General features: G+C 51.9%; 1 protein-coding gene and 2 pseudogenes across 2 annotated transcripts; 2 read left to right on the forward strand and 1 right to left on the reverse strand.

The window, feature by feature from the left end:
- Nucleotides 1–15,220: 15,220 nt before the first annotated feature.
- CHST11 (carbohydrate sulfotransferase 11) lies at nt 15,221–218,887 on the reverse strand. Of its 2 annotated transcripts, none has more exons than XM_036456946.2 (3): nt 218,173–218,887; nt 119,983–120,068; nt 15,221–16,096 (listed from the first exon to the last, which is right to left on the reverse strand). In XM_036456946.2, the coding sequence occupies exons 1-3, from the start codon at nt 218,273–218,275 to the stop codon at nt 15,242–15,244; spliced, it is 1,044 nt and encodes a 347-aa protein (XP_036312839.1). In that variant the 5' UTR covers nt 218,276–218,887; the 3' UTR covers nt 15,221–15,241. The 2 variants fall into 2 exon arrangements, with proteins under 2 accessions (XP_036312839.1, XP_036312838.1); XM_036456945.2 differs by having other exon boundaries at nt 218,158–218,887.
- Nucleotides 129,041–130,761, forward strand: LOC118728403 (annotated as a pseudogene).
- Nucleotides 218,888–231,792: 12,905 nt separating the features above from the next.
- On the forward strand, nt 231,793–250,643 carry LOC123653062 (annotated as a pseudogene).
- The last annotated feature ends 30,470 nt before the right edge of the window (nt 250,644–281,113 follow it).

Below are 281,113 nucleotides of genomic sequence, written 5' to 3' on the forward strand. Positions count from 1 at the left end.
ACTGACAAAGCAAAAATAATAGCAATCTATCACATAGTTTATAACAGGCAGGACAAAGTGTATGACAGCAATAGCAGGAAAGAAAAGACGTAATCTGCTGTGGAGTTTTTATGCTAACTGTGCATATTGCATAATATTATTTTGAAGGTAGACTGTAATAAGTTTAAAAATGCACACTATTCATTCTAAAGCAATCACTAAAAACAAAAGTAAGCCAAAAGTGAAAAAGTGGAATCATTAAAAAAAAATTAAGAGAATGAAGGGAAAGAGAAGAAAAAGTAAAAATAAAAGATACAGTAATAGAAAACAAATGACAAGATGGTAGATTCTTTTAGAAATAGAAGGAACACTTCCTACATCATATTATTAGGCCTGCATTACCCAGGCACCAGATGAAGACATTATAAAAAAGAAAACAATAGGATAGTATTTTCCATGAACATAGTTTCAAAGTCCATACTAAAATAGTGAGTTGGCCACTTCAATTTATTGATAGAGGGCATCTACAAAAGACCTACAGCTGCGTTCATGCTGTATCATGAAAAACTAAATGCTTTCCTCCTACCGCTTTTATTCAACCTGGTATTGCAATGTAAGAAAAAAAATAAAGCATACCGGAGGAAATTACTCTACATGATTTCAAGGCTTCCTACAAAACCACAGTAATTAAGACAGTTGATATCAACATGAGAACAGGCATGTAGATCAACGGAACAGAGTCCAGAACAATACCCACACACACGGGGTTTCTTGATTTTGTGTGTGTGTGGTCACTGATTTTTTTTTTTACAAAGGCACCAACATGAGAAAGGTACAATTCTTTCAACAAATGACACTAAAAAACAAAACAAAACAAAACAAAACAAAAAAAAAACCACACTAAAAAAAACACTGGATATCAGTATGGTCTTTATGACCCTTACTTTATACCATATATAATACATAATCATCTCTACATAGATGTAGACTTAAATGTAATTATAAAAGCTAAACTATGACACCTCTATGAGAAAACATTGGAGAAATGCTTGGAGACCTTAGTGGGGAAAGATTTCTGAATAAATGGGACACAAACCTGCCATAAAGTAAACATTGGTAAATTGGACTTAATAAACATTTCAAAATGATTGCTCTTTGAAAGATACTGTTAAGAAAATGAAAAGGCAAGCCACCAACTGGGAGAAAATATTTGCCTAACATTTCTGACAAAGGACTCCTATACAGAAATGTATAAAGAATTCTTATGATTCAACTAGAGGCCTGGTGCATGAAATTTGTGCATGGGGGTGGGGAAGTGGGGTGGGGAAGTTGTCCCCTCAGTCAAGCCTGCACCCTCTCCAATCTGGGATCCCTCTCTTAATCCTGGACTGCTGGCTCCTAATTGCTCACCTGCCTGCCTGCCAGGTTGCCTCAAACTGCTCTCCTGCTCCTGTCCTGATCTCCCCTAACTGCCCACCCCGCGCTGGCCTGGTCATTACTTACTGCCCATCCCCCTGCCAGCCTGGTTGCCTCCAACTGCCCTCCTCTGCTGACCTGGTTGCTCCCAACTGCCCCCCTCTCCCCCTCACTGGCCTGGTTGCCCCATGCAGCTGGCTTGTTCAGTCATTTGGTCATCCCTCACTAACCCCCCTGCCGGCCTGGTCGTAGGCAGCCATCTTGTAAGGGTGTGAGGGTTAATTTGCATAATACTCTTTATTATATAGGATAATAAGACAAACCAATTTTTTAAATGGGCAAAAGATTTGAATAAATGCTTCTCCAGAGAAGATATCCAGATGGGTACATCAAATAATACAAAGTGGTAAATACATTTAAATGTGTAATTCATGTGTACACAATGGTGGGAAGAATCAGAAATGAGTCAGTAGACATCGTTGAGTTCAGTATTTACTGAAGTATTTTTTCTTTAAATCTTTATTGTTGAAAGTATCTCAGATGTCTCCATTTTACCCCCATTATCCCCTTGTAGCCCGCCCCCATCCCCCACCCCAGGCCTTCACCACAATATTGTCTGTGTCCATGGTTTATACATGCCATTTTAGAGTGTGCAGTTTCAGAGGTGGCTTGCTGACTCTTGTCTGGCCGATAATTTCTAGCTCTGGGTTTATTTTTGCCAGGAGAATAAAATCTGTCCTTTGTTGAAGGAGCAGAGGAATCGGGAGCAAGCCCTGGTTCTGAAGAGATGACAAAGCACAGGGACACCGTTGGTTCTCCAAAGCACTCAAACGTCTTTTCAAGAAGGAATCGGCATCAGACCCGCTGCAGGCCCCCACCTGTGGGAGGAGAATAGGGCCCCAGGAGTCGTCCCTGCTGGTTGGTCCGCGTTTGCTTCATCTCCATCACAGGTACAATGAGCGTTCGCCGCTTTCATTCCTTTGGAAGGCTGCTGGGGTCTGTGTCCGCCCAGGAGGCTGGAGCCGATGGATGCTGCCATCACAGGGGCCTGGTTTGGGCGCAGTGCGGTCAGAGCACTCAGAGGTGCCTGTCGAAATGGGAAGCTCAAGGGTAGGGACTGGCATGTGTTACAGGGGAGCCATTGTGTTACCAGAGGCAGGTCTTTGCGCCTCTGACACTGGTTTCTGTCTGAAAACATACATAGCCTGCGGGGAAAAGGCCTGGACAGTGGACTCATCAGTGTGGTTCTCAATAAGCTTTTCGGAACAGGTGTGATGCAGAAAGAGGGCAGGGTTTGAACCGTGGCTCCCTCGTGTGCTTAACCTCTCTGAGCCTCAGTTTCCCCTTTTGTGAAACTCGGGTAAGACACGTTTATAGCTCTTCTCTGAAAGCGCTGGATCAGATGTGTTTGGGAACTCAGAATTTTTCAAATGTTAGAAGAACAGTGCTGTGGGAATGGCTTGTATTACCCAGTCCTCAAGGGGTGGGGGCGAGGGGGGGGACTGTTCCCCTCAAGAAAACACATGAGTACTCCCTGCAGTAAAATGTATGAATTTTCACAGTACGTGAGATCAGTAAAAACTATAATTAGTTGCATGTTGGCGAAGGCCAGCTTTTGCTGCCAAGTGGGCTTGCTGCGAGTCTAGGAAAAAGCCTTTGGTTTTCAGGGTTTTGTAGATTTTAAAACTGCAGGCAACATGGAACTGGGCTTTTGTGCAACTTAGAACAGTACACCTTTGAGTGGTCACAGCCCCTGTGCCCATTACCGACAAGCAGGGTAAGAAAAAAATGCATCCCTTCCTTCGGGGTCAATGTCAAATGGCTCCCTCACCCAAGTACCTTTGTGCCCCACCAACCAGACCCAGCGGGTGTCATCATACTCGTGTCAGGGAGGGTGGCAGAACAGGCAATGATGGACAGTGGTCCCTCTCCCCTTTGGTCTGTCTCTTGTGCATTAGACCAACGCTCCTCAGAAGGGACTGTACATATGAATCACTGGCTGCTTAAACTACATTGAGTGACCAGATTATTACGATCTCTGAACACATACTAATCTGGCCACTCAGTATATATGTATTAGAGGCTTGGTGCATGAATTCGTGCATGGTCAGCCTGGCCAGGGCGAGAGGACATGGGCAGTTGGCCGGCCTGCCTGCTGGTCGAACTCCTGGTTGAAGGGACAATTTGCATATTAGCCTTTTATTATATAGGCTATGCACTGAGTGGCCAGATTATTATGCGTTCAGAGATCATCATGATCTGGCCACTCAGTGTATAAGAGGTTTGGTGCAGGGCCTGAAACACCGCCTTTCTGGCAAGCTCCCAAGTCATATTTATGTCCCGGTCCGGGAACCACACTTTGAGCAGTGAGTTCCAGACCCACTGCTCCATCTCTCCTCGGATGGCCCACGTGAAATGAGTTCAGCATGGCCTCCCCGGAACCTGCTCCTGATGACCGGACCTTCATGACGGCCCCAAGCTCCAGCCATGGTTTCCAAATTGGGAACATGCCACTCCTCCTCGCTGCCTCCTTCTCTTCGTCACCCACACACCCATTGGTTACTAAGAGTGTACCCTCTTAATATTTCTCGGTCAGGGTTTCCCAGCCTCCGCATTTTTGAGCCAGACAAGTTTTTGTGGTAGAGATCTGTCCACCAGGGGGCAAAATCACTCCCTGATGAGAGCCACTAGTCTAACCCAGGGACTTGCAACTGCAGGATTTTCTAAAAGCCATGCAATACCTGACTCTTTAGTCAGGGGCACTGGCCTCTCTTCCCTTAAAATCTAAGGCTTAGGTTGTCAAATTAAAGAATGCCACCAGCCAACACAATGAGAGCCGTCCAGTGTGAATGAATCAATATTACACCGACTTTTTTTTTTTTTTTTCAGATGGGCAAAAATACTTTTTGGTGTGGGGCAGGATTTTATCAATTAGTTTATGTGTGCTGTGAGATGAAAGAGGTTGAAAATTGCTGCTCCAATCCCTCACCTTCTGTTTCCCCAGTTTACTGACTTGGATTGCTTCTTTCTCAGGCAGAGTTTGTATATATACTGAGTGGCCAGATTATTATGAACTCTGAACGCATAATAATCTGGCCACTCAGTGTATCTGTGTGTGTGTGTGGGGGGGGTCCAGCCAGCCTGGCCACGGGGAGGGGACATGGGCAGTTGGGCAGCCTACCTGCTGGTTGAAATCCTGGTCAAGGGGACAATTTGCATATTAACCTTTTATTATATAGGATATACACTGGCTACTCAGTGTATATTTTGATTGTCTGTTAACATTTCTGTGTTTTCCTCTTGATTATGAGTCCTCAGAAACCCCATATTCTTGGCATCCTGCATGGGGTCTGAAACAGGCAGGTGACTAACACATGCTTGAATTGATGAATTAATGAATAAAAGAATGAATGAACACTGCTGGAATATAGTGTCTTCACCCTGAACAGCCAGCCACCCTTGAAATTCAGGTTGGGGCTGATGGGTGGCACCAGGTTGACCTGCTCTGTCCAGACTGTCAGAATGCTCAGGGCTTATTCCATTTAGCGGGCCTGAGTCCCCTAATTTAAACTTCACTTCTGCTGCCTGGTTTTTATTTGAAGTTCAGCCTTTTTCTGAGTAGTTTTTCTAAATGTATTGATTATTAGCCCAGATGTTTTGGCAAGATACTGGAATAGACAACTGTGACACATACCTGTCCTGGTGCCTGGCACAGAGCTCGCCAAACCCTTGTAATTCCCAAGCGATCAGAGCACCCGAGGCCTCTGCTGTTGGGATATTGGCGCTCTGCTGCTGACACGGAGCTCCCACATTCCCTGGGATTTCCTGGGGGATGGCAGCGTCTTCTGATCCAATAAGGTGACTCTTGGTGAGCTCCTGGCGCGGGGCTGATTCCCAGAAAGACCAAAGCGTGACTGGAAGCTTGGTTTCAGCCCTCCCCCCATTACTCGGAGGGTGAGAGGGGCCGGAAATGAAGATACTGCTCGATCATGCCTAAGGGAGGGAAGCTCCATAGCAATCCCCCCAGTGTGGGTTCCGGAGAGCTTCCGGGCAGGGGACCCCAGGAAGCTGGGGCTGTGGGGGGCTGGGAAGGAGCATGGGCAGCCGGCGCCCTGTGCCTCTCCTCCGCCGGAGGCTCATCTGTTGCCTTCATCAGATCCTTTTATGATAAATACCAAGACAACTGTTTTCCTGAGTTCTGTGAGCTGCTCTAGCAAATTCGTCGAACCCGAGAAGGGGTCGTGGGAACCTCTGATTTACAGCCCATCGGTAGGAGGCACGGGGGATGTGTGATTGGCATCTGAACGGGCGGGAGGTCATCATGTGGGGCATCCAATGCTGCCCCACTGTCAATGTCAGCGGAAGCGAGTCTGGACGAGAACACCCCCCGTTTTAGTGTACTCCCATTGGAGTCAGACAAATCTTTCCGTGATTGTTGTGGGGTCTTACCCCCCTCCCACCTCCTCGCACATCTGGAGTCAGAGTGCTGAGTGTGACACTGGTGTGTGAGAGTAAAGGGAAACAAGGAGGGGGTTTTCCTATGTCAACAGCACAGGCAGAAACTTTATTTTATTTTATTTTTTAAATATATTTTTATTGCTTTCAGAGAGGAGGGGAGAGGGAGAGAGAGAAACACCAATGATGGGAAAGAATCATGGATCTCTTGCCTTCTGTATGCCCTCCACTGGGGATGGAGCCTGCAACCTGGGCACGTGCCCTGACCAGGAATCGAACTTCAACCTCCTGATTCACAGGTCGACACTCAACCGCTGAACCACGCCGGCTGGGCAGAAACTTAGTTTATTTAGATAGTCCTTTAGTTTTCTCTGACTGTTGTAGTCTGACTCTGCCCTTTCATTGATCCAGCTTTTCTTTTTAATTCTCTTCATATCTTTCAATTGTATTTCATCAGTTTTGGCCACTTTTGGCTAAAGTGTTCATCTCTCTCCACGTCTGTCCGTAGCACCATCATTCACAGATTTAGACTCCTGGCCTCTGGGCTTGGCCTAAGGGATGCTGGTTCCCTTGGGCTGGGGAGTCAACCAGACTTTGTGTGAGCCCTGGCTCTGCCATGCATGCCAAAATCAGGGCAAATTACTTAGTGACTCATCTTTTCTACTCTCCTTTCCCTGTAAGAGGATACAAGTACGCCCGGCTGGTGTGGCTCAGTGGTTGAGCAACCAGGAGGTCACCATTCAATTCAATTCCTGATCAGGGCACATGCTTAGGTTACAGGCTCGATCCCCAGTGTGGGGCATGCAGGAGGCAGGGCTAATCAATGATTTTCTCCCATTATTGATGTTCCTATCTCTCTCTCCTTTCCCCTTCCTCTCTAAAATCAATAAAAATATATTTAAAAAACACACACACACACACACACACAAAGGGTACAAGTGTTTGGATGTTAGGAGAAGTAAATGGAAAACATCTTACACATTACAAGGCACATTATAAACTACATGAGTTCATAGAAGTTAGCCACTTTTATGGCCAACTTTCCTATGGAACTCTATATTTTTGGAAAAGATCACATTAAAAGCAAACATCTCCCAGCCACCTCCCGTCGAGGTTGTGCTCCTTGTGCAGCGATGCTCGGGGCCCCGGTGTCGCTCCTGCAGTGAGAGGTCCTTTCATTTCCTCCGTAGGCATTTTCCTTCGCCCTTCTGCCAGTTTGGTCCCAGCACCACGTTGCTTCTGGCGTGATGTGCCGGGTGGAAGTCCCAGGCTGGAGGCAGCTGCAGAAAGACCTCCCTTCCCGGCTGGCTTGTCCAAACCAGCATGAAATCCAAGGCCCTTGCTATTCTCTCAGAATGAGATGCTCTCATTTTTAAAAAACAGAGGCAGATGAAATATAGTCTGTTTTTCTGGTTGAGTCTCTTCTATTCCAAATGAGAGAGGTTTTGTAGGGATCTGGAGCCGTGTTTCCCTGGTAGACCACTTGGAAAGAGGTGTGTGAACTCTGCTTCCCATCTTGTTTGCTGCGTCTGCCTTTAGCTTCTAATTTCTCCCCCCGCTCTCCCCCCCCAATTTCTTCTCTCATATTGTAATCTCATTCAAATGCCGTTGCCTTAACTCCCTTCTTAAAGTAGTTTTTATGTCCAGGGGACTAGTTGCTAAGGGGCCTTTTTGGCGTAAAGCCACAGAGGAAGATTTGGGTAGATCATTAGAGCATGTCAACTCTTGGAAGGGCTTAGCGGGCATCTAACTTAGTGGTTCTCAAACTGTGTTCCTTGGAACCCCAGCGGTCCAGGGAATTCCATTGGACCTTCACAGGGAAAAGAGGCTCTGCGGGTCTCACGCTATTCAATTCTGACCTCTCTGCCTCATTTGTTTTAGATCTGAGTGTTCAGCACAAAACAATTTAAGGGGCTCATTTAAGAAAAATTAAAAAATCTTTTCATTTTGCAAATGAGGACATTGAGGCCCAAATGATTGCCTCTAGGTTATGAACAATTCCTTGGCGATTGAACTGAGGCTGGCAGTCTCAAAGGTGCGTGCTCTGTCTCTCTCTCTTCCCTTTTCCTTTGTTTTTGTTGTTAATCCTCACCCAAAGATACTTTTTCCATTGATTTTTAGGGAGAGTGGAAGGGAGGAGAAGAGATAGAAACATCCTTGTGAGAGAGACACATCCATTGCTTGCTTCCCACAAGTGCCCCATCCTGGGCCAGGGATTGAGCCTGCAACCGAGGTGTGTGCCCTTGACCAAGATGGAACCAGTGACCCTTCCGTCTGAGGGCCAATGCTCTAACCACTGAGCAAATGGGCTAAGGCTCAAGGGTTCTTATTTATGTCAACTCTGGCATCATTCAGATGTTCCTGTTTCTCCTATGTCAGAGGAAAAGGCTGAGGTAGTGTGTCTGAACAGCTCTCAGCCAGCTACGTATTCGGGATCAACGGGCAACTTCCATCGACAGCTTGCTGTGATGTGGGACGAGGCTGGCGCTAGGAGAGGATTATGGGATGGGGGAAAGGTTGTTTTAGTCCCATGTCAGTTTTGCTAGAAAGTCCTTTTTTTTGTTCTATATTGAAATGTCCTTCACTCTGGACCCAAGACATCTGATAAGCTCTCTATGGTGAATGAACACAGACCAGTCTTCAGCTTCTTGTAAGCCACTCAGGACTTCAGGGATCCAAATGCGAGAGCAGGCACATGGGTACCAGCTGTGCAAAGCACAGCACTGCACCCCAGGAGGGATTTCCCTGGAATTCTGTTCTCCACCAAGCCCTCAAGTTTCTGCCCCTCACGTCATGTCTCTAATGCATTCGTGGACAATGGTTCTTGGTCTTTCTGGATGTCATGACTTTTTAAGAAAATGTTTGAACGACTTTGGAGGCTGAGAATGGAATTGCCAGCATTTTACTTTCTAATATCAATGCACATCTACCGTTATAAAAACTATTTGGACACCAAAAACGTAGGAAAGACGTCACTTGAGAAAGGAAAGCACTTACCAAGGAAGGACACCTGGGTACCGTTTGCTAATCATTCTGCCAGGTGCAATTTTTGTTCATTTGGTGGTGGATCAGTAGTGACCCCGCCCCGGCCTGGCCATGGTCTAGGCCAGTGGTTGCCAACCTTTTGGACTTCATGGTCCACCCGTGGTCCGCAGACCACCTGTTAGTGACCGCTGGTCTAGGTTCTGTGGCTTCTGTAGCTTCTACAGTGCCAGACAGTGGGCACCTGTGCCTCCACTGAAATACCAACTGGCCAGCTGGCCACTGACAAGAGGCCATTTGTCTTACCCCTAGGAGAGTAAACTAAAATTGGGGATGTTCTTAAGACGGACGGGGGCAGGGAATGACACAGTTCTATCCACTTACCACATTAAAAAGGAAGTGCATTTTCCATTAATTTCAGACAACTAAGCTCCATGTCTAGACATTTCCCAACCTTATGGGGCCAGAGCAAGGGCAGCGATGACACCAGGCATGGGTGGGAGCCAGGCCACTGGTGATGAGAACCATGCCTATTAGGGCTGAAATATGAAATATACTTTTTAAACCAATAGTTTTGTGTTAAAATGTTTAGATAACACATTTTAAAAAACAGTAGACTACAATACGACAAAGAAACAACTTTGAGGGATTTCTTCTTTAGCAAAATGTAAATAAATAAATCGTTTTTTAAATCAATGAAGTTAAGAAATGTCCATCCATGGAGCAGAAAAAAGCTATATGAGAGAGGGGCATCAGAAAAGGAATGGATTTAGAATTGGGCAATTGGAGATTGAATGACAGGACTTCTGGACGGTGGGACATTTAAAGAGACATGTCATTTAGTGCCCAAAGCATGGGATTCTGAAGGTGCATCGACCCAGGTTCCTATACTGGCTGCCACCAATACCACTTAACCTTTTGGAGTCTGTTTCCTTATTATTAATCAGAGACCTGGTGCATGAATTTGTGCATATTAAAAGGAAATTAGAAGGTGGCTGGTGGGGCGGGATTCAGTGAGACAGGCCAGACACACCCTGGAGCCAACCTCCCTGGTCTCTCCCTGGCAGGCTGTACCTGGGGTGGTGCCGGGGCTTGAAGCAGGGTCCCTCCAGCAGGTGGGGTCCCTCAGCCTGGCCTATGGGGATTGGGCTGAAACTGGCAGTCCAACATCTCCTGAGGGACTCCGGAGTGTGAGAGTGCTCAGCAGCTCCTGCATTGAGTGCCTGCCCCCTGGTGGTCAGTGCGAGTCATACCTACCGGCTGGTTGGTTGGTTGCTTAGCCTTTTATATATATAGATTGTTACGGAATTTTAGACAGAAAAGGAGAAAGAGAATCATCAATATGAGAGAGCAACATTGATCGGCTACCTCCTGCATGCCCCTTACTGGGGATCAAGCCTGCAACCCAGGCATGTGCCCTGACCAGGAATTGAACTGGTGACCTCCTAGTGTGTGGGGCGACATCCAACCAACTGAGCCACACCGGCCAGGGCTGTTTCCTTATTTTTCACGTGGCTGGTAGGACTGTGTGGTCATGGCGGTTCTTTTATCCCATCGTCTACAAAGAGTTTCTAGACAAGACAGAATAAAGCAAGCTCGTCTTCGTCCACTAAACAGGAAGGTTCTGGATTGATGGTGGTCTTTGCCTTGGCCAAGACGGGGGTCTGCATCCTGGACTTCCTCCATTCTCTGCGGCACCCTGGCAAAGTAACACAGCCCAGCCCACCCCACCCGCCGTCTGCCAGTGAGCCATGAACAAACCATACACACACAGAGAAGCTTCTTTTTCTCTTCAATTTAATTGAAGTTACTTAGAAAAATAATCAGGCTTGAATGGCTTTTCCCGAAGGAAGGTTCAGGAACATTTCACGCTTCTGTTGGCAATGTGGAATTCAGCTTTCTCGAACAGTACAGGAAGATACAGGGAGAGTTTTCTACAACAAGCCCTCTACTGCATACAAATATGTAAAAAAAAAAAAAAAAATCACACCCCACAGAGATGTTAAATTATATGTCCGTATGCCGTACGGAGCATGCTCCTAAGAAAACAGTACGGATAGCCCCTTCCGTACCTGACAGAGTAGCAGACGGCAATGCGCCTGTGGACGGCCAGCAGGCAAGCTGGCTGTAGAAGGTCCTGTTGCCTGTTCATAGGGTCCAGCTGGCTGTGAGGGGAAAAGGCTGGAGGAAATGTAGGGACATGGGGAGTGGGGAGGTCAGTCATGCTGACATAGGAGTGGGCAAGGGAGGGATTCTGCTCCCCAGGACTGTGGGTGCATGCACACGTATCTGTGTGTGTGTGTGTGTGTGTGTGTGTGTGTGTGTGCATATGTGTGCACATGCGTGCGTGTGTGTGCATGGGGAAGGACTGGGCTGAGAGATGTGCTCTGAGCACCACCCACCGGGACAGAGTCCCCCGGCTTCTTGCCAGGTTAGAACAGGGACTTTTGCAATCACCAGGCCCCACCAACTAAGTGGGCTAGGGACTGGCTTTGAGTCCAGACACCACCAGCTAAGTTAGGGGATTTGCTGGCTTGGTTAAGGGAACCTTCTGTGGGCAGGATTCAGACCCTGGGCTTCCAGGCCTTTGCCATTAGGAGGACTGGTCTGACTGGACTTTCCACTGCCCATTGCTCTCCTGTCGCATCCGGGTCCTGAGCAAGCAGGATGGTGACGCTCAGCTGCTGGACAGGTAGGAAGGCAGGAAGGAAGGTCCCCCTCTGAGACACCGGGGTGGGTCAGCAGAATACCCTTCTTCCCAGACCAGCTGGGGAGGCTGGGGGGGGGGGGCGGGGTTCAGAGAAGATGCAGGGATTCCAACACTGTGGCTAATAGGTCAGCAGGAATGTCCTTGTAAGCACGGCCCTGGCGGCACCTGGTTTTGCACACACGGGTGGGACCCTCGAAAAGTGGCTCGGAGGTGGGACCCCTGCCTGTACTTTTCTCCAGCGAAGCATGCCCCAGAAAGCATTTCTCACAGTTCTCTTGAAACAAAACCCCACCAAGTTTTGTTTTCCAGGCACATTGTTAACCATGAGTTCTTTTTTAACCAAGGACAACACTATTTTCTACATTTGGCAAAAAAACAAACCAACAGTTGAATCAACTAAAAAAAATGTTTATCCCATTAGAAAATGGAACCTGAAGACAGAACGCAAGGCGAAAGAGTCGCTGCAGAACCATAGGAGGGGTCATCCCCCGAGGGACAATCTTTCTCACTGTAGAGAGAGCGGATGACAGAAGGTGGTCTGCACACAGCCCTGAGCTCATGCACACGGCGGATCAAAGGCAGGCACGGAAATGCGAAACTCAGGAAACCCAAGTGACTTCCCACTTAGAAACCAAAGAACACACAGCGAATAATTCCATCCGATGGAACCGAAGAAGCGCACATCCAGGGTGGAGCTCACTCCGCTTGCATTGAGCAGCCTAAGGCTTGAGGCATAGGGGGACCCCTGTGGCCGTACACCCCCCCCCTTCTGTCCTTACCGCCCAAAACTTCCCTCCACTGGCTTGGGAGGGATGAAGAACCATTGCATGGAAGGAAAAGTCGAATTCGTTTTGATAAGGTACCTCTGTTGCTTGGACACCGTGGTGCCGTTTTTTGATTTTGTGTTTGGTTTTTGGAGAGGGGTTAAGAAGAGGCAGTTCTTATCCTGGAAGAACGAAATCATTTGGGGCTAAATCAACCTAACCAAAGTATGCCCTGCGGGATGCTAGCTCTGGGAGATGATCTGCAAAATAAGAGCTCGCCGGTCCTGTCCGTTCAGGAAATGCTGCTGACGCAACGATCCTCTTGGGAGTCTCAATGCGCAGCACACATTCGAGGCTCTGAGAAGTCCCGCAGAAAGAAAACCGACTTGACTTGGTTTGCCAAGGACGTGTGATCACAAAGCTCTTAGTTGGCGTCCCGTGAACTTGACACTCCCTGGGACCTGTGTTCTGTAGGGCACACATTTTAAAACGCTGGACAACCTGTTTGACCCGCAGAAGCCCTGTCTCTGAGGAGAACAGTTTCCTCAGCTGGAAATGGAGACCAGAGTCCCGGTTCCAGGGCCAGCCGGAGACGGCCGCTCTGCGGGGAAAATGGGTTGCATCCATCTCTGTCCATCCAGGGTAGAGTCCCTGTGCCCTTCAGTGAGGGAAGAAGGTGCACAGCGTTTATAAATAGCTCCAGCCACTTCCTCCCGGGCACACCTCACTCACATTCAATAAAATAATTTCCTCGCTGAGCTGTGGCAGCTGCTGCTCATTGAGCTGGCTCCGAGCTTTAGCATACGATTTTAATAGTTTCTGTGAATAAATTATTCAGTTTTTCTTTTGGTTTGTTTTAGAATAGTCTTCTTACCCCTTGGCTATAGACTGCATCCAAAAAAAAAAAAAAAAAAAAAAAGCAAAACTTACCCACACCCCAGTCCATCCATCCCCTATTATTAGAACTATTATTATTATTATTATTATTATTATTATTATGTACAGTATCGGCTACCAACTCATTCACTAGCTGTAAGAGAGGTGTGGCTCCAATTTCAACCAAGACGTGGGAAGCGGCTGCAGGTGAGGGGTGTGAGCAGGTGGTCGTTAGCCAAGAACAGGAAGTGGGCGTTTCCAGCCTTTCGGAGGAAAGGGGCATGAATGACCATCGTGGGAGGCTGTCCTTGCTGCTCGTGCCTGGCGATCACAGGTGCTGATGGCCTCTTAGCCTTGGGAGGACTTGAGAGAGGGCACACGTGTGCACAGATATGTACCAAGAGTCCACCCCTAACCTTCATGAGTTCTTCATGAAGGGTAGAAACGCCAGAATCCTGCCATGGTATTGTGCGGCAGGAACAGAAAACAACATGGAGACATGGGTGCTGGGCTGGAGGTGACAGGAGGCAGCACTGGGAGCAGCTGAAGCTCCCCTTCCCTCACCCAGAGCAGACATCACTAATCGATCCCCACACGCTTCTGAGCAGTGCCTGGCAAATCTGTTCTGGGATTAAGAGTGGACACTACCCATACATTAGAGCAGGCACAGGATAGGAAGTGCTTTTGCCATCTATGGTGTGGGGCCTGGAGCGTGGATGACACACCATGTTTGGGGGCCTGCTGCAAGCATGTGGCTTTCAAATTTGGATCATAGAAAAATGCAAGTGTATAGGAGTCATGGACCTGCCTATAAACAGCCCAAGATATTGGAGGTTTGCTAATTGTCGAGCTGGATACCCAGTATCCATGTAAAGCTTCTTGAGGGCCTAGACTACCAGTTTTGTTCAATGCTCTCTCTGCAGGGCCTGGAACGAGGCCCAGCATATAGTAGTTGCTCAATAAATACTTGCTGACTATAAAGCAACAGCCATCTCCTCTTCATCACCACTGGCACTGCCAGTTAGAAATTTCTTTAGAAAAGCTTATTCTATCAGAGTATTAATTCTGGTGGCGGGGTGGGGGGTGGGGGGTGTGTGGAGTGGGGGTGGGGAGCTACAATCAGCTCTCTCCTTGGGTTTAAAAAAAAAAAAAAAATCACAGCCGAAACCGGTTTGGCTCAGTGGATAGAGCGTCAGTCTGCAGACTCAAGGGTCCCAGGTTTGATTCTGGCCAAGGGCATGTATTGATACATTGGTTGTGGGCACATCCCCAGTGAGAGGTGTGCAGGAGGCAGCTGGTCGATGTATCTCTCTCTAGCTCTCTATCCCTCTCCCTTCCTCTCTGTGAAAAATCAATAAAATATATTTTTAAAAACATCACATTTCTTTAGGGCCAGGGACTTTGGGGGTGACGGAAAATCGGTGTGGAATTCGTCCCTTGCAAAGGTGCCTCTCTTTCAGTTTATTTCTGGCAGAATGTCCAGCAGGGTGGCATCGACACCCGTCCCAATGGCTCTGATCACACGGGGAGTCTGTGAGCGGCGAGTGAGAGCATCCACACCCCCGCATGCGCGAGGAGAGCAAGCGCAGGACGAAACAACAGATCTCTTAATGCTGCCACACCAAGAAACCTGTACAGACACGTACGTTTAAATAACTATAAATAACATTCATTAGAACGTATGGAATGCACAGTTCGTGGAATTCCCCGGAACACAAGGAAACCTTGGAGACAGTACTCAGGTCTTAAAAACAAAAAACACCAAAACAGGACCCCCCCCCCCCAACCCAATTCTCCCTGCCAAGACGGCCGTCCTCCCCCTTCCCAAAGGATTTTAAATAACTCTCACTTTATGCTGCTCGCAGCAATCATCCCCCGAAAGAAATAATTACTTTACAAAATAACCCCATATGCATATAATTCTTTTTGACAAATAAAAAAATCTTAAATTAAAAAAGCAACGCTTCTCTCCCGCGTCCCCCCCCAACCCCCCCGCTTCTCCCTCCCCCCTCCCCCCCTCCCCGCCCCTCTTCCCTCCTCCCCTTCCCCACCCTCCCCTCTATTCCAGTTTCAGGTAGCTTGGCACTGAGTAGTTGAACATCAGAAAGTCGAGCTTGTAGACGTCGTACAGCTGCGCCTGGTGCTCGGCGCTGATGTTCTGGAAGAACTCGGTGGTCATCTCGTCCGTAGTCCGCGTGGACTTGGCGTAGGTGGGGAAGCGGAGGGCGCCCCCGACGCCGGCCAGCCGCAGCACGAGGTTGGAGTCCTCCTCCAGCGTCTCGTACTTGCCCACGAGGTCGTAGCGGATGTGGCACGGGTGGCAGAGCGAGTGCACGGTCTGCCAGTGCTCGTTGAAGGGCTCCTCGCGCCGCGTGTGCGGGTCCACGAGGTAGGCCACGAACTCCTCGAAGCGCACGTCGTCGCCGCGGCGCAGGGCCTCCTGCGTGGCGTTCCGGCGCTGCCGCCGGATGATCTTGGTGCCGTAGCGCTTGTGGAAGGACGTGTTGTACTTCTGCGTGAACTTGTTGCGGTAGGCCGACACCAGCCGCTCGAAGGGCTCCCGCACGAACAGGAACTTCAGGTAGCGCTTGAGGCGGTGGTTGATCTCGGGGATGCTGTACTGGTTGAGCGTCTTGAGGTTGGCCGCCACGTGCGCCTCGCTGGCCGGGATCTCCATGGGGTCGCTGTACTTGCCCCGGCCCGTCAGCACCATCATGAGGCGCTTCCAGTTGGTGCAGGCCACCTTGGGCACGTAGCAGTAGATGAGCCCGTGGTCCTCGTCCACCACCAGGTGCTTCAGGTCGCTGGGCGTGAGCACGCGCCGCTTGCGGCTGGCCGCGCTGCTGGCCCGGCAGGCGTCCGCCACCTGGTCCCGCCGCATCTGGTGCAGGACGGCCGTGCTGGACAGCTCGAGCTGCAGAGGGGACACAAGAGGGGGAGGAGGGGTCAGTGCTTGGGCGGGATTGGTAGGTGCACGGGGCCACCGTGGCGGCCGGAGCAGGCCACGGAGACAGCCGGCGGACCACTGAGTGGCCTATGTCTCCGGCCTCTAATTTTTAAAAAAATATATTGATTTTTTTTTACAGAGAGGAAGGGAGAGGGATAGAGAGTTAGAAACATCAATGAGAGAGAAAGAAACATCAACTAGCTACCTCCTTCATACCCCCTACCAGGGATGTGTCCGCAACCAATGTACATGCCCTTGACCGGAATCGAACCTGGGACCTTTCAGTCCTCAGACCGACGCTCTATCCACTGAGCCAAACTGGTTCCTGCTCCTATGCTTGCACTTTGTTCCATGCCGGGAACTGAAACCTAACATAGTCACTGGTAATAAAATGTAAAAAGAGCTAGCCAGGCTTGATGAACTCTTTTCCAGTCTCTCTCTCTTCATTTTAGGGTGTGGCCTTCTCCAGAAACCGGACCCTGAGTGGGCCCTGAACCACGCGGGTTGTGTTGAGGGATCCCACAGTTCCACTCTCCTTCCTTTGTGAAATAACATAATGACCGGCTCTATAACGCATGCATCACCCTCTCCACGCCTGGCATTTTGCTATGGCTACATACAGTTTTTCTTTTTGAAAACGTATTTGTATTGACTTCAGAGAGAGGAAGGGAGCGGAAGACAGAGAGTGAAACATCCATGATGAGAGAATCATTGATCTGCTGCCTCCTGCACGCCCCCTCCTGGGGATGGAGCCCGCAGCCCAGACATGTGCCCTTGACTGGAATCAAACCTGGGACCCTTCAGTCCGCAGGCCAGCGCTCTATCCACTGAACCAAAGTGACTAGGGCTATACATTTTTAACTTTTCACTGTACAACGAATTTGAACCGTTGTTGATTTATTTAATACTAGAGGCCTAGTGCATGAAATTCGTGCACTCGGGAGGGGGGGGGGCTCAGGCTGGATTGAGAGAGGGCGCAGGCCAGGTCAAGGGGCCCCACTGGTGCAGGATCAAGGCCGGGGAGGGACTCGGGAGGTTGGCCAGCCAGGGAAGGGTCGTCAGAGAGCTCCAGGGTGTGTCTGGCCCATCTTGCTCAGTCCTGATTGGCTGGACCCCAGCAGCAAGCTAACCTACTGGTCGAAGCATCTACCCCCTGGTGGTCAGTGCACATTATAGTGACTGGTCAACCAGTCGACTGCTCCTTGGTGGTCAGTGCACGTCATAGCAAGCAGTTGAGCTGCCTTAGCATATCATTAGCATATTACACTTTGATTGGTTGAATGGCTGACCGGACACTTAGCATATTAGGCTTTTATTCTATAGGATTACCAAGTGTCATTGTACCAAGCATCATGCTGCCAGGCACTGCAGATGCATTAATAAAACAGTACCCCCCCATGTCCAGCACCCCATCTTCCTAAAGCGAGCACGCAGGGCTGACATTTGATTATTCTATTTTGATTTTGGGGGGAGGGCACTGTTCCTACACACCCGTCACTGTGGACATCTGTTGCTTGTTGCTTCCTCTGGCACCTGTTCTCCCTCTGGGAACCTGTTCTCCATTCTCAGTTCCCTTTTCTCCCGAGCTGCAGAGCTGTGTGGATGGCCCCTGGAGCGTGGGGACGGGGAGGGGCCGGACTGGGAATGAAGGGCGCGGAGCAGAAAGACACAGGGACGTATCCCGGTGACATCATCTGAACACCTAGGCCTGTACGAGGCTGACACCAGACCCCTGTCTCCTGGGCTCTTGTTATGTCAGTGAGTACAGTTGCTTTGCTGTGTAAGGCAAGTTGGAGTCTGGATGATATTATCTGCAACAAAAACATCTGGGCATTTGCACACGTCACCTCTGAGCTTTTTGTTTCCGCCATGTTCATCTATCCAGTCAGATGCGCGCAGACCTAACCGTGCACGAGGCCCTCCCTCTGTTCTGCTCCGCTGGGAGGCACGCCCTCTTCCTGCAGGGCTCACAGGCCAGGAGGGTGCCAGGGAGTCAGCAGCCTCCATCGGGCCTCGGGGAAGATGTGTGCGCTCCTCTACCTTCTAGGAGCAGAAGTTCCTCCCCAAGAGGCCGTTCCCTCCCAGGCTGAGCCAGTTCTCATGAACCACCTAGACCAGAGGTTGTCAAACCGCATCTCGTGAGCCACATGTGGCTGTTTGGCCCCTGGAGTGTGGCTCTTCCACAAAATCCCACAGCGCGATCGAAACTTCATGGCCCATGCTCAGAAGTCGGTGTTCGGCCTGGGCGAGGCTAATTTTGAAGAAGTGGCGTTAGAACACCCAAGGGGTCAAAGAGCTGCAGGTGGCTCTCGGGCCGCGGTTTGCCGACCCACTGACCTAGAATCAGAGACAGGAGACCAGACCGCCTTGGCGCTCTTGCATCTTGGCCTCCAACGCCCTATTGTTCAGCCCCAGGTCACGGGACTCACTGTTCATTTTGAACAGGAAAACGATGACCTTTGCACACCCTGACTTCTTAGCAGATCTCCCCGTCACCCGAAGAAGAACGTTCATGCCACTAAAAACAAAACAACCCATCGTCCTAAAGGAACGAAGGCAGGCCGGGAAGGAAAAAGGGCCCACCCATTTTGCCCACTTGAAATGCGACGGACAGTTCTGAAGGCAATGCATTATTAACAGAGCGGAGAAACGGGGGACTCAGCACCCCTCCCGCCCCGCCGCCTTCCCCCCAGCTCCTTTCAGAGGGAGACAATTCTCTCTGCCTCCTGCGTCCCCAGGGAGGCCGCGTGTCAGTGAATGCCGCAGTCAGGACCACAAAGCCATGCACCATGGAAAGGACAGCAGCTATCGCTTTACGCCCCGTTGTAGAGCCGGAAAAGAACTCCTGGGGCTTCGCGATGTGGTATCTGAGGTTTCTCCCTCTTCCATTTCCCCCTCCTCCACGCCGGCTGGGGCGGCGAATGGCACACCTGTAGCAGCCAGGCACGCACCGTTTCCCCAGGACTCAGGGGCCAGAGTGGAGAGAAAGCAGCCCCTTCTCAATCGCATTTTCATAGCCAGGCCCTTCGAGGGGGCTGGAAGTCCACCTGGGCCTCCAGTGTTGAATGTTTTGGACAAACTTCTTTTGTAAAACTTTTTATTTTAAAATAAATACAGACGGGTGTTGATTTAACGTATTAAAAAAAAATTTAAAATGTTACTGCCAAAACGGGTTTGGCTCAGTAGATAGAGCGTCGGCCTGCGGACTGAGGGGTCCCAGGTTCGATTCTGGTCAAAGGCATGTGTTTTGGTTGCAGGCACATCCCCAAAAGGAGGTGAGCAGGAGGCAGCTGATGGATGTTTCTCTCTCATCGACGTTTTTAGCTCTCTATCCCTCTCCCTTTCTCTCTGTGAAAACTCAATAAAATATATGATAAAAAAATACGTTACTTAAAATATGCACAAATGTAAAAATAGGAATACGTGACCCACACAAATGGGAACATGGGAACAGATATATTAATGGACGGACAATGTGGTTTTACTGGAACCAAAACATGTCTGAAAACATGTCTGCCACTCGCTGTTTGCCACTCGCCGTCTGCCGGGGGCAGGTTCCCGGCCACCTGATACTCATTCCTCTGTGCGCACAAGGACTCAGTTTCCCCACCGCTTCTCATTTCCAGTTCCTGTAAAACCCAGCCCCCAGCAACCCCCATTCTCTTTACTCGCTACAGACCCCTCCTCTGTCTGCTTTCTGTCTCTGCCCATTTCTGATGACCCCAATGGCGATTTTCAACCTTTTTTTCATGCATGGCACACACAAACTAATTACTGTAATTCTGCGGCACACCAAGAAATAGATGATTTGCTGACCCGACCAAAAAATAGGTATCATTTTGATTAATCCACAATGGATGGCTATTGTTGTGTTGGCTGTTGTCTTTTTAAAAAATTTTTTTTATTTGACAATCTTAAGACAATGGTTGGCAAACTCATCAGTCAACAGAGCCAAATATCAACAGGACAACGATTGAAATTGCTTTGGAGAGCCCAATTTTTTAAACTTAAACTATGTAGGTAGGTCCATTGTTATTAACTTAATTAGGGTACGTGGTATTTTGTGGAAGAGCCACACTCAAGGGGCCAACGAGCCGCATGTGGCTTGTGAGCCGCGGTTTGCCGACCACGGATCTAAGGGAAAAGAGGTCAGTGCCCTGACTAAATAGTCAGGTGTTGTGAGTTGTAAAAATTCTTTCGGCTCACGGGTTGAAAACCACAGGCAAACAGCAATTTCTAACCTTAAAAACATGCGAATCTGGCCCTGTCACTTCCACACGGGTCCCCAAGCAGGGCTCACAAGAGCTCCAGTAAGAGTAGTAACTCCAGCAATGGACACCTTCCCTCAGTATCACCCATGGGGAGGGGGCAACAAGAAGACAAGGGCATGAAGAGGACTCGCTGATGGACAGTTTGCTCCCTTGTCACTGACGAGAACACCTGTCTTTCCCAGCCAAGTTTTACCCAATTCACTCAGCAGAGGATCATTGATCTGGTAGCTATCTGAGCTGTGAGAGGAATCTCTTTCTTCTTTCACTCCCTTCCCCTCTCCTTTTTTATTTTCCTCCCTAAAGGTATTTGAAGCCACCACGAAGGATATAGATGCAGTATAAAACTGAATTAGGAAAAAAAAAAAAAAAAAAAAAAAAAAAAAAAAAATATATATATATATATATATATATATATATATATATATATATTATACACACATACACACACACACACACACACACACACTAACCACACGGGCTGTGCTTAAAGATCTCACTCAGCTGTGGGCTTCCTAGTAGCAAGAGCAAAAAGGGAAATGTGATTAAATCTTTTTTTTATTTTGTGCTTAGAAAGAAGCAGCATTCCAAATGCTTGGGGCGGAAAATGGACGAGATTTTAAGCGACTCAGAAATTCCAGTCAGCGAGGGAGGCTCTTGGATTCCATTTTCTCACTTTGGAGTGTTTGGAGGGTTACTCTTCACTACCACCTAAAGTCCACAGAATGTTCCAGCACTTACAGAACACTTCCGCATACACCATCTCATTAAAGAGCCCGCTGGAACTTCTCCGGCGCCTACTAAAAGAAGGTTTATATATTTAACACACCAGACCACGTTTCCAACCACATGCTATTTTGGGGGGGCTGGTTACCGCCAAGTATTAATACTTCATGTCCGTGGTTCTCAGCCACCAGCCCACGTGGACATCACCTGGAGGGCGTGTGAGCATGCAGCTGCCGATGTGGGAGGTCAGGGCTGGGCCTGAGAACTGGCATTTCCAGAACTGGCATTCCCTAGGGCGCCAGTTTGCTCGGGCTCCCATATCAGAGTGCCACACACACTGGGTGGGCGGCACAGCAGAAACTTACTTCTCACAGTCATGGAGGAGCGGGCAGGGGTGGCCTCTCTCCTTGCCTTGCATACACTGAGTGGCCAGATTATGATGTTCCCTGAACGCATTATAATCTGGCCACTCAGTGCATATCCTACATACCATAATAAAAGGCTAATATGCATTGTCCCCCCAACCAGGAGTTTGACCAGCAGGCAGGCTGGCCAACTGCCCATGTCCCCTCCCCCTGGCCAGGCTGGCCGGACCCCACCCATGCACAAATTCATGCACCAGTCCTCTAATTATATATATATATATATATAAATACACACACACTGAGTGGTCAGATTATTATGCATAATAATAAAGATCACAATAATCTGGCCACTCAGTATATGTCTGCCTTCTTGTTGCTCATCACCTGGCTGCCCCTTCCTCTTCTTTTTTTCTTTTTTTTTTCTTCTGGGTCTTTTTTTTTTTTTAAATATATTTTATTGATTTTTTACAGAGAGGAAGAGAGAGGGATAGAGTAATAAACATCAATGAGAGAGAAACATCGATCAGCTGCCTCCTGCACACCCCCCACTGGGGATGTGCCTGAAACTAAGGTACATGCCCTTGACTGGAATCGAACCTGGGACCTTTCAGTCCGCAGGCCGATGCTCTATCCTCTGAGCCAAACCAGTTTTGGCTTTCCCTTCCTCCTCTTACAAGGACACCAGTCCTACTGGATTAGGGTCCGCCTTAGATGGACTCAATTTAATCACCCCTGTGTAGGCTCTGTCTCCAAATCCAGTTACAATAGAAGAGGCTGGGGGATGGGAGGTAGGGGGGCGGGGGCGGATGCTGCTGGCCCGGGGCCCGCGCTGAGAATCACGCGTTGCACTATGGGGGAAGGACTGTGACGTGACACCCCTTGCCCATGTGCAGCTTCTCCTAATGACAGAACAGGGGACCCAGGTCCGCCGTCTGCTGCCAAGGGCGTCCCTGAGCGGCCTCCGGTTCCTGCCCCTGTTCCCCCTCCGCACTTTCATCTCCCGAAAGTATCCATTAGGCCCGAGCGAGGGCTGGTTGTAGGAAACCGTGGGCACGGCCGCAGGCTCTGGGCTGGGGCCTGCCTCCTCGCTTGGATGCCTATGTTTAATTTGGACATTTGTTTTTTTTTTAAAAAGGCATTTATAATCAGTTCAGGTACCACATTGAGGGATGGTTTGAAAACATCCTACAAACTTTCTTGCGTTTCATCTTAGAAGGAAGAGAAGCTGGCTGCCCTGAAATTAAGACATCCTCTGTGGTGGTTACATGTCTCTCACGCAGGAGGACCCCACCGAAGGAGCAGCAGCCTCCTGGAGAACAGTGGAACCCCAGAGAAAAAGGTAAATTCGGAGGCATCAGGTGAGGGGGGCTGGGCGAAATCTGCTGTTAACAACCGTTAGCTTGGGCCCAGCCTCGGTTTCTCCACTTGAAAATCCTAATACAAACCTTCCACCCTCCGACCCCTCATTGCTCGACCATCCATCAGCCTGTGGTGTTTAGGATTGGGGAGGGGCAGAGGAGACGCCGACTGCCTGACCTGCTGTGATTCTATGTTGCTTTCAGGTACAGAAATTCCCAAACTCTCACGAAAAGGGCTACTCACAAGGAATCACTGGTGAAACCACACCCACAGCCAAAAGGAGGCACACAGCATAACTAAGCAAACTTGCTACCACTGACTGAGCACTTACTATGCTCCAGCCCCTGTTAATCGTTAGCGTTCTAAATAAGATTAGTGTTCCCAATTTACGGATGGGAAAACTGAGGGGCAGGGAGAATAAGTAACTGGCTGACGGTCAGGCAGCTAGACACGGGGGCTGAGGTTCAAATGCAGGCAGCCTATGCTCTGAAAGCACCCCTGTGCAGCCTCCCACGGTGCGAAGACCCAGCTGGGGGTCAGGAGCTCCAGGGCAGCCCTGAAATCATGAGTCTCCACTTGGCTGCTCCCCGGGGCCACAGGGGAGCTTTGAACTCCAGGGAGGCCTGGGGCCCACCTCAGAGATCTGGGGAACCTGCTCTGGGTGTGCCCAGCTCTGGGGATGCTAGAGTAGCCCAGCTTCAATGCCAGAAGCTGCAACCTAAAGCCCAGACTGGACTCGAGCAGGGACCTGCATGTGACCTCGGGCAAGTCGCACCTTCCTGGCCCTCAGATCGAATGGAAATGGGCTTTCCACTCAACAGGGCCAGAGGTCAAAGGTCTAGAGCACATGTGTCAAACACAAGGCCCGCGGGCCAAATCCGTCCCGCCAGGCCTTGCAATGTGGCCCGCACCGCGCTGTCATCACTGCACTCCGCTGCGTTTCCATCACAATGACAGTTTATGACTGTTCAGTAAACCATTCGGCCCGCGATTTAGGCTGGATTTTAGATTTTGACCCCTTCTCTGATTGAGACCCCCTAGAAAGGGTCAGGAGGTCTCAGATGTCTTTGGGTGTGTCCACAGAGGACCACTGGGAGTTCTAGAATGCTTACACGTCCATGCTTAGAAAAGAAAGGAGAAAGATATTGGGCCTTTAAAGAACCAATCTGGTTCAGGAAAGAGGTGATTCCGGGTTAACGGACAGGAACATGGCCCGGGGAATTGGATTCGTAGGATTTGAAGCCACCACAAAGGGAAACACCTGTTTGATTGCAAGGATGGAATCTCTTTCCAAAGCAAACGGAAGGAAAAGGTGCAACGGGTGGGAAGCCCTGGGCGATGAGGCGGGGTGCAGGAGGCGTCTTGTGGGGCGACTCAGGGCTGACACGGCGAGCCAGGCTCTGAGCTCCGGGGGCAGAAACAAGCGAGCCCAGGAAAACCTCGCTCTGAGGGGCTAATTCCGGCGAGGGGGTGTCTGGGAAAGTCAAAAGTACGCTATATAATAAGTAGGGTTTCCGAATGTGTCTGTTAAAGAATTGACAAATTGGTTACTTGTTTTTACTAATGCAGATACATTTGTGTAATTAAAGTATGCATGAAAGGTTTAATTTCACAGAAAAGCTTTCTACACGTATGACAGTAATTTTAAATTTATACTGAATAGGCCTAGTTAATGTGTGCATCCACCAGTCGCCACGAGTAAACAAATGCACGTGGCGGGGGCGTGGCTTAGGGGCGTGGCCTCAGCGCGTGGGAACATCTGCCAGCAGAAAGGTCTGGAGACATAGGACTGATCACCGCTTACAATGCAGTGCAGTCACGGGTTAATCCTTCCCAAACTCTGTTTACGGGAGACGCCTCTTGGGTTTCAACACCTAGACTTGAGTTGCAGATATGTAACATTTATGTATGCCGGCGAAATTACTACCGTGTGTTTTCCAACACATGGCCTATTCGCTAAAATTTACTAAAAAATAACACTGAATTAATAATGACAAAAAAAAAATCTGTTAGTTTAAGCAAATCTTGGTTAAAAGCATTTGAAAATTTAACAGGGTGTTGATTTTCCCCGTATGACATACGGACCAGAAATGTTGTCGGTTAAATCTGAAGTCTGTGAAATGGAGGCCCACACCATGGAGGGTCCCTTTAGGCTTGTGGGTAAGGTACCTCTTTTGTGCGCAGGGTTTGAATCTGGTGACCTCGGTTAGGGTCACAAACTCAGCTGCCCTCCAGCGTGTCCCTGGGCCACTGGGAGGTGGGAAAATGGGGACCCCAATCAGCCTTACCCACGTGGTCATGAGGGAATGGGGACCCCGTCTTTGAAGGCCTTTCAGTTTCTGGAGAGAAGCCAGAAAGCCAACTGTGTGTGTCATCCCTGCATTCTTTAATGTTAGCTACCATTGAGATAATTTTTTTTCTTAAACCTTGTGGGCCAAACCTTGCTGATTGGGGCTGGGTTTGCCTGCAGGCCACCAGTTGGCGCTCTCACCCGGGCATGTGAGGTTGGGGCCGGTGAGGAGGGCCCTGGTGGAGCCCCTGGCCACCTGCCTGGCTCAGGAGGGCAGTGCGGGGCGGGGAGCCGGGTGGAATGGGCAGACAGACTGCAGGAGGTCCAGAGTGCGGTGGGAACACTGAGAGAAACCGGTGGAAGCTCAGCTCTCTCGGCCCTCCCCGCCCCGCACCTCACCTGCCTCTGTAATCCTCGTCGCAGTTTACACGCTTATTCTGTGCGTCTCTGCCTTCTAGAATGCAAGCTCAGGGGGGAGGGTGGTTTCTGTTTTTGGTTCACTCTGTATCCCCCGTGTCCGCACATAGCAGGCCCTTAAAGTAGCAGTTGCCACCCTTTCAGACCCCACGAACCACCCGTGTCCATGGACCGCTGGTTGGTGACTGCTGCCTTAAAGCTTTGTGGAGTGAATGAATGAATGAATGAATGACTGGGGGCAGTGGGGATTTTAAGGCCACCAAATGCCTGATGAGGCTGCGCAGGCTTCCTGCCCCTGGCTCCCCCACCCCCCCGCCCGCCCCTTCCCACGGGGCGGGGGGGGGGGGGGGGGTTTCTGGCACAGATCCTGCAGCCGAGCCAGAGCTCAGCATCGGCCCGGCGGCTGGAGGCCAAGCGGGGGGAGGCAGCTGGGCGGTGGGTGTCGGGTGGAAACGGGCTCTGGTGGCCGCAGCAGCCTCTGCTGACGGGGGGACGGGTACTTTCCACCCATCTGGCCGGGCCAGGAAGCGGGAGGAGGGGTACGGGGGGCTGCCCTGGGGTTTTGGCATGGGGTGCAGGCTGCCAGGCTCCCCTCCAGCCCGGCCAGGTGCGGCGAGGAGGCCTCCTTTCCGTCTCGGATCAGCTGCTCGGGCTTCCGGAGGCCTGGGCAGGCTGCGGGAGGGGCACGGGAACAGGGACGGGGCGGCTGCCAAGCTGGACGGCTCCGATGAATGGTGGCCCCGGAACGGGGACAATGGTGGGGAAGGGACGCGGCTCCCACGGTGCCGGGGAGGCTGGGTCTCCTGGGAAATCAGAAGTCAGAGGGCCGGCAGAGCGTGCACCTGCAGACGGGGCTGAATGCTGGCCCGAGGGAGGGGGGAGGGTTCCGCTGCGCAGCCTCTCACTGCTGAGGGCAACCCAACCCATTGCCTGCCCCCGCCCCCAAAGGCAGTGCTATTCAGGGCGCTGTGACACCCCAGCTTCTCCCTCTGCTCTCCCCTGCCTTGGGCCAATGGGCTCTGTTGATTCTTCCTGCTTCTCTTCCCGGACTCACCAGAATGTTCTACCACTCATCCTCTGTCCAGATCACCTGACCTTTTCAGGCTTGCTTTCCCGTCTGTGAAATCGGGACCATTGAGAGTGTCTACTCCTCTGGGTTGCTTTGAGGGTTCAGTGGGAGCCCACCAGGAAAGCACTAGCCTGCCACCCAGAAGGCACACAGGGACCAGTAATTCTCCTCATCGCTGTAAGTGTGTGTGAGGGTTGCTTCCTAAGGCTGGCAGCATAGCAGGCATGTTGCTCTGCCTTCCTCTGCCTCATAGCAATTCTCAAATTTTTTTCTTTTTAAATATATTTTTATTGATTTTTTTACGGAGAGGAAGGGAGAGGGATAGAGAGCTAGAAACGCCAACGAGAGAGAATCATCGATCAGCTGACTCGTGCACACCCCCTACTGGGGATATACCCGCAACCAAGGTACATGCCCTTGGCCGGAATCGAACCTGGGACCCTTCAATCCACAGGCCGACGCTCTATCCACTGTGCCAAACCGGAAAGCAAGCAATTCTCAATCGTCAGTGTCGCTGAGAATCACAGCAGGTGCTTGGCACCATGGGGACTCCTGAGACACTGTGACTCAGTGGGCCCGGGTGTCCTCGGCACCTGCTCCTGACCGCGGCCCCGGGGGAGGGGTCCTGCGAGGCTGCTGGCCCTGCGTCTCCACCGAGAACTGCTGAGGCAGCATCTGCTTTCCCGAGAGCGGGTCTGCGGTTAGCATCCGACACATCTGTCATCTGTGCGAAATGCCTGGCGCGCGGCCACTCCATCTCGCTGACACAGGCGACAGGCGGAGGCGGAGGCGATGGGAGGCAACATGGACTGGCAGCTGCTCGGCACAGGGGCGCTCTGCAGCGCGGTTTTCCCGGTTCGCAGGGGTTAGCTACGCATGTATCTCAGGAGGGTGCGGCGGAGTTACGAAGGGAACTATGAATGGAGAGGTCCAGAGAGGTCAGCGTGCTTCTTAACCAAGCAGCACGTTTCAACAGTATCCCATGTCCCTTTGTTCCAACAGACGCCCTCCTGGGGTTTCATGGGGAATGTTTCGTGTGTCTTTCTTTCCTGGAGAGGAGAGGCCGAGCCAGCTCTGCGGATGGGGCCCAAACCCTCCTCCCACTCCTGCCCTGGAGGCACTGCTCCCTCCTCCCCCACGCCCATCACCAACACACCTGGGCCCCCATGGAGCCACCTTGACCTCTGCCTGAAGCTGCTCCACCCTGGTCACAGTTCCATCCCCGAGAACGAAGGCCGTTTACCTCACGTCCCTCTTCCGGGGCCTCAGGACAGGGCCTGAGCATCTCCCCAGGCGTTCAGTGCCCAGCACTTGCAGAGCTTAGACAAGGGTGAGCAGCTTTGTGCCCACACATTAGCAGGCGTCTTCAAACTACGGCCCTCGGGCCACATGTGGCCCGCAGAGGAGTCTGATCCGGCCCGCCAGGTTTTTTGGGCAGTGAGCGCAGCCGAGGTGTTACAGTAGGAATTAGTAGTTCATATAGTCCGGCCCTCCAGCTCTCTGAGGGACCGTGATCTGGCCCCCACTTTAAAAAGTTTGAGGACGCCTGCATTAGGGCCTTTCCAGCGCGAAGATTTGTCTGCCTCATCACCTCACTGCCTCTCCCTCTCCCTCTCCCTCCTCCAAGGATGGTCCACTTGGGAGCTTAATGGAAGGCCACCGTCGAGCACTTCAGGGGCAAACACATCTAAATGCACCTGCTCTGTCCTGAGAAATGTACAGATTTTTTTTTTTTTTTTTTAAATCCTGGGCTGCCTCTCAGGTCACGTCTGGGGCATACAAATACATATGACACTCCATACGTGATGTCCTGGGTGGGCTTCAACGTGGGGCCCAGACATGAAGAAGACGCCCTCAAGGGAAGGACATCAGAGCGCAAACATCCTTGTCCCAGAGCTTTCGAGTGATTCACTGCCCTGGAGCCGAGGTCGGCAGATGCGGCCTCAGAGGCCAGAGGCGCCAGGGCCCCTGTGGGTGGGGCTCGATGGCGGTCCCTGAACACGCCAGGCCGCCCAGAAAGAAAGCTTCGCAGAGGCGATGACACCGTGGAGCGAGGGATTCTCCTTTTATACACCAGGCGGCATTCTCCGAGACAACGCAGCGAGCAGCGAGGGACAGAAAGCAAGTGGGTCAGGGCCTGGGGAGGGGAGCCGATTTCCATGAATGAATCTGCTCCGTGCTGGCTGAACCCGCACCGGAGGCCCTGCGGCTCCAGGAGACAAAGGCACCTGGGGACGGCGGGGGACGGCGGGGGACAGGCGACCAGCCTTCCCGGGGAGAGCCGTGGCCCACCCGCCCGCCCCACAGCTCACTTTCCCTTCCCCTGCTCCAGGCGGGGCCCTGGGAACAAAACCAGGGAGGAAAAGAAAATGATCTAGAAGAGTCTGGACCCACTGGCCACTCAGTGGCAAGGCCCACGACCCCAGGGTGGCCCGCAAAGTCACCTGCAGGCTCGGCAGGAAGAAGGAAGAAGACCAGGCGACGCAGTTCCTGAGGTCAGTGTCTAGTGAGCACGCGCCAGGTGGCAGGGGAGGGGCTGGGTCCCGTGGGGGATGGCATACGGTGGGGACAGGGATGGACCAGGACCACCCCAGGCTGGGAGACTTGGGGCTCCGCATGGAGGTGGACTCCTGCCTGGAGGAGGACCAAGCGGACTGAGAAATTACTAACTGGTACTTGGGAGCGCCTGCCTCTTTATTCTCTGTCCTTCAACGGAGACATGGATAATCAGAGCCAGAGTGACAGCCAGAGGGCCAGCATGGAGTGACATGATGCTGGCGGCCACTCCCACCGCCCCAGGCCCCCGCTGGCACGCACCTAACTCTCTCTCATTCTGGTAACTCTGTGCCGTGTACGCCAACACCTCCATTTTGCAGATGAGGAAACTGAGGCCCAGAACGTTAAGCAGCTTCCCAAGGCCGTCGGCCTGTCTTTGCTCGCCGACCCGGCTGAGCTGTCATTTGCTTTGTTGGGAGCCAAGGACACGCCAAGGGTGGAAGCTTAGCCTCGTGGTCTGAGGAGTCTGTCCCGTACGGGGCTCCTGACAACACTCTCCACCAGGCCTGCGTGTTCTGTGCCCAAGCGCAGTCCACGTCCCACAGGAGGCGCTGGTGGGGCCTGTCTGGTGACGGGGAAGGGACTGGGTGCCCGCCATGGGCCACTTGCTGAGCATTTGGCAGTCACTGTGCCAGTTAATGCTCACCAGAACCTGAGAAGAGTTACCCCCACTTCACAGATGAATACACTGAGGCTCAGAGAGCTTCACCACAAATCTCCCTCCCTCCCAGGGAACACGGCACACTGCCTTCCACCTGGGACGCTCTTTGCCCAGATGTTCAGAGACAGGAGGGCAATGGTTTTGCAGGGAGGACTCTTCCCGGGGGAGCAGAAAGCCTGGCCTCACCTTCCCGTTGGTCATCACCCAGCCACCCCCCAAAGGAACCCCAAACTCCCAATATCTGAAAGTGCGCTGTCACCTGCCTCTTCCCCCAAGTCCTTGCCTTCGGGCATGGCACTGCTCTCTGCCCAGGTGCCCCGCCAGACCCCTGGGCATCCTCTCCCACAGCCTGGGCACAAGTCACACCTCCTCCGGCCTGACAGCTGCTCCAGACCCTGGGGACCAGCTCAGTCCCTCTAAACCCGGCCCGGAGTCCCTCGTTCCGGCACTCTTAAGAAGCCACCACGCGTCTCTGCAGGGCTGCCCGGCGGGCACGGCCGACTGCCCGGGGTTTCCCCAGAAGCGCTGGGTTTTCTCTCAGGGGAGTGAGTGCTCCTCGGGGAAGGCCACCGTTTCACTGCAAAGCACATTTTGGAATCATCACACACAGGACAGGACTGCACAGAGAAGAGAAGAGGAGAGGGGAGGGGAGGGGAGAGTAGGAGAGGGGAAGAGAGGGAAGGGACCCAACATTCCAGAAACCTTTCCTTGGTGCTGGAAATCTAGAGAGATTTCCAGAATCTCCTCAACCCCGAGAGGCTGACTCACGGAGAGAAACATCGGTAAGAAAGAAACATCAATCAGCTATTTCCTACACGCCCCCTACTGGGGATTGAGGCTGAAACCCAGGCATGTGTCCTGACCTGGAATAGAACCGGTGACCTGATGGTGCGTAGGTTGATGCTCAACCACGGAGCCACACCGGCCAGGCCCTCCCTGTTTTCTTGAGTTGAGCCAGGGGGACCCCAGCACCCTGGAGCCAGCACTTATCACAGGGACATTGCAAAAGGCAGAGCACTATTGACTATTAGTTTAAAACCCAGGTCCGGGGATTCTGAAATCCACCCTAGCCTCAGCCGGGTGGGGGGCTCGTGTCTGAGATCGCTACTCCAGTTCCTTGCTTCTTAAGGAGAACAGACTCTCAGCTGATGCAGACTGACCTCAAGACTCTCCTCCCTCCCTTCCTTCCTCCCTTTTTTCTTAAAAGGAGTTTGGATTGAAGACCCTTTGGTTATTCCAGATGCTTCTGAATCAGGACTAGGAAGCCCCGTGTGCTGCCTGTGGGCACGCTGACTTCCTCTTTTCTTTTCATCAGAAATCCAGCAGGTCCCTCAGGGTTTGATTTACACAAAGTCACCGCTTTGGGGAAGCTTTAAGGCCAAGCCCCAAGATACTTGCAAATTAATTCCTTGGAAGACTTCTGAATAGAGCTAATTACAATCTCTATTTCTGAAGGGACCTCTCACTCAATTAGAGCTGCAGCCCATGAAAAGGAAGTGAAAATCCTCTTGACAGAGAGAGAGCAGTGAGCAATTATTATTATTGTTGTTGTTTCCTAAAATCATGCTATGCCTCAAGGCCATCCACTCTTTCAATACTGAGTTTTACCCCAACACACTCTCTGCTGCCTGGGTCCACTTCTCCCTCCCCTTTGCCTGCAGAATTCTAGCTTCCCTGTCAGGCCTCGGCTGAACAGCTGCTTCCTGGGAGGACTTTTCTGAGCTGATGCTGTGACCATGTGCTTGTCCCCCCGCCAGTCCATAAACTCTGTCCTCAAGGGTTTGTTTGCTGTGTTCACGGCTGTGTCCCCAGAACCTATAATATTGCCTGGCACATGCACTGAGTAGCCAGATTATTATGCGTTCAGAGATGATGATAATCTGGCCACTCAGTGCATATCCTATATAATAAAAGGCTAATATGCAAATTGTCCCCTCAACTAGGAGTTCAACCAGCAGGCAGGCCGGCCAACCGCACATGTCCCCTCCCCCTTGTTAGGCTGGCAGGACCCAACCCATGCCACAAATTCATACACCAGGCCTCTAATACACACACACACACACACACACACACACACACACACACACACACACTGAGTGGCCAGATTATTATGATCTCTGAACGCATAATTGGCCACTCAGTGCATATCCTATATAATAAAAGGCTAATATGCAAATTGTCCCCTCGACCAGGAGTTCAACTAGTAGGCAGTCTGGCCAACTGCCCATGTCCCCTCCCCCTGGCCAAGCTGGTCAGACCCAACTCATGCACACATTCATGCACTGGGCCTCCAATCTCTCTCTCTCTCTCTCTCTCTCTCTCTCTCTCTCTCTCTCTCTCTCTCTCTCTCTCTCTCTCTCTCTGTCTCTCTCTCTCTGTCTCTCTCTCTCTCTGTCTCTCTCTCTCTCTCTCTCACACACACACACACACACACACACGCTGAGTGGCCAGGTTATTATGCGTTCAGAGATCATCATAATCTGGCCACTCAGTGTAGTAGGTGCCCAGTGGGTACCTATCGGGTGAGACTAAATGAAAGACAGTGGAGGAGAAGCTTGTCTTCCTTGTGTCCTGAGTGTAGATGTCTGTGTAAACCCGATTGTAAAAGCACATGAACTCATCCATTCATTCATTCATTCAGCAGTTGGGAATGTTGGCAGAGTGTGTAGGGTGGTGGACTGGCTGGTCCAACCTCATCACCTCCTCCGCCGCCCTCCAGGAAACCACGCCAGGGTGCGGTTCTGGATCCCCGGAAACCCACCCGCTCACAGTCACACTGGTGACCTACGGCGGCTCGGTGGACCACACAGGACTGCCAGCGGCCAAATCTGTCCTTCCTAATTATTAGGCTTATTACGTAACCACCTGACTCGCCCTAGACGTGTCCCTGATACCGTCCCTTTTCCGTCTACCCAACGTGATCCTGCCCCAGCGTTCTCCCTGACAGATGAGATGGTTCAGATGCAGCAAACCTTGCTGATGGGTTCCTTAGGCAATGCATTCCAATCGCATATACAAAGCCCAGTTAGTTACAAAACAGGGTCTAAGAAATCCTTGAGAAACTACACTGATGTCTCAGCCTTCATATCTTAGCACACCCCATCCTCATCCCTACATCAATCACCAGGATCACCCTTTCTAGAAAATTCCACTGACTTCCTTTGCCTGGGAGAGGCGGGGCCGGGGGTGTGGAGGTGAGAGGGCAGATGCCTGCTGACTCTCTTGTTTTCTAACTCCTGGCGGCCCCCCATCGCTGGGATCCTCCAGTCTGCCTCGCGGGAAGAGTCCGTTTTTAGCTTGCCGTCGCAGGTACCACTCCCAGGCCGCTGGCTTCCACCACAGCCTTTTAATTACAAGCCCCCGAGGTCCGCCCCGGGACCCAGCTGTCCCGCTGTCCCTCCCCGCACGCGGAGGGCGGGTCCCGTGTCTCCTTCAGGCTCGGCACCGGGACCTGCAACGTGGTCCTCGCTGGTCAGCAAGGACCACCCAGACCCAGCTTCTAAGCGTTCCGTCAGATAATGAGAAGGGCAGAAACGCCTTTGAACTTCAAAGCTGGACCTCCAGCAAAGGAGTAAGCCGTCTTCGGTTACGCGTTTTGCTAAGGATTCTAGATGGGACACTGAGAACCCCTTACACAAAATAGGCAATCAACCTTCTCGGTGGTGCACAGGGCGGCATATCTGTCCCCTGTCCTGCCCTTTGGCTTGTTAAGGGAGGCAGAGGAGGGGCACACGGGTCTAGAATACTCTACAACAGGTGCCGTCATTTTAAAAAGCCCCAGAGCAGTGTCCAACCAGCTAACACTCCACTGCGAACACCCTCCACTTCCTGTTTGTGTGATTTATTCTGTTTTTTTCTTTTCTTCTTTTTTTTTTCTTTTCAATGTAGCTTTCTCCTGCTCATGGATCCTCTCCAATGTGTTTTTCTTTTCTAATTAAAGAGCAAATCAAAAGGAAAGCGAAGGGAAGCTCGCAGTGTTCTCCCGCAAAGGCCAAGCGTCTGTTGGCTTTGTTCAGCCTTGGCGGCCACCCCAGCAGGTCACACTGTGGTTTCAGATCAGTAGCTGTAATGATTCATCTTAGGGGACGTGGGTGCTAGGTGGCTGTGGTCCTGGGGAGACCCCCAGGGTGACGGGTCTTGCCCAGACCATGGGATGAGTGTGGCTGCAGCTCAGACCCTGGCCCCTCCTCCAGGTCCCACTGTCTGAGGCGCCTGCAGGACAAAGCTGGAAGGGGAGGCTGAGTCGTAGCTCTCAGGGCCAAGAGCAACGCGGAACCAACGGCAAACATACTTCCCCCAGAGAGGCAGGGACGACAGCCCCAGCCCCCAGAAACCGGGGTCCGGTGTTTGTCAGAGGTGGACAGCATGAATCCGGACCCCGCCCCTCAGTATTACTAGGTTGTGGACAAGCTTACAGAACCTTCCTCGATTCCTTCTTCCTCATCCGTGCAAAGGGGAAAGGCATGGTATCCACCACCTGCGACTGTGGGGAGGGTAAAATCAGATGGCGTGGGTAAAATGTTTGGCACACAGTAGGGCCTCGGGGAAACGGGGGCGGGTCCAATATTCTGATGCCATCCTGCCTGCTCTGTGGGCACGTTTCAGGAGGGGGTGTGTTTCCGGGGCCCCACCAGAGAGGTCCATTCATTCCATTTACAAAAAGCAGCAAGTCTGCAAGACCACACAGCCTCAGACCCAAAGGTGTGGCAGAGCTGGAAGGCAGGAAGGTCCGGAGGGAGGGGTGGGTCCCATTCTCACAGTCTATGAGCTGGGTGCAAAGCTGGGAGATGGTGGCTTGGGCCAGTGGTTCTCGGTGCTTCGGGGGGGGGGGGGGAGAGGTGGAGCCTCAGGCCTGGCCACCCTCCCTGACCACCTCCAGGGGCCAGCCCCTTCTCCAGCCTGCTCATCCTCCGCGTCCCACCCCTGGGCCTGTGGGCCACCCGTTAGCTCTTCGTTCTGAGAAATAAATGAGGAGGTGCAGCTAAAGGGGGGTGTTTATAACTCAGAAAGTGCTGATAGAGCTACCAGCCATGCACCCTGAAGTGGGTATTAGCCAGAGCAGCATTTCTTAGAATTAAACGAGAACTATGAATAGACAGTGATGCTGGGTCTGCAGGCAGGGTCTCCAATTAATGGCAGGAAGCCTATATTCCTGTCGGACCGCAGCCAGCATGGTGTGTGTGTGTGTGTGTGTGAGAGAGAGGGGGGGGGGGAGGGAGGAAGAGAGAGGGAGGGAGAGAGGAGGAGAGAGGGAGAGAGAATGAATGATGGTGGCACGGGGCCAGGGGAAGATATTTGATCTCACAGAGTCATCAGAGATGCAATGGACAGGATTTCACACAGTAGGGCCTCGGGAAACTATCCTCATGCCAACACAGCGTCTCATTGCCCACCCCTTTCACCCAGAAGGGGATGGGGACCCCAGAACTCAACCCTGGCCCTCCCAGCCTGGATGCCAGCTGCGGAGGCCAGAGTCACAGGCCCAGGAGACAGTGCCCTGGGGGTGACCTCGCACCTGGCTCCCCATTCTGGAACCACTGCAGCCCAGGATCCGGGGGCAGGGCACAGCCAGCCCTCCTGGGGGAAGCGGGGAGAAGAGGAGGCTGGGGTCACGGCCGTGGAGGATGCTGATCCTCAGAGGAGAGAGGCGTTGGGGTCCCAGGCACCTCGGAAAGTCAGAGAACCGTTCCCGGCAGGAGCCTGCCTCCTGCAGCTCGCCCTTCAAGCCTTTAGTACCTTCTGCTTTTTTGGGGGGAACCTCCTTGCCTTCATTTAGACATGGTAGCAACCGGATCAAAATTGTTCGTTATGCTATTTCTCAAGTGCGGTATCTGCTTGCTCTTTGCAATCTACAGGCCACTGGCTGAAGGCACGTCAGAGACACCATGCAATTCTCCTGCAGAGTAGCGATCACCTATTTACCTAATCACCTATTTACCTAGTCACCTACCGTGTTTCCCCAAAAATAAGACATCCTCTGAAAATAAGACCTAGCGTATGGAAAGATAAGACATCCCCTGAAAATAAGACCTAGCGCAACTTTGGGAGAAAAAATTAATATAAGACACTGTCTTATTTTCGGGGAAACAGGGTAGTTACCTACAAGGAGGAAGGGTAGTGGGGGTAGAATCAAACACAGCCAACACTCCTGGCAGGGGCTGGAGGCAGGGGGTGGGGGAGGGGTGAGAAGACTGTGAAAATATTTTTTGTAAAATGAATTCCACGGTGAGGCAGCTTAAGAAAGAGCCTAAGCAGGGTACTTAGAAGCTGAGAACGTTGGGCCGGCCCCACAGCCATGTTGGCCTCAGTTTCCCGATCTGAGCAATGGAGATTCACAGGGCGTAGACACTCCAGAGCCACCCCCACCCCCCACCTTCGGGCCAGCACCTTGACTTTTCGGACCTCTCCCACGGTGCATCTAAAATGAGAGGGGATGGGGACAGGCCCAAAGCGGGTGCAGGTGTGACTGCCACCCCCAGGGGTCCATCTGGCCCAGAGGACGGCAAGTCCCCATGCAAGCAGGTGCCTGGGGCACCGGTTCTGTGGCTGAGGGTGTGTGTGTGTGTGTGTGTGTGTGTGTGTGTGTGAGAGAGAGAGAGAGAGAGAGAGAGAGAGAGAGAGAGAGAGAGAGAGAAAGTCTGTGCTAAGGAGGGTCCCGGAGCCTTGGCACCCCCTTTGGAAAACGAGCACCGCCAGACCCATCGGAGCCCGGGGCCCGCAGCCCGCTCAGGGCTTGGCAGGGACCCCACGTCTGAGCCCGTACGGGGCCGAGCCTGCCCACCGTCCACAGGCCTCCCTTGACTGCTCGTTCCCCGCGAGCACAAGGCCGTCCATTTAAAGGCCGATCCCACGCCGCTATCCGCTGGGCAAGCTCATCAAGATTCATAGGGTGATGCTCACGCGACGGGAGCCAGGCGCGGCGCGCATGAGCTCATTTCTTCCAGCGGCAGCCGCGTCCCAGGCCCATTCATCCCTGAGCCACGCTCCCCGAGAGGAGGGGCATTGAGATGGCAGAGCTCTCTGCTGGGCGGGGAGGGGGGTGAGCCACAGGGGGCCTAGGTGAGGGCCGGAGGGGCTGGTGGGCCTGCAGGCTGCTGGGAGCTGGCTGCCTTCCCTCCATCCACACCTTCCCCACCTCTGGGGCCCGGGTTTCCACATCCATCACATGAGGAACAAGCACAGCCTGTCTGATGGGGTCGGGAGGACGAGGGGAGACAGAAGGGGTTGCTTTGCTTGGCGGCTGGCACCTGATGAGTGCGATAATGCCGTGTGTCCTATTGAATCCCTCACGGTGGCCCGGACAGAAGGGACCACGAGGGTCTCCTCCTCTGTGAGGTGGAGGCTGCCCGAGGGGCCAGGACTGGCCCACGGCTGCCCGGCCAGGCAAGGGCCCGGGCAGGATTCACGCCCGGGGACTCCATACTGGGCTCTGCCTCTAGGCCGGGATTTGGACATTAGGCCTCGGGGTCCAGGCAGGCGTCGGCAGCTGCCCCATGCCCGTGACCTGCCGTTGGAAACCCTTGTCGAAAATACTGTCCCGAGTATGGGCGCGGCACTGCATACACCTGGAACGGGGGCCCCTGACGGGGTTTGGGGGGGGCGTACCCATCATGCTCAGAGTGGGCAAAGCCAGGCAGGCAGCCCTGCCCACAGGATGCTGTCTGGGGGGGTGGGGGGGGGACAGGGGGGCGCTCCATCTCCGAGGTGCATATGCCCACAGTCTCGTCTCGGCCACAGGGTGTCGCCGGGAGCCGGGCCACGTCCAATCTCCAAGCAGAATAAACGCAGCTCAGCCAGGCCCTGGCATATACCTGCCGGCGCTCCGGGGAGGGCCCGGGCGGGACTGGCCACAGCCAGGCCGTGTTTGCAGAGGCTGAGCTCCCAGCCTGGCGGACAAGGCAGGATCTGTCCTCCGCAGCCGCCGGGAGAACCGAGAGCGCCCTGCGTCCTCCCAGCCCGGCCGCCGCGGGCCGGGGGCTGGGGTCCCCCCATCGAGGGCATTTCCCTCTCCATCTCAGGGTTCCTGCGGAAGGAGGCTGGGAGCGGGCCTGGACGTGCTCGCACAGAACAACAGAGGACTGTCCCCCGAAGTAACATCCCCCCCTGCTCCCAGCCAAGGAGAACCGCCCAGCCGCACAGTGCAGAGCTCAGGCTGGCATCACCTCATAAATCGGGAGAAACGGCCCCTGTCCTCTCAGCCCAGGAGGAAGGGCATTTATGCCGGCAGAGGAGAGGGGGGAGGCTGGAGGCGCGGTGCCATCCGCTTGAAGAATCTGCATGCGGTGTGGAGGGAGACAGGCCCTGGCTACACGGGATTCCTCCTGGCTGGTTGTTCCGGGGTGAGCAGCCCATCCATCCGTGGAGACCAGCCCGGCTGCCTTCACACCGAATGCTGTCTGCAGGGCTCTGGGGCCACCGAGAACAGGGGGAGGGGGAAGGGGCGCTGATAGGGCTCCCAAACCAGGCAGACCGGAGTTGTTATCTCAGCGCCGCTGCCGTCAAGCTGTGTGACCCTGGACAGGTTACCTAACCTCTCTGGTCCTGACTTCCCCCTCTGTGAAGGGAGGGCAGAGCGGAGCGGTGAGGGGGCTGTGAGGAGCATGATTTCAGAAGGAGAATCGTCTGCTCTTTCTGCTTCTGACCTCCTCCACCGGGGAGTGGATTCCAGGTGTTACCTCTCAGCTCACTGCCTCGGTTTCCTCAGGTGCACAATGAGAGCAATAATAACAGTACCCACTGCAGAGACACCAAAGGACACCATTTGTAAGACGCTCACGCAGACCCTCATGCACGGCGGGTGCCGGGGGAGGGGGGCTCTGCGTGTCTTTTCCATCCTCAGAGCTCCCTCCCGGCCCTCCCCAGCCCAGCCCTGTGCTGTCAGCCCAGCAACACGTTTCCAAGGAGACTCAGCTTTTCCAGAGACGACGATTGCTTTCCCACTGACGTCTGGTGCTCCCCACCGCACCCTCCCGGAACGCTAATTTGGGGGATCAGAAAAAGCACTGGCGAGCCGTGGCCGATGCATCCATCTGCGGCGGTTTCTCCTTTCCCCTCGGACGGCCATCGTGGGAGGGACCGAGCCCAAGGTTAAGGTGACCAGACGTCCCGCTTTTGGCGGGACAGTCCGGATTTTTAACAATTTGTCCCGCGGCGTTTTTAAAAAGTCCCCGATTTTTGTCCAAAAATCGGGGACTTTTTAAAAACGCCGTGGGACGCAAGACAAATAGTTAAAAATCCGTCTGGTCACCTTACCCAAGGTGGACTGGGAACCGAGCGAGGCAGGTCCACCGGGGCCCCGCATGCTAGTTGCTTTGTGTTTTACAAGTTTCCAGAAGCTTCCCCCTCCTCAGAGCGCCTGGCCGCCCCGCCCGGTGGCCTGAGCCTCCGGAGGCCCGTCCGGCGCCCCCTCGGGGACCCTGCCCAGGAAGGACACGCCTGTGGCCGCGGAGAGAATTCTCCCCTCACGCCCCACCCCCACGGCCCAGATTTGGATTCAATTAGCAATTGGCTGCTGCTGGCCTTGGGTCCTTCCCAAGATTAACAGAAAATCAGCATTAAGGGCATTAAAAAAAAAAAAAAAAAGAGAGAGAGAGAGAGAGAAAAGAAAAGAAAGAAGTCTGGCTTTGGGTCTCGGAGGAAGGAAAGAAGGGCCGCTTCTCAGGGCTCTTTTCTAGCATCTTCTGGTGATGTCCCCGCGGAGGCTACGGGACAGGTGTGCCAGCAAACACACCAAGACCCCGTGGGACGCCACCACGTCAGCTTTCTTTGTGGTTTATTATTATTACTAGTTAAAAAAAAAAACAAAACCATTTTATTCATTTTTACAGAGAGGAAGGGAGAGGGATAGAGAGCTAGAAACATCGATGAGAGAGAATCATCGACCAGCTGCCTCCTGCACACCCCCCACTGGGGATGTGCCCGCAACCAAGGTACATGCCCTTGACTGGAATCGAACCTGGGACCCTTCAGTCCGCAGGCCGAGGCTCTATCCAATGAGTCAAACCAGTCAAGGCTCTTTGGGATTTTTTTTTTTTAAAGCCCTTGCTATTGATGTGGATACAGGAGCTATTCAAATGGTAAGGGAGTGGGGTGTAGGGGGGTGGGGGTGGGGAGAGGGGATGGGGGCAGCGGCAAGAAAATACCCGGCCCTCCACACTGTATGTAAATTCTTCAAGTCAAAGCCATGGGGACATTTCAGGCACTGTTTTAAAAGGGACCTCCTTATTTTATTATTTTTTTAAATACATTTTTATTTATTTCAGAGGGGAAGGGAGAGGGTGAGGGAGAGGGAGATAGAAACATCAATGATGAGAGAGAATCATCAATTGGCTGCCTCCTGCATGCCTCACACTGAGAATTGAGCCTGCAACCCTGGCATGAGCCCAGACAGGGAATCAAAACCGCTACCGCCTGGCTCATGGGCCGACACGCAATCACCGAGACACACTGGCGCGATGGAAGGGACGTCTTTAAAAAGCGTTCACAGGGCATCTCAGGAGACCATTCAGTGGACAAGCCCCTCCTGGCATGGATAGTTTTATTGAGTATGACCCACTCCTTCAGGGAAGATACGGGAATCTGACCTTCCGTAAAATCTCTCTCTCTCTCTCTCTCTCTCTCTCTCTCTCTCTCTCTCTATATATATATATATATATATATATATATATATATATATATATATATATTTAAAAGCCCAAGCAACCAAATGACCGAATGACCAGGCGAGAAGACCGAATGACTGGTCGCTATGACACGCACTGACCACCAGGGGGCAGACGCTCAACACACTGACCACAGTGGGAGCGCCGCTCAGCTGACGGATGGGTGCCAGATGCTGGGCTCATAGCTGGCAAGCGCAGCGGCACAAGCCTCTCCCCATCTCCACTACGAGCGAGAGCAGACTGGCCCGGGCCCAGGCTCCTCCCCACTGCCTGCTGCTTCCCGCACTGCTAGCAGCCTGACATCCCTGAGGGGTCCTGGATTGCGAGAGGGCGCAGGCCAGGCTGAAGGGCCCCACAGTGCACAAATTCGTGCACCAGGCCTCTAGCATTCTCTAACTGTATCAGGATATTAAAATGGGAGTCTCTGCTGAAGCATGAGGCTCTATCAGGAGGCTCGATCGAAGCAGGCACTGGCTACAGGAGGCTGGGAGGGAAGCACTAAGAACTGAGTTCCCCGACTCTCCACCCTGCCCCACAGTCCCACCCAGCCTTGCCCATGTCCTCACAGAAGGCCAGGTTTACTGCAGGAGAGCGGCTCTAAAGCCACAGGCACCGCCTGCCCACACACCCAAGACGGAGAGGTATGCCTTTCACCTTAAACAGCGAAAGGCGCTTTGAAATCACCAGAGAATAGCGTATGTGTGCCCCCACCACGTGCCCCCGACAGTCACCCTCTGCCTGAGGCTCACACCTGCCACTCCCCAGCAGCTACAGGCAGCCCCTCAGACCGCATCGGGGAGGGGGGAGGGAGGTGGCTTCCCGGGGACCAACGAGGGGCCTCGCTCGGAGGAGGGCTGCCAAGGATCCACGAGGAGCTGTCTGCAGGGGGAGTGACTATGGGATCCCCGGGCCTTGGGGCTGCAGGGGCCGAGGGACCAGGTGGAAGCAACAAGCCGGGAGAGTGTCTCATTAAGGAAACCGAAGGCCAGCGATGCCCAGGCCTGGGAAGTGCCCAAGGACCCCAAAGCTCCACGGAGGGAAGAGCCGTCGGAGGTATTGTACATGCCTGGTGGAGAGAGAGCTGACAGCAACTCCAGACGAGTCAGCGGTCCAGACTTCCCTCCCATCTTTTCCACTCCTCCCACCTTCCTCACCTAGAGGCTGGAGGAAGGGAGGGAGAGAGGGAGAGGAGGGGAGAGGAGAGGAGGGGAGAGGAGGAGGAAGGGGGGGGGGAGAAAGAGAGAGAGAGAGAGAGAGAGAGAGAGAGGGAGGGGGAGGGGCAGAGGCTGACCTAGCTGCTTCCCAGCTGTGGGGACAGGCCAGCTGACAAAAGGGTAAGAGGGCTCACTTTAAGTGAAAAACGTTAGAACCACTTTCTTTTTTCCTCTTGAATACATTTTTATTGATTTCAGGGAGGAAGGGAGAGGGAGAGACAAACAGAAACATCAAGGATGAGAGAGAATCACTGACCCACTGCCCACACTGGGGTTGGAGCCCAGCAGCCGGGCATGTGCCCTTGAGCGGGAATTGAACCCTGACCTCCTGGCTCATTGGTCGACGCCCAACCACTGAGCCACACTGGCTGGGCTAGAACCACTTTCTTGAGATACAATTCACCTATGCAAAGCTACTACTCAATGCTTTCCCGTCTTTTCGCAGAGGGGGACGTCGATCATCACAATTAATTTGAGAACAACTGCGTTACAGAAAGAAACTGTACCTATCACCACCCCCCACCATCCCTCCCCACCCCCATCCTTAGCTATCACGCCCCATCCCCACCTCTTACCCACTTTCTGTCTCTGTGGACAATTCCTAGCAATGGACTCTGCCCCTTCCTGGTCCCGGCCCCACAGGCCCCAGCAGGCCCTTCCTTGCACATGTGTCAAACACAAGGCCCGCGGGCCAAATCCGTCCCGCCAGGCCTTGCAATGTGGCCCGCACCGCGCTGTCATCACTGCACTCCGCTGCGTTTCCATCACAATGACAGTTTATGACTGTTCAGTAAACCATTCGGCCCGCGATTTAGGCTGGATTTTAGATTTTGGCCCCTTCTCTGATTGAGTTCGACACCCCTACTAGGGGAAGTGGTTCTCAGACTTCCTAATGCCGTGACCCTTTAACACAGTTCCTCATGTTGTGGTGACCCCCAACCATAACATTATTATTATTTTTAGAATATATTTTATTGATTTTTTACAGAGAGGAAGAGAGAGGGACAGAGAGTTAGAAACATCAGTGAGGGAGAATCATTGATCAGCTGCCTCTTGCACAACCCCTACCGGGGATGTGTCCGCAACCAAGGTGCATGCCCTTGACCGGAATCGAACCTGGGACCTTTCAGTCCGCAGGCTGATGCTCTGTCCACTGAGCCAAACCGGTTTCGGCCATAACATTATTTTTGTTACTACTTCCTAACTGTAATTTTGCTCCTGTTATGAATCGTAGTGTATAATAAATATCTGTGTTTTCCAATGGTCTTGGGCTCTACAGCAGTGATTCGTGACCCACAGGTTGTGGCTGGGGGTCACCACAACATGAGGAACTGTATTAAAGGGTCGGGCATTAGGAAGGTTGAGAACCACTGCTCTAGGGGAAGTGGTGAGGATGAAAGCAGATGTCCCCATTTCACCGCCTCGTGCGATGGCGTCCTCTCCCCGCCCTGGCTCGCCCTGAGCTGGCGGTGAGACCCATCGCCCAGCACGCCCGGGGCCCAGCCAAGGGCTGTCCCAGCGCCAGATGCAGACATCTGTGAGGCCGGGTCTGTGCCCCGCGCGCTCCTGTCCCCCAAGGCGCCTGGCACAGCGGGCACATACCGGAGCCTCATCAGCACTTACTGGCGGCTGAAGATGGAGGGAAGCGGAGGGGAGAGAGAAGGCCTGCAGTTCATGGGGTGGGTGAGCGAGGGGGCTGGTGGGTGAGGGCAGAGCAGCTCCCGGCCTCCCTCACGGGGACGCCTCTGGGAGGGCCAGAAGGCGGCCACTCTGCTCTCTGGTTGGGTTTTCAGCGTCCTGGGAGTCTCAGGCTCCTTGGCACGGACACCCGCTGCTCTGTATGGCTCTGGTGTGACTCCCCATCTTATAAACGAGGCCCCCAGGACCCGGGAGCCGGCCCACGTCGCACAGCGGGAGAGGCACGTGGTCCCCATGTTCCTGCCGGGCCTCGTGTGCCCACAGAGCGTGCCCACGACCAGCCGACCAGGAGGCAGGCGTGGCCTCCATCACCCCCATGCCCAGCGAGGAACCGGGCTCCGTGAAGCGCGGGCGCCTGACTGATGTCACTCCGCTAGCTTCAGAGATTCGAACCCACGTCTGCTGGACTGCCAGGCCCTCGGGCGAGCCCGGCCCCCGACGCCGGGGAGGGGCCGGCTGTGCCCTGGGGCTCCCGGCCAGCAGGTATGCAGACCCGAAATGGCCCGGGGTCTCCATGGTGGGGGAGGGAGGTGACAGCACGCGAAATGGAAGAAATAAGGATGCTCTTGTGCACACACGTGTGCGTCTATGACTGTGTCTGTGTTGTGTCTGTGTCGATGCATACATGAGTGTGTGTGAGTGTATCTGTGTGATGTGTGCACGTGTGTGGTTTGCATGTAGATGCATATATGGATCACGGTGTGTGCGCTGAGTGTGGATCTGTCTGTGTGCATCCGTGTGTGTCCATGTGCTTGTGTGCCAGTGGGTGAATGAGTATGTATCTGTGTGTGTTTGTGTGTCTTTGTATGTGAGTGTGTCAGTAACTTCACGCGTGTCTGTGGAGACTTGGGAGGTTAGGTCCCCTCCACAGTAGAACGTTTTTCATTCCCTCTCTCCCCGCCAGTTCATGGGGAACAAAGGAACCTTTTCTCGGTTCTGCTTGGGGCCCGGAATGTAAACTTGACGGGACTGGGTTTACAGTCTTGAAGGGGAGAATGCTCCCTTTGAAGACCGAGCCTGAGAAGGCAGGGAATTCACTGCTGCGTTGCGCTGCCGCCGCCGCGGTGAGAAATAAAGTGCCATTCCGTAGGTATAAAGAGAATATATAGGTACATGCATGCCTAGTCCTGAAAAACAGTGCTTCCCGTGTGTAAGGAGCTCTGATAGCTTCAGTTCTTCTCTATTCCATTTTTAAAAAAATGCCATCTTATCTGTGGGTCACAAAACGGAGGTCACAACCCACTAATGGGACATAACCTGCAGGCTGAGAAATACTGGTCTAGGGTGACCCCCCACCCCCCGCCCCCAGCTCTGTGTGAAGGGGTTTCACCCACTCATTTCACCAACAAACACTTGCAATGACCAGGAAGCAGTTACTTGGGTACTACCTGCTTTCCTAGGTTCCTGGGAAACAAGTCTCCTGCCCTCCTGGCAATCTCACCCTAAAATGGAAAATGAACCACAAATGCCAAACTACCTACATAAGGTCACTTCAGGTGGTGATAAGGTCTCTGAGGATAATTCCATGGGCTGGTCAGGGAGGACTTCCCGGAGGAGGTGACATTGGCGCCGAGACCCGAATGATGAGAAGGAGCTGGCTACGCAAGGGGAGGGGGAGAAGGCCTGTCCCGTGTTCTGTCCTGTCTTCACTGTCAGAGGTTAGAGACTGACCTTGATCCGGACACTGGCCGTGATCCCGTCCCTCCTCCCCAGCCCCGTCCTCCCCGCTTCTGGCTACGTGCTGCCCCAAATATTCCACATTAACGTTTGGCAGCCCTGCAGTGGCACACATTCATTCTTTCCCTGGAACATTTAAAAATAACATTGGGTCCGACTAATTCCATTATTCAGACAAAACCCTTGGAGACACTGCAGGTCTTGTGCAGGGTGATTCGTCTGGTGAATCAGGCTTAGAAATGAAGGCGCAGACCAGCCGGCCTGGCTCAGTGTTGAGCGTCATCGACCTATGAACCAGAAGGCCACAGGTTCGATTCCCGGTCAGGGCACATGCCCGGGATGTGGGCTCTGTCCCCAGGTGGGGACTTGCAGGAGGCAGCTGAACCATGATTCTCTCTCATCATCAATGTTTCCATCTCTCCCTCTCCTTTCCTCTCTGAAGTCAATAAAAATATACTTAAAGAAAATATATTTTTATTGATTTTTTACAGAGAGGAAGGGAGAAGGATAGAGAGTTAGAAACACTGACGAGAGAAACATCGATCAGCTGCCTCCTGCACACCTCCTAAGGAGGATGTGCCCACAACCAAGGTACATGCCCTTGACTGGAATCGAACTTGGGACCTTTCAGTCTGCAGGCTGACGCCCTATCCACTGAGCCAAACCGGTTAGGGCCAATAAAAATATACTTTAAAAAAAGAAATGAAGGGGCAGAGGCCAGGTGTTGGGGCTCAAAGAGCCATGTCTTGAAAAGCCTTTGGCAAAAGATGCAAAGATAACGATGACGGAGGGCGAGCCTCCCCCAAGGCTGGTCCATGTGCTGCACGTCACCCAGTATCTGCACAGCCACCTCCCTGGCCACCTGCACGTTCTTGCTCCATCACCATCGACTCAGAGAGCTCCCCCTGCCATGCTCTTTACCCTGCAGCCCGCCCGCCTGACTTACCCGTTTTACTGTTCACCTGGCTCTCCTCTGGCTCTCCATCTAGAATAGGGGTGTCGAACTCAATCAGAGAAGGGGCCAAAATCTAAAATCCAGCCTAAATCGCGGGCCGAATGGTTTACTGAACAGTCATAAACTGTCATTGTGATGGAAACGCAGCGGAGTGCAGTGATGACAGCGCGGTGCGGGCCACATTGCAAGGCCTGGCGGGACGGATTTGGCCTGCGGGCCTTGTGTTTGACACATGTGTTCTAGAACGTTTACTCCACTGGGGCAGGGGGCTTTGTCTGCGCTATTCTCCATCTAGTACACAGCCGGTCCTCAATAAAGTGCTGTTGCATGGAGCAACGAGTAACAGCTCCCGATGGGGGACTGGGCACAAAAAGGGGAAGGGGCTGAGAAGTGCAGATCGGCCATTAACAAAATTATCACGGGGATGTCAAGCTCCGCCCGGGGAATACAGTCTATGGTGCTGGAATAACCACGTAGGGGGCCAATATTCTGGAAATAGTGGGGGGAACAGTTTGCGAAGTACACGACTGTCCGAACACGACGCCTGTACACCTGAAATAAACACAAAATAAGACTGACTGTAAACTACCACCGGAAAAGGACATGGTGAGACGCGGACCGGAGAAACGGAAACACGCACACATACACGGAAAGACATGCCGGCTCCAATTTTCTGAGCACCTACGGGCTGGGCTCTTGCCATACCCGGTCCCTCGTCCTCACCGAGACCCTGCAAGGCGGTGAGTCCCGCTCCCCCGTTATGCATGATACAGAGATGGCTCCCAGACGTAACGTGAAGGCCAAGAGCAAGGGATGCCCTTGGAGCCTAAACCCGACGCCAACCCCCCCAGGCCATGGGGCTCCCCCTCCCAAAACGACGTTGCATAAACCACATGACCGGAGCCAAGATCCTTCCCGAGGTGGCCCCTGCCAGCTCAGCGGGCACAGGGCAGGCTGCCCATCAGCGGGAGGCTTCCGGCCAGGCGGAGGGTGGTTACTCCTCATGGTGGGGGGAAAGCCTCACGGATTGTTATTCCGGAGAGGTTTCCATGCCTTTGTTTTTCTTTTCTTTAATATAGTTTATTGATTTTTTACAGAGAGGAAGAGAGAGGGAGGGAGAGTTAGAAACATCGATGAGAGAGAATCATCGATCAGCTGCCTCCTGCACACCCCCCCACTGGGGATGTGCCCACAACCACAGTACGTGCCCTCGACCGGAATTGAACCCGGGACCTTTCGGTCCGCAGGCCGACGCGCTATCCACTGAGCCAAACCGGTTTCGGCCATGCCTTTGTGTTTCCACACGCCGCGGCCCACGAACACAAACAGGCAGAAGAAACTCTTGCCATGAACCCGAAGGCTGAAACTGGGTGTGGGCCTCCAAGAGCCAGGCTAAGGTGACCGGACGTCCCGCTTTTGGCGGGACAGTCTATCAGGACTGCCTCGCCTAAAGCGGGACATCCGGTCACCTTAGCCATGGGGCGACCTGGGGGGGGCCTCCGTCCCCTCCGTACATCGGGGACTAGCAGCCGAGGTCCAGTTCGCCAGAGGAAGGGGTCCTGGACCCCCCGGGCCTGGCTCTGCAGGGGGACAGCAGCTACTCCAGATAATGAGCTGCTCTGCACGGAGGAGGACTCACAAGGTCTGCCAGCCCTGGGAGGAGACCCGGCCGCTGGGGCCACAGCCTTCGTCTGCGAAAAGGCCGGATGCGGTGACAGCAGGAATTCCTAGGTTTCTGGGCGAGACCCGGGCGCACAGGTGAGATGTGGACCCGGCCACCCAGCTCCTCTTGAAGGGGAAGCTGCTCCATCCTGTGGCATCTCTCTCTCCCGGCCCAGCCACCCCACACACCTGGTCAGGAGCTCAATTCCCACCAGGAGACCCTGCCTCTGACTCTCCCCATGGCCTGGAGCCTGGAGCCGGGAGCCGGGAAGCAATGGCTAAGTCCTCAGAAAGGGACCCAGGCTGGGTACTTCCCAGCGGGCAGTGGGGACCGGCAGGAAACTTGTCCCCGGAGGACGCAGAGAGGATGGGCTCATCTTTTTCCCAAACTGTGACGTTCTCGTGGCCTGTGCCGAGCGGGGCGCGTGTACCTCAGACGGTTCACCTCGGCATCTTCCTTCTGACAAGCATTTGGGTCCCCAGTGGGTGCGGCACAGGCCGGGCCCCGGATGTGCAGCCTCAGTGTCTGCTATCCGTTAGGCCCCAAGGCCCCCCAATACGAACACAGCAATAACCAACAGCCAGTGAGCCGCCCCGATGTTCTAAATGCTTTTCACGTGTTAATTCCCTCATCCTGGGAGCATCCAGAGTGGTTTCTAAGCAGAGGCCCCAGGGAAGGGAGGAAGGTAAACGAACCAGGAGCATACCTGGGGAGGCAAGACAAAGGCAGAGTTTGGTGTGTCCCGGGCGTGTGCCCAGCAGGTGCCCGGTGTGTGTGAGGAACCGCAGTGAGCCGGAATGGGGAGGACCCGGGCCTTCCTTCAGAAGCGGAGGGGTGAGTGCAGGACAGACGTGATCCGACTGAGGATCTAGAGCCGCTCTGGCTGCAGCAGGAGGGAAAGGGGGTGGAAGCTCAGAGAGTTGGGGAGACGGGGGCAGGGGCAGCAGGATGGGGTGGGGTGGGAGGGGAGGGGAGGAGAGGGGAAGAGCCACCATACTCCTGGTCTGTGTTGAAGGTGGAGCTGAGAGGCTCTGCGTGTGGGCTGAAGGCATGGCATGGAAAAGAGGGTGCTGGGAGTGGGGGGGGTGGGGGGTGGGGGGGGCGCTCTGAGGATTTTGTCCAGGCCAGCTGAAAGGGGGCAGGGGTGCCCTTTGCTGAGCCGGGGAAGTGAGAGGAGAGGCGTGTTATGTTAGTAACGTCCAAAGCAGAGCCCCAGCCAGCAGATGGGGCGAGGGGCCTGGAGTGCCAGCGGAACCCTGCTATGAACCGAACCTCAAACGGTTCCCTCACCAAACCCTCTCCTGCGCAGGCCCGGCAGGCCCAGCGGGGAAGAAAGAGGCATTCCCGGCCTCACAAATGCACAGGGACCAGCAGGCCTGGAGGTCCTGAGGGCAGCCAGCGAGGTCGGGGAGCCCGAGGGCCAGCGTTGCTCTTTATTGGTCCCAGACGGAAGTGTGAGGGGGCGGGGAGGGGCCAGGAGGCCAGCCATGACCACCGCCTGCTGAGCCCTCCAGGCCGCCTCGGGGCCAAACTCCTTGTGTGCGTGTGCGTGCGTGCGTGCCTGTGTGTGTGTGTGCAGCGCCCCACAGCTGCTAATGCACCAGGAGGATGCGGGTGCCAGGCTCGCATGAGATCTGAACGGCGTCCAGTCTGCTGGAATCCATTATCGGCTCTGGCTGGCCCGCTGTCTGGCCTTGGAGAAAAGTCCAAACTATATCTGAGCCAACAGCAGCTCAGATGAACAGCAGGGCCAAGCTAATGTTTCCAGCGTGCTTTAAGACACTGCCTAAGGGCGGGGGAGGGGGGGGGAGAGATGGAGAAACTGGGAAGGAGCTGAGGGAACAGGGGAGGGAGAGATGACAGACCCCCTGGGACAAGGGACTGTCTGCCCCCTTCCGGATGCTCCCTTAGGGGCCTGCAGAATAACCTGGACCAGTCCTCCCAGACCCCAACGGTCTGAGTCTTCCTTCATGTGCAGTCAGAGCATGATTGGGGGGCCCCCTTGCCAGATGCATGGCTTTGGCAAAGGACTCGACCTCTGCATGCCTCCCCCGGGGCCAGCACCTATAACCCAGGGCCTCCGTGCAATGTCACCGGTGGTTCGGTGAAACGGCACAGCAGGCCTGAGAACACTGTGTGTTGAGCCACAGAGAAAGGACTTGCTAAGGGTTAGGGCTGTTATTGATTGAGCGCATAGAATGTGGCGGCATTCGGGATTTCTCTGAAGCGGGCAGCGGACAACTGGGCAGATGGCCTGGTGGACGAAACACGATCGAGAGTTCCCCAAGGCACACGACGGCTCTCTGAAAATGGGGGGAGGCAGACTTCTCGGCCTGCTCGTCTGAGGAAGACGGGCTTCCAGAATCCCAGGGGACCTTGGTGACCACATGACCACGACCCGGGCCCAGCCTGGCTGTCAGGGGTGAGAGCCTGCTGAGTCCCAACCCGGGTGAACTGGGCTTAGGGAACTATTAGAACCCAGGACTGGGCCACACTGGGTCACTGCCACGTGCCAGCTCCCAGGTGGGCATCAGGCTCCATCTTCTCTGCTCAGTCCCTCTGGAACTGAACACACTGTCCAGCCTTGGGGGGCCCAGGTCCCGGCTTCCTCATTCCTGACTCCATCCTGAGCTCTCACCTGGAGCCACCTCCTTGGTTTGTTCAGTGCCCAGAGTGCCAGACGCTGCGCCTTCAGCCTTGATTCCTGCAGGGTCAGGGAGCTCCCCATACCCAGGCAGCCCAGCCCACCACCCTGCTTTCATCATCACCTGACACCCCGCGAAACCCCTGGTCCTTCCAGGACAGCCTCCCCCCACCCCCCATGCAGCAAGCCCGGGGGTACTCTCCCCAGCAAGCAGGGCCTCTGGCTTCAACCTTGGGGGTTTGGTTTTGCCTGCTCTTCCATCATGTTGGGGATGAAAGTGTTTTATTAAAGGAAAAGACTTGCAGACACATGGAAGGGATGGATCCCAGCCCTTTGACAGAGAGAACTATGAAGCAGTAGAAAGAGCAGAGATCTTGCCGAAACCGGTTTGGCTCACTGGATAGAGCATCAGCCTGCGGACTGAAAGGTCCCGGGTTCGATTCCGGTCAAGGGCATGTACCTGGGTTTATGGGCACATCCCCAGTAGAGGGTGTGCAAGAGGCAGCTGATGGATGTCTCTCTCATAGATGTTTCTAACTCTCTATCCCTCTCTTTTCCTCTCTGTAAAAAAATCAATTAAAAAATATATAAATATATATTTTTTAAAAAAGAGCAGAGGTCTTGTCGGCTCTGGTTTGGACTGGACCTGGCAGTAGCAGCTTCAGCCTGGACTCCGCCTCTGAGACGCAGCGACTACAACACGGGGGCGAACAGCGTGGTTGTGAAGATGAAACGAGACCACGTGTATGACCAGCAGGACCCAGCACTGGGACTGGACTATGGCAGGCATTCAGTATGACTGTTATGATTATATTTTGTCTAGATCCTAGGACTTTTGCTTTCTGAATCTTATAGCTGCCATTTTTTCCCCCCATAAAAGCTGCTATCCTGGGGGAATTTCCCTTCTCTGGGATATTGGGGGGTATACCTGGCATCACACTGGGTGCAGAATAAAGGCTTTTGAAACGACGATCATAACATCACCAGTAATAATACCCATATGTCACCAGGTGCCAGGTAGCGTGCTAATTGCTTTATATATGTTATTCTCATGGAACTCTCTCCATCTTACACATGAGTTTATTATTAGTGTGATCCCCATTTGACAAGTGAGCAAACTCAGGCCCTGGGCTCATTTTTGCTCACAGTCACATAGCTAGTAATTCGTGGGGATGGGATGTGAGCCCAGATGATCGGAGCTTGCCCTCTGCACACCATACTGCCTTGTGAGTACACAACCCTCAGAGCAGGGTGGAAGGGTTTTGAAAAAAAAACAACAACACAAATACACACAATGATGTTTCATCTGGCACTTCCAGAGTTGAGTCAGGCCTTGGTAATGGGGTAAAAATGAGTAACAGACTCCAGAAGCTGTGTAGGTTCAGCTGCAAGAAAGATGGGCAACGCCCCTCACAAGAGGGGGCAGGGCGATGCCTGGCTCCAAGGGAAACCAAGAGGTGCCCCGGGGAAGGGCTGCAGCAGAAGATGGCATTATGGGGGATTCCCAGGGAGGCCTCTGACCTCAGCTCTCATCAAGTAGGGGCGGCACCGTTTCCTGCCCCCACTTGGCTATGCTCCTCAGTCACTGTTAGTGGAGGTCTAAGACCCTTCCTCCTAATTCACTGGCAAGATCCTACAAGAAGCGGATAACAGGGCTCCGGTGACTGCCCATTTTACAGATGAAAACACAGAGGCCCAGGGAAGTCAAACAGCTTGTCTCCAGGCCCACAGGAGGCAACAGGAAGATCATGTGTTACTGATCAACTGCAGTCATTCATTCATACATCCATCCATCCATCCATCCAATGGACACTTAGTGAACACCAACTATTGGAAATTCACCAGGAGATAAAGCACCATGTTCTTAATGACTCAACCATCCCATGGAGATAAAATGCAAGTCACACTTGTAATTTAAAATGCTCTAGCAGCGCCTGGCTGATGTGGCTCAGTGGTTGAGCACCAATCTATGAATCAGGAGGCCGTGGTCCCATTCCTGGTCAGGGCACAAATCCGGGTTGAGGGCTAGATCTGCCGTGGGGGCCTACAGGAGGCAGCCAATCAATGCTTCTCTCGTCACTGATGTCTCTCTCTCTCTCCTTTCCTTTATGAAATCAATAAAAACATATATATGAAAAATGCTCCAGCAGCTACAATAAAAAAAAGTTAAAAGAAACAGGTGAAATGAATAGTTTAGCTCCACAGATCCAAAATCCATTGTTTTAACAAGTCCTCACTATTTAACAAATATTAACAAGGTATTTTACCTCTGGGAGCACTACGTCTTAGAAATCTAGAAATCGGTGGTCTTCTTCACCGCCAGCACATCTCCATGTGGACTGACTGCATTCCAGGTGGCCAATAGCACATGTGATGAGTGGCTACCAGGCAGGGCAGCACAGACCTAGGCCCATGGTTCTCACTCTCACTGTGAGTTGGAGTCAGAGAGAGAGCTTGTTAACAATGCAGACTTCTGGCCCCACCTAGGGAGATGATGATTCATTAGCTTGAGAGCCAGGCCTGGGAATCTGCATGGGATCCCCCTGCAGCTGGAGTCACTGAGCTAACAGGATGCAGCCCAGGCATCTGGTGCATGTCACACACAGATTGGCCGGCCAGCCAGGCAATAAGGTCTCTTTCCCCAACTCGTATTGATTTGGAAGAGCTTGATCTTAATTAGCAAAATCCGAATTAAAGATGGGTTGATTACATCCAGTCGAACTACTTTTATAAATAGAGAGTCAAATCAAGAGTTTTCAAGTAGAGAGTGTTTGCTTTAGATAAGATTTCCTGATTTAAAAAATGAAGACTATTCATTCATCACTATGTTCAACTCTTTAAAAAACCAATTACTTTTCTCAAGATTAAACAAACCTTCGTCATGTCTACAGCACTAATTTGCTCAACAGAAAAACTTCCTGAACAGATAACGGCCAGTCAGGTGGCTGTGCTGCCTCTGCTGACCTGGTAAGAGCAGCAGGAAAGGAGTTGGGAGATAGTCATAAAAAACTTTAATTAAGCCCTAACTAGTTTGGCTCGTGGATAGAGCATTGGACTGTGGACTAGAAGGTCCCAGGTTCCATTCTGGTCAAGGGCACATGCTTGGGTTGCGGGCTCAATCCCTAGTAGGGGGCGTGCAGGAGGCAGCCAATCAATGATTCTCTTTCATCACAGACTAAGGCCTGGTGAATCTGTGCCTGGGTGAGGTCCCTCAACCTAGCCAGAAATCGGGCCTCAGGAGGTTGGCCTGTGGGAGGAGGGGCTGCGAGAGGTTGGCTTTGGGAGCGTACTGACCACCAGGGGGCAGCTCTTCATTGAGCGCCTGCCCCCTGGTGGTCACTGCGCATCATAGCGACCGGTCAACTGGTTATTCGGTCATTTAGGCTTTTATATAGATATAGAAGTTTCTCTCTCTCTCTCCCTCTCCCTTCCTGTCTGAGAATCAGCAACAAAAAAATACATTAAAAAACCTTTAATTAATCACCTTCTGCATGCCAGGCACAGTCCTGAGCCTCGAGGCTAAAGAGGTGGCTGGTGACACAGAAAACGACGCACCGAGCTCTAATGGAGCATAGAAAGGAAAAGGTGCGCTCCATCTTGGAGCAAGGGGGAAGCTCCTTGATAAGAACCAAGCCGAGCCTCACGTGACCACAAAGCTACGAACAAGCACTGACCGGAGGGAACACTGGCAGAGGGAGTAAGAACAGTGTCACCATGAGTTTGCAAAGCTGAGGGCAAGGATATCGGATGCCGCGGTGGATGAGATGCTGGGGGAACGGTGGAGGTGGGGTGGGGAAAAGCCTTGGAGGGCAGGCCAAGGCATCTGGACTCGATCCAGCAGGTAACGAGGGGCTGTAATACACAGATGCACATGGCAGGCTTCCGTCGATGACGGGTGAATCAATGGGCTGGTCACGGATTGCATGAGATGAATGGAAGCACTAAGTGTGTGTGTGTGTCGGGGGGGACTGAAGCTAAGAGGCCAGTGAGGATGAGGGGTGTCTGTCCAGGTGAGAGATGGGGGGTGAGACGTGGACCACGTGCTGACCGCAGGCGGGAGATGCGGTGCGGATATTTTTAAATGAGTGGGAGGGTCAAGACTGGGTGGAACTGCTGCGGGGAGACGCCTTCACTCGGCCGGGCCAGGGTGTGATGCTGCTGGCAGGATGCAGCTCAGGCTGGGTGAGAGGCTGAAGTCCCAGGAAAGGAAGCGAGGACGCTCTCTCCCCCAGAGGGGTCAGGTCCCCAGGAAGGGAACAACTGAACTTTCTCTGGAGAGACAATTTTTTTAAAACCTTAAACTTCTTCTAATGCCACTTCTCCAAAATAGACTCGCCCAGGCCGTGGTATTTTTAAAAAAATATATATTTTATTGATTTTTTTACAGAGAAGAAGAGAGAGAGATAGAGAGCTAGAAACGTCAATGAGAGAGAAACATCGACCAGCTGCCTCTTGCACACCCCCCCACCGGGGATGTGCCTGCAACCAATGTACATGCCCCTGACCGGAATCGAACCTGGGACCTTTCAGTCCTCAGACCGACGCTCTACTGCTGAGCCAAACCGGTTTCGGCCAGGCCGTGGTATTTTATGGAAGAGCCACACTCAAGGGGCCAAAGAGCCGCATGTGGCTCGTGAGCCGCAGTTTGCTGACCACGGTTCTAGTATAAACAACGCACAATGAGGATCTCTGTGGGGCCTCTTTATGCTCTAGGGCAGTGTTTCCCAAACTTTTGACACATGTGTACCCCTTCTATAATTTTCGTAACGCTGAGTACCCCTCGTACTCATGAGAACACAGAATTAGGCGCAGCTAAGCACGGTGCAGTGCATGTCCCCACCAAACTCCGGTGCAACGCGTACCCCCACCAAACCCTTCCCGTACCCCTGGGGGTACGCGTACCCCACTTTGGGAAACACTGCTCTAGAGGAATTCTCCAAAAGGGACTGCAGACAATGAATTCCTGTCTCTCTCTCTCTCTCATTCATTCATTCATTCATTCATTCATGTCTCCTTTAAGGCGGGCCCTTTCTCGCTGTTTTCTCTCCACTGGCCAGAGGAAGGCCCCGGATGCTGGTTTTCATGCTTCCCCTTCTCATATGAGCTGGAGTCAGAAGTCACTTTTTACTGCTGCCCAGCAAAGAAACAGGCAAAGACAATGAAAACACCAAGTCACACCGATTTCAGCGAATTGAAAGCAGAAATGCAAATGAAATGATGCAACCCTGGCAACAGGGACTCCTGCAGGGAGACCCTGTCCTCACGGCCCCCCGCACACTCTCTTGAAGGCAAGCGCACCCACGCACTCCCCTTGGGGAGCCGGGAGCCAGGTTCCCGCCTTCTCACAGGAACTACGCTGTCTGGATGAAAGTGAAACCCTGCGCCCTCTCTTCCCAGTCCTCCCTCTGCCCCTCTCTTCCCAGTCCTCCCTCTGCCCCTCTCTTCCCAGTCCTCCCTCTGCCCCTCTCTTCCCAGTCCTCCCTCTGCCCCTCTCTTCCCAGTCCTCCCTCTGCCCCTCTCTTCCCAGTCCTCCCTCTGCCCCTCTCTTCCCGATCCTCCCTCTGCCCCTCTCTTCCCAGTCCTCCCTCTGCTCCTCTCTTCCCGATCCTCCCCCTGCCCCTCTCTTCCCAGTCCTCCCTCTGCCCCTCTCTTCCCAGTCCTCCCTCTGCCCCTCTCTTCCCAGTCCTCCCCCTGCCCCTCTCTTCCCAGTCCTCCCCCTGCCCCTCTCTTCCCAGTCCTCCCCCTGCCCCTCTCTTCCCAGTCCTCCCCCTGCCCCTCTCTTCCCAGTCCTCCCTCTGCCCCTCTCTTCCCAGTCCTCCCCCTGCCCCTCTCTTCCCAGTCCTCCCTCTGCCCCTCTCTTCCCAGTCCTCCCCCTGCCCCTCTCTTCCCAGTCCTCCCTCTGCCCCTCTCTTCCCAGTCCTCCCCCTGCCCCTCTCTTCCCAGTCCTCCCTCTGCCCCTCTCTTCCCAGTCTTCCCTCTGCCCCTCTCTTCCAAGTCCTCCCTCTGCTCCTCTCTTCCCGATCCTCCCTCTGCCCCTCTCTTCCCAGTCCTCCCTCTGCCCCTCTCTTCCCAGTCCTCCCTCTGCTCCTCTCTTCCCGATCCTCCCTCTGCTCCTCTCTTCCCAGTCCTCCCTCTGCCCCTCTTCCCAGTTCTCCCTCTGCTCCTCTCTTCCCAGTCCTCCCTCTGCTCCTCTCTTCCCGATCCTCCCTCTGCCCCTCTCTTCCCAGTCCTCCCTCTGCCCCTCTCTTCCCAGTCCTCCCCCTGCCCCTCTCTTCCCAGTCCTCCCCCTGCCCCTCTCTTCCCAGTCCTCCCTCTGCCCCTCTCTTCCCAGTCCTCCCTCTGCCCCTCTCTTCCCAGTCCTCCCTCTGCCCCTCTCTTCCCAGTCCTCCCTCTGCCCCTCTCTTCCCAGTCCTCCCTCTGCCCCTCTCTTCCCAGTCCTCCCTCTGCTCCTCTCTTCCCGATCCTCCCTCTGCTCCTCTCTTCCCGATCCTCCCTCTGCTCCTCTCTTCCCAGTCCTCCCTCTGCCCCTCTCTTCCCAGTTCTCCCTCTGCCCCTCTCTTCCCGATCCTCCCTCTGCCCCTCTCTTCCCAGTCCTCCCTCTGCCCCTCTCTTCCCAGTCCTCCCCCTGCCCCTCTCTTCCCAGTCCTCCCCCTGCCCCTCTCTTCCCAGTCCTCCCTCTGCCCCTCTCTTCCCAGTCCTCCCTCTGCCCCTCTCTTCCCAGTTCTCCCTCTGCCCCTCTCTTCCCGATCCTCCCTCTGCCCCTCTCTTCCCAGTTCTCCCTCTGCCCCTCTCTTCCCAGTTCTCCCTCTGCCCCTCTCTTCCCGGTCCTCCCTCTGCCCCTCTCTTCCCAGTCCTCCCTCTGCCCCTCTCTTCCCAGTCCTCCCCCTGCCCGCTGGCTTCCTGTGGCCACGGGACTGACGCCTGTTTCAGTCTCCGCGGCCACAAGAGCCTTCGCCCACCTGAGCGGGGAGACGCTTGCGATGAGACAAATTAAAAATACTCTCCACATCAAGTCGACCCAGTTTTGATCTAAATTATGATTTCTGCACAGCGGTTTTAAATTAAAAAAACATACACTAGCGTTTTGTGAAAGAGGGGTATGTGAGAGTTTGTGTGTGTGTGTGTGTGTGTGTGTGTGCAGGAGGGGGACAGGAAAGAAAAACGGACAGAGAGGGAGGGCTGGGGAAAGGGCATGCTGGGGCAGAGCTGGGGTGGGGGGCTGGGTTTTTCTCCTGAGATGCCTGTGTGTGTGGGGGGGGCAGGGGTGGCAGGGAGGGGGTACTCTGCCTCTCCCGGGGCAGCCCTCCCCTCTCCCCTGTGCTAAAGGCCAGGTGCCTCCCCCACCCAGTCTCTAGCCTTAAAAAGGGAACAGGATGTCTCGGGCACTGCGCCTAACACAGTGCCGGGCACAGGGCAGCATCAGGTAAACGCAGTTACTGCCACTCGTTCTGTGAGTAACCACAGGGAGCGCTCAGTAAAAGGCTGTCGAATGAATGCATGAAAGCGAACCGTGACCAGCTCTGCTCCTCTCCCCTCAGCGTCAGACTGTGGAGGTGAGGGGTGCCCCAGCCTTCCCCAGGGCACACCTCACACACCAGGCTCAGCTTCACACGGGGCAGGGGGTCATGGGCCCCCACCCTGGGCAGGCGATGGAGAAGGCATCCAGTGTACGTCGAGCGGAGGGAAGCAGGCAGAGGGGAGGCGGCAGGTGATGGGTGGCCCCGAGGCTGCAGGCTGGGCCCGAAGGGACAGGGGCGAAGTCAGAGACCAGAATGAGAGCTCCAGGCATTTTCCTGATCCCAAACCCACCTTTTCTAACAGCAAACTTTCCATCCAGAGTTAAAACCTGGTGGGCCTGGCGTCCTCTGAATGCAAAGGGTCAGGATGGGACCCGCAGGCCTCCAAGCTTCTCCTTTGCTGGGACAGCCTTAAAGCCACAAGGTCCCAACTGCCATCTAAATTGTGATCTAAACTGGTTCTGCCCATCTGCGTGGCCCCTTCTGCCCCCCTCCCAGCCCCGCCCCGCTGTGCGTGAGAGCTTCTGCACAGCCTGCCGACACTTGGCATTCTCAGTCCTTCCGATTTAGCTGTTTTGAAAGGGGAGCCATGGCCTCCCACTGTGGCTGTCATTACAGTTCTCTGATGGTGAACCTTTCCCCACGTCTGTGTGCCACTTGCACGCCGCCTTTCATCAAATGACGGTTGATAGCATTTACTTATTATTACATGGATACTGGCTGCTATTTCCCTTTTATTTTTATTTAAAAATATATATTTTATTGAGTTTTTACAAGAGAGGAAGGGAGAGAGACAGAGAGCTAGAAACATCAATGAGAGAGACACATCCATCAGCCGCCTCCTGCACTGAGGATGTGCCCTCAACCAAGGTACATGCCCCCGACCGGAATCGAACCCGGGACCTCTCAGCCCGCAGGCCGACGCTCTATCCACTGAGCCACACCGGCTTTGGCTGCTATTTCCCCTTGGATGAATACATAAAAGGCATGAGTCTAACAAAGAGCCACGCTGGGACTTCAGACACAAAAGCCCACACATTCACACGCTGGTATTCTTCTCAGAATTCCGAGGCCCAGGCGAAGCCACGCTGGGTAGTGGCGCTCGGGAAACCACCACACCGTTGCCCGATTCAAGTGCGAATGTTCAACGCGCCCTCCCCCCGCCCCACCACACACACACACACACACACACACACACACACACACGCACACGCCGGCGACGAGCAGGAAGCAGAATGACCACGCTGCCTCCTCACCAGGACGACACACAGTCAGGCCTGACAACAGCAGCTCCCGTCCCAGCTGACCGTATCGGGGCTGCTGCGCAGTAAGAACGGTCATGAAAATCGAACTTTGTGGGAGAACTTTTCCTTTGCAGCTACCAGGGATATGATCATTCTGGGCGGAAAAGGCCATTTTTTTTTATTTTTTTTTTAATATATATTTTATTGATTTTTCACAGAGAGGAAGGGAGAGGGTAGAGAGAGCTAGAAACATCGATGAGAGAGAAACATCGACCAGCTGCCTCCTGCACACCCCCTGCTGGGGATGTGCCCGCAACCAAGGTACAAGCCCTTGACCGGAATCGAACCCGGGACCTTCCAGTCCGCAGACCGTCGCTCTATCCACTGAGCCAAGTCGGTTTCGGCAGTACAAACAACTTTTAAACCAACGCCAGCCGAGAGACAGGAAAACTGATTCACAATAGAAAACCTTAAACAAAAACAAAAAACCCCACCAAGACCAACAATAACAAAAATAGCCTAGGCCTCCTTCCTTTTGACAGTGCCCACAGGGACAAGCCGTGTCCAGAAGACGGGAAGTCCCGGGTCAAGCGCCCACGGGGAGTGGCACAGAGGAACTGCCTGTGCGGGGTCAAGCCTCCTGCCCTGTCAGCAGTCCTCACCTGGCCCCTGGTCCTGGTGTGTCCGTCCCTCAGTCTGCCGTCCGGGGACAGCCCGCCGAGCCCTGTGCCACAGCGAGAGAAGGCGATCGGCTGTCCACGTGACTGTCAGGAACAGTCAGGCCAACCCTAGGAACCGCTATGTAGGAGTGCTTTTAAGGATTTCTGGAACCATCAGAAATCCCGGGGCTGTCTGCCAGAGGTGCCCAGGCAGAGCGCAGGGGAGTGGGTGAGACGGTGCCAGTCCGGGGGGCGCACGGGCTGAGAGCGGGCGGTCAGCCCTCCAGCGCCCGGAGCTGTGGCTGTCATCGAACGCGCCCCGGATAGGGGTCCGGGCCCAGCCTCTCACACAGAATCCTCCATCGGCCCACCCACAGCGACAGTGCTGCCGAATAGCATCCCCGAAGTCCTTCTGCACCAGGCACTGCGCATGCATGATTGCATGTCACCGTCACAGGGGTCCTGAGGCGGGGCTCACAAAGCGATGAATCCGGAGCTCAGGGAGCCCAGAGGCTTGCCTGGCGTCATGCTGCTAAAGGGTATTTGAGTCCCTGGTCACCAATTCCTATATTACGCCTTAATGATCAATGCTTAAACATGGAAAAAAGCCTGGCCAGTGTGGCTCAGTGGTTGAATGTCAAACTATGAACCAGGAGGTCACGGTTCGATCCCCAGTCAGGGCACAGTTCGATCCCCAGTGGGGGGCATGCAGGAGGCAGCAGATCAATAATTCTCTCTCATCATTGATGTTTCTATTAGTATTTCTTTTAAAAAATATATATTTTATTTATTTTTTTACAGAGAGGAAGAGAGAGGGATAGAGAGTTATTATAGAAACATCAATGAGAGAGAATCATCGATCAGCTGCCTCCTGCACGCCCCCCCCCCCCCAACTGGGGATGTGCCCACAACCAAGATACATGTCCTTGACTGGAATCGAACCTGGGACAATTGAATCTGCAGGCCGACGCTCTATCCACTGAGCCAAACTGGTTTTGGCTAGTATCTCTCTCTCCCTCCCTCCCTCTCCCTTCCTCTCTGAAGTCAACACACACACACACACACACACACACACACACACACACACAAAGAGTAGACACAACAAAATAAAAATGGGAAAAAAAAGTCTTCATCATTTATCACTGGATGATAAATCATAGCTCAATTTTCCTCAGTACAAAGCAAGTCTAAGTCACAGCATATGCATTAAGAGTCATAAAGTTGAGGTAGTTTATACCACACAAACTAGCTTGCTTACCTGTACATATAAAAGGGTAGGAAGGTAGCGTTTTCAAGCCACCGCTGATACAAAGCGTGCGGCCCCATGCCACCTCGATATCTTAAAGAGTTTTAAAGAGCCTCACCCCTAATGCTTCTGAAGCAATAAGACGGAGGAGGCTTTGCAGATTCATCTTCGCAGAAGATCATGCTCACCACGTGGCTGGATAAGATAACCACGCAGCCATAAAACCTTGGCAACCTCCAATGTAAGAAAGATTGCCTGGGAGCGGAGAGGAGAGGAAAAAATCCATGTGGTCTGCTGGAGGAATTCCAAAGCGATCGCAGCATTTACTGAGACTCTGACTTGCTCCCACCCTTTCCTCATAACCTATTTGCCGCTCGGGGGGGAAGCGGCTGTATGGACAGTAATTCCTTACAGCTGCGGAGCACCTGGATGGAACTGAGGTGCCTGCTTTTCTCTGAGCTTTCCCAGGGCCCTTAGAGCTGGGGAGGGGCAGGGTTTTTTGTTTTGTTTTGTTTGTTTGTTTGTTTTTAATATATTTTATTGATTCTTTACAGAGAGGAAGGGGGAGAGAGAGAGCTAGAAACGTCGATGAGAGAGAAACATCGACCAGCTGCCTCTTGCACACCCCCTATCGGGGATGTGCCCGCAACCAATATACATACCCTTGACCGGAATCGAACCTGGGACCCTTCAGTCCCCAGACCGACCTCTAACACTGAGCCAAACCGGCTTTGGCAGGGGCAGGGTTTATCGTCCTCTCTTTCCAGACGGCAGGACTGGGCTCGGAGCGGCAACAGGCCGAGAGCTCTGACACTCGAGACCTGTGCTCTTTTCACGCCGCACCCACCCGTTCCCCTACCTGTTGGCCCTCCTGTACTTCCATCCAGTAAGCGAATTAGGATTTTCTAAGACTTTCCGCAGGGTGGGGCCCCGTTTCATCTCTTCCCCCCCCGCCCGGTGGTGAAGGACACGAGTCATTTCCAAAGGAGAGACAGAGAGCCGCTGTCTCCGGGCGGGGTCCCTGAGCCTTCGGCCCGGCTGCCACACTCTGGTCAGGCCCGAAGGCCCGCAGGCCCGGCCTCGCTGCCCGGGGAGGGCTGTGTTTGGAGGGTCTCTCTGTTCCCATTCCCTCTCCCCAGAGCCACGTGCAGGGCCGAGGCCAGAGCAGAGCACTCGCTCCCAAGCCTCATTCAAAGGCGCCCGTGGCTGCTGAGGGACGTCCAGGGCCTGCGGCAGCGCTGGTCTAGAGAGAGTAGGGGTTCTGGCCCTCGAGGGGTTTACAAACACACATCCCCTGTTCTCCCCTTGCCTCTCTCCTGTGTGTGTGTAAGCCTTAGGGGTGGGGTGGGGGTGTCTAAATGTGCAGAAGACATTGGGTCCGGACAGCATGGGCTCAAGAGGCCGGAATTGTCTGGGCCGAAATTTAAAAAAAAAAAAAAAAAAGTATTTTATTGATTTTTTACAGAGAGGAAGAGAGAGGGATAGAGAGCTAGAAACATCGACGAGAGAGAATCATCGATCAGCTGCCTCTTGCACACCACCCCCCGCCCGCCCCTACTGGGGATGTGCCCGTAACCAAGGCACATGCCCTTTGACCGAAATCGAACCTGGGACCTTTCAGTCTGCAGGCCGATGCTCTATCCACTGAGCCAAACCGGTTTCAACTGGGCTGGAATCTTGACTTATGTGCTAGCCAAGTGACCTTGAACTAAATCTCTCTCAATGTCAGTGTCCTGATCTCTGAGCAGCGATGGCCACCCTCACAGCGTGGTGGGTGTCCTTCCTCCCTCATTCACTCAGCCGACGTTTCAGGAGAGCCTCCTGTGTCCCAGGCGCTCATCGTCGGGCAGAGTCTTTTATCTGGAGCAGGCGTCTTCAAACTACGGCCCGCGGGCCACATGCGGCCCGCAGAGGAGTCTGATCCGGCCCGCCAGGTTTTTTGGGCAGTGAGCACAGCCGAGGTGTTACAGTAGGAATTAGTAGTTCATATAGTCCGGCCCTCCAGCTCTCTGAGGGACCGTGATCTGGCCCCCACTTTAAAAAGTTTGAGGACCCCTGATCTGGAGGGTCGCGACAGAAATAAAAACAGAACTAAGATTGTGAGCCCAAGTACCTTCCCCTTCCTCTGTCTCCGCCTCCCACGCGGATGGAACGGGGCTGGCTGGGACTGTACTTCTCAGGGCTGCCGTGAATGTTTAAAAATAAATGTATCCGACTCTAGAGACGGAATCCCAGCAAGATATACATCATAAATAAGAATAAAATTAAAGGTGGCAGAATGGCCTGGCGCAGGATGGATGCTCGGTGAATCTTCATTGCGACTCTGAAAATATGAAATGCAGTCTTGTCTGGCCGGCGTGGCTCCGTGGCTGGGCATCAACCTATGAGCCAGGAGGTCACGGTTCTACTCCCTGTCAGGGCTCATGCCCAGGTGGCAGGCTCGATCCCCAGTAGGGGGCGTGCAGGAGGCAGCAGATCAAGGATTATCTCTCATTATTGATATTTCTATCTGTCTTCCACTCTCTGAAATACACACACACACACACACACACACACACACATAATTTTTTAATGCAATCTCCCACCCAGTAGAAAAATTAAGAAAACCCACCTTGCTCTTTCTGCCCCTTGGCACCCTTGACAACTTGCATGAAGAAATAGGGTGTTTGTTATACAGAATGGCTGTAGCAACTGTTATAGTTGCTAAATTAATTCAGCAACACCTCAAATATGTCTGACTAGTTTAGTAACAATTTTTCCCCCATGTATCTAACTATGCCTCGGCTTCCTCACCTGTCAAGTGGATTCCTAAAGAGCAACTGAGTGAAAGAAAGCACGTAAGGCCCTTAGAAAGGGATGCTGCACAAATATGTTCTCGGTGTTAGCGATTCCTGTCATAAATGCCTCTGCAGGCTAGGCCAAGTCCTGGTGCCGGGGCGACGCAGTGGACATAAGCTGAGGTCCCTGTCCCCTCAGAGCGGTTCCAGGAGGGGTGAGAGAGACACCGGATGGACAAACACACGAGCAGCATCATGTCTGACGGTGGCAACTTCTGTGAAGATAATAAAACAGAGCGATGCTATGGGAGTGGCTGAGGGGATGGGGAGTGGCTCCTGGAGACCTCTCGGGGGAGGTGGTTCCATTGACAAGAAGAAGCCAACCACAGGAAGATCTGCCCGGAAGGATTTTCCAGAGGCAAGAACAGCAAAGGCTTGGGTCCAGTGGTGGGAACTAGTTTGGCAGGCTTGATGAACACTGGGCCAGAGGGCAGGGTGGGATGAGATGAGGTTGGCAGGGGGAAGACCAATCACCTTCCCTTTGCCACCCAATCTCCAGCTGCACGGTCCTAAGGAGGGCCTGCCCGCATCTGAACTGTGGTGACCGCTCAGAGGGACCGGACCTCCTCTCTCTCTCTCTCTCTCTCTCTCTCTCTCTCTCTCTCTCTCTCTCTCTCTCTCTCTCTCTCTCTCTCTCTCTCTCTCTCTCTCTCTCTCTCTCTCTCTCTCTCATTCTCCACTGGTTTCTCCCACTTCCAAATGGGCCGCTTGAAAGATTTATACGCAATTCCCCCTGGAAACACCGTCTGACCCGTGGGAGGCTGATCAAACAGCGCTGCTATTTAGGGGCCATAAAATATCTCGTGCCTCTTTTCATATTGATGCGGTTCCAACAGGCCGCCGTGCTCCGCGGCCTTCACAATAAAATACTGTTTGACAAGCTAATCTGCGCCCCACTTCCCCTCGGCTCCACACCTATCCTCCGGCGGGCTGAATGCCGCCTTTGTCCCCCGCGCCCGCCCGCCCGCCCGGCCTGGCGGCTGGCCCCGGGGCCGGTGCTGTCTCCTCGGGGCGGGCCAGGATTAGGAACCCCGAGACCCGCACGCTCAGACCCTGGTTCATTTTTACCAAGACACGGGGCTCTGTTTGTTGTTACGGGAGCATTAAAAATAATTGAAAAGCCATCATCGCGGAGAAGAATGGCTCCCATTTTTTGAGAGCCAATTAGGGCCCGGCGCTCTGCACACACTACTTCCTTTTGATCTCCGGACAGCCCTGCAACACGGGCAGGGGAGCCTCAGTTTTTCCCATGAGGGAGGGAGAAAGTGGTGCTAAGATGTGACATGCCTGGGGCAGGGGGAGCTGAGACTGGGACTGAACCTGCCTGGCCCCAAAGCCAAGGCCATGCCAGGCCACGCAGCACCCCAGGGGTCCGTGCCAAAGGGCGGGTGTGCATCGTGCTGGGCAGAATGACGGCCCCCGGAGCCCAGCCCCATCCCCGGAGCCTGTGCCTGGGGGACCTTCCCCGCAGAAGGAGGCCTGCAGGTGGGCGTAAGTGAAGGATCTGGAGATGGGAGATCCTCCTGGACCCGACGCAATTGATGTCTGTTATAGTTTCTCCATGAGACCGGTTTCAATGGTAAAATTATTCAACGATGACGCTTAGCCGCATCTATTTCTGGTTTACATTTGGCCAGAATACTTCAATATTAGCGTGTTCTCCACGAAACTGTGGTATAGTACTACACTTATCTAACCTAGATTTATCTGAGGAAATAAAATGTAGTAAAAAAATATATATATATCTTGAGAGTTATACAGCACCTTTCTTTAGAAAAACACAAAGTATCTTTATATTTTACTTTTCAAGTTCAATGGTATTGAGATGTACTATTATTGAGCCTGACACTTTACAATGAGTGGGCAGATTATGATGATCTCTGAACACATAATAATCTGGCCACTCAGTATATATATTAGAGGCCCGGTGCATGAATTTGTGCATGGGTGGGGGTCCGGCCAGCCTAGCCAGGGGGAGGGGACATGGACTGTTGGTCAGCCTGCCTGCTGGTCGAACTCCTGGTTGAGGGGACAATTTGCATATTAGCCTTTTATTATATAGGATATATACTGAGTGGCCAGATTATTGTGTTCAGAGTTGGGCACAGGTGTAGTAGAAGTTGGGATGGCACTGGGGAGGCGCCCATCACTTTAGCCTGGGGAACAACGGATTGGCTAGGAAGCAGAAACCACTGCAGGTGCGTGAAATCTTGAAAGGTTAACTGCCCCCAAACCAAGATTTCCCTCTCTCTTGCCTTCTGGTCCCCCTTTCCTCTCGCTTGCTCTGGGACCCTGCACTGGCCTGCTCTGGGGTCTTAAGACCCCACATGCGATAGACCGCGGCTGGGAATGCCAGCTGAGCCCGCCAGGAGCTGGCCTGGATGGACTTGAATACGAAGCCAAAACTCTGTGCACGGCTTTTCATTCCAGCCCTGCCGAAGGCAAGCTTGGACTTCTTCCAGGGTGGACGGACAGTGATGGGACCCTGAGGGGGAACCCCCTTAATTTCACATCATCAATAAAGCTTTCTACGGGACCCTATCCTCCCCCGGGGGCCACGGAATTCCTCCCCAAGAACTCCACTTCCACTGACAAGAGTCTCAGCCAGGGGGGCGACGGAAACACCCGAACCTGCGAGCAAAGACAGACGTAGGTTCCCCAGTTCATGTTAATGAATTGACATTCCACGTTCAATGAACTCCATAAAACACTGGCAGGACTCTGTGCTTCCTAGAAATGGCGGCAGCCATTCCTGAGGGGCTGGAGGGTGGCTCAGAACGCAGCTGCGGAACTCCAATGCCCGGGTTCAAATCTACCGACCAGCACCTGGGTGGGGTAACGGGCAAGAAGCAGCTGGAACCCGGGGCCTCATTTCTTTCCAGGTTTGTGACATGGAGAGTGCAACGGGCCCTCCTTCTCAAGGAGGAAGCGGGGAGTGCCCAGGACAGCACCGGGCAGGGAGTGAGCGCTCCGTAAGGGTGGCTGTTGTTACAGAAATACTAGCTGCCCCGGGACTTCTGATCCGGTCACTGCCCGCCGTGACAGACCACCGAGGGAAAGGACGCAGCGTTATAAGGAAGGAGCAGGTGTTCTAAGCACACAGAGTTAGAGTTTACCTGGGAACCTTTTATTTATTAAATATATATATATTTATTTATTTATTTATTTATTTTATAGAGGAAGGGAGAGGGATAGAGAATTAGAAACATCGATGACAGAGAATCACTGACCAGCTGCATCTCCGCCCCCACTGGAGATGTGCCCTCAACCAAAGTACATGCCCTTGACTGGAATCGAACCCGGGACCTTTCAGTCCGCAGGCCGCCGCTCTATCCACTGAGCCAAACCGGTTTCGGCTACCTGGGAACCTTTTAGCAGCGTCTTCAAACTACGGCCCGCGGGCCCCATGCGGCCCGCAGAGGAGTCTGATCCGGCCCGCCAGGTTTTTTGGGCAGTGAGCGCAGCCGAGGTGTTACAGTAGGAATTAGTAGTTCATATAGTCCGGCCCTCCAGCTCTCTGAGGGACCGTGATCTGGCCCCCACTTTAAAAAGTTTGAGGACCCCTTAGCTAATGGCACAGCTACCGACGGATCAGATCGCTAACACACTTTCTCCCCAAACCTACGCCCTGGGACTGCCATCTGGAAGGCGCAGCCTTATCGGTTCCCGACACGGAAGAAAAATTGGGCTCAGGGGTGGAAAGTGACTAAAACTAACAGCGAGCCGCTCACACAGATCGGGGAGAGCGGGCAGCGGGGGAGGCCTCGCCGCCGAAAAGGCTCAGGCGGGGAAGGGAGAGGCCGCCAGGTGTGCGGAGCAGCAGCAGCCGGTGACCTGCTGTCTCCTCACGGCGCAGCCAGCGGAGACCGACGCCAACCAGATGCCGCATGACCGACCCCTTTTCACTTTTTTAGCAGCCCTTCCAGGCTCAGAGAGGTTAAGGAACTTGCCCAAGGTCACACGGCAACATCATTCTTCCTTTTTAAAAAAATATATATTTTATTGATTTTTTTACAGAGAGGAAGAGAGAGGGATAGAAAGTTAGAAACATCGACGAGAGAGAGACATCGATCAGCTGCCTCTTGCACACCCCCCACTGGGGATGTGCCCGCAACTAAGGTACATGCCCTTGACCAGAATCGAACCCGGAACCTTTCAAGTCCGCAGGCCGACGCTCCATCCACTGAGCCAAACCGGTTTCGGCAGCAACATATTTCAAGCTGTATTTTGACTAAGCCAAGAAGTGGAGACATAGAAGGCCAGCACGCTGGAAGATGACACGGAATGCTAGGTGAGTGGTCCAGGCTCCCAGATGGAGTGGACAGACTGATGGTTGCCGGAGAGGAGGAAGGTTAGGGAGCTGGGTGGCAAAGGTGAAGGCATTAAGACGCACAAATAGGTGGTTATAAAATAGTCACAGGGATGTCAAGTACAGCACAGGGAATATCCTATAGAATAAAAGCTTTACTATGCAAACTGTCCCCTCCACCAGTTCTCCTGGGAGTTTGACCAAGGGGTGGGGCTGGCCAGCCAACTGCCTGAAGCCCCTCCCCACAGCCACCCCTGCCCTGGCCAGCGACCCCTAGGGACCCTAACTAGTGCACGAATTTCGTGCACTGGGCCTCTAGTAATGAATAATATTGTAATAACTATGTATGGTGCCAGGTGAGTACCTGAAATACGGAGGGGCGGGGGAGGGGGGGAGGCATTTTGTAAAGAATATGATTGTCTAACCCACATGTGTCAAACACAAGGCCCGCGGGCCAAATCCGTCCCGCCAGGCCTTGCAATGTGGCCCGCACCGCGCTGTCATTACTGCACTCCGCTGCGTTTCCATCACAATGACAGTTTATGACTGTTCAGTAAACCATTCGGCCCGCGATTTAGGCTGGATTTTAGATTTTGGCCCCTTCTCTGATTGAGTTCGACACCCCTAGTAACCACTCTGTGGTATACCTGAAACTAATACAAAATTAACATTGAATGCAAACTATAATTTAAAGAAAGATAAAATGTTTAAAAATGGCCAAGTACATAACTGAATAAATGAGTGGTCTAGGAAAGCCTTGTTGTCTGGGGGTAGGTTCCAATGCGACGATGACCCCATGATAACCACCATCAGGACAGCTAACACTTAAAGAAGGCTTGCTGTGTGCCAGACAGAACTCCAGGCATTATTCCTTACGTGCGTTTATTCAATCCTGACGGCAAGCCTACGTGTCGGTGCTACTATTCCTACTCCTACTTACAGGCGAAGGGAGCGAGGCCCAACGGGGTGAACTCGCTTGTACGAGTCACACAGCTGGAAACGAGTTACCAGACGTTTCCTCTTGGGGAAATGCCCGGGGCTCCCCACGGAGAACCTGGTCCAGGCAGGGCTAGTCCGTAAGGCTCATCCTGCCAATAAAAGGGGCCTCGGGCTGAATGTGGCCCCAAAGACACACCCACGTCCAAATTCCCAAGAACCTGTGAATGGCTCTTAGAAAAGGGTCTTTGCAGATGTGATTAAGGATCTTGAGATCAGCCTAATGACAAGTGTCTTTCTAAGAGACAGAAGACACAGAAGATGGAGCAGACTGGGAGGGGGGGGAGGGGGAGTCAGAGGCGCCCCTCTCCCTAACCAGGAGCTGGAAGAGAAACCGATGAACCCTTCCCTAGAGCCTCCAGAGGGAGCGGGAGCCCACCCACACCCCGATCTCAGACCCTGGCTTCTCGAACCGTAAGAGAGCTGTTTGTGTTGTTTTAAGGCACCTAGCTTCCGGTCATTTGTCATGGCAGCCTTAGGAAAGTAACGGGAAAGGTATGATCCAGCATCAGGAGTTCAGCTAACCGTCAGCCTGGCTGTCCGGGCGGAGCAGTGGGTGGGACAGGGTGCCATGCGGGTGGCATGGGAAACCCGGGGGAGGTTCACTGGTAGGAGGAAGACTGGCAATCAATACAAGGAGCCAGCCCTAACCGGATTGGCTCAGTAGATAGAGCGTCAGCCTGCAGTCTGACGGGTCCCAGGTTCGATTCCGGTCAAGGGCATGTACCTTGGTTGCAGGCACATCCCCAGTGGGGGCTGTGCAGGAGGCAGCTGATCGATGTTTCTCTCATTGATGTTTCTAACTCTCTCTTCTTCTCCTTTTCCCTTCCTCTCTGTAAGAAATCAATAACATATATATATATATATATATATATATATATATATATGTAGAGAGAGAGAGAGAGAGAGAGAGAGAGAGAGAGTGAGAGAGAGAGAGAGGGAGAGAGAGAGAGCGCGCGCTAGTTTCCAGCCAGGAGAGCCGCCTTGCAGTGTGTGCACTCCTGGTCATGTACTGAGCTGCCCGTCACGGGGATAACCTCGCCCAGCTGGGGCGGGGGGCGTTCCTCCCGTGGTCTCTCTGGAGGTGGGACTGGCATCAGAGGCTGACCACACACACATTCTAGCACTGAAGGACCAAGGCCAGGCAGTGGCCAGCTCAGGTCACAGGGTATCTCATCAAGCCAGGTTCCTTCAGAATGTTTGGTCCAGCCGAAACTGGTTTGGTTCAGTGGTAGAGCGTCGGCCTGCGGACTGAAAGGTCCCGGGTTCGATTCCGGTCAGGGGCATGTACGTTGGTTGCGGGCACATCCTCAGTAGGGGGTGTGCAAGAGGCAGCTGGTCAATGTTTCTCTCTCATCGACGTTTCTAGCTCACTGTCTCTCTCCCTTCCTCTCTGTAAAATCAATAAAATATATTTTTTTAAAAATTAAAAAAAAAAAATGTTTGGTCCCACTGCAGTATTTCGGAGGAACCTGCCAGGAAGCAGAGAGCAGCATCCTCTTTATCCTCCAGGTCTGCAGCTGTCTGCTCCTTCCGCCCCCTCTCTGCGCAGACACCGCCGTGGACAGCTGGGACCCTGCGTGGACGCGTCCGTGCGACTCACACGAGCTACGATACCTCAGGCTGGAGCTGACCCTGGAGCAGGCCCGTGCCCCCTTCCTCCTGCAGCCCCCCCCAGCCCCTGTGCACACCCCTAGCTTCCTGTGCTTCTAGAAACAACCGTCCTTGCACTTCCCTGGCATCCGCAGGCACGCCACAGTCAAGGATGAAACACTCGGGCTCTCTGAATCCTCTCAAATGTAAAGCCGGAGCAGGAGTGCTGGCGTTCTCTCCTCTGGGCGGATAATGAAAATGTTTTCTAATCGGTGTGACGTGGCCACGGAGCAGGGACCCAGGTGGGCTACGCCGGTAGGGGTGTCGAACTCAATCAGAGAAGGGGCCAAAATCTAAAATCCAGCCTAAATCGCGGGCCGAATGGTTTACTGAACAGTCATAAACTGTCATTGTGATGGAAACGCAGCGGAGTGCAGTGATGACAGCGCGGTGCGGGCCACATTGCAAGGCCTGGCGGGACGGATTTGGCCCGCGGGCCTTGTGTTTGACACATGTGGGCTACGGAGAGGAAACCGCCATCACTCCGGGTGTGCCAGCCTCACTGTACCCCTGGCTCACACCTGCAGGGGGCGCCCGCAGGGCTGTGGAAACTCTCCGCACTTTATGCAATGGCGGGGGGTGGTGGTGGGGTGGGGGGGTGGTGGTGGTGCAGGGGAAGAGAAAGCAAAAATTAAGTTTGGGTGAAATGTCTAAAAATATAACTTAAAGGGGGCCTTTGTATTAGTAAAAGATTCTTTTGTAAACAGAGTATCGGCTGGCGTATAACAGTGGCTTTTTCATCGTTGTGGTCCTCCTCCTCCGACGCTGAATGAGAGACTGTTCTGATTTTTTTTAATTTGCTGCCAGGCCCTTGAGGGTCTAATAAGTGCTTTGATGACCAAAAAAAAAAAAAAAAAAAAAAAAAAAAAAAAAAAAAAAACAAAACAAAACAACAAAACAAAAAAAACACACAAAAAATCCCCCAACAATGAAAGTAATACACTCACAAAAATAACACTACGAGCAACAGGAAGGCAACGTGGCCAGCCAGCGGAGCATCTCACTGGCTATTCACAATGACCCCGTGAAACAGGGGCGGAACCTGACCCCATTCTGCAGGGGAGGAAATTAAGACGCAGCAAAGCCAATGAGCTTGCTGAGTCCAGGTTTTTCAATCGAGCAGCCTGGCTCCGACCTGCTCGCCCACATCCCAGGGGAGCACAAAACCACAGTGTCCAATCAGAATGGAGATCATGGGGGCTTCCCGGAGGAGGGGGTGCGGGCCACGCCGTCAGGAGGAAAGATAACGCTGGCCATGCTTTCACGGAAGCCTTCCTTCTAACCTGGCGGTATTTTCTCGTCTCCATACATGGTCGTAGGGTTTCTAGTTTGCCCATCACCTTCAGAGGGGCAGGGTGAGAGGTATCCCAGGAGAAGGGTGCACAGGGAACACGGGGGAGATGAAAGGATTTCACGGAGGAACTGGAATGGGAAGGGGAGGAAGGGCCACTGCCCAGGGGCGGGGCGGGGGCAGCTGGTGCTTACAGATTCTGAGTGTGGGGATGTCTCTGCCGCAGGCCCCCTCGGGAGGGTCCCCCTTAGCCGGGCCAGAACAGAGGGAAGCCAGCAGACCAGGGGGGGGGCCTTCTGGCCAGGGCGCACCAGGGCATCCTTGTCCGTCTCTCCCCGTTAGGTCAGTCAGACCGTGAGCAAGCCGAGTGCAGAGCACCGATTCTTCAACATCTTGGCAAGCTCCCACCACTGTCTGGCTATGGGCTTGTTCAGCCTTTCGGAAAGGCGGAGGGGGTGGTGGTGGTGGTAATTTAGATTGATCAAGTGCCTCTTGCCAGGGGAGGAGGTGTGTGTGTGTGTGTTTGTGTATTATCTAGCTAGCTAGCTATCTCATTAGCATTGGTTGCATTGAGCACATTCTATGTGCCGGCACTAGCACTTTATTTATTTTATTTTTAAAAATATATATTTTATTGATTTTTTTTTACAGAGAGGGAGAGAGATAGAGAGTTAGAAACATCGATGAGAGGGAAACATCGATCAGCCGCCTCCTGCACCCCTCTCCCGCGCCCCCCCCCCCCCCCCCCCCCCGGGATGTGCCTGCAACCAAGGTACATGCCCTTGACCGGAATTGACCCCGGGACTTTTCAGTTTGCAGGCCGACGCTCTATCCACTGAGCCAAACCGGTTTCAGCTGGCACTAGCCCTTTAAATGCATTAACTTGGCCAGCCCTCTCACTCCCTTTTGAGAACTCCCTGTCATTTTCAACGCAAAGATAACTCAGAAAAGAGACAGTTAGGATCACAGAACGAGGAAATGGCAGAGCTGGGGTTTGAACGCAGGTAGTCTGGCCTCCTGAGCAATAGGAAGGAGCTGGGATTGCACCCATTTTACAGATGGGTAAAATGGAGAAACAGAGAACGGCGCCCACATGGCTCATGGGCAGAGCCTGGCCTGACCTCGGTGGGCCTGGATCCGAAGCAGGCTCTCTGACCTCCACGCCCGCTGCCCCGCATGCTGGGAATGCTCACAGCCGGGCACGTGCGGGACAGGGAGCCGTCTGCACACGGGAACCCGGCCGGGGACGGGGAGCTGTGTGCACACGGGAGCCCGGCCGGGGACGGGGAGCCGTGTGCACATGGGAGCCCGGCCGGGGACGGGGAGCCGTGTGCACACGGGAGCCCGGCCGGGGACGGGGAGCCGTGTGCACACGGGAGCCCGGCCGGGGACGGGGAGCCGTCTGCACACGGGAGCCCGGCCGGGGACAGGGAGGCGCCTCCTGAATGTTTATGGACAGCCTGAATGGAGAATGAACAGAACCTCAGCACAGGCACCCAGGCCTGGAGGCTGCCCTCAGAATCCGACCTCGGGGCAGCGGAGGGACCAGAGGCATCCTTTGCAGAGAGAGAAGAATCATGTGCACCGTTTCCGAAACCCGCCGGGGGAAGGGGTGGGGAGAGGAGGAGGAGGAAGGGTGCAAAAACAAGCAAGGCTCCCCACACGGCGATAAATACCTTCAATTACTCAGCGAGTTTAAAAGCCTCCGCGCTGCTCCCTTTCCCAGCAAGGAAACAGGCTCCCGATTGTGCCGCCCCGAATGGAACATTCAGCGGGGTGCGGAGCCAGCGGGGCGGGGGCCCGGGGGCAGAGCCCGGTGCCCAGGAAGGCTCGGCCCAGCTGGCTGGCGGAGACAGAGCGGGCGATTGTGCGGTCGGGCTCCCGGAGTGCCTGTGGCTAAGGCTCGCTAGGGCTGGGGGCTCCCTCCGTGCCTGGGCCCTCCTCCCGGCCCGCAGACATGCGGGGAGAGAAATGTCGGGGTGCGATGGCTGCCTGCGGCTTCTCCGTGTCCTTACGGGAAAACTTCTGGGTCCATTCGAAAGAACGTGTTGTTCCCGGAGGACTGTGAGCCCCCAGAACCCAATTCCCTCCGAAAAGCACGGGTTTGGGGTGAGCTTCTCTCTCTCTTCCTCCGTGACCCCAACATCTCTAGAAGCTGCAGTTTCCTTCCTTCCTTCCTTCCTTCCTTCCTTCCTTCCTTCCTTCCTTCCTTCCTTCCTTCCTCCCTTTTCTTTCTTTCTTTTTTTTTTAAATAACAGCTCTATCTTTTTAAAAAATATATATATATTATTGATATTTTACAGAGAGGAAGAGAGAGGGATAGAGAGCTAGAAACATCGATGAGAGAGAATCATCGATCAGCTGCCTCTCGCACACCCCCCACTGGGGATATGCCCGCAACCAAGGTACATGCCCTTGACGAGAATCGAACCCGGGACCTTTCAGTCCACAGGCCGATGCTCTATCTATCCATAGAGCAAAACCGGTTTTGGCAAGGTTGCAGTGTCTGAGGCGTGAATTAGTTCGGTTCACCCCGGAGGAGCAATAAATGGTTGCAGGTGAGACAGACAGAAGGACCCAGGATGCCTCTTTCCTGGGCCGCACAGCTGCTCTCCAGCCCCAATGAATGAACATCATGTCCAGAGCACGTGTCTGGGCCCACGTGTGCGGTCGGCTGCAGCCCACGGACGGGGCACCCCTGGCAGCCTCACCGGGCAGACCCCTGCACTGGACACTCCGCTCGGCACCGCGTTCTGTGCTCCGTGAAGGGAGGGGCATGGTCTCGGGGAGCGGGTCCGCACGCCTGTGACCTCAGAATGCCCGTGTCTCTGTGTCTCTGCGCTAACCTGTGGATGGTGAGAGCACCTTCCACCTCAGGCTGTTGTGATGACGAAACGAGTCACAAGATGCTTATCACGTATCGGAGGCTTCCTCTGTGCCAGACGTTTGTAAGACCTGGCATGTTTTTTTAAATATATTTTATTGATTTTTTACAGAGAGGAAGGGAGAGGGATAGAGCGTTAGAAACATCAATGAGAGAGAATCATCGATCAGCTGCCTCCTGCACACCTCCCACTGGGGATGTGCGTGCAACCAAGGTACATGCCCTTGACCGGAATCGAACCTGGGACCCTTCAGTCCGCAGGCTGATGCTCTATCCACTGAGCCAAACCGGTTGCGGCGACCTGGCGTGTATTATCTCATTTGATCTCCGTGGGACTCTGTGAGGGGTGCTCATCTTGTCCCCGTCTTCTTGTTGAGTAAACTGACTTCCAGGGGAGTTAAGTCGTGGCTCGAGGCCAATGGCCAATGGCTGTGCGTGTGAGGAGGCGGGAGGTTGGGGTTGGGGGGAGTGCTGGGGTTAGAACCCACGTATTCCACTCCAGCTCCTGTGGGTTGGTGGTGCTGATTACACTGCCTCCCAAACAGAAGGCTCCATGGATCCAGTTCCTTTACAATGAGTGTAAGGCCCAGCTGAGCCTGCCAATCACCTCCCGGGCCCCTGTCTCCAGTGTCTGATTCTGATCTCTGGGCCTGGGCATCTCAGATCTTTGAAAAGGCCCCAGTAACTCAGACTTGAGACCACAATCACCTGGGCCCTCAGGCACACGTATCTTCTCTGCTACGAAGCTGACAGGCCCCCGATCAATCCTCATGAGCTTTCAGGGTAGGGTCATTCTGGCCATGCGTTACAGAGGAGGGAAGGGAAGCCCCCAGGAGTTCCTGGATGCCCAAGGTCAAAGCTGAGTGGGAAGCAGAGCCGGGGTGAATGCCAGAGTCTCTTCGAGTTCAAACACCCTGCTTTGGGTGGAAACACAGATGGAGAGCGAGGTCAGGGCCATTCCCGCGTGCAACACTGCCTCTGTGTCCACTGGGCCCTTCCCAGCACAGGGCAGAACGCTGCTCCTAATTAAGAGGCAAGCTAAGGCTGATACGAAACACAAGGGCTGGAATTTCCAACAGTATGTGTGTCATTACTGCATGACATTTACCTAGAGCCAGACTCACGTTCTAGCAAATCCCGTGAGAGACAAGCATTGGCAGGCCATCCCCGAGCCAGAGGACCGGGGAGAAATACACCACCAAGCCCCTGGGCTGAGGCTGCATCACTAACATCTACAGATATAAAAGCCTAATATGCAAAGTGTCCCCTCAGGTTCCACTGACTGGGAGTCCGATAGCTTGCTATGATGTACGATCACCACCAGGAGGCAGCACAGAATGGAGGAAGGCCCCAGCTGGCGGCCGGCAGCTGCTAGGGACCCTGTGCACCAATTTTGTGCCCTGAGCTTCTCGTTTTATTGTAAAAATAGTGGTTGGGAAATAGGACATCTGTAGGTCTCCATGGTGACCTCTTCTGAGGGGCTAGAAGAACCTTCATGTTTGCAGGCTAGGGTAGTCACCCTAACCCTGGCACGATTTTGGAGAACAAGGTAATTTGTCGTTCTGGCTCTGTCCCGACCACAGCACACACAGTGCTGGAGAACTGTGGACATGGGGTTACCAGATTCCTCCCCACGCCTCTGCAGGGACCTAGCCCCCAACCTGCTGTAACATGAGACCCTTCTTCTCCCCTCCCCTCCTCTCCCCTTCCTTCCCCTCCCTTCCTCTCCTTCTTAGTTTAATCAAGAAACAATTGTTGGCCACCCATTGTATTTCAGAGCAAAATTTGTATTTCATGCATGCTGGGCCTTGAATACCGAATTTGAATACCAATGACGCAGGATGCTCATATTATTCCATCCCCTTTTATTTGTCCATAATCACACCCTCTAGAATTGAACATGCAGACAGATGCAAATAAATCACAAAAGTGCAGCGTCCCAGGAACAAGAGAAGGAAATTGAATAGTTTTATCTTAATAAGATCTGGCTTCGGCAAGGCAGAAAGGTGCAAGAGGCTGCTCACGTCTCACAATAACCCCTGATCTCCTGTACTGTGTTTTTTTTGGAGGGAAATACACCCAAACTTCCCTTACTAAATTTCTCTGTCCTTGCCTCCAACCTAAGTTGAATTGCTTTTGAAACTTGGAGGAAAACAGTTCAGGTGTGGGTTTGTTTTTTTATTTATTTTATTTTATTTTTATATTTTTTTTGGGGGGTGAAGAATGTATAATTGCCATAATTTCAAAGTATTAAATATATCTTTTAATCAGTTCAAACTGATCTTGCAATTGACAGCTATTTAAATTAAGTAACCTGATGCCAATTCTATATATGTTGGTTCAAATATGCTAAGGAAAGAAGGAAAGGAGGAAGGAAGGAAGGAAGGAAGGAAGGAAGGAAGGAAGGAAGGAAGGAAGGAAAGAAGAAAAGACTAAATGGGTTTTTGTATCCAGAGGAAATTACAAATTTTTGTTTCAAATTTACATGTAAAGTCTTCGATAGGCACACAAAATAAAAAAATTAGAAATGCTACTACTCACAGTTATAGAACATATATGCGCCAGACACTGCCTGGCATTTTAGGTTGATTACCTACGTCAGCGATTTTCAAGCCACGTGCCACAAGAGTTTTTAAAACATGCAACATTTGACGATTTAGTCAGGGGCACTGCCCTCTTTTCCCTTAGATTGCCACATAAAAAAAAATGACAACAGACAACACAACAAGAGCGATTCCTTATGAATGAATCAAAATTATACTTTTTTTTCCATACTGGCAAAAAATATAACATGTTTTGGTGTGCTGCAGAATCTTAGTAATTAGTGTCTGTGTGCCACGAGACAAAAGAGGTTGAAAATTGCTGACCTCAGTTAATTGTCACAACATCCCCATGAGTAGTCGCTAGTATCACCCCAAGTTTACAGGAGAAAAGGGAGCCCCCCCCCCCCCCCCCCCGCCTTACCTAACACCCAGGCAGTGTACCTGCAGACTCTGCACTCGTAACCTCTACCCTCGGCTGCCTCTACAGAGATGGCACAGTTTGACGCGAGACTTTCCAGACTACGAAACATACATTTTTACAATTCTTTAAAAAAATATATATATTTTTATTGATTTCAGACAGGAAGGGAGAGGGAGAGGGAGAGAGAGAAATATCAATGATGTGAGAGAATCAATGATTGCCTGCCTCCTGCATGCCCCCTGCTGGGGATCGAGCCAGCAACCAGGGCATGTGCCCTTGACCAGAATCGAACCTGGGACCCTTAGGTCCAGGCCGACGCTTTATCCACTGGGCCAAACCAGCTAGGGCTGATACATTTTTAAATGATGGCAAAGGGGTGTGTTCTCTCTCTCTCTCTCTCCTCCCTATGTCTCTCCTCCCTATGCTCCCCTTCCAAAGCTCTATTTCCCCCCAAATCCTGAGAAGAGTGTGATTAGTATACCTGCCTTTTCCAGATGCAGAAATAAGCCCAGGTGTACAGTAATTTAACCAAAGCCACGCAGCCAGCAAGAAACTGGGCAGAGTCAGACCTCAAGGCCTTTTGTTCCAAAATGTCCAGGCCGTGCCCATACACCCGCCACCCACCTCACAGCGGCCAGATGACCAGGGAGAGGACAGGGGGGAGAGGATGAAGGCCAGAAGACTTGTGATGGTGGCCGCTGGGCCACGCCACGGGGAAGGTGTGATTGCAGCACAGGAAGAGCGAGGAGCCACTGTCTGTCTGTCTGTCTGTCTGTCTGTCTTTCCTGAACAGCCGGAGCGTTGGCCACATCCTCTGAGGTTTGCCTCGGGGTTGGGCTTATTAAAAAATATTTTAGTTTCTTTAAAAAAACACATCCACATATGGTGTCGATCCATTAATGGAACGAATGGGCCCAAGTTGGTGACATGGAGAAATGTTTGCCTGGAATGGCTCTAGCACCATGTTCGTCAGTGGCACATGGAAAGCTGTAGGATGTCACCAAGACCCGCTGGAGAAACGGGCTCCCCGTCAACCTGTGCCAGCCTGGGGGCGTCGACATGGCACCGTCAGAAAGAGAACCACCGCATTTCCCCGGCAAACGTGGGGCCCCTCTGTCTGAGGGGGTGGGGCGCTCACACTTAGGCCATTTTATTTAATTTTTATTTTTAAAAATATATTTTACTGATTTTTTACAGAGAGGAAGGGAGAGGGATAGAGCTAGAAACATTGATGAAAGAGAAACATCGACCAGCTGCCTCCTGCACACCCCATACTGGAGATATGCCCGCAACCAAGGTACATGCCCTTGACCGGAATCGAACCCGGGACCTTTCAGTCTGCAGACCGACGCTCTATCCACTGAGCCAAACCAGTTTTGGCACTTAGGCCATTTTACAGTCACTGCTGCCTGCAGCCAGTGAGGGCTTCCTCCAGCGATGCTCCCCTATATATTTCCCCCGCAAAATTTCCCTAGAACAAGTCACAGGGAGGGAAGATGCTGCTTGATCCTACAGAAACAGCCTTGCTGCCTGCCTCTCAGAAACCTGGAAGACCACACCAAAAAAAAAAAAAGGCAGAAACACTAAAGTTATCAAGAAGTTAGTTGTCAGTGTCTCCATTGTTCTCTGATGTATGAAGTACAGAATCGCCGTGTTGAGAAAGGGCTTTTTAAAAATGTTGCTGCCGCCACTTCACCCTCTCCTCGAATGTTCAGCTCATCTTGCGGCCTCACGCAGCCCGGGGCCATGGTGTGTCGGCTTTTAGGGATTTATAACCAGGACGTGATACAGCTTCTTCCCTTGAGAAGGAGGGAAGGAGGAATTACCTGTCATACCCCTGGTTTTCTGCCAGGGAGCGGGCTGGACTGGTGGATTCCAAGGTGGGGAACACAGATGGAGGTTACGATCTCCTGCCCGGGGCAGATGGAGATGCTGGATGGAGATTGATATCTGAGTGGGCAGGAGCTGCATCATGGACCTCTGTACCCTTCCCACCAAATCCAGGGCCTGGCACAACTCAGTTGCTTAGTACGTGGAATGGGTGGATGGGTAGATGGATGGATGGGTGTTTGGACGGAAAGAACAGCTGGACAGTATGCTGAATGGATAGTTGGATGGGTGGGTAGATGAATGGATAATTGGGCTGAAGAAGGACAGAGAGGATGTTAGATGAATAAATGGAAGGATGCATGCATGCATGAATGAATGGATGGACAGAAGGAAGAAAAGAAGGGAACAGAATCACGAAGTCATCCTCAGGGACTTGTTAAGCATAGAACCTTAAGTGGACTAAAGAAAGGACGAGAGGCATCTATATTATGTCAGTGCCCTTGAAATGGCATTGAAGGAGCCAAACAAAAATGCACAGCGGCAGGCAATGTCACTCTCTGCAGGGGCACGAGGCACGTGGGTAAACCATTCCCAGGGTGTTACCCGCTCTTAGGGTTGGTCTGCCCACGCCCCTTTGGACATCAGCCCTTGACTATTGTGGGGAAAAACGGCTCAAAAAAGATAAATGGGTAAAACAAAACAAAAATATAGGCTATGTCCATTTAAAATAAAATAAAAACCCACAAAGATGTATATCAGAGAAAACAGTCTGGAAGGATATTTATCAAAATTGCTAACCGTTGTTATCTCTAGATGGTGGGTTTGCTGGTGAGTTCTAGTTCACTCGTTTGATGTGTCTATTTTATATATTTCCTGTAATAAATATCTCTTTCCTATCCGAGAAAGAAAGAAAAAAAAAAAAAGTCAGCAATTGCAAGCAATCTCCGATGGCACCCGAAACGAAAAAGCAAGAGCCAAACAAACCCACTGGCATTGACCCTGTTTCCCCGAAAATAAGACAGTGTCTTATGTTAGTTTTTTCTCCCAAAGTTGCGCTAGGTCTTATTTTCAGGGGCTGTCTTATTTTCGGGGAAACACGGTAGATCATCACAAGGCCAGAGGAGCTGTGAGAGGGTCTCGGCCCCCGCTGACGCCGGGGGAAAGCGTGTGCAGAAGCCCCTCGGCTGCTCTGCACGACGTGAGGATGCCGCGTCCCCGGTCCCTCCATCCCGGCAGGTACACCTCCCCGGAAGCCCAGAGGTGAGGGCAGGGGGACCAGGGCTTCCTGGGCCTCGGACCTCGAAGAGGAAGCCCTGCCTGGAGGACCTCACCCAGACCAGCCTGCCAGCCCCGCCTGCTGCTCCCCCAAGGCCTTGCCCAATCCCCTGGGAACCCCCCTGCTTTTCGGGGTGGGGAGGAACGGTCGATATTTGTTTTCCCTTTGCCTGTGGTGAGACACAGCTGCAGCACGCAAATCGCATGAAACGCATGGCCCCAGCGAGGGCTGTGGGCACAGCTTCTCATTCATACAATGCCTCCCGTTTTGCTGTTTCAACTAAATCATGTATCCATCCCTTCACGGATGTCAATGCACCCCAGCATCTGGGGGCCTGTAAACATTAAAATAAGGAGCTGTAAAAAATATTAGTGAGCCAATTAAAAGCTCAAGTAGCAATAAACTCGACTCACGTTACACCTACGAAACAAAAACAGGAACGCCCCCCTCCTGAAATTAAATAAACATTCGATATCAGCTGTTTTTTCCAAAGGGCTTTTTCTTCCTTCTCATCGAGAGCTCCTGCTCTCCCAGCTGCTGCCTCGGGGAGCTGGGGACCCCCGTACAGACCGGGCAAGAAGGCATGGGAAGAAGGAAGCCTCGGTTTCTGTTCCCGGGAAGCAGACGTGGTTGGTATTTGGTTGCAAGAGTTGGGAGATGGCCTAGACACTTAGTGTTTGAGAAAAAAAAATCTGGGTTGAATCATAACTGGGAATTGACTAATGTTTACTCAAATCAAATAAAAAAAGAGGCACAAAATTATTATCATTAACGATAGCAATTAAGGATGCGGCGCGAATACTCCGTATTTTGCCATTGGCAAAGCCCTTTCATTTCGGCATGCGATCTTCATGACCAACTTTTAAGATGAGGGCTCCGTGGGGCTCAGAGATGTAGCGTGGCTTGCTGAAGGGGTCATGGGCTCATGAGAGACCACACTAGTGCTCGAACCCGGGTCTAGGCCTCCAGAGTCCTTTTCCTTTCTTCTACCGCCTGCTTTAGGTATCATGCCAAGGACAAGGGACCAGCTGTGGCCCTACTGTGTGCCAAGTGCTGTGTGCCTGAGGTCCTACTGTGTGCCAGGTGCCGTGTGAGCCATGCGGACCTCTGGGTGTCCTTCATAACCCCTGTGACCATCTGAGTTTATATTCCTATCACAAATGACTTCCGGCTCCCCTTCTCCTCACTGAATCATCCCCAAATGGGAAGTGAGGCTCAGGATGTTTAACTAGAAGGAATGTCTCCTCTTGGCCAAGATTCCTTGTTCTAATCCTGACACAAACAGGAAGCGCAGGTGGCCCTGGAGAGCCAGGCAGAAGGACTGGGAATTCCCGGCTTCCAGACTCCCTGTCTGCCTGGGGGAGAACTCTTCATCGGGAATCGTCACATGGGGGTGGAAATCCTGTGTGTGCCGGAGGCAGGCCACAGAGCCCGGCCTCCCTGTGCTCCCCTGTCCTGCAAGAGAAGGAAACCCCTGCCCTGCTGCCTACCTGCCCACCCCGCTCTGGGCCCCGCCTGGTGGTGCTCACGTATTACCTCAGTTAACCCCCACAACGAGTCAGGCTGGTGCAACCATCCCCACTTCTTTTTTTAATATATTTTATTGATTTTTCACAGAGAGGAAGGGAAAGAAATAGTTAGAAACATCGGTGAGAGAGAATCATCGATCAGTTGCCTCTTGCATACCCCCTACTGGGGATGTGCCCGCAACCAAGGTACATGCCCTTGACCGGAATCGAACCCAGGACCTTTCAGTCTGCAGACTGACGCTCTATCCACTGAGCCAAACTGGTTTCAGCTCAACTATATATCTTTTTAAGTGTCTTCTATAAGTCTAGGTAGGGTCGGAGAGAGGAGTGGGATAAAGCAGTGGACAAAACAGATATAGGCTTCCAGTCTATAGTCTAGATTGGCACTGCCCAGTGTGAGTTACACATGCCACCTTATTTATTTTATTTTTTTTAAATATATTTTTATTGATTTTAGAGAGGAAGGGAGAGGGAGAGAGAGAGATGGAAACATCAGTGATGAGAGAGAATCATTCATCAGCTGCCCTCTGCACGTCCCCTACTGGGGATTGAGCCCGCAACCCAGGCATGTGCCCTAACATGGAATCAAACCGTGACCTCCTGGGTCATAAGTCAATGCTCAACCACTGAGCCACACCAGCTGGGCTACACAGGCCATTTTAGATTTCCTAGTAGCCACATTTAATAAAGTTCAACGAGATAAACTAATTGTGATTATATTTCTTGTGAACCCGATATATCTAAAACGTGATCACTTTAGTATGTAACCAATATAAAAATTATTGAGACAATTTAGATTTTTTTGATGTTATACCTTCAAATTATGGTGTCTATTTAGCCCTCACAGCACATCTCAGTCCCGCTAACCACATTTGAAGGCCTCGGGGCTATCCTCCCGGACAGTGTGCTCTGGCCTGTGCCGACACAGAATGAGGTGGGCAAAGGGATGGGGCATGGCTCTTTGAGGAAAACGGTGAAATAATGTCACCGCCAATAATACTATTTTACTCAACAGTTACTGTGTGCTGGTCTCTCATGTGCCCTTCCCAATGCAAAACTTGAGAGAAGGTCATTCCTGCTTCACAAAGGAGAAAAGTGAGGCACAGAGCGGTTCCGTCACTTGCCCGGCGTCACACAGCTGATAACCACGGACGCACAGATGTGGAACCCGGCGCCTGTGCGCTTACCCCCTGCATCAGGCGGATTCCCGAGCGCGGAAGCTACGAAGGGCTTGGTGCCAAACACCGAGTCTGTTAACTAAGGCAGTAGTTTATCATGTACCCTCCCGCAATCAGACGGCGTGGGTTCAGATCCTGGCTCTCTCCCCGATTAGCTGTGCGACAAGTGACCTAGCCTTCCCGTGCCTCCGTGCCCTTGTCTGTACCACCAGAGCCTCGGTCAAGGGTCGCTGAGAGGGTGACGTGAATGGAGGGCCCAGAACCGTGCTTGGTACCTCAGGAGCGACCAGTGAGGAGCAGCTCTATGGATTGTGGTGGAAACAGGTTCAGCCGAAACCGGTTTGGCTCAGCGGATAGAGCGTCGGCCTGCAGACTGAAGGGTCCCAGGTTCGATTCCGGTCAAGGGCATGTGCCTTGGTTGCGGGCACGTCCCCAGTGGGGGGGGGTGTGTGTGCAAGAGGCAGCTGATCCGATGTTTCTCTCTCATCGATGTTTCTAACTCTCTATCCCTCTCCCTTCCTCTCTGTAAAAATAAATAAATAAATAAATAATATATTTTAAAAAAAAGCTCTGCCCACACCTTGACCCTGGACTTCCTGTTGTGGAAGCCACCCAGTGTGGGGGGCTCTGTTCCGGCACATCCCGGGGGACACATCTTCCTCGCCCCCCCTGGCCCAGGGCGATGCAGGCCGAGGTTCTGCAGCAGCGCCCGCCGGCCAGCCGGGCCCCGGGGCTGCACAGCGCGCTTGGAAAATCTCCGGCGCCCGGGCCGGCCTGTCGCCGTGGAAAACTACCCGGGAAGGTGGGCTGTGTCCCTGAACACTGCGCACTCTGTTTCCCCCGCTACCTCCACACCCCGCTGCCAGCGGAAAGGGAGAGAAAGCCCGTCTTTATGGGGCCGGGCTCCCTGAGACACCACGCTCCGCAGCCCGAGCCAAGGCAGACACAGTGGCTCATTGAGCCAGGCTCTCCCGCTGCGTGTTCCCCACACCGGCCCCGGAGCCCGGGACCCTCAGAAACACCCCCCGGACGCCGTCCCGTCCGGGCAGCAGCAGCCATGGGCGCAGGCAGGACCCGCTCAGGTCGCCGGGGCCGGGGTGACCTGTGGATTCCAGCACGCGAGGCCCTGGGGTTTTACTTTTTTTTTTTTCCTTCCTTCCCAGACCCCCCAGTGATCTGAGGCTGCGATTTGCTAATTTTCCAAGCTGGGCAATGGGACGTGTGTTATTTCTCACATGCTGATGGCAGGCCGGCCTGGGCAGGCAGGGCCTGGGAGAATGCCCAGGGGTTTCCTCTCCTCTCGGCGGGGAGGAGGGAGGTGTGGGAGGCGGGTTCCTGCTATTCTCCCCCGGCTCAGCTCAGTGTCCCATCAGTCCCGCAGTTCCTCCGGGAGAATCAGTTACAAGTTGCATGTCTTCCACCATCAAACGCAGGGCACTGCCCACGTCACCTGTGGGCAGAGGGGCATTTCGGGTGAAGGGCGGGAAACCTTTAAAGTTTATTCTCTGGCGGAAACCGGTTTGGCTCAGTGGATAGAGCGTCCACCTGCAGACTGAAGGGTCCCGGGTTCGATTCCAGTCAAGGGCACGTACCTTGGTTGCGGGCACATCTCCGATGGGAGGTGTGCAGGAGGCAGCTGATCTATGTTTCTCTCTCATCGATGTTTCTAAATCTCTATCCCTTTCAATTCCTCTCTCTGTAAAAAAATCAATAATAATAAAATATATATGTAAGTTTATTCTCTGTTTTTCACTCAAAGACCAGAGAGACCTGCAAGCTATGGATTTTAGATACTTCTAGAACAGGGAGTCCGGTTCCGCTGGGTTGATATGTAACTGGAAAAGCATGCTGGTGTGGCAGCCAGGCCTGGCTGACAGCCGGAGACCCAGCACTGAGGCTGCACTCCGCAGCTGTGCAAGCTTTGTGGGCCTGAGCCAGTCCATTTCCCCGAGCCAGGTACCTCCTTTCTTCATCAATTAAAAAACAAAAAAAGATGAAATTTAAAGATACGTATTTTTTTCATTGATTTCAGAGAGGAAAGGAGAGGGAGAAAGAGAAAAAAAACATCCATGATGAGAGAGATGCACTGACCAGCTGCCTCCTGCACGTCCCCCGCTTCGGATCAGGCCCACAACCCAGGCGTGTGCCCTGACCACTGGATCGAACCGTGACCTCCCGGTTCACAGGCTGATGCTCAACCACTGAGCCACGCCAGCCAGGCGAAAAGATGACCTTGGATTGGGCAACGTCTAACGGCCTTTCCCAGAACGCCATCCTTTTGCAAAGAATTCTCCGAAACAGCCGAAACTGGTTTGGCTCAGTGGATAAAGCCTGCGGACTGAAAAGTCCCAGGTTCGATTCCAGTCAAGGGCATGTACCTTGGTTGCGTGCACATCCCCAGTAAGAGGTGCTGCAGGAGACAGCTGACTGATGATTCTCCCTCATCAATGTTTCTAACTCTCTATCCCTCTCTCTTCCTCTCTGTAAAAAAAAACAATTAAACACACACACACACACACACACACACACACACACACACACACATATATAAAATTCTCCAAAACACTGAAACTTCCGGAGTGTGAACCGGAGGCGGGGGCTGGGGCTGAGCACCTCCATGGCCTCAGGACCTCAGAGGGGTCAGCAAAGGTGAACTCCGATCGGACCAGCTCATGCACATGCGGCCCCAGCCAGCTTAGCTCACGGGCACCCAAATGTTGCCCCACCATTGAGAGAGAGAGAGAGAGAGAGAGAGAGAGAGAGAGAGAGAGAGAGAGAGAGAGAGAGAGCTCGAAGCCATCTTCATAGCCAGAGGGGGTTTGCTGGGATGGAGGAGGAGACAGTGGAGGAAAAAGGAAGGCCAAGACCTGATGGACTGTCTCTCTGTCCAACAAGCGCTTGCTCCCCAAACACACAAACAAGAAGGCGGTTGTCCCTCCTCTCCTGCCGCAGGCTCGGCCCCTCACCTCCCTGTGGGGTTTCTGGGCAAAGGCCTGACAGCCCGTCAGGGGGGTGAGGCGAGGCAGGGACCCGCCCTCGCTGTCCAGCCGGGCGTGCGGAGGGCGGAGAGGCAGAGCTGCCTCCCGTGGGCATCCCCTGAACAGAAAAGCCCGAGGTGCTCCCCGCGCACTGCCCTCGGCCCAGTCCAAGGCGAGGATCCATGCTGCGCGGTGGAGGCCTGCTCTGAGCTCAGCAGTGCTCCCCGTCCACCACGAAAGCAGAGCAGGCAGGAGCCTTCCCGGTCCTCTCCACAGTCCCCCACCCCGCCCGCCCGCAGTTATTGGGCATGAATGAGCCCCCATCCTCCATTTCGGAGCATTTCACAGAATTCCATGAAGGGCCGAGACAGGGAGAGACCCCAAACACACATGCCGGCGGCCAAAGGATGAGACGCATCTGCTCCTGGCTCTGCCCAAAGCCTCACATCTCCCTCAGTCAGGCCGGCGCGGGCAGGGCCATCTCCGCTTTGGAGATGGGAGCCTGGGGGTCCACGGGGAGGTCCAGGCTTCGGGGGGGAAGGGCGGGGAGCGTTGCAGGAGAAAAGTGGGGCTGTGGGGCTCTCCCAGTTCCCTGGCATCTGCCCGGAGGTGACCCTGCACCGGCCAGCTTGGCATCGGGCGGGGCTGTCTGGCCTGAGCCCCTGGCCCACGGGACTGAACTGGCCTAAGCATCAGGGCCTCGGGCTGGTGGCAGGGGTGCCCAGAAGGCATAAGCCCCCCCAGGAATATCGAAGGGACCCCCTCCTCCCTGCTCTCGCTCTGTGCAGAGGGCCACCCCCCAACAGGCATTCAGGGACCCAGGACAAGCCCCACCCTGCCTGGAGGGGCCTGCGATCCTCCCCTCTACAGCCCTCTCTGCAGGTTTCCCCGTCCGTCCGTGGCTATCCCCCACCGAGTCTGTGGGTGTCTTCCCCTGGAGCTCATCCCTGTGCTGTTATGACAACCGCGCAGCTTCTCTCTCACGTCCGCCACAGAGCCTTTCTAGAAAATTCTACGGGAGGAGCCGATGGAAAGAAAGTCTTTGGGCTCCACCAAGTGCTAGGATAAGCTCAGAGGATTCGGATGCCGGGGGTTATTTGTCCCAAACTCCAGCGGCTTGGGCAGCCAGGAACGGCCCTCCTCCCCTGGCCATCCTATTCAAAGAGCTCCCCCTAGCCCTAATCAGTGTCGCTCAGTGGATAGAGCGTGGAACTGTGGTCTCAAGGGTCCCAGGTTCCATTCCAGTCAAGGGCATGTACCTTGGTTGCGGGCACACTCCCAGTAGGGGGTGTGCAGGAGGCAGCTGGTTGATGTTTCTCTCTCATCAATGTTTCTAGCTCTCTATCCCTCTCCCTTCCTCTCTGTAAAAAAAAAAAATCAATAAAATATATATTTAAAAAAAGAAAATAGCTGATTAAAACAAAACACAAAAAACAAAGAGCTCCCCCTAGGACGTCAGGGCCTTGCCTTCCAGATCAGCTTTGCGCCCCCTACTGGTGTTGATCTCCTAGTGCATGTTAGGTGCTCAGTAAGTACTTGTGAAATGAACCCGTGAACCTGGCACCCCTTACCTGACCATGTGCAGACAGCAAGGGGCCCCATGGGGTGCCCAGCACCCTGAGCCCTCCCTGGCCTCACACAGCACCCCGTTACATTCTGCCAACTGGGGGACTCCCTGTGCACCCAAGCTTTGCTCCAGCTTGGGAGAAGGGGTGAGGGTGGGGGAGGGGGAGGGGCGTTCAACTGCCCTGGGAACAGGGTCTGGGGCCCCTGCCGATGTTAGGGACACTGAGGTGTAAAGACAACGCCCTCCTGAGGCTTCTCCGTGGGTCCCTGCAGCTCTTACTGGGGAACAGGGGTGGGGACAAAAGTCTGGTGTCATTCATCAAGGCTATTCACTCCGCAGGGAAAAGCCTGGGAAGCTTTTTCAGGACCCTCCTCAGTGCTTGGACACGACTTCACGGTCTGACTCCCCATCCACTGCTTAGCAATTACAAGCCCCAGAGCCCATCTGCCCGGGGTTTAATCCCGCATCTGCCCCTCCCAGCTTAGTGACCTCGGGCACGCCACCCCATCTCTCTGAGCCTCTGTTTCCTCACTGGAGATCATGGTGCCACCCACTTTATAGGGTGGTTGGCATGACTACACGACATCATGTAAAAGGATGGCATGAACACAGACCTCAGCCCAGGGCCTGGCACACTTTGGCACATGGAGTAGTGGTGCTGGGGTAGCAGCTGACAGGGCGCCCTCCCCCTCTGTAAGAGAGCTCAGAAAATATTTGTTTCAAAAGGGTAAATGCAGGTGGAAGCAGCCCAAATGGTCACCGATGGATGAAGAAAACGTGGCCCTGGCTGGTTAGCTCAGTAGTTAGAGCATCGGGTCCGGGGTTCAATTCCCATAGTTTGGTTGCAGGTTCCATCCCTGGCCCCAGTCGAGGCGCATGCGGGAGAGGCATCCGATCCATGTGTCTCTCTCACATCGATATTTCTCTCTGTGCCACTCTCCCTCCCTTCCATTGTCTTAAAAAAACAATGAAAAAAATACCCTCAGGTGAGGATTAACAAAAGAAATAACGTGGCATGTACATACAAAGGACTATTACTCAGCCTTCTAAAGCAAGGACCGCTGTCGCATGCTACAACATGGGTGGACCTGGAGGACACGAGGCTAAGTGAAAGGAGCCAGTCACCTAAAGGTCAACACTGCCTGGTTCCACCTACAGGAAGCTCTGGGGTAGCCAGGCTCAGAGGAACAGGAAGTAACATGTAGTTGGCGGGGGTGGGGATGGGGGGGAGGGTGTTGTTTGGTGGGGACAGGATTTCGTTGTGCAAGACAAAGACTCTCTGAAGATGTGTTGCACAACCGTGCGAATATACTTAACGACTGCTCACGTAGAAGTGGTTAAGGTGGTAATTTTTGTGATGTGTTAACAAAATTTTTAAAAGCTTAAACACCACCCTAGACAGAAAGGGAGGGTTTTTTTCGGGGGGGGGGGGGGATTCCTCAGGCCCAGGGTAAACTGATGGGCCGTGGCCTGGGCAGGGAGCATGGCTGGAGCAGGCCCTTGGGACCTGCCTCTGGGTGGGGCACACGCTCAGGGTCAAAACCAAGAGTCGCCAATTCTTGGCCTCATTTCAACCTGGGAGGCCAGGGAGGCTCCGGGTCTAGGGTTGTAAGTGCTGTCTTCTGTCCTGGCCTTAGGAATGTAACAGCCACCCTGCCAGAACAGGGCGAGTTCACAATGGACAGAGCAGATGTGAAATATTTTCTAAATTAACCCAAATGCACGGCAAGATGCACACCAGGGATCATCATGAGCTGGCTCGTTGGAACCATTTCCCCCGCAGACACGCTGAGCCCCATCCTCTCATTGCCCCCCCTCACTGTCCCCTCCCCCTCGCTCTCCCCTCCCCCTCAATGTCCCCTTCCCCTCGCTCTCCTCTCCCCCTCACTGTGCCCCCTCAATGTTCCCCCACCACCCCTCCCCCTCGCGCTCCTCTCCCCCTCACTGGTCCCTCCCCCCTGTCCCCGTCTCACTCTCCCCCCCACTGTCCCTCCCCCTCGCTCTCCTCTCCCCTCACTGTCCCTCCCCCTCGCTCTCCTCTCCCCTCACGTCCCTCCCCCTGCTCTCCTCCTCTCCCCTCAATGTCCCCCTCCCCCTCACTGTCCCTCTCCCTCACTGTCCCTCCCCCTCACTGTCCCCTCCCCCCCATCTCTCCTCCCTCCCCCTCCAATGTCCCTCCCCCTCACTGTCCCTCCCCCTCGCTCTCCCCTCCCCCTCGCTCTCCCCTCCCCCTCAATCTCCCCTCCCCCTCACTGTCCCTCCCCCTCACTGTCCCCTCCCCTCACTGTCCCTCCCCCTCACTCTCCCCCCCCCTCGCTCTCCCCTCCCCCTCAATGTCCTCCTCAGAAACACGGGTGGGGGTGGGGTGTCACACGGTGAACAGAGCAGGTGTTCAATAACGTTAATTAAATGATATGCACCCCAATACCCTCCCCGGGGGTCACAGTCTTGGCTCAGTTGAAAGTCCTGGTGCAGATCGTGTCCACGTGAACGGACGCTGAATCATAAGGCAGGACTCTGATGTCGGTATTAATTCTTGTCATGCTGATAAGCAAGGGGCACAAAGCTTTAGATTCATTAATTTGGAGATTAACCCAATGGCGCTGTGCTGGGTGGCTATGACTAGGAGAGGCGCTGACCACTGGGCTCCTGAGAACACCCTGCTGCACCGGCCCCCTTCGCTATCTGGAAATGGGGCCAGAAATTAGAAATAACAACAATGACTAACAGCCACCCTGTGCCCAGCTCTTCCCGAGGGCATTGAAGCCTAGTACAACCCCAGGGGGTAGGGCTATTGTCATGGTGACCGAGGATGGGATGTAAAACCCAAGCCCTGTGGCTCCCAAGGCCTCATTCTTACCCGCCCCTGCCTGGCTAGGCTCCAAGCCATGCTGCCTGGAAAGTGCCTACTGTGTGCAGGACCCCAGGTCCATGTTCACTAAGCACTACTGCACCTCCCACATGTTAGGTTCAAGTAAAATTGTATTTCTTTTACAAAAAAAAACACAAAAAACATACATATATATATATATATATATATATATATATATATAATTGATTTTTTACAGAGAGGAGGAGAGAAGGATAGAGAGCTAGAAACATCGATGAGAGAGAAACATCAACCAGCTGCCTCTTGCACACCCCCTACCGGGGATGTGCCCGCAACCAATGTACATGCCCCTGACTGGAATCGAACCTGGGACCTTTCAGTCCGCAGACCAACGCTCTATCACTGAGCCAAACTGGTTTCGGCTACAATATATATATTTTTATTGATTTCAGAGAGGCAGAGAGAGGGAAAGAGATAGAAACATGGATGATGAGAGAATCATTGATTAGCTGCCTCTTGCACGCCCTCTCCTGGGGATTGATAATTTGCCAAGATCTGGAAGGTGTGCCCTGACTGGGAATCGAACCATGATCTCCTGGTCCATACATAGTAGGTCGATGCTTTAATCACTGTGCCACACCAGCTGGGCTAAACTTGGATTTAAATTCCAGTCCATGTGGAATTGCCCCATCGGGCTGGCAAAGGCTAGGATGGGAACCTGGTCCCTTCTTTTCTGCCCTGGAGACTTTGTGAACACATGGGCTGCCCACCCCCCACCCCCCCACCCCCCCCAGCCATCTCCTCCCCCCTGAGCCCTCCTACCCTTGTGCCTGCATCTCCAAGAGAAGGACCGGGCAATGACCAGAGCGTTCAGGCATTTCAGTCACGGCGCCCAGAGCTTGGCGTATCCACAGAAGACTCTCTGCCCGGAGGAGACACACACCCCTCTCCAACCCACCAGGCTTCCGGCTGCCCAGGAAGCCCTTCCCAAAGCCCCTCCTCCATCTGGGTGACCCCCAACCCCTGCTGTCATCCAGGCCACTGCCCCCTTACAGGAAAAAGCTGAAGGATGTCATAAAACCAAACAGGGAAGTTCCTACATTGTTGGGTTTTTGTTTTGTTGTTTTGTTTTGTTTTGTTTTCATCACATGCCCAGCACTGAAGACAGAGCGGGTCATTTCCATTATTGTGAAATGCTGAGTGCAAAGTGATGCCATTATGTGGCGTCTCTCTCCATCCCACCCCCACCCCGCTTCCCTCTAATCCCCCTCACATCCATCGTATCCTGTGCAGGGTGGAGGGGAGGGGGGACTTTCCTTCTAGAACTGAGTGCCTCCTGGGTGCTCCGGCTGCCAGGACACTGCTTGCAGGGGGGCCAGCAAGCCTCGTCCCTCACCAGCACCCCCGGAGGATGGTTTGCTGAGATCTGGACGGTGACCCCGCGGGAAGCGCCGAGTTCCCCGTCCCACCCTTCGACTCGCCTGCTTTGTACGCGCTGGCACAACACCCATGATTGGACAAACAGACGATACTCTGACTTCTGGGCCACCGTCCAGATGAGTTGATGTGTTCAAGACTATATTCTTCTTTTTTAAAAATTGCTCCATGGTAGGATAAGCGACGGAAGGGAAGGCTTTTGCAGAAAGCACGTCCGTCCGGCCCTGAAAGTACCTGGAGTTGGAAGGAAGCCCATGGGGCTCCGTCGCGCGCTGCGGCTCATGCTGTCGCCCAGGCAGGAGGCCGGGCCTTCCCAAACCATTCCCCTCCGCCTGGAAGAGGCTCACAGGAGCACGTGCCTCACAGACCGGCTATAAAGATGGGAAGGAGCCCGTGTAAAATGCCCTGTAATGTAATACACTGCCCCGGACATGGAAAATACTTAGCACGTTATGGCTAAGCGGCTGCTGGGATTATTATTAATAATAAAGTCGCCCCACATCTACAGTCTGGCAGGGGTTGGCTCCCTCTGTTTCAATGCGTTCTTTTGGGCCCGGATGATAAGCCACCAATACTGACGGGCAATGAGCTGGTGAGCCTCCCGTTCCTCTTCTGCCCGCCTCCCGTTCATTCTCCGCGGTTCGTTCCCGGGAGGGAACCCCACGGACCATGCCAAATGGGGTCCATGCTGGCTGCTGCTTGACTTGTTTCAGTTGGCCAATAGGAGGAACCAGGGAAAGGGAGAGAGAGAGGGAAGGGAGAGATGGAGGGAGGAAGAGGAAGAGACAGAGGCAAGGAAAGCGAGAGAGAGGGGGAGAGAGAGACGAGGGAGAGAGAAAGAGAAACAGAGAGGAAAACAGAGAGAAGAGTGGACAGGGGAGATCGGGGTGCTCCCTCCCTGCTTCCACTGCTTGGGGCAGGTGTGTGTGTGTGTGTGTGTGTGTGTGTGTGTGTGTGTGTGTTTGACTGCCCTGCCCCTTCAGGCCTCAGGGTGGCAAGGGCTTACCTCTTGCCGTCTCAGGTGCCTCACACCTTGCTGGCTTCTTCATCCTCGCTCAAATCTCTAAGTGGTTTCTTCATTCGAGTCTCTGAGTTCAATTCTGCTCCCCGCCCCCCAGACCCTGCTAACACACTGAATTCTACGGGATCCCCTCAGGGGCTCGGAAATGAGTGCAGCTTAACTCGGGAGCCTTGCTGGCCTCGCTCTAGTCCTGGCCTGCTCCATCCCTCCCTCCTCCCCTCCCTCACTTTATGAATGAATGAATGAATAAATGAAAGAGTGGTCAAAGGGACGGTCCCATAAGATAAATGGAGCAAACACATCTCGTTGAGGAGAGCGATGATCTGTTTTGCAGCCGAGGGTGTGGGGTTCTTAGGAGGTTAATGACGCGTCGAGACCAATCAGCAGGAATCTGCCAGGCATGAGCTCAGACCAAGGTGGGGAAATAGACAATAGACATTAGCCGGCAGCCCCAGCACAGAGGGGGACCCATCCCGACGCCTGATGAACTGCCTCAGAGCAAGCAAAGGAGGCTGCCGCACCCCCCCCAGCACATACACAGATGGCAAGAAATAAAACGACCCCAAGACACTGTCAGAGTAGCCGAAACCGGTTTGGCTCTGTGGTAGAGCATAGGTCTGCGGACTGAAAGGTCACAGGTTCGATTCCGGTCAAGGGCATGTACCTTGGTTGCGGGCACATCCCTGGTAGGGGGTGTGCAAGAGGCAGCTGGTTGATGTTTCTCTCTCATGGACGTTTCAAGCTCTCTATCCCTCTCCCTTCCTCTCTGTAAAAAAATCAATAAAATATATTTTTTTTTAAAAAGAAAAAGAAAAAAGAAATTGTCAGAATAAAAATACCCAGAAGCTGAAATGAGAAGAGATCCACAAGGAGAGATGTGGAAACAGCGCAAGATTTGTGGGGTGCATCGCAGGGGATGGACAGAGAGCAGACCCCGGGGGTTCTGAGAGACCTGCGGCTGAGCCGGCTCCTCCTCCCTCCCATCCCCTCTCATAGGTCTGCGGACTGAAAGGTCCCAGGTTCGATTCCGGTCAAGGGCATGTACCTTGGTTGTGGGCACATCCCCAGTGGGGGGTATGCAGGAGGCAGCCTGGTCGATGATTCTCTCTCATGGATGTTTCTACCTCTCTATCCCTCTCCCTTCGTCTCTGTAAAAAAAATCAATAAAATATATTTTAAAAAAAATAAAATATTTTGTTATATTAATCTTCCACCTGTAATACACAAGTATACCCTAGTATCGTCCAAACCATGTCCACCGATTCCAAGAATGGCAATATAAAATGTGACCACAGACCTGAATTTCAAAGCATAGGCATGTATCATCACACTCCCCATAAATGGAGAATACAGGCTCCCTGAGGACAGGGGTTTGTTCACTGAAGTGCCTCACCAGAGCCGGCCACACAGTAGACGCTCAATAAATACGTGTGGGAATGAAGCGCTGGAAAAGCAAAGCATCGGGAGCGGCCAGAGCCCATGAGGAGGGAACCCGGGCGAGTTGGGGGGCCGGAGAAAGCTTTCCTGGGGAAGCCCTCTCCCACAGAGCTGGGACCGTGGGCGGCGAGACAGGCAGAGGGCACAGGCGGGCATGGGGCAGGTCACGAGGACCAGAGGGCGTCTCCTTGGAAACAGGGCTCTGAGGTGTGACCCCAGGCAGGCCGGGGTCCGACTTTGCAGACCACATTTAGGGATGCTTCTGAAGTCTGACCCTCCCCCACCCATCCCCCCACCCCCACCCCCACAAAAACAACTTTTAAAAAAATCCAAATTACGACGGTAAAGAGGAAAATATGAAGCTCTCTCGCTCTCTTCCCGCTTCCAACACGACGAAATGATGAAAAGGCATCTAATTATATTCAGAGACCAATGTGTGCCTGCGTTCATAAAAGACCGTGAGGAAACCACGAGCCGTTGCCACAAATGGGATGTGTGTCGAGGGAGGATCGTGAGCCACGATCGGCGGGCGCCCACGCTGAACTCCACCCCACGGCTGACTGGTTCAGGCGTGAACGAGTGGGCAGGGCATCAAAGGCGAGGCGGCCCCTCCTCCAGCCTCCTGGCACAGCCCCTGCACTCAGGGCCTGTGTGCACTCATTCCCGGAAGGAAGAGCGATTATCTCCCGCCCGGGGCCTGCTGTGACAGCGAGGGGTGGCCTCAGCCTGACGCCAAGGATGATAAAGGAAGACGTGGTCCAGGGCCTGTGCGGAACCACACATTTCAACACCACCCCCTCCCTCCTCCCGCCCTCGTCGGGAGGACCACAGCTGGGAGGACCACAGCCAGCGCCTGCACTTCCCGGCTCCTGTGCTTCGTGGTTCCGGGAAGCCGGTGCTGGTCTGTGGGCTCCCGGGAGAGGAGGGGGAGGAAGTGAGCACCCTCGGCCCAGCTCTGTCACCGGCCAGGTCAGGGGCCGCCGGAGGGCCACGGAGGGACCCGGGTTCCTTCCGAGGAAGAAAGAGCCCATCAGACGTAGCAGAGGGTTTAACCGTGTGCTCTCTGAGCAGACCGATGGGCTAGGCAGGACTCGGGGCCAATCACAGGGCTGGTTTTACGAAGGTTTCCCTCCACCAAATCAACCCCGAGAGCGTGCTCGTTTCTGAAGTCCCACAATTACAGAAACCTTTTCTCTGAGGTGAGTTTCTAAGATCCCTAACACCGAGTGGTGAATTCGTAGAAGACCAGGCTTCCCCCCCACCCTCTCATCTCTTGTACTTCCTCTCCCCCCTTCAGCTCAACTTCCCTAGCAGCGAACTTGACCAGAATTGGTCCGTAAGCACGTTCCCAGGGCAGAAGAGAGAAGCCTGGGCTGGAAGCCAGGCGCCCTCACGTGCTCCCAGACAGCACTTCCTCCCACACAGCTCGCTGCGGGTACCATCAGGCTTTGCCTCCTGGTCAGACGTGTGATGAAGACATGTGATGCAATGATCGGGGCCTTCATCTGACTTCCCTCGGCTCCCGGAAGAAATGCTTGATGCGTATGCATTTTAGATTCCATCCAGAACAGAGCTCAGGACGAGGATTCACACACAGTGACTTAATGAGGGCTGAGCCCAGGAAAGCAGGGGGCGGGGAGGGCAGGCCAGTCCTGGCTTGGTAGGTGTGCGACCTGTGAAGTCACCCGGGGGCCTGCCAATCACGTGGGGCCTGCCAATCAGAAGGCTCGTGCTTGGTGTAACACTCTGCTATCGCTGTCTTGAGATTCCTAGTTCTTAAGAACATTTTAACCAGGGGCTCTGCCAGTGACATAGCCGGGTGGGAAATGAAGAAGCCCAGCGAGGATGTGATTTCAGGCGTTACAGTGAGTTCTAAGCCTGATCCCATGGGAAACATGGGAGCATGACAGGGTTCCTCCGAGGTTGTCCCCCTCGAGGTGGGGGAGCCGGGCTAAGTCAGAGCTGCCCAGGAAGCGGAAAATGCCTGGATTCTTGCCCTTCTCTCCGCATAAGAGAAAGCAACTCCAGGAGCCCAAATGCAGCCTCTGAAGCAAGTGCCAGGTTCGGCCGTTAGGTAAAGGCAGGGAGACCCTGGCAGAGGGCACCCAGAAACCACGGGGCACCCAGGGGGGTCTGGCAGGACATCCCTGGTGCCCACCACCACCGTCAATAACATGACTTGAGTTGAATCATCAGATGCAAAACATGAGATGTAAAGAAGAGGGAACGATCTGGCCCAGGGGACCCCACTGAAAGGGGTTTCCCTGACACAACCTCCTGCCAGAGAGAGAAATGTGCCACCTCTCTCTCTCGCCGTCAGCCGGCGCACACACACGCCACCGTGAACTTGCTTCATGGACCCCCCCTCGTCGTCTCCCCACATTTGGTTAACAGCACCCCAGCCTGGTCACCAAGCCGATGCTTCCCACTCTCCAGCCTCATGCCTGCATCACAGAGCACGCTTCTAGGGAGACCTCCCTCCAGCCACATCGCATCCTTATCTTTTTATTTTTTTTTAATATGTATGTTTTATTGATTTCAGAAAGGAAGGGAGAGGGAGAAAGAGATAAAAAACATCAATGACGAGAGAGAATTACTAATTGGCTGCCTCCTGCAGGGCTCCCCATGGGGGATCGAGCCCGCCATCCAGACATGTGTCCTGACTGGGAATCAAATCCTGACCTCCTGGTTCACAGGTCGACGCTCAACCACGGAGCCACGTCTGTCGGGGACGCTTATCCTTTTAAACTGAACCAACTGGGAGCCGTTCTTTAGGTCAGACCCACATTCTGGGTGCAGCTGCTTACAGACGTTGCCCAAATGCCCGGTATGTGCAGTGCTTCCTAATTACAATGTCAATCTTGATTCAGATCCCTGGCGTAGAGGACCTCTAAGCTCTCCGAAGAGGCGACAGCATGACTCTTGGCCGTGGGGTGTTTGGTGACCGGAACTGTAATGGGGGCACATGTGTCCACTTAGACCCAATTTGCTTCGGTAATTTGACACAGCTTTCTGCCTGCCTCGCCTGCTTTCCAGCTGCGGAGGGGAATCTGTCCTTCCTCTCTCAGCTGGCCGGCTTACCAAGCTCACCGATACCCTCCTGCCTCTCCTTCCCCTCCATCCTGGCTTCTCAGATTTCATTTTCCAGCCGGTTGGTGGGAGTGTGTTTCTAAGCGTGGATCCCACTGGCTGGGCTGGGATTCTCTTAAAAAAAAAAAAATTAAAAAAAAAAATAATATATATATATATATATATATATATATATATATATATATATATATATATTATTGATTTTCCACAGAGAAGAAGGGAGAAGGATAGAGAGCTAGAAACATAAATGAACATCGACCAGCTGCCTCTTGCACACCCCCTACCAGGGATGTGCCCGCAATCAAGGTACATGCCCTTGACTGGAATCGAACCTGGGACCCTTCAGTCCGAAGGCCGACGCTCTATCCACTGAGCCAAACCGGTTTCAGCGAGAGTTCTCACTCTTAACTGCCTTTCTATCTGCTGCTCTAGATCCGGAATCTGGGCGGAAAAGAAGAAATGGGGTAGCCTGGCCAGAAGACTCAGCTGTTCTAAAACGGGAGGTGCCGAGTACTCGCCCCATCGGCCCAGCACTGGGCATGGTTCAGGAGCTACACTGGGCATAAAGCAGGCCCAGGGGCAGCCATGCTGGGCCTTAGCATCCAATGGGGGGAAAAAATAATAAGAAAATAAAATAAAACCATTATAATGGGCCAAGGGCTATCAGGGAGAGGAGAGGCTGCTAAGGAAACATATAACAGATTCTAGGAAACGCCTGGCTTGCGGCTGGGCAATCGTAAAGGTAAGAAGGAAGAGAGCTTTCTAGGAAGTGGGAACAGCATGTGCAAAGGCCCTGGGGCAGGAAAAGCAAGCACAGCAGAGGCACTAACCCAGGCCCTGCGTGGCTGGAAGAGCAAGAGGGGCCCACGATGAGCCTAAAGGATGAGGGAGAGGCCAGCGCATCACTCCAGCGGCTGCTGACCCTCTTCCATCAGGATGATTCAGCACCGCCGTTGCCCGGGACAGTGGGAAACACGTCACTGAGCATCCGTGGCCCAACGTCAAAACTCCTTTCTGAGAAGGAAACTGGAAATGCTTCCAGACTCGACACACCTTTACCATGATAGGCTCATGCGGTGACCCTGGCAGCTGAAGACCGAAATCTTCTGCCCTTGGTCTGCTCTGAACTGTAAAACACTGAACCTTAAAGAAACGGTCTGGGCATGTGTGGTCAGCGGGCTCTGTGAGGTGAGGGGCCACCCGTCAGCAACTGTCAAGCTGGAGATAGGCCCCTCGAACCATGGTCCGCAAACTACGGCTCGAGAGCCACATACGGCTCTTTGGCCCCTTGAGTGTGGCTCTTCCCCAAAATACCACGGCCTGGGCGAGTCTATTTTTGAAGAAGTGGCGTTAGAAGAAGTTTAAATTTAAAAAATTTGGCTCTCAAAAGAAATTTCAGTCGTTGTACTGTTGATATTTGGCTCTGTTGACTACTGAGCTTGCCGGCCACTGACCTAGAGGAAGCACAGGAAGAATGTGACGTTTGGGATTAAGCAAAAGACCTACAGTCTCCTGACCTCAGACTTTACGGAGAATGTAGGGGCTCTGCCTGGCACACTCCGCTCCGAGCCCGCTGAGTCACCGTAATGAGAGCAGCATGCATCCAAGGACTTAAGGGTCTTGGCAGATGGAGACTGAGAGCACTGTGCCAGGCAGCAGTGCAGGGCATAAGGGCAGGAGATGGCCGGGGACTACCTCCCACTGTGATTACTTGCCAGCTGTGAGACCTAAGGCAAGTTATTAACCTCTCTGAGCTTTGGCATCAACATCTGGCAAATAGAGTAGGGTTATGATGACTGAAATAATGTGTTCAAAGCACCAGCATAGTGCCTGGTTCAGAGGAAATGTGTAAGGAATGTTATCAACAACCATGACTATCGCTGCTACCACCACTACTGCTATATCATCATCACATCATCATCATCATCACCATCACCATCACCACCATCACCATCACCATCACCACCATCACCATCACCACCATCACCATCATCACCATCACCACAACCACCATCACCACCATCACCATCACCACCATTGTTCTACCAAGTATAGAAATGACTTTATGCTGAGAGGACACTTTGGCAATAAGCCTTCAACTCCCATAATCCAGAGTTGGAGTTGAAGATACATTAAATACCCAGGAAGGAGAGAATAAGAAGCCCCACTCCAAATACTTGAGTGTTCCATTCCCGTGGGCCATGGCTGCGGCAGAGAATTCCTCAAGTTCAAGGCTAAGGAACGCCTGTCAGGCTGTCCGCCTGGCCGGCGCTCTGCACCTGGGCTCAGCAAATAACCTGCTGATGGGAGTCTGGTGCCCTAACAGGCCTGACTCCCAAGCGGATGTGCTGATCTGCTAATGAGAACGTTCCCATCCTTGTGGCAGTGCCAGTTGGATTTAAATTAATAAGTAGCCATCTCATTTATTATTATTATTTTTTAAAGTCACATTGAAACATAGCCCATTCCCTAGGGAGGGTGCTAGGAAATGCTGCATCTGCACCCACAGATCCATGCTGACCACTCCTGGGGGGCTGCCCACGCCAGAGACGGCGGGGAAGAGAGGCATACAGCATCTGTGCCCCCTCCCCAACTCCTTCACCCGCATTCTTCCTCTCGCGGCCCCAGTCCTGCAAAGTACTACCCTGCTTCCCGGGGTTCGGAGAATGCTCCGCTCTCAGAGTTAACATGAATAGACCAAAGTTCTAGCCCTTCCAAAAGACGCTGTTGGTGACATAACTGTATGAGGGAGTGGAGTGCTGGTTAGAACGCATTGTACGGGAGGCTTTCTGAAGTCTTTATTATTACTAAATAACTATAAAACCTCACCCAAATAACCCAGACTGCCTTGGGAGGAGGCCAGTCTGCCTGAAATGCAGAATACTGTTGTTAAATGCATGTGTAATGTTCGGAGTCCACACAGTAAAACGCAACCACAGCCCACAAAGCGCCCGTGCCTCTCACAAACAGGGTGCCCTGAATGAGGCCGGTGTCCGCAGGGAGGAGGATCAGCACTCCCCCTGTGTGAGCCGGGAGGAGCCGAGCCGTTTTCCTTCGCAAAGAAACGAGCCACCAGGGAAGGGAACGGACAGGATCATCTCCAGGGGCCTCCCCGCTCCACCCAACATGTCTTTCCTCACGATGCTCTCGCTGTTCACGTGCTTCTCGGGTTCCTGCCTCACGGTGGACGTGGAGGAAGCGCTACGTGCTCTAAATGAGCAGGGGCCACGCTAACGAGCTTTGCTGCCTCCCAGGCAGATTCGGAGATGAAAAGGACGGAGAAAGAGACGCACACGCAGGTTCATGTGGCCGGCTTCCACTCCAGGGGCATGTGTGTGAGGGAAGCCGATAAAGGGAGAGTCCAGGGGATCGGCTTTTTTTTAGGGAAGAAAAAAGCACCCGTGAGTTGCCTATCTCTGTAACGGCGGAGAGTCAAAGGATGGCCTCTGGGGTCTTTGGGGGAGCACGGGAGCAGGTACCCCACCCATGAAGGACACGGGTTCTTGGAAGTCTGTCCAATTTCTACAACACTCCCATCTCTCGTCCCAGGAAAGGGTTACTTCAGTGGTTTCAGAGGTTTTCATGCAGCAGCTCAGTGATCAGGCAGGGCCTAATGATTCTTTAACTAGTTTTCTTTGAAAGTCTGATTCTTTACCGGTAAGTATTACAGACAGAATTGTGTCCTCCCCAGATTCGTATGTTGAAGCCCTGACTTCTACGTGGAGACTGGACCTTGAAGGAGGTAATTCAGTTGCAATGAGGTCCTATGGGTGGGGCCCTAACCCAATAGGATTGGTGCCCTCAGACAAAGGGGAAGAGACACCAAATCTCCCTCTCCCTCTCCCTGTTTCTTTTCACAGAGAAGAGGCGCCATGTAAGGGCCCAGCTAGAAGGCGGTGGTCTGCAAGCCAGGAAGTGAGGCCTCACCAGACAGCAACTCTACTAGGACCTTGATCTTGGACTTGCCAACCTCCAGAGCTTAGCAAAGCAATGCCTATGGTTTAAGCCACCTAGTCGGGTATCTTGTTGTGACAGCTGAAGCTCACCAGCGCACCAGAGGAAAAAACCTACAGACAATACTAGCGAAGTATGAGTGTCTGCCAGCGTCAGGCCCTGGACGAAGGGTTTTGGGTGCATTCGTCCATTGAATTCTCACACCAGCCATACAGAGGGTAGGCACTGTTAGTATCGTCCTTTTACAGGGACCGTTGGCTTATTCATTTGTTCGTTCATTCATCCCTTCTTCCTTCATTCACTTCCTTTACACACGTGGCAAGCACCGATCGTTCGCTCCTTAGACAAACGTGTCCCAAGCACCACACTGTAACTTCCTACAGAGCAAACGGCTCTCATTCTAAGAAGGCCTACTGAGGGCACCACAGGCGCCGTCCACGTGGCCTGCATTTGACTCTGAGGCCACACACACTTGAGTCCTGAGTGATGGGGTATCTGCCTCTTTACATCCCTGCCTCCTCGCCACAACCACCATGGAATAAGTACTGTTTCAAGCCATCTCCCTTCTTTCTCTTCGCCTGCCAGTTATGCACTGACCCCTTTTCAAGCCTCAGAACTGAGGTTTGCACGTAATTGCTCGAACAATTCCCCTCGCACCAGAGGCCGGGGCTGCGCGCATCTTAATGAGACGCATAATTGGCTCAGCACAGTCCTTTTATTCGCCTCTGTTCTGTGGTTCTGCTGGGCAACTCATTCACCACCCCGCTTCCCTCCACGGAAGCCGCCAGGTTTCACTGCTCCCGCCTGAGACGTGGGGGAGGGCAGCACTGTGTTTCTCTGGAGCCTCCATTCGTCACACGCATTTCGCTCCCATTGCATTTTTCAGAATGGAGATCAGCCCGGGCTCACCCACAGGCTTTGTTGCTGGGTAGACCTCTCCTGGAAGTCAAGGGGACTTGGAGAGAGGCTGGTGCTTTTTTCCTCTCCCCAAAATAAGATGGGCATCGTGGACGTGAAATAGCCTTTTCCCAGCTTCATAATGCACCTGCAGACAGTGCAGCTGGTCAGCCGGCGCCCAACGTCTTACACCAAGTGCCCGTGCATTGCTTCATTGACGGCAGGCAGCCCAGACCTTGACGGTACCTCGGCCACCAGGGTGGCTGGCTCGCAGCTTAGATCTGTTCTGCGTTTTCACAGTAACTCTGCCCAAGGCGGTATCCCCACCAATATCATCCATCTTCCCACTTTTCACACTCACCACACGACGGCTAGAGTCACAGGCCCAGCCTCTCCCTGGCCTGCCTTGGACCCTGGGCCTGGGTGCTCACTGATTAGTTTCCTATTGCTGCTGCAATAAAACCAGTAGCTTAAGACACAAATCTAGTCTCTTACAGCCCTGGAGGTCACAGGTCCTAGGGTCAAGGTGTTAGCAATCCCTTCAGGGGGCTCTAAGGGAGAAACCATGTCTGTGACTTTCAGCTCCCGGAGGCCACCTGCTCCCCTGGGCTCATGGCCCTATCCTCGCATCACCCTGACCTCTGCTTCCACTCATCTTCCCATCTCCATCCAGTGAGGCCGACCCTCTTATCACCCTCTTATTTACACTGGACCTGCCCGGATAATCCAGGATAATCTTCCCATCTTAAAATCCTTAACTTAATCACATCTGCAAAGTCCCTTTTGCCATTCATAGCCTCCAGGAACTAGGATTCGGACATCATGAGTTTTGCTGTTGTTGTTGTTGTTGTTGTTTGTTTTAGGGGGTCCACTCTGCCTATCCCAGTTTAAGAGGAGGCGAGTAACTGTAGGCCTTGGGGTTTGAATGACCCTGAGACAAGGGCAAAGTCAAGGGCAGCACCAGAGAGGAAAAACAAGATGTCTGCTCTGGTTCCCTCGTCTGGGTTTAGCAGCTCCTGCCACAGGCGATCACCAGGCTGGCTTTAATCCCCCACCCAGATCCTTTTCCCTCAAACTGATGGCCACGGTCTGGGGGACTTCCTGGAATCCCCTGTGTAAAGCTGGAGAGAGGAGGCACCGTCACCTTCTGCGGTTTGGCCAGATTCAGACACTGCTCTTTAGCAAGTGAAATGAGAACAACTGAACTTAAAAAGCCCAGCCGGCTCCTTAAGCTAGAGAAAGACAGCAGTCCGTGCACTAATCAGATAAACAAATGGCAGCAATTTGCCAGGGGCTGTTGCTGGCAAGGCCTTATCTTAACAAGATACTTATCACCTCTTCCCTTCGCATGGAGTTACACCATCAAGGCCTGGGGGAAGGAGACTCAATTATCAATGGCAATTGACTCTCATTCTCCTAGCTCCCGGTTCTTTTTGCAAGATTATCTAGGCTTGAATCCCAGTACTGTAATTTCTTTTTAGAAAAAAAAACAAAAAAAACAAAAAAAACCATCACAATGTCACATGTTATTCAGTGGTTAGACAATGAACAGACCAACCAACAAAATATGCTCATTTTACTACTTGCTAAAAAGACACTTTAAATAATTTAAAAAAAAATTTTTTTAAAGAATTTTGGTTGCTCGCTTCTCATTACAATAGGGTTTGGCAAATGAGTCCTTCTTTACTGATCTCTCAGGACCTGGGTTTGGAAGAGAAGAGTGAGTCAGCCTATTTCTTGGCACTGGCTAAAGGCGTGTTGAAAGAGAAGGCTATTGATTATCACGAGGTCTGGAGATGATCTGTGGATTTCTGTTTCTCATCTCATCCTTTTCCCCCGTGACCGTGAATAATTGGATGTCAGCTGCTTGTGAACTTCCCTGGTATCTGCCAGCGCCTTATAAAAGTCGCATTTCTTTCCCGACATCAGTGCATTTATCCTGTGAACTGAAGGAAAACCTACCGAGCGCGAGACGGAGACTCTACCACATGTGTCAAACACAAGGCCCGAGGGCCAAATCCGTCCCGCCAGGCCTTGCAATGTGGCCCGCACCTCGCTGTCATCACTGCACTCCGCTGCGTTTCCATCACAATGACAGTTTATGACTGTTCAGTAAACCATTCGGCCCGAGATTTAGGCTGGATTTTAGATTTTGGCCCCTTCTCTGATTTGAGTTCGACACCCCTACAACAGAGAGGAACGGAGAGGGACCCGGTGTAGCGAGTGGGAGGTGGAGTTCCATCTGGGAGCCAGTCTATGGGGCGACTAAAACACCTTTGAGGGGACAGGTCTCGAGACAACCTCCTCATTTCCAAATGTCACTCTAGCATGCAGTTTCCCTGCAAAAGGCAATGACCTTTGCAAGTAGCTCCATCAGTCCTGGGATAAAAGTTCCTCCGGGCATAACAAGCACAGAATTCCGCAGCGGCTGGGCTGAGTGGGGCGGGAGCAGGCTCACTTATTAGCGGCAGGAATCGCTTTCTCTGATTCACACGTGTCCCTCTGCAAAGATGACCAGTTACTCCTTGTTAGCAGACTTCTGGGTTGCTCTTGCAAAGTGGAACCCCAGAATGCTCCGTCCGCAAAAACCAAGGGCTTAGTGTGAGTTTATTGAAAACCTCACCCCTAGGGGTACGTGGGTGTGAGGGGTGAGCTGACCCTTTCCTGTGATTAATTCCTTATACCAGCGACGGCGGGTGGTCCATGCAAGGCTGTGGAAGTAATCCAGACCCAACAGAAACCCAATGGGTCTTTCCAGCAGTGCTGCCAGCCCTCCTCAGGGGGGCAGGCCTGCCCCCGGCTTTCCCCAGCTGCCTGTGCGGGGCTGCTTCCCACGGGCTCTGTGCTCCGTTACCGGGAAAGAGACCCAAGTCACTGCGCTCCTGTCTGAACTCTGATTCTTGGTTGGTGCTTTGGTAAGTGGATCAAAGATGACCATTCAATGGTGTCTCCATGGAGCTGCTCCTAGCAGGCCCGGGGTGGTGGTGGAGGTGGGGGTGGGGGAAGGGATTAAGGAGAAAATTGCAGATGGTCACTGTGCCTTCCTAGGCAGGGGTGAGCTCAACAACAGCACGTCTACAAGCAACCTCCGAACTCCTCAACGCACAGGAGAGCCTCCTGCCTCTTCCCCATGCCAGACGCTGTCTCAGGCCTGAGCAACATTGCTCTGGACTCAGGGATGCTCTGGCCTGACTCGTGAGGGGTCTGAGCGAGTTCCTGGGACAGGGGAAGCCGGGCGAAGCCAGCAGACCTCAAACAAAGCAGTTTACAGGGGAGAGGATGGCATTGAGAGCCCTCAGGCTCCAGGGCGCCCACTCAGTCACCGGTTTCTTCTTCTCCCCGAGTTGAGCCAGCTGTGAGTGCTGCAAGCTCCCAGAGGAGCGAGAGGCTGGCCATCCCTCCAGCCCACCTCGGGACTCCGGCCCCCCACCACGGACAAGCACGCCCTGCTGCATCCACACAGCTCCTGTTTTCCAGTTTTTCAGAAAGCAGACGCGTGCCAGGCTCAGGGACAGGCGAGGCCGCTTCTGGTTTCCCTGGCTCCCGAACCCGCCAGCTGTCTCGTTATCTAAGGCACCGGCCAGCTGCCTCTCCGCGGGGGCCCCGAGGGCGGCTGCTCCCCAGGAGCCTCTCCCGCTATCGCTGGTGCAGGCCACTGGCAGCCCCGTGGAAATGCAGGTGTCCCTCCAGCAGGCGGGTGGGGGCCCAGGTCTGCATTTCTAACAAGCTCCCGGATAGGCAGTGAGAGGGCTGCTGGTCCCCAGGCCTCTCCGAGTAATTCATCCTAAAGCAGCGGTTCTCAAACTCAGCTGCACGGGGGAACCAACCGGAAACTTTCAGAAAGCATGGATGCCACAGAAATTCTAAATTAGGAAGCTGAAGGTGTGGCCTGAGCACTCAGATTTTTTTAAAAAAAATATATATTTTATTGATTTTTTTACAAAGAGGAAGAGAAAGGGACAGAGAGTTAGAAACATCCATGAGAGAGAAACATCAATCAGCTGCCTGCTGCACAGCCCCTACTGGGGATGTGCCCACAACCAAGGTACATGCCCTTGACTGGAATCGAACCTGGGACCTTTCAGTCTGCACGCTGAGCCAAACTGGTCTTGGTGCAAGCAATTAGATTTTTAAAGAAATACATATTTTTATTGATTTCAGGGAGAGAGAGAGAGAAACATCAATGATGAGAGAATTATTGATTGGCTGCCTCCTACACACCACCTACTAGGGATCAAGCCCACAATCCAGGCATGTGCCCTGACTGGGAATCGAATCCCAGAATTGAATCACGACCTCCTGGTTCATAGGTCAATGCTCAACCACTGAGCCACACTAGCTGGGCAATTTTTAGAATTTCCCTTTAAAAAAAAAAAAAAATTCTAAAGTTCCCTTTTAACAGGTGGGAGATGATCGGCTGCAGGGAGGCCTGTTTTCAGAGTGACCTGAACTTCACCATGCTCATCTGTCCTCGGGGATCAGCTGCTACTTCCCGGCCTTTGTGCCCGAATAATAAAACGGCAGGAACACCATGTTGGCCTTATTCAGTGCCAGGCATCGCTCTAAGCGCTTCATGTGCCTGGACTCGTTCAGTCCTCAGAAGAGCCCGATGAGGTAGGTGCTGGCCTGGGCCTCAGGTTACGGCTGAGGAAACTGAGCCACGGAGAGAGTAAGACGTTTCCCCGGGACAGCCGGTCCCAGCCCATGCTCTGGCCACAGCTAGGCTGTTTTCTCAGAGCTTTTCCCCAAATGCTGGGGTGGGATGGGAGGCCTCGGTCCCAGCAGGCACCGAGCCTGCCCGGTTCTCAGATGCCAAGCTCTGCTCTGGCAGGAAGTCCTTATGTCTGTGGATATGTCTGCAGACATGGCCTTCAGGGAACACACTGCACTGCAAATGGAACGCCGGTCAGCGCACTCTCGCCAGCATTCAGGATAACTGCCAGAACTGGGTGCTGGCCATGTGTGGCTTCAAACCCCCCATGTACGGCGAGGAGACTCTGCCGTGGGCCATTTTAGGCAGCACCACAGCCCGTCTGGCCGTCACACCCTGTGGCATGTTCCAGAACGGCCAGCTCCCTTCCAGGCCTGCCCGGCACCTGCCAAGGCTGGGGCAGGGCCAGCCTGGCAGAGCTTCGAGGCGTGGTCGCGTAGACGCTGGACCGCGGACTGGCTGGGCCTCGAGCGGCCGCCCTCTCTGGAGCTCAGGAGCGACAGAGGCACCTGGTGTTCACGCCTCCGTCCTAACCCGAGGGGCATGGACGGAGGGCCCCGGGACCATGCTCAGGCCCTGGACAGGCTCTATGCCCAGGTTTGACTGTGCACGAGAGGGTGGAGTCCGCCATCCGGCCGTGTGCCATGTCTCCCGTGCCTTTGCCCAACGGGGCGACGAAGACTGTACACATATGAGCACACAGGTATGCACACACTCTATGTGCACACGCTGAGCCAGGTAATAATAGTTCATCTCTACGTCCCGGCAGCACCATGCACTGACTTCGCACAGCCATCGTTTCGTAAGTCAGTTTACTGCCAAAACCGGTGTGGCTCAGTGGATAGAGCGTCGGCCTGCAGACTGAAAGGTCCCAGGTTCGATTCCAGTCAAGGACATGTACCTTGGTTGTGGGCACATCCCCAGTGGAGGGTGTGCAAGAGGCAGCTGATTGATGATTCTCTCTCATCAATGTTTCTAACTCTCTATCCCTCTCTCTTCCTCTCTGTAAAAAAAATCAATAATATATATATATATATATATATATATATATATATATATATTTTTTTTTTTTTTTTTAAAGAGTAAGTTTACTGGCCCTTCGCTGCCATCTGAGTCTGAAATAACAGAGGGCCAGGCCTTCTCGCCTCCAGAGCCCCAGCACCCAGCACCCAGCACAGTGCTCCGCACCCAGCACCCAGCACCCAGCACAGTGCTCTGCAAGTGTTAGGCGTTGCATGGCGTCCACCCCTCCGCTCCCAGCTCCTATGTTGCAATCCTGGCCCCAGGACCTCAGAATGGGACCTTGTTTGGAAATAGGATCACGGTGGCTGCAATTCGTTAAGATGAGGTCATACCGGAGGAGTAGGGTGGGCCTCTAACCCCATGTGACCGGTGCCCTTATAAAAGGGGGGATTTGGACACAGACAGGCACCGGGAGAACGCCGTGTGCACACGAAGGCAGACGCTGAGGTCACACGTCCACGAGCCAAGGAACGCCAAGGAGCACCAACGATGGCCAGCAAACCTCGGGAAGCTGGGAGAGAGGGGCAGCAAGGCTCCGCACGGCGGCGTCAGGAGGAAGTGGCCCTGCCCGCACCCTGATCTCACTCAGGATTCCAGCCTCCAGACCACCAGGGTCAAGTTCTGTTGTGGAAGCCCCAGCCTGTGGCCCTCTGTCACGGCAGCTCTGGAACCCAATACAGGGGGCTCCCAAGCAGTGGGGGAGGGACGGAGGGTGCAAAGAAATTCCGGTTCTGTTTCATTCGGGGCACGTGGAGCAAGCTCCTGCTTGTTTCTCCCGAGCCCCTTCCAGCATCCGACCCCCTGCACTGTTCTCTCAGCCTCCCACCCTGCCCCGCGCTGGTCTCCAAAAGGAATCCTATGGAGTTTAACGGCACCTCTGCGAGGGGCCCCCCTTCCACGGGATTGGCACTTACACTTCAGGAAGGGATGCTTTTCGAGGACCCGTCAGGTCCCGGCCTGGAGCAGGGACAGACCCTTCACAGCAGGGACCTCACTGGGCCCCAGGAAATCTCCCTCCCGCCTCATGGTTGGCTGCCTCGGTGCCTCCAGGGGCACAAAGCCCTGGTCATCTCCTCAGCACAAATCTCCACACGGCTGAAACCGGTTTGGCTCAGTGGATAGAGCGTCAGTCTGCGGACTAAAAGGTCCCAGGTTTGATTCCGGTCAAGGGCATGCATGTACCTTGGTTGTGGGCACATCCCCAGTAGGGGGTGTGCAGGAGGCAGCTGGTTGATGTTTCTCTCTCATCGATGTTTCTCTCTCATCGATGTTTCTAGCTCTATTTCACTCCCTTCCTCTCTGTAAAAAAAATAAATAAATAAATAAATATATATATATATATATATATATATATATATATATATATATATATATATATATATTTTTTTTTTTTTTTTTTAAAATCTCCACACGCTGGGCTCGAAGAGGCATGGGAACAGGAGGTGCACTCAGAGCCCACAACTCCCATTTCTGTGACTGGCTGGGTAGCCACTAGTTACCCCAAGATGAATAAGACACATACACACACACACACACACACACACACACCATTCAGGGGCGCAAAGCCTAGTAAAGTCATGTTCAGGGCGTGAACCAGTGTCATGAACAAGGGGAACATGAGCATGGGGTGGGGATAAGGGACCTGTCTGGACCAAAGGACAGTCGTCCACCAGCCTCTTGTGGCTACTGCGCACGTGACATGCGGCCAGTCTAAACGGAGATGTGTTCACCAGAATCCAAAGGCTTAGAACGAAAACAAGATAATAAAATAACTTAATAATAATTCTTGTTGATTACCCGTACCTGTGGAAAGGATCATGTTTTAGATACACAGGGTTAAACAAAACATGATTAACATGAATTCTACCTGTTTTATTGTTATTTTTTAAAAGGCAGCTGCTTGAAAATTTCAGATTACATGTGTGAGTCGGCAGCACTGTTCTAGAAGGACCTTTAACCTGAGCTCGGAGGAGGGAGAAAAATCAGGGAGGGCTTCCTGAAGGAGGCTTCATCGGAGCTAATCAAAGAAAATCGGAATTGACTGAGCAGCTCACCGCATGCCTGGAACTTTCTATATATATTTTCTCACTTAATCCTTAATAACGGAACTGCTGGCATTTTGTTTCTATTTTACGACCAAGGTTTCCAGTTCTAGGAAAGGCTCAGCTCTTTGCCCCAGATTTCACTGCAATTAGCAGTAGAGGTAGAGGAAAAACCCTTCCCCCCACCCCCCAGATCTGCAGGCCGACTCTGCCACTGGGAAGAGATGGGGGACGGGAGGCAGGAAGAGAGAGCTTGTGCCCACACCCATCCCAGCCAGGCTCCCCCACAGAAAACCCGAGAACAAGCGAGGGCTTTGTTTCCGCTCCAGCCATGCCAGCAAGGTTAAACCCAATGGGCCGAGAAGCTTCTTGAATTATGTAATTTACAAAAATAAAATTTAAAAAAAAATCAAATTATGTAGAGGCCTCTTATAATTGAGGGCAATTTAGGAAATAACTTCCGAAAATGGCAGGTTTTACAGCTGTGTTACCGTTTGGAAATGGCCCAGGTCGCTGGGTCACCCGATGGCCCTTCTCTCATGGAAACGGGCCAGGGTATAGTCCCACAGACGGGCACGGAGCTCACGCTGCGGGACTGAATATACTGGGCCACGTTAGGCTTCCTGAATCAGAACAGCTGCCCAGAGACAGCTGGAATGAAGGTGGATCCATCAGTGAGATCAATGACACCACATGAGCATGGCCCAGAGATGGGTCTTATTTCACAGCCGTTACCCAGGCACTTGGCGAGGTGCTGGGAGTATGGCAAACACAGCCCCAGGAGGCCTTTAAAATGTAACAGCTGTTGCTGAAACCGGTTTGGCTCAGTGGATAGGGCTTCGGTCTGGTCTGCGGACTAGGGGGGTCCCAGGTTCGATTCCGGTCAGGGGCATGTACATTGGTAGCGGGCACATGCCCGGTGGGGAGTGTGCAGGAGGCAGCTGGCCAATGTTTCTCTCTCATGGATGTTTTTAGCTCTCTATCCCTCTCCCTTCCTCTCTGTGAGAAATCAATACAAAATATATTTAAAATTTAACAGCTGTCTCTGCCCATTTACACACACACACACACACACACACACGACCTTCTAAATCAGCACATCAAGCTTCCTAACAACCATCTACCAGACAGAAAACATAAAGCAACGTGTTTTTAGGAAGTGCTCACAATGACCAGCAAGTAGCTTCCAGGCAAAAGGGGATCATCTATCGTATTATCGTATATTTTTCAACAAAATTCCAAGGGCACATCGGCAAAATGTCTGAGCCTGCCGTACGAGGGCACAACCTGGCCCAGACCTGGTCAGACCCGTCCCAGGTTACCAAGCTCAGCTCGTTAGCGGCGGCGGGTTAACACCAGTTCTGCCCTTGGCCCTGTCCTAGGTGCTCTTTAGACACGATAGGACCTCACAAACCCGCAGGCCTGGCCTCCCAGGCCTATGTTACCTACCGCTCAGGAAGCCAAGGTGTGGGGGGGCTCAGGAATTGCCCCAGGCCACACACCTGGGCTGGGTTCCCCCGCTTCCTCTGAGCATCCAACCCTTTTTCCTCTGACTCCGATCACGCCTGACTCTGGACTCTCCATCTGCCCTGGCTTGATTGGAAATCCAACCGGGTCACCTTTCCGGGTTCAAGAAACCACGGAGCCACTGGCCGCCCACCGTCCTTGGCTTTCGACATGGGCTTAGCTCGCCTATTGTCATTTGCAATTAATAATGAAGCGCTCTCCCAAGTGCCGTGTGTAAGATCAAGTTAATGTCATATTTCATCTTGGCCAGCCAGCTGCCGTTCGGCCAGGCTGACAGTAAGTAATATCTCTGCACAGGGAGCCCGTCCTCAACTAAATCAATTAATCCCGCTTCGGCTGGTCGGCAGCTGTTGGGTCAAAGCGAGATAATGAGACGGGCCCGTCATTTACCAGGTGGCTGGTAATGAAGGGATTAATTGGCCGGAGGTGGGGCTGGACAATGTCTGCTCTCTCTTGCCGTCCCCAGTGGGTAGGACAATTCAGCAGCGTTCTTCCTCAATGACAATTCAAAGGGCAGGGAGCCCTTCTCACCTTCTCAGACGCGCCCACCGGACACCTGGCATGGGACGCGTCTGGGGCTTGTGTGTCCTCACACCGAGTGGCTCAAGTGTCCTCACCCAGGGCTCCGCCCAGTTCTCTGCCTGCCTGGGGCTCTCTGCTTGGGTTTGTCCACAAAATACTGGCCGAGCCTCCAGCGCTCAGGGCGTTGACCCACACACCGTCCCAATGGGCTCCCCACAACAGTGATCGAGGCCAACGCACACAACTGACCTGGGGGTTTCCAGCAGAGAAGGCCGCAAACAACCTCAGGGCACTGGAGGTTAACGGGTTCTGTGAGAAGCAATGATTTCTAGAAGGGGAGGGGCCCTTTCAGCTGTTCCCGTCCAGGGCTCCGGAACTCTGCTGCCCATTGGATAAGGTGACCAGATGGGAGTCCCGCTTTTGGCAGGACAGTCCCGATTTTTAACAATTTGTCCCACGTCCCACAGCCGCGGGACAAATTGTTAAAAATCGGGACTGTCCCGCCAAAAGCGGGACGTCTGGTCACCTTACCATTGGAATCTGCTAGGGTCGTGGTCAACAAACTTCGGCTCGAGAGCCACGGGTGGCTCTTTGGCCTCTTGAGTGTGGCTCTTCCACAAAACACCACGCACAGCCTGGGCGAGTCTATTTGGAAGAAGTGGCGTTATAAGAACTGTAAGTTTAAAACACGTGGCTCTCCAAAGACATTCCAATCGTTGCACTGTTGCTATTTGGCTCTGTGGACTAATGTGTTTGCCGACCACTGTCTCAGGGAACATGGAGAAATACTGACATCCAGTCCTATCTCAGACCAGCCGGTACAATCAGAACCTCTGGGTGAGGCCTGGGCTCTGACATTTGCTCAAGGCTCCCTGAGGGTCCTAATGGAGAACCACAGTCTAGTCCACACCCATCATCTTATAGATGAGGCCATGCAGGGGCCAGGGGACACGGCTGCCTTAGAGCAGCCCCGACGTTAACAAGCAGCTGCACCAGAAGCAGAAGCTGGCCCATAAGTTGCATACTACCATCTGCCGGCTCCTCAGGGCCTCCAATCTGATGGTGGATAAAAACCAAACCTTCCGGAACGGTGGACAAGCCCTGTCCACCTGCACCCATCTCCTTCCGGGCCTCGTCTGCAACCAGCTCCCGACTCCAGCCACAGACTCCTCACTGTCCAGCCAGCTCCTGACTGCAGCCACAAACTCCTCCCTGCTCTCTGAATGTGCCAGGGGCTGTCCTCCCTGCGGTCCGTGTGCCTGCTGTTCCTTCCCTCTGTGACGCTGTGCCCTCTTCTCTGTCAGGTGAGGTCGGATGTGTTCTCAAAGGCCTGGCTCAAATGCCACTTCCTCTGTAGTGCCTCCCGCTGTGCCCGGCATCTCGAAGGGTTAACTGCTCACTGCTGATCGTCCCATAAAGGCCTAAAAGCCTCTCACGCGGCACGCATCAGATCCCATTACCTTCGTGCCTCTCTTCCCCACATCTTTATCCTCTGTTCATTCTACAAAGGCCTGCAGGAGAAGCATCTTTTGGCAAGCGTGGCTGAGAAACTATTTAGGTTGGGACGAGGCAAGTTCCCTAGCTCTTATCGATTTAAAACCTTTCAGCAGATAGTGAGAGCATTGGCCTGTGGACGGAAGGGCCCCAGGTTCAATTCAGGCCAGGGGCACATATGCCCGGGTTGCAGGCTCTGTCCCCAGTATGGGGCGTGCAGGAGGCAGCCGATTGGTGATTTTTCTCTCATCAGTGATGTTTCTATCTCTCTCTCCACCTCCCTGTCTCTCTGAAATCAATTAAAATATATTTTTTTAAAAATTGCTTAAAACCTCCAACCGAATCAAAGACTCCGGCTTCCAAATCTCACGAAGGTGTGCTGTCCCATAGTGGAGTTCTTGGAGGTGACGCCTGCTTAGCGTGGCTCTAGCCAGCAGACAAAGTTCTCTCCAAATATCGGGTTCAATAAGCAAAACACCAATTTGCAACTGTTTGTTCAACAACTGCTGTGCATCCCGTCCCATCCCATCCTGTCCCGCCCCATCCCGTCCCGTCCCGTCCCATCCCATCCCGTCCCATCCAATCCCATCCCATCCCATCCAATCCCGTCCCATCCCATCCAATCCCATCCCATCCCGTCCCATCCCATCCCATCCCATTCCATCCATCCCATCCAATCCCGTCCCGTCCCATCCAATCCCGTCCCGTCCCATCCCGTCCCATCCAATCCTGTCCCATCCCATCCCGTCCCATTCCATCCATCCCATCCAATCCCGTCCCGTCCCATCCCGTCCCATCCAATCCCGTCCCATCCCATCCCGTCCCATCCAATCCTGTCCCATCCCATCCTGTCCCATCCAATCCTGTCCCATCCCATCCCGTCCCATCCCATCCCATCCATCCCATCCCATCCAATCCCATCCCATCCAATCTCATCCCATCCCATCCAATCCCGTCCCATCCAATCCCATCCCATCCCATCCCATCCCATCCAATCCCGTCCCCCATCCAATCCCGTCCTGTCTCATCCCATCCCGTCCCATCCCATCCCATGAGCCTTGGCCCTGGCTTTGGCGATTCTGCAACTATCCTGGGCACATCCCAGGTCTCAGCTTAGTCAGAGGGGGGTAGGGAGTGGGGTGAGTACAGAAAGTCTCCAGGAAGCATTTTTGTCCACCCAGGAAAGATAGTGATCCACTCTGACCTCCCTACAACCCCCCCAGGTTGGGTAGACCTGCCTTACCGTTCAGAAACTGAGTGATCCTAGCAAATACCTCAGCCCTTCTGAGCCTGTTAACTTATCTGCAAATGGGGTTATCCCATACCTCCCCTTTAGGGCTGCTGTGAAAACTCAGTTTGAGATGTATGAAAAACGCCTAGAATAGTTACTGAGATGCATTATCTATTCAATGAATAGTACCTTTCTCCCTCTTTCCTTCTTTTGTCCCTACCTTCCTTCTCTCTCTCTCCTCTCTGTCTCTCTCTCTCTCTCTCTTCCCTCCCTCTTTTCCATCTTTCCTCCTACCTTATGGAGAAGTAAATCTACTTTAACACATTGAAGAACAGACCAGTAAGGGTCCGATTTTATTATTTTGTAATAAAACACTGACTGGTCCTCAGGGGCCCCCTAGGAAAACGCCTATAGACCAGTGAGCCTCGCGCAAGCCTCCCGGCTTCAGCGCTTGTGAATTCCTGGTCAGCCCGGGGCTGTGCATCTGTCTTCTCGAACGAACGAATGCGGTAATCACAGAGTGAGTGTAAATGCTAAAGAAAGAAGCAGGCAGGGCGGGGCCGAACCACATGAGTGATGCTGAGGAGACTCCAGGGAACCCGCCAGAGGGCCGGGAGGTGGGCGAGGCAGAAGGACAAGCTGTCTCGCCCTCGCCAGCGTTTAGGGACAATTATGCCCTGTTAACGGCTTACATCGAAGCTCTGCCCTGCGCCCGGGCGGCCCCCAGATGTGCGCGGCCCACAAATAGGCACTTGGAAAACTCCTGAACTCCCAGTGACTTGACGCCAGCTGATCTGATCGGCAATTACGTTTTATTTTTGGGGCCAGGGAGGCAGCAGAGAACCGGGGAAATTACAAGACAGCGGAGGGCAGTTCTTCTAAGAATATCAACTACAAACATTTTTAACCGATTGTTGTTTCAACGGTTAGAGGTTTGCAAGGCACTAAAATAAGAAAGTTTGGGACACTAAAATCAGATGATAGCTCATTTCCCCAAGAGAGGTTTCCAGCTTTTGTCCAACAAAAATCTGTATTTTTTTTTCCTTTTCTTTTTTCTCTTTTTTTTTTTTTTTTGAGGGGACAAGGGATAATTCCTGTCAAGACAAGTTTGCCTGGACAGTGAGCGCAGCACAGAGACACACAGATGTGTCGTCTGCTCTGTGTTTGAATCTTGGCTCTGCTTCTTCCTCACTCTGTGACCTTGGACCCGCTGTCTGACCTTCCCGGCTCCCGTCCTCCCCTGCGTAAAATGAGGGTATGACCCCTAGCTTGGGGCTTATTATAAGCACAGGACGAAATGCTCATAAGCATCTGGCCTAGGGCTCAGGACACAGGAACAAGACGGCGCCTTCTTGCGTAATGCTGGTTTCTTATCGTCTGAAATAAACGGTTCCTCTTTTCACCACCCTCTGTCCAACGCAAAGAACCAATCAGCATCGAAAGGGGGACCCGGGTCTCCGGGAGCAGTTTGGTTTCTAGCAATTGAGGGGGTTGTCCTCTGCTCCTGTGGTAACATCAGTCCAGGCTGAGCAACGCCAACGAAGAAAAACGCGAGAAACCAGCAGCCAGGCCTGATCAGGTGCAAAGCGGCAAGTGCCTCATGGACACAAAATCTAACGGAACTCAGCAGGAACGCTGGCTCGCTTCTCTTCCTCAACGCCCCCGGGCAGCCCAAAGGGGCACCCACGGTTTCTCCCAGGAGCGCCATGGACTGGCCTAGTGTGGGAATGGCACGTAATTGCAGCTTGTAAAGGAAACCAGCCCGAGGAAAAACATCCCGGGACAACATCCCGAGGAAGTGGGGCCATCTTCCTGCAGGGACACGTCCCCGGTTACCGGCGACGGGGGCCAGACAGCGCGCCCTTGGCATTCTCGGTGGAGGGCAGTGACTCACCCTCCTCTGCCCTCACAGCTGCTCCCTGAGCCGCCTGCCTCTCCAGCCCCATCTTCCCGCCCAGGTCCAGGGCCACGGCTGCTGCGTGAGCATCTTACCCACACGACATTCCCACTCCACCGACGTGAGAGACGGACTCTACCCAGGAGGGTTCTCTCGCCTCTGATTGGTTTACTTGCCCGGCATCTCACGCCGGTCCATCCTGGGATGGAACCGGATGTGGAAGGCTCACCACACGCACGGCTCACCCTTCTGTGCCCGGCGCCTGGCACGGAGCTGCCCGGAGCGGGTGCTTGTAATAACAGCAGGTGAAGGAGTGAAGGAGTGAATAAATCTGGGGATGAACAAACTCCATAAGAGGCTCTGAGGAAGGCACATCTTCTCATGTAAGCCTGTAAGGCCGGCATTTTTTGTTTTTAATACTATTTTTATTGATTTCAAAGAAGAAGGGAGAAGGAGAGAGCGAGAGAGCGAGAGAAACATCAATGGTGAGAGAGAATCAATGGTCAGCTGCCTCCTACACATTCCCACACTCGGGATCCAGCCATGTGCCCTGATCAGGAATCAAACTGTGACCTCCTGGTTCATAGGTTGATGCTCAACCACTGAGTCACACCAGCCGGGCACGGTGGTATTTTGAGGACCATGATATAAATGCAGGAAAGCGGCCTCAGAGGGGTTACGTGTCTTGTCCACATTCACATAGCTTATGAGTGAGGAAACCATTCTTTGAACCCGGTCTGACGCTAAAGTCAAGACTTCCAACACTGAATCCATCCTCATGACCATGGTACTGATGAATCATAGTTACAACAGCCTCTGACACATCAGAGTTACCTCTCCGTCCCGCCGTCCCAGGGAGACGGGGAAAATGAGCCTAAAGGAGCGCTCATTGTGCATCCAAGGTTGCCGCACCTGGTGGCGGTGAGGTAGGAACTTGAACCTGGACCTTCATTTTTCCATCACAGACATGTGGGGGCATCTGCTACAGACCCTGCGTTAGGGCTGGGTGCTGGAGGTGCTGTTTCTCTGATTTCTGTCTGAAAACGACAGGTTCCTGAATGGAGGAGCTGGGGATTAAGAAATATTGAAAACAGAAAGAGACAAGGAGGCAGAAATAGATTCATCAAGCTGGGCGCTAGGTGGGGGCCATCTTCTCTGATGGAGAGGCAGCAAGCAGACCGATCCACGCAGCAGGTTTATTTTATAGGGTCAAATAAAATAAAGGCCCTAGCATTACTGGATTTACATATCTAGACCCGCCCCTGCTCACACCTGTACAAAGATACTCTGCCAGTGCCTCGGGCTCAGCTGACAATTTAAAGAATGTCCATGTGCCTTCTCAGGCGGCCCTCTACACCACAGCTGCAGACTTCCTCTCCAGAGGGACATCTACTTCAGAACAGTTGCAGTGGCCTAGCCCAGTGGCCGGCAAACTCATTAGTCAACAGAGCCAAATAGCAACAGCACGACGATTGAAATTTCTTTGGAGAGCCACATTTTTTAAACTTAAACTTCTTCTAACGTCACTTCTTCAAACTAGACTCGCCCAGGCCGTTGCATTTTGTGGTAGGGTCACACTCAAGGGGCCCAAGAGCCGCATGTGGCTCGCGAGCCGCAGTTTGCCGACCACGGGCCTACCCTCCCTGGCCCAGTCACACCGAGCTCCGAGGGGGAGGGCGGAGCTGACGGAGGCTCGCATCGACTAGGCTGGGCCACTGGAGATGAGCAGCCTCCGGAGCCCCCTGGTCCAGCAGGAAGTGCCGGTGATTGACAGGGAAGAGACAGGGATCTGTACGTCCGCAGGCTCAACCCTCTGCAAAGCTTCTGGGAGCCCAGGACCTTGGAGGACCACGCAGTGTTGGCCTCCACCAAGCCACTTGGTCCGCAGACACACTACGTAAAGAATTTGGTATGAAATAAAGCTCAGAGACGGTGGCCAAAGCAGTAACTCTTTTTCCCCTTTCCTAACAGCGATCGCAGGTCAGCGGACGGGCCGCGGGTGGTTCACTCACCGGTTCTCAGCGTCAAGGTCACGTGCTAGTGAACGTTCCCACAAAAGGACCAGCCTCGGAGCCTCCTCATCGAGGCCCACGATCGCCGCGAAGAGCACTTTCCCGCGGCTGGAGCGGATGTTTGCTCAGAGGAGCTCTTTTCATAATCAAGCCCGATGTACACCGTGACAGTCACTTAGCAAAAGTCCCCTGCACCGGGCGTCCTGCCCAGAGGGCGCGGTGAGGTGGGACTCTTGGGGCTTTCACGATTGCCTTCACCTCCTTTGGGGGTGCCACAGGGGAGGCGGCACAGCCCGCCAGCTCTGCCACTGAACCATGTGGATCTCGGGGGCTCGCTCCAGCAGGACCCCACGGAAGTATCTAACCCGAACCCATCGTGCGGAGAAAGGGTGACCCAGAAAGCAAGCACTGGAGGTATAACGCCAGGCAGTGCAAGAAGTTTCAAATGCCCACGGCATAGAATTTCGGAGTTTTTCATCGCCCCGTCTCCCCCCGCCGCTCCCCCAAAATCGATGCACGGAGACAACAAGGAAGCTCGTGGGCTTACCTGGGTCGGGTTGTAGAGCTCCTGCAGGGGGCTCCGCGACCCCTTCCGGCAGCAGATGTCCACGCCGAAGGGGTTCCTCCGCATGACTGAGGAGAGAAAGCGGGGGCTCATCAGAAACGAGCAGCACACGCGTGTGGTCTCACAGAGGCAGAGGCAGGGGGAGGGGAGAAGCAGCAGTTGGGAGGGCAGACAGAGAAGCGGCCCTAGCACAGCTGTACCTTCCGTGGCCCCGGGGCCGCCCTGCCTGCCCGCCATCCAGGCATCCCCACCCCCGGCGGGGCAGAGAGCATGCCAGCAGCTCTTCCCAGCAGATACCACGACGACAACAACAACACGGGCCTCGCACACCCTGAAATGAAGCTGCTTCTGAGACAGGGAGTGGTGCCAGCACCAGCCTGGGCGACCTCGGCCTCCTCCCTCAACCGTCCGTCAGCACCTCCAGCTCCTGGTCCCCGAGGCATGGGGTCCCCGGAGCAGTGCCGTGCCCCCCAGAAGCTTTGCAGAGGGTTGAGCCCCCACGGAATGAGTCAGGGGCCTGGCCTCCCCAAAGCCTCTAGCAGATGAGGTTCTTCTTTGTGAGGATACCGGCCGCAGGCGGACAGGAGGAGCGCGTCCCAGACAGACACGGGTGGCGCGGGCCATGGACCAGAGAGGGGAATGAAGGGAACTCCTCAGAAGCCCAACGTCGAGAACGATGTTTAAAGGGAAACGATGCTTTCAGGCTTCGTTCTTCTTGTTCTCAAACACCCTCACGCGGTGCAGCCCCCCGTAGTTAGCCGTTGGATAATCATTTGTTGGAGGAAGGGAGGGAGAAAGGGAGGGAAATGAATGAACGAACAAGAGCCTTCCTCGCACACAGGAGGCGATTTTCTTGTGCACGGGCAGGGTGGGGACACGATGGGAAGGAGCCAAGCAGGTCCTGTCACAGTCTAAACATCCCACTCCGACAGAGCGGCGGCAGGACATTCTCCGCAGCAGACGGCCTGGGCTTGGACCCTGGCTGTCCCGCTCACCAGCTGTGTGACCTTAGGCAAGATGCCTAACCTTTCTGTGCTTCTGTTCCTTGGTCTGTGAAATGGGGATGAGACAAGGGAAACCAGAAAAGTCCGCACACGTGCTGCCCGTCACTCCCAGAATCAGGAAGTTGCTTCTCGATGGGAGCTTTCTTCAGGCTGCCGGTGATCTGAGAGGCTGGGGGCGGGGGGGGGATGGACCCTAAAAGACCGTCTTACGTCTCATCTCAAGCCGCCAACCCCTTTTACAAAGAGAAGGGACATGTCGGGGGAGTGTCTGGGATTCAGGGGAACAGGTTCATCCCTTCGTCAGCGGACCGGCGGCTCTGGATCTGCATCCGGAGCTCCATGGCTCAGGCCCTGTCTTGGCCGCTGCTGTCTTCCTGGGGCACAGGGGTCGAATCCCTTGTGGGTCTCCTCAAGTCTGGCCGGGTCCGGTCAGACATTCCAGCCCCTGGAACAATAGCTTCCCCATGCACAGTTCCCAAGCCTGTTAACGTAACTAAAGCTCACCATCTTTCACCGCGTGAGTTCCCGTCAGAAGGACGTGGCTCCCTGGGTTGGGTGTGAGGACTAAATGAGTTACTACTATATGCAGAATGTTTTAACTGGGTGGCAGCAAAAAATAAATAAATAAATAAATAAATAAAAAATAATAATAATAGCCGAAACCGGTTTGGCTCAGTGGATAAGAGCGTCAGCCTGCGGACTGAAGGGTCTCGGGTTCGATTCCAGGCAAGGGCATGTACCTTGGTTTTGGGCACATCCCCAGTGGGGGGTGTGCAAGAGGCAGCTGGTCGATGTTTCTCATCGACGTTTCTAACCCTCTCAATTCCTCTCTGTGTAAAATCAATAAAATATATATATTTAAAAATAATAATAATAATAATAATGAAGTGTGTGTGTTAGAAATTTCTGAAGCTACTGGAGATCATAAACTAGATTTGCCCAGAATACATGACAAACATCACTCCTCCTGAGGGGACGTGGGGACTTCATTCTTGAGCCATGGAGGGAGCTGGTGAGATGTTACCAGCCCTCAGGCTGGCCTTGGGATTCTCTGCCAGGAGAGCCACACAGGCCAAGCCGAGGTCCACGAGGCGAGGGGAGCCATCTCCAGGAGCCGATTCCTTCTGGAAGGTCCCCAGGTGAACCCACGCCTCATGCAGTTCCCCTTGGACCTGCCTCTTGAAGGCACAGGGAAACCCCGAGGGCATGCCACCCACTCGGGGACACTCCAAGCTGCCTCTTCTCTCTCTCCTCCCTTCCCTCGGAAGGCCAGGTCAGCAAATGTCTCTCCAAAGGGCCAGACGATGCTCTGGCTTTGTGCCATCTGGTCCCTGCTGCCCTTTCTCCCCTGGGCCACGCAGACCACGTGGAAATGAATGGACACGGAATTCCATCTCGCTTGCACAGGTCAGGAAAGACGACTTTTCTGTTGCTTTCTTTTCACCATCTCACAGAAACAAAGGATGGGCCAGATGGGGCCCCCAGGCTGCAGTCAGCGGTGCGATCCCCAACACACCACGGTGACCGACTCTCTGGACAGGAGGCGATCGGCAAGCAACTGTCCACACATAAAGGCCGTTAGGGTGCGATCAGGAGGCGGATGGGGAAACACTGGCCCTTTGTTCCTCCCCAGTTGCCTCGAGAAGAAGGGGGGAAAAAGAAATCCATGTTGTGTTTTTCTTTAATTTACTACTTCATTTTTCATTTCCACCCACAACGAGGTACACCGTGAAACGCATGCACATTGCCCTTCGCTGCACAGTGACATAGCAACACTTCGGAGGAGGAAAAAAAAAAAAAAAAAAAAAAACAGCCCTAACGCTTGTAAAATGACGCCCTCGCCGTGCAAGACGAAGCCCTGCCCGCAGCGGCAGACGGGCTGGCCGCCACGGAGAGAACCCCGGCGCGCAATCCATTAAAAGCCAGCTTTTACGGGGGGCAGTATTATTTAATTGGTTTACTTTTCTAATACAAGGCCTTTACAGCGCTCTGACCGTGTGGGGCCTGCAGCACGGGCCCCTTCCCGAGGCCGCCGGGGCCGCCCGGACCCCGCCAGGCGCCGCCGCGGGAAGCGGCCCTGGCTCCCCAGGAGCCAGAGGGGCCGCCTGTGTGCTCTCCTATGGGAACGATCACAATCCCGCCATTTACGGGCGCTGCTCACCGCGGGCCGGGCACGTGGGAGAGCGTGACCCTTCTTCGCCCAGCAGAGGGAGGACCTGCACGGCACAGATCACCTCCCACACGGCGGGAACCTGACCGAGATCAAGGCCACGTGGGGGGGGGAAGTGGCCGAGCGGAGACTCCAACCTGACTCCGGACTCTTCCTAGCCAATGACGGGACCTCTGCGGGCCCGGGGGACACGGGGAGGGGTGCCGGTGACACACTTTCGACGTGAGTCTGTGGATCCTGTGTGTGTGTGTCTTAGGTAAGGTGACCACATCGTCCCACTTTTGGCAGGGCAGTCCAGATTTCTAACAATTTTTCCTGCGTCCCGGGAAAGATTGGAAAGATTCTTTCCAAAAATCGGGGCTTTTTTTTAAAAATGCCGTGGGACACAGGAAACATTGTTAGGAATCTGGACTGTCCCACCAAACGCGAGGACAATCTGGTCACCTTAAGGGAAAAATAGGCATCAGAGGAGACTGAGCAACCAACCCATACACACAGACGGTGGCATTGACCGTTCAGAGAGCGTTCAGGGAACACCGAGAAGTCACACGTGTCACCGGCACAACAGTCCTATGGCGCGGGTCCCACGACTGATGGGAATACTGAGCCACCGAGGTCACGTGCCTAGATCTCAAGACCAGTAAGAGGGGAAGACAGGATGCTGGCACAGGCAGCCTGTGCTCTCAGGTGCCACGCCGGGCCAATGTCAAGTGCCCAACCCACCAGGTCTCCACAGTTTCTTCCTAGCCAAGACCTGGTTGGCCGGCCACTTCTAGGACAGGAGATTTAACATGTAATCCAGCGTGACGGGATTCATCAAAAGGAAGTGAGAGGGTGGCCAAACGATTAGCTCACAGAGACTACGCTCACTTATCCTCCGACTAATTCTTATCAAGCACCTACTATGTGCTGGGCATCTCATTCACGCTGTTTCTCTGGCACGTGGCACACAGTAGGCACTCAGAGAAGTTTATGAATGGTCTAGGACTTAAGGCTTCCTTTATGCACAGCGGGGAGCCTGTTTCCAGCTGTCAGTCTGCGGAGGAAAGTTCCAGCAGCATCAGGAGGCCGTCCTTTTTTTCCCTCTGAAAATGGAAGGTTTAACGATCAAGAGCCCTGACAAAGGAATCCCTGCGGACGTGTGACAGTGGCCTCCCGCTGTCCGCCCACCAGCACGGGTTCTGTTTCGCAGCAGCCCTTGCTTTCTCCTTTCGAAGCACGACTCCATGAAATTCAAGACCGTTTTTGGGGAGAATCTGATTAGCTCCGTTTACAGTACGATTTCTTGGGACCAGGAACAGTTGTGTGTGTGTTCCAAACACAGAAGTGAAGCTAAAATTAAAACGAAGCCCCTCGCGTCTGTTTCTCTCTATGGTGACGAGCACACTGGTTGGAAGGGGATGCTTCGCTCCCAGTGAAAGTCGGCTGGAGACGAGGGAGGGGGCCCACTCCTCCTCGGGGCGGCTCCCCACCACCCTGCCCGTGCTGCGGGGCAGAAAGGAGCAGCGGCTGCGCGGCTCAGGCAGGTCTGCAGACACAGAGCGGAAATGCTGTGGGACTCTGGGTGGGAACTTGCCGTTGATGCATTTCATAAAACCGATTCTGAGGGCTGGAACGCAGGTCTTATAAAATGCAGCAATCGCTAATAATGATCATCGTGAAAAATACACACCGATTGAGAATTTACCAAATACACATTGATTGAGAGTTTACCCTGTGCCTGAGATGTCTGACACAATGTTAATTAAAAATTAAGCCCCCCCCCTTTTTTTTCCTTCACATTGCTTCCTTTAATTCTCATAAAAATCCCGTTGGAAATAATGAATAATAATATCCCTTATCCCCAGTTTATTTACATATATTAAAAAAAACATTTTTTTGATAGTTTTAGAGAGAGAGAAAGGGAGAGGGTGAGAGAGAAATATTGATTTGAGAGAGAAACACTAATTGGTTGCCTCCTGTACACATCCCCGACCTTGGGGATGTGCCCTGACGGGGATCGAACCGGCAACCTTTCCGTGCATGGGATGATGCTCAATTAATTGAGCCACACCAGCCAGGGCTATTTATATAATATTTTTGATGCTTCATTTTTTTTTTTTCCCCTCTGCCCTCCTATCCCCACTCCTGATGATGACTGTACCCATTTGAGCACAAAAGCTCCGAGAGATTAAGTTGCCCAAAATGACAGAGCCAGCAAATGGCAGAGAAAGAAGCAAATTCCAACCTAGGCCTATCTGTTTCTCAAATCAGTAATTCTTTAAAAAAAAAAAAAATGTTTTTATTGATTTCAGAGAGGAAGGGAGAGGGAGAGAGAGAGAGAAACATCAACGATGAGAGAGAATCATTGATCAGCTACCTCCTGCACACCCCCCACTGGGGATTGAGCCCACAACCCGGGCATGTGCCCTGACTGGGAATCGAACACGTGACCTCCTGGTTCATAGGTCAATGCTCAACCACTGAGCCACGCTGGCCAGGCTAGAATCAGTGGCCTTGATGCTTTTACACTAAGCACTCCCACAGCAAAATCCAGTGTTCTCACTTCCCTTGGCATTCAAAGTGAAGTCGCCTGGACTGAGTCACCAGGTCCAAATGGTCTCCACCCGTGTCCCTGGCAAAACAGCCCTGACGCCCAGCTGACTTCAGACGTTTCCAAGCCTGATTTCCTAACAGCCGGCACGGGTCCTCCTCTTCCCCACGCTCTGAGAGTCCGGAGGGGCGCTTGTAATTACAGAGATGTTTTCTCCAAACGCACAGACTCCTGCCGCCCGGCGTGGCCCAGTCCATCTGTCACAGGGCGCGGAGGTAGGCAGTGTCCCGGTCAGGCTCAGCGGGTTAGAAGGAGGGGGAGCCATACCCAGCTTGCCCCGAGGGAGCCGCTTCTGTAAGGACAGGCCGCTCTGCTTTGTAACCGTGGGACCACGGTCTGCGTCACAGCTCTCCCCACCCCCTCTGGAGGTCACCCTGCTGAAGCCAGAGTGACCGACTGTCCTGGTTTGCCTGGCGCCGAGGACATTCCCAGGACGGGGGGGGACTCTCAGTGCTGAAACCAGAAAAGTCCCAGGCAAACTGGGTCACCAGGCTGCGCCCTTTGAAATGAGAAGATGCAGGCCTGAACGCACCAGAGCTGGATCAGGAGCCTGGCTTCCCTATGAACTCATCCTGGGACACCGAGTCCACGTCCGAATCGCTGAATGCAGTCATCAAGCCCGTACCCGAGGGTGGTGATGGGAATTCTATGAAAACGTAGAACAGCCCGACACGTGGCACCCAAAACTGCCCACGTGACATGTCACAGGCCTGGATCCTGCCTCCGGCTCTGCCACCGAGCTAAGGGCCTCGCCTGGGACAAGGTCTCCCCGGGCCTTAGCTTTCTCCTTGGTCGGGCGAAGAGGTAAAACCAGGCGATCTCTAACCTCGACCAACTACAAATCCCTAATTCGTAAGCACAGAGCAGCGGCTCTCCCCGGAGACATGCAGATACTCAGCCTGGAGAAGCGCTGGGGGCGGGCAGCTGAGTGTGAGGGGCCGGGGTGTGGGGTGGGGGGTGAGGGGCAGAGCAGTTAAGCAGTAACAGGGGAAGGAGGGAGAGAGAGTGTAGGGCTCGGAGAGGATGTAAAAGGAAAGACACATCCTGGCTGTGAAACAGATGAGCCCTCCATGTCTTCCCAGCTGACAATCCATGACCCGAAGCCAAAGGCTGGCACCCTGGTTAGAATGACTAGGGTTCTCATATGGAAAAAAAAAAAAAATGCCATCTAATCATAATAGTAATAGATAACTATAGGGACTCCCTTCCCCCAAAAAAACTTATAGAAGGCAGAGCGGGTGGCCAGGCTGGGGAGGAGCCAGGGAAAAACGTGCCCTTGATCGGAATCGAACCCAGGACCCTTCGGTCTGCAGGCTCACGCTCTACCCACCGAGCCAAACCAGCTAGGGCCGGACCACCTTTTAAATGCAACGGGAGAGTCTCCCTTTGAGTCACTACGGCTGGAACCTGAATTCTTTGTTCTGCCTCAACCTCTAGAAGGAACAGTCAGAAGAAGAAGAAAAAGGAGAGTGCAGGGAGGGGTCAGGAGGGGCGGGAGGGAGGGATGAAGCGCCAAGGGTTCTTCATGTCACCATCGATCGGGCCCAGAACCGGCCCGGTCCTCCGTGGCCCTCACAAAGCTGAGCAGGAAAGAGAGGTCAGGCAGTCCTCAGAAACACTACGACACGTTAAGAAATGTTTTCAAATGCTCAAGAACCTGTACCTCTGGGAGATTTAGTCTCCTCCCCCCCATTTAAAAAAAATTAAATTTATTGGGGTGACATTGGTTAACAGGAGATTTGCTTTTATTTAAGAAATCCGAGGCGTTCTGAACCCAGTGTGCATGTGGTATGCTCTCCTGTCTGGATAGGCCCATGTTTTAGCGTTCCTTGTGTGCGCCTGCCCAGCAGAGAATAAAGAATCGGGACTCAGGTTTGGCATCCAGAGGGTCTTTATCTCACATCTGACCACCGCCGCTCATTTTCAGAGGAGAAAACGTCCCTGCATCAAGACTGAACACGCTTAGAAGCGTTTAGTAGCCCAGACTAAAGCATCTCTTGCCAAAGGGATGCGGCATGATCAAACTGCCAACAACGGCGGAATGCTAAACTCGGCTTTCTCACTGTCTTGGAAGAGCTTTGCTCAAAGCTTCCCCTTAAGCCCCTCGCTTTTCTGGGGATAAAACGGAGCTAAGCACTCTCGTACCAGACATTTGGTGGGTTTTAATTTCTATTTTTCTGGAGTAGATGTGAGAAAAGTCAGATTTGAATGAGCAATTAACACAAAGCACAAGCCCTTTTGCAGTGGGGGTGGGAGTGGGGACACCAAAAACTGGGCCCAGTGAGGAGAGGAGGCAGAATGGCCAAAGGTCAAAGGTCCCACAGCGGTAGCTGGGAGGGCAGGACCAGCCTTTCCCAGGCTGGCTCACCCTCCCTCTCTCTGCCTGAGCGGCTGAGCCCCCAGGCCTACCTTGTGGGCCCTCCCTACCTGCCCTCTGCCTAAGCACTTAGTAGGGGTGTCGAACTCAATCAGAGAAGGGGCCAAAATCTAAAATCCAGCCTAAATCGCGGGCCGAATGGTTTACTGAACAGTCATAACCTGTCATTGTGATGGAAACGCAGCAAAGTGCAGTGATGACAGCGCGGTGCGGGCCACATTGCAAGGTCTGGTGGGACGGATTTGGCCCGCGGGCCTTGTGTTTGACACATGTGACTTACAGTGTTTCCCAAACTTCTCTCATGATGAGAATCACCTGGTGGAGCTGTTAAACTACAGATTCCTGAATCCCAACTAACAAGTGCTAAATTCTATTTTTTTGGGAACATATAAGTAAGATTGTATGCTCTGTCTTAGAGCACTAGTTAAGTATACAATTTTACCTATATGTTCCCAAAAATTCTAGTTTAGCACTTCTTAGTTGGGATTCAGGAATCTGTAGTTTAACAGCTCCACCAGGTGATTCTCATCATGACAGAAGTTTGGGAAACACTGGCTTAGTGCATAGCAGGTACTCAGCGCATTGGTGTCAAATGAATGAAAATAGAACAACAGGTCAAGTGACCTGAGGGTTTAACGGAAGGTATTTTTTTTTTCCTGCTAATCAGGTCAAACCACGGGAATCAGGTCAAACCGCGCATTCACAGCCAAAGAACAAAGAAGTTGGCATGCGCTTTCCTCCCAGACTTCCTCAAAATTACCCCAAGGGCCTTCTTAGTCAAAGGCATTAAAGCAAAAACGTAAAATCAAAACACGTCGGATGCACTCTTGTGGAACTGCCAGGTGCCTTACACAACTCTACACGCACTCGATAAATATTCATCCTTGCAGTGAGGTCCGCGGTGACGCTGCGAGAGCAGGGCCCGTAGCGGGGGACCGCGTCGCGTGGCCGAGGGAGTCCGGGCCGCCCAGCTCGGCCGGTCGGCCACTGGGCCACGGCGGAGGCCGAGAGCTGGGAGTCACAAGATTTGAGGTGGCGGGTCCCGTCAGCAGAATGTGTCCTCCCCCTGCATGCAACTTTGAGGCCACCGAGATGAGTTCCACGCCCTGGCCCTCGCCAAGTACCCACATCTCATTAGCCAGGAGTCCGCCAGTTGCCATGGTGTGCTGGCCCCAAAGAGCCGCCCGTGACCTCAGGTCTCCATAGACCCGGGATTTGTACAGCAGCAGAGTCACTGTGGAGAGGCCAGGGTACCACAAACTCATGGATTTTGACAAGAAAGGAGGGAAAGGGGAGTCAGAGGAGGGCCGGGGAATGTCCAAGGCCGGGGGCCGGACCAGCCACAGCGTCCGGAACACGGGGGGGAGGGGACCAGTTTGGGGGGTCCTGATGGTGAGCCCCAACTCCCGGGTCGGGAAGAAGATAGGCTGTGGCAACTTCAGGGAGCTCCGGCTAGGAAAAAAATCTCTATACAAATGAATACGTAGCTATCAAATGGGAGCCCGTCAAGTTGCGGGCACTGCAGCTGCACCTGGAATACCGCTCCTACCAGCAGCTCAGCTCCACAGAGGGTGTCCCTCAGGTCCACTACTTGGGCCCGTGCGGGAAGTGCAGCGCCACGGTGCTGGAGCTGCTCGGGCCCCGCCTGGAGGACCTATTCGATCTGTGGGAGTGACCGCACATTCACGCTCAAGACTGGGCTCATGATCGCCATCCAGCTGATCATGCGCATGGAGCGTGTGCACACCAAGAGCCTCCTCTGCCGCAACGTGAAGCCCGAGAACTTCCTGGTGGGGCGGCCGGGCAGCAAGCAGCAGCATGCCCTCCATCCACATCATCGACGTTGGCCCGGCCAAGGAGTACATCGACCCCGAGACCAAGAAGCACATCCCCTGCCGCGAGCACAGAAGCCTGACGGGCCCGGCGCGCTGCATGAGCATCAGTACACACCTGGGTAAGGAGCAGAGCCGCCGTGACGATCTGGAGGCGCTAGGCCACATGTCCGTGTACTTCCTGCGTGGCAGTCTGCCCTGGCAGGGGCTCAAGGTGGACACGCTCAAGGAGATCAGGGACCCCAGAAGATCGGGGACCCCAAGCGGGCCACGCCTACTGAGGCGCTCTGCGGGAGCCACCCAGAGGAGATGGCCACATGCCTGCGTTACGTGCGGCGCCTGGACTTCTTCGAGAAGCCCGGCTACGACTCCCTGCGCAAGCAAGCTCTTCACAGGCCTCTCCGACCGCAGCGGCTTTGTGTTTGACTACGAGTACGACTGGGCAGGGAAGCCCCTGCCTACGCCCATTGGCACAGTTCACACCCACCTGCCTGGGCAAACTCAGCCTAAGGAGAAAGCCCAGCCGTACAGCAAAAACCAGGCACTGCATTCCACCAATGGGGAGCTGAATGCTGGCGATCCCACCTGCCGGTCACTCCAACGCCCCCATCACAGCGCCCGCAGAGGCAGAGGTGGCGGATGGCTCCGAGTGCTGCTGTTTCTTCAGGAGGAGAAAGAGGAAATCACTGCAGAGGCACAAGTGGCCCTGGTGGCAGCTCCCGGAGGAGCTCGTCTGGCCGGCCCACAGCCAGGACACGGACCGAAATGTCTGCACTTGTGTCTAGTCCTCCCTTCCAAGAGCACTCCTATTTAAAACAAGGAAAGAGCCCACACGGCCGGCCGCCCTGCACCCCTTCGCCATGTCTGCTGAAGTGAGAGGTGTGGCCTGGAGGCCCCGGCTGCCGCACCGTCCAGCTTGCCCGCCCCATCAGTGTCATAAAGTCTAGCTCGTCTCCCTCTATCCAAAGGCCATTTTCTCGAGGGGGCGCTGTGGGGCACTGCTGCCAGGGGTGAGCCCCCCCCCCCCCGCCCTCCCCAAACCAAAGGGGAAGGCGCGGTGGGAGCGGCACCCCAACCAAAGGGCTGCACCACAGCTCGGACGGTGTGGCCACAGGCGTCCTGCTGCACCTCTCCTGGAGCCCAGGCAGCCAACTGTGCAGCCACTTAGGCCAGGGCCGTGCCCGGCGTGAGGGCTTCTTGTGTCTGTGCTCAGTGCCACTGAGCCGCAGGAATCGGCGCCTTAAAGCCCGTCTCAGCCCGCAAGTGCGGCAGAGGCCAGGCAGTCACAGCCAGGCGGGCGGAGCCGCTGGAGCATTGGCGGAGGTGTGTGCATCTAGGTGTTGCTTTACAAAGTGTACAGAAATGGCACTTCTGTTTCTCTGATGCTTCCTGGAAGCCATAGAACTTAGGGGCTTTAAAAAAATAATAATAATAAATAAAGGAAAATGAAACAACAACAAAAAAATATTCATCCTTATTCTTGTCTCTCCTCTATTCCTCACAACCACCTGGAAGTAGGTGGCATTACGCCCATTTTATTGTTTTATTTTTTTAAACATATTTTATTGATTTTTTTTTTTTTTTACAGAGAGGAAGGGAGATAGTTAGAAACATCGATGAGAGAGAATCATCGATTAGCTGCCTCTTGCACACCCCCCACTGAGGATGTGCCCGCAACCAAGGTACATGCCCTTGACAGGAATCGAACCCGGGACCCTTCTGTCCGCAGGCCGACACTCTATCCACTGAGCCAAACCGGTTTCGGCATCACGCCCATTTTAAAGACCAGGAAACTGAGGCTCGGAGAGGTGGAAACATTTCCCCAATGATACAGCTTGTAAGCGGCAGAGCTGGGATCCAAGCCCTGCACGCTTTCCCCCACCGCTCTGAAATGAGCCAAGTTTGCAGCTTAGAACTGTCCAGGCCTGGAAGAGGCCAAGCAAACCGGCCGTGCTGAAGGCTGACCCAGCATTCTCCCGCTAACCCGGGCCTCTGGGTGCTTCAGGGACATTCACACATCAGGAGCCCCAAAGCACTGAGGTGGGGGGCAGGTTCACCCTACGCTTTCATTAACACCACGATCCAACTGCAATTTTCTAGCTTCCTATTCCTTCTCACTCACGATCCCCGAGCAGGGACAGCCCAGAGCCATTCAAAACCGGGTCAGTTCTCCTTATTGGAGCCCCCGGAAGCAACGGCTAAAGAATACGGGGGGATTCGAGGTTTCTTTTCATTTGGGAATAATCTGAGCCTAATTATAGCTGCATTCCATGTCAGTCTCTCCTCCTACTGCGAGCTCCTCAGCGCTCCTGATGCCCAGCCCGGCAGGTGGTTGTAGAAAAAGCAAATTAAACTTTCGGCAGAGGAAGGCCAAGGGAATAAACCTGCGAACTAGATAAATGCACTTGGTATAACTCGGGAAGAGAAAAGACACGGCTTCATCTAAAAGGCAGGCAATTCACTGCCACAGAAGCCTGCCATGGGGGCGGGACCCTGATACTCAGCTTTGAAGATACACTCATTGTCTGCATCACAGCATGTACCTGCCAGGAGACCGGGCCACCAAATATACATACAAATCATACCAAAACCAGGGCCTCTGCCGTCAATGCACTTCCTCTTCTGCATGATTCTAGCCCAGCGGTCGGCAAACTCCTTCGTCAGCAGAGCCAAATATCAACAGGACAACGACTGCGATTTCTTTTGAGAGCCACATTTTTAAACTTAAATTTCTTCGAACGCCACTTCTTCTAAACAGACTCGCCCAGGCCGTGGTATTTTGTGGAAGAGCCACACGCAAGGGGCCAAAGAGCCGCGTGTGGCTCGAGAGCCGCAGTTTGCCGACCACGGATCTAGCCCATCTGCAAAAGAACATGCCTGGAGCAGAGAAGATGGTGCCTACTTCCAAAAAGCACAGGGTCCCTGCTCAAGTGCCAACCAGCTGCCCCTCAAGACAGGTGAGGGCAGAATCAGGTGCACCTCGGCCAGGAAGGGTCTGGAGAGACAATCGGGTCCGATGCCTCTCACCCAAGCAGAGAAGGTGAGCCGCACTGCGCTACACCGTTTGATGTAAGGCACTTGAGCATCTGAGGATTTCGGTACTTCGGGGCAGGGGGTGTCCCAGAACCAATCCCGTGTGGATACCAAGGCACAATTACATATGATTGAAGGAAAGTACACTCAGAAATGGTTCTGATTAAGCAAGAAGAATGGCGGGATGCAAACCTGAAAAAATGGTCTTTCTGGCCAGTAGGTTTGCAGTCCACCCCCTGAGAGAGATGGAGAGGTGAAGGGAGAGCAATGGAGGGGGTCGGGGGCAGGTGCCAGGCATTCGCAGTTAAGGAATCCCAGTCCAGTGGAACTCACTGTATCCCCTGCACCAGGCTATAGGTGGAAGGTGGGCATCCAGGAGCTTAAGGGATTCGTTCAAAGTCACAGCTGGTTAGAAGCAGAGCCGAAGCCCCCGACTCCTATCCCTCTCTCCTCTGCACCCAGTTTGCCCATACTCATACGTGTCCACTGAAACAGCTCTTATCTTGACCAGATGCGGTGGACTGACATGGACATTTTCTGTTTGCTTCTTTTTTTAAATACTAGTCACAATTCCTTAAATGGATTTCGCAGCCCACCCATGGGCGGTGACACCCTGTTTAAAAACCCCTGACGGCCGAAGCTGGTTTGGCTCAGTGGTAGAGCGTCAGTCTGCGGACTGAAGGGTCCCGGGTTCAATTCCGGTCAGGGGCATGTACATTGGTTGCGGGCACATCCACGGTGGGGTGTGCAAGAGGCAGCTGGTCGATGGTTCTCTCTCATCGACGTTTCTGGCTCTCTGGCTCTCTCCCTTCCTCTCTGTAAAAAATCAATAAAATATATATTTTTTTAAACCCTGACGGAGATACCTTGAAAGAGTCAAGGACAAAAGTGTCTGTTCAATCTGGGGGTGGTTTGTGCGCTGAGTACATGGATTACTGATCATCAGAACTCATGGCTTCCAACCCTACAGGGTCTCCCCCCCTGGCTTCCCTGTTGGCATGAATGCCACCCACCACCATGCACCTCGCTGTGCAGACCTCGCTAGGGATCAGCTCATCAACGTCAGGCCACTGAGGCAGGCACCCAAAACTGCTGGGGACCCCAAAATCGTTTGAAATGGCAACATTGTTTTCTTAAAAACACCAACCCAGCACGATTTCAAGGTAAATACGGAAAATGTCCCAAACAGGCCAATATACAGCCAGAAAGCAGGCTGGGGGTTGCCTAAGGCCTAGCTGGGGTTGGGATGGCGAGTGACGGTAAATAGACACAAAGCTTCTTTTTAAAGCGATGGAAATGTTCTAAACTTAGGTCGTGGCGATGGCTGTACAACTCCGCACACATACTGAAATTCATTCAGTTCCACACTTAAAATAGGTGAATTTTGTGTCTCAATGAGGCTATTTAGAAGAATAAGTACAGAAATGTTTAAGAAGAAAATCCTTCAGATGACTATATTTTAAGGCTATTTAGACCTATTTGAGTAGGTCTACCTTGCAATAAACAAAATGAAAGATTTAATTAATTTATTTGCCTCCCGATTTTAAGTTGAAATCTTCTAAGTTTACATGTAATGTTGGAGCATTGAAGAAACTTAAGAGACACTGTATTTCTAAATTTTAGGTATTAGATGGACATTATGTATTTCTTTGTCAATCAGACAACTGAAGTACTAAAGAAAGGATATTAATATTATATACTAAATTAAAAAAAATTTTTGTTAATTCTCACCTGAGGATATTTTTCCCATTGACTTTTAGAGAGGGAGGAAGGGAGAAGGAGAGAGACAGAGAGAAAAACATCAACATGAGAGAGACACATCGATTAAATGCCTCTTGCACGCATCCCAACTGGGGCAGGGGCGGGGGTGGGGGTGGAGGAACAGGGTTGAGCCTGCAACAGAGATGCATGCCTTTGACTGGAATTGAACCCATGACCCTTCAGTCTGCCAGCCAATGCTGGTTACACTGAACAAACCAGCTAGTGCAATATACTAAATTTTTTAATGCAATTAAAAATGTTAAAGAAAGTTAAGTTTATTAAAGGACCAAATATGAACCAAATACTATCCTATGGAGAATACAGTAAAAAAATATTGTAAGAACTCTGAGTGGTATCACATGGATGCAAGATTTACTGGGGTGATCACCTCATCTATATACATAAATGTCTAAACAACCACTGCAACCGAATGGATGACTGAACAGGCTGCATGCAGTGACCAGGTTTGTGTGTGTATAGGGGGGGGGGGGGGGGGCGGGCAGTGAGGGGCGACCAGGCTGGCAGAGGGGGACAATTAGGGACAATCAGGCAGGCAGGCAGGTGAGCTGTTAGGAGCCAGTGGTCCCAGATTGTAAAAGGGATGTCCGACTGCAGGTTTAGGCCCAATCCCCAGGATAAACCTGCAGTGACACATCCTCTGAAGAGTCCTGGATCAGAGAGGGTGAAGGTTGGGCTGAGGGGGGAATTTCATGCACTGGGCCTCTAGTAAGGTATATAAATGTCTAATCACTGTGTTGTACACCTGAAACTAATGTGTACATCAACTATAATTGAAAAATAAAAGTAAAATTGTTTACAACAGTTACCCTAAATGGAATGGTTAGCATTTTACTACATTTATAAATTGAAGAGTAAGGTTCCCATGATTTGCAGCTTTCGTCTTTTCAGAAGTCTTTTCCATACACACCTGTCACCTCGGGGACATAAAAACGCTCTCATTAACGGAGAATTAACAGGAATTGGCGCCTTCAGCCCAGTCTGAGGGCAGAGGGTCTGAGTGTCTGGGGTGAAAAGAGATCCCGCCTCCACCCCCCAACCTCAGCGCAAATTCTGCCCTGAACACCCGGACGGGGCAGACGGATTTTATTGTTGAGAAACCTAAGACCCTGTGGAAAAACAGTTCAAGGAACTGGAATTGGCAGTTAACCTAGGAAAGCCCTTATAAATTACGTTTTATGTTCACTTACATAAAACGAGAGAGACAGCCCCGGCAGTCCAGATCCTGTTAATTACATTCCACACACTTTAAATGAGTGACTATGGGTGCTGGGCACTCACTTTTCATGTACCTGCCCTTCCCCCTGGAGAATTTCACACTTCCCATCCCCCACCCCCGTTTCCCTGGAATTTTTAAAAAAAATATATATATATATTTTACAGAGAGGAAGGGAGAGAGATAGAGAGTTAGAAACATCGATGAGAGAGGAACATCGACCAGCCGCCTCCTGCACACCCCTCACTGGGGATGTGCCCGCAACCAAGTTACGTGCCCACAACCAAGTTACATGCCCTTGACCGGAATCGAACCTGAGACCCTTGAGTCCGCAGGCTGACGCTCTATCCATTGAGCCAAACCGGTTTCAGCGAGAACACGGAGTGTTAAAATATCCCCACACGCACTGCATGGCTGGCGCCGGGAAGATGTTTACCGCCTTCCCCTCCAGCGGCTCCCCTCCTGGGAGATTACGCCCAGGCGGGGTTTGAACAGACGCTGAAAGATGTATGCACAGAGACGGTGACTATAAAATACTTCCCTTTCAATGGCCCAAAACCGTAAACATTCTCGGTGTCCGAGATGAGAGGAAGCATCCCATACATCACAGTTCACGTAGGGGCGTCCTTAGTGAATCACAGCCCAGGAGCCACTCAGAGCGTGACGGTGTGGTTGCAGGGAACAACGGGAAGGCAGGGAAAGGGGTTGAAGTGAAAGCCGAGGAATTCAAACGACCACGAGGCTCAGGCTCTCGGCTGTGTCAATATATATACTCGGTGTAAAAAGGAAAACAATGGTCAGAGTGGCTTTTTGCTGTTGTTCTTGTTAATCCTCACCAGGGGATATGTTTCCATTGATTTTTTTTAAGAGAGTGTGGAAGGAAAGGGGAGAGACAGAAGCATCAACGTGAAAGCAGCACACTGATGGGTTGCCTCTGGCTCACACCCTGCCCTGCGCTGGGGTTCGAGCCTGTAACTGAGGTCTGTGCCCTTGACCCTTCCGTCCTCGGGCTGACGCTCTACCACATGTGTCAAACACAAGGCCCTCGGGCCAAATCCGTCACACCAGGCCTTGCAATGTGGCCCGCACCGCGCTGTCATCACTGCACTCCGCTGCGTTTCCATCACAATGACAGTTTATGACTGTTCAGTAAACCATTCGGCCCGCGATTTAGGCTGGATTTTAGATTTTGGCCCCTTCTCTGATTGAGTTCGACACCCCTAACCAAACCAGCTAGAGTGGCTTTTATGCTTCTTCCATGTTGTCTATTATTTCCCCCACTTCAAACGGATGGCTTAGCCCTGACCGGTTTGGCTCAGTGGATAGAGCATCTGCCTGCGGACTGAAAGGTCCCGGGTTCGATTCCAATCAAGAGCATGCACCTTGGTTGCGGGCACATCCCTAGTGGGGAGTGTGCAGGAGGCAGCTGATCGATGTTCCTCTCGCTCATCGATGTCTCTAACTCTCCATCCCTCTCCCTTCCTCTCTGTAAAAAATCAATAGAATATATAAAAACAAACAACAACAACAAAAAACTGGATGGCTTCAATATAATACTAGATCCGAATCAACTCTACGAGTTAAAGATGCTGCCGAAAGCCTGGGAGGTTCTAAGAGAGAGAGTTTTCCTGAAGAAAGTCCCAGAATTATCTGCAGCATCTAGGGCGGACATTTCTCCTTCTCCACCCCCCACAACAGATCTTTGGAAATAGAGAGCACCATCGTGTGCCAACTTGTTGCCTGTCCCAGAACCTCACGCGCCTAAGTACCTCCTCAGCGGCCGCCATCGGGGCGCGGGAGATAAAGGTGCTGGGAAGTGGGTGGGGACCCCGGGCTGGGGGCAGAGAGGCACTCGGGGCCCTGGGGGGAGCCATACGGCGCCTCAGCTGTTATTCTTCCCAAAGTGCGGTCAGAGGCACCGGCCACAGCAGCCTGTTAACAGCCCACACTCCCTTCCTTCAAACCGGAGCAGCAAGCCACAGGGAACTGGGCACCCTTTCTTGACAAGCATCCTCTGGGCCCAGGTACATGGTAGAAGCAGGAGAGAACAGGTAGAAAGAGAGAAACTGGGCCCCTCACACAGCCAGGGCGTCTTTAACGGGTCACAGTTCTGTCTCTGATGCAGAGGCTGAAGGCCCCGGTGCACATGTGTCCGCCATTCTCTGGCTGGATGTGACGCTGAGTGTTCATTCATTCCCACGTCTCTCAATTACCTACAACTTCCAGGTCTGCGTGCAGAGGGTTTTAGCTCCAACTCAAAACAAGAAATTGAGTCTCATGGTATTTGGACTCAGGCAGCCTAACCTCCCAGTGGTCGGCAAACTCAATTGTCAACAGAGCCAAATAGCAACAGTACAACGATTGAAATTTCTTTGGAGAGCCAAATTTTTTAAACTTAAACTTCTTCTAACACCACTTCTTCAAAAACAGACTCACCCAGGCCGTGGTATTTTGTGGAAGAGCCACACGCAAGGGGACAAAGAGCCGCATGTGGCTCACGAGCTGCAGTTTACCAACCACGGCTCTAACCTAATTTACCTAACTAACCCCCACCCTTTTTCATGTCCTGAACTTTATTATTCCAACCTGCACAGAGTCAAAGCTTTTGGCTTTCCTGTGGTCAAACAGTACTGGAAAGTTCCGTCAAATTCAGAAACCAATCTTCACTTCCCGTTTTCTTTTAGCCTCTGACTTAGCCTGAAATCTTTTGTTAACAGAAACCGGAAAAAAGGCATTTTAACTTATAATGTACAGGGAAAAGTTCAATCCCCAAATGAAGCGACTAATGGGTGGTGAGAGCAAAAGGCAAAAGTGGTTTTTATTTTGAAAAAATGAAATGTATTGATTTCCGAGAAAGAAGGGGAGAGGGAGAGAGAAACATCAATGATGAGAGAGAATCATTGATCGGTTGCCTCCTGCACGCCCTCCCCTGGGGATCAAGCCTGCAACCTGGGCCTGTGCCCTGACCAGGAATCGAACCCTGACCTCCTTGTTCACGGGTCGACACGCAACCAGTGAACAGCACCCGCTGGGCAAAGCCAGTGGTTTTATTCAAAGTTCAGGCCTTTTTCCTCCAATGTCTATCAGAAATAAGAGGGGCCAGTTACTGAGGGCTGATCTTAGGTGACCATGGTCCATGGTGTTCGATGACAGACAGCAGCTCCGTGTGCCTCTTGACGATCCATGCTGGTGAAGAGGGTGGTGGGCCAGGCCACCCAGAGGCAGCAGGTGACGCCAGACACGGCCCCTGGTCAGCAGGGATGGCCCAGCAGGATGCCTAACCAGTCCGCTTTCCTCTCCAACATGCTCGGCCTGAAGAGTGATCCCGTGGGAATGGCTGGCTGGGAGAGTCAGGTTGGGAACCCGAGGGCACTGCCCAGGACACATCTGCCCACTGGCAACCGGAAGCTGCCCACACTGACGTGCTCGACTTACAGGATGACCATTTTGTAAGTTATACACATTTTTTTACATCTTAAAAAAAAAAAAAAAAGAGAGAGAGAGAGAGAGAGAGAAGCTACCCACGTTGGAACATAGTTGTTTTGGGGTTTTTTTAAACCTCATACAAGGTAAAGAGTCAACAGCCCCTTCCTGACAGGAGGATGACAATAATGAACACCTGTTAAGATGCCTGCCTGTCCCCAGGGGCCTTCCACACGCATCTTCGTAGCCTCTTGTTTTAAAGATGAGACATGTGAGGTCAGAGAGGTTAAGTGACATGCCTACGGTCCCGAGATAAATCAGCGCATCTCCATTTCCTGGTGAGGGGCTGGGGGCTGGGGACCTGCGTGGCTTGTCCAGGGGTGGAGGAGAGACTCGACCTCCATCGGACCCGACTTCAGTCTTACTCCCTCTACGGAACGGCTGTCACACAGTATTTGTCTTTCTCCGTCTGACCTATTTCACTTAGCGCGATACCCTCCCAGTCCACCCACGTGGCTGCAAATGGCAAGAGTCCATTCTTTTCTGTGGCTGAGCTTTCCTCCATGGTATAATAGATATGTGCCCCATCTTTATCCATTCATCCGTCGATGGGCAGCTAGGTTGCTTCCATGTACTGGCTATCGTACATAATGCTGCCATGAACACATACGGGGGTGCACATATCTTGCTGATTCGTGTTTTTGTTTTCTTTGGGAAAATACTCGAAAGTGGAACTGCTGGGTCATACAGTAGCTCTATTTTTAATTTTTTAAAATATATTTTATTGATTTTTTTTTTACAGAGAGGAAGAAAGAGAGATAGTTAGAAACATCAATGAGAGAGAATCATCGATCAAGGTATATGCCCTTGACCGGAATCAAACTTGGGTCCTTTTAGTCTGCAGGCCGATGCTCTATCCACTGAGCCAAACCATTTTCGGCTCTGTTTTTAATTTTCTGAGGACTCTCCATACTATTTTCCAGAGCATCTCTCATTCTGTAAGGACAGCCAGGAGACAGAAACATGGCATGAAGCCCTTTCATAGGTACCCGGGTGCCTAACTCCATGCCTCTTCCTCATGTCCGAGGCCGTGCTGAATTTCTTTTTCTATCCCCTATTTTGAGTGAAGCCAGCACAAAACAGGTCCTCAGTAAACGCCTCGGGGTTACTGAATGAATCCGGCCCTGCAGCTGGGAGGCTGGCATGGCCCGAGAGCCCAGGACCTTCCTCGTTTCTGCTGGGAACTCGAGGAGGGCCTGGCACTTCCCTTGGGACTCGGCCCGTTTCCCAGGCCTCACCCAGAGTCCGAATCGCAGAAAGGCCTGTTGAGTCATTTCTGTTGCTTGCATCCAAATCTCTTCCCAGACTAAATAATATCCGATGGGCCTCCAGGCCGCCGAGAGAAGATAAGCCACGCCAGAGAGCCGATGACTCAATTTTCCACTCTCCAACCAGCTGTGCTGCCATCCTGGAGAGAGAGCGCGCGCCAACGCAGCTGGGGGGGGGGGGGGGGGCCTCCTCAGAACCGAGGGGGGGGGAGGGGGGAGGGGGAATGGGGAGGGGGTGTTCAAAACGTAATCAAGAAGATAAAGATCTCGGGAAAGGAACTCAAGAGGGAAGCTCTGCTCTGGAGCAGCGATGGATTCTGCCCAACCACAGGAGAAGAAAACCAGGGAAGTCAGAAAGTCCACGAAGGAATCCTGGCGAGACCTTTGGATTCAGGGGCACTTCTATTGTCCGCGACCGAAGCCAGGGTTCAAGGTCCAGGAAGGTCTGAGGCGCTGGAGAGACAGAGGACTGAGCGCCGGAAGCCAGCACTGGGCTGAGTTCCGATGAGGCCTGTGAACTTGGAACAGGACCCACCCCCCTTTCTGGGTCCCAATATCATCCTGAAATTGGGGAAGGGGGGGGTTCCCTCTGAATAAGATCCCTCCCAGCTGCAAAGTTCAGTATTTCTGGAACTCTGCGTCCACCAGATGATTCATGCCCTCCCCACGCTGCCGTGAGCCTCGCCAACATCCCACTGGCAACCCGTTCCACCCCTGAACGGGCCAGCTGCCGCGGGCTCCTCAGAGCCTGGCAACCACAGAAATAAACCCAGATGCCCCAACACACAAGTGGGTCGTGAGTGCTCCTGCACGTATGAAGTCAGCAGTGTGACCTGTCTAACAGAATCGCCTACGGGTCTTTTGTTGATGCAAGGTTAAAAACACACACACACACACACACATCTCCTCTTAGACATAAAAAGGCCGCTTGTTTGCTTCTCCGCCAGGCCGGTCTGCAGTGGGCAGCACGGGAAGCCTCGGTCCCCGTCGTGACCGTGGGCTGCCTCTCACCCACCCACGAGGCGGGAGGAAGCGTGGGTTTATTTTACTGAGATTGTCTCCGTCACCGGGAGGAGTGGGGGAGGCAGGGGAAGTGGCCCTGGGCATTAACCAGACGGTGAACTCATCGTCCTGCCGGGCCCAGAAGTAGAAAGTGGACGTTAAGACATGGCTGGCCAGCCTCTCCTTCGCCAGCTCAGGCTGAGGTTAAGTTGCTCACAAGGAACTCAAAAGCGGGGATGCTTACTAAATGCATCACAATAATGTACACTATCACCCCAATAATCTCCAGGGCTCCACGGTCATCCGAAAGCATTAGTAAGCACCTTCTGTGTGCACAGCCCTTCCTCCCTTCCTTCTTTCTTTCTTTCCTTCCTCCCTTCCTTCCTTCTTCCCTTCCCTTTCCTTCCTTCCTTCCTTCCTTCCTTCCTTCCTTCCTTCCTTCCTTCCTTCCTTCCTTCCCTCCCTCCCTCCCTCCCTCCCTCCCTCCCTCCCTCCCTCCCTCCTTCCTTCCTTCCTCCCGTCTTGCCAAATGAGCCCTCTAAATCGGGCTGCATGCATAATAAAGAGAATGTACGTAATGCCACTAAACTGAACATTAAAAATGGTTAACATGGTAAATTTTATGTTATAGATATTTTACTACAAAATTTTTAAAAGTTACCCCCCAAAAACGTTAGGCTGAGCCCCCAGACACACCTAATCACACGGATACAAACCGAAAACACTGAGCCAGTGAGCTATTTCCAGCGCGTCCCCACACGCCTGGGGCGGATGATGTAAGGGCCTCTCCCCCGCCAAAGCACCCACGGTCCTGGGTCTAAGCATCAGAGTGAACCTCAGAGTGAGTCCACGGCATTTCCACCCCTCGGGGTCTCAGTGCTGAGGCCGAGGCCGGTGGTTCTCTCACCTGAGCACCTCTTAGGGCTGCCCGGGGTGAGGTCAACGCAGATCCCAGGGCCTGGTGAGCAAGAGCCTGACCCAACAGGGGCCCCTCTGCAGGCCCGGAACAGCCCTTCGAAAGGGGGCTCAGGTGAGCCGGGGGGGATCTGGGGGGCACGAGAGGTCCTGGGACACAGGGCTGCACAGAACAGGGCAGATGAGCCAGAGGCAGGCCAGGCATGGGCTTGAGAAACATCCAAAGGGGTGTGGCCTCAGGGACTGCCGCCCTGCGCGCCAGGAAAAGGCTGCCGGGGGCTGCTTTCCCATGTCCAGGGGGCCCCTCATGTGAGTCCTGGAACAAGGCAGGGAAAGGCACACAGGAGACAGTTCTACCCGCTCTCCCATTGCCAGCAGACCATCAACGGGAACCGGGACACCCCGGTTCCAGGCCCAAATCTCTTCCACGCCCTTTTCAGCACCACACCTCAGTCTTCTCCCTCTGTAAAATGGGTGCAGTGATACCCGGCCTGTTCTCCTAATGGTATGTCCTTGGGCTCTTTATACTTAACCTCTCTTTTACAAAAATAATAATAATAATAATAATTTATATATATATATATATATATATATATATATATATATATAAAATTAATTTTTTACAGAGAGGAAAGGAGAGGGATAGAGAGCCACAAACATGGATGAGAGAGAAATACCGACCAGCTGCCTTCGGCACACCCTCCACCGGGGATGTGCCTGCAACCAAGGTACATGCCCCTGACCAGAATCGAACCCGGGACCCTTCAGTCCACAGGCCGACACTCTATCCACTGAGCCAAACCAGTTTCAGCTACACGTCACCCTTTTTGACCTCAGCTTTCACGTCTTGAAAGTGGGAACCCATCAGTCCTCGGCTCGCAGAGTTGTCTCAGAGGCCTAATGCAACAAAAGCCCTCCACCCAACGAGGCGCACACAACGAGGCCCTAAGAAGGGTGACTGTCACCACTGCGTGTGGATGTGCTTGGGAGGGGACAAACCTAAGAGACGCAGTTTTCATACTTTCGTCATTAAATAAAGGCCCACATGTGTACATTCGTGGTCACAAATCATGGCCCTTTGGCTTAGAGGTGACAAGAGTGCCAACCCTTTCCTTCCAACCGTGAGTTTCTCCACCCTCCAGGCAAGCGGCCCAGGGATACCTCACTCAGTGATGAGGGAGCACGTCTCACCCCTGGGCTCACGGGGGGGGGGGAGGGGGCGCTTCCAGTAAAGGAGGCCCCAGCCCTGCAGCTTACAGAGCAGCCCCCTCGGAGGGAGCCACACGGTGTCCACCTCGCCCCGCTGAATGTCACCCTTCAGCCGCAGAGAGCCGCTCACAGGTCGCAGAGCACATCCAGGCCATTCTGGTCCCACCCTCAAGCTGTTCCCACTTCTAGAACTTTCTTTGCCTTCCGTGGCCTCAGCCACGGCCCTCTCGACCCAGATGATCACGAGGACGGCAGCTCAAGCGTCCCCGCTTGAGGGAGGCCTTCGGGGGCGGCCTGTGGTCCCAGCCTCCTGTGTGTTTTCCCCTAGCGCTTTCCCCTGCCTGGAGGGACCGACCTCATCACGGTCCCCGTGCCCTGAGCATCGAGCCTGGGGGGGTCCCTCTGTCCGGCTCACTGCGACCCCGGGCCCGGAAATGCTGCTGATGGACCCACACATCCCATTGGGGGTGAACACAGAACCCAGGCCCCCGGGTCACCCCACTCCGTGCCCGTGTGCGGCAGTCACAGTCAATCTCTCTCCCTTCCCCTCTAACATGTGGCTGGGTTGGGGACAAGTCTGGGGCCAGGGCCCAGGGGTGAGGAGCCTGGAAGCTCTAGAGTCACGCTTTATCAGTCCCATGCTGTTACTCCCACCGAGTCATGGCCTTCTGGTAAAACCGACCCCGTAGCATTTCACGGAGACCGAAAGACAGTGGGCGTAAGCACTTGGCACGTAGTAGGCATCCAATAACTGTCACTACCACCAAGAATCTACACTAATAAAAGAGTAACATGCTAATTGACGGTACCTTCGCGACGCTCACCGGCCAATTAGGAGTGAGTATGCAGATTAGGCCAACCAAGATGGCAGGTTAATTTGCATACACAGGCGTTCCACACCACCCCAGCCACTCTGGGCCTCTCGGTAGCGTGAGAAGGGCAGAAAGGCAGCTCTGGGTGGAGCAAAAAGGTGGCTCCGGCCAGAGCGAAGGCTGCGCCGGCAGCCAGGGGAAGGAAGGCCCATTCTTGCATGACTCTTCCTGCACTGGGCCTCTAATAATGGTTATACTATTGTTTGTCCTCTGAGGACAGACCGTCCGCCCCACCACCTGCCAGCTATGTAACCCAGGCCCATTGACGGATGTTCTGGGCCACTTTCTTATCACTAACAGGAGAAGAAAATTCCCCAGCTCTCAGGGCTGTGTGAGGACTGGATGGAACTGTGCAGGGAAACCGGTGCCTCGCGCATTCCGAGCGCCTGATAAACCGCATTTAGTAACATCCCTACTGTTGCCTTTCCTCCCAGATTCATGAGCCCCTCGAGGGCGAGAACCCCGTGTACTCACTTCTCTTCCCGACACGAAACGCCTGGCACACGTTTCCGGAAGGAAGAAACGCTTTCTGAGGTCACCCCGTGCCCAGCACCACCCAGCCCGATTCCCGGCGGGAGAAAGAGAGCAGAGGGGCCCAGAGCAGGTGCGTGGAGCGGGTTGGACGCACAGTGCCACGGAGTAGAGAGAGAATCTGCCGGGAGGGTGAAGGGCTCATAGATGGCAAAATCCCCAGCTGCTCACAACACACCTACTAATGGGAGAGGGAGGCTTGTGAAATGTTAAAAATGAGTCAGTTTTCTCTTAGAACCACCACCAAGAAGGTGATGGGTGATGGGAGAGGAATAAACAGGGTGTGGGTGGAGGGGAGAGAAACAGGCACCTGAGCCCGGCTCTTATGAAACTTAACCCTTTAGAATAAACAGGGGGGGGGGGGGGCGGTGCTGATTAACTTAGACCCTCCCCAAACCGACGTTCATCTCATACTCCACATTGGTCTCCTACTACATGTACATCACTGCGGCGATCAGACACAGGGCAGGGCGGTGTTGTAAGCTGTCAGATAAATCAAGACCGTTAACTGTCTCTTGAGTTTAGCAATCTGGCAGATGGCGGAGCGGGGCTGCTCAGATGGGGCCAAGAGCTTTGACTGCAAGGGGAGTTTCTTTCACAACGTGACCTCTTCTGCCAACTGTAAGCTAAGGCCATGAGGCCCAACAAGAGGGCTGCGCCGAGCGCGGGTCCTCACGGGGAAAGCCAGGGGGTGGGGGCTCCCAGCACAGGCTGGTCCATGGTGCCACCCAACACCGCCTGTGCCACCATCCCCTCCTCTGCCTGCCCTCCCAAGACTGATCTCCCAGGAACCCCTGCACCTTCTTTAGAATAGTGGTGACAGTTTGCTACAGGCTTCCTGATTCTTTACGGAGAAACAGAACAGGGACGGCAGCTTCAGAAACCACACCAGTAGAAGTTAAACACCGAATCACTCAGGATCACTCAGAAAGAAGGGGGATTGAAACTAGATTCTGATCTTCTTCCAAGTTCAAGCCAGGCGTCTTTTCTGCTACCCAACTATAAAGCATCCTTAATTGCTAGTGCTGTCTGCTGGGCCATGACCATCGCTGCCACCTGTCTCAAGAGGCTTTCCCCATGCAGGTCCGAGTTTGAGTTCTAATTTACCCCACACAGATAGGGTTCCTAGAAGGCACCATGAACCCCACTATGGCTCAACCAAACCCTCCTATGGTTCCGTCACGTTGAACTCCTAGGTAAACTCCAAAGCTGTGTCTCTCTGTATATGGACAAGGGTAAACTGCAAGCAGAGTTGAGAAGAATAGTGTTAATACGATTGCCTTGTCTTTTTCCAGTTCAACTTCAGTTTCCCATAGGCCCTTGATATGTACCCAGATCATTGTCAACCTGGATTAGAAATGATTAAACACCCAACTTTGACCTTTCAGGCCCTGTGTGATCTAACCCTCTTCCATCAGTGCCTTGGCTCAGGCCCTGCTCATCTCTTCCCCAGGCTGTTATACAAGACTCCTGATGGCACCCAGAGTCCCCTCTTGTCCATGCCCCCTTCCCCCAAAAGCTCACCAAGCCTGTCTGAACACCCATCCCCAATTCAGATCCTTCAATCCCCTCCCCCCCCCCCCCCAACACACACAACTCTCCATTGCCTAGTCTAGGACTGAGTCCAAAGTTCTACCCACGGTCTATAAGTCCTCCATGAGCTGGCTTCTCCAGCCTCCGGGGTTGTAGCTCTGAATGAGCCCTAACCACCCCCCTATTCCCACCTTACTGCCGGGTCCAGTGTTGTGGGTTGAACTGTGTAACCCTGGAAAGATCTGTTCGAGTCTTCGCTGCTGGGAACCCATGAATGTGACCTTATTTGGAAAGAAGGTCTTTGCAAATGTCATCGAGTTAAGATGAGGTCATACCGGAGCAGGGGGGCCCTCATCCCATGACCGGTGTCCATAAAAAGGAAACGTGGACACAGAGACGGTCAGAGAAGGAGATGACGTGAAGACGGAACTCAAGGGAGAGCATCGTGTAAGGACGGAGGCAGAGATTGGAGGGATGCCTCTGTGACCCAAGAACACCAAGACTGCCAGCCACCAGCCAAAGTTAGGAGAGAAGCACGCAACACACTCCCCCTCGGAGCCTCCAGAAATAACCAAGCCTTGGTGCCAGAATCCCGGCCTCCAGAACCGGGACAGAACACATTTCCGTGGTGTCAGGTCATCGGGTTTGTGGTCATTCATTAATGGCGGGCCCAGGACACCAACGCATCCCCCCCATCCTCCTGGGCTTCAGGGCGATGGAGGGCCCCTCCCCCCATCCCTGTCATACCCTCTCAGCTGGGGCAACGGAAAAGGGGGAACCAAACCCAGCTTCCCGTCTTAGCTCCACCAGCTCCCAGCCAAGACACTGCAACTGGTCCCTCGAGGTCTCTGAGCTCCCTTTTCCCCTCTGGACCATGGAGGCCCTGAAGGATCTCGGGTATTGTTGATAACATACCTAACGAATGTGCACAGAATGGAAGCTAACTAAGCACCAGCTGCTATTCCTACGACCTCTCCTTCTGGGAGGTCTTTCTTGTCCTTCCAAAGCTCATCCCAGGAACATCCTCCACACACATCACTGGAGATCCCAATGACTGCAGCCGCCTCGGCCAAGTGTCCCAAGGTCTGCCTGTGGGATCATCTATCTCTCCCATCTTCTCTCCTTTCTCCCCCTGCTTTCTCAGGAACCCCTTCTCCCTGGGGGCAGGGCTCCTTTCTGCGCGCAGGCTGTGCGAGGGCCCCAGACCGCCTGCTCGGAGAGCAGCAGGGAGGCGACCTCCCTGGAGACGTCCTTTGTGAGCCTGCCAGCACCCAACCTGTTGCTTTTAAAGGCCAGGCCCTTTGCCAGCGCCATCTGCCTCAGGGACAAGCTGTTTAACGGAGCAGGAGCTGGCTCCAGGGAAGACAATAAATTTTAATGCTTCCGGACGGACGCAGCAGGCGGACAGAATCTAGGCATCCAGGCATGGCCAGGAGGGGCCTAGGAACCCCATGGACTGACCCCCTCCTCCGCACTGGAGCTTGGGGCGGCCGGGTGACTTGTCCAAGGTCCCATAGCTGGTTCCTGGCAGTTAGTTCCAAAACTAGGACCAGCTGTCTCTGCGTTCTACCAAAGAACAGCATCTTTTTTATAGAAGCTACAAACATGCAGCGATGAAGACAGCAAGTGAGGGGGACAGAGAGAGGAAAAGGGAGAGCGTGGTGTGTACCTCCAATCTCAGCGATGTGCAGGTTTTTCTCCTGGGTCACTCCAGGTGGCTGGACTTGAAACCCCAAGTCCAGAGAGTGAAAACCCTATGACAAAAGTCCATTTCCCTCTCCTAGGCATCAAGTCCTCCTTACCCTGCTCATCTCCACTCCGCATTCTTCCCATAAAAGGGAGAGACAGCTGAAACCGGTTTGGCTCAGTGGATGGAGCATCGGCCTGTGGACTAAAGAGTCCCTGGTTCGATTCTGGTCAAGGGCATGTACATTGGTTGCGGGCACATTTCCCTTAGGGGGTGTGCAGGAGGCAGCTGATCGATGATTCTCTCTCATCGATGTTTCTAGCTCCCTATCCCTCTCTCTTCCTCTCTGTAAAAAATCAATAAAATATTTTTTTTTAAAGGGAGAGTCAATGACCCTGATACAGTGACATCAAAGGAACACTGTATCACCTCCCCCCTCCTCCAGAGAGCAATCACAAGTGAACAGAAACTCGGTGATCACCCGCCTCCTAACACGAGCGTCCTCTCCACCTGCTGTGTGTTAACCAAGCACATCGGAGCAGAGCCTGAGGAGGCCCCAGGACGACACTGAACCCCAGGAACCCGCGCGGCACTGAATGAGTCAACAGATCAATGACTGAGTGAGTGCGGGAATGAGCGGAACTGACAGCTCTTCTGATGACAAGCTTAGACACTGGGTTTTCCGAGAACTCAGTAGCCCACGTCGCCACCAACTCCACCGCAGCTTCCAGTCCCTCTCCCTCCCACTTCTTCCTGGGGAGCACTGTGCCGGTGGAACTGGCTGGCTCAGGGTCTCAGGTTCTGGTGTTGACTCAGCTCATATGAATCCCAACAGAGCCCCGTGGGGCCAGCTAAGAGGGCCCTCCGAGAGCAGCTAGTCCAGACAGGCCCAACCTGTCGAGTCATGGAAGTCTCCGTTAAAAGAAAACCCTGGACAAAAACAGTCCCAGAGACAGAGAAACATCAATCAGACCATCAAACCTCAGAGGGAAGGTAGGGAAGGATGGGGGTAAGTGGGGGAAATCAATCAAAAAGACTTGTATGCATGCATATAAGCCTAACCAATGGACACAGACACAGGGGGTGAGGGCATGAGTTGGGAGGTTGGAGGGGAGGGTAATGGGAGGATAAGGACACATATGTAATACCTTAATCAATAAAGAAATTTAAAAGAAAGAAAGAAAGAAAGAAAGAAAGAAAGAAAGAAAGAAAGAAGAATGAAAGAAAGGCACAAAGTGCTGGTTTTCTCACAATCTTACTGGGATGTGATTACATTTTTGAAATGTTAAAAAAGAGAGAGGCCATACTCACAGCAAAGCAAAGAGTGCAAGGCACTTTGCATTCTGCTTAACGAAAGATCAAGGTATTTGGTTGGTGGCCGATTCCCCACCATCCTGATCTCTAAATTTAAATGTAATGTTGCCTTTTAACACAACAGGATGGACCCGCCATGCGGGAAGAGGTCAGGTGACCGGGAAAAACACTACACATAACAAGGACCCATCCTGCTCCTCTGCTGTGGGTTGTTGGTTGTTTCTCTGGGAAAAGCCCCGCCATGACATCACCATTCCTCTGACCAATTTCCCTTGGACGTCCGCTCCGCAGGGGGTGCCTCTGGCTCGGGGTCCCAAGGGCAGTCAGGAGGGAACCCTCTCGGACGCCCAGGGTACAGTTCACAGCCTGCTGAGAAGCGACGGCTCCTTTGCAACCCCGCTCTCCGGGTGTTGCTTCCAGCTGAAGAGAGTCCTCGTTTCAAAACCCGGTCTGGGTCGCCCAGGAGTTATCCTTCTCCGCTTCAGCTGGGGCTCACCCGTCACGCCGGCGCCCTCTCAGCAAATCATTCATCTCCCACATCTCTCCCTTCGCTGCCTCTGCGCTCCCCCTCTGGGCCTTTGGTGAGGTGGAACCAGTAAATAATTCACAGTCTTTTCTTTTCTTTTTTAAGAAATTGACACCTGGATATAACATCTGTAAAGATGCCCTGGTTGGTTTGACTCAGTGGACAGAGAGTCGACCTGAGGACTGAAGAGTCCCAGGTTCGATTCTGGTCAAGGGCATGTACCTTGGTTGCAGGCACATTCCCAATGAGGAGGGTGGGGGTGTGCAGGAGGCAGCTGGTCGATGATTCTCTCTCATCGATGTTTCTAACTCTCTATCCCTCTCCCTTCCTCTCTGTAAAAAAATGAATAAAATGTATTTTTTAAAAATCCTGAATATAGAAATGTCCCTTAGCATAGTTCTTGCCTTTTTTTTTTTTTATCCAACAATGGTTCCAACTTTGGTTTTTTCCTTTACCATATATTTTCCACCTGCCAGAGGTTGGTGATAACTCTGGACTCTGAGGTGAGCGATTTTCAGGGAGAACATGTAACAGAGGAAGTTGGTCGGAAAGGAAGGACACCCCCAGCCACCTCATTCTCTCCTTCTCACTCCTCACAGCCAGTCCCTGCCCCAAACGCAGGCAGGACTGCACAGCCCCCCCAAAAACCGTGAATCCATACATGGAAGCCCTCGGCCTCTCTCCCGGGTGCTCTATTGCCCCCACGTTTTGGCGATCTGCATAGATCTTCCTTTCTGCCCAACTGGTTTATCACTCTGGCTGGAATCGGTCTGAGAAAACCAGCCGTTCTGCTGGGAAGGACGAGGTCAGGTGATGACGTCTGGGATGGTCTTCACGGAGGAGGAGGAGGAGGAGGAGGAGGGCGGGGAGCCCTGTGCAGTCTGGCTGGTAAGGGCGCTAGTTAACTCTGCTGAAAAGGCAGTTTGGGAGTCTGAACATGAACCCGTTCTGCTTGGCCGGTCTTGCCCTTTGGACGCTCTCCGTTGCCCTCCCACAGCCATCTTCATCGCTGGCAGGTGGCAGCCTGTGTCCGGAGAGGCAGGGGCCCAGCTGTCAGGACGGCTGCTGAAGGCTCTGTGCTGGGGACTGCCCACTCACCCTGCCTCCCGAGGTTCACTGTTCCCTGCCTCTCCTGCCGCTGGGAAAAGCCTGTGACCCAGGTTTCTGGAGAAGGCGGTATAAGAAGAGCACAGGGAGGGACCTGACGCAGAACCCAGCCCAGAGGAAGTTCTCTATAAACTTTAGATATTGTTACTGTTGTTATCATTACCACTAATAGGAATTTTATTAAAACTTTTCCTTCCCTTTCCTCTCCCCCTCCTTTCACTCTCTATCCCTCCAGGGGTGAGCTGGGGCTGTATGGACCATCTCATAAGAGCTGAGTTCAGCATCCTCTCCTCGTCGCTGGAACTCGGCCACGATGGGAATATTTACACCCTGGAAATGGGCAGATGCCACCAATCCAGACTCTTCTTCCCAGAGAGACAACAGTTAAGCATTTACCAGCACCCCACTTCCACCTGTCTCCCTCCCTCCTTCCTCTCTTTCCAACCACCCATCTTCCCGTCTTAAATCACTGAGTCCCTACTGTGTGCAGGGCATTGTGCCAAGGTCTCTTTGAGAGCTCAATGGTGAATAAATCATTGCCCTGCCTTCAATGAGTTTACGGTTTAGTGACCAATTTCTATCCATGATGGTGCATTTGACTGCAAATAGAAAACTTAACCAGCAGTGGTTCACTTTAAAATGTCTGGAAGGAGGTAGGCATTGGCCTGGCCACCCAGCCATCCTTTGCGTATCAACTCCCCCACTACCACCACCACCACCATCCGCCCCTCTGATCACTGGCTCATGGGCCAATAGACCTGCTGCAGTTCCAGGCATTTAGACTGAACTCTAAGCAAAAAGCAGGGACAAAGGCCTTTTACTTATTATCCAGGAGGACAGTCATTTAATCCTCCTAACAAATTCATAAGGTAGCTTTTTTTTTTTAATGTATTTTATTGATTTTTTACAGAGAGGAAGGGAGAGAGATACTAGTTAAAAACATTGATGAGAGAGAAACATCGATCAGCTTGCCTCCTGCACACCTCCGACTGGGAATGTGCCCGCAACCAACGTACATGCCCTTGACCGAAATCAAACCTGGGATCTTCCAGTCCGCAGGTGGACTCTCTATCCACTGAGCCAAACTGGTTTCAGCTCATGAGGTAGCTTCTACGACTAATCTCCCTTTATAGGAAAAATTGAAGACCCCAAAGATGAAATAATTTGCTCAGGGCCACACAGCCTGAGCAGCTAGAATATAGACCCAAACATTCCGAGCCCAGAGCCCTGCTCTGCGTCAGAGTCACCGCTCACCAGAGATGCTCAAGCAAGACCATGCAGCCCGCTGCTTACTCACACTGTCTTCTTCTAGTCCCGACGGATGCATGGTCTCCTCTTCCGCCTACGACTTCCTGCTGCTCAGGGGTGGGAATCCCTTTTGCACGCTCTTCTGTGACCCCTGCCCCCAGTCATGGGCACAGCATCAGGCGTTTGTTAACTGACACACGCCCAGCTTAGCTCTAAGATGATCCTACCTGAGCGGGGAAATCTTGCTGCTTCTGGCGCCAGCAGGCCTGCGCTTGGCTCCTTCCTGCTCTAATTACCCACTTGAAGACCTGGGCTCCAATCCACTTGGCAATCCAACCCTCTGGCCCATCTGCCTGTAGCCGCACCCTGGCCCCCTCTCTGGGGCTGCATTCCTTCTTTATTGTGCCCAGTGCTTGAGAGGAGCGTAACCATGTGTACCATCCCAGCTACTCCCCTTCGCAATAGAATTCAACCCTCCGCACACCGGCATCCCTCCCCGGAACCAGCAGGACGAACATGTCAGTACTTGTGAGAGCAGCCAAAAGGCTTGAGTACTTTATGACTGATTTAAAAAAAAAAAAAATTATTGATTTTTTTACAGAGAGGAAGAGAGAGGGATAGAGAGTTAGAAACATCGATGAGAGAGAAACATACATCAGCAGTTGCCTCCTGCACACCTCCTACTGGGGGTGTGCCCGCAACCAAGGTACATGTCCTTGACCGGAATCGAACCTGGGACCCTTGAATCTGCAGGCCAACTCGTGCTTCGGAGGATGAGGGCCTGCTCCCAAAGGCGCAGCTGGAGGCTGTGTGTGTCCCGGCCGGTGTGGGCTCACTCCCTGGGCGAGGGCCGAGGGCCGAGGGCCGAGGGCCCGAGCGAACACGTGGGTCCTGCCCCCCACTCCTCTTGTTTTTGGACTTTTTGTGTGGCGTCATTCGGGTTTTGTTGGGGAGGGACGGGGGCGGGGAGGGGGGGGGGGGGGGGGGACTGAGGTCGCTGCCGGAACCGCCAGGAGCCTGCCATGATGGAACTGTTCCCGCCCTGGGAAGCGGAACCAGGTGCCACACGCGCCCTTTGGGGGGCCGAATTTCAGCTCCCTTTTCACTACGCGTGGACGAGAACCCCAGACCTTCCTCAACGGGCGGGGCGCTCGGGGTTGCTCGGAGTACCCCCAGGAGGCCAGCAGCTCAGAAGAATGTGGGGAGGAGAGCTAAATAAACCCTTTCCTATCCCTGACGGATCGGAAATATCGAGAACTAAAATTGGTCACTTATGGTTCCAGGACCTTGGGCAAGTCACTTTGGGGCTCCTCTTCTCAGGGGTAAGTCCATGCTTGGGCTCTGGAGCCAGAATATCTGGGTTCGAATCCTGACTCCGTCCCTTACCAAGTGAAATCTTGGGCGAGTTACTTAACCCGTTCTGTGTCTCCGTGTCATGAGTTCTTGTATCTACTTTTAAAATATATATATATTTACAGAGAGGAATAGAGAGTTAGAAACATCGGTGAGAGAGAGACATCAATTAGCTGCCTCCTGCACACCTCCTATTGGGGATGTGCCCACAACCAAGGTGCATGCCCTTGACCGGAATCGAACCTGGGACCTTTAGTCCGCAGGCCGACGCTCTATCCGCTGAGCCAAACCGGTTAGGGCTCTCCTTTTAGAGTACTGCTGAGAGGAGTAAGTCTGTCTACTTTACACATAAAACACTGAGACGAGAGCCCAGCATATGTTTGTAATTAATGTTACTTATTATTATCATCTGCCTCACCAGATTTTGGGAGGACGACGGAAAATAACATATTTAGAACATAGAGTTTCCATTCAATACATATTAGTTTCCCCTCTTTAAAAAACAGACTAAGCATCCTAATATCCATTTGTTCTCTATGTAAGCCTAGGTTTCTAGGTAGTCAATCTACCACGCATGTGCCCTACGGCCAGAGACAAGGGCTGTTATTCTCCAAACCCTGACTCAGAGCGGTTTTTTCCCCTCCATCCTCCATAGGAACACAGTCCACATTCATTCTCCGAAGGAAACCAGGACAGACTCCGAAAAGGAATGCCGGCCAGCCCCCAGGGTCCCAGTCTCCCCCCCCGCCTCCCTCACCTCCAAGTTCAGCAAAGCCAGGACCCAAGTTCAGCAAAGCCAGGACCCAAGTTCAGCAAAGCCAGGAGCCCTCGAGCCCTCAAGGGGCCACTCCCTGGGTCCTTTGGCCTCACCAGGACAGCAGGACAGAGACGCTAAGAGGCAATAGATGGATAGTTCCCCCACCGTTTGTGCCAAAACTCGCCAGGGGTCCTTTTCTCGCTTCCATTCTGCAGGGAACATCAAGGATGCTCAGCCAGGACCTGTGCCTGTTTCCGGGGATGTCTCGCTTCCCGCAGAGACACCCCACACAGAAAGGACAGTGTACCCCTCATTCCCGGACGCCCCCCACTTCTCAGGCTGGCTCTCCTAAGCGACACCTCCCTGCTTCCCGGCCGCAGGGCAGCGTGACGGCATACGGGCAGACGGGGCAGTGCTGTGCGAGGGCCAGCCCACACCCAGCGCGCTCACCGCAGTGACTCAGATGGGACTGACAATGACTTCGTTATTACTGCCAGAGAGCAGAGAGAGAGCACCTAATCCGTTACCTCCGGGGAAGGCTGGTGACCACCAGGGCCCCTTATGGCAGCTCACACCCCCAACTTCCCACAACAGCAACACGAATTCTCTCCTCTTCCCTCCCCTCGGCCCACCAACCCGGTCCTTTTCCTGTGCCGATACGAGCCACAATCTCTATAGTGTACACTGTCCTCAAGTAGTCTTGACTCTGCTCATTCTTTTCTGAGCACTGTGTTCTTTTAAAAAAAAAAAAAATGTTTTTATTGATTTCAGAAAGGAAGGGCGAGAGAGAGAGAGAGAGAGAGAGAGAGAAACATCAATGATGAGAGAGAATCATTGATCCGCTGCCTCCTGCACGCCCCCTACTGGGGATCGAGCCACAACCTGAGCATGTGCTCTTGACTGGAATCGAACCCGGGACCCTTCAGTTTGCAGGCCGACGCTCTATCCACGGAGCCAACCAGCTAGGGCTCTGAGTAACTGTCTTGACAACCAGGAAGGTTCTCTTCAGAAACCCTACGTCCATACAAGCCATCAGTTCTAGTCATACTTCTAAGCCGGTGCCCAAAGTAAACGAAGGGCAGAACATCAACCATCAGCCCCGAGCAGTGGAATCTGTGGGTTACTGGGGGGAGGGGGGAGGGGGGGGAGGCAGAGAAAGAGACAGGAGGAAGCGAGGAAACCATGCAGTGACCTGAGTGACCATCCTCTCTGTGTGTGTGTGCCTCACGATGCTGCAGATGAAGCACATGAGGCGGGATTCCGCCGCAGGTGTTCATTTCCCTGGACTCGCACCGCCGGGCGCTTGTAAGGCAGAGTCAAATCCAGGGCAGGGGGGTGGGGGAATCACCTCATTCCTCGGCAGAAGAATTCACAAGACATGTCAGGCCCGAGGACAGCACCACTCCCCTCTCCCCCTCAGGAACAAACATGACATCGCGCGTGCAAAAGCTGGAAACATGCCCCGGGTCACCTCCCTTTTCTAACCAACACCCCCCCCCACACACACACACACACTCCGGGTCCTTGGGGGCCTCCCAGAGACCCGGGGCCAGCACCTAACACAAAATGTACCATTTTCATCACCCTTAAGTATGGCGTTCAGGGCATTAGGAACATTCACGTTATTGTGCAACCATCACCATCACCATCACGCATCTACAGAATTTCTACATCTTTTTTTTAGAATTTTTTCATCTTTCCAAACTAAAGTTCCATACCCATGAAATAACTCCCCCTCCCCCCATCCCTACCCCTAGCCCTGGCACCACCATTCTACTTTTGTCTCTATTTGGACTCTTCTAGATACTTCATATAAGGGGGGCCAGCCAGTATGTGTCCTTTTGTGACTGACAACTCCTTTATCACAACGTGTCCAAGGTTTATCCATGCTGTAGCACGCCTCAGCACTTCCTTCCTCTTCAAGGCTGAATACTATTTCCCTGTGTGGACAGACCCCCCTGTGTTACCCACCCACTTCTCCACAGACATCTGGGTTATTTCCACTAGTTGGCGGCTGTTAGAGGGATATAAACACTGGTGTACAAACACCTGTTTGAGTCCCTGCTTTCAATTCTCTCAGGTACGTACGCAGACGTGCATGCCGCTGGTCACTCCACGTTCAAGTTCTGAAGAACCGCCAGGCTGCTTTCCGTGGCGGCTGCCTGTGGACTGTATCTCAGACCGCTGTCAGCATCTTCTCCACCATGTTCTCACTCTCCCGTCCCAGGCACGCCTCACTGTTCTCAGTTGAGGAAAGATGGAGTTGTCTGTTCACCCCAACTTGACCCCTCACATCCAGGGTGGTGGAGAGGGTAATGCAGGGGCGTTCTTATCCAGGGACACTGAGGTATGCCAACACCGGCAGGCTGGCTGGTGGACCGTGTGCCTGAGACACTGCCTCCCCTCCAGAGGAGAGGTCCTGACATACGTTCATGGTCCTTTCCTCAATCGCCTCCCCCCACTCCTCCACCCCATGAAATGGAACGAAGAGCCAGGAGGTCCCTTAACAGCAGACAAACGCATCCGGAGTAACCTGGCAACCCCCATCCTCAGCCGTGGGACTTGAAAGGAAGCGGTGATGATCAAAATCCTATTTCAGAGCAGCCACAGGCCACCATGGGAGCGGAGCACACGTTACAGAGAACCACTCCGTGCACGTCGCTACCGTCCTTCCTGCTGTTGTGAGAAGGAAGAACCATGGGGGGTGACAAAGGACACGCGAGCTGGACACGGGCCACGCTTCGTGAGAAGGGTCTCGTAGGCAGAGGGGAAGCCCCCAGGAGGGGCGTGAAGGCGGCGGCCATGGGACGAGAGTTCTCACACAGGGATGAGTCACTGCGGGCGGACACCATTCCGGGCAGGTCACCTTCGAGAATGTCACATCTCTGGCCCGAAGCCAGAGGCTGCCGGCTCATCGCCAAAGGAGGACAGCATGACCAGGGCAGGTAAAATGGTGTGTGTGTGTGTGTGTGTGTCTGTGTGTGTGTGTGTCTGTGTGTGTGAGTGTGTGTCTGTGTGTGTCTGTGTGTGTGAGTGTATGTCTGTGTGTGTGTGTCTGTGTGTGTGTCTCTGTGTGTGTGTGTCTGTGTGAGTGTGTGTCTGTGTGTGTCTCTGTGTGTTTGTGTCTGTGTGTGTGTCTCTGTGTGTGTGTGTCTCTGTATGTGTGTCTGTGTGTGTCTGTGTCTATGTGTATGTCTGTGAGTCTGTGTGTGTCTGTGGGTGTGAGTGTCTGTGTGTGTCTGTGTGTGTCTGTATTATGTGTGTGTTTCTCTGTGTGTATCTGTATGTATCTGTTTGTCCCTGTGAATGTGTGTTTATATGTGTGTGTCTCTGTGTGAGTGTATCTGTGTGTGTCTGTGTGTTTATATGTGTGCTTATATGTGTGCCTGTGTGTGTGTATCTGTGTGTGTGTCTATCTGTGTGTGTCTGTGTATGTGTATGTCTGTGTGTGTGTGTGTAGAAGTTGCTGCATATAATCCCAGAGATTATCCCTACTTTGAAAACATTCTGTGGGATAAAACTTGAAGCTGCGTTTAGATCCTTGTTCTCAGAAGCCGGCCCGTCCGGCAGGGCTGCGTCAGCGACTCAGGCTTCTCTGGAAAGTCCCCAGAAGGCCTGCCACTGGCTCCACGCTTTTGCCATCAAAACGCAGCAGATGAAAAGGTGTTTTTTCTGACCTGACTTCAACCTTAACTCAAGGAGCAGAATCTTAGAGGGAAAGCTCAATTTCCACTCCACTTCTCCAGTGCAACACACACCACGCGCGATTAGATAAGACCACGTTCCAGAGAGAGCCGGGGCCGGGAGGGCAGCGCAGTCGCCTGGCTCACCGGCCTCCGGAGCCTGCACCTCCAGTTCTCATCAGCTCAGTAACAGGAGGCGGCGGCCTGGCCTTCCCAGGCTCGGCACTGCCGTTTCACCCTTTGGCAAGTTTCCCCAGAGGTCCTTGACATGTCATCAGTCGAGTGTGATTTTGCTGTGACACGAATCTGAGCCAAGAGCATCCAGAGGAGGGTAGAGGGGGAAGAAGAGGGGCCCCATGGCTGCGATTGCCATCTCGTGCATGCCCACACACTCTCTTTCTTCTTTGGAAATATATGGCTTTCCCCAAAGAGCTGCCGGCCAGAGCCCCAGACAAAAGCTAACATTGCCAAGGCTGGGAATCGACGGTTATGGTTCTTAGCTAAAATGGCGACTCCCCCTAAATCTGAGGTGCTACCTATATTCTTCTTACAGATCCCAAATTACAAAACCATTTAAAAACATAGGTCAATGTCATGGCAAGTTTTATTTACTCCTGTTATTTATAACTTTGGCGGTTACATTCACATCATTAAGTCTGAAAAGGTAACCGAAGTTTTTCAATTTATGCTTTACAATTTGGGGGACATACGACGGTCCTGACATACCTCCCTCCTGAAGGGCCAGGGTCCTGACTTGTCGTGACTTTTAGTCCCTACCTTACTGACCCCTCCCCACACACACCCCCCTTCTTTTTCAGCATCTTATAATCCCACTGTGTGGCCCTCCTACTTGGAGAAGATCATCCCTGTTTTAAATATTTCATCTTTAGGTCTCCCTACTGATGCTTAAAAGTCTTTCATCCATGTATCCCTACTTTTCATTCAGTTTTATTTGTAATATGAGATAAAGAGGAGGTTTGGTGCTGTCCATGCCTTATCTTTCCCCAGAGCCCCTGACACTGTCACCTGCATTTTGCAGATGCAGAGACCGAGAAGGGAGGTGACCTGTTGAGGTCACACAGCGGGCAGCGCTGGAGCCAGGAATAAACACAGGCACTGCACTGCACTGCATGCCAGGACTCGGCCGTCCCAGGAGGAAGGCGGAGAGTGGCGGCATCAGCTGGTGTGGGTAGCCGTGAGGAAGGTTAGCAAAGCGACATCACTCTTTGCTTTCCATATTCTATTGCCTGGCTCTACCAAGTCCTCCCTGGGCAAGCCCGGGCAACACCTCTCTGTGCGCTACGGTTCTCTGTGCCTCAGTTTATCCCTCTGTAAAATGGGGATAACCACAGGGCCTGCCTGCTGAGGCTGCTGTGTGCATTCAATGAGCTAGCACCGTGGCTGGCAAACTGTCTGTCGCTCGTGAGCCACATGCGATTTGCTGCTCTGTTGACTAATGAGTTTGCCGACCACTAACCTAGACTCTCGATTCCAATAACTACAGGCTGCTGTTGTTGCTTGCACTTAAACCTCTATCCCAGTGGTCGGCAAACTCATTAGTCAACAGAGGGGCAAACTGTGGCTCTCGAGCCGCAGTTTGCTGTCCACTGACTAGCCCATGCTAAGTGTGAACACTGAGTCTGGCCCATGAGAAGTGTGAGCAGGTATGAGCTCTCATTATTACTAAACTTCTGAGGCCTCGATTACTCAACACTTCTCAAAATACGGGTCAGAAGTATTCCCCAAGGATGGAGGCTGTCACACTGAATTACGGTGTGAACTGGAAACCGGGGGGCTGATCCCAAACGTCAACTCATTTGACCAACGGACCTGCAATGATTACACAAATGAACCACGAAGGGAAGAAATACGGTGGATTTTTAATAAGATGCAGGATGTAGAAACCGCTGAAGACGGGGTGGGCCATTTTGTCTTTAATTCTCTTGAACACACCCTCAGGGCAGGCTGCAGAGAGTGCCTTCTTCCCGAAGGACACAATATAGGAAGGGGGTGGGGGTGGGGGGGACAGTTTTAAAATGGGAGGAACCTGACAAGCCCTGCCCCTCCCAGGTGCTCAAGACAACACCAAGAGTGACAAATCCAGCTGAAAGCATAAACCTTTGCTCTGAGGTGACGATAATGGCAATGGGCCTCTGGAGTCTTCCTCCCCAGATCCTGAAACCCCAGCCAATTCAGGAGATAAACATCAGATAGACGCCAATGAAAAATATCCCACCAAATACCTGGCCACCAGTCCTCCCAACGGTCAAGGTCACCAAAATCAAGGACTGTCTGAGAAACTAACCCGGCCGCATACCATGTTGAGTTCATGCTTGTGTAACGAAGGTGGTCTAGTTTCACTTTTATTTTTCCTTCACACATCTGCCCAAGGTTTCCAGCACCATTTACTGAATAGACTAGCTTCACCCCACTGGATGTTCTTGCCTCAGAAAGGAGGTGGAGGGGTCAGCAATGTAAGGGACTAAAAGTCATGGCATTATATATATATATATATATATATATTGTATTTTAATATATTTTATTGATTTTTTACAGAGAGGAAGAGAGAGGGACAGAGAGTCAGAAACATCAATGAGAGGGTGTGCAGGAGGCATTGATCAGCTGCCTCCTGCACACCCTCTACTGGGGATGTGCCCGCAACCAAGGTACATGCCCTTGCCCGGAATCGAACCTGGGACCTTTCAGTCTGCAAACCGACGCTCTATCCATTGAGCCAAGCCAGTTTCGGCAGGTCACGGCATTATAAATAACTGTCGCTGGGCTCGGGTCTGCATGGGAAGGACCCCAAAGCCTGGGGGCAGGTCAGCCAAAGGCCCAAGGCTCCCCAAGATCCCCTCCGTCTGCCTCCACCTGCCTCACCCGTCGGCTGCCCGTTAGGCTCAGGCCCTGAAACAGCCTTTGGTGGCACTTGAGTTGCAGGAGGTCAGTTCTCACTGAGTCACCAGGTGGAGGCGAGTGGTGTTCACCAAAATGACACGGGTCCAAACGCAGTGCCAGTGCTGGCTCTGAGGCCACGCGGCCCAAGTCCCCGAGTGCCCCATGGCCGGCTGGCAGCCGCCAGGCGCCCGAGGACATCTGTGGCAGGGTGGGGCCTCCGCGAGTCATCAGGCTGAGGCCAGCGGAGTTTATCAGACCAAAACTTACCAAGATTTGGTCACCTGAAGGGAGGGCTCTGGATGGGTCAAGTGTGCGAGGGGAAAATTACTCCCATCCTAGAGCCACACGACTCAGACTGTCCCAGATTCTACCGGGACCTCCTGGGCGGCCTGAGCTCAGCAGGGTGGGGCCACCGGGAGTCAGGAGGGTGGGGCTAGTGGGCCTCCTGAGAGAGGGAAGCGCAGGCCAGGCTCGGGGTGAGGTGGGCGGAATGGCCCCCGCCCCAGAGCCACACAATTCCATCACTAACACCCCTGAGTGTGCCTGGACCGCTACAGCCCAAGGCCAGCCAGCCGATTCCTCTGCAGGGCCTGAGCTCCACAGCATGGGCCAACAGGAAGTCCAGAGCACTGGCCTACTGCATTCCACCAGGCTGATGCTGGATGCTCTACCCAAGAAAGATGGCGTCTGCAGGGCAAGTGACTCAGCACTGAGCCCTCAGCGGCTCTCCCCTCAGCTCTCTCCCCCTCAGCCACAAACCCGTCTCTCCTCCCATGACTCTGAGTGGGTGGCTGCGAAGTAAATTGTGTGAGTTGGCCCTTTAAGAGGGCACCTGTGTGTGCCTCCAGCAGACGACCATCTCCCCTGGCAGACAGAACCCCTGACTTTCACAGCCAGACCTTGGGTGGCGGCCTTCTCCTGGCTCTGGTGCTCTGGGCTTGGGAGCCTGGTGTGCGGGCGGAAACCCATGCTGCTCCCGGGGAAGCTTACAGCTGAGCCATCCCTCCGGAATCTCAGCCACCGCCCAGGAGCCGGCCAGCCCTCTCCGCATCGTCACCCTTCCTACCAGTCTCCGCGTGGCTTCTTCTGCAAATCCTCGGTTATCCCTAAAGCCGTTCTCGAATTAACAAAAGGCATTCAGAAGATTTTTAACATTCCTATTGAATAGTCAACTCCAAACCTCAAGGACCAGCCAGGGCATGGATTCGCCTACCGTTTTCAGGGAGCGGTGAGGTTCCATAACTCGCCTGTGATCTGTCTGTTGGACAGTGAGTGGATAGTTCAACACTGGCCATCGAACCCCAAAGCCCAGCCAGCTAAAACCTGGCCCCACTGCCCCCTTGTGTGATGGGAAGCCCATGGGACTGTCTCAGAGCAGTGCTAGCTCGGTGCTGGGCACCCACGAGGCCTGAGGTTAAAAGTCCCACCCGATGGAGCGTGTGTCCGTGGAGAAGCCCAGCCCACCTCCCTGGGATTTGCTGCTTGAGATCTGTGTCTCACAACCACAGCCCCTTCCGAGGTGGCATCTTCCCCGGTCGATGGACAATTCAAACCAATTTCAAATGCACCGGAGCGCGTCTCTCTCCATCGCATTCCCCAGGGACGCGGTGATGGAAACTGAGCCGGTGTTTTCTCAGCAACTACCCCCTTCCTGTCCCCACACCTGTGTGCAACGTGGTCTGTCCCCGAACCTGACAGCGAAGGAACAGTCTCACGAGAGGCTTCCAGAACGCTCCCCAGGGGGCTTAGTGTTGAAGGCTGCTGCTGCCTCTGACTCACCCTGAATCTCTCAAAGATCCAGGATGTCCAGCATCAGACACTACATCGTCACCGACCACGTTCCAGGCACAGAGAAGGGACGTGGAGGAACACAAAGATGAAGCCGACAGGAAGGCTCTTGGAAGGCAGATGCCATCAGCAGGGAGGGACCTGCGTCACCAACCTCACCACCCACACGCATAACCCCCCTGCGCGGTGGGACTGGCTCTTGGGGGAGTGTTTTACCAAGACCTCTTACTGGCTGCTCCAAAACCCCCTCTGAGCTGGGCGCTCTCATGCCCACTTCACGGATGAGAACAGCGAGGCAGAGCGCTACAACGTTCACGCAGGAGAGCCACCCTGGGCAGAGTCATGGCCCGACACCTGGAGTCCTCACCGTCCCCGGGCTAATGTGGGTAACCAGAGAGAACGGGGAAGCCAAGTGCGGGGCAGATCCTACGAGGGCATCTCCTGGGCGGGGGAGGCCCAGGACTCTGCACGTCTGACATCTAACGACAGTAGCACCGACAACACTGGTCCTCAGACCACGCACCCAGGAGGAGCCCTGACCTTATCCCGAAGGCCCTCAGCTCAGGGCCGGTTCCCTGTGAAGAAGAAGCTGGTCTCGTAGACGTACCCCCTGGGGCTTATGGGAAGTCACACGGTCCGACTCGGCCCTGAAAGGGGGTGAGGAAGTGCTCCCCTCATTTCTCACGAATGCCTGGCATCATTTCTCAGCCTTTCCGAACGCACATCCCTAAGATGCTTGCTTTCCCTTTCTTTCTTCCTTTCTTTCTTTCTTTCTTTCTTTCTTTCTTTCTTTCTTTTTTAAAATATATTTTATTGAGTTTTTACAGAGAGGAAGAGAGAGGGATAGAGTTAGAAACATCGATGAGAGAGAAACATCGATCAGCTGCCTCCTGCACACCCCCCACTGGGGATGTGCCCGCAACCAAGGTACATGCCCTTGACCGGAATCAAACCTGGGACCTTTCAGTCCGCAGCCCATTGCTTTATCCACTGAGCCAAACAGGTTTCGACCCTAAGATGCGTTCTTAGTCCATCTTGCCCCTGCTAGGCAGGAAGGCAGGTCCAGTTTCCTAGTCTCTGCATTTTACACAGAAGAAAAAAAAACACACCAAAAACCTAACCAATTAAATGGATTCACTTTATCCAATTACAGCCTCTCCCTGTTTCCAATGCACATCCCTTCTAAGTGCTGCTGACCCGCAAAGAGCTGAACGAACAGATGTCATGAAGGAAAGCTAATGTCATCTACGCACAAGGATGGCCCTTCACAATCCAACTGTGCCCACCACTCTCGAATGAATCAGTTTATTATTAGCACCGAATCCAACGCCAGACCCCTGTCCTGCTTGCTCTCTGCCTGTCCGTGTAAGGCACACATTATACATTGGGATTCCGATAGCACCCTACAGGACTGCAGGGTCCTGGTCTGGGAAATAATAGCCTGGTTTGTAACTCTGAGGTTACCTCTGGGCAAATAAATGTCCTCACAGACACACACGCGGGCAGTGTGCTCTCGGGCCCGGGTCTCGCTGTGTGCTCGGTGTACCCAGATGGATTTAATTTTAGTCGACGACGCAGAGCCACCTTGGCCGGAGGAGACGGGGAGATCTTCTCGAATGCCTCCCTTTCTCAGAGCGAGGTTTATGCTGTGGGAGGTAAACAACATTCCACATCGCTCCTGGAATGCGGCGCTGTCAAAGAGTCAGTGTGGGCTCTGGCCCTGAGGTCTAAGGACACGCCAACCTCCTCCTCCTCCTCCTCCTCCTCCTCCTCCTCCTCCTCCTCCTCCTCCTCCTCCCCCTCCTCCACCTCCTCCTCCGCCTCCTCCTCGGGACGCGCGGATCGGCGCACCCAGACACGGCGCAGCTGACACCCCGGGCACGGCGACCCAGGAGCACCCAGGACAGATCCTCCCAGAGACAGGCTGCCGCCCGCCCGGGAGACTGTCCCAGACGCCTCCGCCGGTGTCTTTTCATTCCACACCCCTCCCCGCACCACCCCTTTCCACCCTGAAATCCAGGAGGGTGAGGGAGTCTCCATGGCAACGGCAAGGACAGAGCTCCTGACCTAGAACTCGGCCCACAGACCCCAAAAGGCAGCGAGGCCTCTGAAAAGAGAATGAGAAGGTGCAGGTCACATGTCCAAGTCTTTTTAAAAATTAAAAATAATAAAAATGTTTTATTGTTTTTTTACAGAGAGGAAGGGAGAAAGATAGAGAGCTAGAAACATCAGTGAGAGAGAAACATCGACCAGGTGCCTCCTGCACACCTCCTACCGGGGATGTGCCCGCAACCAAGGTACATGCCCTGGACCAGAATCGAACCTGGGACCCTGGAGTCCGCAGGCTGACGACGCTCTATCCACTGAGCCAAACCGGTTTCGCCTCTAAGTTTTCTTAGAACCAGAAGAAACAGCTCCCGCCACGAATGTGGTTACAGCCCAGGAGGACACAGCCTTCTACCCAGAGTCTCTGCCTCCCTCAGCAGCTCTATAAAAATGCAAATGTGCCGGTGCTTAACCATACTTAGCTACTTTTCGAAAAACGTATAATTCACGTTTTCAACTGCCTAATGAAGGTGGAGTGGCACAGCTCATCAGAAACCTGGCTTGTGTGAACTAAGAGAAATGGAGCTCCTTAATAAAATTAAGTCAATAAAAATGTGTCCTTCTGATAACTAACAAACCAGCATGCAAATGGAAATGATCCAATCAAAAAAGCTCCCTGCAGAATCACTCCACACATCTATTATTCTTCAATCCAGCAGCCTAGAATCCAGAGCTTCTAGGTCCTGCATCTTTCATGGAAAGAACCACGCATAGCCAACATGAGATTACACACCGAATCTTCTCCCTCCCTCCCTTCATTCCTTCCTGGGACCCTTATGTGATGGTTTGTGGATCCTTAAGGCTAGTTGGAGAGAATGGCAGTGCAGAAGCCCATAGCAAACGCTGATCAATAAGCAACGAGAACATCCTCTGAGTCATTGATGTCCACAGTGAGTCACACATAACCTTTCCAGAATTGTCCTTTTTCTAGTGTTTGGGTTTGTTTTTTTTCCCCAGAGGATCGCCAATAACTCAAGACCTAACTTTATTATGAAGTAACTTTAATCCCAATTAAAGTATGGGGGGACAGGGGGCGGGGGGCAATAAATTAAGCTTCACTCTAAAAAGATGCCTTCATATTGCTTTGCTAAATACGTTTATTTACTCTTAAAGCTTTATGTCACTATTACATTAATAATTTTTAAGGAAAAAGTCAGTTACTTCAAAACAAACCCTGCCAAATACCAAGAAAACCACATTTGAGTTCTTCTTCTTTTTCTAATTAAAAAAAAAAAAAGGATCTTTACTAACTCAAGACCTAACTTTATTATGGAATTAACTTTAATCCCAATTAAAGAATTGAGGACCAAAACCGGTTTGGCTCAGTGGATGGAGCGTCGGCTTGGGGACTGAAGGGACCCGGGTTCGATTCCAGTCAAGGGCATGTACCTTGGTTGCGGGCATATCCCCGGTGGGGAGTGTGCAGGAGGCAGCTGATCGATGACTCTCTCTCATCGATGTTTCTAACTCTCTATCCCTCTCCCTTCCTCTCCGTACAGGATCAATAAAATATATTTAAGAAAAAAAAAAAAAAAGAATTGAGGGAGGAGGGGAGGCAGTAAGTGTAAGTTTCACTCTAACACAATTTGGGAGGAAAAGTACGGAGAAGAATCCTTTTGGAATGCCAACAACCCTCCCTGCTTCCTTTTTTACCTATTTATCCTGTTCTGTTCAGCAAGTCCAGATTAAAGGGGTGGCGAGACACAGCCATCAAAACAGCAATGATGTTCCTATCTCTCTCTCTCCCTTTCCTCATGGGCCCTACTGCTGGTGCTTCACAAAATACCAACACATTTATACTTCACTAGAGGCCCAGTGCACGAAATTGTGCACGGGTAGAGTCCCTAGGCCTGGCCCATCAGGTTCCCCACCTCCCCGCCTGCCCCCCTCCCCACCACCACTGCGCTGTTCCCTCTCACCCCCTCCTCCCCATCTCCTCCTCCCTTCACTCCCTCAGCACCCCACAGCCACCGCTGCTCACCCGCCATGCTCCGTGCCACCCCCTGGTGGAAAGCACACATCACAGTGAGCGATCAAACTCCCAGTCTCACCGTAGAACTCCCGGGAGGGCACTTTGCATATTAGCCTTTTATATATATAGCTGCCAAAATGAGTCTGTAAATGGGTCTGTAATGCTGGGAAAGCTGGACCATGTCCAAGGGTTCATTCACCTTCTCTCAGTCCTGCCGAACTCAGGGACCCTCAGCTTCCTCGATTCTTGGTGCGTAACCCAAGAGGGAAATGAAGTCCACCACCCACTATGCCAACGAGGACAGTAAAGGGAGGCAGTTTCAAAATCCGACGGACACTCATTAAGAGAGCATCATCGAGCCTGTGGGGTGTAGGGTTTGAGTGATTTGTGGGTGTTCAAGCAACAAGCATGACCAGAAGAGGCATGAACAGGCTTTCATTTTAGAAAGAGCACTGGTGGGGAGAATGAATGGGATTTGGGAAGAAAGAGCGTACAGGCAGGGAGGCCGCTGGGGCGATAGTGCCAGGAGCAGCCTGGGGCACATTTGGGAGCTTGGTGGTTTCGCTCAATTCCAAACACCAGTTGGGGACCCGGGACCCAAGGTCTGAGCATCAGCCTTCCTAGTGACCAACAAGAGCAAGAGCTCAGGGTCCCTGCTGGCCCATCCAGGCCCCTCTAACAAGCGCCCCTCACAAATAAAGCCCCAGCGGGAAGCCCGTTAACACCTGACAGGGGCCGACCCCAGGAGAAACTTCAAAGACATCCCAGCGACACAGAACCCCAGAAACATCATTAATCAAGGGCACCATCCCAGGAAGTAGCCAGCTGAATGGGGAAAGGAGTCAAACACATAAATCCAATGTCCCTGAGCCCCCATATGGCCCTCGATTTATTACCAGGGAGGCCAACTGTGCTCCTGACATTTAAAAAGGATCAAGGCCTCTATAAACAGTGTAGGGAACTACCTCCCATGAAAGCAAAACAAAACAAAATGAAGCAAAACAAAACACCCAGAGAAACTCTTCTCTTTCTCAAAGAAAACAATCCTTGTGTGAAAACAATGACCACTACTCGGAATTCTGTGCCTCCAGCGTTAGCATAAAATCCAACCTGCTGGCCGGCCCTTTATGAAAAAAAAAAAAAAAGGTGTGTGTGTGTGTGTGTGTGTGTGTGTGTGTGTGTGTATATATATATATATATATATATATATATATATATATATTTATATGTCATGTCAGTTACAATGAGCAATAATTGCCGCTTTGATTTGTTGAAATTCATTTCAGGATCAGATTTTCTCAGGAGTGGCTGGCCTGCCTAATCCTAAGGCGTGTCAGGCGAAAAACTATGGCTCTGCTTAGAGGTTTAAAACTCTCTCTCTCCTCCCACCTCTCCACGGACACAAACACGCACCACCCCCTTCTAGCTGTCCGCCATTCATCCCCATCAAAGCCACGGTGAAAACAAAGACGGTATGAGAAGCGCTGGTATCTCTCCGGGGATTGCTGGTTGTGCAATCCCAGAGGCCGATGCCTATCTCATTTCACCCCTGAAACGACAAGTTGCCAAGATTTTTCTTTTCTCTTTGGAGTCATACAATCCCTTTGCTCCCGATAAAAAATAAAATAAATAAAAACAGCAAGATGGGACTGCGCAGTATGCCAGCCTGCATCAGCACTTTGCAAAATCTCCGATCTCACTCTGTCCTCATCCTCAGTCCCCCAGGGGAATACTGTCACTATCCCCGTTTTAGAAAGAGGAGAACGGAGGCTCAGAGAGGTCCAGTCCCTTGCCCAAGGTCACGCGGGTAGAGGGTGGCAAAATGCAGATCCAAACCCAGCGTCTGCCAGGCTCTAGGCCTCTGCTCCTAACCACTCGTTTTAATCCGCTCCCTGTGCTAATTTGAAAGGTGGGATTCTCTGCCTCCCAAATGGCCTTCAAATAATAGATTGAGAAGGTTTGCACTGTAATTTACCCAAAGCTCAAAAAGGGGTTTTGAATAATATACAGTCTGAGACCTAAAAACAAACAAACAAACAAAAAACACACTAAAAAACTGGAATTCCAATGGATACCTTAACACATGTTGGCACTTCCAAGATTTGATCTATTTTTTTCAGGGCCATGATTTCGCCTCTCTTTTCCTGTTGAATTATACAAGCACCGACTCTGTGCTTAGAGTTATGCAAAACCTGAAACCCAACTCTAGAACCAGGGTTTACAAAAACAAGTGAAAATGTCACAGCGGTCACACGCCATGCTTTGTTCAAAAGAGATGGGAACGAAAACAGAATAAAAATAGGGAGGTGTTGGGCAAGAAGTTGACTTCAAATTTAGGAAAACATCCTGCATCTTAGACCGCTGGTTTCTTCAGGACAGGGACCCTGTCTCATTTGACTTTTTTGTCCCTACAGCATAGCACAGAACAGGTGCATAGTAGGTGCTTAATAACCACTTGCCAAGATGGATGGATGGATGGATGGATGGATGAGTAGATAAATGGAGGGTGAAGAGATGCTTATACCAATGGTGAAAATACTGAAATTATCTGTAAGGAACTTCATCTCTAATATATCTATGTCTAAGATTGTTTTCTGGCCAGATACACATTTTTCCACAGTGAATCCTAGAATCAGATAAATGCACGGCCTGGCTGCAGAGCCCGCTAGCTCAGTGAGGATGGGGCCACACGGGGGCTGCTACTGAGCTACAACCTTCCCCAAGGACAGGCAGACAGATGCCGGCGACGGCACGCTCACTAGCTGCCCCCGGAACAAACACGTGTGCTGAATGCAAATGATTTTTCTGGAAGGCCGTCCCATTGGTTGGCGCCCAAACCTATTTGCCATCTTCTCCATGCGCCCTTCTCCTTCTCGAGTCGCTGGAGTAAGAAGCAAACACGGACCCACAGGAGGACTCTCTGGGCTAGTCACCACTCCGTAAGCAGGTCCTTCTGTAGAGCCATTCGGCTCCGACTGAGAAGCCAAGAGATGCTTCCAGAAGAATTGTCTGGCCTTGGGAAGACGGCAGCTCAGAGCAGATTCACGCGGCATCCTCTCCCCTCCCCAGCAAACACGGCCCAAGGGGTGGATCTTAAAAGACTGCACCAGGGGTGGGATTCGGGAACCCCACCCACGTGAGATGTGAGATTCCAGAGAACATTTCATATATATATATATATATATATATATATATATATATATATATATGAATAAATATATATTATTGGTTTTTTTACAGAGAGGAAGGGAGAGGGATAGAGAGCTAGAAACATCGACCAGCCGCCTCCTGCACACCCCCCACTGGGGATGTGCCCGCAACTAAGGTACATGCCCTTGACCAGAATCGAACCTGAGACCCTTCAGTCCGCAGGCTGACGCTCTATCCACTGAGCCAAACCGGTTTCAGCAGAACATTTCTTCAAAGGGTGTGGGCTCTGCAGGTTCCCAGGGCACTAAAGATCCCCCCTCTACCCTCCCCCCCCTAAAAAAAAAAAGGGAAAAGAAAAGGAAGAAACATATATACAATTTGTTATGTTAAACATACAGAGAAATAACGGATCAATAACCAGCAATAATGCTGAGTAGTACAACTAAACATCCCTTATACAAAGAGGTGACAGGGCTCTGTGGTTTACGAGAAACAGTATTTTCACCTGGGAAAGTTCAGGAAAGGCATATGAACACCTGTTTCACCACCAAGGGGACCACGGCTCACTCTGTGGGGTTCAAAGGACGTGTTTCGGGTCACAGAAGCAGGAAGCGGAAAGGGACACGTGGCACCCTGGTTTGGGACATCTCTCATCGCTCAACAGAAGCATGTCAGGCCTCAAGCTGCGTGCCAGGCTGCACGCAGGTAAGCTCCTCCGTGGGAACTGTTCCCTTCCCGTGACATTGCCAGCCATCGAGGATTGGCGCCAGAAGTTCAGCTGGCCTGCCTGGCTCCACAAACACCACGGTTCTCCAGAAAGTGACTGGGTCGCGTTCTCCCAGTGGCCAAGGCGGCAGAGGAGGGAGAGGAGGTGGACGGAGAGGGAGAGAGAGAGAGGGAGGGAGGGAGGGAGGGAGGGAGGGAGGGAGAGAGAGAGAGAGAGAGAGAGAGAGAGAGAGAGAGAGAGAGAGAGAGAGAGAGAGAGAAGAAACCCCACCCACCCATCTAAAAAGGGCAGGACGCTTGCTGCGAGCTGCCTCTCACCATTCCATCTCACAGCTATCTCAGAGACAAATCGGCGTCCAGGAAATAATCTCCTGGGTGGAGATAACTCAGTTGTCTTTAGTGATAAGACGAAGGCCTTTTTAAGGAGCAGAGTACCCGTTTCTCCTTAGTGAAGCATCACAGCTTCCTTACTAGACAATGTTTAATGATCCCATTTCCCTCCCCAGCTGTCCCACCGCGTAGAAAGAGCAGAGCCCAAACCAAGCAGGAAAAATGGCCAGAATATGTAAATCCTCCACGCATTTATACCACGCATTTATCAAAGGTAGTTAGAAAAAAGTAAAACCCATCCTGCAGACCATCCCAAACATAGCTGGGGGTCAGAAGCAGATTAGGGAGCCTTTTTAAATGGGAGGATGCTGGCCCCGACTGGGTAGCTCAGTTGATAAGAGCCGTGGTTGGTAAACTGCAGCTCGCGAGCCACAGGCGGCTCTTTGGCCCCTTGAGTGTGGCTCTTCCACACAATACCGCGGCCTGGGCGAGTCTATTTGGAAGAGGTGGTGCTAGAAAAAGTTTAAGTTTAAAAAATGTTGCTCTCAAAAGAAATTTCAATCATTGTACTGTTGATATTTGGCTCTGTTGACTAATGAGAGTTTGCTGACCACAGGGTTAGAGCATCGTCCTGATATACCAAGGTTGTGGGTTCGATCCCTAGTCAGGTTCAAACAAGAATCAAACAATAAATGTACAAATAAGTGGAACAACAAAAACTGATCTCTTGATCTCTTCCCAACCCCCCCCCCCGCCCCTCTCTCTCAAAAAAAAAAAAAAAAAAAAATTAAAAAAGAATTTGTAAAATGGTGGGATGGTGAGCCCACTTCTGGATATCTGAATGAGTATGTGGCACTGGTGGTGCTGGTGTTTTTAATGGCGCTAGTGTTTTAAGAATCCCCCGTCATTCTGAGGATCAGCCTGCATGAGGACCCCTGCAACACACCTACACAGGTCATTCCAGAGCAAGGCTGTCTGGACAGCCCCACCTCCATCTGTAGGCTCACCAAGGATCAAGCCCTGAGGGAGGCCTGTTCCCCACACACAACACCATCTCCTGTCCTCCTCACACCGCCTTCCTCCTCACACCGCCCTCCTCCGTCACAGAGGGGAGCACCTCACACCGCCCTCCTCCGTCACAGAGGGGAGCACCTCACACCACCCTCCTCCATCACAGAGGGGAGCATCTCACACCGCCCTCCTCCGTCACAGAGGGGAGCATCTCACATCGCCCTCCTCCGTCACAGAGGGGAGCACCTCACACCGCCCTCCTCCTCACACCGCCCTCCTCTGTCACAGAGAGGAGCACCTCACACCGCCCTCCTCCTCACACCGCCCTCCTCCGTCAGAGGGGAGCACCTCACACCGCCCTCCTCCATCAGAGGGGAGCACCTCACACCGCCCTCCTCCGTCACAGAGGGGAGCACCTCACACCGCCCTCCTCTGTCACAGAGGGGAGCACCTCACACCGCCCTCCTCTGTCACAGAGAGGAGCACCTCACACCGCCCTCCTCCGTCACAGAGGGGAGCACCTCACACCGCCCTCCTCCGTCACAGAGAGGAACCCGGGCTCGGTGAGGCGCACCGACGTGCCGGCCGGTTTGGATTCTCGGGCTTTGCAGGGACGCGGGCTCTGAGCTCCCGCCGTGCACAGAAACATTCTCTCCCTTGGAAAACAGCCGGAGCGAGCACCGGAGCACAGAGACCAGAAGTGGGTCGGAGAGGCTGGCACTGGTTCAAGGACCGCCTTGACTGAATTTCCTACGATTGACAAATATAGCGGGGAAAGAGAAGCTGGCGGAGACAGACACCGGGTTTACAAGCTCCAGCGGAGCCACATTTCCCGTGCGGAGGGAGAGGGTTAACATCCTGCCTGGGATTCCACTGGCGAGCAGGAATTCGGACAAACAAGCTGACCCGGCAGCTCCCTGGGCAGCTCCCTGGGCGGAGCCCTGTGTCCGTGCAGCAGCCACTGGGGGGGGGGGGGGGGGGGGCAGAAAGTGGGCAGGGAGGAGGATCCGGTTTGCCAGGCTGGGAGAGGGGGGCCCATTTCAACCAGACAGTGAAAAGGACCTGATCCATTTCCCCTCAGTGCCCACGGAGCCAAGCGTCTCCAGGGACCCCCGTACCCCGTCCCCCACCCCCCCCCTGGAGGGCAGACCCTTCTGCAGGACGCCTCCCTCCAGGGTATCATCTCTGCCGGGGACACCCTGGGACGGAAGTCGCAGCCTGCCCTCCTGGAATTGGGGCAGGGCTGGAAGGAGGCAGGAGACGGAAGTTTCCACCGTGCGGTCCCCTACGTCAGTGTGTCCCTGGGCGAGTCACTTCACGCGGGGCCTGAGTTTCTGACAACGCAGAGGTGGCCTGAGACCGCGTCTGAATGCCCCGCCGGCTCTGACAATCTGGAGAACCTAGGCCCTCGGGAGCACCGGGAGGCCAGGACGAGGCCTGCAGGGGGGCTCCCCAGCTGCTGCCCACAGAGAAGCCGCGGGAGGGAGGGGACCCCACCGGCTCCTAGTCACACTGGCCCATGCTCACCTGCAGACTACGCTCAAAGAAGCAGCAAGGGGTTCCATGGGACAACGAGGAGCTGGGAACCCAGAGGAAATGAGTTGCTTGCCTCTAAGGTAAGGTGACCAGACGTCCCCATTTTGGCGGGACAGTCCCGATTTCTAACAATTTGTCCCGTGGCATTTTAAATCGGGACTTTTTTAAAACGCCAAGGGATGCGGGACAAATTAAAACAACAACAACAACAACAACAAACAACAAAACTTAGAATCAACCCTGCACCTGCAAGAGAAACTTCACTGCAACCAAGGGCGAAGGCTTTGCGCTTTCAGAACAGCTGCCCTGGCCCCAGGGAGGGAACCTTCACGCTTTGGCAAACCCCACGGCAACCACGTCCCCACGCTGCGGCCTCGGATGATCGGAAACGTCCCTCTGAGCCACGCAGACCCGACAGGCGGTCACGCAGACCGCTGGTGTCAAATCAAACCTCACAACCAGTCATTACCCATCAGGCGAGGGCCGGAACCATGGCCCCCGGCGGTCACTCCACTGAAGGCAGCGAACCGGTGACGAAGGCGGGAGCTGGAACTGGGTAAGTATGACAACAGCCGTCAGAGAGAAGCCTTCCCCTCGCCTTTCTGCTGACATCCCTGCCACAGCCCCCAAAACAAACCTCCTCTCTCAAGTCCTGGGTTCGATTCCGGGCAAGGGCATGTACCTCTGTTGTGGGCTCCTCCCTGGCCCAGGCTCTGGTCAGAGCGCATGCGGGAGGCAACCGATCGATGTGTTTCTCTCACATCGATGTATCTCTCTGTCTTTCCCTCCCGCCTCCACTCTCTCTAAAAGTCAATAGAAAAATATCCTCTGGTGAGGAGTAAAAAGGAAAACTAAAAGCCACAGGCACTGCGTAGCTGCCCCCGGGCCCGGGCAAGTCTCGGTGTGCTGGGGCAGATTTCCATCTGGTACACGGCGCCCCTCTAATTTTAAAGGAAGTCGGCTTTAGGATAATGGTCTGAAAGGTGCTTCCTTTCCAAACTGCTGTAATTAAACTAGAAAAACATTAATTTGTACCCTCGTGGTAAGAGCACTTCCTGGAAATTCCTTAAAGGAAGTCTGTAATTGATAGTGTGCATATGTCATACACACACAGCAGAGAGAAGGGGGAGGAGCGGGGAGAGAGCGAGCGAGCTCAGGATTTTCAGCACTGGGCCTCACATCTCCTTATGATATTACTAGCTCTGACTCTATCATTCGATTGAAGAGAGAAGCAAGCATTAAAATTTTTCCCCCTCGGAAAAACAATAGTTTCTATTAAAATGCAAAACACCACCTTTCAGAAGACGAAAAGGCTCAGCAGAAACACCTTACCCCTCAGAATGACACAGAAAATTGCATCTTTTGTTTAAGGCAAATGAATATCGGGTCACGGATTTTAAAAAAATAAGCCTCCGACGAGCCCCCCTGGATGCTGCTCTCAGGGTGCAGGCTGGCCCTTCTGCGGAGAAGGAAGGAAGGAAGGGTTGGCTAGCATCACGGTCCCAACGGTCCTCCAATCCTGTCTCTTCTCCCAAGGGACACACACACGGTTTTCTGGCCTCCAGTTTCTTCACAGGAGCCACCCCACCCAGAGCCAGGGACAGGCTCGGGCGTATTAACAAAGGTTAATATGCCCAGGACCCTCCCCGCTGAACGCCATGCTCAGCCCTCACGGGTCTGAGAGGGAAGTCCCCTTCAGGCAGTTGGGCGGGGCAAATGGAATCTGGTCAAAGGCCATGGACAAACCTCCTTCATGTCCCTTCCCGGCCTCCGAGGAGCAGAGTTCCTCTGAAGCCAAATAACTAGTGAAGGAAACGCTGCACGGAAACCTGAACCTAAACCTTCCCAGCTCAGCCCTGGCAGTGCGAACGCGGCCACAGAAGATCCGTCAACAAATGAGTGTGGCTGAGTTCCAGGGAAGCTTTATTTAAGAACACTGAAAACTTGAATTTCATGGAATTTTCTTTTCTTTTTTTTTTAATATATATTTTATTGATTTTCTACAGAGAGGGAGAGAGATAGAGAGTTAGAAACATCAATGAGAGAGAGTCATCGATCAGCTGTCTCTTGCACACCCCCCACTGGGGATATGCCCGCAACCAAGGTACATGCCCTTGACCGGAATCGAACCCGGGACCTTTCAGTCCCCAAGCCGACGCTCTATCCATTGAGCCAAACCAGTTTTGGCGAATTTTATGGAATTTTCATGTGACATGGAATAATATTCTTCTTTGATTTTTTCCCAACCATTTACACATATATATATTATTTCAGAGAGGAAGACAGGCAGAGATAGAAACATCAATGATGAGAGAGAATCATGGATTGGCTGCCTCCTGCACACCCCACACTGAGGATCAAGCCCACAACCCAGGCATATGCTCTGACCGGGAATGGAATCTTGACCTCCTGGTTCATAGGTCGATGCTCGACCACTGAGCCACACCGGCTGGGCTCCAACCATTTTAAAAGGTAACTTTATTCTTAGCTCACAGGCCCGGAGATGGGCTAGAGTTGGCGCACAGGCCACAGTTTGCTCACCCTTGTTCTGGTCCTTCATGGATTTGGGCGACTTCCTCAATAAGAACATTACACCCCATCATCTCATTCATCCTCAAAACAACGGTGGGAGGCGGGTCTTCCACATCCCTGTCTGCCTCAGTTTACCCCGGAGGAAACCGAGGTCTGACATGACCTGTCCGAGGTCATGGCCTTGGCCTTCCCAGCCCACTGCTAGAATTCCGTCTGCACTTCGGAGCCTGCCGCAAAACCCGTTAATAACGGAGAGGACGCCCTCCACTCATCCATTACTGACTCCAGAGAATGAGCAGGGAGCATCCCAGCACAGTGCACCTCGGGGTCAGCAAGGATTCCCGTGGGAAAGCACACACACCACGCCAGCGGGCGGGCAGTCACGCGTCACCCACCTCACAGCACGCACGGCGGTTCCCCTCACCTCGGAGGAAGAGAGCGCGGGCACCTCCCTCCCTTCGGTGCCGCCGGGGAAAGTTAACGACGCAGAAAATCGCCTGTGCCGCCCCGGACTGCAGGCGGGAATTCCAAAGGTGAAGGCCTGGCCACGAACACACAGGGTGACGCTTTCATACCTAAGCCAGGCGTGACGCTGCGCCACCTCCATTTCACAAACGGTCTCCCCGCATCGCATGGTCATACAGACACTCCAACCGAAGGCAGGCACTGGGGCGGGAGGGGGGGGGGGGGATTCACATCGCCGAGTACAGAAAGTCTGAACGTACAGTCCTCATGATTGCTGACTTAGAAATAAACGGAAGTAAACTGTGAACGTGCATTCTCATCAGCTTATAACACTTCCCTAGATCTACCGCAATCACTGTCCTCTCAGAGTGTGGGAGACGTGGGATCAAAAAAGCAGAGCCCACCAATGGCAATCACTATGTCCACGTGGAGCCCCCTGCCCACGCCCACCCCATAATCAGATCATTGTGAAGCACCCGTGGGAATGCCAAGTCGCCCTGAGCTTCACCCCACAGGGCCTGTGCACCTACAGTCAGCAAGGAAACGGACATAAAAACGAGGATAATGGCCCAGCTCCGCATCAGTGACCCTCCCTGGCTGCTTACTCCTCCAATCCCTCTGCCAGAGAACTCTCAAGGCCAAGGTGAAAGCCTAATTGCTATGTCCAGCCCGCAGGGCTCAGTGGCTGAGCGTTGACCTATAAACCAGGAGGTCATGGTTCGATTCCCGGTCAGGGTGTATGCCCAGGTTGTGGACCCGATCCCTAGCAGGGATCCCTAGCTAATCCTCACCTGAGGATGTTTTTCCATTGATTTTTAGAGAGAGTGGAAAGAAGGGGGAGAGACAGAGCAAGAGAAACATAGATGTGAGAGAGACAAATCGATTGATTGCCTCCCACACACCTCCTGACCAGGGCTGGGGATCAAGCCTGCAACCAAGGTACGTACATGCCCTTGACCAGAATCAAACCCGGGACTCTTCAGCTGGCACCAGGATGTTTTAAAATCTCTCATGGAGAGTGACTTTGCCTGCAGCACTAATAATGAACAGCTGTTATCAGGTACTGGGGCCTGTGTGTGTTCCTTACTGCCGAGGAGCCTTGTGCACATCCTCCCGACAGCCCTGGCAAGGAAAGCTCGGCATGTACCTACACAGTGAGTGAGGAACCCGAGGCTCAGCAAGGAGACAACATGCACGTGAGGTCACAGCCTCTGGCCAACCGCACTGCCTTCCACTGACTAGGAAACTGCCCAAGCAGAACATCTGTTCCAAAGGTTCCTTTTCAAACCACTGCATGACCACAGCAGATGGCATAACATTCAGCAAACGATGCAAAGCCTTGGAATTGGCCACTGGCTGTCGGTGGTACTTACTATATACTGAGTGGCCAGATGATGATAATCTCTGAATGGATAAAAATCCGGCCACTCGGTGTATATCCTATACAATAAAAGGCTAATATGTAAATTGTCCCCTCTACCAGGAGTTCGACCAGCAGGCAGGCTGGCCAACTGCCCATGTCCCCTCCTCCTGGCCAGGCTAGCAGGACTCACCCATGCATGAATTCATGCACCGGGCCTCTAATACACACACACACACACACACACACTGAGTGGACAGATCATTATGTGTTCAGAGAGCATAATAATCTGGCCACTCAGTGTATAATATCATGTGGAGTCGAACTAAATGACAAAGATGCGAAAGAATGCCGGCAGGACGTGGATAACATGCAGCACAGCCCTCCCCTGAGAGAAAGCAGGAAGGCAGGAACTGGCAGGTGGATTTCTAGGCTCCAAATCGGTTTTGCTGGCCAGTCTCGTGCACCGGATCCCCAAACAGAATTCCCTAAGGGATGTTAAGAAGTGAGCCACCACTTTGGGGGGGAGGGGGGGGGACTCTGGGAGGAGGGAGAAGAGATTCTATTATAAACAAAACTGAGGAGAGTTGCATTTACAGAGAGAGGGGGATTCAGGCTGTAAACTCCACGAGGGCGGAGACTGACTGAGCCTTCAAAGGGTTTGCCCCAAACTGTTCTGGCATTTTGTTCAGCTACTTTTTCTCAGTGAAATTCCACACAGCAAAGTCTAGAGAATTCATCTCCCATGATGCTTTGATTTATGGCATCGAACCCAAGAGGTTTGATTCCAGGCCTGGAATTGGCTCCCATCACTTCTGCCCCCTCTCCCCTGGCCAGAGCTTGCCAGTTCCAGCAGGCACGGTGCCCCCTGCTCTGACTCGGACTCTGCCTCGGCCACGTGGCTTGCTCCGGTCAGTGGGGTGTGCACAGACGCTTGCACCTGTCACGTCTGTGAGGACATGCCTGGGCCCCCCTCCCCCCAAGCCAGGGGAAGAGGCCGGGGAGGCAGTCAATACCTCAGCCATCCCGCAAGGCTGGTCCGGATTAAGTGACTCTGACACGTGCACAAGGCCAGCTAAGATCGCCGAGCCCTCTGACTACCCGGATGTGTGGAAAACACTAGTTTATCAGAGTGTTCTAGGCAGGTCTCCTGGTGGTGTGCTAGGCAGTATTGCTGTGGCAATGACTGAGAGTGCCAAGTCCCCATCCCCACTTTATGGATGGAGAAACCAACGCCCAGAGGTACAGTAACGTTATCGGGTTGCCCAGCCAATGTGTAGCCAAGCTGGCAGTGGCTCTATCTTCTTTGCTCTGATCCCTTTCCTTCGCCTTCATGTCTCTTGGTAAAGCAGTGAGAGCTGGGTCTCTCTCAATGGGAGGCACAGTGTTCTCTGCCAGGTCCCAGATGGGGCCCTTCGGGCGGGGAGAAGGGAGCCTGCGTGTCCTGCTAATTGGCGGCACGCACCCTCCTCTAGTCATTGATTTAGCGCTGGCGGTGACGGAGGCCATCTGTCTGCCGGGAGCTCTGCGCAGACACTGGGGGGGGGGGGGGGGGGGGGGGGAGTGGCTTGCACACCTGAGCTCTCCCTGCCTTTCCCTACACGGCATTCCAGGGCCCAAACCCTTTTCCTCCACGGATCCTCCCGGGCCCGTCCAGGACTTCCTCCCCCCCCCCCCCCCCCCCCCACTCACCTCTCCCACCCCCCTTGCTCTGTCCTCTTAAAAAAAAAAAAAAAGATATATATATATATATATATATATATATATATATATATATATATTATTGATTTTTTTTACAGAGAGGAAGAGAGAGTTAGAAACATCTATAAGAGAGAATCACCGACCAGCTGCCTCTTGCACACCCCCTACTGGGGATGTGCCCCCAACCAAGGTACATGCCCTTGACTGGAATCAAACCCGGGACCCTTGAGTCTGCAGGCCGACGCTCTATCCACTGAGCCACACCAGTTTGGCTGTATCCTCTTTTCACATTTGCCAGGAAACCCAGAACCGCGTGCGGCACCTGCCCCTGCCCTCTCCTCCCTCGCTCCCACTTCTGACTTCCAGATTGCTGAGGCCAGCTCCGGGGTTACCCCGCCTGGAGGGCAGCTGTTCTGACAGCCAGCTGTGCACACCCCCTCCCCTCCCCGGCCCCTCCTCTCCCTCCGAGGAATGAAGGATGGCTTGGCAAAGGAAGCAGAAGCCTCTGCCAAAATAAAAGGCCTGTCAGGACAACTCTCAGGAGCCCGTGAGTCCTCCTACCCCTCCGCCCGGCCAGGCTCCCACCTCTGCTGGGCACCACGGTGCCCAAGGTGCCCTCTCCCACCGAAACTGGCTCAGAGTTGCACCCCCGTCCCAGAGTCCCCTCAGGTGACTCCTGAGCCCCACCCGGGCCCCTGGCGAGTCAGACCTGACAGAAGGCCCTCGGAGCTCAGTCCCTAACTCCCCAGCGTGGGTCTAAGGCACGAACACTTGAAAGCAGGCTGCCTGGGGGAAGCCTTCCATGCAGGCCTAGCACGGCGCTGGCCAGCCGTCCGCGGGGGATGGACGCGCTCCATCTCCTGTCATTCTCACTTCAGCTCCAGAAGCAGGTGCTGTTTTCCTCCCATTTCAGAGATGTGGAGACTGAGGCTTTGAGGTGGGACCTCACTCCCAGGTCACATGGCTCGCCCATGGCCGTGCTGGGCTCCGAATAAAGGCCGGCCCCGCGTTCTACACCTACTCTGAAGTTCTCCTACGCTGGACAGCCACTGTTCCCGAACGCTGGTGACAATGGACCTCTACAGTCACTTGTCCTGCTTCTCTATTACCCGTAAGACCGCTGTAGAGTGAACACCCAGCACACGGGCCCTTTCTTTTCATTTTTTTAAAATTTATTTATTTTTAATATATTTTATTGATTTTTTACAGGGAGGAAGGGAGAGAGATAGAGTTAGAAACATCAATGAGAGTCATCGATCAGCTGCCTCTTGCACGCCCCCTACTGGGGATGTGCCTGCAACCAAGGTGCATGCCCTTGACGGGAAGCGAACCCGGGACCTTTCAGTCCACAGGCTGATGCTCTATCCACTGAGCCAAACCGGTCAGGGCAAGGCCCTTTCTTTTTAGGAAATCGTCCCCACGCTCCTTCGATGAGGAGGTGCGGAGTGACCGCTACGACTCGCGCACGTGGTGAACGACGTCGATTTTACGCCTCCCGCGCCAGCCTCGGTCCCCACCCAGCGCCGAGAGCGGGGTGACTGACGAGCGAGCACGATCCCAGTATCTTTATCACTCGCCCTCACGGAGATCATTCCTAGCTCCTTCCTGCGGACCCTGATTTAGCAAAGCATTTGGCACCGAGGAGGTAAACCATGGAACGCTGGGCACACAGAGCCAAACTGCTGAGCAAATAATCATCGCGGTGATGAAAGGCACAGCCACACCGTCGACGGCTCGCCAGGGGCAAGGACCGCACTAAGCTCTTCACCGAGATTACCTCATCTAACCCCGGTGCCATGACCCCCACTGCACCGATAAGAAACGTCAGTGTCTGCAGGTGAAGTGACTGGCCCAAGGTCACACAGCCGAGGTACGTGAGGGAGCTGTGATTGCACCCCAGGGGCGCTCGGGCATCGGCTACTGTCATAGGGGGTGTGGCCCCCGGAAGGGCAGCCTCACCATCACCCGGGGGCTTGGCAGGCGGCACCCCAGACCTACTGAGCCAGGACCCAGGGTGCAGGGAAGTCCGAGAAGCCCTGGTCTACGTCAGGGGTTCTCTCCTGAGCGATAGAGACCTCTGGGGCTGGGTAATTCCTCGCAGGATGGTTAGCAGCTTCCCTTTCCGTCTGCTCGGTGCCAGGAATGCCAGGAGCTCCGCCCCTTCCTCCCCTCTGCGGGCCCTGCTGGCACCTTGCCCCGACGCCCAGCCTCCAGACTTTGAGAAATCAGTTTCTGTGGGATCTGGGTACTCTGCCCGTATCTGGTTAGAGCAACCCAAAACGGACGAAGACACTGCCGTCACACCCACCGCGGAAGGGACACGGGTGAGGTTTACACGCAGGCCACGCCATGCCACTCACCGCCCCGAGGATGCATGGACAGGTGTGGTCACCCCAGGTGACAGCAGCTCCCTCTCCCCGGAACTGACAGCTTCAGTTACATGACCTGATCTACAGATGAACGCCCCACCTAATGGTACTTCCCTAAGACCTCGCTACGCCGAGGGAGGGCCTCCGACCAGCAGCCTCTGCATCATGCGGGAGCCTGGCAGGAAGACTGGATCCTGGGCCCTGCACAGACCCGCTGCCTGCAGCTTCACTTTAAACAAGTGATTGAGTTAGAATGGCCTCATTCTAACTCAATCACTTCTTTAAAGACTCTATCTCCAAATACAGTCACATTTTGAGGTCACAGAGATGAGGGCTTCAACACACATATTTGGAGGGGACACCATTCAGCGCCTGACGAATGACAAGGACAGTAACTCTCCTCTAAGGTGTCCCGCCTTCTAAGCGACAATCGTATCTTACCAGGTATTTGATGTTCCTCAGCTTGTTAAATCTGTGCACAGGTCCCCTGGGGCAGGTACTGTCCTCCGGGAATGGAGGTCTCTGGATGGCAAATTCTTCCAGATCCATCCCAACCCCCGACACCCCAGTTCCATGGCCCTCAGAGGACACCAAACTCATCCTTCAAACTCTGTCCAGGATTTTTGTGGCAGGACACAACACGTCCGCTATTCAAATCTGTCTTTGTCTTAAAAATAAAAGCTTTAGGGCATGCGTCTGTAGAGTCGGGTTTTCAACGGAGCTTTCTTTTTATGGTGCCAAAGTCAGAAAAGGGTAAATAAAACATATCAAAGAGGGAGGCATGGGCCTGCGGATCTAATGGGTCCTGCTCGGTGGCCCTGTGCCATTATTTACAAATAGGATTAGCAGATGTGAGTGTGAAATCGCTCCCCTGACCTGGAATAACGTAATGTATTTTTCCTAAAGTAATTCGAAGCACTTGTTAGACGACAGTCCAACACAAACACGGGAACTGATACGGGGAATTACGGCGAGCAGCCACTTCCACCGCACCTACAGGGGACTGGACTGCATTAGACCCGACCAAGAAACAAAAGTAAATAAGATGGAGATTAACAAAAATTAAACCAAATATTTGACATTGGTAATTCGACAGGCATACCAGAGCTCCCATGGCTTCCCAGAAAAACCTGGGGGAAATCGAAGAATGAGCCTTCTAACTTATTCATTCAACATCCTTCCCTCCTCACACACAGAGAGAATAGAAACCACCATTCAGGAATAGAACAGTGTTAAGGAAAATGTTCAAAATTAGGTGCTTCGTCTCTCACTTTCTCTATTAGTTACTCGAGTGATGGGAATTCGAACCAAAAAACATTGAGTCCTTTACAAGCTATGAGCTTAAAGAGACATGGCCACCATGGGGCCTGGCTATGGGCTGCTACGTGTGGCTTTGGTGACGATGGAGGCATGAGCCTTATTCCAGAACCTTCTAATTCCTGAGCCCTTCAAGAAACGATTCCCAAGGAAGGAACTCACTGTCTATACCTTTCTTGGCCTGGGTCAGCTCGGGATTCTACAATACGTAGCTTAGCTCCTTAGAAAGAGGGAGGCGGCAGGGGCTTCCCGGAAAGCCAGACAGCCAAGTTCAAATTCCCAGATGCTGGTCTTTGCCAGGTGTGACCTTGAGTAAGCTACTTCAGTTTTCCAAGCCTCCATTTCCTCATCTGTAAAATGGGGGAACGTTCCTCATCGAATTGAGGTGAGAATTAAGTCATACAAGGTGCATAGAAGACTTAATAAATAATAAACAGCAGCAATTCATTTCTATTAATGTGTTGGTTACATTACACATTGATTCCACTTTGAATCAATTACAACTTCTGGATTGATTACAACAGGAAGTAAAAAGTAATGAAACTGCATTGTTTAACCATAATGAGAAACGACTTTATATCCTCAGGATGGCTACTCTCAGGAAACAGAAAACAACAAGGGTTGGCAAGGATGTGCAGAAACGGGAACCCTCATGCACAGTTGGTAGGAATATAAAATGGTGCAGAGGCTATGGCAAACAGCATGGCAGTTCCTTAAAATATTAAAAACAGAACTGCCATGCGATCCAGTAGCCCCACGCCGGGGTATAGAGCCAAAAGAAATGAAAGCAAGGTCTCAAAGAGATACTTTCATATATATATATGCTCATAACACCTACTCAGACTAGCCAAGTGCTGGGAGCAATCCATGTGTCATCTCATCCATCACTGAATGAATGAACAAAGAAAGAGTGTTACGTACATTACAGTGGAGTATTACTCGACTTTAGAAAGGAAAAAGGTCTGCCAAGCTGGCGTGGCCTATGAACCAGGAGGTCAGGGTTCGATTCCCAGTCAGGGTTCTGATTCTCGTGTGGTCAGGACACATGCCCGGGCTGCAGGCTCGACCCCCAGTGGGGAGCGTGCTGGAGACAGCCAATCAATGATTCTCTATCTCTTTTCCCCCTCTCCTTTCCTCTCTGAAATCAATAAAAATATAAAATAATAATAAAAAGGAAAACGATCTGATACATACTACAAACCATACTACATACCATGGATAAACCTGAGAACACTATGCTAAGTGAAGTAGGCCAGTCAAAAAAAAAAAAAAAAGACAAATACTATTTGAATCCACATTATGAGGTATTAAGTAGTGAAAATCATAGAATCAGAAGGTAGAATGGTGGTAAGCAGGGGCTGGGAGTAGGGGAATTGTTTAACAAATACAATTAGCAAGTTAAAAAAAAGTTCTGGAAACTGTGGATAATACATGATACTACTAAACTGACACCTATAATGGTTAAAATGATACATTTTATGTTATATGATTTTTGTAGTTTTAAATTTTTTAGTTGTTAAAAATCTCTTTAAAAAACACACCACCTGCCGGGTTTAAATGTTTCTTTAAATGAACTCTAAATGCCTCTCGTCAATCAGCTAGTCTCCGACCCCCAATCCCAGTGTTACTATTCTAAATTCAAGGTCACTTACAGAATGAATATGCCTACAAAATTGCTGAAGTGGAGGTGAAGCATAGCAATGATCCCTCCTTTGGAAAAACTGCTGTTTGAAATTCTCTGCTATTTTTAGATAGTCCCTTGCTCTGTAAGTCAACTATGTTATTTTTAGATGGTGTCTTATTCTGAAAAAATGACTTTGTTTTTTAGCTGGAATAATAGAAAACATAAACTGAACCGTCTAACCTTGCAAGCTAGCCACCCAAAGGGGCTGATGCGCTGATACTGATGATAATCCCCACATTCTCATGCCACGTGTTTGTTCGTTATGTGTCCAAGGTTACAAGTGTCTGTACAGATAGGATATGTACTCAAGGTTACAGGTTGTCTGTATAGATATGAAGGGTGTTTGTTAGATATGATATATACTCAAGGTTACCAGCTGTCTGCCAAAATAACTTACACAAAGACCTAGAAGGACGTAAAAGGGGAATACTCCTTCCTGTGGTGGCTCAGGATTTGACAGAGGACTGTTTTGTTCCACTTCCTTTGGTCAAGAAAATCTAACTTGGCTGAAAGTCAGTAAGAGAGTTATAGGTAAGTGTAGACATGAATTCAACTTGAAATTTTCCTCAGTTACATCCTGGATTCTTGGTTTTTTTTAAAAAAAAAAAAAAACAACTTAGATCAACTGATGCCATGCCCCACGGTCAACAGCGGAAAGCATTCACTTTAAAAAAGGAATTCCATCCTTGACTCACTGCTGCCCAAGGGCATTAGAAGAGATTTATTCACTCTGTGAGTCAACAATAATGTTCACTGAGCTCTAACTCCGGGGCAGGCACTGGGGTAGTGTCAGGGATACATGAGGAGGATGAACAGACAATGGCTCTGCCCTCTGTCTGTCTACCATGATTTGAAGAAAAAAGAACGGTCTGGCCGGTGTGGCTTAGCGGTTGAGCATCAACCTATGAACCAGGAGGTCATGGCTCGATTCCTGGTGGGGGCACATGCCCTGGTTATAAGCTTGATCCTTAGTAGGGGCAGAGAGAAGGCATCCTGTCAATTATTCTCTCTCATCAATGATGTTTCTATCTCTCTCTCTTTCTCTCTTTCCTTCTCCCTTCCTCTCTGAAATCAATAAAAAACATACATTTTTTAAAAGGGGTGGTGTTAATAACAGGTAATTTTTCAGAACAGATGGTCAGATTGATGGAAATCAGGCAATCTTCAAGAATAGCATTTTCAATAGAGGGACCAGCAAGAAGCAACCCATGAATGCACAAAGAAGATCTGAGACAAAGAAGATCCAATGACTGAAGCACAGCAAGTGAGACCACAGGCAGCAGGAGACAATCATAAAGATGGACAAGGCCTAGGTATACCCTATAAGTGGTAAAAATTTCAGCCCAAGTACAATTGGAAGTTCTGGGACCCTCCTTAAGGAGGAACTAAAGTAAACTGACTTTTGTGGGGGGGGTTTTGTTTTGTTTTTTTTGTTTTTTTTAATATATTTTATTGATTTTTTTACAGAGAGAAAGAGAGAGGGATAGAGAATTAGAAACATCGATGAGAGAGAATCATCGATCAGCTGCCTCTTGCACACCCCCTACTGGGGATGTGCCCACAGCCAAGGTATATATGCCCTTGACCGGAATCAAACCCGGGACCTTTCAGTCCGCAGGCTGACGCTCTATCCATTGAGCCAAACCGGTTTGGGCTGACTTTTGTTTTTAAAAATCTCTTTAAGATTGCTCTGGGAAGAACAGATCGTGTGAGCTGGTGGCAACCCTCCATTATGTAGATTTTACTTAAGGGCTCCTGGCTATCCTACTCTCAGTCATTCTCAGGAAAGTCTGTATCAAATGAAATGGGTGCAGTGGATTGGGGTGGCAATTCTCTCTGATGGTCATGAAGGGAGACATCTAGGGGAAATCTAACAAGATTTAACATGGACCTAGTGCGAGGCTACTTGCAGTGAGCTTCACACCGCACCTAAACACAGCGGGCTCTCAGAAATATCTGTGGGATAAGCAAGTGGTTCAATATACTGTGTCCACGAGGCTGGATGCTTAAGAGATAAGATAAAGAAAAAGAAAATACCCTGAGAGACCTCCCCTCGCCTCAGGAGATCCCAGAGGGGCTGGCTCTCAACCAGTCACAGAAAGGAGTGACACGTGAGCAAAGCCGAAAGGCTTTGCCAAAGAGCGCCCTGTATTTCTCCTCTCTGAACGATGGTATTTTATTATTTCTCAAACCTTACTCTAGAATTTTGGAAGCAGTTCAAAAATATGTACTCCTGAGTTCTACACGTCTCCCCAGACCCATCACACATCCTAAACCATATATATCAATAGATATTTTTTGAAATGTCAGTTCTTGTGGTGAATCCATCCTCTCTTTTCAAAGGGAGAAAACAGAAACCCGGTTTCTGCTTCTCTAATTCCCCTGGGCAATGTTCGGCAGAAAACCGTTTCAAGGCTTAACATCTCATAAGAATGCGGCAGTCAGATCCAATCCCTCTCTTGATTTTGTTGAACGTTTCAAGACAGGAAATCACCATGCTCATACCTTGATCTGGGAATACTGCGGGCTCAGGGCTAAATGCTGATATGGTGAAGTTTTCTGAAAAAATCTTATATTGTCTGCAATTTGCCTTAAAATACGGTAGGAGCAACTGGATGACAGAGCGCTGTGGTCGGCAAACTGCGGCTCGTGAGCCACATACAGCTCTTTGGCCCCTTGAGTGTGGCTCTTCCCCAAAATACCACGGCCTGAGCGAGTCCATGTTTAAGAAGTGGCGTTAGAAGTTTAAGTTTAAAAAATTTGGCTCTCAAAGAAATTTCAATCGCAGTCCTGTTGTTATTTGGCTCTGTTGACTAATGAGTTTGCCGACCACTGACATAGTGTATGTCCATTTGACACTAGGTGCAGCCAGGTAATATGTAAGGCCCCTAAACAGGAAACACACACTGCCAGGGCGGTTAGTAACTGAAAGATGACAATCAGGCCCTGGCTGGGTAGCCAAGATTTCGGGTTCAATCCCCGGTCAGGGCACATACAAGAAGCAACCAATGAATGCACAAATAAATGAAAAAACAAATTCATTCTCTCTCTCTCTCTCTTCCTTCCCCTCTCTCCCTCTTGCTCTCAAGCCAATAAATAATTTTAGAAGGAAGGAAGGAAAATAGGAAGGAAGGAAGGAAGGAAGGAAGGAAGGAGAGAAGGAAGGAAGGAAGGAAGGAGAGAAGGAAGGAGAGAAGGAGGGAGAGAAGGAAGGAGAGAAGGAGGGAGAGAAGGAAGGAGAGAAGGAGGGAGAGAAGGAGGGAGGGAGAAAGGGAGGGAGGGAGGGAAGGGAAGGAGAGAAGGAGAGAGGAGAGAAGGGAGGGAGAGAGGGAGGGGAGGAAAGAAGAAAGGGAGGGAGGGAGGGTAGAGAGGGAGGGAGAGGAGAGAGGGAGGGAGAGAATCAGAAGCCCACTCCCAATTGGCTGTCTAACAGCCCATGTTTATCTCCCAAATGGACCAGAAGGTGGGAAATTTAGCATCATGAATATTAGAAATAATTTCACAATGGTGAGGTGAGAGGTGTTGAGGATGTATGGTTTGACTAGACTTGTCTACTTTTCCTTGACACCTTCTAGGCCAAAATTGACATCTGTCAGGAGATGCTCTGGCCCAGAGTCCCGCCAGACATTTGCCGGGAATTCTGTTGCCTAATCTGATGGCTGCCCCCGGAACTTTCTCACCTGCTGTGAGAGGAGCTCCCACGCAAGGTGCTGACGGACAGCCTGAGATAACACCACCGGGCCTTCCTCGGGGTCCAAGCAGACACCACAGTGAAGGCTGACATGGCTGGTTGCTCAGAAGTGTACATGAGGCAGGACTTGGTCTAAGGCCTGCTGTCATCTGAACATCCCCACGATGGATAATATGGAGAGTTGGCACCCGTGAAAGGCTGGAGGCATGAATCTCTTTCCAAATATGTCGGGAGACCAGCCCTTCAAAGAGGCGACTCTGTAAAATAAGGCTGTGATGGTAGGTGCTAATCCAAACTGATTGGAGTCCTTACAACAAGAAGAAATTCGGACACACAAAGACGCACCAGGGATGCATGCACACAAAGGAAAGACTGTGTGAGGACACAGCAATGGGCAGCCATCTGCCAGCCTCCGAAGAAACTTCCCTGCCAACACTTTTATCTTGGGCTTCCAGCCTCCAAAACTGAGAGAAAATAAACTCCCGTGGCTGAGGCCAGCCAGCCTGTGGCATTTGGCTAACTAAGGCAGCCTGAGCTGACACAACGGTGAGCAGCAAACAGGCTTAGGTGCACTCAGATATGGAGTCTCCATGGTGCCGACCTGGACCCGCCTCCTTGGACAGTGCAGGCCTCTGTCTCCTCCTCCTTTCCCGAGGCACGCATCCTCTGGGCGAAGGCCCGTTCCCAAAGGTCTTGGGCCCCTGACACATTAGCTTAATTAAAAAATAATTTAAAAATTAAGCTGTAGGACGTCTGCCTGCTTGAGAATTTTACCGGTAGCTTAGGCATGCAAAGGATACATAGTAAAAAACACAAATAATAAAATGATCTGTCCGGGGGGAGGGACATTGAGCTCTTTTTTTTTTTTTTTTTTTTTTTTGACAAAAATGAGCACACACTATTTACAGGTGCATTGTAACGGGATTCTGGAACCTGCAGGAGCCAGCAGTCTACGTTCGGCTGGTGACCTTGAGAGAAAAGTTCTGCCTAAGTGCAACTCCCTCGGCTGTCACGTAAGGACACCGCAAACCTCTCCGGGGCCACTGTGTCACAAGACGCTGTGTCTCAAGTGGCCAGCAGGGCGGTCACAGGCACTCGGGAAGAGGCGCCACTGTTACTAGTCTAGCCATTGTCGGGAACAATGGGGTCCTTTGAAGCATGAATGCCTGACGGAGTCATGGATGGGGAGAAGACTACATGCAGGCAGACAGACCTGCTGTGTTCCTCGCGTGCGAGGGGCCGGGAAGTGACCCGTGGAGTCACCAAAACCAAAGTGAGACTTTAAAATATCTCACACGGAGCCCAGCTGGCGTGGCTCCGTGGTAGAGCGTCAACCTACGAACCAGAAGGTCACGGTTCAATTCCTGGTCAGGGCACATGCCCGGCTGGAGGGCCCCATCGCCAGTGTGGGGCGTACAGGAAGCGGCCGATCCATGATTCTCTCTCATCATGGATGCTTCCATCTCTCTCTCCCTCCCTCCTCTCCCTTCCTCTCTGGAATCAATAAAAACGTATTTTTTAATCTCACGCTGAAATGTGGCTTGCTTTTGTTTATTCTTCACTCTGTCCAGATGTGCCTCTTAGTGAAAACCCACTTCTACGAGGCTGCTAAATTGGACTGCTCTGTATTTGCATAAGGAAAGTAGAAGGCTAGCAAGCTTCCCACCTCACCCCGTGCCTATAAACACACAACACACACACACACACACACACACACACGCCTATAAACACCCCCATCAGAAACCCCTTTCAGCTGTAACAGGAGGGGAGTTGGAGCCCTGAGTTGGGGGTCTCTCTGCTCCCAGAAAGGTCTCTTCCCTCTGATTTGCTGAGGGGCTTTCCAGCGCAGAGGCGTCAGGACCCTAGGACTCAGTTTTTCCTGCCGAGCAGCCCTAACACAGTGTTTCCCAACCTTCTCTCATGATGAGAATCACCTGGTGGAGTTGTTAAAACACAGATTCCTGGATCCCAACTAAGAAGTGCTAAACTAGAATTTTTGGGAACATATAGGTAAAATTGTATACTTAACTAGTGCTCTAAGACAGATTTTATATACAGAGCACTAAGTTAGGTATGCAATTTTACCTATATGTTCCCAAAAATTCTAGTTTAGCACTTCTTAGTTGGGATCCAGGAATCTGTGTTTTAACAACTCCACCAGGTGATTCTCATCATGAGAGAAGGTTGGGAAACACTGCAACAGGCTGGCCTCTCAGGTGTGGTCGTTAAGCAGGCGCCTTGGCTCAGCGACGGACAAGTCCCCAGACTCAGCCTCCAGACCATCTCCCCGCCCAGGAGAGGGGACCAGGACACGCTCACGAGAGTGGCCGGGCTGTCACCCTCACACAAATGTGCGGGCTGATGAACCCCACAGACCAGCCAGGCTGTGCTGCCAACAGGCAAACAGCCAGACCCCCAAACAGCTGACGCCATCACCTTCAGAGCCAGGCGCCCCCGGGCCATCCTCAGGCTCCTGCCCCGGCAGCCAGGAGCCACGGCTCGGTCCTCCCAGCTGATGGGCGTTTCTGTGCCGTGAGCATGACCTTCACACTAAAACGCTTTCTCCAGGGCCGGGGAGTGAGGCGGAAGACGGTGAGACACCGGCTCAGGAGCACAGACGAACGATCATATTTTCCCCGCAGAGAACCATCAAAAGGTCAAGCAGGAATGACTGGTGGCATCATGCGCTGGACGTCACCCAGCAGAGGGAAACTCCGCGCAGGAAGCACGGAAGCCCAGGCAGCAAGGGAGAGGACAGACACACACACACACACACACACACACACACACACAACTGTGCTATGATTTATACACACACACACACACACACACAGCTGTGCGATGATTTACACACACATACACACACACACACAGCTGTGCGATGATTTACACACACACACACACACACACAGAGCTGTGAGATGATTTACACACACACACAAAGAGCTGTGCGATGATTTACACACACACACTGTGCGATGATTTACACACACACCTATGCAATGATTTACACACACACACACACACACACACACACACGTGCAATGATTTACATTCCAGCTTCAAACCAAGATCTCATTCACCTCAGATCGCCCTGCCGCCTAAAAATGGGATGGCAGGTGCCCCCAGATGGAGGAGGAAGGTGGGCCAGCAGGAAGTCTGCATTTGGAGACTTTTCACTTTCCCACCATTTCCATTTTCAGCTCAAGAGTCCCCAAAAGCCCCACTGATCACAAAATCGCGGTAGATATTGCACTTGAGAGATGCTCTGAGTTGGAATTCAAGGTTCCCGTGTGTGGTGGGCAGCTAGACAGACATGAGCAGAGCAAGGGCCGTGGGCCAGGTACAGAAGGTCACCGGGGGGAAAGCCCTGGGTGCCTAGCAGAGGACATTTGTAAGATGGGACCTCGCCCCAGGGTGACCTTTCCTCCCCTAGCAGATCTCTGGTGGTTCGGTTTGGACCCCCTGACCTTTCTCCCTACAGACAACATCTAGGCCTCAGTTGTATTTCACCTCAGAAAAGGGGCAAGTCCAGACCAGCCTCCCCACGCTGACCTCAGTATCAGCTGCATTGGGTGCTGACCCCTGCCCTGATGCTGACCAACCCATGAGGGGAGACCCAGACCCTGAAAGGACACACCTGCAAAGCTGACGGACATTCTATTGAGATCATCCCCTGGGACCTCCCCTAAAATCTCCACCCTTAAAACCTTAGGATGGAGGACCCAGCACCTCTCCCTCCTGGGAGCATGCCCCTGCCTTCCTCCTCCTCTCCCTCCTCCTTCTCCTCCTCGTTCTCCTCCCCCCAGGGCACTACCATCACCTTCCTCACTCCCAAGCTCCCAGGGCCCTTCCTTTACCTCTGTAACTGGCTTCCTAAGCCCATTTCTTCTACAAAGTGCTTCTTCCACCTCTGTGATTTTCCACATAATGGTTCTCTTATGGTTCGAGCCTTGGCTCTGAATTCTCTCCTCGCGGGAACTCCAGCACTGAGGTTGCTGAGCCCAGGTCCAGCGAGGCCTCACTGGCCTGACACCGCCTCAACACGACGGTGCGTGACTTGGACTGTGTGTCAGGATTCCGAGAAGCCACCCAGGACCACCTCGCAGACCTGGGCCAGGGTGAGGCCCCAGCAGCCTTTCCGGCATCCTGGCCTTGGGCAGGGTTTCTTGGAATCCCCGATCTCTGTGATAAGATAAGAGGGACTTTCTCTGAGCTGATTGTTTTCTCTCTCTCTCTCTCTCTTTTTTTTTTTTAAGGGTTAAAGGTTGAGAGAACTGAAGCTAAAGATAAGGACTGAGATAACTAGGGATGGAGAAAATCTGGCTGTGGCCCTTGGTGACCCGGGACCAAAGGCAGCCATGATGCCATAGGTCCCTAAGTCATACGTGGAGTGAGCATGCTGAACGTGTCACAGCGTCGTCTTATTTTTCAAGAAGATTTCAACGGCCAAGTTTAAGGCTCTTATTTCAGTCACAAGATACGCGCTGGCAGCTCTTCCCCGAGCTCTTCAATCAGGGCTCGGGGGCGTATAGGGTTCCACATCCCGGCTAGAATGCCTGCTGCCCCGGTATTAGGCCGATGGGTGCTCAGTGGCCACTTTGGTTTTGCTAGAAGGCTCCTCCAGTGCTCTCAACACAGTCCAATGCCATTGGTACAGCTCAGCTCAAATGCCGGGTGATTTCTGTCCGACATCATATGCCCCATGTTGGGTAAGAGCACCCCCAGTCTGCTTGGGGAGACGCTCAGCACAGCTCTTGGACTGGGCACGTGACCCTAGCCACACCACTGAGATTCATTGATTCATTCATTCATTCACTCGCGTATTTACTGAACAATTGCTATATAAGCCAAGTACTGGTCTAGGGGCTGGGGAATGTCAGTAAACAAAATAGAAAAATCCTTGCCCTCGTGAGTTAGCATGCCAAAGCTCTTGTGGAAACTGTTAGGGATGGGGGGGGGGGTGGATGGGGGGAGGTGGTAGGGAGTAACTATTCTTTCTTTTTATTGATTTCTGAGAGGGTGGGATGGAGGCTGAAAATGTTGGCAGCCATCTTGCCACCAGGAGGAGAGAGAGGAGGCATGAGAGACCAGATCTTAGGATCCTTGGACTCTTTCCATTCCCTGAACCAAAAAAATGAAAATTAAAAAAGTCCCTTTTCTGCTTCAAACCAATGTGAATGGAATGATGGGGAGGGATAATTTACACCGAAAAGATTCCTGGCCAATACCTTAAGACTTCCTCAGGAAAGAATTTGAGACAAGTCTGGAAATGCCAAAGAAAGACAGGCAGGTTTTCTGAAAACGGCCCATCCATCAGCATACCTCCCCCCAGGCCCTGCTGAGCAGCTCCGTCCATGGTGTCATCTCCAGTAGTAAAAATACGGCAACAGCAAATGCCCTCCCTCCTATGGCCTCCTAGACCAGAGAGACACCTTCAGGGGCTCACCCACAGTGCGTGAACCAAACCATACCCACAGTCCCCCATGGCCCTCCATGAGATGTACCCCCAGCCCCCCATGGCCCTCCATGAGATGTACCCCCAGCCCCCAGTGGCCCTCCATGAGATGTACCCCCAGCCCCCCGTGGCCCTCCATGAGATGTACCCCCAGCCCCCAGTGGCCGTCCATGAGATGTACCTCCAGCCCCCCATGGCCCTCCATGAGATGTACCCCCAGCCCCCCATGGCCCTCCATGGGATGTACCCACAGTCCCCCATGGCCCTCCATGAGATGTACCCATAGTCCCCCATGGCCCTCCATGAGATGTACCCCCAGCCCCCCATGGCCCTCCATGAGATGTACCCCCAGCCCCCCATGGCCCTCCATGAGATGTACCCCCAGCCCCCAGTGGCCCTCCATGAGATGTACCCCCAGCCCCCCATGGCCCTCCATGAGATGTACCCCCAGCCCCCCATGGCCCTCCATGAGATGTACCCCCAGCCCCCAGTGGCCCTCCATGAGATGTACCCCCAGCCCCCCATGGCACTCCATGAGATGTACCCCCAGCCCCCATGGCCCTCCATGAGATGTACCCCCAGCCCCCCATGGCCCTCCATGAGATGTACCCCCAGCCCCCCGTGGCCCTCCATGAGATGTACCCCCAGCCCCCCATGGCCCTCCATGAGATGTACCCCCAGCCCCCCATGGCCCTCCATGAGATGTACCCACAGTCCCCCATGGCCCTCCATGAGATGTACCCACAGTCCCCCATGGCCCTCCATGAGATGTACTCCCAGCACCCCATGGCCCTCCATGAGATGTACCCCCAGTCCCCCATGGCCCTCCATGAGATGTACCCACAGTCCCCCATGGCCCTCCATGAGATGTACCCACAGTCCCCCATGGCCCTCCATGAGATGTACCCCCAGCCCCCCATGGCCCTCCATGAGATGTACCCCCAGCCCCCCATGGCCCTCCATGAGATGTACCCCCAGCCCCCAGTGGCCCTCCATGAGATGTACCCCCAGCCCCCAGTGGCCCTCCATGAGATGTACCCCCAGCCCCCCAGCCCCCCATGGCCCTCCATGAGATGTACCCACAGTCCCCCATGGCCCTCCATGAGATGTACCCACAGTCCCCAGTGGCCCTCCATGAGATGTACCCCCAGGCCCCCATGGCCTCCATGAGATGTACCCACAGCCCCCAGTGGCCCTCAATGAGATGTCCCAGCTGCCTTCAGGAGCTCCTGAAATCGCCCGCTGCTGCTGAGGCCTCTGGGTAACGTCACCTTTGTTTCCCACACGCTAAGCCACAGTGGCTGTCCTCAGCTAGCATGTGGGCCCGGTGTTTCTGATAACACCTTTCCGTCCGGGCAGGCCCCCCGCTGCTCCAGGCACGCGGTGTGCTTGCTGTTAGCCACGTCGGAATGAGACACACAGATAACCGGAGTTAACTGACCACATCCTACTGAACAGGAAACCTAATAGCCGTCTATTCTAGACCCGTTCTCACTTCCCCTCCTCCGGTTCTACCGCAACGCTAAATGGATGGGAGCCAGGGTGTGCACAAAAGAGACTAGGAGGCCCTGGCCAGTTTGGCTCAGTGGACATAGCGTCGGCCTGTGGACCAAAAGGTCCCCGGTTAGATTCCAGTCAAAGGCATGTACTTGGTTGCAGGCTCCTCCCAGGCCCGGGCCCTGATCAGGGCTCATATAAGAAGCAACAAATTGATGTGTTTCTCTCTGTGTTTCCCTCTCTCTTCCACTCTTCCTTAAAAAATCGATGGAAAAATATACCTGGGAGAGGATTTTAAAGAGAGAGAGAAAGAGAGAGGATATGAGGAGAGGGACAGTGACCATTCTAAAACTCTGATACAAAAAGGCTTATGGGAGAGACCACTGGAGAGGAGAAAGATGCTAGACGCTGCATTTGCATAAAAAGCACTGCATTTCTCCTAAGTGTGTCTTTGGGGTGGGTTGGTGTGGGCTGGTGGAAACTGTGGGGTCCTTATGTTTCCCCCACGCCACCCCTGGGTGCGGCCGCTAGAGTGGTGGGCAGCCAGTCTCACTTTGATATCAAGAAAAGTGGTTTTCCATGACTGCTTCAATGACACGACATAAACTCAAAGACTGCTGTGTAAGGATGTTTATCATGGCATTTTTTAAAGAGAAAATCTTGTAAAATGTTTAAGAAGAGAGAATGATGGGATATATCCAGGGATCCCCACTGGAAATCCCAGCAACAGAGATGTCACACAGAAGCCCCACCTGCTGGGCACACAGACATGTGTACATGTGTGTATTTGTATTTGTGTATATTTGTGTGTGTGTTTATGTGTGTATTTGTATTTGTGTGTGTGTGTGTGTGTGTGTGTGTGTGTGTGTGTGTAACTATCTTTCACTTTTGCAAAAGAATAAACACAGTCCCAGGCTGGGTTTGGTTTTGCTTTTCTCACCCCCACTTCCTGGTGAGGGGAACCTGAGAGCTTCGTCAAGAAGCAAGTTCCCGGAGGGGTTCCATTCTCGGGGCCCTGCTAACCACCACCCTTCTGAGCGTGGCAGGACACAGGGAAGGATCGATGCCGCGGCCCTGGCCCGGCAGCTCAGTTGGTTAGAGCATCATCCTGATAGGCCAAGGTTTCAGGTTTGAGTCCCAGTCAGGACACATACAAGAAGCGACCAATGAAAGCATAAGTAAGTGGAATAACTAATCGATGTTTTCTCTCTCTTCCCCGCCTTCCTCTCCCTTTCTGCCCTCCTCCCCCATCGATAAATGGGGAGGGGGGGGGGGCTGAATCGGTGCCACAGTATCTTGATCCTTGTTGCTACATGAACTCCCTCACATCCGAATCCCTTCCTCACGCCTCCGAGGACCACTGGATGCACGATGCCTCCTGGAGCTATTCTGTGCATTTGCCCACCAGCTCAAGGATCATCCTTTTATTCCAGCTCGAGGAGCATCCCACTACACATTTTCCCTCTCATCACAGGAGGAGAATTTCACACAGACACCACCCCGGGGTCTGCACTCAGAGGTAAGATCTTAGTAAAGCATTTGAAGTCCGACAGACGTGGGAATCCCAGCTCTACTGCTTACCAGCAGTGTGTCTTAGTCCCTGCTGGCTGCTATAACAAAACTCCACAGACTGGGTGGCTTAAAAAAAAAATTTGATTTCTCCCAGTTCTGGAAGCTGGAGTCCAAGATGAGGGTGCCAACACTGTCCGGTGAGGGCCCTCTCCTCCCGTTCATGAGGGTCTATCCTCCTGAGCTAAGCACCTCCTAGTACCATCCCACTGGCAATTCCAGCATATAAATTAGGCTGGGGGGTGGAGGGGGGAGACAGGGGTTGGGGAGGAGACACAAACATGTAGACCACAGCTCTGTGTTATCTTAAATGAATTACAAACTTCTGAGTCCCACCTAAACATGAGGATGAAGAGAGTGCCTCCCGGGTCAGGTTGCTGAGAAGACTAAATGGTACCCAGGGAGAAGGCAGTCAAGACATCCCTTTGCATCGAACTTCAGCCCTGAGGATGGTCTAGCTGCAGGCCTTGGACACGCACTGAGCTGGTGGAGATGGCCTCCAGACAAGCACTTGTCTGTAATGGGCTTCCCTTCCCCTGAAAGGCCCTTGACAAGGTGCTTTGGGACAGGACAGAAATCCTATTGTCTTCCCACTGAAACTGCCCAGTTCTCCTTGGCTCATTCATTCGGACACACAAGCACACACTTAACAAACGTGTATTTCATGGCAAGTCTGTGATAGGGCAGGCCCTGGGGACATGGTCTGTAACCCAGTGTGGACAAGGAACCAAACAGGCCCCATGCAGGCTGAGACTGAGGTTGGCTCTGAGGCATCCAGACCACAGCTACATGAGGCTGGCTCAGGCGTCACACATGTAGTTACCCTGCTGGCTGGAACATAAACGGATACAACCTTCCAGAGAACAATGTGGCCACGCCTCTTCTACGCCCTCAACAGTCTGCAGCCCATGCAATCTCCCTCTGAAAATTTATTTCAAAGAACGTAAAGAGACTCAGGCAAAAATTAATGTACAAAACGATGCATCACAGTAATTTTTTAAAAGGGAAAAAGTCTTTTTCAAAATTGTTCAACGAAAGAGAATGACCATATGATGGACTCTTAGGATGTCTGTATGATGGAAGGTTGTGGTGTCTTCAAAGAAAACTGGATGACACGAAAAAATGGATGGAGGGGTGGATGGAGGGGTGGGTCGATGTCAGTCTGTTCCTACTGAATTAGCAGGAGTTCTGCACGTTAATCATGCTTTCCCCTTAACTGCGCGCGTGTGTGTCCACTTGGAGAACCGTTAACAGGAGGAGATCTGCGTTGGGGAAATTGTCTTAGAAACAGCAAGCAGTCAGCTGCCAGGCTGTCGATGGCTTTGGCCTTGAAACACGTTCCTTTAGCACGATTTCACTCAGAAACCCAAAACAGACCACAGCCAGCCGGGCTGGTGGGCTTCCTGGCCCGGAAATGACCTGCCCTGGACCCCACCGCCACCCTCCCCCAGGGGTGAAAGAGCAACGTGGACATTTATTAGTGACTCGGGAGCAGGTCCCCAAGAACCAGGGCCTGACCTCCTGGCCTGGGCCTTTGCCGTCCCTGCCCCGCCTCTTCCTGTCGGGGTCGCTGTGTTTTATAAAGAATCAAACACTCAGCGAGGGCAGCAAAGGCTTCTGGGCTCAGAGCTCGTCACTCGTCTCTTTCCTAGGACAATAAAGGAGGAATGTCCCGCTCGACCCTCCAATGACAACATCCTCACGTCCCCTGGAATTCCATTTTCAAGAGGGCACTTGCTCTCAGATCTGTGTTTGTTTTCTTTAGATCTCAATTTGCTTTTACAGATGCGGGGAACAAAGCCTGGGCAAACCTCAAAAGAATTCTCTCCCCCCCAGCCCCGAGCCACTCCCCGCCTGAATTAAAGGGATTCGCCGAACAGGAGCGGGGCTGCTGGGACTAGTTCATATTTTTAAGTGCATCATTGTCTTTTATCCGAGGGCTCACGCGATTCCAACGAACGCTGCTGCATGGCAAGGGGCTAAAAGGTGGCCTGCTCCGTGTCTGATTTCAAACCAGCACTTCCATGTTTAAAGAGAAAAAGCGTACCCAAAGCTCTGCCATAAACCCCGAGGTCTTAGCCTGGGATCCCCTATCTGCTTCTCCCATTTTCCAAAGGACCTCCATCCCAATACTGTTGTAGAGGCGTCCAGGAACAGGGACTGCCTTAATGAGACCTTCCAACCCCTGATCCCTACATCCTTCAACGTTTACACATGCGAATCCAGGACCCCCTAGGGCTTGTAGGACCATGAGAAACACTGCCCATCTGTAATGACAGTGTATTCCTTTCTGTTTTTAATGAAGCCTTGGGGAGAATTCCCCCTGGGTGTTTTGGTTTTAATGGGGGGGCGGGGGGAGAATGGGGGGATCAAAGCTGGTGAGATGCCCTAGGAGGATACCAGCTCCGGGATATTTATCCCCAGCTGCCAGGCTAGCAGAGGAATGAGGGGGGCCCTCCGTTTTGTACAAGCACCATGCCCCTCAGGAGTTATCTTTTCTTTTTCCTTTTCTTTAAGTCCTCGCCCAAGGATATTTTTCTGTTGATTTTCACAGAGAGTGGAGGGTAGAGGGAAAGACAGAGGGAAATATGGATGTGAGAGAAACACACCGATGGGTTGCCTCCTGCACATGCCCTGACCAGGGAGGAGCCTGCAACCAAGGCACATGCCCTTGACCGGAATCAAACCTGAGACCCTTCGGTGCGCAGGCCGATGCTCTCCACTGAGCCAAACTGGCTGGGGCCAGAGATGCTTTTGTATGTTGTGTATGAGCTCCACAAGTCACCCATCCTCCCTCCCACAGCCCGGGGTGGGGGACCTCGTATCAAAACGGAGGCGGCCTTTTGATACGAGGATGACACAGGGCAGCACCTTCCAGAGGGACCGCGAGATGGGATCCCACATGCAGCGCACAGGAGGGTGTCCTCTGGGGGCTCCCAGGAAGAAGTGGGTGACTTTGGGCCCCGTCTACACGGCTCAGCTCGGGCCAGTCCCCCTGCTGCACCCTGACCCCAGGCCGCCCACGAGCTCACACCGGAGTGAGAAATTCTCCCAGTATCTCCGGACACATTTCCCCTGCTCCCGCCACTTATGTCGGGCCTCAGGGGTGACCCGGCGAGAAGTGGAAACTCAGCCTACCGTCTGGGCACAAGCAATGCAAACAGCAGAGTTTCAAATCCCACCCGAGTGCCTTTGAGCTACTTCTCATTCTGCACGTTAGACATTCACCGAGTAAGCTTACCTCCCGTCAAATGATTACAATAGCAACTATTTCAAAGTGGCCCAGGGTTCATCCTGAGAAAGTGAATTTAAAAAGTCTGGCCTTCCAGTGAAACCAGCGTGTCATTAAACTGAGCTAAGTTCCATCATCTGTAACACAGCAGACCCTATAGCCCTCTCGTCCCAAGAATTTAAAAAAAAAAAAAAAAAAAAAAAAAAAAGGCCTCAAACTTCAGAGCTTCCAGGGGGGGCCTCCAGGCCATGCCAACCACGTGATGCCCTGAGCCCACTCTCACCCTGCCCAGGCCTGTCCTCCCCTTCTCCCGTTTCCCCCTGGCAAATCCCCGTCCTCCCCCAGGGCCAGGGCAACCTTGCCTCTCCCAGGATGTCCTCCTGGGCACCCCACTCTCCTTCAATCACCCCTTCAACCTCCCCCAGCAATCTGTCTCTCTGCGTAGCCCCCGTCACATCTGGCCCGGAAGATGGTTTGTCACAGGTGCTTCTGTCCGCCCGGCAGAATGGATGTTCCCTGGGCGGGTCTCCACACGCCAGCATCTGTGTGAGAACCATGTTAAGCCGTTTCCTGAAGCCCTCGAGTTTCACTGCCTTGAGGTTGGCGACTGATTAACCAGGAGGCTTTGAAGATATCTACATCAGGGGCCTGAAATACCTTAGCCAGTCCCGTAGGACTCAGCAGCTAATCTCTCTGATTGAACAGGAAGTCCTGGGAGAATCAACAGTCTCCTCAAAGGGTGTAGCTTAAAGCCGGGAAGGAAAACCTGCGCTTAAATAAAGGGATGGGGGGGTAGGGGGGGAAAGGCAAGCATAGAACTGCAATCCGATGCATGAAAGGATCTCTGGTACTTCAGAGCTGCAGAAACCAATATGGCACAGGTGACCACTGAGCACCGAGGTGTGTTATAAATATACAAGTCTGCACTATACACACATAATTTCCAAATGTTCTCTCAGCTATATGTGCAACTATGTTTCCTAGTAGCCACAGTGAAGAAAAAAAAAAACGAAAGAAACAGGTGAAATTAATGTCTAAAATGTTTCCATTTTCATAGGCTAGGGGTGTCGAACTCAATCAGAGAAGGGGCCAAAATCTAAAATCCAGCCTAAATCGCGGGCCGAATGGTTTACTGAACAGTCATAAACTGTCATTGTGATGGAAACGCAGCGGAGTGCAGTGATGACAGCGCGGTGCGGGCCACATTGCAAGGCCTGGCGGGACGGATTTGGCCCGCGGGCCTTGTGTTTGACACATGTGTCATAGGCAATTAGCATTAAAAAAAAAAAAACTATTGCGATTTTTTTTTTGTACTAAGTCCTCTGAATCCTAAATGGGAGGTCAAACATCCCTCAAGGGGTCCCAGATTGGAGAGGGTGCTGACTGGGCTGAGGGACATCCCCCCCACCCCCATGCACAAATTTCATGCACCAGGCCTCTAGTACTGTAATAACTATGCATGGTGTCAAATGGGTACTAGTGGGCTGCTCACTTCATAAGGTATATAAATGGCTAATCACTATGTTATATACATGAAACTAATATAATATTGTATGACAAATGTAATTGGGGGGGGGGGTAAATGTTGTTTACTTTTTAAATAATAAAAAGTACAGTGAAATTTTCCAAGCAATCTACAGTGAAAAAAAGCATAATATACTAATTAGATCAGACAGCCAGACAACCTTCTGCACACAGCTGCGGCTGCAAGGACCAAGCCCCCTGCACGGCTTTCGATAAATAAAATTTATCGCTAGTAACTATTTAAAAAAATAAGAAAACCTGATGTCTAAGACAATTAATATTAAGAGGTGGAGTCTTTGGGTCATGAGGGTGGGGCCCTCAGGAATGGGATTAGTGACCTTATACAAGAGCCTCCAGAGATACAACAAAACTCAGTGTCCCAGAAGAGAGCGCTCACCAACGGTGCCCGTACTCTGATCTCAGACTTCCAGCCTCCGGAACTGTGAGGGGAAAACTCCTGTGGTGCATGAGACACCTAGCCTGTGGTTTTGCTGCAGCAACCCCCAAAAAAACTACTACTATGCACCAGGCTCTACTCCCGATGTTGGGATACTATGGCAAACAAGCCATGGCCTGTCCTTACTGAGCCAGCACGCCAAAGTGTGTAATCACGGAAGTGTGCACACACCAAGCACCATGGGACTCTGAGGAGGACATCCATCCCCTCCGTCTGTCCGAGAGGGGGCGAAGGTTTCCCACAGATGTAACATTTGATCTTAAGACACATCCAAGTTGAAGAGAAAAACGAGTGTCATCTGAACACAGGTGATCGCCCTCTGGGGATGAGCTCGCCCAGGGATAGAGTGTAGGGTAAGCAGAGAAGGGGCTATCACTGAATGTCCCACATGGAGTCTGCGGCGAGGTTAAGGCTCTTGTAAAATAACTGCCTCTTGACCTAATTAGCTGAAACCAAGAACACGCACACGGGTAATACCGGCGAGGTATAGAGAGTAGCCCTAGTGTCCGTCAGACCTGAGCCAGGATCCTGTTCCGGCTTTCCAGTTCTGGGACCTTAGGCAAGCTCCTTAACCTCTCTAGCCTCAGTCTCCTCATCTGTGCAATGGGACTGGGAAAGGCTCACCTGACAAGGTTGTGGTGAAGACTCAACGTTACGATCCAAGGATAGCAATTCCCAGGGAAGTGAGCGCGGTCAGTGTTATTTTTAGTGCCGCATCACGAACATAGTGTACCTCAACGAGGCTCCCTATTGATATTCTGCACTGGATGATTCTCACTGAGGGCAGGGGGGGCTGTCCTGGGCATGGTGGGATGGTGGGATGGTGAGCAGTCTCCGGGGCCTCTACCCAGTTGATGCCAATGGGACTCCCCTCCCCAAGTGTGACAACCACACTGTCTCCAAATCTTCTCTCCCTGCAGGTAGGGAGAGAAGGGAGCCAAACTGTTCCCAATGGAGAGCCGCTGCTATAAACCGATAATGAGCTGAGGCAGAAAGTTCACTGGAGGGTCGAGTGCCCAAAAAGAAAGAGACTTTTTCAATGTGTAAAAAAAAACCCTAAGCACTGACTGCCGGAACCAGTTTGGCTCAGTGGATAGAGCGTCGGCCTGCGGACTGGAAGGTCCCGGGTTCGACTCCAGTCAAAGGCATGTACCTTGGTTGCGGGCACATCCCCGGTGGGGGCTGTGCAGGAGGCAGCTGGTCGATGTTTCTCTCTCATCGATGTTTCTAGTTCTCTATCCCTCTCCCTTCCTCTCTGTAAAAAATCAATAAAATATATATATTTTTAAAAACCCTAAGCAGTGACAGACACCTCACCCTCGGTGAAGTGCCAAGTTCAGCAGGGACTGGCTCTGAGGGGCGAGGAGCAGAGCAGGGAAGGGCATCGACTATGCCCACAGCCTCAGGCTGAAGAATCCTGGCCTCCCCCACATCAGCATCGCCGCCTTTTAACTCGGGTTCAGTCCCTGCTCCGGTGACAGTGGGCAGAAACGGGCCTCCGCCCTCCCCCAGAGCAGCGACTGCGAACAGGTGTGTGTGCCTCAAGACTGTTTAAAACATGCAAAACCTGACTATTTAGGCAGGGCCGCTGACCTCTCTTCCTTTATGTTGTCAAATAAAAAAAAAGGACAGCAGCCAACACAATAGCCGTCCAGTGTGAATGAATCTAAATTATACCTTTTTTTCCTTTGTCTGATCGGCAAAAAAAAAAAAAATAAATAAAAAATTACAACACATTTTTTTGGTGTGCCGCAGAATTTTAGTCATTAGTTTATGTGTGCCATGAGATAAAAAAGGTTGGGTATCCCTGCACCAGAGGAAGTGGCTCAGTGGCTAGGGCATCAGCCTGCAGAAGGAAGGGTCCCCAGTTCAATTCCGGCCAAGGGTACGTGCCTCAGTTGCAGGCTGGATCTCCAGTAGAAGGTCATGCAGGAGGCAACTGATGGATGATTCTCTCTCATCATTGATGTTTCTATCAATCTCTCTCTCTCTCCCTTCCTCTCTAAAATCACTAAAAATATACACTGAGTCGCCAGCTTATTATGATCTCTGAACGCATAATAATCTGGCCACTCAGTGTGTATCCTATATAATAAAAGACTAATATGCAAATTGTCCCCTCGACCAGGAGTTCAACCAGCAGGCAGGCCGGCCAACCGCCCATGTCCCTTCCCTCTGGTCAGGCCCCCACCCAAGCACAAATTCATGCATGTATACACACACACACACACACACACACACACACACACACTGAGTGTATATATTTTTTTTAAAGAGTGGGTGTGACTGGCCCCCGGGCAAGAGGACAGAGTCCCCTCCGCATACAACAGGCTCGAATATGCTGTCCTGTGCCATGAGCCACCCTAAGCCTGGCACCACTGCTCTGGAAGGGCGGCTGCTACCCAGTTCTTTTCCCCAAACGGACTTTTCCTCCTCCTCGGAGCTCAGCTTCAGAAATGGGCGCCCCGTGTTGTTTTATTTTTCAAGCGTCACTTTTTCAAGCTACTGGGAACCTGAGGGGTAACGACGTGTCTAATTGGGGCCGGGGGAGCGATGGCCTTTGCATTCGGCATGAAACCACAAGGCTGACTTTTCACCAAGTAAACTCTGCTTTCGCAAAGCGCCGCATGAGGCACAGCGCGGCCCGGGCCTAGGCCAGGAGGCGCGCCAGCTCCGCAGAGGGTGGTTCGCTCGGAGAGAAGACTCACAGGAGTCCAGAGACGACCCGCAGTAACCCTCTCCCTGTGGGGCACAGAGGAGAAGCCCTGGCCGGGTTTCCAACAGGATAAAATACAGCAGCACTTTGTCAACAGGAAGATGAAAACCTGAGGAGGCTCCACGGTGCATTTGTTGTAAGAAGTTCGTGTGCTGCGTCTGCCCCTCTTTTCCATGCCCTTTCACACCCGTCTTCTCGTTTTCCTCACTCAATCCTCACCATGTGACACCCGCCACCTGGCAAGCGAAGGGACCGAATCTCTGAGTCTGTGCCTTTCACTCGGTCGATCAATTATTAAGACCCTACAAGGTGCCAGGCTCTTGCCCAAGCCCTGGGGTGCAGACAGGCCCCGTGCCAGATGCGGCCGGAGGTTATTTCTCCAGGAGGAGCACGTTGGCACGTGGGCGATGATTCCTGGATGGGCAGAAAGACCCCACTCTTTGAGGATGTCTAGCATCCGGGGCCCACCCCACTGAGCTGATGCCTTCAATTCCTGAGATGGTCAAGAGCACCCACACACATTTCCAAACGTGGGGGTGGGGTCCCCCAATGGACAGCCCCCACCAGACATTTAAGAACAGGCCTTAAGTCAGACCCATGGTTTAATCCCAGTCGCATCAATTCCTCTCCCGTGGGACTTCAGACACGTGACATTTTTCTTTTCTTTTCTTTTTTAATATATCTTAATGTTTTTTTACAGAGAGGAAGGGAGAGGGATAGAGAGTTAGAAACATGGATGAGAGGGAAACATCGATCAGCTGCCTCTTGCACACCCCCTACTGGGAATGTGCCCAAAACCAAGGTACATGCCCTTGACCGGAATCGAACCTGGGACCCTTCGGTCCACAGGCCGACGCTCTATCCACTGAGCCAAACCGGTTCGGGCCAGGTGACGTTTTCTGTGCCTCCATTTCTCCCCTATAAAACGGTGATAAAAACAGTGTGTGCTTTTAAGACGCCTGTGAGGACTAACATACACTAAACACCTGACTCGGGTCGAACTTCGGGAAGTAAAACCTGTGTTATTTCACCAGCTCATCCCCTACACGGCCTCATCTCCTTGATCAGGGGTCCTCAAACTTTTTAAAGTGGGGGCCAGATCACGGTCCCTCAGAGAGCTGGAGGGCTGGACTATATGAACTACTAATTCCTACTGTAACACCTCGGCTGCACTCACTGCCCAAAAAACCTGGCAGGCCGGATCAGACTCCTCTGCGGGCCACATGTGGCCCGCGGGCCATAGTTTGAAGATGCCTGTGACCTGGATCTTTACAGCCATGGCCACCGGGAGCCTCCCTCACCACTCTTTGAAATCGCCGCCCTCGCTGCTTGCCTTGCACAGCCTCCTCCTTGCTTTTCTTTTCCCCCCTGAAGCATGTGTCACCATGAAGCATACTCTGTATTTTAAACATGCATTTGGTTATCATGTCCCACCCCCCAGTTGCATGTACCACAAGGACACAGATTTTGGTCTCTGTTGGTCCTCACTGTGTCTCTATAATAGTACCTACAGCACAGCCTACCTCATAGGAAACCTTCAACAGAAATATCTTGAGTGATGTTGAGTGGATAAGGGGGGAAGGAGGGGCAGAAAGTGGGTCTCCGGACTGCAATTCTGGCTGTTCTCACTATGGCGAGTGGCCAGGTACCCGATGATATTAAAGGTAAGATGCGTGCACCAGGAAGAAGGCAGAGTGTTACATTACAGCCCGGCCTCGGAGGGGCCTTTGTGCTGTCCTTCGTTGGGGTTCTTTGAAGTTCACAGCATCTAACCCACCCACCTCTCTCCCTTGCGTGGCCTCTGTGGTGTGTGTTTTTCTTTCCCAGGGCTTTTAAGATAATCCCTCAAGCCAGCGATTGATAAGGACTTAAACACAGATATTTCTGGGTTTCCTTATCTCTATCCACGGGCACCTGAGTTACAATAGAACTGAACTCCTCATGCTATTTATCTAAAGCCAAGCTGGACTCCCCAGGGCTGGGACCAGCCCCGGTTAATACCGGACTTCTGCTCCAAGTCGACTGTGACAGGTCTGACAATCACCAATTCCACTCATGACAAGTCTGGATCTGGGGGTCCGAGTGGACATGTTCCCTGCCACCAAGTCGCCTAGGAAGAAGACACCAGGCCTTCCATTGTACTTATGGGGGCGGGGGAGGGGGGGGAGAACAAATTCAGGTTAAAAACAGGAAGTGAGCCCAGCCGGTGTGGCTCAGTGGTTGAGTGTTGACCTATGCTCACGGTCAGGACAGATGCCTGGGTGCAGGCTCAGTTCCCAGTGGGGTTGTGCAGGAGGCAGCTGATCAATGATTCTCTCTCATCAATGATGTTTCTATCTCCCTCTCCCTTTCTCTCTGAAATCAATAAACATATATTTTTTAAAGAGGAATTAATGTTGCTCTAGCTGGTTTGGCTCAACGGGTAGAGTGTCGACCTGTGGACTGAAGGGTCCCAGGTTCGATTCTGGTCAAGGGCACAGGCCTGGGTTGCAGGCTCAATCCCCATTTGGGGGCATGCAGGAGGCAGCCGATCAATGATTCTCTCTCTCATTGATGTTTCTATCTCCCCCTCTCCCTTCCTCTCTGAAATCAATGAAACTATGTTTTAAAAAGGAATTAATGTTACATACAAATTGGCACAAACACCCCCACCTAACCCACCATATCAAGTTATGAGCCATCTATGAATCCTGTGAAAAGGGAGCTGGAAGGCCACACTCAAAGGGACTCGCCTCAATAATCCCAGGGCTCTGAGCACATTTCAATGGATCCCCATTTACAACTGAATCACAAATGGGCTTACCGGCAGCATTATCTACTTCCACCTGACTTAATCCTCACAAAATGGAATGGGGATTTAAGGAGATCCCAGCCAGGAAACCAGGGTGGGGAGATAATACACACACACACACACACACACACACACACACACACAAATGACGTTCCTCTTGCCCCAAAGCACCATGTGCCATGTGGCAAGGTAAGAAGGATAATAGTGACAGCGCTGACATGGGGTCAGCCAACGGAACTATCCAGACAAGAAAAAAACGTGTGGATTGACAACCACTTACTGCTAGAAAGTTAGAAACAGCCTCATCCCAGACACTTAGTTCCTGGTAGCAAATAGGCAGAAATCGTCTAGAAACAAAGCATGCTGGGGATGACGGCTCCAGTGTGTTTCACCAGCAGGGTGTGGTGAGAACTACGGATGTTTCATCACCCATTCCACCCCCTCCTGCACGGTAAGGCCTTCCCCCACCGCAGAGGCTGGTCGTGTAAAAGCCGTATTCCCCAGGCTGCCTGGAAGCCAGGTTTTGGGATGTGGATATGGTTCCCCCATACGGAAGCACTCGCTCACGATCCGGGAAGCATGAGCGAGAGGCCAGCTCCCTGCCTCCTGGGCTGTGTGCTGCTGGCAGGGGTGGTGATGGGGGCGTGAGGGTTTGGGGCTGCAGCCTAACAGGGTCAGTTCTCCCGTTTCCTGGGTATCGACAGGCAGCTGCTGCGGGTGAATGTCCCAATTCTGAAATAAAGGATTTCTGATGTGTCATCGATTTGTTCCAGGGGACATTCTTGGAGGTAGCAGAACCCCTGGAGGGCCAGTTTTGAGCAGCCATACCAGAACATCTACTACGCTTCACTGCGGCTCATTCCTGAAGGCCCAGTGAGATCCCAGCGCCTGCAGACCCCCCCACCAATTCTACACGCACCAGAGTCTCTGCATGAAATACTCTCCCGCTTTACATGCCTAGATCGCTTCCTATTCCTGCCCTGAGTCCTGGCTGACTCCAAGCGGGCCAGGAGCAAAGAGGTCTGGGGACGAGTGTGATCAACCACGCAAGCAGCAGTTTGGATAGGAGAGGCCAGCCTGGCTCAGTGCATACTGGTGAGGTGGCGACAGGAGTGAAGAGGTGCCTCCCAGGACCACTTACAGTCAAGGATGGACCACGTACACGACTGCGGTCCCATCTATAATGTTAAAGGTGTAATATGCTAATTAGACTGGCTATCCTTCCAGACGACCTTCCGGACGAAGCCAGGGTTTGGAGGGAAGTGGGTGCCAGGAGCTGGCACGAAATTCGTGCATCGGGCCTCTAGTAAGATTATAATGGGACTGAAAAGTTCCTACGGCCCAGTGACATGACAGTATTGTAACACCGTAGCACAATGCCTTACACCCCTGTCTGTATATAAAAGCATAGCATGTGCAATGATGTACGATATATAATACTTAATATTAAACCACTATGTTATTGGTTTATATATTCATTGTACTATACTTCTAATTATTATTATTATTATTTTTCTAGAGGGTGCTCTTTCTATTATAACACAAAAAAGTTTTGCTCTAAAACAGCATGCCGTGCTACACCAGCAGCAGCTTCATCTATCTCCTTTATGATGCGTCTCTGGACTGCAATCAGGTCCTTGCTTTCTTTAATCTTGTGCTGCTTGACAAGTTCAGTGTGGCCTGAAATGTGTCCCTTTGAAGTCTGCAGTAGTGCACAGGAATGCCTCAGGCCCGTGGTCGGCACCTACCCCACCATATCACGTCACAAGCCATCGATGAATCCTGTGAAAAGGGAGCTGGAAGGCCACACTTAAAAGGACTCCAGGGGTACGTATCTGTGTATCCAAACGCATGCGGCTCTTTGGCCACTTGAGTGTTTAACGCCACTTCTTCAAAACAGACTCGCCCAGGCCGAAAACCGACTTCTGCGTGTGGGCCACAAAGTTTCAATCGCTCTGTATGTGCACGCCCGCACATGGTATTTTGTGGAAGAGCCACACTCTGGGGGCCAAAGAGCCGCGTGTGGCTCTCGAGCCGCGGTCTAGCGACCGCTGCGCTTAAGCCCTCTGCATTCACTCACCAGTCACTCACCGATTCCCCTCCCAAGGCCAGTCCCACAAGCTCCATCTGCGGCAGGTGCCCTGTATGGGTGAACCACCTTTCTCTTGGATAACCGTATTTTCACGGCACCTGTCCTCTGTGAGCATGTGTTTGGATACACACATACGTGCCATTATGTTGCAGTGGCCCACAGGATGCAGTATCAGAACAGGCTGTGCACTGTATAGTATACAGGCTTGCAGGCTGGGAGCAATAGGCTAGACTACCGTACACATACAGCGCAGTGTCGAGTGTGCTCTCCCTCCTCGGTCTGCGTACGTGCCTCTGTGAGGTTCACACAGGATGAAACCGACACACTTCTCAGAACACACTCAGAGCACATCCGTCCTTCGGGGCTCGGCAGCGCAGGCCTGCATGCGCTCTCTAAATGCCTCTGAAACCCCCTGGGCCCAGCTCGGAGGCAGAGCCTCCCCCTGCTGACTCCGAAAGGACAAAGCACACGTAAGCAAACGACCACAACACATTTCTAAAGTAAGGTGACCAGATGTCCCGCTTTCGGCGTGACAGTGCCCATTTTTAACAATTTGCCCCGCGTCCCTCGGCGTTTTAAAAAAAAAAGGCCCGACTTAACGCCGTGGGACGCGGGGTAAATTGTTAAAAATCGCGACTGTCACAAATTGTTGAAAATCGGGAGTGTCCCGCCAAAAGCGGGACGCCTGGTCACCTTATCCTAAGGCCAGGAGAGTTCAGCGGAAGAGGCGGGGAAAGGACCTAACATCCACCCTGTGACCCTTTCCCCAAGAAATGGCCCCCTCTACCTCCATTTGGACTTCCAGGCCCGAGTTAAAGAGCGTCCCCTCCCTTCCCAGTCTCTCCCCAACCCCATCAGCTCCTCGGAGAGACAGAGAGAGAGAGACCCGCCACCTGCAGGCCCTGAGGCTCTGGAAACAGGTGCAATTCCCTGGTCAGGCTGAGCAGGACATCCTTCACAGCGGCCTGGCCTGGCCTGGCCTGCAGAGGGCAACGGTGGGCAAAGCAGAGAGGAAGCAGGGGCCACAGCCTACCCCACAGGGTCCTTCCTGGGCCGGAGCCTGCGGTCCTGTGGGAGGGCCTTCCCCGACCTCCCCACAATTATGGGGAGGGTTCAGGGCCACACAGGTGCCGCTCTGCATTCCCCTGAAGGAGAAACACCTGCCGCCGGGGGACAGCCGTGCTGAGACGCCACAGGGACCCACGGCCAGGCCTCAGGAGCACGAGGAAACGAGCGTCTCACAGGGACTCTCGGGGTTCGGAAGTGGGGGACCCCCACGCTACGACCCAGGTCTCCCCCTCCCAAGTCACCGGTGCCTCCCATCTCTGCCTTTTCACTGAGTGCCTCTGTGTGTCAGGGTGACCTTCGATGTTTTTAGTGATGAGAGCCTTTTCCCAGCTCCGGCTCCGTGGAGCATTCTCTCAAGTCCCTTTTCCTGGTTCGCACAGGACCGCTTCACAACGGGAGCAGAGGGCTGGTCTAACTTCATCAAGTGCACTCAGCTCAAAGGTGCAAGCAGCTGTGCTGGCTGGTTTGGCTCAGTGGGTAGAGCGATGGCCTTCGGATTGAAGGGTCCCGGTTTCAATTCCGGTCAAGGGCACATGCCTGGGTTTCGGGCTGAATCCCCAGAGCGGGGGTGTGTGTGTGTGTGTGTGTGTGTGTGTGTGTGTGCAGGAAGCAGTTGATCAATGATACTCTCTCATCATTGATGTTTCGATCTCTCCCTTCCTCTTTGAAATCAATAAAAACATGTACTTGTTAAAAAATAAAAAATAAGCCGAGACCGGTTTGGCTCAATGGATAGGGCGTTGGCTTGGAGACTGAAAGGTCCCGGGTTTGATTCCGGTCAAGGGCATGTACCTTGGTTGCGGGCATATCCCCAGTGGGGGGGTGTGCAAGAGGCAGCTGATCGATGACTCTCTCTCATTGATGTTTCTAACTCTCTATCTCTCTCCCTTCCTCTCTGTACAAAATCAATAAAATATATTTTTTTAAAATAAAATAAAATAAATAAAAATAATAAAAAATAAAAAGTGCAAGCAGCTTCCACCCCTGTCCCATGCCCCTCCTGCCAGTGTCCCTGCTGTAACCCCGCCATAGCCTCACATCCCAAACTCAGTCAAGGCCAAGGCCAAGGCCCACACAGTCTTTTTTCAGCTCATAACCTGAGGCTGCTCCCTCCCTCAGGGCTGCCGGCCATGCATGCTCCCACCTCAGGGACCAGCCGGGGCTGCTCTCTGCCCGGGGCCTTGTTCCTGGGACAGACACCTGGCCCCTTCTCCGCCTCCTCCGGGTCTCCAGTGTCATCCGCTCAGTGGCATTCCCAAATCACCTCTACGGCACTGCAATCCCTGCCTCTCACCCCCCTCGCCCACCTTCTCCGCTTCGTTTCTCTCTCTTCACACGTCTGGCAGGCCACACGTTTTTATTTCTGCATTTGCTTCCAGTCTGGCTACCCCGCTCGAATGCGCGCTCCTTGAGGACAGAAATGGAAGTGTGTGTTGTATCCCCAGCGCCTAGATCAGTATCTGGCACCAAGCGGGAGAGAGAGACAGAGAGACGGGGAGAACAACTCTGCTCTCCAGTTCTGATGAGTCCTATTGGATCTAAGATGCGTCACATTGCAAATCCCAGGAACCTTTTGATGGACCGACCAGACTATCCAATCATCTCCTCGGAAGACCTGCCTCTTGCATCCCCCGTGATAAAGACGAGGTCTCAACCATTCAATGGAGGAAGAACTGCACAGAGAAAATGAGTCAGCGTCACGGCTTCCCATCTATCCTCAGAATCGGAGCTTCCGAGCGGCCTGCCGGCTACGACTTTCTAAGGAGCCCTTTCCCCTGACCCTCCCCAGAGTGAGAGGTCTTCGGCTGGATTTAGGAAAGGAAAGGGTGGTGCCTCTGGCTTCCTGTTTCTGCAAGGCCGTGCTCACAGAACTGGTACTAAACCAAACGATGAAACGACGTTTCAGCCAGATAAACATCAACAGAAGCCACCTCCGCTGAGGATGGCTCCCCTGGCCCCGTGCTCCCGAGACACCCCCCAACCGCCCTTTCCCGGGGGCCTGATCACCACTGCTATCTCGGAGGCTATGGAGGAGGACTCCCCAGCAATGGCTAGAGCTGGCTCGGGGGAAACTGCCTTATCTGACTGCAGCTGTGAACACGCCCCATTGGGGCGCAAACACTGAAACTGCCAAGGGGCCACCGCACAGTGGAAACGGCTCATCCTGTCAGTTATTGAACGCTGTTTCGGGGTTCACAACGGTCTCCTGGTTAGACCTTTTCAAAGGAAGCTGCAGGTGGAGAACATGAGCCCCTGCAACTCCAAGACTCGTTTTGTGAATAAGGTCCTTTAAATTAGCAAAAGAGAAAGAATATTAGACTGATATCTTGCAAAGGAGGTGGGAGAGGGTAGTGCTAAGTGCAAGTCTATAGGTGGTTACATTTTTTGGTCTTTAATAGCCATCCTAGCGGTGTATTTGTATCCAACAAGGTACAAAATGCATGATGTGATTGCAACTATTTTTTAAATATTATATACTTTTTTTCCCCCATAATACATAGAAAAAAGTACCCGTTGCCCACGGGTGCTGGACTAAGGAAGGGCTGTTTCTCTTCCGCAGTTCCTAAGTTTTCTAAAAGGGGCACGCATTGTTTATAAGTGGGTGAAAGTTGCAGCGCCAAAGTGTTTGAAATCTCATCGGCGAAACTCCAAAGGGGTAACTCAAGAAGTCTGTAAGGGAAGAGTGTGGCCTTTCAGTGCACTCACCCTCAGCCGCCCCAGGCCGCAGTGAAAGGAAGCATGTGGCCAGAGGGAGGGAGGGCTGCAGTGAGAGGAAGGGATCAAGGCGAAGGGCTTTCTCCTCTGCAGGCGGCCACGCACAGGTGGGGACCTGGGGAGGAGCCCAAGAGGAAGGTGCGAGGAGCGGGGCGCTGGGCACGCAGGCAGCCCGGGGGGGCCCTCGGCTCTGCCTGGCACCACGCAGCTCCCATAGAGACCAGACAGGCAGGGATGCGTCCACACCGGGTAGAGCCAGATGGACGGACGGACCAGGCCTTCTTGGCAAGGGCTTGGCACGCATCCCTGAACACCAGAGAAGCCAGTCTTCTAGTGTTTAGTCACTTCATGCATTCATCCAGCTCATGTTTTACTGAGAACCTACTATGTGTTGGCATCAGGATTGGAACGTGGTCTAAAACCTGGTCCCTGCCTGAAAAGATATTCATAACACACACACCGTTGACTCAGAGCGTCAGATCTAGAGAAAACTACTCTGCTGACTGACAAGGACCCCTTCTGCTGGCCCTTCCTTTGCCAAGTTAAAGCTCAGACGCTCAAGTGCACAAATTACTCAAGTTTATGAGAGACAATGGAACCCAGATCAAATTCAGAGTAAGAGACACCCCCACCCCCACCACCGAGAGGTCTCCTTTCACTCTCTCTCTCCCAACTCATACGCCCCAGGTATTCTCCAGCCACCCATGAATCCATGTCACTTAGAATACCATTTTTCTATCTCAGATGCAGGTCCTCGGAACTCCTGCCAGAGGGCTCCAAATTTTTAGCAACACAATCTGTGCCCCGCTGTGCCTCCTGCCTCTTGCAGGGCGATGTGGGAAGACTAAAGCGGAAAAGATCGCTTATCATTGCCCTACATCCTTCAAGGAAGCAAAGATCAGCTGCCTTTCCAAGAAAATCAAAGCGGTAGGTCAAAGAGTTAGCATCCGCTGTCATCCACAGATCAGTTGTTGGTTTTTTTTTTTAATGGAGAAGCAAGAAAATGTTTCATATGGATTTCAAAGCATATGTGTATGTCCCGTAGAACAATCAATCATGGACACGGAGTTTTTGCAGAACCCAATTGTAATCCAAAATAAGGAAGACGTTTTAGCCGAGCTAGCCACAGCTCTTTTCTACATTCCATAGGATGTACTGCACATGGCGTTTGCTATGGGCTGGGGAGGAAAACACCAGGACAGCACACTCCTACAGAGGAGACCAACAAGCCAGTGCCGTTTCTTAGGAGGAAATGGAGCCGGGAAGGGAAGCAAAGGCTGAGAGCAGAAGGTCAAGGACAGAGGACCAGGAGAGCCTTCGAGAGCATCCTCCCGCTGGTCCCAGAGGCCCAGGCGGACAAGGGCTGATGCCACTTTCCAGCCGGCTTCCGGTTCTCCACCAGAGCTGGAAATGTCAGCCAAGTGCCCGTTACAAGCTGGAAGTTTCTTCCTGGCATTTCTGCTAGAAAGTTAACTTCCTAATTCTCACGCAGGAAAAGAAAAAAGCCGCTGAAACCGGTTTGGCTCAGTGGATAGGGCGTCAGTCTGCGGACTGAACGGTCCCGGGTTCGATTCCGGTCAGGGGCATGTACCTTGGTTGCGGGCACATCCCCAGTGGGGGACGTACAAGAGGCAGCTGATCGATGACTCTCTCTCATCGATGTTTCTAACTATCTCTCTCCCTTCCTCTCTGTAGAAAATATTTTTTTATATATTTAAATTAAAAATATATTTTTTAAAAAAAAAAGAAAAAAGCCCAGGCAGCATGGAAACCATGGGTGATAGTGGTAGTAGTATTATTCCTATGTCCCTGAACAGCTAACAGGTACAGAGAAGTTAAAGGGACTCGAGGCTGGCATTTCCCCCTGTCCCGGGCATCTCTGCAAAGAATTACCTGGCACATCAGTCCAGGCAAAACTTTAAGTGGCCTAACCACACCTCCAGGGACTGGAGCAAAGCACTCGGTCCTTTGTTTAAATTGTTCGAGCCTCCGTGTACGTACACACCGCCCAGTTCTCCTCCAGCCCTCGGGGTGGAGCCCGGCCTGGCCTGGCCTCCAGGATGCCACTGTCTGTCTGGTCCTGCCCCTGCCAACCACCCCACCGCGGGACTGCGGGCGGTGCAAAAGCGAGGTCCATTTTTAAATTCCCTTAGAAGTTTCACAACCACTGGCTTGGGTGAGGCGACAAACCCTGCTGCTGTCCGTCCTTTGCCGACGGGAAACTAAAAATACCCCAAGGCAAACAAAAGCCATCTTTTTTCCCCCCCTGAGGCTGGCTCGCTCAGATGTCCTGAGGTTACAGGGGATGGTGTCAGACCGTGTCACTGACAGCCCTAACCACTGCTCCTCTCGCCCCGGAGAGGGGCTATGCTGTCCCCCACGCTGCCAAGGAACCTTGCAGTTGGCAGACTGCCTATAGGGTGGAAAGAGCAGCTTTATTCCCCCGCCATCCACCCAGACGCAGGCGAGGTGAATCCGGGGCTGCTGAAGGTGTGAGATACATGCAGAGTGGAGAAGACGCAGGCAAAAAGAAAAAAAAGAAAAACAGAAAAGAAAAGCAATCCCGTTTCCCTGGAAGGAAACGTGTTTCCAGCTCCCTCCTCCTTAAAATTAGAAAAGCAAATTTTCTGCTGCGACTATGCCGAGGAAGACAACTCACAGGCGTAAAACATGGGTTTCAGAGTCAGTGCTGGGAGTGGGGCACCCTTGGTGGGGCGGGGAGACCAGGTACCCCAGAAGCCTGCTCTGGAGAAGCTTCTTTCTACCTGTTGGGCTACAGGGGTGAGCTGAGGACCCCGGGCTGCCGCTCTCCAGGGTGTCTGACCCTCTCCCAGGTCCCAAACTTTCCCTCGCGCCCTTAGGAAGGGAAGGGGGGCCTCGGCTCTCTCCCTCCGGATTGCAAAGGCGAAAGCCCCTAAGCCCCCCGGGGTCTGCAGGGAGGAGGAAACTCATCCCCACGCGGCCCTGGGCCTCCAGGTGCTCGGAGCCCAGGAAGCGGGGACGCAACCTGATGGTCAGCCCAGGTCCCGGCAGAAGTTTCCTCCAAAACTGCCAAGCTGTGACCCAGAAGCGCCCGGTCCCCACGGGCGCAGGGTGGGGATTGGGGCGCGAGAGGCTGGGGCAGAGGGGCAGGGGGCAGGGGGCAGGGGGCAGGGGGGGCAGCAGACAAGGGGCACGGCAGCGGGAGCAGGCCCAACGGAACCAGCCGCAAGGTCACTGCGGATCCGGACCCCGGGGGCCAACAGCCAGCGCCAGGCCCCTTCCCCGGCCCGCCGGGCGGAGGGGCAGCAGCGCCGGGCACCCCTCCCCTCCCCACACCTGCTCGGCGGCGCCCAGCCCCGGACACGTGGACCCAGCCCCGGGCTCCGGGGCTCGCGGCAGGGACTCCCCACCTCGCCGGAGCCCGCACCCCCGCCCCCGGCACCGCCGCCCGCGGGAAGGGGCAGGAGCCCGGGCGGGCGCAGCGCGGCGACTCCCGGCGCCTCTTCCATCCTCCGAATGGGGAGGAAGTTTCGTTTTCTTCCAACCGACACCCCCGCTCCCCATTAGCTCCCCGCAGCCTCTACCTTCCCCAGCTACCTCGAAGACGGACAGACAGGAGACACAAAGAAAAAAAAAATATACAAAAAACTACCGCCCCTCCTGGTCCCATCCTCCAGCCCGGAGCCGGGAGGACGCCGAGGAGGGAACACCTTCATCCCATCCCGACGCGGTGACCCCGGCAGCAAGGGGTTCCCCCCCGCCCCCCCCCGCGAACCGGGCAGCAAGGGGGTCCCCCCCCCCCAGGTGGCCGAGGGAGAGAGGAGGTAAAGGCTGGGAGAGGAGGCAGAAGCCAGGCGGAGCGGCCCCGAGAGCGCGCGCGAGAGAGAAGAAAAAATATCCAACAAAACCACGCTAACGCGCCCCCTACCTGGGTGCAACATACTTTGGAAATAGAAGATGACCAGGATAAAGGATCCCAAGCAAGTGGCCAGCACCATCCGGCAGATTCTGTTCATCCTCATCACTTCCAGCAGCGCCGGCTTCATGGCTTTGTCCTGCCTGCCTGCGGGGGCCGGGGTCCGTCCGGGGGGCGCGCCCGGGGCGCGGGAGCGGGACCCACGCCGCGCGGAGCGGAGCCGGGGCGGCGCAGCGCGGGGCTGGGCTGGGCTGGGGAGAAGGCTGGAGAGGAGAGGCTCAGGGCTGGCTCTGCGGCGGCTCTCCGAGCCCCTAGCCCCGGGGCCGGGGTGCGGGAGGCGCCGGAGTTGCTCTGGGAAGTGCCAGCAAGATGCGTGGACCCGCCGGCTGCGCGCTCGGATCCTCCGGCTCCTCCGGCTCCTCCGGCTCCTCCGGCTCCTCCTCGTCTCCCCGCCGCCGCTACTGCTGCCTCCTCGCGGGCCGGGCGGCTCCGGTGCGAGCGGTGATGGTGGTGCTGGTGCTGCCGCTGCCTCTGGCGCTGCCTCTGCTGCCGCCGCGCTGGCCGCTGTGGCTGTCGGACCGGCCACCCTCCCTCCTCTCCAAAGCCTACTTCATTGCGCTCCAATGATCTATATATTCCGGGGCTGGGCTTTACCAAAGGCCACTCGCAGCCCCCGGCGAGGGGAGGCGGGCGCCCGCGGAGCGCCGGGCGGAGGGAGGGCCCAGGGCGGAGGGAGGGCCCGCGCGCAGGGGCGGAGCGCCGGTCCCCCCGCCCCGGCCCGGACTTGGTCGCGTCCAGCTGTTTGCCGGGGAGCGCGGAGCGCGCCGCTCCCGCAGGGTCCCAAAGGCCCCCCGTCCCCGGCCGGCCGGCCCGCTGCGCCGCGGTCTGTCTGGAGGTGGTGTCAGCGTTTCCATGACAAAACCCGGAGGAAAAAAATACGCATAAAAACCGCCTCAGTGCTGCCACCCACCCACTCGTGCCCGGCGTTCGGACGGAGAGGTGGCGGGAGCCCGTGGGGCGCCGGGAGCGCGCAGGAGGCTAACGGGACGCGATGGTGTAAAATCCCTGGACAGAGGAGGTAGCCGGGAACTTGTCCCTGCCCCCCGGGGAGCGAGTACCCTTTCCCCGATTCCTAGAACCGGGTGGTTCCCCCCCCCCCTTTTTTTTGTTTTTGTTTTTATTTTTTTCCTTTTAAATGACGGCCCAGCTTGAGCGAAGTTTTGGGAAGGGGTGCAAGAGGCTGACTTCAGGTCAAGGGTAGGGAAGCTGCAAGCATCCGCAGGGGTCAAGCCACGGCTGAGCTTACCCCCCGGATATAGGCAGAGCTTCTGGCACCCACCCCCTCCACGGGGCAACGGAGGTGGTGTGTGTGTGTGTTTGGGGGGGTGCCTGTGGGTTTTAAAGCTCTGGCTTCCTGAGGGGAGAGCTTCCTGACTCTATCTGGGCCTCGTGGGTGTGTGTGAGTGTGAGGATGCAGGGTGAAGCCACTCGCCTCCAAATCCAAGCACAGCTGGGAAAACCAAGCCTGCCCCGGGGTAAATGGAAAGATGGGGTCGCTTTCTTATATGGCGTGAAGTGATTTAAAATGTCCCGTTGCATGGTTCTTTCACAAGCAATAAAGTGGGTGCAGGCAAATACTGTGCTCACCGGCTCCCTGACCCAGTCCACCCATCTACCACCCCGAACCCAAGACCTCGGTCTTCTGGCCTTTGGGGTTTCTGTAAGCAGACTCAGGCACTGCCCTCTCCTATGTTCCTTTTAAACGTGTGCAGTTTTGTTTTGTTTTTTAAGTTCAAGCATTATTTAAGTTCTAACAATAATATATACCAGGAAAAATATTATTGTAAAGACTCTCCCACTTTTGTGCCGTGTTATCAAGTCGCTTACTACTATTAACTTTTTTTTAATATATTTTTTATTGATTTTTTACAGAGAGGAAGGGGGAGGGAGAGAGAGTTAGAAACATTGATGAGAGAGAAGCATCGACCAGCTGCCTCCTGCACACCCCCCACTGGGGATGTGCGGGCAACCAAGGTACATGCCCTTGACCAGAATCGAACCTGGGACCCTTCAGTCCCCAGGCCGACACTCTATCCAGTGAGCCAAACCAGCTAGGGCTTACTACTATAACTTAATGATGAAACAAGATAATGTGTCTTTCCATGCTTCTCCCATAATAGGCATTTGACGAATACTGGTTGAGTCTGAATGTAATGGGCCTCATCCCCTCAATACATCGGAGACACAACTCGCAGATACAGGCGGCTGTATCCTCAGTTCCCTTCCCCCAGAGCAGGGGTCCTCAAACTTTTTAAAGTGGGGGCCAGATCACGGTCCCTCAGAGAGCTGGAGGGCCGGACTATATGAACTACTAATTCCTACTGTAACACCTCGGCTGCGCTCACTGCCCAAAAAACCTGGCGGGCCGGATCAGACTCCTCTGCGGGCCGCATGTGGCCCGAGGGCCGTAGTTTGAAGACGCCTGCCCCAGAGCCTTCCTCCAGCAGGCACAAAGTGGGGGCGCGCAACGGAGTCAGCAGCCTTGCCTTTGAGATTACAGAAGACAATCAATTACAGCACATTATTTATGTAGCTGGTTTGTGCGGTGTCCACGGGTGCTCACACGTGAATGTGTTGCTTGCTAAAGGCAGCCTAGCTCCGTGGTCGGCAAACTGCGGCTCGCAAGCCACAGGCGGCTCTTTGGCCCCTCGAGTGTGGCTCTTCCACAAAATACCACGGCCTGGGCGAGTCTGTGTTGAAGAAGTGGCGTTAGAAGTTTAAGTTTAAAAAATGTGGCTCTCAAAAGAAATTTCAATCATAGTCCTGTTGATATTTGGCTCTGTTGGCTGATGAGTTTGCCCATCACTGACCTAGCTGAACAAGCTCCAGCACAAAGTCATTCTCCAGTGATTACCCTTAACTTAGGGGTGTCGAACTCAATCAAAGAAGGGGCCAAAATCTAAAATCCAGCCTAAATCGCGGGCCGAATGGTTTACTGAACAGTCATAAACTGTCATTGTGATGGAAACGCAGCGGAGTGCAGTGATGACAGCGCGGTGTGGGCCACATTGCAAGGCCTGGCGGGACGGATTTGGCCCGAGGGCCTTGTGTTTGACTCATGTGCTAACTCCTGCTCTTACTTAATGCGTTGCGGGGAGCAGCTGTGTGAAGGGATTTGCTCATTCCACGGGCCCCTCACCTTCTAAGGCAGACCACACCTTACCTATACAAAGGCCCGGGCATGCATAAAGCAGTGTGGGAAGTCACAGGGCCCTGGGAAAGGTCAGATGTCAAATCCTGGTGGGTCACAGAGGGGTCGAGGTGGCCCGAGTGGTGAGGAAGGATGGTGAGCCAGGCCCAGCATTCCACAATCAGGATCTGGCCTAAACATACAGGAAGAGGTAAGGGTCTGATAGGGAAGCTACCACCTCTTCTAAGAAGCCTGCCCTGATTTCTCACCTGAAGTGGCTTCTTTCCTCCTCTGTTGCTCTGAGCACTAGATCTGGACCCCTCTTGAGTCCGTGTACCTACCAGGCTGAGTTTTGTTCCTATCTGTCTCTCTGTGACGCTCAGCATAGCAGCTGGCACCTAGCAGTTACAAACAGGTCAGAGATGGAGAGGTGATGCCTTCTTGGGCTAGGAAGTTCAACTAGTTGTTCTATGTACAGTAGAGCTGAGGGAAAAGTAGAGTCACTGCTTCCTTTCCATTGGTATCCTAACAAAACCTGGTGACAACTTTTGTACATGCTGCGTGGTAAATATTGGTCCTATAGAGGACAGTGTTGACTGATAAAACTGTGGGAAAGGGAGATTCGATCCTTTGAACTTGGAGGAGAGGGAAACAGAAGTTTGCCTTTCCAATCAAGCTTTTTGTCTTCCCGGTGTATCAGTCAGATGGGCTGGTTTTGCTGCAGTAACAAGCATGCCCTCACTTCAGTGGCTTACAGCAGCCAGGGCTCATCTGTCACTCCACCACATGTCTGCGGGATCCGCAGAGGAGCTGTATAGGTGGCACCCTTCAGAGATCCAGCCCAAGGAAACAAGTGCTTCTCTGTCCATCATTGATCAGCCAGAACTAACCACGTACTGCTCCACTCCACGCCCAGGCCGGCAGTCAGAGAGCCTAAAGTATGTGGCATACCATCTTCCTGGCTGCAACTGCGTAGTCCCTTTTTGGATCTTCTTTTCCCTCATTTTTATTTTTATTTTTCCATATATATATATTTTTTTAATTGATTTCAGAGAAGAAGGGAGAGGTATAGAGAGACAGAAACATCAATGATGAGAGAGAATCACTGAGCAGCTGCCTCCCACATGCCCCTCACTAGAGATCAAGCCTGTAACCCAGGCATGTGCCCTTGGCCAGAATCGAACCTGGGACCCATCAGTCCGCAGGCCAATGCTCTGTCCACTGAGCCAAACCAGCCAGGGCTTCCCTCATTTTTCTAAACTCCGTTTTACCCCCCAACAGCTTCTGCAAACAGTCACCGCTGCTCATTGTGGGACTTGGCTTCACCTTTGGGTGGATCCTGAGGCATGACCCTTCCTCTCCAAATTCGGTAACATGCACATGAAACCGGGGCCTGTCTGTGTCAACACGGCGTACGGCCCCCAAACACACACGTCGATGGAAAGACCTACGTATATGGATCTCAGATCATTCATAAGGAGAGGAAGACGTGGGTGGATGCCAAACCCAAATTCCGGCCCATGCGTGCCACCCGCGGTGAACAGACATATTCACGGAGCCCTGCAGGCCGGGGCTGCCTCATTCTGCAGACGCCGCCTTCAGTGCACTGTCTTGTGGAGACCCTGCAGGACCTGCAGCCCTGGCCCTTCCCGCACGCCGTGGGGGAGGGGAGCGGGCCCGGGGCCTGGTAGACGGAGCGCTCCTCAGCATCCATGGCGGGGCAGGGAGGGAGCGTGTGTCCTGCCAGCACCGGCCAGGGGCCCCTCTGCCCATTTGCATCTCCTCCCTGTCGCCTCCTGCACAAAGTGCGCTCAGTTGCCCAGAGCACAGTAAATATTTGTGGAGCGGAATTAAAAAACGTGTCCACGGCGCGCGGCGATCCAGGGTACAAGCCTTCTGCTGGTAGGTAAACCGCAGGGACACAAGCGGGCACTCATGACAGCGGAGAGCAGGCTGCGCGTCTGGGGCCTCTTAGAACAGGGAGGGGAAGAGAGGGACGGGTGGAGGAAGGGACAGAGAAAGGGAAGGAGGAAAGGAGAGAGGATGGGAAGAAAAGGAGGGAGAGGAGAGGGAGGAGGAAAGATGTGCCCACGGCTGCTGGTTCGCTAGCAGATGCCGCCGTGGCTCCTCTGCTCTCTTCCCTAGGAGACAGGGCTGTGGCGCCTGACCCTGCGCCGTCCCTGCTCCGCCTGCCCCCAGGTGGCCTCCGTCACCCTCCCGGGCCCCTCGGAGCTGCTCATCCTTCTCCAGGATTTCTGGAGAGGCAGCCCCTGGTCAACTCCCAAACTCCCATCCAGATGGCACAGAAGCTCTCCGGCTGCAACCAAAAGACCTCTCTCCTTTGCTCCTCCCCCACCCACCCACCCACCCCGGGCACCCCACTGAGACAGGGAGAGCCTCCATCTCCACAGCTCTCTCCGGGCAGGTCCTGCTCCCTACGCATTTCCCCTGACCCAGGCCCTCCAGATGGGCCAGTGTCCTTCTCTCACAGAGGAGGAAACGGGCGCAGAAAAGGTGGCCTAACACCCAGGGGCCCACAGTGGTGTTGGCTGACCCAAGACCACAGAGCCAGAGGCCAGGCAGCCAGTGGCCGTGGCCCCGGGTCCCTTCTCTCCTCTCCAGACTGTTAGTCAGGCTGAGGGTGCAGACAGACCAGGTGGACCTGTGTGATCCGGAGCAGGTCACCACCTCTCTGAGCCCTCCTGTCTCCACCTGTAAAATGAAGGTGGCTGCAGCCGCCTCCTTGGCCAGATGCCAGAGAGGGTGACATGGCACGCGATGGCCTCCACGATGCTTTGGGCTCCTGCCCGCCCCTCCAAGAGCCCTGTGACCTGTCTCCCGGGCCCCCTGCCCCCGCTGCCCCTCAGCGAGGACAGTAGCAGTACTTAGGCACACACTGACATTCCTGAGCAGGACTTAATGACGTATTTGTGTGTGTTCCCTGTATTTTTTACTTTTCCACTCCTCCTCCATTTCACATAAGCTTTGTGCTACTTTGCCTGAGGAAGCTGATAAAGACTTCCTTGGGGGGGGAGGGGGGGGTCGGGAAGTTAAGCTATGACAGAGATGCCCTGGCCAGGTAGCCTCGTTGGTTAGAGCGTCATCTGATATGCCAAGGTTATAGGCAGGGCACATGCAAGAATCAACCAATGAGCTGAGACCGGTTTGGCTCAGTGGATAGAGCGTCGGCCTGCCCTCTGAAGGGTCCCGGGTTCGATTCCGGTCAAGGGCACGTGCCTTGGTTGCGGGCACATCCACGGTAGGGGGTGTGCAAGAGGCAGCTGGTCGATATTTCTCATCAACGTTTCTAACTATCCCTCTCAATTCCTCTCTGTGTAAAATCAATATACAAAAAAAAAAAAATCAACCAATGAATATACTAATAAATGGAATGAGAAATTAATGTTTCTTTCCCCCCTTCCTTTTTTCCCCCCTCTCTCATCAAAAGAAAATTAAAATAAAAAAAATTAAATAAATAAATAAAAACCTGTGGGAGAAATAATGCCAGGGAGAGGAGGGGAGCTTTGGGGGGCATTTCTGAAGGGAAGAGAGGGCGCCCTCCCGCTCTGTGCCCCGGGAGGCAGGGGGTCTCTGCAGGGAAAAGGAGAGGCTAGACCAGGCACAGTGCCCCTGGCAGGGCTAGAGGTCACAGACCCGCCGGTCTGAGGGAGCTCGGAAGACAAGGCCAGCAGATGCCTGGGCGGTGCCCAGTGTGACCCAGGCCTGGCCCAAGGGGCCTGATTAAGATGCTGAGAGCCTAACCTGTAACTGAAAGCCTCATGCTGGCCCGCTCCACTGTGCAACTCAAACTAGAAATCACACCAAAGGCGGAACAGATACGAAGAAAGTTCCAATTTGTTTCTGATTTTTTTTTCTCCCTTTTTTTTTAAGTATAATAAACATAAATAAACCCCCTCATCCTAAGTATCATTTGCTGCAGCAGCACTTTCCAGCTCCTTCCTGCACTCTGCCGTCCACTCCGTCCTGTACAGTTGCAGGGTCACTCGGTGAGCTGTGCCCTATCGCCTAGGCCAGTGGTTGGCAAACTGCGGCTCGCAAATGCGGCTCTTTGGCCCCTTGAGTTTTTAGCAAAGGCCAGCTTAGGGGTACCCTGATTAAGTTCATAACAATGTACCTACCTATATTGTTTGTTTAAAAAAAAAATTCGGCTCTCCAAAGAAATTCCAATCGTCGTACGGTTGATATGTGGCTCCGTTGGCTAATGAGTTTGCCGACCACTGGCCTAGGCCTCCCCGAGTGGAAGCTCGTGAAGGTTGACTCTTGGGACCGTGGCCACAGACCTGGTGCCAAAGCACGAAGCAGACAACCCCCAGCCCCTGCCCGTTCGTTTCCCGATACGTTAGAACGGGCTCCTACTGCGGGCGGGGCTCTGCTGAGCTCTTATAGGCCCCTCCTCCGGTCCTCACAGCAATCGCACAGGACAGCTTGCACCTCCCTCACACAGGTGACGACCCGGAGCCTTCGAAGGATGAAGGGACCTGCTCCCCTTGGCACGGCTGTTCAGCGCTGCTGGGCCGTGGGATACGAATCAAGGTTATGTGGCACCAAGACCCATGCTTTAGGGCACAGACCATGCCGATGTCTTTATAGACAACCAGCAGCCTCTATTCTTGGCGATCATGGAGATCAAGCCTTCCCAAGACCCAGCTGGCAGGAGCTTGGGGGCAGAGGTCACCGAAGCGCAGGGGAGATGGGAGGTGGGCCATGGGGGAGCTATAGGGGCTCCTGCCTCATCGGGGTTCCTGCCTTTGCACCTCACAGACATGCTCCCTCTCGGAGCCCTTCCTTCCTGCAGCTCACTTCCCGGTGACCTTTAGACCAGGGCCTTAGCATCCTCCCGCCCTCCTCTCCTCTCTCCCTGCAAATAGTTGTTTACATGGGAGGGAGGTTCAGATGAGTCTGTGTAAATCATTGGCACAGTGGTCCCTTGTTTTGTTTTTTTGCCCTGGGGTGTAGTGAAGAACCAGGCCTCTCAGAGTGGTTTATGGCCCTCCATCTCCAGATGAAAGAGCTCACGGAAGACCTATTGACCCAGAAGTATTGTGCTCTAGCAAGGCGTGAAAAGGGGGCATTCTCTGAGCATCCAGTGCTAGAGATGCTTTGCCCTAAAACAACCCCTTGTGTTATGTGGGCAGTCTGAGAAATGCTTGCGGAAGTGTTTGTTCCTGAGATGTGAAACTCCTTTGTGTCCAAGGAACATGAACACAGTTAAACAGCAAATGAAAATGTGATGAAAATATTCATTGGGGAAGAAAGGAAAGAATGATGAAGCATCAAGTCCCTTTGCTGTAGAAAGCGCTCAGAGGACCAACTAAGATGATGCCTCTGAGACCCCACTAGACACACGGACAAAAAGCGTGGGTGGGCTCCAGTCCTGGTGACCTTTAGACATAGCTTGATAACGGAATACGGGGGGAATGTTCAGCCTCATCATTAAAGAGAAGAAAACCAAACCAAGAAGACACCATCGGAGTCTATCCCATCAGCAAAGGTGTGTGTGGAATGATACGTGCCCCTTGATGCTGAGAAGGCTAGAGTGAGAAGGGGACAGACAGCCTTACCTCGTGGGTAGAAGCCACTGGAACAGCCCTGTGCCCTTCGCCGAGCAATGGGGCTGAGGCGCCAAATGTGGTTCCTGGGAGAATGGGCTGTTGAGTCAGGCAGACCAACTGCCTTGGGCGAGTCATGTAATGTCTTCAAGCCTCAGTTTCCTTGTCCGTAAAGTGGGAATGATAATGCATACTTTTGGAATTGTTATGAGCCTGCACACATCTAAGCCTGACCAGTCAGAGGCACCCACTGCATATGCTGACTCAGGAGCTGCTGGTGCAAAGAAGCAGAGACAGCAGAAGATCGAGTTAGTGGTGGCAGCTGCGGGATCCAGCGTCCACAGCAGTGGTGGCCTCTCTGGATGGCCTCTGTGCTGCCATAATGACCACAGACACTATCTGTCGTGTCTCCCGAATGTTTTAGCTATTTTTTGGCCCTTCCAGCTTTTCTCTGAGTTACCCACTATCCTCTTAATAAACTCCTTTTCTGTATAAATCATAGTCGATTTCTGTTGCTTGCCACTAAGGACTCAGAATATACAGATGACAAAGTATAGGTGGAAATGAAGAACTTATAGTCAAGCCACTGATGTATCTGAGAGCAGTCTGTCAGTGACCTCCCCTTCTGTGCTCCATTTCCTCCTCTTCTCTGCCCCGTTCCTGCCAGGCAATAAGCTAACACGGACCTCTGTGTTTTACCTTGTGACCCGGCATGTCCAAGTTTAGTGCGAGTTGAGCTAGGAGGTGGTTTGGGAGCCAGGGTGCCTGCCCTCAAATCTCAACACATCTCAGACTATGTGATGGTTATGAGCTTTAATTGTGTTCCCCCAAAATTCATTTTTGAAGCCCAACCCCCAACGTATCTACATCTTGGAGATGGAATCCTAAGGAGGTAATTAAGGTTGCGTGAAGTCATAAGGGTCAAGCCCTAATCCAGTAGGACTGGTATCCTCATAAGAGGAACAGACACCAGAGCTCTCTCTGCCAGCACATAGAGGAGAGACCACATGAAGACTTGGCGAAAAGGAAGACATCTATAAGCCGAGGAGAGAGAGATTTCCCAGACACCAGCCTTGCCAGCACCTCCATCTTGGACTTCCAGTCTCCAGAACGATGAAAAAAATAAATGTCCATTGTGTAAGCGACTCAGTCTGTGGTATTTGTAATAGTAGCCTGAGCACACTACTAATACACTGTCTTTGGGGAAATCACCTTTTTAGAGGACGCCTGTCGTGTTTAGATCTCCCCAGGAGATCTTTGCGTCTTTGAGCATTCCTTATTACAAGCCCCTCCCACGCAAGGTAGAAGCCAGATCCTGGAAGTACACTGCCAGGATCCCTTGCAGCTAGACTCTGCCAATCAGACATGTGAGCTGTGTGGCCGGGGTGGTGGCAGAGGGGTCTGGCTCTTTGGAAGAACTTACAGGATGCAATCTCAGGTTCACCCATGCACCCATTGGCAGTACATTCATTTCCTGTGACTGCCCTGACAAATGACCACAAACTTGATGGCTGAAAACAACAGAAATGTATTCCCTCACAGTTCTGCAGACCAGGAGTCAAAAATCAAGACGCCGGCAGGGCGGCACTCCTTCTGAACACTCCAGAGGAGAATCCTTTCCTCTCCCGTCTTCCGTTGGCTCCAGGTGTTCCTTGGCTTGTGGCTGCATCGCTCTCATGTCTGCCTCCATTCTTCACTTGGCCTTTTCTGAGTCTGTGTTTTCTCCTTTCTGCCTCTTATAAAAAAAAAAAAATGCTTGTTTTTGGGTTTAACTTGAGGCCCACCAAGAGAATCCATTTTGATCTCATCTCGAGGTCCTAACCTAATCGCATCTGCAAAGACCCTGTTTGCAAATAAGGTCACATTCTCGGTGTCTCCGGATTAGGGTGTGGATATGTCTTTTTGGTGGCCGCCAGTCAACCTATTCTGATGGTAACAGCGATGTCTTTACTGGAGCAGCCCCATAAGAGTCTTGTTTCTTGTTGACGAGGCACATATCTGCTCCTCTCACCCTCCTGGAATCTCTGTGAGCTACCTAACATCCTTTAAAATAGCAACGTTCATCATAAAATGAGCAGAATAGTAATAGCCTTTAACCAAGAACGTGGATATTCCAAATCTCACTTTTCCAACTGGAAAAATGCAATGGTTGATGCATATTTCTAGTTGAAAGAAGCCAATCTGAAAAGACTGTATGACTCCAACTATATGACATTCTGGAAAAGGCAAAACTATGGCAACAGTAAAGAGACCAGTAGATGCCAGGGGTTGAGGGAGGGGGGGAAAGGAATGAATAGGCAGAGCACAGATTTTTAGGGCAGTGAAAATACTCTGTATGCCACCATAATGATGGGTACATGCCATTATACATTTGTTCAAACCCATAGAATGTCCAACACCAAGAGTGAACTCTTAAATGCAAACCACGGACTTTGAGTGATGATAAGATGTCAACATATTGTAGTTTCATCAACTGTAACAAATGCACCCCTCTGGTGGGGGATGTTGATAATGGGAAGGCACATATGTGGGGGAGAGGGGACACAGGAAAATCTCTGTATCTCTCCCTCAATTTTTTTTTTTAATATATTTTATTGATTTTGTACAGAGAGGAAGGGAGAGAGATAGAGAGTTAGAAACATCGATGAGAGATAGTCATCGATCAGCTGCCTCTTGCGCACCCCCTACTGGGGATATGCCGTAACCAAGGTACATGCCCTTGACAGGAATCGAATCCGGGACCTTTCAGTCCCTAAGCCGACGCTCTATCCATTGAGCCAAACCGGTCTCGGCTCCCCCTCAATTTTGCTATGAACCTTAAATTGCTCTGTAAAAAAATATGAAGTCTTGCCCTGGCCGATGTGGCTAGGTTGATTGAGCATCGTCCAATGCATAGAAAGGTCTCCAGTTCGATTCCTGATCAGGGCACATACCCTGGTTGCACGTTGGATCCTTGGTTGGGTGCGAATGAGAGGCAACTGATCAATGTCTCTCTCTCACATTGATTTTTCTATCTCTTTTCTCTCCCTCTCTCTTTCCAAAATCAGTAAGAAACATATTTTTAAGTAATAAAGTCTTAATTTTATAAAAGACATCTTTAAATTATATTTAACAAGTATAATGGGGGGGGGGGGAAAGCAAAGATCAGACTAGGTAACCTCTAAGAACACTTCCTGTCCTGACACTAGGGTGAATCTAGTGAGCTTGGTTCATGGAGCTGTGTCAGATCAATGCCGTCAATATCAGGCACTCAAATGGAGATGCTCTCAAATATAGGATATGACAGCAGGTATCTTGCCAATGAAAGTGATGTTAAAAAAAAAAAAAAAGCAGGTTGAATGATGGGTATTGGTAAACAACAGTAACCTTGGAACACAAACCTTATTCTGTAGAGTCCTATTTTTAATATTCAAGATGTTAGTAATCTCATTATGATAATGACCAACCTCGGGCTCTGGAAATGAAATTAAGAATGCTGATCAACAAGGGAGAGCAGCAAAGACTAATTGCACACTGTGGGGTGTGAGTTTCCGGAGCCTCGGAGAGGGAGGGAGAAGGCTCCCTCTGGAGCTCCAGGCAGCATGCTGGAGAGAGCTCGGTGCTGGGGGTTCTGATCCCTGAGCCACCAGCTGACCATGTGGCTTAAAACAAGTCATTCCCCTCTCCTGGATCTCTTTGGCCACAGAAGGTAAAGCAATGTACCGATATACAAGTGTTAGGATCTCTATGCACTAGGACTCCCGCAGTAACTCTCAGCTGTAACATTTTATTGGGGGTGGGGGGGAGTGTCCTATTTTCTCCCTACCTTTAATTGTATGGTTAATGCCATTGAGACAAAAACATGGCATATACATATACATGAAAATATATATGATTTTAGAGAGGAAGGGAAAAGGAGAGATAGATAGAAACATCAACAATGAGGGAGAATTATTGGTCTGCTGCCTCCTGACTCCCAAACTGGGAATCAAGCCTGCAACCCAGGCATGCACCCTGACCGGGAATCAAACCCAGGCATGTGACCTCCTGGTTCATAGGTTGACACTCAACCACTGAGCCATGCCTGCTGTGCTGGCTCCTCTTGAGCAGTACTAGATTCTGTTCAGCAGGGTTGAACTTCAACAAAATCAATCATCAACACTTTTTAGTTGACTCCTTACCAAGCAACTTTTATATTAAGTCAAGAACATTTGAATTTAGAAGCTCTGTGCAGAAAGGAGTCAACCCAGCCAACCTGAGACTATTTGTGAGGGTCCTTGTCTGGCTTCTGCGATCTTGGCTTGGAGGAGGAGTGTCCGCGTTCCCAGAGCTAACAAGAGTGGCTCACGGTGCCCAAACTCTGTGCACAAACAATATGGCTTGCACCGAACACCTGCCTGCCTTCTGGAGGCCGTGAGTTTTGGTAGATGCTAGGCGAAGGGGGCCTATAGGACTGACCCCCAATAAAATCCCTGGACACCAGCGCTCAGAGGGGCTTCCCTGACAGAGACCATTTCACACCTGTTGTCACAACTCCTTACTAAATGAATTAAGCACATCCTATGAGACTCCATTGGGAGAAACTTGCACCTGGTTTCCTCTGGTCTTTGCCCCCGAGGTGCCTTTGCTGACTGTGTTTTATACTCACCCATTGTAATAAATCACCGCCAGGAGTATAATGATATGCTGAGTCCCCTGAATCCATATATATATATATATATATATATGTGTGTGTGTGTGTATATATATATATATATATATATATATATATATATATATATATGTTTTATATACACACACACACACACACACACACACACATATATATATATAAAACATGTTGGTTTTTTTAACATCTATAATAATAAAAGCATTATATGCAAATCGACTGAACAGCCGAATAGCGGAATGACCCCGGACGACCTACCGGACATCCTTCTGGACGAAGCTGGGGCTGTAAGGGCACAGATTTCGTGTATACGGCCTCTAGTGTGTATAAATCTGGTGGCCTCTATCTCCTTATCTGTCAAATAAGAACTAGAATGATAACATCTAAATTGTTACCACATGATCTCATTCATTTATGGAAAATAAAGAATATTATAACCTAATGAACAAAAAGATAGATACAGAGGCAGTAAAGCACCGAACAGTCTGTCAAATTACAGCAGGAAGGCTGGGGAGTGTTGGGGAGGGAGGGAAAGAGATCAACCGAAGGACTTGTATGCATGCATATAAGCACAACCAATGGACACAGACACTAGGGATGGTGGGGGGGGGGGGAGGGCATGGGACAGGGGGTACGGGAGGCTGGGGTAAGGTCAATGGGAGGGGGGAGATATATGTACTACTATTTGTAATACTTTAAACAATAAAATAAAATAAAATAAAATAAAATAAAATAAAATAAAATAAAATAAAGAAAAACAAATAACTTATTTTTTAAAGTATTTTATTCATCTTTTTTGCAGAGAGAAAAGGAGAGAGATAGAGAGTTAGAAACACTGATGAGAGAGAAACATCAATGAGCTGCCTCCTGCAAACCCCCTACTGGGGATGTGCCCACAACCAAAGTACATGCCATTGACCAGAATTGAACCTGGGACCTTTCAGCCCACAGGCCAATGCATGTGAGGCCACTTCCTGGCTTAGACAGTCCCCTTCTCACAGTGTCCTCACAGGACAGAGAGAGGAGTGAGGAGGAGGCAAGCTCTCTCCTGTTTCTTCTTAATAAAGGCACTAATCTCTTCATGGCAGCTCCACCCACGTGACCTAATCACCCCCCAAAGGCCCCACCTTCAAACACCATCACATTGAGAATCAGGGTTTCAACATGTGAATTTTTAGAGGGGCACCATCATTCAGTCCATCACACATACACTACATTTCTCAATAGGTTTAGAAATATTTAAATTAAGCTTGCCTTTATCCTTCATTATCCTTCAGAAAACCCCACAATTCTCTTAGAGAAATTATTTTTACATACAGATTCATTAAAAATTCAGTGTTGTCTTGACCATGGAGAATAAAGTTTGTATTTGTCCATTTATATCTAGGTGACTTAAAAGCAAATACCTTCAGCAGTAAAACTTCTGGAAGGCCCTGGCCAGTGACTCAGTTGGTTGGAGCATCATCCTGTACACCAAAAGGTTGCAAGTTCAATCCCTGGTTGGGTTGCATATAAGAGACAACCAATTGATGTCTCTCTCTCTCTCTCTCTCTCTCTCTCTCTCTCTCTCTCTCCCTCTTCCCCCTCCCCCCCTCTCTCCCTCTCTCTCTCTCTCCCTCTCTCCTCCTCCTCCTCCTCCTCCTCCTCCTCCTCCTCCTCCTCCTCCTCCTCCTCTTCCTCCTTCTCCTCCCTCCCTCCCTTTCTCCCTCTCTCTTTCCCTTCCTCTTTCTCTCTAAAATCAATAAAAGCATACCCTCAGGTGAGGATTTTAAAAAGTGAAGTTTTGTAAGTAGGAAAAAATTCCCTGAAATCCAGGCCATTCAATAAAGCGGTGCCTGGGAAACATTAGCCTTGCAGACCTCAGAAGTCCCTGCCAGCTCTCGTGCGCTGTGATCTTTCCTATTAAATTCACAAAGGCAGGTGTCTGGATTAGCAAGTTCCTTTGCGATGCTATAATTTCATGTTTCTTAGATTTATGATTCCCTCTTGAACACCCTCATTTTTTATTTTATTTTTTTTAAAGGTTTCTAATTCTCCTTTTATATTTTAAGGAAGGAAATGCTTAAAAAACACCCAACAAAATTTGGAACAAATTAAACAGGTAAAAAGAATAACATGTGACGGGAAGAAACTTGGCCTTCCTGAAATAATTCACAAAAGGATTTTCTTTTTAAAATAGCACATTTGTCTAGCACATATATATAATGGAATTTGACTGACCAAAATGCAATGTTTTTTTGTCCAAGAATTTTTGGTATAAAGTGAGGCTTACCTATAACAGCAAGGGCAAGCCCACTACCCCCTCGGAAGCCTGAGTGCTGCTGGGGACTCTCCATGTGGCTCTGCGGAAGTCACAACATCCCCCGCCCCCACCATAATAGCTTCCAAATTTATCAGCTCTGCGCCCACCCAGCCCCTGAGCTCCCAACTCAAATATCCAGCCTCCTGCTTGACCGTAGAATCTCACAGATGTGTAATGGGCATCTCAGTTGGGATTAATTAAAGAGAGCTCTAGATCTGCACCTAATTTTCCCCACCCCAGTCTTCACCATTCCTTTAAATGGCAACATCTATCCAATTGCTCAAGTTAAAAAGTTAGGAGTATCCACAATCTTTATTATGGAAATCAGTAGCAAAGGCAGCTTTTGTTCAGTTGAGGGGTACCAAGGACCCCAAATGACTGTGACTTAAACAAAACAAAAATGCATTTTGTTTATTTCTTCCCCCTGGAGAGAAGAGAGGTAGGCAGTCAAAGACTGGCCAGCATGACTCAACTCACAAAGTCCTCAGGGATGCAGGTACCACCCACATCATTGTGCCACCATCCCCAGGTGTGATCTACCGCTTGGTGATACAACAGAGCAGCCGAGTCCCAGCCATTGCATCAGAGGTCCAAGTAGCAGGATGCAAGGTGATGTGGGGGGGAAAATGAGGCAAAGCGCAGTTTTAAAGAAGATTATTTTGCTAACACATTATTGGCAGAACTTAGTCACATGATTCTTAATTGAAAGAGCAGCTGGAAGATGTAGTCTTTAAGGCAACTATGTGCCCAGTTAAAAGTGGGGTTTCATTACTGTGGAAGAAGGCTAGACCAGGTGTTGGCGGGGAGGGCTGGCCAGCAGTTCCTGTCTGATATGGCTTGTAAAGCCCTATGTGATTGGGCCCCTCCCTGCTATTTGACCGCATCTCTTTGACCTTGCTTAGCACAATCCCACCACTCTGCCCTTTTCCGATGCTCTTTAAATTTGCTGTGCTTGTTCCTGCCGTAGAGACCTGCTGCTCCTGGGATGCTGGCCCAAGATATGCTCATGGCCACCCTGCACTGGTCCAGCCTCAGCTCCGATGGCAGTTCCTCACCGGGGCCTTCCCTGGCCACCCTTTCTAAGGTAGTGTCTCCCCACCAGCCAGCCTCAATCATGAACACCATTTCATTTCGTCAAAGCACTTGTCACTCTCTGAAAATACCTTTCACTTGTTGTTTTAGAACACACGATCCTTCAGGGCAAGGACGTCACCCTTCATGTTTAGAGTTTGTGCTCCACGTCAGCACGGAGGAACTGCCCAGTAGTTAGGTGTGAAACAAATGAGTGACTTCATTAATTCATTTCTTCATCAATACGTTTGAAATTGAATGTGTCAGTTCAATACTCCCCGAGCTTCCCCCACAGACAAGCTGCTACTATCTTGGGCAAGAATTCATTTTCCCCGGGGCCCCTGGGGAGAGACAGAAAGCAGAGTGTGGGCTTCAAAGGAAGCTGAGTTTGGCTCTCACTTTACTGCCTGAAGCCAGGAATGGGCCCTAAGTGAAAGGTGAAGGGGAAGATCAGCCGGATGCTTGGAACTTGCGCTAACCTGCTCTCTGGAAATTTCCGAACTCAATCTCCAGGGTGGCTGCCTCAGCTCCTGGGCAGTGAGCGTGACCTGCAGTGGCCAAGGTCACAGTGGTGGTAAAGGTCACAGTATCCTTCCCAGTTTGGGTGCTTACAGCTGTGTCAGTGTAGACTTAGGCCAGTGGTCAGCAAACTCATTAGTCAACAGAGCCAAATATCAACAGTACAATGACTGAAATTTCTTTTGAGAGCCAAATTTTTTTAAACTTAAACTTCTTCTAACACCACTTCTTCAAAATAGACTTGCCCAGGCCATGGTATTTTGTGGAAGAGCCACACACAAGGGGCCAAAGAGCCACAGTGTGCCGATCCCTGACTTAGGCAAATTCCCCAACCCCCTTGCCTTGGTTTCCTCATCTGTAAATTGACAATAATGATGCCACCCCCTCAAGGGTATTGAGATGATTGAGTTAGACTATGTGAAGCACTTTTTATGCAGATATATAGTAAACATTCAATCAATGTAGCTATGATTAGGAGGTGCTCCTGTGTGCCCTGGAAGCTTCTGAGGGAACTTTTATTCTTGAGTGCTCATCTATCCATCACTGGGTAATAAACTGTCCCATAGCTTAATGATGAAAACAACAACCATTTCATAAGCCCTGACAATTACGTAGATGGATCTGCTGGATTGTGGGCACTGGAGCATCCAAACTGTCTTCACTCACGTGTCCAGCACCAGAGCAGCAGGATTGGAAAGCTGGCCTCCCTCTCCCCACGTGGCATCTCCACGTGGCTGCTTGGGCTTCTTGACAAGAATCAGTGTTCCAAGAAAGAAGAAGTCTTTCTCCCTCACCCCAGGTTCTCACACAACCCAGACATTCTTGAATAAACTTTATTTAACTAAGTTAACTATTTTTGTAGCATTAACTAGCATTTCTTCAGTTCATCAATAAGAGTCTTTGACACCATCAGATCACAAGAGCAGTATGTTGTGACAACACCCAGATTTTCTGTTTTATGAGAGAGGCTGAGCTTTTCCTGAGGTCAACCATGGAAAGGGCACCATCCACACAAATGCCAAATATCTCCTCTAAGATAGGCCATTTGTATTTTGAAAATAAAACACTAATTATTTTAAATTTCTAGACACAAATATTATAAAATATGTCAGTGACCTTGGGTCTAGCAAAGATTTCTCAAGTAGGACACAAAAAATGTGAACTGTAAAAGAAAAAAAATCAACAAGTTCAACTTCATCAAAATTTAAAACTTTTGTTCTTCAAAACACAGCTATGAAAATCAAAAGGCAAGCCCAGCTGGACAGAAAATATTTGCAAAACATATAGCTGACAAAGGGCTTGTCAATAAGAAAATGACCTAATAAAAATATGAACAAAATATGTGAACCAATATTTTGCCAAAGGAGTGATACAAATGGCAAATAGGACCATGAAAAGATGTTAGACCTCAACAGTCATTAAGGAAACACAAATTAAAACCAAATGAAATTCCACGAGGATGGTTAAAATTAAAAAGACTGATTATCTCAAGTCCTGGTGAAGATGCAAAATAACTGGAACTCTCATAGTCTGTAGGTGGTACATATAATAAAGCACAACCATGTTGTAAAAGTGGTTTGTTACAAAATTAAACATACACCTACAATATGACCAAGCCATTTCACTTCTAAGCATTTACCCCTAACAAATGAAAGCATATGTCCACACAAATACTTGCACATGAATGTTCATAGCAACTTTGTCAGCCAAGAACTAGAAACACATTAAATGTCTATCAACAGGTGAATGGATAAACTGTGGTAGATCCATATCATGGAATGAGCACAACCCAGCAATAAAACAAGAACATATAGGTACACACAGCAGGTTGATTCTGTTGTAGCTCAAAATAATTATGCCGAGTGAAAGAAGCCAAACACAAAAGAATAGATATTGTTTAACTGCATTATGTTAAATTCTGGAAAATGCAAACTAATCCATAGTAACAAGAAGATTGATGTTCTCACCTGGGCCTGGGACTGGGGAGCAGAGAGAAATGGATCACACAGCACATGAGGAAGCTTTAGGGATGATGGGTGCATTCATTATCTTGAGGGTAGTGATGGTTTCACAAGTATGCAAATATATCAAAACTCATCACATTATGCCATTGATTGCATGTCAATTATATCTCAATAAAGCTATAATGAAAACTAAATAATGAAAAAAATACGTATTGGCCTTTATTTGGGGGCAACTCTTTGCAACAGAGAAAGATTCTTGAATTTCACCATTTACAAATCCTACAAATGCTATACCGTGACATGTATTGGTAAAATCCGTTGACATCTCAGCCTGTGTACAGAAGCTATTGTTTTTCAATTTATTAGTTAGATCTCTTCAGTGTCATGTGACATGTCATCAATATGATGACTGTTATTGATTCTTTGAGAGTGGAACCTCTCTGGCTTCTCACATTGCGTCCTGTCCTGGCATGTTACTCACTGAACCTTTCCTGATGTGATCAGGTTTTCACCCACCTTGTGACCTTTCTTTTTCGGGGCAATAAGCTCTCTTGCTAGATAATTTGCTACCTGCGACTGAAGAGACTTTTTCTCCAAAGCTTTACACCGTTCAAGACTCTTGATACCCATTTCAAAAGACCAGCTCTTTCCTTTCCTAATGGCCATGGGCTGTTGTCAGTGTCTTCTCGGTGGGCTAGGCCACTGCTGTTCTTTTGTTTGTCATACACACACACAGGCAGCCAGGACCTCCTGGCTCCCCAGCCTGTGAAAGCCCTGCTGATGAGTGCGTTTCCCCATAAAGAACAGCATCTCCGTGTCCCTTATCTGACTGGTACAGGGTCTCATAAGACTAGCTCTTCCCTGACTTCCGGTTCCAGGTCTCACCTGTGATCCCTCACCCCTCACTTTACCAAGGCTGTCCATGGGCCTGGACCTAGAATCTTCTTTCACATTGTCATACCTCACTTACCTTGGGAATACGCCACCTTACTCTCAATAGAATAAAACACAAATGTTAATCTACACCACATGTGTCAAACACAAGGCCCTCGGGCCAAATCCGTCCCGCCAGGCCTTGCAATGTGGCCCGCACCGCGCTGTCATCACTGCACTCTGCTGCATTTCCATCACAATGACAGTTTATGACTGTTCAGTAAACCATTCGGCCCGCGATTTAGGCTGGATTTTAAATTTTGGCCCCTTCTCTGATTGAGTTTGACACCCCTAATCTACACTAATAAAAGAGTAAGATGCAAATTGACCATACCTTCACAATGCCCACCAGCCAATCAGCAGTGAGTATGCAAATTAACCCAACAAAGGTGGTGGGTTAATTTGCAAACAAAGGCACCGAGTGGCCAGAGGCGGGGCAGGACGTTCTGCACCACCCCAGTCGCTCTGGGCCTCTGGGAAGAATGGGAAGGCACAAAGGCAGCTCTGGCCTGAGCCGAGGCAGTGCCAGCAGCCTGGGGAAGGAAGGACCATTCTTGCACAATCTTCATGCCTCTGGTCTCTAGTACAAGGCAAAGGGCATAACAAATGTACAAGAAAGTTGAACAAATGCAAAAAGTTCACAATGTAATTCTCTTCTAACATACGCAGGCTGTTTTTGCAGGATGGACCACTACCAAGGCACAGTGGGTAAAAATTAGTTTTTATTTGTCTTAAATTTTCTCTCCGATATTACACCTGTAGGGAGTGTTTGCCCCCATAAGCCAGTCAGCAGTGAGTAAGGGAGGTTGGGAAGGTCACTGGGAAGGATTAGCTGATGACGCCAGCCCACTGTCCTACTTCGTGCGATCCAGAGCTCACTGGTGTTCAGCAGCGTCCCTGTCTCGAGTCAATGGGCTCAAGTGAGAATGATTCAGTGGATGAAGGCAACTCAACTGTATGCGGCCCAGGGGCTGTGATGGTGAGTTTCATGTCAACTTGGTTAATCTGTAGAACATCTATTCAACTATGACCCTTCCGTGGTTGACCCCAGGAAGGTATTCTGTGGGTGTGATTAGAGTCTATACGTTTACTTTAAGGCGGGAAGATTTTCCTGGAACATCTGGATACCCTGGATGAGCCTACAGAATCTGTGGAGAGGCTTTCAGAGCAGAATTGAGGCTTTACCCAGGAAAAAAGAATTCACGGCTGGCCCCACAGATTTCAGACATGCCTAGGCAGTCCCACAATTGCGTAAGCAGATTTCTTGTAATGAATCTCTTGTCTCCACTCTTTCTGTTTCTCTGGTGGAAACAGGGGGCTGAAGGACCTTTAACCAAATTGCTTCATCAGTCTCTTATTGCAAATGCTCCCATAGTATAGACATAAAATTCTAAACATCACGTGTGTGTGTTGGTGGTGGGTGGGGTTTTTTTTTGTTTGTTTTTTAATCAATCACAAGTTCTCACAGAATGGGGTTCTCTAGGACTCTCGTGTAGAAATTCTGGTTCGGTCTTAGGTAGGAAGCACTCACCTGGACCTCCTTTTCCATACAGACCCAAAACTCTTTCTGACATTGCACATCTTCTCATTTTGGGTTCTTTATCTGAGCCATTGTCCGAGATTCCAAAAGCCATTTCAGATGACCAGCTCTTTCCTTATCAAATGGCCATGGCCTGTCATATAGGGTCTTCTCAGTGCGGTGGGCCACTGCTGTACTTTCCAGTGTTGATCAAGATTGTCTTGAATAAGCAACATCCCCGCCCCAGCTCTGCTTGATTCAGGAGTCCCCTTTGCCCAGCTGCCCCAACCCTACTAGGATAATTACCAGAAGCTATTCATGGACCCAAGTAGAAAGTAATAATCTCCTTTCCCCATGTAGAAAAATGAAGGGAATGATGCTTTAATTATATATATATATTTCAGAGAAGAAAGAAGAGGAAGAGAGAGAGAGAAACATCAATAATGAGAGAGAATCCTTGATCAGCTGTCTCCTAAATGCCTCCTGCTGGGGATCGAGCCTACAACCTGGGCATGTACCTTGACCAGAAATCGAACTGTGACCTCCTGGTTCATAGGTCGACACACTCAACCTCTGTATTAGTTTCATGCAGGCTGGGTGGGAATGGTGATTTTTCTACCACCTCACAGGACTGTCGCAAGAATCAAATGTTGATAAAGGATTACTTTGAAAACTTACAGTCATAAAGATGAAAGAATCATCATCATCTTTGTAATTATCTTAATTATTATTCTCACTCCACTAAACCCACCAATTATTCTCTTCCTGCCCACACGCTTTTCTAAAAGAATTTGCCTTCATCCACAGACCAAGGTGGTGCACAGCCACTCCATTTGTCCCAGGTGGTGTGAAGACAGATGACTGAAAAAAATCTGGACTCCTTCAACAAGTGGCTGGAGTTCTGTACTCTGTATCCTTGAAGAAACTACTTTAAATCAGTCACGTATCTTAGATTGTAAAACCCAAGCATACTGACTTAAGAAAAATAACGTGTTGATCCATTAACTGAAAGTCCGCAATCGACTCTCACCACTAATGATTACATAGTACTACAAGTCACAGCCAGAGCTATAAAGAAAGGAGGGAACAGTGTAAACATTGGGAAGAAAGAGATAAAACACTCATCATTTACCTAGAAAAACCAACAGGAGCAACAAACAAATTATTAGGACTTATAAGCAATGTTGCCAGATGCAAGATTAGCCCATAAAAAATCAACAGCATTTCTCTTCACCAGCAATAAATCAATAAAAAAAAAATGACTTTCAGACACATTTTTTCCACATTCTAATGTATCTGAAATTGGGATGCCTCTTACATTGATGGCATCTTGGATTTGAGTAAATACAGCATCAAAAATAAGTCACCATTCTCAGTTCCACAGATATTTTAAAGTATCTTGTCAATAATAAATAGTACACAAAGATATCTAAGGAGAAAACTTTAAAAGCCTAATAAAAGGTACAGAAGATGATCTGAATGAGTGAAGTGGATTTCTATGCTCTTGATGAGATGATTTAATATTATAAAGTTGTCAGTTCTCCCCCAAATTAACCTATAAATTCAATGCAATTCCAGTAAAAATGTCACATAGGTATTTTTAGAAGAACTCAGTAAAAGTCTACATATGTTAAAGACCTCAATATTAAAGATAAAACTGTGATTTTAAAAAATAAAGAATATCATTATGACATGAGCTTGTGTTTCCCCACCTTTTTCTTCTATTATCACCTCTTCAGGTGATAATTTTTTTCCTAATTATGACTGCCCCCCCCCCACCTGCTTATAACAGGAAAGTTTTAATGCCACAGTTGTACTAATTTTTTGTTTAGATATTGTATGTATATCTGTACTTTAATTACAAAGCGTATTACTTTTTTTCACTCCCCTGAAAAACAATGTTCACTTTTGGGGGCAATCACCTTCCATCTCCCGCCCTCACCATAAGAATGTTACACGCATAGAGGTGAGGAGGACTTCACATTTTTCAAAAACTCAAGCCCTCAGACAAAAAGTCCATAGACTTGACGACTATATTGGTTTCCTAACACGGCCTTAACAAGTTCCCAAATATTTATCGACTTCACCCGCCACTCATTTATTGTTACCTCCCAGCTCTGTGTCCCGAGTGCAGTGAGATCAGCTGCTATTTTGTTATAGCAGCCAGAATAGACGAAAACTATCCCACCAGGCTGGCCTGGACCCTCACCCAGAGGTCCTGGGGAAGAATCCACCTCCAGACTCACTCAGACTATTGCCAAAGTTCAGGGCCACGCAGTGGTGGGGCCGAGCTCCCATTTTCTCGCTGGCCAGCAGCGCAGGGGTCCTTCTCAGCTCCTGGAGGCCACACCCATTCCTTCCTCTGCCTTCCACGCCAGCAACACACAGTCAAGTCCTTCTCAGGAGGTGAATCCCTCTGACCTCCCATCGCCTTCATTTTTCCTCCTGCGTCTCTCCGATGTCAGCCAGAGAAATGCCTCCGCCCTTACGGGCTCACGTGACCAGACTGGGCCCAACCAGATGGCCCAGGCCAATCCTGCTACGCTCTTAATGCTTGTGTCCTCCCAAAGTTCATATGTGGAAAATCACACACACACACACACACACACACACACCCCAGGTGATGGTATCAGGAGGGGGGGGGGTCATTTGGAGATGACTAGATGATTAGATCCTTCGTTAAGGGGATCAGCTCCCTTACAAAGAGGCTCTGTTGCCCTTCTGTCTTGTGAGGGTACAGCTAGAAGGTGCCCTTTAAACCAGAAAATGGGTCTCACCAGACACCAACTCTGCCCCCACCTTAATCTTTGACTTCCGGGCCTCCAGCACTGTGAGTAATAAATTTCTGTTTTCTTATCAACAGAAATGTATAAGCCACCTAGTCTCTGCTATTTTGTTATAGCAGCCAGAATAGACTAATACTACCCTTAATGTTAATTAGATCTGCAGAGTCCCCTCACTGCAACACCTCTATTAGTACTAGTGTTTTGTTGGATAATTAGGAGACAGGGATTCAGAACACCTTTAGATTTCTGCCTACCATGATCACATTAAAATTAAGGATTTCTGATCCACAAAGGACAGACACTGTGGACAAAGTTCATGGACAGATGAAAGGGGGAAATATTTTCAATTTCTGAAACCACCAAGGGGTTGATACTTATAATATATATAAGGAACCCTTACAAATGAATAGAAAATGGACAGTTTTTAGAAGTGGGAACCCACATTGCTGATAGGTATATGAAGAGATACTCAAAATTAATAGTAATCAGAGAAATGCCAAGTCTAAAAGCATGAGATGCTACCTTATTTTTATTTGATTGGCTAAAATTAGAAAACTGGAAAATGCTGAGTGCTGGGGGTGAGGGGAGACATGGAGATATGGGAACCCTCCGACAATGCTGCTGGGGGTGTAGACTGAGTCGCCCATTACGGAGAGAAACCAGGCATTATGTAGTCAAATGTAGTACCCCCCCCACCTCCCCCCCCCCACTCCCCACCCCCATCCTCCACCCCGGGACCCAGAAATCCCACTATTAGTGTTAGGACCCAAGGACATTCTTACCTAGATCCACAGGACACATACACTGCATGTTCATCACAGTGTGTTTGTGGCAGGGGTACGGATATATAAACTATAGTAAATATATACCAGGGAGAAGCATGCAATAATGAGAATCCACTAGTAAAATAGCACCCATAGCATCATGTGTGGACCTTAAAAATATGGCATCCCATGGAAAAAAAGTAAAAGGATGAGACATGACAGAATCCTCTGTGTCGATTAAAACTACAACCAAGGATATATGGACACGAAGTTACATGATAAACACACAAGGATGACTACCTACAGGGAGAGAAGGAAGAAGGCCAACAGTCATTGGAATTAAAGAAATAAGTTGGCTGTGATCTGAGGCTATGATGGCCGATATCTTTAAAAGCCGGTCAGCAGGGACGGCTTCAGGCACAGCATCATCCAGACGTTGGGCATTGTCACCAGGATCCATTGCTCTGCTCCGCAGCACCAGAGTTTTGGCTGTACCTTCAGACTATCTTGGACGGAAGTGAACTTTGATTAAGTACAGTTTTCTAGACAAATATGAGCTCTGTTTGATGGAATGCTCTTACGGTGGAGAAGATAAATTTCTTAGTGGCCTTTCCTGCCTTTCCCCTTTCAGCCCCATGAACCCATCCGAACGGGGATCATTGAGGTCTCTGACGTGTCATCGTGAGCAGCTGCGGTCCCTCCTCTCAAGACCCACAGCCTACATGCTCATCAGCAGATGAGAACATCTGTGCGTGGTTATGGACAGGGCTGCGTTTTGATTAAGTGCTTGAGACAAGCGTGCTTGTGTTCCTGACAAGTGGAGAGCGAGAGAGAAAAGAACACAAGTTCATGACAGTGCGGCCAGAATGAAAGCTGTAATTAAGGCTTTGCTCCAACGGTGTGGTTTTTATTAGCGGCGCTGTCAGGGGAAGACACTGCGCAGCTCGCTTCAAGTCTCCACGTGAAGGAGCTGGTTAGGGTCACGCCCTGGGCTCCCCCTCGGACCCCCGAAGTGACTCATCATCCTGGCGAGCTGGGGCAGGACCTGGGCCTCCCGGCTCTGCCCCTCCCTTGTCTTTCACTCTGTAGCCTAGACCCGTGGTCGGCAAACGGCGGCACATGCGGCTCTTTGACCCCTTGAGTGTGGCTCTTCCACAAAATACCATGGTCTGGGTGAGTCTATGTTGAAGAAGTGGCGTTAGAAGACGTTTAAGTTAAAAAAAAAAAATGTGGCTCTCAAAAGAAATTTCAATCATTGTATTGTTGATATGTGGCTCTGCTGACAAATGAGTTTGCTGACCACTGCCCTAGTCAGTTGTATTAGTTTCCCGAGGCAGCCGTCCCAAATGACCACCGGCTCAGGGTTTAAAACAACAGACATTTGTCCTCTCAGCATTCAGGAGGCCAGAAGTCTGGAATCGGGGTGCTCGCTGGGTTGGTTCCTCCTGGAGATGAGGGAGAGTCTGTTGCCTGTTGCTTAGCTGCTGGGGCTGCTGGAGACCCCGGCATTTCTTGGCTTGTGGCTGCATCGCCCCACGTCTGCCTCCGTCTTCAGAGCCTTCTTCTCTGTGTAAATGCGTCCCCTTCTCTTCCCTTCAGGACACGAGTCATTGCATTGGGGGCCTCTCTCATCCAGTGGGGCCTCCTCTTAGCCAGTTACCTCTGCAAAAGACTCCATTTCTAAACCGGGTCACACTGTTCAGCCCACTCTGATGGTCCAGCCTGCATTCATTCTTCCGGCCCCGGGCAGGTGAATCGGCCTCGTGCAGGGTGAGAGAGGGCACGTATGGATTAGGAAATCGTTCGGCCAGACCTGTGCCATGCATCCAATGTCACCTCATCGGTAATGAAGGTCAGAGGGGAGTTATGATGAACCCCTGCCTTCTGCAGGCAGCGAACGCCTGGTGCTTCAGTGGGAAAACGTGGCCAAGAGCCGTGGTTTGCTTTGAGGCCCCTTTGAGACCCGGAGGTCCTCAGGGTTCCTCCCCGGCTCCCCCTCCGAGAGCAAGCATCTTTCTCCAGCTTCCTTGGGTGGCTCTTTCCCGTTTAATTATGCAGCTTCCAAGCCCGGCCTGTGAGCAGAATGCCTGAGCGAAATCCGCACCCTGCAATTGAGAGGCGTATCCAAGGAGACTGACAGGTAAAAGTGAACGTGATAAATCAAGATCTGGGTGTTGCATTCTTAATGCCTTTCTCCTCTGAAAGGGCCTCTGTGCTCTCCCTCAGCAGACTTGCGAGGGATGTAATCCAACCTTGGGCTGTTCCTGAATGAGAATGTCACTCTGTGTGATTCCACAACTCGGTGGGACACGAGCCTCCAATCCCCGGAAACCCAACTCCAGCTCCCACCCCCCTCAGGATTTGGCCTGGAAGTGGGGGTGGGGATGGATTAGGTGGCAGAGGGAGCTCCGGCATCTTCCTTTCCAAGTAGCTTCATCTCACAGGGCTGGGCCAAGGCCTCTGGCCAGTTCAGCCAAGTGAAGTGGCCATCCTTGAATTTTTCACATTTCCATTGATTGCTACAAGGTGCAGGTGCAGCGGGGGCATAGTCATCCTTCATGGCTGTGTGAAGAAGCTTTCTAAGCATTTGTGGTATCTTGTTACAGCAGCCACAGGCAACTAATACATACAGGGCTGTTATCATCTCCATTTTACAGATGAGAAAGCCAACGACTGCAGAGGTTGAATAGCTGTACCCACAGTGGTCGACCCATAAATGGCAGTCAGGATTCCAGCATCCCTGCTCTTGGCTATTATGGTCCTTGCCACAGAAGCTTTGCAATCTGTATACACCCACCCACCCACACACACACACACACACTATATATATATATATATATATATATATATATATATATATGCGTAAGCAACCATTATAATCAAATGACCGAACAACAGGTTGACCAATCACTATGACACACACTGACCACCAGGGGGCAAATGTTCAATGCAGGAGCTGCCCCCTGGTAGTCAGTGCAATCCTGTAGCCAAACTCCCGTGGTCCCCACCCCCCGACCCCCAGCCAGCTAACCTCCCTCAGTCTCTCCTCCTCCACCACCACCACCACCACCCCCTCCCCAGCCTGCCAGCCCTGATTAACAATAGGGACTGGGTGAGACAGCCCTGATCAACCCTAATCACCAGCCAGGCCGAGGTATCCCAACCGCACACGAATTCATGCATCGGGCTTCTAGTAAAGATTAAAGCAATGCAAGGCAGCAAGGCAGTAAGAGCCTGTCTGAGGTCAGTGCAGTCAAAAATAAGAGAGAAGTTGTCAGGAGGTCAGGAAAGTTTCACACAGAAGGTAACTTAGGGCTCTTTCTGTGACAACAGACAAAAACCCCATAGGCCGGTAAAAGCAAAAGAAAGAACTATAATGGCTCGTGTGTGTGAATGTGAGAAGACGAGCCGCAGTTGGAATCAGGCACTCAGACAATGTTGGCAGCAACCTGTCTTTCTCCACTTCCTGGCCTGCTTTCCTCTCAGGCAGACAGCCCTCCCCCTGAGAGGGCAACCCCCACATCCTCCCAGCACCGCGCGAAGGAATCGACTCTTTTCCGACAGTTACCAAAAATCTCCCAGGACTGAGGCTCATCGAACCAGACTGAGTCCTGTGCCCAACCCTGAAATAATCGCTGTGAGCAGGAAGCAGAGGGGACTGATCCATCAGCCAGAGTCACCTGAACGCTGGCTGTGCGTCTCCGCCCACTGCGTGTGTTCCAGGGGGAGGCACTTCTGCAAAGGAAAATGAAGGTTCGGCCCACAGAAGAAAGAGGAATGGACGTCAGGCAGGCAGCATCAGGTCTCCACTAGTCATAGAGTCAAATTTAACATGTGAGGGTCATACATGTGACATTTATTCATTACGTGTGACGGATTTTGCCCTACCCCTCCACACCGCCATTCCTTACTAATAGAACCCTGAACTTGAGGTTTGCTCTGATATGAGGTGCAGAGCCCTTGAGTTCAGGGAGTAAGGACTCCTTCCCAAGCTCCAGAGTGGTTCTAGACCAGTGGTTCTCAACCTTTCTAATGACTCGACCCTTTAATACAGTTCCTCATGTTGTGGTGACCCCCCCCCCCCCCCGCAACCATAAAATTATTTTCGTTGCTACTTCATAACTGTAATTTTGCTTTCTGTTATGAATTCATAACTGTTATGAATCGTAATGTTAATATCTGTGTTTTCCGATGGTCACAGGCAACCCTGCTAGCGGTTCTCAACCTGTGATTCTACAGAACCACTGCTGTAGAATCTAAACCAACATGGAGACCTACTATGATGTTCCAGATCCTGCTGCTGGCGGTGCCCATGAGCCCACGTTCTGGCCAATGAGATATGAAAAAAGGTCTGCTCAGGGGCTTCCAGGAAATGTTCCGCCTCCTGATAAAAGTGGAAAGAGTTTCCTTCCACCATCCCTTCCCATTTCTTTCTTTTTTATTTTATTTTATATATTTTATTGATTTTTTATAGAGAAGAAGAGAGAGGGATAGAGAGTTAGAAACATCAATGAGAGAGAATCACCGATCAGCTGCCTCTTGCACACCCCCTACTGGGGATGTGCCCGCAACCAAGGTACATGCCCTTGACGGGAATCGAACCTGGGACCCTTCAGTCCGCAGACCGACGCTCTATCCACTGAGCCAAACCGGTTTTGGCTCTTTCGTGTTTCTTGTCCTGGACATGGTTGTATAAGGAGGAGATGCTTGGAGCTGTAGCAGCCATGACGCAACCATGAGCAACCAGACGAAGGGTACACAGTGAGGATGGCAGAGGAGAGGTAGCAAGTGATCGGTGAGCCCCTGCACCAACCAGGAGCTGCCTATGGCAGAAATCCTGCAGTGAGAGATAAATTAAAGGTCTTTATTGCCCAGGCCATTGTTAGGGATTCGCTGCCATGCAGCCAGACACAGCCTGACACTTTATTATAAAAATGAAAGATAACACCTCCCCTCAACTTTTTAGAAGCTCTCGCCGAAACCATTAACTCGGATGTGCCTCTGCCAGAATTTCAGAACTGGCCATTAATATACCTCCCAAAGTCAGGTAGGGCATTCTCAGGTAGTGTTGCCAATCGATCACGCTGTTTTGACAGCAAAGTGTGCTATGTTATTAGCTGCATTAAGCAGGCAAGTCCATTTCTGTTCCCTCTGAAGTACGCAAAGGAGCAAGGGTATAATTTAGTCCTTTCTGGGTGTGAAAGTGAAAACCAGAAGGGACATTTTTCAAGCGTTCGAGAAGGTGTGGTTTTTTTTGAATCATGAAAAGCAAAAAGTTTTTTTGGTTTTTTTTTTAGATGATAAAGCCCTGAAACTCCAACAATATATTTGCAGGACACTCTTGAAGCAATTGTAGAAATACCTTTTGCTAAATGAAAGTGACCCAGATCCTACTCAGGAAAGACTGGAATGCAGCAAAATGACTTATACAGGACTCACCTGTCTGGCAATCTGTGGAAATCCATAAACTTGATAGGAGACGGAGGGCAGTGTTTTGTTTGTTTGTGGCTTAATGCATCCGATGTCATCGGGTGTTTGTAAACTGTAACAATGATGGCAGCCGTTACTTACTGAGTGCCTACAGTCACGCTGGCTAGCACGTTCACCCATCAGCTTGTTTAACGGTCAGACCCTCCCCAGGAAGTAGGCACTAATAATATCCACAGTTTGCAGACAAGGAAGTGAGCCCAAGGATATTACATAAATTTTTATAAAGGTCACACAGCTCCAATGGGGTGCTCTTGGTGAAATATTTAGGACTTTTGCGAGACAGTTGTTAAACATCGGTAGTTTTGACATGAGGATGGTGGGAATACTAACCCCACGGAAACTGTCCAATGCTACAAGTCAGGGCTTCCCTCCCAATTAACCAGCGCGCCACTGAACCGATAATAACGGTGCAATACAAATATTCACATCTGACCCAAACAAATGCAGGGTCTATTGATGAAAAATGGTAGAGCAGGTATGGGGTGGATGAATGGATAGAAAAATGGGTGGGATCAGTGTACACTGCAGAAATAACCTAAGCCCCCAGAGAGATCCAGGCCATGCAGTCTCTGTATGTAAGAAGAGGAATTTAAGGATACGGGAATCATCTCTGTAAGTTCTCAAAGTATAAATTCCTCAACGCTTAATCAGTGGCACACTCCCCCCAGCTCAGACATCTGAGTTATGCAAATACCACAGATTTGAGGGCTGGGTCGGGTAGAATACATTTGCAAGAAATATAACTATTTTAAAGACATCTGCAGAAGCCTTCGCATGTGAGTCACTGAAAAGATTCCGCCTGACCCAGAACAAGAACTGAATCCCAGAGTCCACTTGCCAGCCTGCTGCCCTCCACGGCTGCACCACGAAAACCCGCCTCCCTCCTGGGCCAGGAACTGATTGGCACCAGGCCCTCCCAATACCAGGGCTGACCCCGGAGCAAAAGGAGGAGGCGTCTGACTTTGCTCACCGCCTCGTGGCTCTGAGCAAGGGGGCTCTGGCTGCGGATGAGTCCCCGGGGAGCATTGCTACACGGCTGCAGTCCATTGGCACTGAAAACCCCCAAGGAGACCAGCGCTTCTCCTGCCAGCTACTGTGACTGCCGATGACAGCAAGGACCCCTGTGTTGGGGGTGTCACCCTCTCCCATGAGATGCTCTGTCAGAAGACAGAAGATGGCCGTCCCTTCCTCCGAGTTATCAGATCCAAGGGTGGTGGTGTGGGCATCAAGGTGGACAAGGGTATGGTACCCCCTGGCAGAGACTACTACCCAAAGGCTGGATGGGCTGTCTGAGCGTTGTGCCCAGCACCAGAAGGATGGACCTGACTTTGCCGAGCGGCGCCATGTGCTGGAGATGGGTGAGCACACCTGCCTCAACCCTCGCCGCCATGGAAAACGCCGAAGTTCTGGCCCGTGATGCCGGCATCTGCCAGCAGAATGGCACGGTGCCCACCATGGAGCCTGGGATCCTCCCCTCCGCCTGCCTTCTGTGAGGTACTGGTGGCGACATATATGATGATAGGCGACAGTTTAACTGTCCTGGTGGCAAACTGACCTAAGCCGATATGCTCAGGCACAACTTCTTGGGCTCTATGTGATAGATGTAAGACTTTTCCAGAATGTTTGAGCTGGGCTTCTTCTCTGCAACCTCACCACCGGTGATATTGAATGTGAGCCTACACCAAACCCACCACACCTCACCTACTTGCACTGATTAACAAGCATAATTATAAACTCAGCGACGCTCCAGCTTTCTGGCTTTTTAGCTGATCTGCTCGCCCATTGGTTGTTTCTTTAGGACGAGACAAGCACATTTCAGAGGCAGGAGTCTGTCACCCCTGTGTTTGCTGTTAGGCAGTCGGCTGGCCTCCTGCCCGGGGCCGTACACGGGCACCGCCCTGAGCATACAGGACCAGCCCTAATGGGTGCTTATGCTCCATCCATGCGGCACAGAGAGGGCTCGGAGCACTTCAGCCAACCCGCTCATCCTGAACAGCATGACGGAGAGCTCACTTCTACACAAATGTCGCCGGTGAGAAGCCACTTGTGTTATACACTGAATGGCCAGATTATTATGATCTCTGAACGCATAATAATATGGCCACTCAGAGTGTTTGTGTGTGTGTGTGTGTGTGTGTGTGTGTGTGTGTGTGTGTGTATTAGAGGCCCGGTGCATGAATTTGTGCATGGATAGGGTCCAGCCAGCCTGGCTGGGGGGAGGGAACATGGGTGGTTGGCCAGCCTGCCTGCTGGTCCAATCCCTGGTCAAGGGGACAATTTGCATATTAGCCTTTTCTTATATATGATATACACTGAGTGGCCAAACTATTATGCGTTCAGAGATCATCATAATCTGGCCACTCAGTGTATTCTCTGTGCTAATCAGTAAGACACCTGGTGAGCAGAGAGAACCCTTCTGATCTGCTCTGACATCCAACTGGCTAAGAGGGCCACGAACACACATCTATATCAAATCATCTAGACCAGTGGTCGGCAAACTCATTAGTCAACAGAGCCAAATATCAACAGTACAACGATTGAAATTTCTTTTGAGAGCCAAATTTTTTAAAATTAAACTTCTTCTAATGCCACTTCTTCAAAATAGTCTCGTCCAGGCCCTGGTATTTTGCGGAAGAGCCACATGCAAGGAGCCAAGGAGCCGCATGTGGCTCGAGAGCCACAGTTTGCCTACCACGGCTCTAGGACATCGTAAAGTATTAGACATTGTGACACTAATGTGTACGTGTTTTTACAGATTCCCTCCCCTCCCCTGGCTCATGGAATCCATGCATAAAATTCACGAGTGCCATGATTTTTGTGGGGGGAGGGGAGGAAATTACATCTTTTATTTTCAGTGACCTCAGTATTTGTAAACCCTGCAACTTTGCCATCAACAAAGTCAGGTAGTGTCCTATCGCATTATGCCTGCCATATACATCTGGAAATGTCACTAATGCTTCTTCTGAATGACTAGCCCCTCCGGTCTCTCATTAGCACTGTATCCCAGTCATTTCTGCATCGCTGACGTGTGGAGGAGCCTTTTGACTCAGAGCCTGGGCCTTCAGAACATGATTTCACTTCTCAGCTCTGTACTCAAGATTTGTGGTATCCGCCCTAACCGGTTTGGCTCAGTGGATAGCGCGTCGGCCTGCGGACTTAAGGGTTCCAGGTTTGATTCTGGTCAAGGGCATGTACCTTGGTTGAGGGCACATCCCCAAAAGGGGGCATGCAGGAGGCAGCTGATGGATATTTCTCTCTCATTGATGTTTCTGACTCTCTCTCCCTCTCCCTTCCTCTCTGTAAAAAAGCAATAAAATATATTTTGAAAAGAAAGGAAGGAAGGAAGGAAGGAAGGAAGGAAGGAAGGAAGGAAGGAAGGAAGGAAGGAAAAAAGATTTGTGGTATCGTGTTTAAGATCCTGGCCAGAAAGCAACACCTGATATTCTGGTGCCTTAAAATCTTCTGCCAAGATCTTACCATCTGTTGCAATTTGGGTTCCCTGGGAAGCAGACTCGGAGACGGAGGCTGGCGTGCGGGGAGCTTAGTGGGGAGCGTGCTCACGCGGGAGCAAAACCTGCCCTGCAGGGCCAGTGAAGGAAGCAGGACTGGCCCGGGGTTGGAGTGCAGGGGCAAGAGACAGTCACAGCAAGTCTCTGCCCATCCCATGGGGGGCTCTGCAGCGAGGCTGGGGCTGCAGACAGTGCCCCCACACCCCTATCCAGTCACTAGATGGAGCTGATCCCAGGGAAGGAGGCACGTCCTTGGGTGAGGCAGGGGCTCAGTGGTCAGCCACCAGCTACTAACACCCCCATCAACTGGGGGAATAAACAGGTTCGTCCTGGAGCCATTCCAGAGACAGCCCCACTACACCACATCCTGTGAGTCATTCGCCCACCTGTGCTACCTCGCAAGCTCAACACCACATGTGTCAAACACAAGGCCCGCGGGCCAAATCCGTCCCGCCAGGCCTTGCAATGTGGCCTGCACCGCGCTGTCATCACTGCACTCCGCTGCGTTTCCATCACAATGACAGTTTATGACTGTTCAGTAAACCATTCGGCCCGCAATTTAGGCTGGATTTTAGATTTTGGCCCCTTCTCTGATTGAGTTCGACACCCCTACTCAACACACTCCAGGGCAGGCGTCTTCAAACTACAGCCCACGGGCCACATGCGGCCCGCGGAGGAGTCTGATCCGGCCCGCCAGGTTTTTTGGGCAGTGAGCGCAGCCGAGGTGTTAAGTAGGAATTAGTAGTTCATATAGTCCGGCCCTCCAGCTCTCTGAGGGACCGTGATCTGGCCCCCACTTTAAAAAGTTTGAGGACGCCTGCTCCAGGGTCTGCGCCCGCGCTGCAGGCCTGAGGGAGGGGATGCATCTCCTGCCACTGCCCTCGGCACCACAGGCTGAGCTCTAGACTTCGGGTTCCGTAACTCCATGGGTCTCCAAAGTAGAATCAGGAACCAGTTCCCCTATTTGCACTCACCTTGCCCCAGGGAACCTGGCCCTCCCTTTAACCCGTTCTAGCACCACCCTCATAGGTCTGGGCCCCTCGGCCCTCACCCTCACTCCACCACCAGTCTCACTCTTTCTAAATATATTGTTATTGATTTCAGAGAGGAAAGGAGACGGGAAAGGGAGGGGTAGGAACATCAATGATACGAGAGAATCATTGATTGGTTGGCTGCCTCCTGCATGCTCCACACTGGGGATTGAGCCCGCAACCGGGACACGTACCCTGACTGGGAATCAAACCATGACCTCAACCACTGAGCCACACTGGCTCGACTCAATCACCGGTCTTGTTTCTCCCCAGCCCTCCCCAGCTTCCAGCCGGCCCCCTCACTCCCCTGTCACCACCACACCCCCTGTCCCACAAATTGACTCAAGAGCCTCTGCCAGCTCTTGGTCCCCATTCTCAACCCGTCTCCTCCCTCTGCCCCTCCCCACCAGGCAGATGGCCACTCCAAGCTGACCTGTGGTCATGTCTGAGCAATGCCCCCATCCCCAGGAGGCCTCCACAGAACGCCCCCAACCTTCACCCACCACCTCCTCTACACACGCTACTCAGGCTCCAGCTAACGTGGGTGACTCATCTTATTCCCACTTTGGCTCACCATCCTCCCTTTGCCAGCGCCGTTTGTCCCGCTTCCCGTCTCACTCCATCACCTGCCCGCTCGCTCACTCCGTCCACGGGGGGACCATTCGCTAAGCGCGTGCCTGACACCATTGAGGAGAGTGAGGGGCGACATGAACGGGTCTGCCTTCCGGCGCTTTCCCTCCTCCTGGGAAAGGCAGACGGTAAGCCAATCAATCACCGTGGTAATTGCAGATCCTGCTCAAACGGGCTGATGCAGCACGGCTGAGCTTCCTGGCCACGTGCCCAGAACAGATTACAAATGTGCGAGATGCAGAGCCCCTCGAGGTCTTGCTCATTCATTTAGTCCCTTATTGTCCACGACGTGAGAAGGCTTGGGGGCGCCGTGTGAAGCGGCTGGGGTGCCCGTGGGTAGTCTGACGTGTGGTGTCTGAGCGGAGCCCGGAGCCCGGGGCGGGGAAGGCGGGAAGGAGCACTCCCTGCTCAGGGCCAGGGGGTGGCAGGCCTTGAGGCCGCCGGAGGGCGGGTCCGGGACACCAAGGACAGAGGGTCAGGGGGAGGCCTGGTGTGAGGCCAGGCTGGAGGGAGTGGCCGAGGTCCAGGCTGAAAGATGAAATAGAGGAGGGCGGAGACTGGAATGCCGGACACAGGCTTTATTGAAGAGAAGAGTCCCACCACCGGCTGCTTCCAGAGAGAGAGCAGAAGAGGGTAAGGGGTCCATGAACTTTTAAGGGGAGGATAGGGGACGGGGCTTAGGGCACTCAGCACACGCTGATTGGTGGTTTCCTGTAAGGCCTATGATTAGGGACCTAGGGACTTAGGAATCGGGGGCTTAGGGTATTAGGTGCTGATGGGTGGTTCAGGGCTCAGGCATGTCTGGCTGCAGGTGGGGTCTGCCCATCAGCTGGAGGAGGGAGGATCTATCACAGTCCCTCCCCACTCAATGTTCCTGAAAGCTCGGCCTGTGCCCAGCTCACCTGGGAACACATTAGAAATGCAGAATCTTGGCCCCACCCCAGCTCTAGCGAATCATAAGTTGCATTTTAATAAGATCCCCGGGCGATTCCTATGTATATGCTTTAACGCTGCGGTTCTGGACCAGATCACACAGGCTCTCTCAGACCCTGGGAAGGGATTTGAAAGCCCTTCCACACCCCCTGCTTCCAGGTCAAGGGTATGTGCTGCTTCTTCTGGGAAGCTTGCCCAGATCCCCATAAGCTGATGGGAACCCCCACAGGGAGTTAGAACTCACATCCTATGGATGACTAACGTGTGCGTGGCCCGAGCCACTGAGTCACGGGCTCCTTGAGGTCAGAGAGCATGTCTCAGTTATCTTTGTCTTCTCCAGATCCTCTTGCAACATGTCGCCTGTGGTGGGAAAATGGGGGGGGGGGGAACACACACACACACACACACACACACACACACACACAAAACGCAAACAAAACCCCCAAAGGGTACAGTCACGTCAGGTGGAATGGTGCTGTATCAGCAAGGTCTCTGAACGAACTCCTTTAGGGGAAAGTGACGACATCGAACCCTCCTGGCAGAGGCAACAAATGATGCATCTATTATCTCCCAGGGCTGGAAAGTGGAGCAGAGTAGCTTCAGGCATGGCTGCATGTGGGTGTGCAAACAGTGTAATCAGGAGTCTGTTTCTGTCCACTCCTCTGCTTTGCTTTCCTTTATACTGGCTTCATTTTTATTATTTATTTATTTATTTATTTATTTTTAAAATATATTTTATTGATTTTTTACAGAGAGGAAGAGAAAGGGATAGAGAGTTAGAAACATCGACGAGAGAGAAACACCAATCAGCTGCCTCTTCCACACCCCTTACTGGGGATGTGCCCCCAACCAAGGTACATGCCCTTGACCTGAATCAAACCTGGAACCTTTCAGTTTGCAGGCCAACGCTCTACCCACTGAGCCAAACTGGTTTTGGCTGGCTTAATTTTTAGGACCAAGTCCAAATATTGACAAAAAAAAAAAAAAAAAAATGACCCCTAGCTGTCCTTGACCGAGAGCCTACCAGCCTAGCAACCTAGAGAAAAGAAAACCCTCCTTCTTGATATTTATAGCTTTGGCCCAGACTGGGTAGGAGTTGGGGGGGAGGGGGAGTCCCTAAAAGAAAGTCAAGGTGCTATTATGAGGTGGGGGAAAAAGGAGAAAGATGTTGAACAGAAGGGGAAGCCATTCACGACAACCATCCTGAGACAGGCCTGCCGTGCTATCACTGCAAATCAGGATGTTCACGAATATTTATTAACCTAGGGAAAAATTCATGGAGTCTTGCAAAATGTAGGCTGGAAACATTCATGTGAAATTATACCTTTCAGGGGTATGAATATACTGGGATGCTTTATAGAAAGATTCCACCTGCTTAGAATTAAAGTAGTAAGAAATACCCATCCCAGTGGACCCTGGTAGAATTGAAAGTTTTTTTTCTTTTTTCTGTGTTTGCAGTTTCCACATTGCTATACTGAATATGTTCTACATTTGCTATGATTAAGAAACATATTTTTAAGTAAATATATGTGTGATGGTTAATTTAATGTGTCAACTTGGCTGGGCCACAGGGCCCAGATATGTGGTCAGACAGTGTTCTGGATCTTTCCGGGAAGGTGTTTGTTGGATGCAGTTAACATTGGAACCAGGGGACTCTGAGAACAGCAGACTCCCTTCATAGGAGGGTGGGCTCATCCAACCAGCTAAGGTCTTCCTGGAATAAAGACCGGTCTCCCCAAAGCACCCGGGGCTTCTGACAGCAGACAGCCATTGCACTCAAACTGCAACTCCTCCCTGTGTCTCCGGCCTGCTGGTCTACCCTGTAGACACGAGCCAATTTCTTTGAATAAAATCTCTCTCTAGATATGTGTGTGTGTGTGTGTGTGTGTGTGTGTGAGAGAGAGAGAGAGAGAGAGAGAGAGAGAGAGAGAGAGAGAGAGAGAGTGTATGTATGTGTGTGTGCACATCCTCTGGGTTCTGTTCTTTGGAGAAACCTGACTTGTGCAGTACGCTTCCTGCCTTCTATTATTAACTCCCCATCAAAGAAACCGGCAGTCCTGGGTCAGAAAGCCTGGTTTTGAGGCCCAGGCTGCCTCTGACCAGCAGGCTGATCTCAGGTAAATCCATTCACCTCTCTGATCCTGCTGTCCTCGCCTCTAACACAGAGGTGACCATTCCAGCCTCATTCTCAGAGGTAATGGTACGCCTGCTGTGATATCATTTTCTCAACACTGAGCCGCCAGGTCCCGATTTCCGAAGATTCAGTCCTGCCATAAGTGTCTTCACTCAGAAGTCGGTGTGAAAATAAAATACTACAACAAAATGTCTCAAGTGGGGAGACTTGTCCGGTCACTAACGAACAGATGGAAAGAAGCATCTATGTTCACCCTTAAACACCTGCGATGTCAATATGCTTTCCATTCTCATCGCCAGCTCAGAGCAGACTGATCTGTGTTTAAACCCAACAAGGCGTTGCTCCCACAGGAAAGGAACCCTCCCTCCGTGGCTGGACTTGGCACCTCTCTGTGCACTGAACATCTACTATGACACAAAGGGGGACACCCCCCTCGAACCCCCCTCTCCGCTCGCTGACCGGGTTCTCGGAGCACTGAGACCAATGCCCTCTCTCCATTCCTGCTGCTCACTGGAGATGCCCAGAGAGGAAGGCCCGCCTGTCCCAGATGCGTGTCTTGTTAAGGATCCCAGCAGTTTCCCAACGTCCCCAGAGCTGCCCTCTGCCTGCCCAAGCTCTTACAGCTTCGGAGACGCTCAGGGTGACCCCAAGACCTGTTAGAACAGGAAAGTAACTGAGAATCATTCTGCCTAACCCAGAAGCCTCACACCTGTCAGACCCAGCAGCCCCTACATCAAGATTTGAATGCTTCTTTCACTGCGCTCCAATGAAATCCAGTGAAACTTCTAGATCATTTTATTTCCCTACACACACAATGTTGAAAATATCAATAGAACATCCTACCCATAACATGAAGGAGGAGTAAAAGAAAAGTAACCTAGAATAAAATTAAAGTCATTTAGGATAAAACCAAGGCCGTGCATTCAATCATTCAATAAATGTTTGTGACTGCCTCTTCCCAGGCAACTAGGTAGGTGCGGTCACAGACATTTATTGACTGATTGAATGCACTGGCTACGTCTCCTTTGTTAAGAGAAGGCTTCCCTTATGCCTCCAAGGAAAACTAACTCATTTCATTGCAGGAATCTAGAAACAAACTGTTCCAACCCCAGGCTGTTTTTCGATCACACAGGCCTAACAGCTGGAAGGGAAGCCCAATACTCTATTCACTGAACACTAACTTACAGATATTAATGTGCAAATGCATTCTTAATGACACTAGAGCCATCCCATCTTAGGGGTAACATTTTCTTTTGCCCTGTAATTTTAAAAATGGCGATTGCCAATCATCAAAACAGAAAAGTAGATAAATAGTTGTGATAATTACACACATTCTTCTCTTCAGAGAAACAATAATTCTGGATATATTCGGGTTTTTTTTTATATATATATATAAATGTAGAAAATAAGTGATTATTGCTAGAGATCTTCCTTAGGAATCTCTATTCCCAATCTCACATCTGTCGACACCATTCATTGTTTAAAACGCTCCTGCTGAAAGGGCAAACTAGACCCTTCTCAGCCGGCTGACGGGCACCCTCCAGAGGGGTCAGCCCAATAGTGGGTTGGTTGTCCCAGGGCTGACTGTGAAAAACAAGTTTGAAAGATTATCTTTTCCAACATGGAAAAAGCCAACAGGAGCGAGCAGCAGCCGGCGCGCCCGGAGCCAGCGGCGTCGCGGGGTCCGAGATCTAATTAAGACGTGTTCAGGGGCGAGCGCTGGGGGCTGGACGTGGGGCCACCGAGCCCACAAGCGCTTCTTTCATGTCTAACCTCGCCTGAACCGGGCTTCTCAGAAAGCCCGGCCCTGATGGAAAATAAATTCCGCGAACTCGAATGGAGCCATTAACGTCTCCCTGCTTGGGCCCTGAAACATTTATTTGCTTTAAAATACACACTCCCGTCTGAGTTTTATTAGGAGGCAGAGCCAGCTCTTACCGCGGAGGGAGATTTATCTCTGCCACACGCTCCCCTCCACTGCTCGCTGTCTTCTTCCCCCAGGCAGAGCTGAGCTCCTGGGAGAAGGGCCGGGGGACAAGGGATGGGGAGTCCCATGGGCTCCACTCCTCCTCAGCTTCTGGGAAGAACCTGGACACCACCTTGGGGGGCTAACTCGTGACTAACCCCAAATGTGGACCACGGAGGAGTCTACGAGAATGGTTAAAATAGGTGCATTCACAAGAAATATTTCTGGAGCTCCCACTCTGTGCCAGGGACTGTGTTAGGTTCTGGGACCCAGCACTGAGTCAGACATAGGTCTTGCCTGCAAGGGGCTCATTGTCCAGTGGACTCGAATCTGTAACCCAACCCCATCTACTGGTTTCCCATTAGGGTGCCGGGCACCAAGCCCCACTGACAATGCCCCGAGGAATAAGGCGGCTTCCCATCCTTGAGCTCAGAGTTAGCGGAGGTGAGAAGCATGTCAACGGTGAGCCAGCCCTATGGCGCAGTGGGCTCAGGCCTGTGTTGCAGGTCTGCCCATCACAAGGTGAGAACTACCGTTTGTCACAGTGACTCAGTGCCAGGCCTCGGAGAAGTCCTTCCCATCCATTATGTCATTTTACCCCACAGCCACCTCAGGAAGGGAGCCGGCGTGTGTGCACCACTGTTATCATTTCTGCCGTTCCCAACTAACACTTGCTCTGTGATTCACCTGGTATTTTTCTTAAACCAGCTCACATGATTAAACCAACCCTTATTTTAAGTAATAATACATCTAAAACCATAAGACTGATGGGAACTAGTTTTATGTATATGTGTATTTTTTTTTCTAATACCTATCAATCAAATGCAAAACATCGAAATTTAAAATCATCTTGTGTATCAGCCACTGGGATACACTGGCAGTGGTCAGCAAACTCATTAGTCAACAGAGCCAAATATCATCAGTACAACGATTGAACTTTCTTTGGAGAGCCACATTTTTTAAACTTAAACTTCTTCTTACGCCACTTCTTCCAAATAGACTCACCCAGGCCGTGGTATCTTATGGAAATGCCACACTCAAGGGGCCAAAGAGCCGCATGTGGCTCACAAGCCGCAGTTTGCCAACCATGGCACTGCAGTGTGAGTCTGAGTAAAGGAGTGTTAGCTGCTATAGAAACAGCCCAGTCAGAGTTAGTTTTCTGCTCATCTCGGTTCAGTGTAGGTGGCTGGAGGGCTTGGGATTCTCCACAAAGTCTCACAGGAATCCAGGCTTCTTCCATCTCCAGGTTTCCTCGTCCACTGGTACCTCAGGGCCCCCTTGGATTCTCTGCACCCAGCTGACAGGTGAGGAAAGAGAGAGTATCACATCCCATTGGTCAGAACTCATCCGGGGGACCCTTACCTAACAGCAGGGGATTCTGGGACATGTGGTTGGCCCATGGGCCCTAGAGAAGTGGAAACCAGGTTTAAAGGAGATCCAACATGGCCTCTGCCACACGAAGTAAGGCCTCTGCCCTACTTTGGAAATCCTAAGACAAGTGGTTCCATCAGTGAGGAAATGGAGGCTTAAAGACGTTAAGTGCTCTGCCCCAGGCCACACAGGTATTAAAAGACAAAGCTTGGGCTCAAACCCAAATCAAAGACTGTGTTGCAACCACCCCTCTCAGTTGCAAGAGGACTCCCACTCCTCACCTCCACTCAGCTTGCTCCTCACCTCCAGGTCTGACGGGGGACCTTCCCCAGGTGTCCTCACCCGGATGTCCCGCAGGTACCTCTAACTGAACATGCCTGAGCCCACGTCATCATTTCTCTCATGTCCCAGCCCAGACACCTGCTCCTTCTGAGCTCTCTGTTTGGGGAAATGAGTCCTCTGACTAAGCCAGAAAACCAGATTTTACCTAGAATGTTTCTGTCTCCGAATGCTTTTAGCTGTGGGGAACAGAAAACCCACGCTAAAATGGCTTAAACCACCAGAAAATGTTCCAGCTCACAGAGAAACAGGTCCCCAGTGGGACCGTTCCAGGAGCGATTCATGTGTCGGCTCAGGCTCAGCCTCAGGGACCACGTTCCTCTGTCTTTCCACGTGGCCACCCTCAGCCTGCTGTCTCGGTCACTTCACCTGGTTCCAAGCAACAAGAGAAGACAGCAAAGTCCAGGTCCCCTCAACATCCTCCTTAAAGAGCAAAGGGCCCTTCACAGAGGGGCCCTGGAGGAGAGCTCCCTCTCGTCTCACTGGCCTCGACTGTGCCACGTGCCCATCCTACACCAGCGGGCAAAGGAAGTGGAGCCATCAGAACGGCTCAGATGAACAACTCTTTCATGTGAAGTCCGGCCTCTCCTCTCACACTGGCCACCTGATACCAGCACCAAAATGGTACTCTTTCCCAAGAAGATGAGAAAGTAAATAAGCAACACGAGTGTCAACCCACTCCCTCTTCCTTACTCCAAGGTCCAACCAGTCACCTCCTTCATTTTCTGGGCCCCATGCTTTGCTGTGGTCTCCACCTAGGCTAGCATAATTCAGCGCCTCAGTAAGCTGGGCAAATTTCTACTAACAGCCAGTGAAATTGTCAACATAACTACATCTTTCTCAAATGCTAAAAATTAAACATTCTTTCCCTTCAATGGCCTGTACTGTCAATTTCCTACAGCAGATCTCTTCCTTAGAGCCAACATAATGAATGTTATCCCAGTTTTGTGCAAACTGTAAAAGGATAAGTACATTCTACAAGTGAGATGTCAGAATTAATGGGTTGGTATGTGTTTGAGGTTCTCGGTTTCTAGAAATAACTGTGACTGAAATGATCATAGAATCTTATTTCTGAGCATGCACTCATTAACATTTCAAAAAGTGGTCCAGGGGAAGGCATTTATATAGATCATATTTATTGGTAGGTCATTACCATCTGAAAAATCCATGAGGAACATTATGATAGAAACAGAAATACGAATGTATAGTACATATGCAAAACTAAATTTTCTATTTTCCCATTTAAAAAAAACAAACTTCAATTTACACTCATCTTACTATATGAAAAGCTGTCATTTTATTCTCCCAGTTGCCCTGACCAAAAAACTTTGTGTATTAGTTATGTATGGCTGTATAACCAATTATCCCCAAACTTAGCTTAAAACGCTCATGTTACTAGCTCCTGGTTTCTAAGAGTAAAGAAGCTGGACATGATTTGCTGGGCCTTCCACTGTAAGATCCCTGACAGGTGGCAATCACAGTATCAGCAGAGGCTGTGATCTCATCTGAAAGCTCAACTGGGGAAAGACACCTCCCCCCCTCTGAGCTCATATGGCTGTTGGTGGGATTCAGATCTTTGAGGTTTGTTGGACTGAGGGCTGCTCTCAAATACCTGCCACTGGGAACCTCTCCAATACAGCAACTTGCTCCAATGAAGTGTTCAAGCCAGCAGGGAAGCAGAGAGAAACCACTAACAAGAGGAATCTTCTGTAATCTAATCACGGAAATGATATCCCATCAACTTTGCCAGCTCCTACTCATTAGAAACAAGTGACTGGGTCCAGCCCAGACTCAAGAGGAAGAGAATGACACAAAGACATGAGTACCAGAAGGCGGGATCATCAGGAGCCACGTCATCAACTGCCTGTCACCCCTTGGAGTCATCCCCAACTTCTCTCCTTTCACACCCTACACCCAATCCATCAGGCGACTCAACAGGCTGTACCCTCAAAACAACAGACTCAGCATCCCACCGTGGTTTGTTCAAATGTCACCTGTTCAGTGATATTTGGTCATCCTACTTATCATAACCAACCCATTAACCCACACAGATTCTCATCCCTCCTTCCTTATTTGTCTTTATAGATCATCATCAGACATTCTAGACTTTTTTAAAAATCATTTTTTAAAATTCTCTCTCTCCTTTGCAGGTAAACTCCATTAGGGTAGGGATTTTACCTGTTTTGTTGGCTGCTACTGCACTCTCCATGCCCAGAGCAGCTCAACAATACTGTTGAATGAATGAATATTAGAATGCATGGAAATGTGTTCTCTTTTTTTCAAAGCAAATCGTGTCCAGCTTTCCTGATACAATGGGAAAACTTTATTCCAAAATGTGCAAACGTTCCAACCTCTATGCACACAGAGGTGTGGACTCTCTTGGTTTTGCAAACTGTTGTTGTCTCTCTGGACTTCCAGACCGAGCCCCTTAGAGCTCCACCTCCCCAACACCAAACCAGAGGGGACTGAACAGGGGGAAAGACTATTTCAGACTCGGGACTCCAGGGTGGTCTCTCATTTTGCCTCGCAAACCACACTACCTGGGCCTCCTGGGCTGAAACTACCGAGGACATTCTGCCAAGGGAGCCCTCAGCGGCGAAGACCCTGCCCGCCCATGGGCAGGCCATGGTCATGGGCGGACACCAATGGAAGGCAGCCCAGGACAGAAGGAACCGGGAGTGTTTTCCTACTCCATGACCAATGGCCATGGGGCTCAAGGGACTCTTTGTGAAGCGGAGCTTCTCAAACTTTTCCACATCGGTGTCCCTGGGGCAGACAAAAATGAACCAGGACGCTTGGGGGTCTAGGTCAGCTTCGTTCTCCTGAATGTCCTGTTGCTGAGAGAGCACGAAGCTTGGGGGCAGACAGCATCTTTAAGGGTCTCTGAAATTTTTCTTTTTTGTTGTCTTTGCCTTAGAAAAACAGTTTTCAAAGGAAATGTTCCATGAACAGAGATGACGGATTCTTTGGTTCCTGTTTTATCACCAAAGCTGTACGTTTTGTCACCTGCCGGTGAACTGAGCCCCCAAAGCTTGTCTCCATGGTCAACTCCAGTCACTCATATCCCAAATGTCACTGCTACCACATCCATCTCATCGTGTGCGATAAAAGCAATACAATCCGGGCTAACTCAGACTTTTTAAAAGCTGCTACATGAAGTAAACTTGGGGGATAGGCTTCACCATTAGGTCAAACACTGAATCCACATTTGTACCCTTGGCCCTAGTGCCTACATAACCCTTTGCGAAGACTAAATTCAGTTCCTGAAAGCTGGGACTGCCTCTTCCCCTGACAAAGGTAGCCAAACACTGCAGCTCAGTCATCACGGAAGCCACTCCCTATTTCGATGTAGAAACAGGTTTTGTGTCTCCTCTTTTGAAGTCTCCATCCAACGCAATGAGAAACCACAAGAACCTTTCTGATGTGCGGTGTTCCTGGTGAAGGAGGGCGTGCCTGCTGGGGCTTCGGGACGAGAAATAGCCATGATGTAGGCTCCCTCCACGGCCTTTTGCCTGCACAGAATTGGCCTTATCTCTGCAATAGTTTGCACATTTTCTTCCCGATCCATACCGTGCTCGTTGAAATATAAAATCTGGTGGGAAATTCTTCACCCGTTATTATCCACCGCATTGCAAGCTTACACACTTCTCGGTCAGAGCCTCAGTACAGTGACGAGCCTGGGCCCCAGAGCAGACCGCTTGCATGGCAATCCCACCCAGCTCTACCAACCTCCTCTCTCCCAGGTGCCTCGGCTTCCTTCTCGGTTGGCAGGGGCTAACAGTAATGAGGATCTGCGTGAGTTCGTGTGCATGAAGCGTGTTGGCAGCTGGTGTAGGAAACGCTCTGTGTGTGAGCGGCTGCTGCATTTCATTGTATCTAAAATGCCGTCAACTGTGAGAAGCACCACTGTTTTATGTACTACTAGGACAGGAAAAAATACTCCCAATTAAACTACTCAATGCTCTCTTATCTCTTAAAACTTTTATCGTAGACTTATGAAAAGTACTCATTTAGTGACTTATTGGTATTTATTGGATATATCAACTATCTCCGTTGGGCACACCCAGAAAGAAAAAATAGAAGTGGAAAAAAAAATGTTTAAGTTATTCTCAAAACTTCTTGCAAGTTCACATTTTCTTAATGGTTTTCAACCGAATCCTGAATGTTGTTGGTGTTAATCTTTTTCAACACAAAGTCAACCTCCAGGCAACTGAGGGCACTGACAAGGCATTTCTTTCCAGGGCCTGGACCTTGGTGCTGAGAGGAGGTGTCAAGCAATGGCAGTCACGTCCTGACCTCATGTCAATGACAAGAAGCATGGACACATTCCAATCACACAGCTGCTAAGGTGTGTGCATGTGGGGGTAGGTGATCCTAGAATCATTGAAATATGTTAATATCACTGCATTCTCAATATCAGAAGAACAGATGAAGATTCCTGAGCTGGGAGAACCATCTGAGTCCATCCTGGATGGACCTGATTATAAGGAATTATTAACCTCGGTTGGGACCTCTACCCAGTCATTCGAACAAATCTTCTGAGCACATCCAGTTGTCTTTCCACAAGGACGTGGTTTTCAGTGCAGCTGCTCGATTTTAATCCAGATCAGGTGTGAAGGTCACCATCAAGGAGTTCTGAAAGGAAGGTCAGGTCATGTTTCACTCCTGTGTTTGGTTATGCATTTGAAGAAGAAAGAGGCAAGCACCATACTGATTGTCTTCAGACGGTCTCTTCCCTTCACTCGCTCTAGGCTCTGCCCATGACTCCAGGGCATGTACCTCAGTGTAGGGGAACAGTGGTCTTCCCTCCCTCCGCCTGCAGGACAAGCACCTGGAGAGGTGGGTAAAAATGCCAAGATGAACATCTACCTAGAGCAGACACTGGAAGGGAGGCCCAAGAATCTACGTCTTAAAGAACTGACCTCCCCACGCTTCCTACCCAACCAAAGCCTGAGGATCACAGCTCCCGAAAGAAAGACAGTACAAAAAATGGGCAAAAGATGGGGTCGAGGGACACGGGAGAGGGGAGTGTAAAGAAAGGTTATTGCTACAGAACACATTCTCCAAACTGGCTCCTTTATAAAGACAGTCTGCTGACCTTACCGTGCTGTTAAAATGGGGTAAAAGATGTGGAGGAGGCCGTGGAGAGGGTTGGGTTTATGATGCTTTCTCTTTCTATCAGAAGCACAATCCACACTGTGTGGAACAACGGGGAAGTGTATTGGCCCACCCAGGAGGAAGTCAGAAGTGCCCGCCAGCAGCTCACTGAGGGTCCTTGTCCCCTTCGGTCCCTCCACTCTCGATACACAGCAACCATCTGAAGGCTGGAATCCTCAAGATAGAGGGCGGCTGCCAGGAAATCGGGGTCCCATGCTCACCAGGCATACACTGGAAAATGGCAACCAACTGGTCCACCCGTTCAGAATCACTGCAGGGAGGCCACAGCAATGCTATGGAAATGGCAGCTATCAAGGCTCCACCCTTTATGTTGTCATAGTTCTAGAATTTTATTTGAAAACTAGAGGCTGGTGCACAAATTCGTGCACAGGTGGGGTCCCTCAGCCTGGCTGGTGATCAGGCTGATTGGGGCCTTCTTGTTCAATCCCAATCAACTGGGGCTGATCGGGGGGACCAGCTGGCTGTGGGGAGGGACCATGGAAGGTTGGTTGGCCATGAGAAGTTGGCTGTGGGAGCGCACTGACACTTGCATTGAGTGTCTGCCCCCTGGTGGTCAGTGCACATCATAGCGACCAATTGTTCAGTTGCTTAGGCTTATCCTATATAATAAAAGCCTAATATGCAAATTGACCGGCCAGCAGAACGAGCACACTGACCACCAGGGGGCAGATGCTCAATGCAGGAGTTGCCCCCAGCCTGTAGACCCCAAGCTAGCTAAGATGGGTGCCAGCGGGGGCCCTTCCCCTGTTCACCCTGCCAGTCGCCTCCCTCTGCAGGAGGTGACCAGCGGCAGCAGCAACAGGGGGCAGGCCTAGGTACCCTACTCATGCACGAATTTCGTGCATCGGGCCTCTAGTATACACTAGTACATGGATAAATAATCCACATATCTAGAAATCTTTCTGAAGTGGAACAAAAATGAACATACGAAGATATTAATGCTGGATTGGCTGTGGAAAATTTAAACCATCTTCCTAGTAAAAGTAGTAACATAGATAAATGACAGAGTTATAAATCCACCTACGAAATACTATGCAGCTCTTTAAAAAGGCATTTTCTAAAAAGGATTATTAATACTGTAAAGTGGGGGAAACAGGGCACAAAATTGGATACCCGACACCAAGTTTGTAAATCCAATGTAGGTAGACCCTCAGAAAACAAAATCGGATTATTATACACACACAATGATAATAACAAACACGAAGAAATCCCTGCAAGAATTCTCTAGAAGAAATAGCATATAGTGTCCACTGTAGAATAATTTAAAGAGTATTTTTAGCTACTCATGATCCCAAGCAGTCTTACGAAGTAATTGTTTCCATTCGTTAATGAGGGCCTTCTAATTTTAAACCTTATAAACCCAGGTAACGTTTACAGGGTTGTAATCCTGGAATGTGTACATGTAGTTTTGTGCACACTTTTTTCTCAGTGCTAGTCAGCAGACTGTCCCTCCGTTTCAGTCGCCACGGCACTGCATCGCTCCTTCCTGCTACACCACCGCCCACCCAACCAAACTCGCGATCTCTTGCCGCCGTTCGTGGTTGCCGGCAATGCTGGCGTGAAAAACGTTTGCATGTGGCACGTGGGCACACTCACCGCTTACACTGATTGTCATTGTCACTCCTGTCCCGTAGGGGAGAGGACTGTCCCCAGGGCCTCCACACACTGGGCCCCGCTCATGGGATCCCATGATGGAGGTCAGAAGCTTCAGGCGGGGAAATGGTTCCGGATGATCCGAGGGAAAAAGGATCCTTAAAAGAGGGAGGCAGGAGACTCAGAGTTAGCCCGACAGGCATGGCTCAGTGGCTGAGCATCGACCTATGAACCAGGAGGTTCGATTCCCAGTCAAGGCACATGCCAGAGTGGCAGGCTCCGTCCCCAGTGTGGGGCGGGCAGGGAGCAGGCAGTCAGTGATTCTCTCTCATCACTGATGCTTCTCTCTCTCCCCTTCTCTCTTCCTCTCTGAAATCAATTAATATATATATATATATATATATATATATATATATATATATATATATATATATATGTATATATATATATATTTTTTTTTTAAATATATATTTTATTGATTTTTTACAGAGAGGAAGGGAGAGAGATAGAGAGCTAGAAATGTCGATGAGAGAGAAACATCGACCAGCTGCCTCTTGCACACCCCCTACCGCAACCAATGTATATGCCCCTGACCAGAATCGAACCTGGGACCTTTCAGTCCGCAGACTGACACTCTACCACTGAGCCAAACCGGATTTGGCTACATATTTTAAAGCAGGGTTGGAATTAGTAGGAAAAGATGTGATGGTGGAAGCAAGAGGCCGGCGTGATGCGAGAAAGGGGCCACAAGTTACGGAATGTGGTGGCCTCTGGAAGCCGGTAAATCAAGGACATGGGTCCTCCCTGAAAGTCTCCAGAAAGAAGGCATGCCCCAGCTGGTTTGGCTCAGTGAATGGAACATCGGCCTGCAGACCAAAGGATCCCAGAGTCGATTCTGGTCAAGGGCACATGCCCAGGGTTGTGGGGCATGCAGGAGGCAGCTAATTGGTGATTCTCTCTCATCATTGATGTTTCTCTCTCTCTCTCCCTCTCTCTTCCTCTCTGAAATCAATAAAAATAATTTTTTTAAAAAAAGAGAATGCAAGTGGATTACAGACTCTGGCCTCTAGAACTGTGAGAGAATAATTTACACGGTCCTAAGCCCCCGCGTTTGTAGCATCTGTTCTAGCAGCAATGGGAAGCGAGAACATCTGGTCCTAGGGCAGGGATGGGAAAGGCACAAGAATTCATCATGGGAGTGATGATAAAGGTACCTCCTCACGCCCATCCAGGGCTTACGCTGCGCTGCACACCTACCTGAGTCAAGCTTCACGGCTGGGAGGTGAGGGTCATAGTTACCCCCGAGACAAGGCACCCGAGGCTCTCAGAGGTGCCTTGTCTCAGGGGTAACTCCCCAACGTGGCACAGCCCCAGCGTGGCTGAGTCAGGAATTGGACTTAGTCCAGAGCCCAGCAAAAATGCTGCAGGAGACCTGCCCAAGGCACACGGCGATGGTCAGGGGCAGGGCTGACCGCAGGCCTCCCAATGGACTCAGAGCCAGGCCTGGATGGGGACCGGGGCAGATGATTTGAGGATTCTGCCCAGGCTTGCTGGGTGTCACTGGTTCCTAACAGACAGGCTCCAGGGGGCATGTTTGCCTCAGTGGGGACCTTCTGCTCTTTGGTCCTCGGACACCCACAGGAGCCTCCAGCCGGCCTCTCACACCCCAGCGCCTTCGTCTGCAGGGAGGTCTGAGAAAGCTGCAAACGCCACCAGCGCAGAGCTCTGTGGTCCTTGCAGGCTCTGGATTCTATAGTGTTCATCTCACGGAAAGAACAAAATGCCTCGCAGACCTGTCTTCCCGAGCTGAGCTTCTTGGGTCCGCATTGGCCATTGCAAGCAACTGTGCATTCTGAGCGCCACCTAGTGGTGCCCCTGGAGATTCCTCTCAAACCTGGTCTGGCTTCCTCTGAGGTCTCTCCAGGCAGGCTTAGGGGACTGAGGTCTCCCAGGACACGTTAGAGAAGCACAGGGACAGCTGGGTCCCTGAGACTGTGAGTTTACACTGGGACTGTCTCTGCCTGAGGGTCCAAGACACAGAATAAAGCTTGGTGTCACTTATCATCTCTCACCTGAAGGAGGGTGGGTAAGGCATGGAGGGAAATCAGCATCTCATTTCAATGTGAGAAGAACGAACACAGGAAAGTGCTACTGAGAACACGCATTATTTGACAACTTCGATAAAAGAGACTGATTCCTCGACAAATGCAAACAGCCACCACTCACTCAATATGCACTAGATAATTTGAATATGCTTACAACTGTTAAGGAAATTGAATTTGTAATTTAAACACTGAAAAAAAAAAAAAAAAAGACATCTTCAGTTCCAGATGGTTTCATTGGAGAACCCTACCAAACACTTAAAGAGAAAGTAACACTGTCTCTCTCTATATTCTCTGCCAGTTCACTCTATAAAGCTAGTATTACCCTGATATTAAAACCAGACAAAGCACCAAAAAAAGAAGAAAACTGCAGATTAATATCTTCATGAATATAGACACAAAAGCCTTAATAAAATATTAGCAAGTAGGATTTAGAATATAAAGAATTGCATACCATGAACAAGTGGGGTTTATCCTTAGCATGCAAGGCTGATTCAATATTTAAAAAATCAGTGGGAAGAGGTCAACCAAAGAACCTGTGTGCATATATGCATAACCCATAGAACAGATAATAGGATGGTGAAGGCCTGGGCGGGGGGGGGGGGGGGGTGGCAGTCTAGAAGGGATCAATGAGGAGAAAAAGGGGACTTTCGACAATAAAGATTTTTTAAATAAAATAAAATGAAAAAATGCTAGAAAAAAATTAAAAAATATATTTGAAAATCAATCTGTGAAATCTATCATATTAACAGACTAAAGGAGAAAACATCACATGTTCATATAAATTGATGTCAAAAGGTATTTGACAAGATTCAATGCCCATTCATGATAAAAAAAAAAATTTTCAGAAAAACGGGAACGAAGGAAAACTTAATAAATCATATCTATCCGAGAAAACCCTACAGGTAACACCTTTGATGGTGAAGGACTGAGCCCTTTTCCCTTACTATTGGAACAAGGCGAAGAGATCTACTCTTAGGCAGCATGGTGCTGCAAGTTCTAGCCAGTGAAATAAGGCAAGAAAAGGAAACAAAAGGCAGACAGACCAGAAAGGAAGATGTGTTTGCAGACGACATGATGGTCCATGTAAAACATTGCCAAGAAATCTACAAAAAATATCCTCAAGCTATATAAATAAATGAGTTTAGCAAAGATACAAGATACAGGATAGATATACAAAAATCAGTTGTATTTCTATATATTAGTTATGAAAACCTGGCCATCAAAATTTGAAAACAATACCACTTACAGTTGTTCATAAATATATTAAATACTTAGGTATAAATGTAATAAAATGTGTACAGGACTTGTATGCTGAAAACCACACATATTTACGAAGGAAATCCAAGGAGATCGGAATACATGAAGAAACATAGCGTGCTCGTGGGTTGGCTGACACAATACAGTAAAAGACGTCAATTCTCCCCAAACTGATATATGGGTTTTACCCAATCCCTTTCAAACTCTCATCAAGGTTTTTTGTAGAAGTAGACAAGATTGCTTTTAAACTTCATATGTGAAGGCAAAAGAACTGAAATAGCTAAAACAGTTTTGAAAGAGGAGAATAAAGTGGGGAGGCAAGAGAGTCAGACAATGAAACCTTTTTCAGCACAAAAAGGAGTTGTCACGTCACGAAAAGGCAGCGAGGGACCTTCAATGTGTGTCACTGAGGGAAGGGGGCCCGTGTGAAATGGCTGCGCTGTGTGATCCCAATTATATGACATCTACAGAAGGCAGAACTGCGGGGGCAGGGAAAAGCTCAGTGGCTGTTGGGGGTGGAGATGGGGAATGAGCAGAGCACAGGACATGTTTAGGGCAGTGAGAAGCTGAAATTCTGAAAAATAAAATGACTCTACCTATGGACTCCGGGCCTGCCCCCCCGCCCCCACCCACTACCCCCAGGACTCTCCTCTCCCCACCGCGCCCTTGACTTGAGAGACAGCAAAGGGAAGGATAACACACCGGATTGAAGAGGCAGGAGCCTGCCGAAACCAGTTTGGCTCAGTAGATAGAGCGTAGGCCTGCAGACTGAAAGGTCCCGGGTTCGATTCTGGTCAAGGGCATGTACCTTGGTTGCGGGCACATACCTAATAGGGTGTGTGCAAGAGGCAGCTGATCAATGATTCTCTCTCATCGATGTTTCTAACTCTCTATCCCTCTCTCTTCCTCTCTGTAAAAAAATCAATAAAAATATATTTAAAAAAAAAAAAAAAAAAAAGAGGCAGGAGCCTAAGTCATCTTTGCCATCCCATCCTTTCTTTAGGAACCTAAGGCATGAGAGCCCCCTTGCCCTGGCTCCTCCGCGGCATTGGCATTGGCACTGGCATCGGCGCACAGTCTGGGTCAGAGGCGCCGAGTGAGCTTGTTGTCTTTGTGATGGGGTTGAACACAGGTTTGGGCATAAGGGGATCATCCATCCAGACCAGTTGCCATCTTCCCCTTACCCTGCCCCCAGAGTGAATCATCCCTCCTATGTGTCCCCACCGGGGCATGCGACTAAGAACACCCTTATCAAGCTTATTTCTTTTTTTAATTAATTATTAACTATGGTTCAATGGTTCTTTTTCTAAAATATATATATATATATATGTATTGATTGATTGATTTTAGAGAGCAAGGGAGAGGAAGAGAGGGGTAGAAACATCAATGATGAGACAGAATCACCAATTAGCTCCCTCCTGCATGCCCCCTACTGGAAATCGAGCCCAAAACCCAGGCATGTGCCCTTGGCCGGAATTGAACCTGGAACCCTTCAGTCTGCAGGCTGACAATTCCATCCACTGAGCCAAACCAGCCAGGGCAAGCTTACTTATCTGTTACCCTTCCCAGGCCTGTGACAGGGACCCTGTTCATTTGTCATTCGTCTGCTGAGCCCCCATCTACACGACAGCAGGTTCAATGGGAAACGTGGAAGATATGGATGAGTAAGGTATAACCACAGCCACTGGGAGAGGACACTTAGGAGCCTCGTGTTGCTAATTTCTACATCCTTGACATTCAGCGCAGTGCCTGACAGATAGAAGGCATATTTGTTGAAGGAACAGATGAAAATCCCTAAATGACCCACCTCAAGGTGCAGAGAGTGCAGCCACTGCAATCCGCCTAGCGCTCTGGCTGGGTTGGGGGGGACTGGGGGGAAGCACACCCGCCTCACTTCGCTTGCTCTGGATGGGCAGCGCTGAGGACAGGAAGCCTAATCACTGCAGGTCCGTGGCCGGCCGGCCGGCTCCGGGCAAAGAGCCCAGCGCTGTCCTTTGGGTGAAAAAGCTGGAGAACTGTTCTTCCCGGCATGGAAATGATTGACAGTGATTATATCTATATATCTATATCTATCTATATCTATATCTATATCTATATCTATATCTATATAGTGATATATATTGATTTCAGAGAGGGAGAGAGAAAAAAATCAATGATGAAAGCGAATTATTGACTGGCTAGCTCCTACTGGGGATTGAGCCCACAACCTGAGCATGTGCCCCTGACCGGAATTGAACCCAGGATCCTGCTGTATGCAGGCCAAAGCTCTATCCACTAAGTCAAACCATCTAGGACTGATTAACAGTGTTCTTTCTTGTGCTAGCTGGTTTGGCTCAGTGGGTAGAGCGTTGGCCTGTGGACTGAATGGTCCTGGATTCAGATCTGGTCAAGAGCACATACCCAGTTTGTGGGCCCAATCCCTAGTAGGGGGCATGCAGGAGGCAGTCAATTAATGATTTCCTTTCATCATTGATGTTTCTCTCTCTCTCTCCCTCTCCCTCTGAAATCAATAAAAAATAATAAATAAATAAATAAATAAATAACAGTGTTCTTTCTTGTCTTTTTTTCTCCCTTTAACAAATATAGGGCCATAGGGTATGTACTGTTTTGTAACTTTGGGGCCTCTCCTCCACTAACAGCACTTAATGAATATTTTTCCATATTAGAAGACTTACAAGCCAGGCACCAATGTTAATGGCTCACCAGGTTCCATTGTTTGAATGCACCAGCCTTTTTTCAAAGCTATAATAGTTCCCGAGTTTAGGGTATTTACGCTATTTCCAGGTTTTCACATGCTGAATCCTTAGAAGAAACTCTCAGAAGAGGAACCGCCGAGTCCAACGGCGTGTACCTAAGGGGAGGTTTAAAAGCTAGTGCTTCGACTGCTTCATGACCTAACTCAAACCCAAACCTTCTGACCTGTAAACAGAGGTCAAGGCAGCCTGCTCTGATGGTCCGCTTGGCTCTCCCAGCGGCAGCTGTGGCGTTCTGGATGATGACAGTGACTCATCCAGCGCATACGGAGCTCTCTGAGCAGTGGGGCAATGGGGGAACCTGCTGGAGGGGGGCAGACAGGAAACCAGGATCAGCTTTTCCTCCGTTTTCCTCCACTGTCTAGTTTGCCTCTATTTTAGGTGCTGAGATACACACTGCCCATTGGCGGATCCATTCAATAGACTGAAAAAGCTCAAAGGAACTCACTTTCTCAGCCTCCCTTGCAGCTAGGGAGGAAGGGAGTGGGGGGGGGGGGGGGGGAAGAGGGGGCGAGATACAGACCTCGCCAGGAAGGCTCCAAGCCATCCAGGGAAGCCATCCAGGGAATCTATGGTTGGGACCTGGGCCCTGCGTCCCACAGAACGTCAGAAGCTTGGGGTTCCCGTTTCTGTTGTTTTATCCACATGATGGAGGTTCTGCTTCAGGGAAGAGGCATGTCGGGCCCACAGGCCGCACAAGGCCCACGAAATCATTCAGTCCGGCCCTGCCAAGGCAACTGCAGGTGAGACTTGAAATTCAGTAAGTCTAGGAGCTTTATTCATAGCAACACAACTTTATATTAAGTGAATGATGCTATACATATCCAATTGGCCCTTAGCAGAAGACAGGTCCCTACTCCTGTTAGATCAGACCTGACATGTTTCCGCTTCCAGAAAGAAGATGTCACCCGAACACCGTTCTCCTGCTGCTGCAGGAGGGGCCTGGGCACAGGTGTGTGCACACGTGCCTGTGTGGCTGCCTGGGGGACTAGGTGTGTGCGAGGGAAGGAGCAGAGAAGCTGCAGAAACGGAGCGATGACGCCAAACGCAGGCCCAGCACTGCGCGGGCCTGTCCACCAGCGCTTAATAGTCATGAATACAATATCCATGCCTCTTATTCAGGCACTAATAAATCTCATTATAAACACAATTAATGCTCTCCTTCTCCTCAGACACAACACCTCATGAATCTAATGAGGGCGTCACACACGGTCATTATCTAAAACTAAATTCAGACTTCTGAAATGTACGCAGACTCGAAATCGGCCCTTCTAGCTCAACGCTGTATATAATTCTGATCGTTTTAGTTGCTGTGTTGAATCCAAAAGAGGTGGGACCATCACACAAAGCAATTCCAAGGTCAATGTCAAAAGGAGAAAAAGAAAACAGGCTGGGATCTGCCTGCCCTTGTCACAGCCACTCTGGGAGGCCTGTGGCCGTCACTTCCATAGCAACAGGCGGGGTTGTCCTGTGACTAGATTCTGGCTCATTCACTGGCTGGAGGGATCCTCAGGCCCTCAGGCCACGGCGAGCTCAGGGGGCCCACCTGGGCATCTTACACAGAGAGTTATTCGCCAAAAGGCCAAGCCCCAGGAGCTCTGGCAAATAAGCACGGGCCTCCCCACTGGCCGTGAGAAGACGGAGGGAGGCCACGCCATAGGGGTCTTCCATGTTTGGTGCACATCTATGAAACTGGGTGTGTTATTTTTTTTTAAATATATTTTATTTATTTTTTACAATGAGGAAGAGAGAGGGATAGAGAGTCAGAAACATCGATGAGAGAGAATCATCAATCAGCTGCCTCCTACACATCCCCCGCTGGGGATCTGCCCGCAACCAAGGTGCAAGCCCCTGGCCGGAATCAAACCTGGGACCTTTCAGTCTGCAGGCTGACGCTCTATCCACTGAGCCAAACCGGTTTCGGCTTGTGTGTGTGTGTGTGTGTGTGTGTGTGTTTTAATAGGCTATTGTTTTAAGAGCAGTTTTAGGTTCACAGCACAGTTAATCAGAAGGTACAGAGATTTCCTCTCACTCCTGACCCTACACACACACACACACACACACACACACACACACACTCCCCTATTACCGACATGCCCCACCAGAGCGGCACATTTGTGAGGTCCATGAATCTTCACTGACACATCCTCAACCCCCTAAGTCCAGTTTACAATGGGGTCGCCCTTGGTGGTGCACATTTGATGGGTTTGGACAAATGTGGTGTCATGTAACCAACACTGTAGTATCATTCAGAGTAGTTTGACTGCCCTAAAAACCTCATGTCTATATACTGATTTCCTTTCACTGAAATGTAAACTACATGCTTTTTCTCATATCGTCATTTTTGGGAGGGGGGATTAAATTGCTGTATTAGCTGGAATGCCGCTCTGTTAGGTAAAGCTGCTCCATCAGAGCCCGCAGAGTGCAGTCCCTCCCCAGAGGGGGCCAGCAGGACACGCGCGTCTCTCTCACCCGCGGAGGGAGGTGGGCAGGTGCTCAGGGCTGGTCAGCGGGGGCCCTGGCTCCTCCCACCTCGTTGCTCTCCCTTGACTTCATTTGCTTAAGACACCAGGTTGTCCACATTGTGCCTGAGCCACCACCCCCCCGCCCCCAGGTTTTTCTGGGAAATGGGGCCCGATGCCCTGCTTTCTGACCCACCTGGGAGCCAAATGAGGTCCTGGGTGAGAGGGCCCTGGATGGCGTGAGGCAGAGGGGGTGCTTTTATCAGAGCGCCGTGTTTCAGAGGCTCGGGGGAGAGCAGGGTTTACGACAAGCTTTTAAAATTGTGCCCGTGGCAGCCGGAGCCCCCACCCCAGTCTCTCAGAGCTGCCTGACCCCACACCCGCCAGCAGCCCTGATCAGCAGCTGACATTCTTCCCTTCCTTTGCTTAATGGGTCCTGGACGGGGACCCCAGCAGGATGCCGCCAGAATCATAAAATTACATTTATAACAAAGCTACCTGCAAGCTGTGTGAGCCACGCAGGAGGCAAGGCGACTGCATTCCTGATCATTCCCCAGCTCCTCCCTTCACCAAGAGAAACTCATCTCACCCACTACCGGGCTCGAATGTACCACAGCAGGAAGGAGGCCCGGGAAGGGAGGTGCCTGCCATGGACCGGTCACACCCACCTCCAGGATGGGGAACTCATCCCCCCAAACCCCAGGGCTGTTCCCACACGGGGGCTGGGGGTGCAGGGAGGAAGGCGTCAGCCCCTGAGAACACCCATCCGTGTCGCCTTCTAGGGTTCCCAAATGGAGGGACACTTCTCGGGCCGTTTCTAATTTTGCAATGACTTAGAGGAGGCTCATGTGGGCTTCCGGGCGGGCGATGGGGGCACCCTGGCTCTGTGCTTGCCCCCTGCTAGAGACAAGCCTGCTCTTCCGGGCCGCCCCTGCCGGCCCAGTGCTCTCCCTCACGTCACCCTCACTTCCCTGAGCACCAAACAGGGGCTCTGAGCCACACTCCTGAGTCCAGACCGGCTCGGAATCACTTGGTCCTCCCCAGACCAACAGGCTCCCCTGGCTGCTGCCTGGGCGGGAGGGGGCAGGGCTGACGCCTAAAGAGGCAGGTCGCCATCCTGGGCTTGAGTCCCAACGCTGCCCCTTTCTTTTGTTTTGTTTTTTTTTAATCCTGGCCAGAGGATATTCCTCCACTGTTTTCAGAGAGAGTGGGAGAGAGGCAGATAGACACATTCACTGGCTGCCTCCTGCACGCCCCCCACTGGGGATGGAGCCAGCAACCCAGACACGTGCCCAGCCACAATGAAACTCAGGACTCTTCAGTCCACCCATGATGCTGCATCCACTGAGCCAGACCAGCTAGGGCCCAGCACTGCAGCTTGACTGCTTTGGACCTCCCATGCTGAGATTTGAGCGCCTCCTCCTCCTGCTGCTAATGGTAGCGCCCACTCACCCAGCACCCACCTGGTGTCAGCCGCTACCCTGAGTACTTGCTCATATGTATTAGCGAATGTGGTCCTCCCGGCAACTCTGGAGGTGAGCACCATTACCATCCCCCCTTCATGGGCTTGAAGGGGGCTTGCTTGCCACCTGGGGTGCAGGACAGCTGGCATTAGGGCGGTGCCCTCTTTCTCTTTAACTTCCTTCTATTTACTCTTGCCTCCGTTCCTCCTCCTCTGCCCTCCACAGTTGGCCGCTTTGCTGTGCTGGCTGGTGCTGCTTGTAGAGGTTCTTGTAAGAGGCGTGTAGGGCAAGGATTCTCTTGTTTTTCTTCATTCACATCCACCCATGGTATGGTTCCTCTCAGAACGCTGCTGTGTGTCCTGCATCCACCCGGCCTGCTCTTCCTAATCATTGCATTCCTAATGCTGTGAGAGACCAAGGATTGGAACCAACTTCCAAAAAGATGCTCAGAAACACCTTTCAGCGCTTTCCCTGGGGACACGTGGGAGAATGTCCCCGGGGCTGATGTCAGGAGCATGACTGCCGGGTCCTGGGGTCCAAGGTGCCTGATCTCTCTACACACGGAGCCACAAGCAGTCTATTCTCCAGTCAGAGATCATGGTCCCCTTTGCCCATGTTCATCGGCTTCCTGATGTCTGCAGATACGGTATCACATGCTCTCATTATCCTAATTCACCTCTTAATTAGCCAAGAGCTTGTGTTAGATCTCTCTCTTATTGGATCATGGGGTTTCCTCTTCCAGGAATAACCGATTCAATGTCCTCTGCCCCTGTTCTTTTGGGGCTCCTGTCTTCTTGCTGATTGGGCAGAATTCCTTGTTCCTTGTTCTGCCCTATGGCCCAAGTCCCTTGTCAGTTTTAGACACTGAAATTAGCTTCTCCCGGTCTTCATGTTAATCCTATTAGCTCTCTCCCGGTGGTCTTCGGGGCAGAACGTGTGATGCAGTGGGCCCACGCGATCTCTCTGCTTTATGGTTCGTGCTTGTAGGCCGTGGCTTAGGAAGTCTTTCTCCACCTTTAGGTCACGGAGGTACTTTCCTACATTTACCATAAAGACTTTATGGCTGCACCTTATACTAGTACATGTAGGTCCTTCATCTGTTCCAAGTATACGTTTGTCATATGGCACTAGTTTTATAGTTGAACATACAGTGATTGAACTCTATCTCCTTCCCCCCCTTTAAAAATGTTTTTATTAATTTCAAAGAGGGAAACTTCAATGATGAGAAAGAATCATTGATTGGCTATCATCAATAAATGAATAAATGACAAGTGCTGGTAAGGATGCAGAGAAACAGGAACTCTGGGCACTGCTGGTGGGAATGCAGACTGGTGCAGCCACTGTCGAGAGCAGTTCCCTCAAAAAACTAAAAATGGAACTCACTCCCAATTTGACTCAGTGATCCCATTTCTAGGAATATATCCCAAGAAACTAGAAACACCAATCAGAAAGGATATATGCACCCCTATGTTCACAGCAGCACAATTCAGCATAGCTAAGATTTGGAACCAGCCTAAGTGCCCATCAGCAGAGGAGTGGATTAAAAACCTGTAGTACATTTACACAATGGGATACTGCGCTGGATGACTGCTGCGGTCACCTCCATCCTGCCAGAAGCCTCAGGCGGCCTCAACCCCGACCCACCCCCCTCCTCTGCCGAGACCTCCGACGACTCCCAACATGCTCTAGGCCAGTGTTTTTCAACCTTTTTTGGGCAAAGGCACACTTGTTTCATGAAAAAAATCACGAGGCACACCACCATTAGAAAATGTTAAAAAATTTAACTCTGTGTCTATATTGACTATATATAAAGTAATTCTCTTGAATAGGAATCAAATAAACACAAAGAAAGTATTTTATAATTACTTTATTATGAAATATTAAGTAAACAAAATAGTGAAAAATTGTAAAATTCTTGTCTGCACCTACGGCACACCAGGCAACATCTAGTGTGCCGCGGAACAGCGGTTGAAAAACGCTGCTCTAGGCACTCACCACCGCGTCACATTCTGTGACTTGGTATTTCTGCACATTTCCCTCAACTGCACTGTAAATGTAAGCCTTGAGGACAAGGATTATTGTTTTGCTCACTGCTGACCTCAAATGACTCCCCTACCCCCCCAAACCATGCACAGCTTCAGGGCAAGGTCTGTCTGTTTTAATCATATGTATACACACACACACACACACACACACACACACACACACAGGAAAAAATTTACTATAAGGTATTGGCTCATGCAATTGTGAAGGCTGAGAAGTCTCACGACCTGCCCCCAGCTACAAGCTGGAGACGCAGGAAGCCAGTGGGGAAGCCCGTGGGTAGTTCAGTCTGAGTCCAGGGGTCTGTGAGCAAGGAGCCCTGAGGGCGGAGAAGATGGGTGACCCAGCTGAAGCAATCGGGTAGGAAGAGCTGAATTCCTTCTTCCTCTGGGAAGAGCCTGTGGACAGATGACGCCACCCACACTGGGGAGGGCAAACTGCTCGGAGTCCAAGGCTTCGAGTGCTCACTTCACTCAGGGACATCTGACTCTCCCAGACAAACCAGAAATAAGGTTTAGCCAAATAGCTGGGCACCCCAAGATCCAGGCAAGTTGACACATAAATTAAGCAATGCTGACTCACTCTGTCCACCATGCCTAGGATGTGAGCATTCCGTGCTTTCCTCTGTCTCTTCACTCAGCAGCAGACAGAGGCAGCCATGGACGTACCAAGTGCCAGGACCCAGAGTGGCCTGGAGTAGGACGGGGTGGTTTCGTCACCCCGAAGGCCAAGACTGACAGGTCAGATCAGGATGACCTAAAAACCGGAATGTGAAAAGTCGACGGCATAACATGCAAAGGTCAGCATATGGCCCCGTCCTGAGAGCCCATCACTGCCACTTCTCTGCAGCTGGCTCTCGCCATCGCCGATAAGAAGGCTCATGCGAAGAACCCCGAGACCCCCACTCAGTAAGAAGGCACACAGCGTGGGTTAGCAATACTTTTAATGGTTCACATTGGTGTTTGGGGTTGGGGTTTTTTTTGGTTTTTGGTGTGTTTTTTTCAGAAGAATTATAACAAAAATACATAGAGCTTAATGTTTCAATACATTGAGCAAGTACAGAATCTAAACAAGACAAGTCCATAAAGTACAACCCTTCTTGTGGGGGCAGAACCTTCCATTCCCCTGAGCAGGGAGAACCACATGATTCGGCACAATCCTCTCTCGCTGCCTCCTGTTCGAATTTCAGAGACAGGCAGACTTGGAGACAAAACGTATTAAAAAAACGAGGGCCCTGTGGGAGGGGTTAGTGCCCTGTGATGGAATGCCAGGCGCACACGCACGGGCTCCCTGAGGTGCTGAGAAATGTACTTTGAGTCAACTACTCGGTGTTGTAGCTGACAGATACTGGCAGAGGGGAGGGAGGGAGACAGGAGCTGCAGGACTGCTGGTGGGAGACCTGATGGCCACAGCACACGTTAAACCCAACTTACATAGTGAGGAGA

This window comes from Pipistrellus kuhlii, unplaced genomic scaffold, assembly GCF_014108245.1.
Source record: "Pipistrellus kuhlii isolate mPipKuh1 unplaced genomic scaffold, mPipKuh1.p scaffold_m20_p_3, whole genome shotgun sequence".
NCBI lineage: Eukaryota > Metazoa > Chordata > Mammalia > Chiroptera > Vespertilionidae > Pipistrellus > Pipistrellus kuhlii.

What these genes read in the sequence shown, in the direction of transcription:
- CHST11 (XM_036456945.2), bottom strand. Translation starts at nt 218,275, where the DNA reads ATGAAGCCGGCGCTGCTGGAAGTGATGAGGATGAACAGAATCTGCCGG. An exon ending in CCAAAGTATGTTGCACCCAG is followed by an intron (nt 120,069 to 218,157) that starts GTAGGGGGCGCG and finishes TTCTCTCCTCAG; the next exon opens with TCATGCGGAGGAACCCCTTC. An exon ending in AGCTCTACAACCCGACCCAG is followed by an intron (nt 16,097 to 119,982) that starts GTAAGCCCACGA and finishes TCCCCTCTGCAG; the next exon opens with CTCGAGCTGTCCAGCACGGC.